The following is a 243,793-nucleotide window of genomic DNA, read 5'->3' on the forward strand; positions in this document are numbered from 1 at the left end:
AATGGGATGTCAGAAAAGCTTTTGTAAGTGTCCAAATACATTTGTCCACATAATGTACATTACTACATTAAAAATAAGGGTGTTTCAAATAGTTCTTTGAGCAATGCCATAGAAGAACCACTTTTGGTTCCATAATGAACTATGTGTGTAACAAACACACAAGCGTCATTCAAAGGTGCTTTATCAATTCTGAGGTTCTTCAGACTCACACACACACAGCGAATTCAGATACTGTCCTGTATGGTCTTCACAGAAAAGCAATGGCAATATAACGGGACGTTCTGGAACAGGTGCCTGTAAGCCCTAAAGTCACCAGGCCCAATGACAAGTGTAAATTAGAGGGGGTTCAAAGCCCTCACGCTTTGGGCTGTGGAGTGGAACTGCATTCTCTGGAGAGATGGAGCTCTACCCAACCACCATCTCTGGGCTGAGTAAATGGGAGCGGCAGAACTAATCATCCAAACATCTCCACCCTACCTCACTAATGCTCTAACTGCTGAATGCAATCTAATTCTGAGAACGTCTACTGCAGAATCCTTCCCAGAGAGTATAGATGGCTGCTACCCCAGCAAAGTTGGAACATGTTGATTTTTAATCTGATAAATCAGCATGTGTCCACAAACTTATGGCCACACAGTGTACATACAAGAAAAATGACAAATTAAAGGAAAAAGTGTCTTAGCAAGAAGCTTCCAGATCTGCTGATTGTGAAGGCCATAGCTTATGATCAACCTCTAGGTCATACACACCAACCATTAAGTGCTTTGTGGATGGAGGCGCTGCCCTACCCTAGAAGAGACTCCTCCCATCAGGGCATACTGTTTTATCATGGTATAAAGGTCAGAATAGCTCGGTACTGATTTGCAGTGACCCATCCCCCAAAGGGGACACAAACCGTGCCAGCAAAACAGCATAACAGAGCCTCCATCCCCCTCATTGTTGGAGCCAAGCATTCAAGCCTGTACCATTCTCTGGGTGTACACCAGGTTTCTTCAAATCCAGCCCTAGAGGACCAGTGTCCAGAAAGGTCTGGCGAGTTCCCTGCCAGTGGGATAACTGCCAAACTGAAGAGCTGGATGCTGACCCTCCAGGACTGGATTTGAAGAACACTAGTGAACATTACAAATGCAGTTCGCCCACTTGTGGAGAATATGGTGAAGGATGAGTCATCTGACCAGATTTTTGTCCCCCCACATCTCGGTAGGCCAGTAGAACAGAGAGTAGTTTTAGATTACCAAGCTCTCAAATGTGCACTGGTCTTTAATATGCCTACGGTACCAATGGCCAGTTGAGTGGTCTGAAGCTCCAGCTATCCATCCATCCATCCCCATCCCAAAATCAAAGTCTACTGGGCCTGCTCAGCATGTTTATAGACCACAGAGCATGGGTCTATAAATCTGCTAGACAGCCCACCTCTCTGGAAGCATCTAAAGGCACTTCTTATGTTTCTTCAGAATTTTCCTTTCATTTCTGACCCACCTATATGAAAACCCCAGTGCACCTGATAGGAGCCCTCATCACAAGCATATACCTTTCTCTTGCAGAGGTGCTCCAGGATCTTGTCTGGAGAGCTACGGACGACGTTCTGCCGGCAGAGCATCACGGCGGAGATGAAGCCATCAGATTTGGACACAAAGCGCTGCTCCACGTAGAAGGACTTTTCATCCCATGCGACGATGCGGCTGCGCAGCTCAAAGGCCTCCCCAAAGGCGAGCGAGCGCCGGTAGCGGATGGTGGAGGCTCCGATGACCATGGTGGCCTTCAGCGCACGGGAGGCCTTGAAGATCCCATTGCGAGCGTAGAAGGCTAACCTGCCCATGTCGCACTCCCTCAGGTAGCGGGCGTTGTTCATGTGGCCCATGAAGTCCAGGTCCTGAGGAAGCACCCGGCTGTTGACCACCTGCTCGGCCAGCACATCTCGGACCGGCTCCTGGAGGGCAGACTTTACTACCACCCAAACCCCTCTCAGGAAGTACCACACGTCGAAGCTGCCAAACAGCACCAGCAGGGCAGACAGGACCCACAGCATGTTGTCTCTGGGAGAGATGGTATCAGATGGATTTAGCACACACCTACATGGACGACTACTCAAGTTACTAGGGCAGTTCTGAGGCAGCAATTTCATAAGGCCATTATTACTGACAGCTGAAGTTCCTGTCAATCATGGTTGAAGGTATAGATGGTGAAATATATGGCAAAAAAAAAATTAGTAAGTCACTTGTAGCTCCACATAGCAATTAAAAAAACTTTTTTTTTTTTAAATTGAAACAATAAACAAATCACAATTTAATGGTAAATTAAACTATAAAGATAAATATAATTAAAAAAGAAAATGCATATTGTTGTTAAATGTTCATTTAAGACAATAACCATATAAACCTACATATTTTTAGACCAATCAGAACAGGTTATGTGACAGGTAATGTTCATCTAATGGTGGCTGATAATAATACCTTTAAATACAGCTCACATAAGCTTTGTAGTGAATTACAAATAAACATAAAAAGGCCATTATATGATAAATCAGGCCTTAGAAGCAACCCACAGTCAATCATCTGTAGTACAGTACAGTATTATGTAAGAAAACTATTATAAGCATGCTAGCAACACAGGGCTATTCAACACAGCTAAATAACAAGGTTATAAAACTCAGTTTATAAAAAATGAACATTTGAGAGTTGATCAGGCTACTATACTTTCTAATTTTGCCAATAAAAAGCTCAAACATTTGAGCACCTTTCTAATACAGCTCTGTGTACTGGCAGCTAATACAGGCTGCAGTGAGAGACAGTAGGGCTAGCCTGCCTGCCTCCCAGCCTGCCTGCCTCCCAGCCTGCCTGCCCGCCTGCCAGCCCGTCCATCTGAATGCGGCTGACCGAGGCGATAAACTACGGGTTTAGGGTCAGAAATCACACCTTTTAACACGCACTAAAAATGTGAGAGAGACAGAGCATTAAACTGAGAGGGGAATTACGATGTTTAGGTGAATCAGTGGTTAATATACTCACACTCTGGAAAGCCGGGTGCAGAATGAAGGGACTTCCGTGTGTGCCTGGATTGGTGTGCTTAGCGGTCACGTGAGCAAAGACGATTTAGCCTCTTTTCTGATAAAAAATGTATTTTTTACTGTTTATTATCGAGATGATTTACACTACAACAGGTAAGTCACGAGACAGTAGTTAGTAAAATAAAAAAATTAAAATATGACTAAAATATGACTGCTTCACAAGACCATGTTTATCTTTATAATTGAATCATATACTGATGGCTATACATACATATAACTACAACTATATCCATATTACATTTTATATATATTTACACACTGGTCAGTCATAACAACTACCTGAGAAGGTCCCACCTGTGCTGCCACAACGGATCCGACCATTCAAAGGCATGCACTCCTCAAGCCCTCTGAAGGCATCCTGTGGCATCTGGTATCCAAAATCTTGGCAGCAGATCCTTTAAGTCCTGTAAGTAGTGAGGTGAGGCCTTCATGGATTGCATCAATGAGCCTTACAGGTGCCCTTGACCTTCTGACCCAGTCGTCTGGCTATCTCAGAGTTTGATTCTTGTCCAAGTGTCTCCGATTCTTATGCTTGACCATTGTTCCTGCTTTTAACGCCAAGCTTAAAGAACTGAACATTCACTTGCTTCCTAGAATATCCCACCTCTTGACAGATGCCACTTTTTGTCGCTGTCCAGTGAAAAACATGCACCTCTAAATAGTGAGTTTACAGGAGAAGGCAAAAATGATCGTAATTTTGAATGGACGTCATTTAGAGCATTTCTATTGGTTTATTCTTCTAGAATTATTTACACAGTGTACAGAATCAGTCTCTCTGGTTTTACTATTTATAGGCAGTGTGTTTAGAGAAATGAACATTTGTGTAGTATTTTATAAATACACAACCATTGTTATTATAATATTATAATAATTAAAATGCAAAGAAGCTATTAACACAGTACTAATATTTGAACTTTGAGAGCATTTAGAAATCACTATGGTGAAATAACCTTGACAGCCAATCACAGCTTTCCTGTCTTGGCAGGCTCTCCACTAGTCTTTCGCGTTGCTGCTGGGACTTTATGCCATTCATAGACTGCAAATTAAGGTAACTCAGCTTTGTTTGATGAAATAATAATAATAATAATAATAATAGTAATGTGGTCTCCAGAGCTATATATCACTATATATTTCACTGCAGATCATCATCTCTAGACACCATTTAAAAAGTACAGTGAGTCCAAGAAGTATTTGATCCCTTGCTGATTTTCTTTGTTTGCCCACTAATAAAGACACTATCCTTCTGCACTTTTAATGGTAGATATATTCTAACATGGAGAGACAGAATATCAAGACAAAAATTCAGAATATAATTTTAAAGAATATATTTTAATTAATTTGTATTTCAATGAGGAAAATAAGTATTTGATCCCTCTTGCCAAACACACTCAATACTTAGTGGCAAAGCCTTTGTTTGCAAGCACAGCGGTGAGACGTTTGTTGTAGTTAACCACAAGTTTAGCACACACACCAGGGGGAATTTTGGCCCACTCTTCTTTGCAGATCCTCTCTAAATCATGAAGGTTGGTGGGCTGTCGCTTGGCAACTCTGACCTTCAGCTCCCTCCATAGATTTTCGATCGGATTGAGGTCTGGCGACTGGCTGGGCCACTCCATGACCTTAATGTGATTTTTCTTGAGCCAATCCTTTGTTGCCTTTGCTGTATGTTTAGGGTCGTTATCATGTTGGAAGACCCAACCACGGCCCATTTTCAGATCCCTGGCAGAGGGGAGGAGGTTGTCCCTCAGGATTGTGCGGTACATGGCTCCATCCATCTTCCCAGTGATGCGGTGAAGTAGCCCTGTACCCTTGGCAGAGAAACACCCCCAAAACATTATGCTTCCACCTCCATGCTTGACGGTGGGCACAGTGTTCTTGGGGTCATAGGCAGCATTTTTCTTCCTCCACACATGGCGGGTGGAGTTGAGGCCAAAAAGTTCAATTTTGGTCTCGTCTGACCACAAAACCTTCTCCCAATAACTTGGTTCATCTTTCAAATGATCATTGGCATACTTGAGGCGCGCCTCCACATGTGCTCTCTTTAGCAGGGGTACCTTTCGGGCACTGCAGGATGTGAATCCATTGTTGCGCAAAGTGTTGCCAATTGTTTCCTTGCAAACTGTGGTCCCAGCTGCCTTCAGGTCATTTGCTAACTCCTGCTGAGTGGTTGCAGGACGATTTCTGACTGTTCTCAGCATCATTGCCACCCCACGAGGCGAAATCTTCTTTGGAGCACCGGGCCGAGGTCTGTTGATTGTCATGTTATACTCTTTAAACTTTCTGATAATTGCACCAATAGTTGTTACTTTCACATCCAACACCTTACTAATCTTTTTGTAGCCCATTCCAGCTTTGTGAAGGTCAACAATTCTGACTCTGAGGTCCTGTGACAGCTCTTTGGTTTTACCCATGTTGGAGACTTGAAATCTGTGTGATCTGTCTGATTCTGTGGACAGGTGTTTTTCACACAAGTGATTAGTGAGAACAGGTGGCTTCAGGTCAGGTAACAAGTTGATTGGGAGTGTCTAACTGGTCTGTAAAAGCCAGAACTGCTAATGAATACTAAGGGATCAAATACTTATTTCACTCCATGAAATACAAATCAATTAATATATATTCCTTAGATTTATTTTCTGGATTTTCTTTTTAATATTCTGTCTCTCCATGTAAGAATACATCTACCATTAAAAGTATAGAATGATCATGTCTTTATTAGTGGGCCAACGAAGAAAATCAGCAAGGGATCAAATACTTCTTGGACTCACTGTATGTGCAGTTGCCTTCACTAATCAGCTCTGAGCAGGACTTCTTAGATAAATTATCTTGGTGCCTTTAATAAACTGTGTATCAGCTTAAAGTCTTCAGCTCCCGGATAAACATATCACCACTGCTGTGCCCCAGATTTTTTCCACTTTTTGACATAACCTATATCTGGCAGATGTTCTTTACATTATGAGAAGTATCTGATGATGAAACATGATAAACAGACCAATAGAAATGCTCCAACATGACTTGGAATGAAATCTTTTTCCATTGATGTCCATGGAGCGTTTTCTCCCCCCTCTTCTCCTGTAAAGCTACCACACATAGTTTGCGCTTTATAGCGATGACATATCAAACAAACAAACCCTCTCTCTGTATGAAAAAGAAGCAATGCCTGAGGCTCTGCTTTAGATCTTGAGATTAACACACGTCTGAAACAGAGTCAGACACTACTTTTAGACAAGAGTCTGAAACTGTGCAGCCTGACTGATCTCCCGATCTTCGTGAAATATCTAACGAAGGCCATCTCGTGAGATCCAGCAGGTCTTCACAGCTCACTTCTGACTATCCACATTTACATTCCAGTCCTAACTCAACCTGAGATATCTCCATTCTAGCTCTGATTAGACTAGGAGATCTAGTCTGTAGTTCCTCAGTCTTTATAGATACGAGTCTTAAAAGACCATTTCAGCTACCTTGAACTGAAGTTCTGACTGAGCTACACCTGAAACAAAGCCCAAAGACACTCGATATCTCAGCATCTACCAAAGAGGTCTTTAAAAGAGTTCGACTAGGCAGCTCTTATCGTCCTGACTAATCAGAATACGGCCGCAGATTTCAAAGCCTGGCGGAAACTTGTTTTCAGGCCGTGTTGAGAATTGCGTCATTGCACTTGCTGAACCCTCCTGTGGGTCTGGTTATGATTGCAGATATCATGAACGACCGTCCTTCTGGTCTGATTGTAATTGTAGATTTTTTAAATCGTCCTGCTGATGACCCTTTAGCATCCCAGGCTTATTCAGTGGAGCAGCCAATAAGAATCAAATAACAGGTTTGTGTCATTCTTAAATTACAGAACTGTGTCGGTTGGGTTCCTCTAAAAACAACAACAAAAAACAGGGCTTTACACCTTATCTTGTGGGACTATATGGACAAAAGTATTGGGACACTTGCTCATCTATTGTTTCTTTCAAAATCGGGAAGGTATTAAAAAGAGTGCATCCTATCCATTGTTGGAGGAACTGTCTCTACTGTCCAGGGAAGAAGGCTTTTTTTGCTTGATTTTTGAACATTGACCACTGCTGTGAGGGTTGGATTGCATTCAGCGACAACAGCATTAGAGAGGTCAGGGTGTTGGATGCTCACCCCTCCCCAACTCATCCCAAAAGTATTGGATGGGGCGCCAACCATCATTCCAGAGAACACAGTTTCTCCACTGCTCCACAGCTCAATACTGGAGGGCTTTATACCCCTCTGGCCCACACCTGGCATTAGGCCAATAGGTTCATGTTTATCTGCTCCTGAGAGTCCTATTCTATTGGACAGTACCTTCTCTATGAGAACTAGGCAAGCTGTGTGCGAGTGTGCACATCTGCACATCTGTGTCCGCTAAGGGTGCAACTAAAAGTAGTTGAAAGCATTCATTAGAAGGGGTGTCCACAAACATTTGGACACATAGCGTATTAGTGACAATCTGCTAAAACATTCTCTCTAAACAAATCCAAACAATGACTATGTTTAAGTATTGCAATTCAACCATGCTCCATTACTTCTGGATCAATGGGAAAAAGACTTTGCAGGATTTCTATTGGTTCATTCATCACTGAATTTGGATACATTGTAAAGAACAACTGCCCGACTTTGCATTTTCACACACTGCTCGGATTTGGCTGGATCAGGAATTCCAGACTCTTTGAGAGTACCTCACACCTGTAAACCTTGTACGTATGCTTCTCTATATGGACCACAGGCCCAAAGTATGTGGACATCCCCAAAGATTTTGGACTCCTCGTTAAGTGCAAGATCTCGCATAAGCAATCTGAATGTCAGCCTTCCTCAGAGAAGCTGTGTGCAACTCTTAAAGCCAGACAACACAGTGTATTATGGGTATTCAGTGTCAGTTTAGTGCACATTGTTTGCACACTATATATTGCATTGTGTGATTTTTACAGTGCACTGAATTAATTTTTAGGGCACAGTTTCAACCCACTGCTAACATGGGTATCCCATCAAGCACACAGCCACACAATCTGCATACACAAACACTGGCAGGAGAGTGGATCATATGGAAGAGCTTAGCGACCCTGAACATGGCACCGCCATAGGGCTCCACCTTTGCCACTTAAATGCAGAGTTAAATGTAGATACTGAATAATTGACTGTTGATTATTATTTTTTTTTTTAAAGATACTGGGCTCGTTTTCCCAGCCTGGATTAAACTTAATCTAGGACTAGACTGCCGTGCCAATAGTTATTCACCAATGGATTTTTTTTGGAGTATAGGTTTAAGCTTAATCTGTGGGCCTGAGAAACCAGGCCTTCATCTGTTTTTATCTGTTTATTAAGATTTATGCTTAAACACTTAAAATACCCTCTCCTTTTCACGCTCAGCATATGTAACATTTTTAGCATAAGGAGCTTCTTCAAGTATGTTTGAAAAGCATCCCAGGAGGCTCCTCATGAAGCTGTGTGAGAGAGCATGAAGAATGGGTGTTGCTTGTTGAGTTGTGTTTCTCAGTCAAGTAGCATTGGTCACACACACACACACACACACACACACACACACACACAAAACAGAGTATCCTGGAGTTGGTTAAGCTTGCGTCATTCACAGCAGAAACCACATTTTTCTATACAGGGAATAACGAGAGACCACAGTACGAGCGTCAAGGTTTCCTGAAATCTATTTTTTACTTCCATTTCTTTTCCCCATTGCATTGAGTTTTCATATCTGACTGATACCAGTGTAATAACAGTAGCTCCCCAGTGCATTTCATACAAAAATAATATATGCATTAAAAATGGATGCAAATGATGTGAATGCACTGAACATGAAAAGCCCCACCGGCTTTACTCTGAAGCTGCAGAGAGGACTGTAGCATGGTGAAGTCTGAGGTGATACAGTTCCCCCTGCCGTCAGTGTAATGATGTATAGCACGTTGCAACACTGCTGATTTAGCTGTACTGGGTAGAATTTACGTAAACCACATTCAAGTTTCCCCCCTTATGACGTACCGTGCGATGCAGCGAGAGTACAGCGTAGATCCCGTACCTCATGTCTGCCCGAACGTTTGTCATGTAAACATGTGCATTAGTGTCCCATAAAGAAGGCGGGCTCGTTTCCGTCCTCACTCGCACTTCTTCTCCTCGGCACCGCTCTCGGCCTTGAGAGCCTGACTGCTGGCGCTCATAAAGTTGATCCAGTGCTGCAGCTCCTCAGGAAACTCAGGAACTTCAACCTGAAAAATACATGAAAAGCTGTTGATACGCAGCGTGCACAAATCTTCAGCATATATTCATCGCAGTCTAAGGGTGGTGATTCAGCTGCATTGATTTTGGAATGTGAAAGTGTGTGTTTGCGTTTTTGGCAAACACACAAGCTCTTTGCCAATATAAAATATAATAAGTAATGTGGTCCCCGATCCGAGTCTCTTAACGCTGAGTATCAGCCGATACCGATCTGATCTTGGTGTTTATATGATTAATTCAGCCCCATAGTTTAGATCAGACGAGCTGCTGATTTATCCGATCAGTAAAATCCTTTATTTTCAGTCTCAGTTTCTATAATCAGACTTTCTGGACTGGCTGATTTAGTTTAGTCAAGACTTTTCTTAAAATGATGTTTTATAGTGTTTAATATCTGATAATCCAGTCTGACTCTCCTCCCTGACCAATCAGCTCCCAGCTCCTTTACAACACAGCAGTCTGATCACTTCCTGTGTGTGTGTGTGTGTGTGTGTGTGTGTGTGAGAGAGAGAGTGTGTGTGGTGGTACACACTCTGGACTGGTATCAGTGATTGTTGTGGGTCTACTGGTGTGTAATAGCTGGTTTATAGTGGGTGAATGTGCTGTGTGTGTGTGTGTGTGTGTGTGTGTGTGTGTGTGTGTGTGTGTGTGTGTGTGTGTGTGTTAGCATTAGCCTCCACTCGGTTCTGAATGGGTTCTTCAGTGCTGGTTTAAGAACAGAGAAAGACGAGTGAGCGGTTCTGCGGTTCTCCCGCTGGTAAAACAGAGCGTTTCAGTGAGAGTTTTATAAAGGGTCAGATATTATGGACTAGCCCTGATTCCAATTCACACTCTAATCAAATTAATTTATTTATTCACTTGACATAATTGTATGCACATTTTTCTTTAATTTCTTTAATTATTTATATTCTTAATTAAATTGTATTTAGTTGTGTTTATTTATTTTGCCATTTATTTTTATCATTTACCAAGATTTTATTGTTTCTTTCATTTTAGTGTAACCTGATTAAATTCAATTTCTTTTTTTAAATTCAACTTTACTTTTTCCCAATTCCTTTAAATTAATAATCAAATTAAAAAATGTTCAGCTACACTGAAAATGAGGGTCACCCTCAATGTATTTCCAAGTAGAAAAAATAAACATAATAATAATCTAATGAATTACAACTGAATTAAGCAATTCACTCTTATGACCAATGGCTGTGTTCAACTGACATAATATAAAATATTATATGCATAAAATGATATTTTGACAATACGACAAGTTGAGAATACGAACAGTGGGAACCCTGCCATCTAGTGGTCAGGGTTTAAACACAACACAAAATGAATCTTTTTTATGTAAACTCTTAATTAAAAATCAATACAGTGTTTTTGAGACTTAATACAGTATTGCAAAACATACTCCGACATATCAATATTTTCTTACACCTTGATCATGAACCCACCTTTCTCTGGCAGAGGTGCTGCAGGATTTTGTCGGGGCTGCTCCGCAGTACGCTCTGTTTGCAGAGCATTATGGCTGCAACCACTCTGTCCTTACAGGACACGAAGCGCTGCTCGAGATAGAAGGCCTTCTCGTCCCACGTGATGATCCGACTGCGTAACTCGAATGCTTCGCCGATGCACAGGGGTCTCCTGTAGCGAATGGTGGTCGCTGCGACGACCACATTGGCTCCCAAGGCCCTCAAGGTTTTGAACACCCCGTTACGGGCATACAGGGAGATGCGGGCAAAGTCGCACTCGCGCAAGTAGCGGGCGTTGTTCATGTGACACAGGTCGATGTCATGGAGAAGGACGCGGCCCCTCAGAGTCTGCTCACCCGTCACATCGAACACAGGGGAGAGCCACCAGGCCCGGATTAGCAAGGCCACGACACGCAGGTAGTACCAAACGTCCACGCTGCAGAAAAGCACCAGCAATACAGCCAACATCCAGAATACCATGTCCTCCCTGCAGCAGAATACAGAGACAGACAAATCAGGAATGTTAACAAGGGAATACATCATCAGAAGATATGCATGTCAGTATGGATTACTTATAATATAATATAAAAGTATAGAAATTTATTAATTACTTAATATAACAATATATCATTGGTTTTGGTATCATTTGTGTGAACGAAAATAATATATGTCCTATAGGCAGTAATAATGTATTAATAATGTACAGCAGTAAAATGCTAATTCAATTAATAAATAATAATGTATATTATAAATCAGAGTAAATCAGTCTAGACTAGTCAACTAGTTGTCAATACCATGATAAAGACCAAGACCGGGACACACCGAATCAGAGTCAAGACCGGGACACACCGAATCAGAGTCAAGACCGGGACACACCGAATCAGAGTCAAGACAAGGACACACCGAATCAGAGTCAAGACCGAGACACACCGAATCAGAGTCAAGACCGAGACACACCGAATCAGAGTCAAGACCGGGACACACCGAATCAGAGTCAAGACAAGGACACACCAAATCAGAGTCAAGACCGAGACACACCGAATCAGAGTCAAGACCGAGACACACCGAATCAGAGTCAAGACCGGGACACACCGAATCAGAGTCAAGACCCGGACACACCGAATCAGAGTCAAGACAAGGACACACCGAATCAGAGTCAAGACCGAGACACACCGAATCAGAGTCAAGACCGAGACACACCGAATCAGAGTCAAGACCACTGATTCAATGTGTCCCAGTCTTGACTTTGATTCATATATAAAATGACTGAATGTGTATATATATATATATTTATATGATGAGTCTTAGTCTTGACTTGGACTCAAACTGGGACACAAAACTGGGAATTGTAATTCACTGTACATTCATCATCATCCTCCATTACACATAACATAAACTAATAAATAGCATTATAGGTCATAAAATCTAACATTAAATACTATATACCCTAAATGTATTATTAATTAACATGATATTTTTAGTCAAACTAAGCCAACGTAACTTTTGGAAGCAAATGATGGTGATGGTTCTGTGTCCTTTCATAAGACTTCATCAATCAGAAATCACCACATAAAGTCAACTGATTATAAACCAACAACATCCATTCCATCCATCAGTGAACATCCAGGGTATGAACATCGAGAGTGTGGACTCTTATAAATACCTGGGTGTTCATCTGAACAACAAACTGGACTGGTCAGTCAACACTGCTGCTCTCTACAAGAAAGGACAGAGCAGACTCTACCTACTGAGAAGACTGAGGTCCTTTGGAGTGCAGGGAGCACTCCTGAGGACGTTCTTCGACACAGTGGTCGCATCTGCCATCTTTTATGGAGTGGTCTGCTGGGGCAGTAGCATCTCGACGGCAGATAAGAAGAGACTGGACAAACTCATAGAGAGGGCCGGCTCTGTCCTGAGGTGCTTCTTAGACCCAGTGCAGGTGGTGGGAGACAGGAGGATGACAGCCAAGCTGGCATCCATGCTGGAGAACAGCTCCCACCCCATGCATGAGACTCTGGCAGCACTGGGCAGCTCCTTTAGCGACAGGCTGCTTCACCCCAAGTGTGTGAAGGAGCGGTACCGCAGGTCCTTCCTTCCTGCTGCCGTCAGACTACACAACCAACACTGCTCCCAGCGGACCACATACACACACACACACACACTTAACTACACACACATGTTCATGTTCAGGGAATACTATGTGCAATATCCCCCCCCCCCATGTGCAATTAAGAGTCTTTTGCTGTAAATAGTATTGTTATTGCTCTTTTAATTCTTATTTATATTGTGTATATAGTGTAAATTATTTTTCCAAATTTTTGTAACTGAGTGTCCTGCTATCCCTTTCTGCTGTTACACTGGGAATTTCCCCACTGCGGGATTAATAAAGGACTATCTTATCTTATCTTATTATTAACTGTGATAACAAACTAAAGTACGGTTGTAACTAAAGTACTTAAGTAATTAGGAACGAAAACAGGAGGTTTTTTCAATTGAACAAAAGCTTTAAATGTAAATGTAAATGTAAATGTCTTTACTATAGATTTTATATTTGTATCTATTTTATAAAAGAAGTATATGTAAATAATTTGATTTTGAAAATAAATAAATACACAAATAATAAAGCTGGGTGAGGTGGGTGCTTTTTTTTCTCTCTCTAATGATCAGTTTATTATGGATTAATTTGCTGATTATTTTCTTCATAAATCGATTGACTTGGTTTTCAAAATTCTGAAAATAAAAAGAAATTGGTGGGAATCTCTGCAGTGTTCTCCCCCAATACTGAAACTAAGCACTAGTACACAGTAAGATAACCATTAATACCATGGTATTATCCCCTCCAACCAGCATACCGCTACAACCCTACCGTTCAGGTGTCGTTTGGAACCAGCGTTGTGACACTGTGAAGTTTGGCATAAAAAATAACTGGAAGAATTGCAATATTACATATTCGCCACACCGCCCACGTCCAGCTCCAGAGCAAAACTACAGGCACCAAACATCAAATAGCAAACGTGTCTCAGCTGGTGGACTATATGTGAGGTAAAGAGAAAGTGGAATTTGATTTTTGAGTTTTCCTCAGGCTATACCTTAGAAAGCAAAAGCCGGAAAGCTGCAAATAGAACATATGGGTTTCAGTTATACACCAGAATATCTGTATTCCAGCTGATGAACTCCCTCACACAACATAACTCCAATTACTACAACGAGATTACAGGCTTTAAAATAGGCCATTTAGTGTCAAAGGGGGGCTGTGGGCATGCTTCCAATAACTATCTGAAGCCCCTGAACAGGCACTGGGTAATAATAAAAAAGCACACTGCAGCGGTTCAGGCTTAAAAGGGAAGCCAGGCATGGATTCAATTTGATTACAAAAGGACAAACTCAAAATGCAGTTCTTTTGCATTCCTCAAACTCAGAATTTTACGGTGCGACAGTAACCTCAGCTGACTCGACAGGACACTTTCAGGTGTCTATCTGGAATACCAGCTGAATGCTTGCGCAAGACAGAAAGGGTGGGGTGGGGGGGGGGGATGTGCTGTTGGCTTACATGTAGCAGAGCACCACAGGAAGGACTGGTTGAGCTGGTGTGAGCATGGGAGATCCGTTGGAAGCAAAGTTGCTCAATGTTCTTAGGCTTCTCAAAGATGGAATGGGCATGCAATACCTTTTCAGACAAACCAACAGAACTGAGGAACTGAGAAACCCTATAAAGCCTGGTTTAAAGAACGCTGTTAAATGTTGTACTGGACTCGTTACACAACACCACACACCTGCTATGGCCCAATTGTTGGATGGCCTTAGATTTTTGTCTTAGATTCAGTCTATCTGACTTGACCTGACCTGGTTCACATTTGTGTGGACGGGTGATCCACATCATCTGACTTTAAGGTGAACACCTGAGTACCTGGGATTTGAAACGGCCCAAATGGCAGCGACAACATACGAATGAACCACATTCATCATGAACATCCAAACAAGCCTCAAAAGTCCACATGGCTCCCTCCTCCCTAGTGCACGAGCTGAGCCATGAATCTATGGGTTCTACACCCAAATAGTGGACTATATGTCCAGAGGAAAAATCTGTGCACATTTTTTTAAATTATGGACTAGGTTTAAAATGATGCTAGCATGGGTATCATATGGATAAACTCCTGGAATTCTAACAATTAATACGGGTCTTTCCAGAACCAACTCCTAGGGGCTTTAAAATGGTGCTACCGTGGGTCTCCCATGGATCAACTTCTGGAGGTTTAACAATTATACTAGCATGGGTCTCCCAAAGATCAACTCCTGGGGGCTTTAAAAATATGCTAACACGGGTCTTTCAACAACCAACTCCTAGAGTTTTCAAAGTTATGCTAGCACTGGTCTCCTATGGATCAACTTCTGGAGGTTCAACAATTATGCTAGCACGGGTCTCCCATGGATCAACTTCTGGAGGTTCAACAATTATGCTAGCACGGGTCTCCCATGGATCAACATCTGGAGGTTCAACAATTATGCTAGCACGGGTCTCCCATGGATCAACATCTGGAGGTTCAACAATTATGCTAGCACGGGTCTCCCATGGATCAACATCTGGAGGTTCAACAATTATGCTAGCACGGGTCTCCCATGGATCAACTTCTGGAGGTTCAACAATTATGCTAGCACGGGTCTCCCATGGATCAACATCTGGAGGTTCAACAATTATGCTAGCACGGGTCTCCCATGGATCAACATCTGGAGGTTCAGCAATTATGCTAGCTCGGGTCTCCCATGGATCAACTTCTGAAGGTTCAACAATTATGCTAGCTCTGGTCTCCCATGGATGAACTTCTGGAGGTTCAACAATTATGCTAGCACGGGTCTCCCATGGATCAACAGCTGGAGGTTCAACAATTATGCTAGCTCGGGTCTCCCATGGATCAATATCTGGAGGTTCAACAATTATGCTAGCTCGGGTCTCCCATGGATCAACTTCTGAAGGTTCAACAATTATGCTAGCTCTGGTCTCCCATGGATGAACTTCTGGAGGTTCAACAATTATGCTAGCACGGGTCTCCCATGGATCAACAGCTGGAGGTTCAACAATTATGCTAGCTCGGGTCTCCCATGGATCAACTTCTGGAGGTTCAACAATTATGCTAGCACGGGTCTCCCAATAATCAACTCATGGGGGCTTTAAAAATATGCTAACACAGATCTTTCAACAACCAACTCCTGGAGGTTTTAAAATGATGGTAGCATGGATATCCCAAGAAATGATTAATAGCCTAGAGACTGATCTTACTTTTAAAGTATATTTTTGTTTAGTTACAGCTGCCACCTACCGGTCCAACCAGCAGGCCCCCCACCCACCACCACCCATAGCAGAGCAGCGGCTCACCCGTCTACCACTGCTACCTGTTTAATGACCATGTTAAAACCTAAATGGACTCCTAACTATCTGCCACTATTAATATCACCACTATTAACTATCTGCTGTATCTGGTTTGGTCATTTTTATCAGTAATTTATAAATAGTTCTGATCAGAGGAGGTCAGGTCGGGTCCCCCTTGTGAGTCTTGGTTCCTCCCAAGGTTTCTTCCTCCAGCTCTGAGGGAGTTTTTCCTTGCCACTGTCGCTGTTGGGGCTCACTGAGGGTCTTTGATCCTTCATGTCTTCTTACGTTATTTCTTCTTTTTGTCTCTGTCTTTTACTAATTACTAATTATGTAAAGCTGCTTTGTGACGACAACAGTTGTAAAAAGCTCTACAAATAAATCTGACTTAACTTGACAATTCAGCTATCAGTTATTATATATATATATTATCAGTTATATATTTTTTATAGTTTATTTTACATGAATTACATTTTTATTTAGTCTTATTATTATTATTATTAAAAATATGTATGTTTATGTAAAGCACTAAATGTTGATATTATAAAATAATATTAGTCTTCAATAAATGTTTAAAATCTAAATGAAATTTTACCCAACACCAAAAACCTATTTAACTATAAAGTCAAAGATGTGAAATTACAGGACTTTGTTATGACGATATGGAACACTAAAGCCTCTGGATTAATCCTTTTCTTCCATACACAGCATTTCCAGGCCTACTGTCCAAGTCTTGCTGAATATATAAGACTATTAATGTGTAGAAATGGATTGGACATGCATTTCCTGAGCTAGGTTCTAACTTGGGGAAACAACCTGGTCTGCATGAAAACATAAACTGGGCTGCACTTCCAGCCAGAAGTTGCCTGTTTGAAGTGAAATTAATTAATCCATTCAAAGCTTTCCTAATTAATTCTCAAAACTTTCCTAATCAATTAATTCTTCAAGTTCATTTCGCTCAGAAAGCGATGCGATGCCTATGGGCGAAATTTTAGCAATGCAGTAAAGCCATAAGCTGAGTGCTGCGTTTACTAGCGTGTGAACAAGTCCTCTGATTGGATTCATTCATTTGGTGTGGAGGGTTTTGATAGGCAGAGGACCATTATTTCTGCTAGAAAAAAAAAGTGCACATTCTGCAGTGGCTGAGGTCTGAGGATTAGTAATGGGCTATTCACAAGCAGAGAGCCAGTTCCAGTGACTATGAGGCTTATTCATCTCCACACATTTATTCAACAAACTGCTGGGAAAAAATGAAGGTTATAGGCTTGACTTGTGCTGAATGTGCCACCAAAATTGACGCTATTTTCAAGCCATTATGTTTTTCACAACCAAAAAGCAAATTTTCTTCTTTCAAAGCAATTTTTTGACAAGTCCTTGAAAACGAATTGCAGGAACATAAAAGAAAACCAAGATTCCTATTCCTGCACGTCGATCAGTAAACAGTTCGTCCTGTAAGGCGATGTGTTGGAGGCAGGGAAATTGGGCAATCTGAATAAGAACAAGAATTCGAACCACTTTGACAAAGACTCTAATTGTGATGGTTGGATGAGACTGTGTCAGAGCATCTCCAAAACATCACACCAAGCAGATCTTGTGGGGTGTTCCCTATATGAAGTGGTCAGTACCTGCCAAAAGTGATTCAAGGAGGACAATACCATTGGATGCAAAGGAAGAGTGCCCATGCCGACCCCTGTCTACGGCCAAAAGCTCCTACAACAGGCACATGAGCATCAGAAGTGGTCCATGAAGCAATGTAAGAGGGTGGGCTGGTCTGATGAATCACGCTTTCTTCTACAGTATGTGTTGGGTGGGGAGGAGATGGCACCAGTATGTGCTATGGCAAGAAGGATATGCTACAAGGCAACCCGGCACAGGCAATGTTCTACTGAGAAAGTTTGGGTCCTGGCCTTCATATGGACATTACTTTGACACATAGCACCTACCTAATGTTGCTGAAGAGCAAGAACACCCCTTTATGGAAACGACATTCCCTAAAGGCAGAAGCCTCTTACTTCTTAATGGTTTGATCTGAGGAATTCATGGTGTTGCCTGCTGTTTTCCTTGCAACTGTTTTCCAGCAAAAGGACGTGTTTGGGTAGCACACCCTGATCTTGCACATTTTTGACTAGCCAGCTAGTCAAGGTCAGATTCTGGTGGGTGGGCTTTAAGCAAACCCCGTCCTGCAGGTTTCTGCTAGACCTGGCGACCTTGCTTAGGCCCTACAAAGCAGGACACCCCACTTTAAATTGTGACTTTGTCGTTATATTTAGCGACTTTTGTTTTTTAAATGCCACTAGCGACTAATCTAGCAACTTTTTCTGGTGTTACTGGTGTTCTTCAGTGACTGTCCTCAGCAGCGGGTGCTGCCGTGAGCTCCGTCCCACACGTCCCCTCTCACAGTCCGAGCAGACCCACACCGCTCCACGTCCACACTGCAAATAAACTGTGCATGCCCAAAACCGCCACTGACCCCACGCCTTACTTACAGAGCGGGATGTAAATATAAATGCGTCTTCAGTGTGACATGAAAATAAATCACTGCATTTAACTAACTTACACACTCTCATTCACTCACCTAACAACCAAATAAATAAATAAATAAATAAATAAATAATAAAAAATATATAATTATATATATATATATAATATATATATATATATATATATATATATATATATATATATATAAAGAAAGGTAGAGTAGCAGTTCCACCCAACATAACAGTCTTGATTCAAATTGATATGCGAATATTTAACAACAGTGGAAACAGATTAATGTAATTTTACATAAAATTTTTTTATGTAAATCAAAGCATTAAAGTCAAAGTTTTTTGAGTAGTGACGGCCTATTTCAAAGGAAAAAAAAAATTACAGGAGAAGTTAATAGTTCTAATATACTTAGACGATTATGCAAATATGGACAATTATGCAAATTAAGAGATGACGTCATTTAGCGACTTCTAGCGCCTTTAGGACTGCCAATAGAGTAGAGCAGTAGAGTAGGCCTCCAGGACCAGGGTTTAGGACCACAGTCCTGGAGGACATGTAGCCAGTTAGTTGTTCAATAAATAGCTGAAGAAAATGTGAAATTATAAAATAGCAGACATCAGACTATGGTTAAACATGAAAATATATTGATTATACTGTGAATACAGCACATTGCCCAGGCCATATAAGCTGAATGGGCTTTAAAGCATTTCTTAATTCGAAAATATTCACAATATATTACTTAAATTTGTCAGCATAAACATAAGGAACCCTGCAGGAGTCCTATATTTAACTACAAAGCTAAAACTGGCTTCTTATTTGCCTGTTTATGCCAACTTTCCGGTCCACCTTAAATCGTGCAGCGGTTGCATTCTGGCGCTCAGCCGGGGGCACTCAGCGCCAGAATGCAACTGCTGGACGATTTAAGGTGGACCGGAGAGTTCCGATAACCTGTCGATAAAGAAGCTAGAATCGCGTGTCTGGCCTGTGTTTAACATTTCCTACTCTGCTCACCGATTCGCTGAGTTTATGGAAATGTAAAAATCAAGTTAAAACTCAGAACTGCTCCTTTTATGAAGAGTCAACTTACATTGCCACAAGTTTCAGCTTCCAGCGCACTCTCCCCGCGTCAGCACAGCTCGACAGCTGAGCTCCTGGCCCCGTCTCAAACTGCTAACTCCTCCCTCACTGCTCTCCCTGACACCCTGTCAAGTCTGCCTACTGGCCCGTCAGGAGAGTGGACAGCCCTCGACCCTCATTCTGGCCACCTGTCTGTCCGTCACTGTGCAGAAATATTCAGGAAAGTTGAAGTAATTTTGCTGTGTAAAAACAACAACAAAAAAATGTAATAATAAAATTGATAAATTAATCAAATGTAAAAAAAAATATATATATATTATTTTGTTACTCATTAATTTAATGAATTAAGTAAGTGCTTTTGTCAGAATAACTGTCTCTACTTTCCAGCTAAGGCTCTCCCCTAGTTTTGGAGCATTGCTGTGGGTATTTGATTGCATTCAGCAACAAGCACACTAGTGAGGTCAGGTTGAATGCTGAATGCTCCCCACCCCACCTCATCCCCAACTTCCCAACTCATCCCAAAGGTATTAAATGGAGCACCAACCACCATTCCAGAGAATACCGTTTCACCTACTGCCACCATGCCTATGCCTGGCATTAGGCAGAATGGTGCCAATAGGTTCATGTTGATCTGCCCCAGAGAGTCCTATTGTATTGGCAGTACTTCTCTACAGAGACTAGACAAGCTGTGTGTGTGTGTGTGTGTTTGTGCATTTGCACATCTGTGTCAGCAATGGGTGCAACCTAAAGTAGCTGGTTGCATTCATTAGAAGGGGTGTCCACAAACATTTGGACATTTGGACATATAGTGTATATCTGTCTGGGCTCCCATTTTCTGGGGCCTTTGGATGAATCCAAAAATCTGGTCATTAATAAACATGAGCTCATTAACCTGTCAATGTTAATTGGCTGTAACTGAGGCCACGTGTAAACTTACTGTGGGGGTGAAAAGACAAGGTAGACCCACCACCACAACCTCCACCACCACCACCACCCAGTTTATCATTAGGGCCCTTTGTCTCTTGTTAATGTCTCAACATGACCAGAAATAGCAGCGAGATGACCGAAGGTGATACATTTCCCATTACCGGTCAGTCTGTTTCTGGGCTTTGTCTCAAACCGGCCTGCACCGGAGCCTTTCAGAGGAGGCAATGAAGAGATCCAGAGTAAGAAGATAAAGAGCAACGTAAAGGCACTCGGCCTGAGAGGCCTGAGCGCTACGCAAACAGACACAGGGGCAGGCCTCCTAAGCCCCCTAGGGCACGTTGCTCGGTGCGATAAAGGGGGATGGGACTCGGCATTGGATGGCACTAGGCAGCTTGTTCCTGCCAACACAATAAAGATAAAGAATTTTGTAAACAACTTTGAGTGGGATTGGAAAAAGCTGCGGGAATAGCTTTAAAGATCTCCTCTGCAGGTAGGTTTTACACCACATTTAGCAAAAAAACAACCCCACTATCCAGTAAATCCCCGGCAAAGAGAATTCGTCTTCCACACCAGGCAGCTTTGAAAAGCTATTTTCTGTGCTGTTTGTGCTGTGTCGTGTTTCTGTGCTGTGCCTGTGCTGTATTCATATTTCACAGCTTTACAGCGACAGTGTCGGATTCTGCATTAATGTGCTCAGTGTTAAAAATGTATGTGACATAAAAATGGCCTGGATTTAATGAGCCGTTCTATCTATTTACACTTCAAGCAAATGTGTGGTATATCATATAAATACTGAAAAAAATAGGTTCTATATGAAACATTTTCCACCATTTAAGCATCCAAGTTGCTTATCCGAGTTGCCATGGCCCTCTATAGAACCATTGCCTTAAAAGGGTGTAGACAATATACTCAGCTGTAATAAATTCAGTATATGTCCAAATGTTTGTGGACACCCCTTCTAAAGAATGCGTTCAGCTACTTTAAGTTGCACTTAAAGTACTGCCAATAGAATAGGACTCTCTGGAGCAGGCTCTACCCGAAACAGCATCTTTTGGCACAATGCCAGATGTAAGCTAGAGGGGTATAAAGTCCCCCAGCATTGAGCTGTGAAGCAGAGGAACCACGTTCTCTGGAATGATGGATTGTGCTCCATTCAATACTATTGAGGATGTTGAGGATGAGGTGGGTCCAACATCCTGGCCTCACTAACTAAAACACTTTTGTCGCTGAATGCAATCAAATCCTCACAGCAATGCTCCTCCAAAATCCTCCAAAACTGTGTGGCTGGATCAAATTGGAGGAGTATTGGGGCAAAATAACCTGGAAAAACGTTAAATAGTAAGACATCACGTCCGTCAGCCTTCCATCAACACATAAGCAAATGCAGTAATTATATGAGGACATGGCGCATTGCCACAGCTGACTAGCTGAGTGCACTCAGACGTTCATAAAAGCACTTATCAGTGCAAAAAAGATGTGTGTCTATTTCTAATACTAGCTCATCTTCTCAAACTGCAACTCCGGCAGCCTGCAGGACCATATATCTACACAGCAGCTCTGGCTTTTGGCTGCTTACATTTGCAGGATTTGTACAGTGCTGTGTTTTGCTCCATTTCCCCCACATTTTTCAAGCTTCCCTCTACATCTTTTTTTTTAGGATGGCTGGAAATTGAACACTACTACTTAAAAAATGAAGGTGCTTCGTGATCCAAGGATTGCTGGTCCAAATCCCGCGTCATGCTGCCTGCCATCAGTCATGCTACCTGGGCAGTGGTGGCTCAGCGGTTAGAGCGCCGGGATATCGATAACAGGGTTGTGGGTTCGATTCCCAGGCTCGGCAAGCTGCCACTGTTGGGCCCTTTACCCTCTCTGCCCCCTGAGTGCTGGAGTTGGCTGCCCACCGCTGTGTGTGTGTGTGTGTGTGTGTGTGTGTCCACTGCCTGTAACACACGTGTGAGTGTGTGTTCACTATCAGATGGGTTAAATGCGGAGGACACATTTTGCTGTACAGTGAAAAATACCTTTTATCAGCAGCCGTAGCCAGAGAGGGCACAATTGGTCCTGCTCTCTCCCCGGGTGGGTGGATGGCGCTCTCTCTGACTCCCCACGTTCCTCCAGTGTGATGCTGGCCGGCACGGGCGTCTAGAGCTGGGGACCGAGTGCTTTTCATCCGAGCGCAACGGTTGCCTGGTGACGTTACACTGGCTGCAGTTTAAGAAGAGACAGTGTGGCTGGTTGCCCATGTGTCGGAGGAGGCCTCAACCCTAAACCTGTCCAATCACATCGTATTGTCAACAGTATTAGATCACGATTTTGAAAACATACAGATGCTAATTTGTTCGAGCCGTAAAATTGAACATTACTATGGCTGCATCCCAACTCTCACACACATTCACTTTCCTAAGGCGGCTATGGTAATGAATGTGGTGTGGTTTGGGACACAGCCCTGCTAAACTGAAACTTCAGACAGAAGTTGTGAAAGCACAGAAACGTGGGCAATTCTGCACGGAGACTCACCAGTGATGGAACGGGCAGATACGGACAGCATGACCTTGGTGGAGTGAGTGGGCAGGGTGGATACTGGATTTTGCAGGCAGGAGTGAACCCCCTTTGGGTCGTACTGTGGACCAGGGTTCATTTTAATCGAACAAAGCTGACAAGTATAAACACACCCTAACATGCCACCATTGCTGAGAATGCTGACCCACCACCCAAATACTACCTGCTCTGTGGTGGTCAGTCTTGTGGGGTCCTGAGCATTGAGAAACTGGGTGAAGGGATGCTAAGTAAATAGTATGTAGAGAAACAGTCTGGATACAGTCTGGAATTATAGAACGACTATAGAACTGCTCCTACATTGTATAGGCGAAGCTGATTTAATGGACAATAAGTGTAGAAACATTGAGGTGGTGTTAATGAAGTAGATGGCCAGTGTAGGTTCCACAGAGTGCACATGTCCAGCAGACCCGTTGTAATTAGTGATCGCACCCGGAAGAGTAGAGGCTTTTAGTTCAGCACTGCGGGATCACAGTCTTTGCAGAGATGACTTTGAGAAACTGTGAATGTGTTAACTGTAAAGTGCCTCTTTCTATACTGCCAGGCACCTAGTCAAATTGTTCCACTGTAATAAGGCGTTAAGTCCATCAATATAACCTATCAAAGAGCAAGCACTTCCCTTCACGTCTATTTTTAGACCAGTCCAAGACCAATTGTAAAGATGCATGGTGTAGGCTTGTGAAATATCTGCTTATTAAAAATAATGCTCCATTCTGGATTCTTTGAAGGAATGCCATAGAGGACCTATAATTGCCTCCCTAAAGAACCTTTCAATAGATGGTCCTTTTAAAGCAATACTCCAGCATTTTCTTCAAGCTTTCGATCTCTACCACGAAGCATGCTCTCTAATGCAAAGTTGAACGTCAATAAAGCATCATTACGGAGGAATTTTACCCTCAAAATAACAGCTCCAAAATCATGATGATGCTCCACTGACAATAATAGGGAGAATGTCGTCTCTGTCATTGCCACGCCAAGCCTGGATTCCTGCTAATACACTTAGCTTTGGTGGGTGAACTTTGGTGAAGGTTCATACGTGCCACCCACGAGACCCTTTTTAAAGAGAACATCATGGTAAGGCTCAAGTTTGCCACAGAACACCTAAACAAAGATTAGGACTTGGGAACAAAGTGCTTTGGCAGAAACGGCCCAAGCCATCCTCGAATTACATGGCCGTTTAATGCCCCCACATCACCAGGGGGTCCCCAAGAGCAGCAATATATATATTTTTTTATAGTTGGCACATCAATTCTAGGGTAATCAATTCTTGCTGTTGGCTGCTGCCACTGTTCGGAAGACCCGGGCGTTTCAGCATATTGGTATGGAGGGTCCCAAATGAAAATCTGCTTAGGGCCCCATAAATGCTTGGGCTGGCCCTGTGCTTGTGAGTGGCCTCATTAACCTCCACCAAATTTCCATAATTTTTTTTGACAACAAGGGTTTCCTCTTTGCGCACCACCCATGAGCAAACTTGTGCAGTCTCTTTCTGGTGGTAGTTTCTGTCTGTACTTTGACATCTACTGTGGTAAGAGCAACCTGTAGATCCCGTGATGGCGTTTCAGGACTGCTGGAGACCTCTTTACTCATCTTGGTCTTGCTTTTGGTCTGCTCTGACCATGTTGGCAGTTGGAATTTTAAAAAAGTTGATCCTGCCTTTGTTGGAGTAACTCTCTCTGCTGTCCAGGGAAGAAGGTTTCCTACTAGATTTAGGAACATTGCTGTGAGGATGTCACAGTGATAAGAGCGCTAGTGAGGTCAGGATGTTGCATCATCACCACCCCACCTTAACACCAACTCCCCAATTCCCAATCCAAAAGGTCCTGGATGGAGCACCAAGAAAACACAGTTCCACTGCTCCACAGCTCAATGCTGGGGGGCTTTATACCCCACTTTATAGCCCACACCTGGCATTAGACAGCATGCAGCCAATAGGTTTATGTTTATGCTCTGCTCCAAAGAGTCCTATTCTATTATATACGTCTCTACACCTTACACCTGAACATTTGTGCCAATGTTCAATTGGTGCATCTTAAAGTAGCTGAATATGTTCATTAGAAGGGGTGTCCACAAACATTTGGACATATGGTGTAAGCAAATGTCCATTGGTTTGTTTTTTATGACACCAGCAGCACAGACTGGGGGGTGAGTAGTATGGCATTGCTCAAAAGAACCAATTTGACATTTGACTTCTAAGAATGTAGTAAAAAGGACACAGAAAGGACCTGAATCGACGAGAGGAGCACTTCTGTAAGCGACAATGAATGAAAAATCAAACCTAAAATGAACCACACACAGTTCCCAGACATCATTTCCCCTACTCTGCAGGCCTAGAAGGCCTTGAAGCCCCCCCTCTGCTTTTACTAATGGTAATCATACATACCCTACAGGTGTGATACAGATATATTAGATTGAAAAATGCAGCAATTTTCTATTAAAGATTCAGCCATTGAAAGAAAAGGTGGTTCTAATACAGTATAATGGGTAAAGTGTGAGTGTATGCCAGATGTACTGCAGTTTATTTAACAAAACCTGGCTAGAAATGTGTTTTTTAACATGATCTGGTGTCCAGCAGATGTTCTTAACATTGTGTCAAAAACCGATGATGACTGGACCAATAGAAATGCTCCAAAATGACACTGACTTCCATCAGATGTCTACCCTATTTGGAAGACCAATTACACAATCCCCATTCATGTAAACTATCACCCCCTTTTACTGGCAATGTCCCCAACACTAGGGGGGTGAGGACTAACACGTCTCCTCCGATACATGTAAAGCCAGCCACCGCCTCTTTTCGCACTGCTGCTGATGATGGAGAATCTCTAGACAAAGGAAAGCGCGACTCTCCAGCTCAGATACAACAGCTAACAGACGTCTGCGTTCACCAACATCACACTGGGAGTGACGTAGGGAGGACGTGCCGTCAACCAACCCCTAAGAGAGCAAGGCTAGTTGTGCTCCCTCTGACTCTGACTTGATGGCAAGCAGCATGACCCGGTATTCGAACCAGCGATCCTCGGATCATAGAGACAGCGCCGTAGTCGACTTCCATTAAAAGTTAAGAAGGTAAAGTTGCCCTTTTACAGATTTGAGCTTTTGTTCCAACAGAGATGATATGCTCGATTCTAAACCCGTCTCTGTGTGCAAGGAGAGGAGGAAGAACACTGCATGATAGCTTGTCAGTCCTGTGGAAGCAGCATGACCTTGGGTTTGTCAGCGAGCTGGCTTTAAGTATTGGCAAAATGCTTTCACAAGTCCAGCATCGTCCTCTGAGATGAACCAGATGTCAGTGTGAATCAAGCGTTGAGGGAGACCAAATTCAATTTTGACGCTGTCAAGGCGAGTGAAAGGGATGCGCTGTTTTTGGCTTAGAACAGACTTTGGCATGTAAATCTTTGTGAATGCGAAGAAAAGACTTCTTTTGCTGCCACTAGATTACGGGACAGCTTCGTCTTTTTAATAAAATCATCCCCTACAATGAAGGTTTTAAATTCAATTTTAAAACCTTTTCATTCTCCAGGCCTTTGAATCCTGGAATCCACATTTTATTTTTCATCTCTTCTTCATCTCGCCTTTGAGGTTCATTTCTACCATTTGTGACCATTCAGTCCAACCTCTTTTTGTGCCTTAGAATTGAAGAGGCCGTTGGCACAGCGCCTTTCATCCATCGTGAAATTTCGACAGTGTGAAAATAATTACGCTGCCGTCTCAGTCAAAATAGTTCTTTCACTTCCGATGTAGTTTTTGTCGGTTCTGTGTCCTTCAAGCCTGCCAAGAAATGCATGTGTACAGGTGTCCATAAGCGGGAGCTCAGAGAGCGATTTGCGTTTACAGCAGTGGAGTAAAAGTGAATTTCATGCTTCACCTGTAGGGGGAGCCCAGGAGCAAAAATGCAATTCTCACATAATGCTGCTTTAAAGCCCGTGGGAACACATTTTAATATATTGAGTTTGTAAAATACTAAACTTTGGTGTCCAGTGAAGCGTTTAGCAAAGTTTCAATAAAAAAACACAAAGCAGAAATATGATAACGCTTTAGCTCGCCAAGTTCAGCTTTAGCTTTAGCTCGACAGGTTCAGCTTTAGCTTTAGCTCGACAGGTTCAGCCTTAGCTCGACAGGTTCAGCTTTAGCTTCAGCTAGCCAGGTTCAGCTTTAGCTCGACAGGTTCAGCTTTAGCTTCAGCTCGACAGGTTCAGCCTTAGCTCGACAGATTCAGCTTTAGCTTTAGCTTGGCAGGTTCAGCTTTAGCTCGACAGGTTCAGCTTTAGCTTCAGCTCGACAGGTTCAGCTTTAGCTTCAGCTCCCCAGATTCAGCTTTAGCTTCAGTTCCCCAGGTTCAGCTTTAGCTTCAGCTCGACAGGTTCAGCTTTAGCTTTAGCTAGCCAGGTTCAGCTTTAGCTTCAGCTCCCCAGGTTCAGCTTTAGCTTCAGCTCGACAGGTTCAGCTTTAGCTCGCCAGGTTCAGCTTTAGCTCACCAGGTTCAGCTTCAGCTTCAGCTCCCCAGGTTCAGCTTTAGCTTCAGCTCGACAGGTTCAGCTTTAGCTTTAGCTCGCCAGGTTCAGCTTTAGCTCGCCAGGTTCAGCTTTAGCTCACCAGGTTCAGCTTCAGCTTCAGCTCCCCAGGTTCAGCTTTAGCTTTAGCTAGCCAGGTTCAGCTTTAGCTCGCCAGGTTCAGCTTTAGCTCACCAGGTTCAGCTTCAGCTTCAGCTCCCCAGGTTCAGCTTTAGCTTCAGCTCGACAGGTTCAGCTTTAGCTTTAGCTCGCCAGGTTCAGCTTTAGCTCGCCAGGTTCAGCTTCAGCTTCAGCTCAACAGGTTCAGCTTTAGCTTTAGCTTGACAGGTTCAGCTTTTTTAGCTTTAGCTCGACAGGTTCAGCCTTAGCTCGACAGGTTCAGCTTTAGCTTCAGCTAGCCAGGTTCAGCTTTAGCTTTAGCTCGACAGGTTCAGTTTTAGCTCCCCAGGTTCAGCTTTAGCTTCAACTCGACAGGTTCAGCTTTAGCTCTACAGGTTCAGCTTTTGCTTCAGCTCCCCAGGTTCAGCTTTAGCTTCAACTCGACAGGTTCAGCTTTAGCTCTACAGGTTCAGCTTTAGCTTCAGCTAGCCAGGTTCAGCTTTAGCTTCAACTCGACAGGTTCAGCTTTAGCTTCAGCTCCCCAGGTTCAGCTTTAGCTTCAGCTCGACAGGTTCAGCTTTAGCTTTAGCTAGCCAGGTTCAGCTTTAGCTCGCCAGGTTCAGCTTTAGCTCACCAGGTTCAGCTTCAGCTTCAGCTCCCCAGGTTCAGCTTTAGCTTCAGCTCGCCAGGTTCAGCTTTAGCTCGCCAGGTTCAGCTTCAGCTTCAGCTCAACAGGTTCAGCTTTAGCTTTAGCTTGACAGGTTCAGCTTTAGCTTTAGCTCGACAGGTTCAGCTTTAGCTTTAGCTCGACAGGTTCAGTCTTAGCTCGACAGGTTCAGCTTTAGCTTCAGCTAGCCAGGTTCAGCTTTAGCTTTAGCTCGACAGGTTCAGTTTTAGCTCCCCAGGTTCAGCTTTAGCTTCAACTCGACAGGTTCAGCTTTAGCTCGACAGGTTCAGCTTTAGCTCTACAGGTTCAGCTTTTGCTTCAGCTCCCCAGGTTCAGCTTTAGCTTCAACTCGACAGGTTCAGCTTTAGCTCTACAGGTTCAGCTTTAGCTTCAGCTAGCCAGGTTCAGCTTTAGCTTTAGCTCGACAGGTTCAGTTTTAGCTCCCCAGGTTCAGCTTTAGCTTCAACTCGACAGGTTCAGCTTTAGCTCGACAGGTTCAGCTTTAGCTCTACAGGTTCAGCTTTAGCTTTAGCTCTACAGGTTCAGCTTTAGCTTCAGCTCCCCAGGTTCAGCTTTAGCTTCAACTCGACAGGTTCAGCTTTAGCTCTACAGGTTCAGCTTTAGCTTCAGCTAGCCAGGTTCAGCTTTAGCTTTAGCTCGACAGGTTCAGTTTTAGCTCCCCAGGTTCAGCTTTAGCTTCAACTCGACAGGTTCAGCTTCAGCTCAACAGGTTCAGCTTTAGCTTTAGCTTGACAGGTTCAGCTTTAGCTTTAGCTCGACAGGTTCAGCTTTAGCTTTAGCTCGACAGGTTCAGTCTTAGCTCGACAGGTTCAGCTTTAGCTTCAGCTAGCCAGGTTCAGCTTTAGCTTTAGCTCGACAGGTTCAGTTTTAGCTCCCCAGGTTCAGCTTTAGCTTCAACTCGACAGGTTCAGCTTTAGCTCTACAGGTTCAGCTTTAGCTTCAGCTAGCCAGGTTCAGCTTTAGCTTTAGCTCGACAGGTTCAGTTTTAGCTCCCCAGGTTCAGCTTTAGCTTCAACTCGACAGGTTCAGCTTTAGCTCGACAGGTTCAGCTTTAGCTCTACAGGTTCAGCTTTAGCTTTAGCTCTACAGGTTCAGCTTTAGCTTCAGCTCCCCAGGTTCAGCTTTAGCTTCAGCTAGCCAGGTTCAGCTTTAGCTTTAGCTCGACAGGTTCAGTTTTAGCTCCCCAGGTTCAGCTTTAGCTTCAACTCGACAGGTTCAGCTTCAGCTCAACAGGTTCAGCTTTAGCTTTAGCTTGACAGGTTCAGCTTTAGCTTTAGCTCGACAGGTTCAGCTTTAGCTTTAGCTCGACAGGTTCAGTCTTAGCTCGACAGGTTCAGCTTTAGCTTCAGCTAGCCAGGTTCAGCTTTAGCTTTAGCTCGACAGGTTCAGTTTTAGCTCCCCAGGTTCAGCTTTAGCTTCAACTCGACAGGTTCAGCTTTAGCTCTACAGGTTCAGCTTTAGCTTCAGCTAGCCAGGTTCAGCTTTAGCTTCAACTCGACAGGTTCAGCTTTAGCTTCAGCTCCCCAGGTTCAGCTTTAGCTTCAGCTCGACAGGTTCAGCTTTAGCTTTAGCTAGCCAGGTTCAGCTTTAGCTCGCCAGGTTCAGCTTTAGCTCACCAGGTTCAGCTTCAGCTTCAGCTCCCCAGGTTCAGCTTTAGCTTCAGCTCGCCAGGTTCAGCTTTAGCTCGCCAGGTTCAGCTTCAGCTTCAGCTCAACAGGTTCAGCTTTAGCTTTAGCTTGACAGGTTCAGCTTTAGCTTTAGCTCGACAGGTTCAGTTTTAGCTCCCCAGGTTCAGCTTTAGCTTTAGCTCGACAGGTTCAGTTTTAGCTCCCCAGGTTCAGCTTTAGCTTCAACTCGACAGGTTCAGCTTTAGCTCTACAGGTTCAGCTTTAGCTTCAGCTAGCCAGGTTCAGCTTTAGCTTTAGCTCGACAGGTTCAGTTTTAGCTCCCCAGGTTCAGCTTTAGCTTCAACTCGACAGGTTCAGCTTTAGCTCTACAGGTTCAGCTTTAGCTTTAGCTCCCCAGGTTCAGCTTTAGCTTCAGCTCCCCAGGTTCAGCTTTAGCTCTACAGGTTCAGGTTTAGCTTCAGCTAGCCAGGTTCAGCTTTAGCTTTAGCTCGACAGGTTCAGTTTTAGCTTCCCAGAGGCTTTAAGGAAATGAACTGAAATAAATTAAAGAGCCCAAACATTTTTTTAGTCTTTTATTGCTCCCCCTGGAGTCTATGTATAGCATTTTGGGTTTTAATGAACCAAAAACAGCCCTAATTCATTTTTCTGGACTGATACAGGCTGAACACGTGGATATAAGGTAAATGCATAACTTTTGTGACCTTCATAACTTTTGTGACCTTCATAACGTTTGTGAGTTTCTGTACCTTCTGGGAAATTCACTGCACGTGTTAAAATGTTGAAAAGTTTTTAAAAGCTTTACACACCAGATCGAGCTCCAAAATAATTTCTTTCATCTATTTCATTGTTTTAAAATTTATATATATAAATTTCTATCCAGTTTGTTTTATTTTTGTAAGAAATTATTTGATGGTCTTCATTGATTCAGGTGACTCGACCAGACTAGTAAGCGACAGTCCGAAGGCTCATTGATTGACCCCATAGGCTCTGCTAACTGCTCATTAAGCACAGCTAATGGCAGAATGGTGGTGGTAGAAACTCAGAAATGGCTCAGAAAGTTCAAGGCCGCCGGACTTCATTTCAGGACCGGGTTCAATTCATAACCACCTCTCAGAGTTTTTTTTTCCGTAGAGGCTCGTCGATGTTCAGCCCTGACTTTCTGCCTCTTAATCAGTGCAGGCAGGAGAGCGCTTGAAAAGCTGCCGTTCATCACCGTAATGGAAATGTATCGATTGTGGCGCAATGTGCCTCTGAAATTGTAATGAAGCAATTGAGAAATCGCCGACTGAAAGCCATGAGGGGATTTCAGGGGTCCGGAGCTGAAGTTGTGTTGATATATACTTTGTAGTGGAGTGTGTATGTGTGGATTTTCATCCAGAATAAATACAAACACAAAATACTGACTAAAATACTAGATTGACTCTATTGTTTGCTAAGCTCAGCGCTTTCAAATATTACTTTTTAAATATCTCTATAATATTTTAACTTCTATTTTTTCACTGCAGTGCTGTCTCAAAGGGCCTGAATCGTATCAAACGTATTCATCCCACTTATTGAAAAGTTTAATATATTGTGTAAACAATGCTAACATTTCTAACCAAATATTTTACGACCAAATATGCAATTACACAGAAATTAATTGAATTACAAATATTGAAAATAAATGTTTGATGTCAAAGCATTTACAGATATTCACTGTTTTACCGCACTGCAGTTTAGACCGGCCCACACATTCACACTGGACTTATAAGGAGCGTTTCTACCCAGACAGCCAATCAGAACGAAGCTCTTCTAGTTCTTCACGAACAACACCCCTTACAACACTTCCTAGTCGTAGTTGCTTCTCTGCGCTCAATCCATTTGTTGATAACGCTGGTTTTCGGAGCCCCCTGGTGAGGCTGGTGCAAAGTTGATAGACCCCATTGTTTCAAGATAACGAAGTCACCATTTATCTGCTCCGATTCCTCAGACGGTTCCATATGTAATAGCATGAGATAAAACTAAAACAAATCGGACCCTTCCTCTCTAGAGAGGCCGCCTAGGTGCTCAGATGTTCAGTCTCTCGTCACTTCAAAACTTGACTACTGCAGCTCTCTTCTGGCTGGTCTCCCTCTGCGCACCATCAGGCCTCTGCAACTTATCCAGAATGCAGCGACACGGGTCGTCTTCAACGTTCCTAAACTCAGCCATGTCACTCCACTGCTGCGTTCTCTCTTCACTGGCTTCCTGTAGTTGCTGCCCAGGTCATCAGATTCAAAACCCTGACGCTGGCCTACAAAGCCAAGAATGGACCAGCCAGCCCCTCCGTACTTGATGGCAATGGTCAAAAGCCGATCCGCACCAAGAGCCCTTTCAGCTTCAAGTACGGCTCGGCTCGACCCGCCATCCCTCAAAATCCACGGAAGACAAGCGTCCAGATTTTTTTTCTGTTCTGCACCAAAGTGGTGGAAAGAGCTTCCCCTGGGTGTCCAAACGGCAGACTCCAACACTCGCTGATTTCAAACCCAGACGGTAGACCCTCCTCTTCTGAGACTACTTGGGTGAATAGCAGCGTGGTCTCCTTACTGACTTGTGTTTAGTAGAGTCTAAGATTAGAGGATCTTTGAATTATTAATCTATTCAAATTTGCAGAGGTTTTTCTGCATTCACTGTTGTTGCTTCTATCAGTTGGCTGATCTTGCTCATCTTCTGAGACAAACACAAGTAAACCATGAAAGACACTGAGTTGTACTTACGTGGATGAGTCCATCCCCCGCTGGGAGGGAAGTGAGGTAAGAACCAGGGCTGATAGTGGTGTGTTCTAGACAGCTGAAGACGTGGAGAAATGTAGCCTGGTCTGATTAATCTGGATGTCTGCTGAGGAACCTTACTACAGATGGTAGGGTCAGAATTTGGTACCAATGGCATGAATCCATAGGCCTAACCTGCCTTGTGTGAATAATCCAGGCTGGTGGAGGTGGTGGTCAGGTGGTAATGGTGTGGGGAAGGTTTTCTAGGGGAGGAGTTAGCTGTATATGGACAGCCCAGTAACTGCTCAAGGAGAGATCTTCTTCTAGTAGCGAGATAGCTTTACCGGTAAACATAGAGAAGATATAGAAGATAGAGCCCCTGCGACCTATTTGACTTTGCAGTCATTGGTCTTAGCCCACTGTTAACTGAGTGGAATTACTTATTACATATTACTTTTATTTATTTATTCATTTATTTTAAACACAGTGCACAATGGTAAATGTGTAAAAGGTTTATTCTGTGTAGTACATTTTGAAAAATCTTGTGACCCAGTGCTTCATTATGCAGGTCCTCAGATTCTCTCAGTGTTTTTGCAAAATGCACACTACAGGGGGCGGCAAGCAGGGTAGAAAGGAGCCAATCAGAGGCTTTTCTGCTTCGTACATCGCCGTGGTAAACAGTGGGAGCATTAACATTCGGAAGGTTGGCGTCCACTGTTCAGTAATAGAGGAGAAAATCCTCACTAGTCATCATCAACTGAGGCAGAGGAACAGAAGCAGAAGACCTGAGTTGTCAACCACTAGGGGCGCACTACTTTTACATTCACATTTAAGGCATTTAGCGGACGCTTTTATCCAGAACGACTTACAAAAGTGTGTCACGAGCGAGCGACTCTGCTGTTCGGACACCCAGGGGAAGTTCGTTCCACCACAGGACAGAAAAAAGTCTGGATGCTTGTCCTCTAGGGATTGATCAAGTCAAGCCGTACTTGAAACTCATAGGGCTCTTGGTACAGATTGGCTTTTGACTGTTGCCATCAAGTACAGAGGGGCTGGTCCATTCTTGGCTTTGGGGGCAGGACTTTGGTCAGGGCTTTGAATCTGAAGCGGGCAGCAGCTACAGGAAACCAGTGAAGAGAGAACGCAGCAGAGGAGATAAAGGTTGAAGACGACCCTTGTCACCGAGTTCTGGATCAAATGCAGGGGCCTGATGGTGCGCAAAGGGGGACCAGCCAGACGGGGGTCGCAGTAATGATAGGAGGCTGAACAAGCACCTGGGTGACCTCTCTAGAGAGGAGAGGTTGAATTCTCTGGATGTCCTGAGGGAGAAATCCCCATGACCGAGTCAGCACTAGGTTTAGAACAGCAAAAATGTCATTAATTAGCATAAATTGGTCTTTATTGGATAAATTGCTTCATAATTTGAAGAGTATGGGAGAGAATGTCTATAGATAATGAAAAACCCAGGGATGGAAAATTGCCATATACAAAAAAATATTTTTAAATATATCAAACCTTGCATACCTCATAAACGGACCTCAGGGAGGGTAAACATATTAAAAAATGTATGATATGGATCCCTTAATAATGACATACTTAAAATAAACTTACAAATAAAAGCTTATTGGGCCTTTTCTAAGCACACCAATCCTCAACCCTTTGGCAGCTATCTATACACCAGCTTGTAGTTATTAGCTGGTGCTGACTGACATTCATTCCCGCATCTATGTGTGTGCGTGTGTGTGTGTGTGTGTGTGTGTGTGTGTGTGTGTGTGTGTACGTCTGTGTGTTTCTGTGTGTGTACGTGTGTGTGTGTGGGTGTGTATGAGCTATAATTCCCTTTGTGCCCTAAACCAGCAAACCCACCAAGATTACTGAAAAGAGAAACAGCTGTTAGGCATGCCGTTGCTCATGCCATCCTCCGCAGACATGACAAACACAGCGTGATTTTCCTGTAGGAATCTACTAAAGCCATTTTTTGGGTCTGAACTGTTCCCTGCCTAGACTGCAGCCATTAATTCTTCATTATTTCGGCGTGATTGTAATTCCTGAAAGCATTCTGTCTAAAGCAAAAATGTACAAAGGTTGTTGGATTCAGTGTTAGATTACAAGCATGCAAATTAAAGGTGAGCTGCCCTTTACACTGTGCGAGATGTAAAGTCAGGCCAACTGAAAATGATAAAGTAACTGATACCTCAGCTTAGTCCAAGGGGTTTCCTAACTCTTCTAATAATCTGTTTACTGTTTATCTCCATCTCCAGGTATGAACTCCCCCTATCACATGGGATGAGGACTTCCTTTGCTCACCACTGGCTGTGGTGTCTAAGGGATTCAACCTTATGACCTCCTGTTTCTTAGACAGTTGCACCACTTCAGAGCTGTGAAACCATGTACATGTCTGTGTCTGAGAAAGAAGTAAAAGGTCAATTTAGTCAGAACTGTGTTTTTAAGTCATGTAATTTCACAGCTCTTGACCGGCCCTATGGTCTAAATGCTGCTAATCAAGTCTGAGGAGATTGTAAGTTCAAATCCCAGCAAGGCCTCAGTGTTCCATTGTCAAAAGTCTCCCAGTCTGGAACACCATGTGATGGGAGAATTCTAACTTGCAGATGGGAATAAACAGTCTGACATCTGACGCATCATTGAATCAGTTTCAGTTTCAGCTCATTTACAAATATTGTTGAGTTGACTCAACTGAAAAGTTAGCCTTAGAGCTCCAGGTGGAGGCCTGATTTTGTGCCATTGGCTAACATACAGGCCCAGTCCTTGCAAAACCCCTGTTCTATAGTCCCCATGAAGCTAAGGTCCCTATGAAGCCCACCTTCTATAGTCCCCATTAAGCAGGAATGCTGACAATGCCTCCTTTCTATAGTCCCCATGAAGCTAAGGTACCTATCAAGTCCCCCTTCTAGAGTCCCCATGAAGCTAAAGTCCCTTTGAAGTCCACCTTATATAGTCCTCATGAAGTTAAGGTCCCCTTGAAGTCCCTGTTCTAGATTCCCCATAAAGCGCAGACAATGTCCTCTTTCTATAGTCCCCATGAAGCTATAGTCCTCATGAAGTCCACCTTCTATAGTCCCCATGAAACTAAGGTACCTATCAAGTCCCCTTTCTATAGTCCCCATAAAGTTAAGGTCCCCTTGAAGTCCCTGTTCTAGATTCCCCATAAAGCGCCAACAAAGTCCTCTTTCTATTGTCCCCATGAAGCTAAGGTCCCCATGAAGTCCACCTTCTATAGTCCCCATGAAGCTAAGGTCCCCCTAAATTCCCCTTTCTAGAGTCCCCATGAAGCTAAGGTCCCCTTAAAGTCCCCTTTCTAGTGTCCTCATGAATCTGGAGTGCCATCAAAGTCCTCTTTCTAGAGTCCCCACAAAAAACACTTTCTACAGTTCTCACGAGGCTTATGATCAAAGTTTTGTGAATCAAAACAAGCTCAACTTTTTGCTCATTCACAAAAATTGACACTGAACAGACACTGAATTACTAATCTGCACCAGTACAATCAATCTTTCAAATCATGTAATATATTAAATCTGGGTGTTCAGTGACGCGTTCAGCAAGTTTCAATAGAAAACACAGCAGAAATATAATAAGACACCTCAGAAATCAATCTAATTTAGATCTCTCTGAGATCGAATTGGATGTGGTCTTAATAGTCTAATAAACATTTGTGACTGACAGCCTTCTTTAACTGGCAAACATATTTTATTTATGTTACCATGGCAATGCTCATAGCCTTGAGACAGAGAAGCTGCATTTTTTTTGGCTTTTTACTTTGAACTGCATTTGTGATTCACGGGTCTTTAGGGTTTATTGAGGTTCTGATATCTCTAACTGAGTTACCAGCCATACAAGCTCAAATCCCAACTGAGAGAGCGGCTGCCCCATGTAACCCCATCATCTTTCCCGTCCGGCACCCATCACCTCTTTGCTTTGTCAAAAGGTGGCACGGACTCAAAGACAGGGCCATGTTAGCCTTGTGATTGGTCAGGAGTATGTTGACATAAACCTGACCCACTTTTAGAACTGCCCTATTCCACACAGAGGAGAGCATTACTGGTGAAATCCAGCAGACATTTATTAGACTTTGGGATAAGACATACTTTCCTTAGGGACCCTGAGGAGCCAGATTAACTTAACTAGAAGGAAAACTCTTTAAGAACAACACATTTAAGGATTTGTTAAACCCTTCTTTCTCCAAAACCTAAACCTCTGCTTGTAGGCCTCTGGAACTAACCCATAGGCTTGTAAAACAGCAGTCAGAGTAAGCTTCATGAGCTCTGCTTATAAAGACACGCTGTAATAATAGCATATGCTTTACATCATGCCATGCCCCAGCATCAGCAGCGCTTTCAACCAGAGAGATAAATCTATCTATGACTCTTTCATCAAATTTAGGCAGCAACTTCAGATGTTTTGCAACATCAAAACTATGCAACTCAGCATCTCCACTTGGAAGTACAGAGCCGGAGAGTTTTCCAGCTTTGATTCAACCTAGCCGATACCGCTCATCCTCAAGCGTTTGGTGTTCTAGACAACTTAATTTGCTGTTCTGCCTGAAGCTGCTGGTGTACCGCCAGTGTACAGCACTCTCTAGCAATAATCATTCCTTATGTTGTTCAAAAGTTCAAAAGAGGGCATAGATAGGTAAGAAGGAAGGAAATAGCTCCAGTTTTATAAGCCCTGCTCAGTCAGCTCGCACTTAATGTGATTTTGATGTTCTCCTTCAGTCGCTTATCAGTGATTAGCAGCTCAAGATCATAATGATCCAGTAATTCCCATGACCTCACATGACCTCACAAAAAAAAACAAAACTACCTAAACACATCCCCAGTCTTCAAACTCCTCCCAAGCACCCATAAACCACTAGGGTGGAAATCTCCCAGCTGCAGATGCCCGACCAAGCTACCACTTTTAAGCCTGCATTTGGGTGTATGTGGCCCGCGTGTGACAACTGGGAACAGACCTGTGGTCAATTCATGTGGTCTTGAAGGTCTGTGTGTCTATATACACCACTCAGCCAAAACATTGAAACCTGCATAATGTGGTATTGGTCCACCTCAGGCCCCCAAACAGCTCTGACCCATTAAGGCATGGACTCCACAAGACCTCAGAAGGCGTCCTTTGGAATCTGGCACCAAGACGTTAACTGCAGAAGTCCTGTAAGTTGGAGCATCATGAGCATCAATGAGCCTTAGGTGCCCATGACCCTGTCGCCAGTTCAACGGTTCATACTGGGAACACCCAACAAGACCTGCCTGGTGTTTTTGTGACATTCTGACCCAGTCATCTATCTATGCTATGCCCATTTTGTTCACTTGCTATGTAATTTGGATATCCCACCCTCTCTTGTAACTAGGTGATCAGAGTTCTTTACTGCACCTGTCAGTGGTTTTAAGGTTACGGTATATCAGTGTAGATTTGACCAGAAAAAAGGAAAAAGGAACCATTTGGCCCCGCACTGGAATCTTATCATCATAATTTACATCACTTACATAGGGCCTAACATAGAACCCTGTGTCACTCCACAAAGTCTGATGAGCTTAAAAAACAACGATCAATAAGTGAATTATTAACCTGAATGATTTAGAGGGTTAAGGGGGTCATACCAGTCAGCGTCACTATCACTGGTGAACATTTTTTTTTATGTTACCATGGCAACGCAACCAGCTTTGAGACAAAGTAGCTGCGTTTTTTTTTATTTTATTTTATTTTTTTTAGCTTTTTACTATAGTTGTGATTTCATATATCTTTAGGGTTTACTGAGCTTCTGATATCTGTAAGACTGGGGGAGCAGCTTCCCCGCATACCTTCATCCACCTACCTCATCCTTCAATCACAAGGCTAACATGACTCCGCCCTAGTTGGAGCAACCTGGAGGGCTGAAGCTAAAGCCATAACCGACTGACATAAACCCGACCCACTTTTAGGACACCCCCCCCCCCCATTCCACATGGAGAGGAGAGCAGTACATTTATTAGAGCATTTACGTTGGGGGTCCTGATGAGCCAGATTAGCTTAATTAAGAAAGAAAACTTAGTTTGCAGAGTTGGAAAAATTCCAGAAAGTAAGAATCCAGCCCAGGATTGTGTTCCCTCTGCCTGTGCAGCTCTGCTGTGGAGTAGAGCTTTTCCATCTGTAAAGAACGGTCATTTAAATGAATTGTGAATGTTTCTGGTGACTAAACCCACAGTTCAGAATCTGACAGCTTCACGGTGTGAGATGGGAACAGAAAGATGTGTGTGTGTGCAGGTCCATATGTAGTGTGGTAGCATGCTGTGCAGGGAGATCAGTGGGGTCCCAAAGCCCCCGCCTCCTCCAGACGTTTGTCTCTGATGTTAATTACACTGATCTGGGTCGACACGGACCGACACAGCCCTGGGGCTTTACAGGGTTTCATCACAAATGCGTGCACACGCGAGTCACACACACACACACACACACACACACACACACACACACACACGCTCACTCATACCAATGTATTTATGTACACACACACACTCGGCACATGTACTGATCGCACACAGATTTGTAAAAGTGTGATGCTGGTGATGCAACAAAACCCCACAACCTCCCCAAACCAGCCTCTTCACAGGAGGAGGAAGGTGGTGCTCTTTACGCTGATGTGATTCTGAAGCTCGTCTATCAGTTCAGATCATACTGGAATGTTCTCTGTACTCTGTAACGAGCAGCTGCCGTGTTCACACACTGTATATGAGCAGTAAGTGGAGTGATGAGCTGCTTTCAATGTGACAATAGTGATAAACCGAACAGAAAGAGAGCGAGAGGACAGAGATATAGAGAAGGACAGAGAGAGAGAGAGAGTGAGAGAGAGAGAGAGAGAGAGATAGAGGACAGAGCGATGGAGAAAAGGATGGAGGACACAGAGAGAGAGAGAGATTGCAGAGATAAAGAGAGAGATGGAGAGAGGACAGAGCTAGAGGGAGAGAGCGAGGGGGAGATGTGAAAGAGTGATAGTGAGAGATTGAGAGAGTACAGAGAGATAAAAGAGAGATAGAGAGAGAGAGGGTGTGAGAGATAGAGGGATAGTATAGATAGATAGAGAGAAGAGAGAAGAGTCCCTCACCCCTGTTTATTTATTAATTACATTCCTTTATATCCTCTCTGTAAATATATCTATAATTCATAACATATGCATATGTATCATTGTATTATTATATTTATGTTCTTTCTTTTTTCTTTATTTTATGTTTTCATATTTTTTTCATTATTATAACACACTTCATTTACAATTCATAGCAATAAAGCTACCTGAATTTGAAAACAAAAATAATTTAGTAAGAGATAGAGAGAGGGTGAGAGGACAAAGAGTGAGAGGGAGTGAGGACAGGAAGATAGAGAGAGGGATAGAGCAGAGAGAGGGTGAGAGAGAGATAGAGGGGGAGGACAGAAATAGAGAGAGAGAGAGAGAGAGAGAGAGGGTGAGAGAGAGATAGAGGGGGAGGACAGAAATAGAGAGAGAGAGAGAGAGAGAGAGAGAGAGAGAGAGAGAGAGAAAGAGAAAATGACAGAGAGATAGAAGATAATAGGAAGATAGAAGATAATAGGAAGGATGGAGCAATATAGAGAGAGAGAGAGGGAGAGTGAGAGAGGGAGAAGGAGTGAGTGAGTGGATAGAAGTTATAAGAGACAGCAAGACAGCATGAGAAAGAGCAAAAAGGAGAGAGGGGGGGGGAAGAAGATGAGGTGAGGGACAGAGTGATATATGGAGTGAGTGAGAGAGCGAGAGAGTGTTAGTAAGAGCAGAAGAGAGAATAAGAGTGAGTGAGCGAGTGAGAGCGAGAGAGTGTATCTAAATGCTTGCCCTATCTAGGAAGCACATTGAAAAGCTTGAAATGTGGGTCAACTCATCTTACCATGGCAGCCTTCGATCACCAACACACACACACACACACACACACACACACACACACACACACACACACGCCACCCCCCCACCCTGCAGTTCCCTCTCAGAAGTTAATGTGACCCAAATCTAAACAATATCAGAGCCAGGAGGAGAGACTCAGTCAGAACAGCGAGGAACGAACAGTGATGAACAGCAGAGCTGCAGAGACACAGAGCACAGAGACAGGTTCTCCTTAGAACCGGATTCTACACATCACCACGGAAACACTTCAAACACTTCAGTGTGTCCTATTAGATACGCTGCAGGTCCAAATGTTTGTGGACACCCCTTTTAATTAATGCATTCAGCTACATTTTAAATTAACACAGAGAGAGAGAGATTGTCTAGTCCATATAAATGAGTACTGCCAATAGAATAGGACTCTCTGGAGAAGATAAACATGAACCTATTGGAACCATGTCTGATGCCAGGCATGAGCTAGAGGGGTATAAAGCCCCCCAGCGTTAAGCGGTGCAGCAGTGGAACTATGTTCTCTGGAAAGATGATGGTGCTCTATTCGATACGTTTGGTACTGGAGTTGGGGAGTTGGTTTGGGATGAGGTGGGGTGGTGATCCTTAAACATCCTGACCTCACTAACGCACTTGTCTCTGAATGCAATCAAATCCTCACAGAAATGCTCCTCCAAAATCTACCAGAAAGCCCTCCTCCCTGGACAGTAGAGACATTTACTCCAACAGAAACAGGATCAACTCTTTTTTAATACCCTTGAATTCAGAAGAAACAACAAATGAGCAGGTGTCCCAATACTTTTGTCATATCGTGCAATCGTACAATGTGTCATATCGTACAATGCAATTGAAAAACAAACAGAAACATTTACAGTGGAAAAATATATAAAATAAAGACTAAAAATAACCTGGTTGCATAAATATGCACACCCTTAAACTAATACCTTGTTGCAGCACCTTTGGCTTTTATTACAGCACTCAGTCTTTTTGGGTAGGAGCCTATCAGCGTGGTACATCTTGATGTGGCAATATTTGCCCTCTCTTCTTTGCAACAGAAGCTTTCTAACAGAAGGCTGGAGGTGTCGTGCCAACACTGACTGGTATTTGGAACTGTTCATAATTCCATCCACCCTGACTAAGGCCCCAGTTCCAGCTGAAGAAAAACAGCCCTAAAGAATGATGCTGCCGCCACCATGCTTCACTGTAGGTATGGTGTTCTTTTGGTGATGTGCAGTGTTGTTTTTGGGGCTACCCCATAGCCCAGACATATGAAGACGACGGGGGACAAGCCTACTAGAATGGCTGAGCTTTATTTGGGGTTGATCAGAGGCACTTTAATTGGTGACAGGTGTGTACTGACTCCAATTGAACATGAGTTTGAATGTAATTGGTTAAATCTGAACACAGCCACACCCCCAGTTATAAAAGGGTGTGCACACTTATGCAACCACATTATCTCAGTTGTTTATTTTTACTTCACCTGAAAGATTTCTGTTTGTTTTTCAATTGCATTGTACAGGTTATAGGTTACATTAAAGGTGGAAAAAGTTTTGAACAGGGGTGTGCAGACTTTTTATATCCACTGTAGATTCTATATGACTAGAATATGATATGATATTAATAACATTTCTAGATGAATGTCAATGTTTCTGTTATTAAATTTTTAAAGCATTCAATGTTATAAAAGTACAACATTTGAAAAAAAGGTAATATGCAAAACAAAGGCATAGCCATAAGTCAATCAAACACCTCCACCTCTGTCGTTCCCGTCACTTCCTGTTTATCTGTAGCTCCACCCTATTCTTATCATTCCCACATGTGTCTTGTTTGTGAGCTCTGCTTGGTTCAGTGATTCACTTTTACTCGTTGGTTTGCTTAGGCTGTTTCTTGTTTTGTTCGTTGTCTTTCTGTGTCTTTGCTTTCTTTTCTCAGTGTGTTTTTTTTAATTATGTCCCTTAATGGCTTATATTAAATATGGACTAGCGCTTGCATCATGCTTTCTTGTTGCCTTCATTATTACAAATACCATTATTGTCCATCATTAAAAGACAGATTTTGTTTTCTATAGATAGACAAAAGTATTGGGACAACTGCTCATTCATTGTTGAAGCAACTGACTGGACTGCCTATAGGGAAGGCTTTTAACTACATTCCCTTCATTGCTACATTATATGGACAAAAGTGTTGGGACACATTGCTCATTAATTGTTTCATCTGAAATAATCAAGAGTAGTAAAAAGAGCTTATCCTGCTTTTGTTGGAGCAACTGAAGGCTTTATACTATATTTTGGAGCATTGCTGTGAGCATTTGATTGCATTAAAGGACACAAAAGCATTAGCAAGGTTATGATGTTGGATGCTCACCACACAACTTCATCCCTGGCTCCCTACGCCATCCTAAAAGAATTGGATGGAGCACCCCATGCATTGCATTAGGCATGGTACCAATAGGTTGATGTTTTCTGCTCCAGAGAGTCCTATTCTATTAACAATACTTCTCTTCAGGGATTAGACAAGCTGTGTGTGCAATGGGTGCAACTTAAAGCAGCTGAATACGTTCATTAGAAGGGGTGTCCTTCTTATATGTAAGTGATCACTCTATAATAGCATAATTGCATAATTTATAATGTAAATACACTATTTCACTTTTTATCCCACTGCTCTAAAGCTGTTTAAGCTCTGGCCAGAAGGGGGAGCTGTTTTTTTGTAATAAAGAGATCCTCAAAGAACGCATGCATGAACTATTGTCCTCAGCTCAACTTATGACTTCAGTGGATGTTCCTTTAAAGAACCATGTTTGTAAAAGAAGTACATGTACAAGGATGAAAACCCCTTTAAAGTGTATCCAGCTTCTCCATAATCTAAAGGTTCTACATCAATTCAACATCAGGTTTCTCCAAAAAGCAAAAAACCATGGACCTTCTGGAAGCTCCATCTTCATTCTTTAGCTCTTCACTCATCCACTGTTTGAAAAAGAGCTCTGCTTAACTCTTGTTTCCTCCTGAGCTGAATGAGTCATCTCAGGACAGATGTTCGCCCGCTCTGTGGGCCTTGTGGGGGTCATCCTGCCGATGGATTACAGTGCGTCTGTTTCGGGCTCTGCTTTAATTAGCAGTGTGGATGTGCCCGAAATAAACTGTGGTACAATCGCCATGGGTGAAGTGCATCTCGTCTCCTTCTGCCGCGGACTGGAACTTGCCTAGAAGCAGTCAAACGAAATATGCTTCTGAGAGTTTCATGCTTTTCCAGCCCAGTATGCTTGGCTACATGCACAAAAAACTAGAGAAAGCTGGAGGTTCGTCGAAAAGGTCATCTCTTCTTAAGCAGGCCGTAGATTTTTTAAAGAAGCCGCCTTGCGTCTGTACGTGTTAGAAAACCAATGGTGTAGTCATGACAACACAACTGAACTGTCTAACTTGATGCTCAATGGACCTCAGTCTCGAGTGCAACGTATTGTTAACCTCAGCCATTTCAATCTCCGCTGCAGAGCATGAGTGGCAGCGATGCTTATGCTATTATGTTGCTGTGTCTTGGTACAAGGCTGAACCTGTTGGAATCTACATTTGGAATCTGAGCCATGGAGTTCCCTGTATGTATGATAAAGTGGCAAATTTCTCATGAAACTAAGACGTTTAAGAACCATATGGAAATAGCAAGTATCCAGGTAAACATTAAAAATGGTTCTTTGAGTGACCATGGCTCTTTATATAAGCATATTCTGTTCTGAATCATGCTTGAAGAAGCTCTATTTGTAATGGTATATGCAGAGACTCTGGTATGGGTCTTGAAAACTTGACCCTCAGAATGAAGCCATAGAAGAACACCCTAAAATTAATTTCAGTGGATGCTTTTCTGGAAATCCTTGCTTGAAAAATGGATTAGTGACTGTGAAAAACCTTCACAAAGTGTAGAGGTCTTTGGAGTAACCCTTAAATTAGTTTATAACTTTAAAACTGGAGAGTGCAGTTCCTGTAGAAACGGCAAATGTGACTGCAGCTCAGCAGTGTTGTGGTGCCAAAACCCAACACTCATACAGTATGTTTGGCTAGTAGAGCTGTGTCCAGAAACTTTCACCTTAAATGGCCAGTCCCAAAACTTTTACTACAAAGATTTTTTTTTCTATAGATAGACAAAAGTATTGGGACAACTGCTCATTCATTGTTGAAGTAATTGGCTCTACTGCCTATAGGGAAGGCTTTCAACTACATTCCCTCCATTGCTACATTATTTGGACAAACGTATTGGGACACATCGCTCATTCATAATCAAGGGTAGTAAAAATAGCTTATCCTGCTTTTGTTGGAGCAACTGAAGGCTTTATACTATAGTTTGGAGCATTGCTGTGAGGATTTGATTGCATTAAAGGACACAAAAGCATTAGCAAGGTTATGATGTTGGATGCTTACCACACAACTTCATCCCCAGCTCCCTAACCCATCCTAAAAGAATTGGATGGAGCACCATGCTCCATGCACCTTTATACCCCTCTAGCCCATGCATTGCATTAGACATGGTACCAATTGATACCAGTAAGTACTCAAAGTAAGTATTAGCATAATTTATTATATAAATACACTATTTTACTTTTTATCCCACTGCTCTAAAGCTGTTTAAGCTCTGGCCAAAAAAGTTGGTTGGTCGAAAAGCTCATACAGTATGTTTGGCTAGTAGAGCTGTGTCCAGAAACCTTCGCCTTAAATGGCCGGTCCCAAAACGTTTACTCTAAAGACGTTTGGTCCAAAAGTTCATACAATATGTCAGGCTAATAGAGCTGTGTCCACAAACTTTTGGCCAAATTGGACGGCCCCACAACTTTTGCTCTAAAGATGATTGGTCCAAAAGCTCATCTAATACATTTTTTTAAGAGTGTGATCAAAGCAAAATACACTGTTAAAAGGACAAGACCCGTGGAGAACTTTTGGAGGTTCTTTGATTTTTGAGGAACCTCCACAGAGTAAACTGAGAAAGAAAGGGTTCTTGGAGGAACACATTCTTAAGGACGAAAGGCTAAAACCTAAAGTTTATTTCAGTTAGATACATTTAAGATGTGCCTTATAGTTTTCGTCTAATTATAGCAGCCTAACGATCCTCTAGGAACCTTTATTCAATGGGTTCTTTGAAGCAGATTTCCAAGGAATCCCACAAGTTCTCACAGGCACCTCTAAGAGCATTGAGGAATGTTTGAGGTTTTGGAGGAGCCCCTAGGTTCTGGAACTACTAATTTTTACAGTGTGCTTATAGTGTTCCTCCACAGAAAATTCATAGTTGTACGTCATAGACTTGCAGTAGACTCTTAAAATGAAAGGTTCTTCAGTGGTGTTTAGATTGGATGTGTGGTTCTCTTAATAAAGGGGTTCTGTAAGGGTTCTTTGGGAAATGCATAGCTTCTATGCATAGGTTCTAAAGAAACTTATGGCTGATTTAATTTTTTTTGGTTTTTTTTTAAATACAAGGAAAGGTGCATGTCTATATAGGTTGTGTAGCACTGGCAAGAGATCCATACACTAATTTTAAGAATTAAAAAAATCATTTTTTTTTTATTGTAAAATTCTTGAATTAATAATGAAAGCAGGCAAAAATGATGTTCTCTCTCATCCACTGAGTGTGGAGCAGTGAGCTGAATATCCAAATTAACTCATAAAAAAAATCTCATTCAGAGCTTCCTGCTTTAGCTAGAGCGTGGCATCACCCAATAGAAATCTCTTTTCTATCTGTCTGTTTGTCTTGATCCAAGTGCTTTTTCTAAAGGCATTACACCTTGATTTTTAAAGGTCATTAGCAGGGATGAGTGCTGAGCGTAAGCCACTTAGTCAACACTCTTCAGCTCATTTGCCAGTTCTTCTATTGGGCTTCTATTCAGAAAGCCCAGCACTGTTAATGGGAGTCCTGTGCCGCTGTCCGTGGTGCTGAAACACCACAAGCATCAGAGTAGTGGAGTTTGTGAGGAGTTTGTCTCTTCCTTTGCTGCAGTAACTGCCTCTACGCTTCTTGGGGAGACTGATTACACTAGATGTTGGAACATTGCTGTGAGGATTTGACTGCTTACAGCCACCACAGCAACATGAGCAAGGTCAGGTACTGATAGTGGATGATTGGCTCTGCTTCCATTTCTGCTTCCACTGCAGGAGGGGTTATACTTCTCTAGCTTCTTTAGTTACTGTTTGGCCAGGGGCATGGTGACCTTAGGCTCATGTGCAGCTACCGTTTCATTCTAGCAATGCTTTTCTGTGGAGATGAAGGAGTCTGGGTACTTTTGGACTCGCCATGAGTGACTACTTCAGATCAAATGTGAAATCTTATTCAGTGCTGCTATTGTTTGGGGGCAGGGCTGGAGGGTGTTACATCTCCAGATTCTCTAGTTGATGTTTGATCATGGGCATGGTGACCTTAGAGTAGAGATGTGTGGCTGCTGTCTCATTCTAGCCATGCTTTTCTATGGTGATTGTGGTGTCTGGATACTTTTGGACTCTCATTCACCCCCCATTCAGTGCTCAGCCCCCATCCAGTGCATGTATTTGTCACTGTACTATGTACAGCGAAATGTGTCCTCCACACACACACACACACACACACACATACTCACACTACTGAACTAGGGGCAGTGAGTACACACACACCCAGAGCAGTGGGCAGCCAACTCCAGCGTCCATAAAGGGCCTTGCTCAAGTGGCCAACAGTGGCAGCTTCCCAAGCCCAGGAATCGAACCCACAACCCTGTTATCAACAGCCTGGAGCTCTAACCGCTAAGCCACCCCTGCCCCCTGAATTTTTTGCTCTTCCACACTTCTAAAACACCAGATTGCCCCCCAGTATTTCACTGGGGGCTTTATACTACATGCTATTTTATCTTCACTAGTTGATGCTTGGCAATGGATGTGAAGACCTTAGGCTCATATGCAGTTGCTGTCCTATTCTAGCAATGCTTTTCCATGGACATTGGGGTGTCTGGATACTTTTGGACTCCATAAGTGACTATTTTTATTAAGCCCACCTTCATGCAACCCTCTTATTCAGCCCTCCTGTTACGCATGGAGTGGGGAAAATAAAAAAAAGAGAGCAACACATGGCAAGTCCTTTATCCTCTAGGTTGGAGGAATGGGATCGGATTTAGTGTGGAAACTAAATTGAATTGAAGGGAAACAGAGCGCGCTGGAGGGACGCCAGCCTGCTCCGAGGCTTTGCGACTGGAGCTTGCGCGTTGATGCGAAGCTTACGTTACCAATCGGTGTGAACAATGGCTTGGGCGAGAGGAGGGAGAGAGGGAGGGAGGGAGGGACGGTGGGGGGGTGGGAGGTTTGGTCGGAGAAACAGAAGGGGGAAGCGGAACAGCGCGAGCATATAAGGCAAAACTGGATGTGAGATCCGTAGCTTTGTCCGTCAGGAGAACAGCAGATGCCTTGAAAGCAGAAGGAACCGGAGAGTTCCTCGCAGGCCGTTCGGGACAAACGGCAGCTCGACATTCGCGTGATATTTACGGAAGGGTGCGCGGTGGACGCTGACCAAGCGACCTGGGCAGATTTGACGTCGCCTCTTTGGAGAATGGAGGGACAGGACCGTGGCCTTTAGGGAGCTCCGCAAACGGGTGAAATGAGGCTGTGGTGTGTGTCTGCCACCTCGACGTGGATTGATAGCCTGTCTGAGCCGATCTGAAGGTCCGCTTGTGTTGAAAGCAGCTAATTGAATTCACGAGCGCGTCTGAAGAATCGCACTTCTTGGCTCGAGCGTTGGACAGGTTGGTGGTTGTGTTTTTTGCTCTTCCACACTTCTGAAACACCAGATCCAGCGTTCGTTTCACTGTAGGCTGCTTGCACTGCCATCTCCTACGACAGAAGCACTGATTTGCATTTCCCTGCAGTTTTACAAACGTGAACGTGCTTTCAAGTGCAGCCAGTGTGGGTTTAAACGGGGTGATCGAGGTTTGCTTGGCTGTTGGACGTGCTGGATGTGACAAGGCTTGTTTAAGGGGCAGGTATGCAATTCAAAGGGGATTGTATTCAGTATGCAACAACACAATCTCTATCTTCTATATAATCTTATAGTTGATTATAAGGTGAGAGCAGGTAGTACCTCATAGTGCAAGACAGTCCCAGGTAGTATCATAGTGGTGTATAGTAGATGTTCAGATATGGAGCACCAAGTGTAGCACCGAAGAGATGAGACCAGTTCAGCACTGGACAGCGCACTGTACTATAAACCAGAGCCTGAACTGAGAAATATAGTTGGAAATGAGAGAGAGAGAGGGAGCGAGAGAGAATTGAATGAGATGATGGGAGTTAATAAGAGAGAGAGAGAGAGAAAGAGGAAAGAGAGTGGAAGATAGAGAGAGAGAGAGAGAGAGAGAGAGAGAGAGAGATAAAGAGAGAGAGAGAGAGAGAGAGAGAGAGAGAGAGAGAGAGAGAGCAATGGAAAGGAAGACAAGGATGATGGAGAGAAGAAAGATGGTAATGATAGAATATGATGGACAAAACTGTTGTAGGAGAGAGAGATAGAGAGATAAAGAGAGAGAGAGATAAAGAGAGAGAGAGAGAGAGAGAGAGAGAGAGGGAGGGGGGAAATCAGATGGATGGGATGATGAGCGAGAGAGATAAAGAGAGAGAGAGAGAGAGAGAGAGAGAGAGAGAGAGAGAGACGGGGAAATCAGATGGATGGGATGATGAGCGAGAGAGATAGAGAGAGAGAGAGGAAAGAGAGTGGAAGATAGATAGAGAGAGAGAGAGAGAGAGAGAGAGAGAGAGAGAGAGATAAAGAGAGAGAGAGCAATGGAAAGGAAGACAAGGATGATGGAGAGAAGAAAGATGGTAATGCTAGAATATGATGGACAAAACTGTTGTAGGAGAGAGAGATAGAGAGATAAAGAGAGAGAGAGATAAAGAGAGAGAGATAAAGAGAGAGAGAGAGAGAGAGAGAGAGAGAGAGCAATGGAAAGGAAGACAAGGATGATGGAGAGAAGAAAGATGGTAATGATAGAATATGATGGACAAAACTGTTGTAGGAGAGAGAGAGATAGAGAGAGATAAAGAGAGAGAGAGAGAGAGATAAAGAGAGAGAGAGAGAGAGAGAGAGAGAGATTGGAACAAGAGATACAATATGTGTCAAGTATTTGTGGACATTCTAATAAATGCATTCACACATACACAGCTTCTCTAGTCCCTGAAAAGAAGTACTGTCAATAGAATAGGACTCTCTGAAGCAGATCTACATGAACCTATTGGCACCATGCTGCCTAATGCCAGGCGTGAGCTAGAGGGGTATAACCCCCCCCCCCCCCAGCATTGAGGAGCTGTGGAGCAGTGGAAGGAAGAACTGTGTACTTTTGGGATGAGTTGGGGTGGTGATCATCCAACATGCCGACCTCATTAAGACTCTGGTTGCTGAATGCAATCAAATGCAAACAGGGTAAACACTTTTTTTTAAATATTTTTGAATGCTGAAAAAATAAGGAATGAGCAGGTGTCCAAATACATTTGTCCATATGTGAAATTGGAATAGTGGGGGAAAATAGATACTGAAAGTAAGTGAAAAGAGTGATGAGAAATGGAAAAAAAGAGGTGGGATGGGATAGTTAGTGAAAGAAAGAGAGAAAGAGAGAGAGAAGTGAACGGATGAGTGAAGGAAGGAAGCAAGGAGTGCAAAAAGATTTGAGAAGAGAAAATTGAGAATGATGGAAAGAGAGAGAGAAAGAGAGAGAGAGAGAGGGAGAAGGACTGAGTGAAGCAGAGGGCAGAGGGATTACAGTGTCCATTTGTTCTGTACACAGCAGCCTCCTTCCAGATGGATGAGCGCTGACAGAGAGTGAGGAGGTGCGACTCTTAGCGGTGGCCTTTCAATGAGAGTCATTTTTTTCTGTAGGATTTTGGAGCTCAGGCAGCTCCATCCGTTTCATTAGATGCTGAGAGGACGAGAAGTGCTTAGAACCCCTGTGGATCAGTGGATCAATGCCATTTAAACACACATCAACAGGAGGCACACTCCCAAATAAATAAATAAATAAATAAATAAATAAATAAGTGACTGTATGCCACACGTATCCACCCAGTGAAATTCAGAGGAGAGTCACTCGTAAGAATAGACTCATAGACTTTGTGATCTCATTGATCTATTCAGGTTCTGCCTGCACATGACCTTGGATGAGACTTTGGATGAGAACGTTCCATTCAGCTTAATGAAAATAAGTACAGAACCAGGCAAATGTTTGGACACACCCGGTGGAATGTGTGCTGATCATCATCTCAAAAACATCGGATCCCAATGCTAGGGTGGACCATATTTGTGTTGTCCAAAAAGAGGACACTGGGGATGGGGACGGGTATTCTCAGTAGTTGGGATGTTGTGGCTGAGGAGGTTGAAGTAGGCCTAAGCTGTAGAACCGTGGCAGTGGGTGTGTGTGTGTGTGAGGGTGCACATACATGTACATTATTATGTACAGCATTTACTCATTTAGCAAAAGACCAGTAAACAGCCTTAATAGCATCTTCTGACCAAATCACCTCCTTTCAGCTCAGGCCACAACTCAGGCCTACTTGATTTTTGTGAAATCAAGGCTACTAAAGGAGTTTAACCAATGATACTTATCTCTACTGTCCAGCAAAGAAAGCTTCCTACTAGATTTTGGAGCAGCACTGCTATGAGGATTTGATTGCATTCAGCGACAAGTTCGTCAGTGAGGTCAGAATGTTGAATGATCACCACCCCACCTAATCTCCAACTCCCCAACTCATCCCAAAAGTACTAGATGGAGCACCTGCCATCATCCCAGAGAACACGGTTCTTCCACTGCTCCACAGCTCCTCAATGCTGGGGGGCTTTAACCCCTCAAGCCCACATCTGGCACTAGGCAGCATGGTGCCAATTGGTTGATGTTTATCTGCTCCAGAGAGTCCTATTCTACTAGCAATATTTTTCTACATGCACTAGACAAGCTGTGCCATCTGTGTCAGCAGCAACGGGTGCAACCTAAAGTACCTGAATGCATTCATTAAAATGGGGTGTCCACAAACATTTGGACATATAGTGTAGATTTGGTTTATAGGTCAAACAAACAAACCAAATCCAGCCAAACCTCATAAACCTGACTATAGGCTGAGCTGCTATCACAACAAAATAAACACATGACTAAATGGACATCATTAATACACTGGTTGAGTGTAATGTCTGTAAGCCTCTTAGTTCTTTGTAAATATGACATATGGGCCGATGTGTTGTGAGATGGGAATCGAATCAAGCCGTTTATTTCAAAATCTGTTCAGAAAACACGAGGAAGGTATCGGATACATGGAACAGCCTCATTTTTCAAAGAGCCCGTGGCGGGTATTGAACGTCAGTTTGATGACCTGTCAGTGGTGGATTTGAGGTATGTGTAATAACCCCGGCATTATGTGGCAGACGGAATGGATTATCTTTGTGAACGGGATCGACCGCAGTGAAATGGGCTCCACAGGTCTTTGTGGGGAGATGCTGCATGCCTCGCTTGTCCAGTTCAGCAGAAGCAGCAGCAGCAGTGGTGGGGAGTTCAGCTTGGCTGGAGCACGGCGCTGTGGTGTCACAGCCAGCTGGACGTGCAGGGAATGAAACCGAGGGCGATCGATCCGTTCGGCAAGCACAAGCACACTGCCCAAGTGGAGATATGTCCACATCCTGTTGGGCTGTTGCTGCTGATGTAATGGTTCAGAGCCCACTTCAGACAGCTCGTCGGATTGGCTGTGTGTTTGTGTGTGTGCATGGGCCTGTGTATGTGTGTTTGGTGATGTCCAGACAAAAGCCAAATGCTCTATGCTTCATTTTTTTTAGAACTGAAAGGGCAAAGCCATCTTTCTGAACCCAGTTACATAAAGGTACTTACTGTATATAAAGCAAATGGGGCAGAGTACTATTATATGTATATACAGACATAGATAATAAATAGTATTAATTATATAGACAATATGAAAAATATATAATTAAGGCTAATATATAATATAGGTGTGTATACTATATATACATATAAAATATAATATAAAATACAATATACTATATTATATTTTAGATATATATATTTAAAAGCTCCCTGGACTTAAAATTAGTCACCTTGCATGTTTAAAGTGGTAGTAACTTCAGGCCCCTGCAGCTGCCATGAAACCTGCAAGTGGTCCCTGTCCATCAGTTAGTCTAAAATATCCTGTAGACTGGGATTTTTGCCACTGCTGGTAGATCTGTATGACCGTATGCTTCCATACATCTGCAGATCTGCTTTGTTGCAGACACTCACTGCACTGTACCACCTCTTCTCAATCTATGAATCCCGTCACACACCCTGCAGGAATTTATAGCCCGATCATCCTCTTATAACGGCATCTGTAGAAACCCGAAGTTACTTCCACCTTGAACACACAAGGTGACATTCTTTTTGTGGGCCACCAAAAAAGCCTGGACCACCTCACCAGAATGATGGCATTCTGTGAGGTGACGCGGGTCAGGGGCACCGGATCATGGACACCAAAGCCTCATTGATGTGATTCATGGAAGCCAATGAATCACATCAATGAGGCCTTGCTGCCCATGACCCTGTCGCCAGTTTGCTAGTTCTGATTGTCCTTTCCCAAGCATGTTTGGTAGGTAATGACCTGGAACATACCAGGAACACCCCCCCAGGAAGACCTACCTGGTGTTTTGGAAATGTTCTGATGACCCAATCATCTAAAACATCACAGTTGGGCCTAATGTGTAGATCCCACCCTTTGCCAGGTGTCATTGGCTCCATATAATCCTTGTTATTCGCTTGGTTCTAATGTTATGGCTGACTGGTATGTATTAAATATGGGCGCTAATAGTGTAATGTTGGAAACTAATGGAATAATGGAAACTGGTCACTGATAGAGGGTGAGACGATGGGGACCACAACTGTACAGCAGTAATATAGAGCTACAAGAGGGAGGGGGGCTTCTATTAAAGTCAGCCAGTCCAGTGCACATGCTTCCTCTGAGGCACATGGAGCCAGCCACTATCTCTCTGCTGTTTTTTTTTTTTTTTTGGCTTTTGGCCCTGCTGCTCGCGCAGCATTGTAGGGCAGCTGAACGCATTTGGAGGAGAGTGCTGACTGCCCAATACGGCGTGCGTGAGTTGGCAGATGGCCACGACTGGCCAGCAGCACTATAGACGGACAGGAGGCAGAAACTAAGCCATTTTTTCGGTGCCGGAGAACAACAGAGCCAATTTGTGTTCTCTCCGGCTCCCGGCGATGGACAGTTGCGGCATCATTGGGATTTGAAGTGATGTCCCTCTGCTCTGGTTGCATAAGGTTTAAAAACAAATCCTTGTTAGGAAGCATTGGAATGCCCCAGCAGCATCGGGAGATGTATAAATAAATAAATGAATAAAGAAATGGCAGGAAAACAGGAAAATAACTTTTCCATGTATTCTCATCATCATGGGAAACGTGGGGCAGCACAAAGACGGTTAAAAAAAGGAGTACACCCACGTCAAGCGTACACACGGGCTTAAAACACACTAACTTACATCGTCAGCCTGTCAGGGGAAGCCTTTTGTCAGCATTTTGCCCCATATTCAGCTTTTTTTCCAGCTCTCGTTTGGCTGCTCTGCATTATTCTGTTCTCTTCTTTTCCTCCCCAATTACAGTCGCTCCTGATCACGCAAAAACACTGTAATCTCAGCCCATAAACTTCAGTACAGCTCTGCATTAGTGTCAATAAGGCCTAGGCCAGTCAGGGCCACAGTGGAAAAAAAAAGCCCAGAAGAAGCCATCAGCTTGTTTGCTGTATTGATTGGCTTGAGGCTGAAACTGTACGGCCTCTCTAAAACGATGTGTTAATTCTCAACACATCTCTGTGATATCATTATTTTAGGGTTTATGGGTAATACACAAACTCAACTAGGTAAAATATAGCTGGTTACACCTATTCCCTATCAGGACACAGGCGCACGCAGTGCTTCTGATCTATATTTTGTAATTAGAGCACGTCTCTGTGTTAAATAAGTTAATGTTTTGGATGCATTTTTAATACCCTCCCCCCCCCTCCCCTCCCGAGATCCAATTATAATGCTTGTGTGGGTTTATGTTTATGTAACAGTCATAATTCACTTCTGCATGACCATTTTCCAGCCTCTTTGATGCTTCTCTCCTTCGCTGTTTTTGTTACTGTATAAGAAACAAAATTAAGGGGGTGTTTATTTATTTATTTATTTTTTGTCAAATTCTTCCTTTTTTCTCCCAATTCAGTACTGCCCGTTAACCCACCCATTCCGTAGCTTCCGCTAGCACTAGCAATGCTTCCAGTAAGGACTTAACACATGTTTCCTCTGATACATGCAAAGTCAGACACCACCTCTTTTTGAACCACCGATCTGGCATCGCCAGGCAGCCGACACCCTCTGAGGAAAGCTCCGGGTCCTCAGCTCCACCGCTCCAGCTAACAGACGCCTGTGACGGATAACATCACTTAATGATGATGATTGGAGAGAGCACCATCTACCCACTCAGAGATAACACAGCCAATTGTACTGTCTCAGACTCCGGCTGCTGATGGCACATCGGGATGGCAATTAAGGGTGTTTTTGGTCGCAGTTGTTGCCAAAGGTGTCGCAAGCAGTTGTTAAGTGTAAAGGGTTATGACTTATTTTTAATTTTTTATGAGGGTATTAGCAGGACTGGACCTGGATCAAATAAGCAGCAACACTGTATGGACAAAAGTATCAGGACGCCTGCTTATTTATTGTTTATTCTGAAATCAAGACATCAAGGGTATTACAAAAAAACTTACCATGCTTTTGTTGGAGTAACTGTTGGAGTAGGAAGGCTTTCTGCTAGATTTAAGAGAAGCATTGCTGTGAATATGTCATTTAATTCAGTGCCAGAAGTCTTAGGGAGGTCAGAATACTGGATAGAGCTCAATGCTCAATACTGGGAGCTTTATACCTATCTAGCCTACCCCTGGCACTAGTCATGGTGCCAATATACGTACATATGTTTATCTGCTCCAGACAGTCCTACTCTATGGCAGGACTACCGTGTGCAATGGCACAGCTGTGTCAGCAGGAATGGGTGCAACTTAAAATAGCTGAATGCATTTATTATAAGGGGTGTCCACAAACATTTGGACATATGGAGAAAAGCTCTGTTAAAGTAGCACAAAAATGTGCTGCCGTCTGTAACGCCTCTATTTTGGGAGTGCAGTTTAAAGAGGCAGTGGGATACAGCCTGGACGTCTGAAGTGAGGCCAAGTCAGGCTTTTTGTCATCCCTTTCATCACAGCCAGGTGCTGAGAGAGGAGCGAAATACAGTTCCCCTGGAACCATGATGCTACATTTAACACAGGAACCTCAGACAATAAGTACAGACCAACAGACCGTGTACAGAACAATGGGGTGGTGGTCTAAATGAAGTGCTTCAGCAAGAAATCGAACTGGAGCAATTTTCCATTTACCCCGAAAGCAGTCAGTCAGACCAGACACGTGTGCTGTCTGACAATTTCCCCTTAAGGTTAGCACTGACTTCACTACAAGGCTAACGATGGGTAAGCTTGTACCATATGAGCTGGCATGGCATGCCTAAATCATTATACACCAGCCTCTGCCACTGTGCTACTCAGGCCTGCCTATTCCTACCAGTGGATATACTCTTAAAATAGCGAGATACACTGTATGGACAAAAGTATTGGGACACCTGCTCGTTCATTGTTTTTTCCAAAATCAAGGGTATTGAAAAAAATAGTTCATCCTGAGGTATTTGTATCTAGTGTCCAAGGTGGAAGGCTTTCTGATTTCGGAGGAGCACTGCTGTGAGGATTTGATTGCATTCAGTGACTAAAGCATTAATAAGGACAGGATGTTGGCTCCCAGGGGTGGAATGTGGGCTAGGTGGGTTCCAGGAGGGTATGGGCTCTGAGTGGGTTTGTACATGTGTTGTTACTAGGATCCAGTTGGGCTTCCCAAACAGGCATCATTGTTACATTCCACCTGTCTAGGCCCCATGTGCAGTGTACAACCCATATGGGGCCCATGTTTAACCCCTCCTGGTCCCATCACTGGTCCCTAGTAGGCATCAATTGGTGGGACCAACATGGAACCTAGGACAAAATCTTCTGGTTCCCTGCTGAGCTACCCGTACAGGCCCCACATGGACATGGACATGTTAGCTGGAATGATCAACGCCCCACCTCCTCCCCAACTCATTTCAGAGGTTTCACCATCCATCATTCCAGAGAACACAGCCCCACTGCTCCACAGCTCATTGCTGGGGGGCATTATACCTACTGGCATGGTGCCAAAAGGTGCCTATTCTATTGACGACACTTTTCTATAGAGACTGGACAAGCTGTGTGTGTGTGTTTGCACATTTGCACATCTGTGTCAGCAATGCAATGGGTGTCCACAAACTTTTGCACAGGTAGACAAATGCAGTGTAACTTTGCAAGGGAATTGAACCCTAGTCTGCCATGAGGAAGCAGTGGAGTATGTGACAGACGCCAAACATGTCAGAGCTGGTTCTCGTTATTTGAAGTGAAGGGAAACTCGCATAATGTGATTTTTGGCCGAAGTATCGCTTTAAGGGGCCATCAGGCAGATCAGCTCAGTCTGATGGCCTGAGGAAAAAAACAGCTCTGAAAACGCTGGAGGACTTGGCCCGGATGCTTCATAATCTTCTTCCAGATGTGTGATTAGGCACTGCAAAGCTTCCCACCGCTCTGCTTATTGATCACTGGTGTCTAGATAGAGCTCGGCATTGGCAGGGGTTTGGCTGGCGGTGCTGAGCCAGTTCAAACCAGCGCTTTTGGCTCTAGCTGAACTGTGCGGCAGATCGTTACATGTAAAGCGTTTGCCAGTGGCTTTTGATGACTTCCGATGCAGGGGTGTGTTTGTGCGTGTGTGTTTGTGAGTGGGCTCTGATTAAGCTCGCAGTGTTCACTGATTACGGAGTGACAAAGGGTGAGCACACAATCAGAAGGGCTGGGGCAGGACCAGGAGGAGCGAAAACACACATTTTTCATGGAACAAAACACTTAGTGGGGTGCAGTGCATTAAAGGAGCGAGCGAGATAGAGCTGGAGTGCAGGCGAGGGGAAAATGGATGTTTACACTCTTTCATTATGAATTACTACATATACAGTCAGCCCCATAAATAATTGGACGCTGAAAGAGGCATTGCTATTTTAGCTGTCCATCACAGAATACTGGAAAAATGAAATAATGAATATGTAAAAGTACAAGTACAGGCTTTCGGCTTTAATTCGAGTAGATGTGCATTCAAATTGGGTAAAAGGAATGGGAATTACAATCATTTGCACACAAACTTAATTGGACAAACCAACAAAAAATAATACAGTGTCATTTTTAAATTCTTGGATCCTTTGCAGAAACCTGGAACACACAGAGATCCCCATATACAAGGTTAGGTCTCTTCATTGGCGATGCTCCGGCAGGCCTTTATTACAGCCGTCCTCAGTTCCTGCTTTCTCCTGGGGCTTTTTCATTGCAGAACGTTCCACTTTGCTGACCTATGCAGCATAGCTACGGTGTCCATCTGCATAACGAAGCTCTGTCCAAAGAATTTTGAAGCATTGGGCTGAATCTGGGCAGATAATATAGCTCTATACACTTTAGAATGCAACCTGCAGCCCTACACAACCTCCATCACGCTTGACAGATAAGGTGGTATGCTGTTCTTTCCCATTCGCCAATCTCTTCACTTCCCATCGTTGGGTTGTGAGATGTTTTTCCAGACAGAACTGGACAGTTTTTGGTAGCCAACAACCCAACCTACTCATTGGTAGCCCCCCCCAGCCCCTCCCCCCATCACATGTAATGCTCCTGACACTGGTAGGGCAAGGCCTGATAGATGGCTACTCTGCCGACACATGAGCAACCAGCCACCGCCTCTTTATTAGACTACCACCATTGCAACTGCTCTAGGCAACCAACATGCTTGGAGGAAGGCGCCAACAGCATCACACCTAAGTGATGTGAGGGTGGAGAAAGAGCCATCAATCCACCTGGAGACCAATTGTGGCCAATTGTGCTCTCTCAGGCTCCGGCTGCTGCTGATGGCATGCAGCATCAGGTCATAGTGGCAGTGCCGCTATACCACTCGAAGCCCTAAACTGTACGGACTATTTAAGATGTTTTTTATTTTAGGAAACTGTAATCTGGTCTTCCTGTTTCTGAGGTTTACTAGTGGTTTACATCTTGTGATAAACCCTCTTTGGGACGCTCTGAAACTGTCAGACAAGCCTAAGCCTCAAGCATTTTTCCTTTCAATTCATTCCCACATAGTTTGCTGATTCCCCTGCTCAAAAACAAACCTCAAAACAACTTGCTGTCTGATGGAATCATCCTGTGGTTTCTTAGCTAAAGGCAGGGTATCCCAAAGAGACAAACGTAGAAGTGAAACTCCTGCAACTAGGCCATCATTAGCCTCCTGAAAAACAGCAAGTTTGTCACTTGCTTGGATTATGAAAATAAAGATATCCAAACTAAAAAGTGGAAAATGCTGGATGAGGAAATAAGCACGTTAAAGAATGACATGGTCATGGCCGGTCATGGCAGCTTGCAATGCTGCTCCTACTGTTGACTGTCCAGGGCACAGTTTCCTAAAAGCCTCTTAGGGTATTTTTTTACACTAGCTTTTTTTTTCTAGATCCTGGAGCGCTTCATCTGAGACTTTGGTTTGCTTGGTCAAATGTGAAAGCTCTTTTTGAGCCCAGGAACAGTCCCTGTATTACATAGCGGTGGGTGGCAACCTGTCCTCAACAAAACTCCCACTGACCGCCATGGGGATGTACGGAGCAGAATAGCCTCTGATTGCCTCTTCGCTTGCTCTGAGAATTTCGGCTCTGGCTCTTTTCTTATGAGCGCATTGGCCGCTTAGTGATGCTGCTTTGGTGACAGTTTGACAAGAGGTGGGGGCTGACTTGACATGTATCAGAGGAGGCATGTGCTTGACCTCACCCTCCGAGAGTCTGAAGCAGAAAAGCTTCAGATTGGTTGCTTTCAACTCTGCTCGCTCCTCACCAAACCCTGCGTCTGCATGCTTGCTGATGTTGAGGGTGGATGTACTCTTTAAGAACGCCCAGTGTTCTGTATAGAACCAGGAGGGGTTCTTTTACAGCATTGCTTAGAAGCTGTTGAGGCTGTAGAGGCCGTAGAGACCGTAGAGGATGTTCATGTCCTTGATTTCCAAGTAAGTCTAGAAACCTGGAACCTGGAAATAGCTGTGTACAGAGCTCTAAACATCTACACTGACCATCTGGAATCATTCCCTCTGACGTTCCTGGCCTGGACACAACCACATAAATTGTACACGCTCCACAGGACTCGCTAAAATCCATGGCCTCGATATAATTGACCCACTAATGCGCGCTGTCCGTCAATTCTTCTCAACAGAAAACACATCCAGGCTGTAAATGTCCTCTTTTCAGATAATCCATTAATAAACAGCATTCCCTGGACAGCCCGTTTTGGCCACGCGTGGGCCGCCGGACTCCCCCGCCTGCTTTGTTTAACAGTGAGCGGATGAAATCCATTAGCTCTGCCATCTTCAGCGAAATGTAAGCTCCCCGACCAGATGTTTTAATCGGAGCAGGACCGAGAGGGCTGACCGGAAGTCAACTCTTGAACCAGCCGCCTGGGCCGAGTGTCCATTTTGCACGCTTGTTGTTGGATGTCGGCGTAACTAATGGCACATTCATCTGTTTACACGCCAAACTTGTAGGCCTTGTAATCTGTAATCCGGCTATAATCCAGGCATAATCGGGCTAAATCTGCCGCCTGCGGCATAAAACTCCCATGCTGTTTCATTGCCCTGCATGGTCACGTCTGTGCACAAGGCCAACAAAAACACATCCACAGCTTTGCCTGCGGGTGTCATATTTAATGGGACGGGGTTTAATCTGCTGTTACCTCGTGCAGCCCTGCGCATGTCACGATGATGTATATCGACAGAGCTGCACATGCGCGCACCTGTCACTACCGCTTAAAATCATATTCATCCAATGTGCATCTTCAGCTGAGTGATAATGGACAGTGGTGGCGGGAAGGAAAATAGCTCACGGTAAAAAAAAAAAGGCCTGACTGACGGCATTATTCTACACCATCAATACCACGCGCCCTTGGACAGGAGCTTTCATCAACGTCCCACTCGCCATCCCTCACAAAACAATAAGCAAAGAGTGCCAGAGTCACGTGCAGAGCATAATGGGGCACTTGAAGGAGGCTTGATTCACAGGCTGAAGTGGGGAGAGAGAGAGAGAGAGAGAGAGAGAGAGAGAGAGAGTGGAAAAACGTAAAGGTAGAAATAGAGGAAAAGCATTACTTGGACAAAAGTACTGGGACACCTGCTTGTTCATTGCTTCTTCCGAAATCAAGGGTATTAAAAAAAGAGTTTATCCTGCTTTTGTTGGAGGAACTGGCTCTGCCATCCAGGGAAGAAGGCTTTGAACTAGATTTTGGAGGAGCATTGCTGTGAGGATTTGATTGCATTCAGTGACATAAGTCAGGATGTTGGATGATCACCACCCCTCCTCATCATCCCCAACTCATCCCACAAGTTCTGGATCGAGCACCATCCATCAATCCAGAAAACACAGCTCTTCCATTGCTCTACAGCTCAATGCCACAAACATTTGTCCATATAGTGTGTGTAAGATAGAAGGAGAGAGAGAGGGAGCTGGTGATGATAAATGATTAATAACTTATTTTCTGCTCTCGTTTGACTGTTATGTCTCGTTTGACTGTTTTTTTTGACACTGGGAAGCACAGCTGAATGAACAGCATGTGTGTGTGTGTGTGTGTGTGTGAGAGAGAGAGAGAGAGAAAGAGAGAGAGAGAGAGAGAGAGAAAGAGGGATAGAGAGAAATGGGAGTTGCTTTGAGACAGTAGTGCGGAAGTAAATTGAGGGAAAAACAGAAAGACAACGATGGAAAGAGAGACATTGAACTGAATTTAGAGAGAGAGAAACCTGAATGTATTGAGAGAATGAGAGCGAGACAGAGAGAGAGATAGTGGGAGATTGAGAGAGAACAATATAGTAAGATAGAGATATAGTATGTGAAAGGGATAGAGTATGAGATAGATATTGAGATAGAGTATGGGATAGGAAGAGAGAGATGGCGGGAGAGAGAGAATGAGATAGAAAGAGAATGAGATAGGAAGAGAGTGATGGAGGGAGATAGAGAATGAGATAGAGAGAGAATGAGATAGGAAGAGAGAGATGGAGGGAGAGAGAGAATGAGATCAAGAGAACGTACAAGATAAGAGAGAGAAAAAGATAGTGAAATATATATATATAGAGGCAGAGATAGAGAGAGATGGTGAGATAGAGGTAGAGATAGTGAGATAGTGAGATAATGAGAGAGAGATATAGAGGTAAACATAGTGGGATAGAGTGAGATAGTGAGAGAGATATATAGAGGTAGAGATAGTGAGAAAGAGTGAGATAGTGAGAGATATATGGAGGTAGAGATAGTGAGAGATAGAGATAGTGAGATATATATAGAGGTAGAGATAGTGAGAGAGAGATAGCGAGAGAGATATATAGAGGTAGAGATAGTGAGAAAGAGTGAGATAGTGAGAGAGATATATAGAGGTAGAGATAGTGAGAGAGAGTGAGATAGTGAGAGAGATATATAGAGGTAGAGGTAGTGAGAGAGAGTGAGAGACTGGAACTCGTCAGTATTGCTGAGATGGTACTACTGAAGTGAACTGAGACATAAGTGAACTAAACTTAGCGAGAGAAGAGAGAGAAAGAGAGAGAGGCCTTAGTGCCCTCTGGCCATTCCTGGCCATGCCTGTCACGTTGTCATGGAAACAATAGCACAGAGTCTAGTGGGTGGAGACGAGGTTTGGGGGCTCCAGGTTCAGGTCCAGAGTTCTGACACTCAGCACTCAAAACCAGTACCCTGTAAGGACAGAACATGAAGTGAGCTTCTACCCTCTTATGATCTATTTCTGTCCCTCCATCTCTCGGCTCCTTCTCCCCTTCTGTTCCTTCAGCCAACTACTTATAATAATGGACCCTCAGCAAGAGAGAGACAGAGGGAGAGGCCTTCAGGTTCACATGCTGCAGATAGCAAAGCATGGGCACAATGCCATTATTTTCATTATTTTGTATTCTTTCATTTTCATTTTTTCATTCATCCCTCGTGTTTTCTGTTATTACTGCATCCTTGCTTATTAATGCGGGATGCTAATAAGTTTGGTAACAGCTTACTGAAGTGCTGCATCCGTAAGGCTACACTACAACCTACGTAAGCTATTCATGTAGGGCTGTTGAAGTTAATGGGACAACAGCATTTTCACTTTAAAACAGCAGCTTCAGAACCATTGTGATGCTCCACTGACCATAGAACTGTCATAGGGATAATAGGGTCTGTGTCACTGCCACTCATGGCTCCGCACAACAGACAGTGCTCTATGTACGTCTGGCCAACAGTCTGTGTAACGCTGCATCACTCTAGTCATAGTCGTGTAATTATGGATTTGTGCAATATTACTCTCCGCCATCAGTCCACAGAAGCATTACCTGTAATGGGGAGAGTACTAACAAATGGGTTGGATAATTAGTTATCTAAAATTGGAAAGGGGAAATTGAGTAATTGTGTTTTTTTTAAATGCAGAGGTTTAAAAAAGGTCAAATTCTACCATCTAGATAGGACCCATGTAAAATAGAGGTGGGTTGGTAATAATGAGGCCCATTTGGGAAGCCCAACTCTTCGCCAGTGACAAAGTACGCACAAACCCACTCAGAGCCCATGCCCACCTGGAACCCACCTAGCCCATGTTCCACCCGTGTGAGCCCCACATGAGCAAATTGGCTGGTGTTAAAATAAATAGCGGAAAAAATAGATGCCTCCAGACCGATCTGACAACAGCTGGGCGACAGCCCTACTTTCCCGACAACCGTGGAGTTCCCAGAAATAAAACTGACAAAAGCAGCCTTTCTGACAACTGATGCTCACCTGAAGAAGGCTTTCGAAATGCTTATGTAGGTTTATGTCACCTGTCAAGTATGTAAAAGTACGTATGGACACAGACAAAACAACAACAGTTTATGCGGTTTGGCTGTGTGGGCCGACTCCAGCGCCCTGGATTTAAAAGGAAACAGTGACAACAGGCCTGCTGCCGAAGCAACCGTGGAGTTTTTTGAGGCCATAAAGTAGAATGTTCTTGTCAGGCAACCAGCCTGAATCCCACTGAGCTAGCATTTCTGTGTCTGATGACGGGACTGAAAGCAAAAACAAGCAGCGAGCGAAAACGGCTGCACTACAGGCCTGGCAGAGCATCAGCAGGGAAGACACTCAGCAGCTGCTCAAGTCTGTGGCTTATAGACCTCAGGCGGTTAGCAATTGTGATGGATTTTAACCAACTGTATGGATTCTTAGGCCATATTTTTCACAAGGGTCAGCCAGACAAAGTCTAAAACTGCTCAGCTCTTGTAAATAGGGTGAGGGGGACTCATTGCTACTGCCTGCATTTGTTTCTACGTCTGTTTTGTGCTCATTATATCTGTGTCTGTGTTTGGATTTGAGCCGTAAGTGGGCGTAGCCTTAACCTAAAGTTGACGTTTTGCATTTACTGGGACTTTTAAGCAGTGTTTCATTATACTTGTACGGTTTTAATCATGATAAACAACGCAAAATACATGCAATTATATTTATTTCACATGAATTTACCCATACTTTGTGCTCATCTTGTGGCCTGGGTAGATAAATAGAGCACCAGCTCTGCTGGGACGTGACAAGGAGACGTTTAAAAAGTAAATACTTCATTAAAACTGTCTTTCAGTCAGTAAATATGAGAATAAAAGCATATTATTATTATTATATGTATTTCTGCCTGTTTTTATAGTAATGTGGTTTTAATTTGGAACCCAGGGAGGCCGTGTTTAGCTGAGGCTACTGAAGGAAGCCACTGATGGCATTAATGCGTTGCTCAAATATCCGTTCCTAGGTTTTGCCTCATTTGGTAGTTATGTGGATTGCTGCAATCTAAGGCCATTAGAGTCAGATCACCCAGAAAACATGCCCACGTGGGGTCTGTATGGTTAACCCAACTGGAAACCAGAAAGTTTTGCCCTTGGCTTCCATGTTGGCCCTACATATGAATGTAGCTACATGGGCTGGTCCCACCAGGGTCAATGATGGGGCCCTTCTAGGTTGTACATGGGAGCCATATGAGATTAGGGTGGGCTCCCACACCACGTGGGAGACTGGGGTTCGGTTCCCGGTGTGGGTGACTATGCTGCGCTACACCAATAAGAGTCCTTGGGCAAGAATCCTAACACTACATTGGCCCAACTCTGTAGTATGAGTAACCCTGTAAGTCGCTCTGGATAAGAGCATCAGCTAAACGCCGCAAATGTAAATGTCCATTTGGGAGGTCCAACTGGGTCCCATTAACAACACCCACTCAGATCCCATGCCCAACTGAAACCCACCTGGCCGATGTTCATGCATGCCCATATTTGCATCACAGAGACAGACAGGAACAGAAATTCCATGAGGACTATTCAGACGCAGCCTCTGATGCACACAAATGAGCCAAGTTTACAGGCTATCAATCAATCAACATTGATTCAACACTGAAGATTCCTACACATGAAGATATCTTGGGTGCATCCCAGTTTTGTACTAATTACGAATACTAACTGATGATATCTTGAATAATCCTTGAATTAAACACCACTGAATTGCTCCAAAGGGCTCATTGTCGTCATGGTGTTCAGAACAGGTGATGGCTCATGAAAACCTGTTTCCAGAGCCAGTTTATGCTTGAAAACAGATCTGGGTGGGTGGGCACTTTCCCCAAATATGGATTTCACACAGCTAATCATAATTACTTTTAGTATTGGAAAGTGGCTGATTTTAAGTCATGCAGGGTGCCAGAGTGGAAGTTTTCACTCAGCAGACTCTAAGAGGACCATTTGTCAGCAGTGTTTGCTTTGGAATCCTGTGACTCTTTCCAATTGCAATCTAGCAGGAGATGTTTAATCTGAGCCGTTTCATCATTCCGTGTTTTGTGTTGTAAATGACGTGCCTGGAGCGCTTTTTGTCCTCTTATGAAAAAAAAAAAGTGCGCACATTGTAACCATAACAACGCCCGGACACCTTTGTGAAGAACTTTTTTCAGCGTTTCAAGACGTCCCCCTCTCTAATGGAAAAAGAAAGCACACACAGACAGACTGCAGAAGCATTCTTACCAACCTTGTGGCCTTTCTTGCAGGATCACACACACCATCTAATGTCAATGTGACCGCAATCTCATTCAGGCTGCTACTAGTGACCGTAAAAATGAATCCTATCCATAAATGATCCGATTCTTCCCGGATTGCTGTACTTCAGACAGAGGTTTTCTAACAGCTCACTGCGCCATTCCACATTGAATTTCCAGGCCTGAAAAGTCTGTCAATCAGTTAAGTTCACCTCACCGGAGTCATGTATTATCTTCCTGTCGCACAAATCTTATTTAGATAGGCCTAAAAATCACCATAGATACACAGACAGAGATGCTGTGCTGTCTGCTATTCTCAGTCGCTGTGATGAGTCTCGGCGTCCTCCAACTTAGGGCAGTCAAGGTCCGCTTGTAAACAAATGCATGCGTATAATGATATGATGAGGCCTTGTAATTAAATCCACCATAAGCCATTTATTAATCAAATGATTTGCACCACACTTGCTTTATTATAATAATCAGACCCTTGTCCATGGTGGTGATTAAACATCTAATATTGCTGTATTTATAAAAGTCCTGTCACATTTCTAATGAATAAGCTGATAACATGAATTTTTGATATATATGGACAAAAGTATAGGGACACCTGCTCATTCATAGTTTCTGCCGAATCAAGGGTACAAAAAAATTTCTATTCTGTCTCTACTGTCCAGGGAGGAGAGCTTTCTACTAGATTTTGGAGGAGCATTGCTGTGACAACAAGAGCATTAGTAAGGTCAGGAGGTTGGACGATCACCACCCCACTTCAGCTGCAGAGAGTCCTATTCTATCCCTGCTTCCCTACAGGGACTAGACAAGTTGGTTGTGCTCTCCCTAGATGGGTAGATGGCGCTCTCTTCCCTTCCACCTCTTCCCTCGTCTGTTAGCTGGTGTGATAGAGCTGGGGAAAAGAGGCGATGGCTGGCTTTGCATGTATTAAAGGTGGTGTGGTGTGTCTGTACCCTCTTAGTGTCGGGAGCATAGCTAGTTCTAGGGGTGTTACGAGCAGGTGGGCTGACTGTCAGTACCAAATCGAGAAATTTGATTGACAACACCATTTTTAATTTGTTTTAATTTGATGTACAGATCTAAAAAAAAGAGACTGCTTCGTTTGTTTTCTTAAATTTGCATCTCTACCTATACGGCAGCCGTTTTATTCCAGGCATTTCATCAAACAAAGCTTAAGTATCTTAATTTGCAGACTATGAATGGCATAAAGTCCCAGCAGCAATGTAAAAGATTAGTGGAGAGCCTGCCAAGACAGGAAAGCTGTGATTGACAGTCAAGGTTATTTCACCACAGTGATTTCTGAATGCTCTCAAAGTTCAAATATTAACGCTGTTTTGTTTGAATTTCAATAATAACTTCTTTGCATTATAATTATTATAATCATTTATTTCCATTATTTCAGCAGTTGTTTTTGAGCACTTGTCATTTCTGCAAATAAATAGCAAATATTTTTATTAGGAATTTAGGGGTTAGGGGAAATGTTGTCCATGGTTTATGAAATACAAAGTAAATGTTAATTTCTCTAAACACACTGCCTATAAATAATAAAATCAGAGAGACTGATAATGTAGGGTGGTCTCTTCATTTTTTACGGTGCTGTATATAAGATCTGTATGCTTTCTATTTGAAATATTTTCTATTTATTAACCTAAAATTACAGCTAATATTATACATTAACTTTAACTTCTTATTTTATTATGACAAATTACCCAAAACTCATGTCTTTTTCTACTTCTGGAACCTCTGGAAGTGTACAAGCACAATGTAAGGCCTGTGTATTGATCCAGTTCACTACAATCAAGCAAGCACTGTAAGGCCAAACACTGAATGTCTTAAGATAAAGTCCAGTGATGAGCCTAGGCCCTACCAAACACCTACACTCCACTACACTTCAAAACCATGATATATCTCACATTTATAGAGCATTTTAGTGTTACAGTGTCCTACAGGGCCTTCCGCTTTCTCAGGTCGATAAAAAAATCCGCCAGCTACCAAGACCCTTAAGGCAATCTCTTGAGGAGCAGACATGCCAAACAAACAGTGGTGGTGGTTAAGGATTCTTCACCATGCTGTTGTTAGAACGCTTGTCCATTAAATTGACGGATTGACTTTCCTTGCGAACCCCAGCTGGCATATCAAGAGAAGGCCTACAAGCGTTCTTCTGGTGCTGCGATTGAGAGCTTGACTGTTTATAGCTGTTGTAGTTGTGGTATGTTGGCGGGTGAAGTGTGCTTTCAACACAGAAGGCGATGGGCGGCTGGCAGATAGATCGTTTGTTTCAGATTTGGGAGAATCATTAATCAGGCGTCTGCAAGCTAGCATACCATCTGTTTCGCTAACCTCAGTCATTTTCTCCTGGTCTCAAACACACTATACATTTAGATCTCAGAATCCAGATTGGAGGCAATTTGGTTTTTACCTGGGTGTAAAATTCAAGTCATTACTGAGGGACTAAATAATGCTTATCACGAATCTGCAGTGTGTGTACTGTTTTTTACAGCGTTGACAGTGATAACTGTAGAGTGAAGGGCATTCTGTAATTGGCTTAACCCTAAGCTCTCTGGGAAGTATATATATATATATATATATATATATATATATATATATATATATATATAAGACAAACAGCTATTCCCATGGTTTTGGATTACCTGTAATAAATTAAGAAAAGGGCTAAGCTTCTTGAAAGCCAGGTTTCATAACTTTTAATTAAATTACCATTTAACCAAGTGCATAGAGTTAGCATATCTACCTCATGCTAATTAAATACCCACTCATAGCTGTTGTATCTCAGGTATGAGAGTTTCCCTGATGTCTTAGCCTGCATATTGGGAATGTGTACCTATCTGGGCATTTCTGTTTCATCATCTATGATATGGACATGCTTGAAACAGGAAAGTTTGAGGTTAAAGGTCAAGGTCTTCCTACCATATGTGTTTCTACTCATCTTTTCCTATAGGTTGCGTCTCATATTTCTGGAGAAGCGACCTGTCTATTTAAACAGTGAGCCCTTCTCTCTCTCTCTCATGCAGAAGCAGACCATTTTCCTCATCATCTCAACACACCATTGCTAAAAGAAATAGACCACATAGCACATTGCCCTGTGGTCTTTATTAGTGCATGTATGACTTACCATGTTTTAGGGACCCTCACAAGTGCACATTGTAGGCCTGGCAAAACACATATCACTGTCCTAGACTAGCTTGAGATACTTGCTAGGTTCAATCAGAGCAGAAGGGCACAATGTTCAGTGGCTGGTAGTCTACAGAAGTATAACTTGTCTCGCTCTCTCTGGGGTTGGGGGGGGGTGTAAGATGGTCCTCCCTGTCCCTAATAACTCAGCATGGTGTTAGCAAGTGGAGATATCTGTTATCTGGGGTAACGGATTGGGTAGTTAGTGTCCTTCTCCAAGCACATTGAGCTATCCAGTGAAGTTGTGTTAGTGTCAGTTTGTGGCAAAGAGGTGTTTGGCTGGCTTAGCGTGCTTGGAGGAAGTGCTTGCTAGTGTTGGCAGCAGTGTGGGGTAGTGGGGTGTGGGAGAGCACAGCTATATCTGTGATATCACACAGAACTCTAACACAGATTTAATGGAATGAAACTTTCAGCATCATGTAGGAAGTCTTTTCACCGTTGGTATCAGCTAACTAACGTTTCACATGCTTGCTGTCTGGAAGCTAAAAGGGACAAGGTCAAGTAAGTTACAGTCTGACCAGGCTAGCAACATTAGCAGATGCTTGGCATTCATTTGGAAGACATGGTCTCTTTCAGCAGCCCCCCCCCAGAGGCCATTCTGCTGCCAGAATGGAAATTGACTGCTTGATTTTTTTTTTAAACAGTTTTCAATCTGCAGCCAGAGGAACTACATCACATGCATGTTCACACCGTACAGTAACATAGATTAGCATGTAGAACCAGGGCTTCCTGTACAGTGTTTTACTCTCTGTACAAAAAAGCTTGAAGACTTTACTTCTTGTTGGATGCGCTGTGTTTTTCTCTAGTGACGTATTTTGTAATGTCTTTAGTTTCTGACCATCAACAATCTGTAAATACTGGGCATTTGTCAGATCACATTTATTACGCACACTATATGGACAAAAGTATTGGGACACCCTGATATTAAACCTACAGGAGCTTTTATAACATCCCATTCTAAACACATAGACATTCATATGGACCACCAACAACATATAGATCACTAACAACATATAGATCTGTGAATACTGGGCATTTGTCAGATCACATTTATTACGCACACTATATGGACAAAAGTATTGGGACACCCTGATATTACACCTACTGTAGCTCCAACAGCAGGTTTGGAACCTGGGCTTTTCTGCACTATGCGCCTCAGCACTCGCCCCCAACCCCGCTCTGTAACTTGACATGGTCTGACTATTGGTGGCTGAGCTGCTGCTCTCTGTAGTTCCTAAACGCTTCCATTTTTCAATAATATCTCTCACAGCTGATGGTAGAAGATCTAGGAAGGAAGAAATTGGAAATTTCATCAACTGACTCGGGGTTCAGTTAATGAAAGTGAGCTCTATAGAACCACCCATTCTTTCACTAATGTGTGGAAAGGCAGACTGCATATGGCTAGGGGCTTGATTTTATACACCTGTGGCAATGGGACTGAGTGGGACTCAATCTAACGATTGAGATGCATGTCCCAATACTTTTGTCCCTATAGTTAGTCAAGTAAATGCAGAAGAATCAGGTAGGAATACGTTATTAATAGAGAAAAGTAGATTAAATGGAGTGACAGAAATGGTGGCCTCTCGTGGGTGGGTGGAAAAAGCTCAAATGAAAAAAATGACTGTAATTTTTTGTCATATTTGTACTTTGTGACCACAAGTTGGTGTGTGCATTCCTTTAAAAAACACTGGTTTTAAATGCTTGGACATTGCACAATATGATGTGTCTGGCCTGCGGGGGCCCTAAGGGCACCTTTTGGGACAGGCCCTAAGTGCAGTACCTGCATAAACATCCAGATTATGAGCTTTTAATCCATGAATTTGAGAAGACTGCCTAAATATTTGATTCTGAACTTAGCAACCCATCAGATCTCTTACAAATGACATTACAGAAGCTCCTCTGGTAAAAACCAATCCAGCTTGAATAGTGCTTAAAGTCTTCTTACATGGCATGAGGGTCCTAAATATTTAAATGATCTGCTCGCAGCTTTTGAACCTCGTCTTTTTTCCCTCATTCACGTTCCCTCAAATCTTCCAGATCCTTATCATACCTTTCTCCATACCTCACCAGAACCCCACCTCCTCCCTCCTCCTCCATATCTTTCTCTCTCTCTCTCTTTCTCTCTCTCACTCTTTCTCTTCTCTACTTGGGAGGCTGTTCACGTAGCAAATGAAACCACTGGAAGCAGACCTCATTCAAAATTCTTCCTTTTCTTTTCGCTCTCTATTCTCTTTCTGCCTGGCAGGGGGAGAGCGGCGGGGCTGAGCGCAGGACACTGACCCTGAATGGTGCTGACAGGAACAGCCTGCCATTTCTCTGCTGATGTTTATCTGCCCCCACCCCCCTCGCCCCCTTCACCACCCCCCAATCCTTTTTCCCTTTTTCCCCCCTGTTCTCGTGCTCTGAGCAGATAAGATGGCTTATGTAGGTCACATTACATTAATCTGGCTCGCCCTCTTCACAAATACGCGCTGAATTAGGCAGCGGCCATGAAATATTCACGTCTTGTTCACGGCTCGCTACTCGGTTTAAGTGAAGATCCACCCGGCTGGTATTATACTGGAGCTGAAACTTTTTCATGCTCCAAGAGCGCCGTGTTCTCTGCCAATGAGTGTTGCGCCAACACTTCTTTCAGTGTGTCAGAGGTGCATCGACTTCTATTTGCCCTGAACCGGCTTTTTTTCTTTTTGCAATCTCTCTTCATGCTCGGTGTGCATCCCTGAGCAGAGCATAGGCCTCAGACCCCTGTACTGGAGGCTGAGGTTTCCAATTGGTTCAAAGTGCACGTTCTCTGCTGTGCGGCGTATTAGATTCGGGTCGCACCAATCAGAATGTGTTGGCTCGACCTGTGACTGAGCTTCTGGGTGCAGTAATGCAGATTACAGTTGCCTTATTTATAGGTGCATGTCATAAAGGGTGGTTGAAGACTACCATGGAATGCATATTACTCTTCAGTCTACAACAATGAAGAAGGAAATGGGCTCAGCTTGGCAGAAGCGCATCTAAGAACGTCACACCATCACTTACACTGTGTGTCCAAATGTTTCCGGACACCCCTTCTGAGAAATGCATTCAGCTCATTTAATTTGCACCCATTGCTGCTGATACACACATACAAACACAGCTTGTGTAGTCCCTGTAGAGAAGTACTGCCAATAGAATCAGACTCTCTGCAGGAGCAGATGAACCATGGAACATGTACCTGTAATGCCAGGCGTGGGCACACCACCTCAACCCCAACTTAACCCCAACTCACCCCAAAAATATTGGATGGGGCACCATCATCATTCCACAGCTCAATTCTAGGGGGGGGGGGTTATACCCCTCTAGCCCACACCTGGCACTGGGCATCATGGTGCCAGTAGGTTCATGTTTCCCTGCTCCAGAGAGTCCGGCTCAATTGGCAGTACTTCTCTACAGGGACTAGACAAGCTGTGTGCATTCATTAGAAGGGATGTCCACAAACATTTGGACATATAGTGTTTTCAGACGATTTTTCAAGCTGAAGCTCTGATGACAATGAGTTCATTCCAAAGTTGGTGCTGTTGATAAACACCCACCTTCGGATCAGCGCATCACTGTGTATTTTTATACATCTCAACATTCAACCGCTGAGACCCAATCTGCGATGACTGAAATGTGAAATCCTCTTCCACGCTTCATTCGCATTCTTTCTGAGGGACGACGCTCTGATCAGCATTCTGCTGTCCTCTCCCACCGTCTGGACTCACCTCAGAACCCGATTCTGATCTCTGCTGAATGTTGTCGGATTTACATCCAAGCTTAGCTCTAAACCTGGCACCGGAGGCTGTAATCTACAGGTCTGTGTTCGTACCCCATGTCTTCATCGAAAATGAAGAGGGAGCCGGGAGGGGGAGACAGAAAAAGCCTCCCAGGCAGCAGTTTTTGATCTCGGGATGATTACGGTGAGAGAGCTCCCTCAGGGGAAATGGTGAGGTGTGTGCCGGGGCCTTTGAGAGGCACTACACCTCATCTACTCAGTAGAGAGAGAGAGAGAGAGGGAGCTTCTCCAAGCTGTCTGTGTGCACCTCGCGTTTAATTAAGCGAGGCCCAACAGAAACAGTGAGGATTGCTCCTCAGAGAGCTCCTCGGCAGGCCTGAGTGGAGCTGATTGAGTTCCAGTCATGTTGTTCGCTTCCCTCTGCCTGGCCTTTCTCTGCAGAGTCTTATTAACACTCTGCTCCTTTCCACCATGATATTCCATTTTTCTCCACCATGATATTCCATTTTCCAATTCACTTAAGCGTGCTGCTCCAGAATTATACACGCACTCACACTGCACTCGCTCTCTCTCTCTCTCTCTCTCGCTCAGTTTTTTGTCTGTGCCCCTTTCTTCTCGTTCTCTTCTTCACTCTCTCTGTGTTGCTCTTTCTCTTTCACTCTCTCTCATTTCTCAGTCTTCTTCAGTGTTGCTGTCTCTCCATCCAATCTCTCTCTCTCTCTCTCTCTCTCTCTCTCTCTCTCTCTCTCTCTCTCTTCTTCAATCTTTCCCCAATCTCTCTCTCTCTCTCTCTCTCTCTCTCTCTCTCTCTCTCTTCTTCAATCTCTCCCCAATCTCTCTCTCTCTCTCTCTCTCTCTCTCTCTCTCTCTCTCTCTCTCTTCCTCAATCACTCTCTTTCTCCTCAATCTCTCTCTCCCATCACTCTTTCTCCCCAATCTCTCTCTCCCCTCAACCTCTCTCTCACCTTCAATCTCATTCTCCTCAAGTTTTCGCTCTCTCAACCTCTCGCTCTCCCTAAGTCTCTCTCGCTCTCTCTTCTTTTGTCTAAGCCCTTTTCTTCTCTCTTTTTTCAGTCTCTCTCACTCACCGCCTCTCTTATTATCTCTCTCTCTCTCTCTGTCTTTTTCAGCGTTGCTGTCTCTCGCCCAAACAAATCCATTTATTTCAATTTAAATAGCATAATTGGCGTGAATTGTAATTAACAGCAGTTGCCAAAGCAAATAACACAATTCTGCTCATTAGCAGTGATGATATTCATGAAGAAAAATGGGGGGAAATAAATAATACGTACATTCACTTACAGTTACACTACTGATACATTACATTCACAGCGGTGGAGTTTAGCGTAGGCCTCTGTCCTCTGAGCGTGTGACAGACAGGTGTGTGTGTGTGTGTGTGTGTGTGTGTGTGTTTTCAGCTGATAATTATGGATGATTGTAGGACTTTTGTAAACAGATATATAACATACGGCTGCTCTACAGCTCTAAACTACACCTCTCAGTTAACTGTTGGGAGGTCAGGGTAAGCAGATCTTAGTCATTTTGGAGCATTTCTATTGGTCCGTTCATCAGGAAACTCTGACACACTGTAAAAGTGAAAACTGACCAAAATGGAGATTTCCTGAAAGCGGCGACCTCTCCATCTTTCATCACTTCCTCTCCCCGGTCTCTCTCTCTCTACCCTGATCTGTCCCCTATCTCTCTCTTCTCTCTTGCCTTATCTCAGTCTCCTTTAGTCTCTCTCTCTCTCTATTTTCTCTTCTGTCTTGCCATATATCACTCTATCTCCCTTAGTCTCTCTCTCTCTCTCTCTCTCTCTCTCTCTCTCTCTCTCTTGCTCTCTCTCTTTCAAAATTACATTACAAAAAATTACAGTGCAATAAAAGTTATAATAATTACAAAATAAGTGACAGTAGAGAATAAAAATACCAATAATTAAAATAAAGATTTTTTTTTACAAAATGACATAAATAAACTATGTACATATACTTTATATACATACTAATATCTACACACACAAAACTTACTAATGACTAATTACTGATCATTTAACTGACCAAAAAAGAGCTGTAGTCTTTACTGTTAAAGTGAACAGTGAGGGAGGTGTTACCCACTGGTTGTCAGACGGTCACATCTGATACACTTTGCGGCGAGGGGGGGAGCGGTATGCCCCTCTCCTAGAATTAGCCTTAATTTTCCAGTTCCGGAAGTGTTTGGAGGTTTGGGATCAGCTGTTTAAACCTGTCTGTGAAATGATCTCGCACTGTGCTGAATTTTGGGCAGTGGAGGAGGAAGTGCAGCTCGGTCTCCATCTCCCCACTTTCACACTGACCACACAAACGCCTCTCTCTGGGCAGCCAGGAGCACTTATACCTGCCCATCTCTATTGTCAGGCTGTGGTCACTGTGGTCTCTCTCTCTATCCTCTCTCTATTTTCTCTCCTGTCTTGCCTTATTTTACTCTGTCTCCCTTAGTAGCTCTCTCTCTCCCTCTCTCTCTCTCTCTCTCTCTCTCTCTCTCTCCCTCTCTCTCTCTCTCTCTCTATTTTCTCTCCTGTCTTGCCTTATCTCAGTCTATGTCCCTTAGTCTCTCTCTCTATCCTCTCTCTCTCTCTCTCTCTCTCTCTCTCTCTCTCTCTCTCTCTCTCTCTCTCTCTCTTTCTCTCTCCCTCTCTCTCTATTTTCTCTCCTGTCTTGCCTTATCTCACTCTATCCCCCTTAGTCTCTCTCTCTCTCTCTCTCTCTCTCTCTCTCTCTCTCTCTCTCTCTCTCTCTCTATCCTCTCTCTCTCCCTTAGTCTCTATCTCTCCTCTCTTTATTTTCTCTCCTGTCTTATTTTGTCTCCTGTCTATCTCACTCTATCTCCCTTAGTCTCTCTCTCTATCCTCTCTCTCTCTCTCTCTCTCTCTCTCTCTCTCTCTCTCTCTCTCTCTCTCCTCTCTTTATTTTCTCTCCTGTCTTATTTTGTCTCCTGTCTATCTCACTCTATCTCCTATCTATCTCCCTTAGTCTCTCTCGCTATCCTTTCTCTCTCTCTCTTCTCTCTTTATTTTCTCTCCTGTCTTGCCTTATCTCAGTCTATCTCCTTTAGTCTCTCTCTCTCTCTCTCTCTCTCTCTCTCTCTCTCTCTCTCTCTCTCTCCTCTCTCTTTTTTCCGTCTCTTTTTCCATCTTCTCTTCCTTGTCTCTCTCTCTTAGTCAGTTTACCTCTCTTACTCTGTCTCTCTCTTTCTATTTCTATCTCTTGCTCTCTCTTTGTCTCTCTCTACCTCTCTCTGTATCTCAGCACAGTTCAGCTTGATTTGCACTTCCTTGACATAAGAAGTGAACATGTGTGCACATCTCTCTCTCCCCTCTCTCGCTCAGTCTCTCGCTCTGCCCTCTCTCCTTTTCTCCTCACCACCTTCTCTCTCTTTTCTTCTGAATCCGTCGCCTTCCTCTAATCCCTTCTCCTCCTCCTCCTCATCCTGCGCAATCTCTCTTGCTTACAATATCTGTCTCTCCTCCTCCCTAGGCACTGTCGTGTTCTGAGATGGCTCTCCTCCTCCATACCCCTGCACTCCTGGCCCTGCTGACCCTCTTGCCCTCGTTCTCTCTGGGCTGCCCCTTGGGCTGCCGCTGTTACAGCCTGACGGTGGAGTGCGGCTCCATCGGCCTCAAGGAGATACCGCGGGGCATCATCCACGGCACGCAGGTCAGTGACCATACCCATACTCTTCAGCGGCATCATCCTGTCACGGCACAGAGGCTGCATTCACATTATCCAATTATTGTCTAAATGTGAACACAAAAATCTTTAATGTGAATGAACCCGTGCCCCGGAATTATGCACGTGCGCATATCCTGATCAATAATGTCACATGAACGGTCCACATTCATCAGCATCAGCAACAGCAACAACAACATGAAGTGAACGGACCATGAAGTAAAGCCTTCAGCACCAGGATTATTAGCTCTGGAAAGCTCTTAGCTGTTCAGGATTAAGGGCAAAAAAAAGGCCAGCTTTAATAGCTTCACAGCTATAAGAGCACACACTGCAGAAAGCAACATTACCTCTGATCTGACCGGTCTCCTGAAGGTCACTGCCATGAACTGGGTATACACCCACTGAGCAATTTCTTAGGAAGGCCATCAACTTCAGATAATGTTCATTAACCAATCATCAACCATTAGAATTGAGAAAATGTGAGTGTGGTCTGATTGTTGGTGTCAGAAGGGCTGGTTTGGGTATTTCTAAACTTGCTGAGCTTCTGGGATTTTCAGCACACCAGTCTTTAGAGTTCCTTAGAATGGTGCAATATAGAAAACGCATCCAGGCAGTTCTGCAGCCTTTTTCATTAGAGAGGTTAACAGAGAATGGCCAGACTGGTTGGAGGGGACAGAAAGGCTACAGATAACCACTCTGTGCGATTTCGGTGAGCAGGGGAGCATTTCAGAATGCACAACACCACGTCCAACCCTTACTGCAGCATCCAGGCCAGAACAAACCAGCTAATGAACAGTTTCTACCCACAAGCCATCAGGTTCCTGAACAAGATGTGAACCTTTCACCAACACCACTGCACTCGGACACTTTATTATTAATACTATGTATATCACTTTGTCTTTGTATATTCTGTATTTTGTGTATATTTTGTATGTATTTTGTATTTATTTAATATAATTCTTTATATAACTTTATTTTTAATATGTTTAGTATGTATATAGTTTTGTCCTCCTGTAGAGCATCAACCTGAGCCTCACCACAAGCATTTCAATGCATAAATGTCCTGACATGCTGTGCAAATGACAAATAAACCTGAAACTTGAAACTTGGGTGAATGGACCTCAACGGCAGAAGACCACATCAGGCTTCACTTCTACCTGCCAAGAACAGAAAGCTGAAGCTGCAAATGTACTCTCTTGGAATCCAGCCTCTGATGCCAAAGCGGCCTGGCTTGGGATTTTGAGAATTTGTGAGTGGCAGCACATTAAAGCACACTGAGCCACTCACTAACCCTTTTTTCTTACCTAATCATAAACTGGGCATGTGGCTCGTTTCGGGGCACAGGTGCATTCACACTGGTGATAAATGATAAATTAGATTCACCTTTGAATCAGTGACAAATCATGCTTGTGTGGTGGAGATTTTCACAATTAATGCTCCAAAGTAATATATTTATTGAAAAACTCTTGGCCGGGGAGAAGCTCCTGACAAATACCCAGAGATCTCCAAAGGTTGACCAAGTTACAAAAGGTTATATATCTACCCAATGGGGTGTTGTCACCTTCCATTGGTTCATAGAAGACAAAGAAGTTACAGCGCATTGGTTACACCTAACTGTGATATGAATAAATAAAAGGGTGTTAACATACATGCATAATTAACGAAAAGGAAGGAAGCTCAAATATGTTTTTTAGAAGCCCCTCACACACCTGGAGATACCCAAACGAGTTGGTAGGCAACTTCGAGGTCACTTGGACAATAACTCACTGTGGCCAGCAAAGAGAGAACAGATAAGGCCTACACTTAGGACCGGAGGAGTAGCTAGTTTGTTCCACTCCGGCCGAAGGGGAGTGACTGATTTGTGGTCTCCTTCATATGGAGCAGTAAAGGTTCACCTGAAAGATATGATTAAGTGCCTACTAAGTCTATTAGTATGTTAGTCTGGATATAATATACTAAGAGAGAATGAAGCTCATAGAATACATAGGTTATATGTGAGAGATAATAATCATCTGACTATGTACTATTATTATGTACTACTATTAATGTGAACGTTAGCCTACAGTGAGGTCGTGATGTTAGGGGGTAATCGGGAAACACTGTTGTTTCTTATTCAAGCAGGTACGGCGCAGGCATGTGGCAAGTGTTGCTACCAATCCGAGAGAATAGCTTGAGGGTTGCATTGGAAAATGCATGAGTAGCTTCCACATCTACATTTGCATTATGTGGCATATGGCTAATCAGAGAGTGAAAGAGTGATGCTCTGCGCTTTGATGCACGCGCACGCAGTTGCTCTGTTTAATACCTGCAGCCTAATTAAATTGCTGTGACTCATTTTAATATAAAAGATAAACATCGGATCCACGGCAGTTGCTCACCTCCCAGCCCGAGTGCGGCCCGTGCAGCATTCCCAGAGGAGAGAGCGGACTTCCTCCTTGGCTGTGACAGTTCAATTTCCTGTCTCTATACATTATCACGGGCCGCATTCGCAACACCGCCGCAGCCTTTGCATATTCATAGACTGCCTTGCGCGGATTGCTCAATTAACCCGCATAACCCTGCACCATGCGAGCGAGCAGCCGTAACTCCGCCCGTGTTTAATCTCTGTTGAAATGCTGAGAATGAAAGAGAGTGCGAGTGAGAGAGAGAGCGGGAGTGAGAGAGCGTGCGAGAGCCTCTGCAATTAATTTATGTCATGCATTATGCAGCTGATATGGTGCTGTTAAACCACCACCACCACCACCACCATCAAAAAAAAACAACCTGTAGAAGTCCTCACATGGACCCGCCACACATCCCATTCAGCTCCTCCCGACTGATTTGTTTACGAGCGTCTGCGCTGGCTGTGTGGACTCCAAGGAAGATGTCTTGTCTCTGAAAGAGTCAACCCGGGGCAGATTAGTGGGCCTAAAACTTCCCACTGATCCACGTCTCGCTTGTAGGATAAAAAGAGCTTTCATGATATGCTCCCCTCTAGCATATTTTTCCATCTGAATGTAATGGAACTGAACTCCTCAGCCTCAGCCGGGGTCCGTAAACAAGCACTTAGAGAGGGGGTTTAAAAGCTGTTATGTGTTCGGGGTACCACAGGGGCTGTAAACTGAGAAGAAATGGAGAGCAAATGTTTTCCTTCTAATGAATCCAAAAACACACTCACACAGGGTGGAGTCAGGGACCCACAGGACTGAGAACAGGAGTGTCGGGCCCCCAGTTTACTCACGGGGACAGCTGCATAACTAATGATAAACTATGATACGCCAAATGATATGTCCAAATGTTTGTGGACACCCCTTATTATGAATGCATTCAGCTACTTTACATTGCAAGCATTGCTGATGCAAATGGGCAAATGCTTGCACAAACACACACACACACACACACACAGACAGCTTGTCTAGTCCCTGTAGAAAAAGCATTTTCAATAAAATAGGAAGATGTTGGCACCATGACAAATGCCAGGTGTGGGCTAGAGGAGTATAAAGCCCCCCAGCATTGTGCTGTGGAGCAGTGGAAGTTTGCTTGTGTTGTCTGGAATGATGGATGGTGCTCCATCCAGTACTTTCAGATGAGTTGGGGAGTTGGGGATCTAACATCCTGACCTTACTGATGCGCTTGTCACTGAATGCAATCCAATTCTCACAGCAGTGCTCGAGAATCTAGTAGAAAGCCTTCTTCCCTGGACAGTAGAGACAGTTACTCCAACAAAAACTGGATCAACTCTTTTTAATAGCCTTGACCTCGCTACCCACACGGCCGGCGGACTTGCCCAGCATCGCTTCCACACCGCTATCATGCCAGCAGGCAGCCTAGCCTAGCATTGCTACCGCGGCATTACTCACAGGCCATATTTATGAGGTCCCGGACCCTTCACATCTAAAAACTAGTAAATATGGGGTCTACACCTTAAGGCTCTGAGGGCAGGATTGAGTCTTGTACCAAGCAGGATCACATTTAATGCTTCAGGAAACATAATAGAGGTCATTTTGTTCACAAAAAAAGAGCAGATATTTTAGTCCCAAACTCCCCGTTGTTGAAATGCCATTGACGATATTATGCAGCCAGTGGCAGTCCAGCAAAACTACGCATTGCCTGTTTTTTCTGTCTTACACTGGAGGTTAGTCTGTGGGTTGAAATTTAAAGTGGAGAAGAAAAGCCTTTGTTTGCTCAAGGTGAATTGATCCAATCTCACCAGTAACTAGAACTACTTTACACTACAAGGTTCACACTCATTTTTTGGGCCTTAATGTGACCCAGATCTGACGTTTTCAGAGCTGTGTGAAAGCAGAAAACCGAGGCACTGAGGATCTGACACACATCACATTCCTGGCCATGCGACCTTGAAGAAAACAGATAGACAGGAATCCTTGGGTTGTTTTTTTCAGTGTGCCCGGCCAGAGTACGGTCATCTCCCTCTGTTGGAAGTTCAGGTCAGCGATGGCTTCTCACCTTGTTGACCTCATCGCCAGCCGAGAGCTGTTCCAAGCAAATCAGCAAATCAACTCTGTGATGGAGGCTTGTGCTGCTGGTTGTTGTCGTTGATTATGACGCACATAGTTCATTCACATGTTTGCACATGTGGGTCGTTTCTCGACAGGGGGGCTGTTCACACTAAAGGCAGATATGAGTCACGTATACACACACACACAAGCAAATGGTGAAGACGTGATTGGGTCTGAGCAAATTTCTAAACTGAGTAAAAAGCAAAATAGATGAAGAGCCTGGACATTATGTGCTGTTCAGAACATTGGGAAAGATTTTTCTAAAATGTGTTCTTGAGGAAAGTCTGAGTTATGTAAGAACTGAAAATTTGGGAGAAGAACTGCACCCAAATTCCTCCTCTCCATTACTACTTCCTATAAAACCGCTCCTCTCCCCTCTCCTTCTCGTGATGGAAATTCGCACCCCGCCACCACCCTGCTCCTCCTGATGGTCTAATAATGCTCAACCTCTGCCTGGCAAGTGGGGGTCCCAGCAGCATGAACCCCTCCCAGAACTCCAGCCCAAATTTCACGAGTTCTCCTTCCCTGCCTCAGCCAAGCAAGTGTGGTTTGCATCTCGAAAAGTTTTCCTAAAGCACAGAATTGTTCTCAGCTCTGCTCGTATAATGATGGACCCTATTGTCCTTGTAAACTGCACGAATCCCAACTAAGAAAACAGTGATGAACGTCAGAACTGTGTTTTACGAAAAACCTTTTTCTGACAACCTCTGTCTGCTGGTTTTAAATATTTGATAGAAAGATGTGCAACAGAATAGGCATTTACCAACATTATATCCAATATATATTAATATATAAATGCAGTTGAATTGTAGTTGAATGCTCAAAAAATGCTCAGGACTGTCAGGGTGTGTCAGACCATGTAATAATTATCAGTGGCATCTAAGACTGTGTTCAGACTGCAGGCCAAATCGTGCTTGTTTCTCAAATCAGATCCAGTGAGATGACTGTCCGCACTGTTATTTGCAAGTGATCAGATTGGATTTTCGTGTCTGGACATCTAAAAGGCTTGCTGTGATAACGATGTAGGCATTAGTAACTAACCAAATCTGATTTGAGTGCCCAGAGATCCAATCATAATCACATTCCAAATCAGCTCCAACTGAGGTTTGGATCAGATTTGCAAAAATGGAATTTCATGTGTTTTTTTTGGCTGTCCAGACTATCAAAAATCTATCTGGATACAATACAGCTGTCTGAACATAGCCAAATTAGCAATGACAAACAACCCCCCATCCCCTAAATCTAGTAGAAAGCCTTTCCTGGACAGTAGAGACAGCAAGACAAACTCTACTTAAATACTTTTGATTTAGGAAGAAGCAATGAAAAAGCAAGTGTCCCAATACTTTTGTCCTCATAGTGTGTATAGTAGATCTAAGATGCTTGACAAATTTCACACTTCTGTTTCCAGACCATCTTCCTGCAGGACAATGCCATTGGTCAGATCCGAGGGGAGGACTTGGCGGGCATGGGTTGCCTGCACTACCTTTACCTGCAGAACAACAGCATCACAGTTCTGGAGCCCGGAGCGTTTGTAAGCCTGGGCCAGCTGCTGGAGCTCGCCCTTAATGGGAACAGACTCCACCTGATCTCCGCTGATGTTTTCCGTGGCCTGGAGCACCTGCGTATCCTGTACCTGGCAGGGAACCAGATCACCCGGCTGGAGGACTACACCTTCCGTGGGCTGCAGGTGTGTGTGTATGTGTGTGTGTGTGTTACCATATTCTTGAGTGTCAGCCAGTTTGGTCCTATGTGGGTCCTGCATATCCTGTCCACTACCAGAACTGAAACAACATGGCCAACAGAGACTTCATTTATTTTTCCATCACGTTGACCCCAGAAGTGTGATCTGTATGAAATGTCTGGAACATCTGCTTCTGTTTTTGTTTTTTTCTAAAACGAGTACACTAAAAAATACATCCTTAATTTGATGGAAAATAGCTGCTTTTTTAAATGGTTTACCCTGTACAAGTACTGACATTTCCTGTAAATAAACAACCCAACTGTTATTTGAGGTTTATCAAGCTAAACATGAGAAATTACATTTATTTATTTATTTTCACAGAAAAAAACTATATTATTTATACTTTCTTAAATTACATTTGAGGGTATGTCAAACTACATTAATTATTAATTCATGATCTGTAATTTAACATGCAGCTAATTATATAAAGGTTTATGCTCACACGAATAATCATATTAGTACTAATCTTTTTTTCCATATAATTTTACGGTTTTATTTTTCTGTGTACTTTTACCTTCAAGATTCTGGATACAAACTGATAAAATATGTTTCATCAAATCAAACATAATGCGTAGTCTTTTTTAAAGAGCGATGTCACACACTGTAAAATAAAAACAGCAGTGGCTGTAAAATATTACAGTAAAATATTCAAATTAAATAAAAACCCAAACAATACATTTACAGTAATTATTATTATTATTTATATTTATTAGGTTGTGCAGATAAATGTTGTTATTTTACAGATTTATCCTGAATTATTACAATTAATCACCTTCAATAAAGTGACAACACTAAAAGTTATGCAAATGCTTGGTGCCAGGAGCCAATGGGAAAGGTGCGATTTTTACATACATTTTTTTTTAATTGAAAGTATTTGTTCAGAATAATTTAGGAAACATAATTAATATATAACCTTGATAATAAATAAGATTTATGTTATAAAAATAACATAAATATTAGAACCTTTAATGAAAACATTTGGAAATGTATTGTTTATTTTCCATTGAAATTGAAGCTTTGACTATTGTGTTTTTTGTTTGGCAGTCATTTAACTTTTTTTGTACAGAGTAAAGTGTAAAGGGATGTCTATTAGCACATCTTAAGTTAAAAAAGGAGGCAAAATAAGCTAAAAGCTGTAGCCTACACATTTTCTATTAGTTTTTATTTTCTTACCTAAAAAGTTAACATGTTGTTATTAATTTTTAATGGCCTTTTGACTGAAAATTGAATAAAGCCCCTTTTAAATGGGAGAACTTTTCCAGGCGTCAGTCAGAGGACCTGTATGTGTGAATGCAAATGTCCAGATCAGTTGTACTAAACTTACTGTCACCCGCAGACAAAAGGCTGTAATTAGTTCTGTAAAATGACCATTAAGGGCAGGCCAAACTGTCCCATTGCGTCCAGCTTAATAACAGCTATATTAGCCTGGCCGGTGATGAAGGTCGTCATTATGACAATGATTATGATGATGGCAGTAATGCTGCTGTTGCTGCTGCTGATAGTGATGTTACATGTGATGAGTTACAATGATGATGATGATGATGACAGTGATGATGTTAAGTTGATAAGTTGTAACAATGATAGTGATGTTGATGATGGAGATGATGGTGATGAAGATGACAAGGATAGTGATACTGATGATGGCTTTGATAATGTTACAGTACCTAATGGTAATAATAATGATGACCCTGATGACCACGATGATGATGAAGATGATAATTAGAGATTTTTCCTCTGGCCCCCAGCGTCTGCAGGAATTGCACCTGCAGGAGAACACTATGGAGATGCTGGATGAGCAGGCCCTGGTGGGCCTGTCCTCTCTGGCTCTGCTGGACCTCAGTAGGAACAACCTGAGGACCCTCAGTCCTGCCACGCTCAGACCCCTAATCAGCCTACAGGTTCTCCGCATCACAGGTACCTTCATGATTAATTATATATAAAGGCCTCTGATCAAACAGGAAAAAAATGGAAGCAGAAAGGCCAGGAGAAGGCTAGGATGATGAAACTAGAAGGAAAGAAAGTTTACGGAAAGGTTTCAGTTTTTTAAATGCAAACCGGAGTGGTATGGATTGTACGGATGGTGAAATAGAGGAATCCATGGGGGAGGGAAGGAAGGCGGAGAGAAGAGCCTGAAGGAATAGAGCGAGGAGGGAGGGAGGGCACTGAGGGGTTGAAGGGACAGTGCGAGGGAAAGGCGGATTAGTGGAGAATCAAAAGAAATCCGAATCAAAAGGAAGAAAAGGACATAAAGAGAGCACGCAGGACAATAGCTTTGAAGTTAAAGCAAGTGAGTGTGGAGGGATTTAGAGGCGAGAGACTACGCTGTTCTTCCCCATGTCCTGTTCCGAGCTTTTATTCCTGCTACTAGTGGTCTATCGCTTGCTAAATACTCAATTTAATACATCGTTCTCCTTTCCTCCTTCTTTCCTCCCTCTCTGCCTCTCTCTCTTTCAATTCCTCACCTCTTCCATCCCTACGTATTCCCTCCCTTTCCTCTCCCTGTTGGTCAGATAACCCATGGCGCTGTGACTGTGCCCTCCACTGGCTCCGCGGCTGGATAAACGAGGAAGGCCAGCGGCTCTTAAGCTCGGCCGAGCGGAGGCTGCTTTGCGCAGAGCCTCCGCGCCTCTCTCACCTCAGCCTGGTGGAAGTTCCGGCCAACAGTCTGGTGTGCATCCCACCCGCCGTGCAACTGGAGCCCAGTCACCTGACGGTACGGCTGGGAGAGAGCCTGCGAGTGTCCTGCCAGGCATCTGGCTACCCCCAGCCCCAGGTCACCTGGAGGAAGGCGTCTCATGGCAAAGCCCAGCTCTCTCCCCGAGGGCTTGTTCAGGAGGTGGGGATGGAAGGGGACAGCAGGGCCGGCGGAAAGCTGGTCACAGCCAGGCCTAGTGGTAACGGGGGAACCGCGGGAGGACGGAGTCCAGCACGAGGGATGGAGGATAACGGAGACAGGGACAACTTCGATCCGGACACAGGTAGCGGGATGCTGTTTCTGAGCAACGTGACTGTGGCCCATGCAGGGCGCTACGAGTGCGAGGCCTGGAATCCTGGTGGAGTCGCCCGGGTGACCTTCCACCTGTCCGTCAACATGTCTTCATCCTCATCATCCTCAGCCGTCTGGCCTCGCCTGCACTCCTCGTCTTCCTCCTCTTCCTCGTCCTCCTCAAACTACCACCCATCCTCAGGGGACGTCAGTCAGGAACCTCTTTACGAGCTGGAGAGCATGGACTTCAACGCCCTGGGCACTGCCACCCAGACAGCTATCGCAGTTGGCATCTCTCTTCTTGCTCTGACCGCCTTGCTGCTGCTCTGCATGATCTACAGTCGCCATCGTCAGCGGCAGAAAGAGGAGGGTGGTGGCTATGGTCCAAGCAAGGAGGAGTCCATCCTCTATGTCAATGACTATTCCGATGGACCCACCACCTTTGCACAGCTGGAGGAGTATCGAGATGAACGGGGCCATGAGATGTATGTGCTGAACCGTGCCAAGCCTGTGCTGCCCCCACCGCCTGTCCCAGGCCAGCAGGGGGTGCTGCACACCAACGAGTGTCTCCAGGGTCAAGGGGTTCTGACCCCAGGTAGAGTAGTGGGCATCGGCCCCCGCAGGGCTCCTGCAGAGGGTGGCGAAGGACCGCCGCCAGACCCAGAGGGACTGTTTATTAACCAGAGCCTGCTGTTCGACACACAGATTGCCTACGAGATCCACTGCTGAGGAGGACCAGCATGGGGAAAGTCGAGCAAGGAGGTGGTCTTAAAGGGCCTGTTAAAGAAAATTGGCTCATTGGCTGCACATGGCACTTGAATGAGATGAGGAGATGAGGGGTTGATGGAACAGCAAGCAGGATGTTCTGCTGATTTCTGTTTTTTGTTCCGAAGGCAAAAACGCTTTGATTATTATTCTAATAAGATTAAACGAAGAACCTGAAGGTTGCTTCAAAAGGACATTGACGACTCACCTTGCCACAGGTCAAGATCTGACCTGACCGGCCTCACGCTTTAGGACCCAAACTGATTACCTTCTATAACTGGACCAGTCAGATGAACTTACCAAAAACAGAGGCAGAGCACTGTATATTTTCCTTTTTCTTTATTTCTCGGGAGCCAGGAAGCGAGAAGGAATCTTGGGGAGTAGGCTGCCATAGTCACACAGCCAGACACTGACCTACTTTTCAGGAGCAGAGGTGAGAATAACGAAGGACATTTTTTGAGACTGTGTCCCTGTGTGTCAAACATTTTTTGTTGTTGTTGTTTTTTTTCTGCTTCTGCCAGCCCGTGTGAATAGCTGTCCTCGTTGCCCATTCGGATGCTTCCTTTATATTTTGAGAATCTTTCCTTTCGCGTTCATACAGATGACTTTTGGGTGAGTTCTCATGCATATGAGAGCAGCAGAGGGTGGCTGATGGATGAAATTCGGAAAGAAATGAGGTCAGTATTTGTGATCGCGACTAAATAGGTGAAGTTAATATGTTTAGTGAGGACAATACTCTCTCATCCTTTCGACCTCTATTAAAAAAACACTGTGAAGATAAAGCTCTAGACACTAGATTTCCAGAATTGTTACCAACATTTCTACAAATGGGTAGTGGTAGGTCATCAGATGGCATCAGATGATATTTTCCTCTGGAGCTGAGGGGTAATTGCGTGACTGGGAGTGTGTGTGTGTGTGTGTGACAGAGAATAAGAATGACCAGGTTTGTACAGAAATTGCCTATTAATCACTTCAGGGTATATAAACACTCATCTCAGCTGGTCAAAGCTGGCGGCGTCTGAAGGTGTTACGCTTCTGCTCGGTACAATAGTTTTTGACTAGTATGTATTCTTTTCTGTTTCGGTCAAATGTCTAATAAATGTGACGTTCCTGTTTTATGCAAAAATAAAATATCCAGCTTTTTGACCCAGCTTTGGAACTTGCTTTCTTATAAGACCCGCCGGGGAAGCAACAACAGTAGTGATGTATGCAGGTAGGACTCTTTTCAAAACAAGCTCTTTGGATTACTTCGCAGCGACTGGAGAGACAACAGTCGTGATGAAAGGAGATTTCTGCAGCAAGATAACCAGGGACCGGCTCTAAATACCAAGGCAAATGCTTAATTGACAATTTAACACGTACCACCAGGTAAACTGTCAGGCTATTTGTGGAACAAAGGATTTTCAGCTCCCACCCAAGGAACAGCACCGGAGCTCAGTAAAGCCTGGCTTGTCATGTAACTGTCAGATTAATGTGTCATAAATTACACACACACTCCTAAGTTGGCATCTCCCACAGAGGCGTTACTAGACTACTTGTTGTACTGAGGCATACAGAATTTGGAGGGGCACAGTTGTACCCCTCTGTTAATAATAATCATAATTTTTTAATAATAATAGTTAATCATGTTGATAGTAATATTACTAATTATTATTACTATTATATTTGCTGCATTAACCTACATGTAAAACTGTGATTCTATCTTTCTATCTTGAGTAGTTTACTTTACTGTTATACTGGCGATATCACAGCGCTCATTCTGCAGGCTTGTGTTATGGATGCTTCAGCTACTAGCTAGCATAAATAAAGCCTATGCTAACATAACTGCTCTAGTTGAACTAATGGCTTTGCTCCAGTGGTCTAATATAAATTTTTGGTGGGTTCTATGGTTAAAAGTTTGGTTTGGCCTTAACCAAAACTTACAGCTATGAGCTATCACTACTTTGTCTGATTTGTGGCTGACTTTTTTTTTTTTTTTCTATGTACGAACATCCATTACGTCACTCAAATAACCGAAGTACATATCTCATTATCGGAATTATGGGAACTGTAGCGACCGTAGTGAATTCGCATGCCATGTCCTGTAGTTCTGCTCCACAATCCAGGATAAAATTGACCTTTTGCCACCGTGAGTTTAGTGGGGCACAGCAACACTTTTACAGGGCATGTGCCCCAGAAAATTGGGTCTAATGACGGCCCAGGTCTCCCGTGACATCCAGCAGTAATGTTTAGGTAAGGGAGCGAAGTGTCACTGAACCGATTTGTATGTGAAAATAATGAAACGCTGAGTCCAACTCCGACCACTTCTTAATGGATGCAAAACACAGCAGCACAGCTGAAATACTGGTGATTGCTTCTAAAAGCTGTTGGGCCTCTTGACTTGGCAGCAAACATTGTACACTTGTAGCCCGCAGTCAGCCGCAGATGATGAATATGATTCGGCAAGGCTATTGCTTTACATAATATTGGAGTTACTCTTTGTTATTGTCTTTCTGAGCTGCAGAAGTTTCACACAGGCATCATGGAGGAATATCCCAGAGCCGAGTGCTCATTAGGAAGGATTTCTGTTTCTGGTTTTTAAGTTTTATGAAGCTCAACACATGCCAGTGGGAGCGGGGGTTGGGGGGTGGGTATGAAATCTTAGGACACTGGGGGGCACATGGGCGTCCACTGTGGTTACAATGTTGTGGCTGGGGGTGGATGTTGTGGTAGACAACTTCAAGGCTTCAAGTAGGCCTCAAGTAAGTTGTAGGACCATAGCAATGTGTATGTGTGTGGTGGTGGGAGGGACTTAAAATCTTAGGACACTGGGGGCACATGGGCATCCACTGTGGTTACACACACACACATCCAGAGCGGTGGGCAGCCAACTCCAGCGCGCAGGGAGCAGAGACAGTGTTGGGCCTTGCTCAAGGGTGTGGCAGCTTGCCAAGCCTGGGTATCAAACCCACCACCCTGTCATCAATAGCCCGGAGCTCTAACCGCTAAGCCACCACTGCCCCATATTTCTAGACCACAATTCCTGGTTGGACACATTTTTAGGGCCCGAATTGAGGACATGTTCGGGGGAAAAGAAGAGATCTGTTCACCCTAGGGATTCATTATGTTCCAGGTTCCAGGTGAGTGTATTTTTTACAGCTCCAAACGCGTCTGTTTAAGTCCCGCCTTCTCACCACCACTATTGGGCTTCATGTACCTGCATCTACATGCAGCCATTGGTCAAACTGCTTAAGCCACACCGTCTCGCCAACAATATTGGGCTACATGCACCTGAATCTACATGCAGCCATTGGTCAAACTTCTTCCCACCACAGCCAACTTAGATTTATGCTCATTTTGATGTCAGATACGATGTCAGAATGTCGTAGATTAGACGTTTTTAACAATAGTGTCAATCACAAATGACATCCATTTTCTTTCCTTCCCCAGTCTGACGAATTTCCAAGTGCTACCTAGTATTGGGGGAGAGTATTTAAGCTAGCTGAGCATTAGCAATTTCACTTGATATTAGACTATATAGGCAAAAGTATTGGGACAGCCGCTCATTCGTTGTTTCTTCTTGAATCAAGGGTATTAAAAAGGATTATGGTAACTGTCTCTACTGTCCGGGAAAGCTTTTTCTATCAGATCTTCTTTTGTAAAGTAAAGGTGCACGTATTTGTCACTGTACAGTGTACAGCAAAATGTGTCCTCCGCATTTAACCCATCTGGTAGTGAACACACACTCACGTTAGGGGCAGTGAGTACACACACACACCCAGAGCGGTGGGCAGCCAACTCCAGCACCCGGGGAGCAGAGAGGGTAAAGGGCCTTGCTCAAGGGCCCAACAGTGGCAGCTTGCCGAGCCCGGGAATCGAACCCACAACCCTGTTATCAATATCTCTGCGCTCTAAACGCTGAGCCACCACAGAGTGCTCCTGTGAGGATTTGATTGCATTCAGCAACAAGAGCATTAGTCAGGTCATTATGTTGGATGATCACCACACTACCTCATCCCCAACATCCCAATTCATCCCAAAATATTATATGTACCCCATCTTTCCAGAGAACACAGTAGGTCCTCTGCTTCACAGCTCAATGCTGGGGGGCTTTATACCCCTCTAGCCCACGTCTGGCATTAGGCAGCATGATGCCAATAGGTTCATCAATGTTTATCTACTCCAGAGAGTCCTATTCTATAGGCAGTGCTTCTCTACCGGGCCTAGACAAGCTGCCTGTGTGTCTTTCTAATGCATTCATTAGAAAGGTTGTCCACAAACATTTGGATATAGTGTAGGAGAGGCTGGGAGGGGGAGGTAAAACATGATATTATTGGAAAGATAGTCAGAAAAACTCTCTATTAATGAAGGATTACAAAAGAGCTTATGAATGAATGTCTTTTTAAATGATAGAATATGATGAATTTAGCGTAATATGACCAGCAACAGGAATTAACAAGGCACAAAAGGTCGATTTCAGGTTGACTTTAAAAAGGATCAATGTGATTCATCCTGTTCTAATCACAGCCCTTGTTTATCAGCGTACATGCTTCAGTGCCTTCTACACAAGTGGCAGGAGCTGTGCTTGAATTCTAAATAAGCAAAAGACGAAATTTCAGGATTTTACGGTTCTCACATCAGCGTGAGCACAGCAGGGGAGACGCAGCAGCAGCAGCACTGGCACAAACAGGGCATATTATAAATAAACATTCAATTAAAAAAAAGCAAATAAATAAAGGAACATTGGGAAATGACTGGTACTCTTTTCTACCATGTCATGAATAAAGAATATCACTTACATATTTGGACATAAAATAATGTTTCCTGACCTTATATCTGAAATATCAGGAAAATATAATATATCTGCTGCACTCTTTACACAACAAATGCAGTGGTATTTACTATTTAATATTAAAGTGTGAAAAATCGAACTAGAGGAAACTATATCTTTACAAATTAAGGACAAACCACATACAATACAATTAACCACTGATTTAATTATTTAACTTTATTTTTTCATTTTAGTAATTGACAGCATACAGTCATCAAAATCTGGAGAGGAAATAGAATAACAACAGTGGTTCTCCACCACTTGGTGGCAGTAGGGTCAATTACCATGGTGACTGTACAAGAAATGACCTCGGACATACTGCACAGCAGTGATTTCAGAGAACTTGTACAGGAGAATTACCTCTGGGTTTGTTAGAAACTAGGGGGCGCTCCCGAGCAAGTCCAAAATGAATAGGTTAACATGGAGCGATTGAGCAAAATCATATTTTATAAATGTTTGATCATTTTAATACCGATAACAGCCTCATTTCCTCACACAGATCAGCATCAACTGCTTCAGCACTGCAAACGTCAAACAGTGGGAACTACTGTATGGCAGCTGCCATGGAAAGACAAGGGAGGGTACATGGATTTAGAGTTAGCTGGTCGGAACGTTAACTGCTGACCATAGTTTTCACTAAACAAAGTTGGTGTGCTGTAGGAAGCTGTAAGCTCCAGTGTCAGCTTGCTAACCGGTCAGCACTCAACAGCAGCAATGCTAGCACCTCTAAAGGAATTTTGCGGTCCTGTTTTGATACAATGGGCCAAAAAGGAAGGAAGAGGCCAGGATCTCCATAACCCAACTCTGGTGATTCTCAGTAGATTCCTAGGTCCAAAATGTGGATTGCCTCTGGGGTTTTTAGGACTGGTTTGCGAACCATCACTGTATGTTCCACTGCCTGGCTCAAGACAGGCTGCAAATTGGGGTTTGGAGAGCTTCATTTAAGAGGTCACATCCAAATGATGCGAAGATGTAAAAGGTATTGCTTTAATTAACACCTTAAAGTCCAATCTAGTGTATCACTATATATCTCTTAAATCTGGACCAGCCAGAACAAGTTCTACAGAGTTTGTCGCACTCCATGTCGTTGTTGGGCCCTGCATCCCACCACCTTAGAGAATATGAATAGAAGTAGTCAGCTTGTTCAAAGATAGGACCTATAGTACAACCACTATTTATGAGACCAAGGCATCGTCTCGTTTTATTGGAAGAGGATCATTCCCATATTTTTCTATTTCTATATAGAACCAATTACCCTGCTTAAACACATACTTGCTAGGATCAGTAGTTGAGTTTGGTAATAGACACTGGGCTTGGGGGATACAGTAGCGCTGAATGGAATGCTGCCTATGAGGTGCATTGCTGCCATCTAGAGTGCAGAGGGGGTGTAAGGCAATGGTCACCAACCCTGGCCCTGAAGAGCTACACTATATACACTATATGTCCAAATGTTTGTGGACACCCCTTCTAATGAACGCATTCACCCACTCTAAGTTGGCTTCTCCTCCTTCAGCTTTAAATGCTGTTTATCTAATGGGGGTAGCTTTGGTGGTCCGCCAGGCCTTCAGCAGGTTGAAGGAGCTTGAGGAGCTTACAGCAATTTTGAGTGGAAGTCAAACAAACAAAGGGGGTCTCTGACTTTACACCATTAAATAAATACAAACATAAAAAAAATTATATATATATATATATTTCTTTTTAAATGGGAAGTTCATGTCCTCTTGTGGCTCCCTGCTTTGACAGATACGTCCTCACACTTCTTCTTTGTGGTACATTCTGTCTGTCTGTTCAGAAAGCTAGGCAAAGAGAACAGCAACTTCTTCATATATACTGCAAATAAATATGAACACAGATGCACTCTTCTCAAAATAGAGGAGCGTACTGCTGACATCATTGTCACAGCATGTGACTGAAGAAATACAGAGATCGAGCTGCTGAAGAATCTCCATTTCTCTGGCCATTGGTGGGGTTGGTGGCCTTAGGGGAAAAAAGACATTATTATTTATCAGAATTTAAATCCATAAACACTAGAGTAGATTCCCAAAAATAAAAAAATAAACACTACAGCTGTTTAATAAAAGCTGCACTCACCACTTACTGGTGACATTTCACTGCGTTGTAGATGACCTTGTCATCGTGGTCTTCCTGAGCGAGCAGAAAATAAATCAGCTAAAATTACAGAATAGAAGATGAAGGTCTGTAATGACTCACTAACCGAAGCCCATACACCTTCTGTATGCATCATTAATTCATCCACACAGGGTGAGCGACCTTTTAATCCCATTAGCGTCATCATCATCATTATCGTTCAAGGCAGTCCAGCTTATTGTTCTGCTGCATTAGGGAAATATAACTCATACCAGTTCTTAATGCTGCCTCATTGTTCAGAACTGGTGAAGGGTGAATAGTGTTGGATCAAGAACAAGGAGAGAGATTATGACTGACTGAGCTGCAGCGACAGCTTTCTTACAAGCTGACAAGACTGGGAGCTGGTGTTAGCAAAGTAGCTCCATCCAGTGTAAGAGTTTTAAGGCACTTCTTTTGAGGGTTGCGTTCAGTGCTGAGTGTAATATGGTTCCAGAAATTCATTAAAAGGGTTCCTCAAGGGTAGAGATAGAAGGATTGGTCGGCTATGTATCAGTACTGGTCGATTTTTAGCCCAAATATGTGCCCTTACTTGATATCTGCTATCTGAGGATTGTGCTGAAAGATGATCGGCGATTGGTCCATCTTTATTTAAGGGATCTTTAGTAAAGGTAATGGTTCAACAGGGTTAATACACTTTAACCAATTTCACATTCAAGGATTTTCCAAGGATTTTCCAAGGACTTTTTAAGTACCACAAACCTAAAAATTCCAGGACCAAAAATACCCGTAACTTGTTTACAGGAATGTTTAGTCCATGCTAGTAGCTGAAAGACTGTCCAGGCTAGCTAGTTAACAACAACGTTCATGATATTATGGCCAAAACAATATTTAATTTACGCTTAAATGTTTTATTGGCTGGTTAAATGATTCTCCTCAATAGTGGAACACCTCTCGTCTAGGTTTTAAAAACGGTTCCATATAGCACCAAACAGGGTTTCACTACTGTTAGAGTATGACTTTTCAGGCCTACTTAGGCCCTTTCTGCTTAGAGTATAGGCACATAGATGGATATGGACAGTATATGGATAAGGGCAAACCGGATATTCCATGTTTCCAGTGATGGAAAATTTTGCCACTGCCAACGGCAATCAAAGGCAGGCAGTCAGCAGAACGCTGTGTCAAGAGTTCAACGTGCCCACCTTTTGCCTTCAGATGGAATGAACCGCACGTTTTCAGATTTATATATATATATATATATATATATATATATATATATATTTTTTTTTTTTTTTTTTTTAATGGGAAGTTCATGTTCTTGTGGCTCCCTGCTTTGACAGATACGTCCTCACACTTCTTCTTTGTGGTAAATTCTGTCTGTCTGTTCAGAAAGCTAGGCAAAGAGAGCAACTTCTTCATATATACTGCAAATAAATATGAACACAGATGCACTCTCTCAAAATAGAGGAGCGTACTGCTGACATCGAAGTCACAGCATGTGACTGAAGAAATACAGAGATCGAGCTGCTGAAGAGTCTCCATTTCTCTGGCCATTGGTGGGGTTGGTGGCCTAAGGGGAAATAGTGGAACACCTCTCGTCTAGGTTTTTAAAACGGTTCCATATAGCACCAAATAAGGTTTCACTACTGTTAGAGTATGACTTTTCAGGCCTACTTAGGCCCTTTCTGCTTAGAGTATAGGCACATGTAGCGTTTAAGGTTCTTGGCCAAGGACTCTTATGCTGTGTTATCATTATGACAGTATATGGATAAGGGCAAACCGGATATTCCATGTTTCCAGTGATGGAAAATTTTGCCACTGCCAATGGCAATCAAAGGCAGGCAGTCAGCAGATCAAGAGTTCAACGTGCCCACCTTTTGCCTTCAGGTGGAATGAACCGCACGTTTTTAGATTTTGCTCAGAAACACAGGAACTGAACACTCATAGTTGAAGCCTAAGTAGTATAAGTAGACCCCTCATCCGCAACAACCCCCAAACATCAACAAAACAAATCATTCCAAACATTAGCATATGTTAAAAACATTAGCATACGCCGATCAGCCATAACAAATCTGTCAAGGGGTGGACAGATTAGGCAGCATGTGTCACTGAACAGCCACTGGATGATGGATGATGACAAGAACCAATTAGGACGGCTAGACAACTGGGTCAGAACGTCTCCAAAATATCAGGCAGGTGTTTTTTTCTGGTATGCAGCGGTCAGTACTTACTAAAAGTGGTTCTAGAAAGAACAATAGGTGAACCTGTGACAGGTTTATGGCCACCTAGGGCTTATTAATGTGATCCATGGAGGCCCCACCTCACAACTTGTGGAAATTAAAGGATCTGCTGGCAACATCTTGGTGCTGGATACCACAGGACGCCCTCAGAGGTCTTTAATGTGCCTTAGCTGGTCAGATAGTCTAAATTTTAGGCAGATGGTGTTAATGTTATGGCTGATCGGTGTGTGTTAAAATAGTGGCAATGAGTTCCTTAAGGGTTGTTTCGGAAGGGAAGCGGGTCTGTATAGAAACATGACAACTTGAAGAACCTTCTGCCTGTTAAATGGGTTCTTCAGATACCAGGGAAAGCTGCTGCAGAAGGCTGATTGTCAGCAGAACCCTTTTTTGCTTGAAGTGTACTATACGCTCATATGGCCACACTGCATTTTTGCAGCTGTAGTCATATATGGACTGTTAGGATATGATCCACATTAGAACTTTCTGACTTTCTGACTTTCAAAGCTTAGGACTATACTTTAAGTTAAATGAGGGAAGTTTTTTTTTGCGTCAGGAGTTCTGTTCTGGAAAGCGATGTCGGCACAAGAACTATTCATCAGGAGCTTCATGGATTGGGTTTTGATGATGGCCACAGAGGACGTGTACCATGCACTGTGCCAAGCTTTAGCTGCAGTGGTGGATAGTACAGTCTCATTGGACTCTAAAATATTGGAAATGCATTCTCTGATGAATCAGGGGATGGTGGATGTCAGGAGAATGCAGACTGCCAGCTGTAAAGTACTGCTGGAGGAATAATGGTCTGGGCTGTTTCTCATAGTTTCAAGGGAAATCTTTTTTTTTTCTGTTGTACAATTTGACTATGAATGTGGCTCATTAAATTCTGTATATAGTATATTTTGGCATAGAGTGGAGACACTGTGGGCATATTAAACTTATGTTGGATGCGACTGATCCTTCATGCAAAGCAAAATATGAAGTTCTGTTCTCTGTTCTTGTCAATGCTTAACATACACCCATTAGATAATTTACTGTAGCCTCTTGCCTGCAAGAGGGAAATTCTCAGTTGTGCCCTCCCATGACATTAGTTTTGCTGAGGCTGCAGCAAATGGAAAGACAATGCCTATGCTTTTGGAAGGAGCTGTTGAGATGTCCACATTCTTTTGGCCATGTACAATACCTGGCCTGAGTCCTGCATGTCATTTGATTCTTAGGTACTTTACGTTTGAACATACCCACACACCCACACACACACACACACACACACACAAATTAAACAAAAAAAAACCTGGTCTGGCTGCGTCTGGGACTTTCCTCTGAAGACGATGTTGCTATACAGCACATCAGCCTTCGGACAGAAGAGAAAGTATTTCTTTAATGTCGGACGTCTTGCTAATGGATGTGCAAAACCAAGCAAGTAAAGGCACAGAAACTCACATACCGGACCACGATTACTTCTTCTTTTTGTGGCCAACACTATAAAAAAAGAAGGAAAAAAAAGAATGAGAGTGTGAGACTGACTATGTTCCAGTAGCCAGTGGTGTTTCTTCTGAAATGACCTCAGTAGCCTTTGTACACTCACCATCTACTTTATTAGAAACACCTCCCTAGCTGTCATGTACAATTTGTCAAACACCTTCTACCCTAACCAGGCAAGTCAGCAACTCAGGTCCTGGAGGACTGCAGCTGACATTTGAACCTCATATGGAGGTTGAAATACATTAAACTTAACATGAATAAATAAATAAATGCACATCGCACATGCTTTTGTTCATTCATTCATTCATTCAATCATTTATTTATTCATTTATTTATCCATCCTCTTCAGGGCCTGTATGCTATCAGACAGACGTTGACTTGCAGAAGCTATAATGTAACTGCGAGGCGGTTTCCTTCTTTCTTAATTTTTTTATAGCTGTTAGTTTGAATATGGTGTGAATAAGCAAGATTGCTAAACTCAGCACTTCTGTAGTCCTCTCAGAACGAAAAAGCAATGCTGTCAATTTCCGATCACATGGCGCCTGTTGACCAGATATTTTTTGTGCCAAGCCAAGTCACTGGATGTTGCACAGGCAGTTTGGTGGAGTTGTTTTTTTTTTTTTTACATACAGTAACAAAAATCCAGCAGAGACTGGTTCTTTGGTCAGGAACGTACCACTATTGAAGGCCATGCAAGGGCAAGAAACAACTAAAAATAATAATAATAATAATAATAAAAATAAATTATTCAATTATAGCACCAATAAACCAAAAATGGTCTGTACTCTCAATGGCATATTACAAACTACATGAGAAAATAGTACTGACTGTGTCTCTGTAGTGTCCAGATGACCAGCCCCACAACTAACAGCAGAAACAGGCCGAGGATGATGAAGAAGGCCAGCGTGGTTCCATTTCTGCAATAGTTCAGAAAGATAAGAGACATTTGTTTTCTGCTCATAGACGTATTATTAACAGAAGACGTCTCTCTGAAGGGGTTCACCAGTGAATGACGTTGATCATACCATTACTACAGAGCATGCTAAGGTCTGGGATGCATGTTAGAGAATGGCCGAGCAGTTCTTCAAGTCGGGGTGTTGGATGTGAAAGAAATGGGCAGTGTGAATCCCCGTAGCCACTCTGACAAGGGTCAATTGTGTTATGGCTAGACGAATGGGTCTGAAATGGCAAGGCTTGATTGGCGCTTTGAGTGAGCAGGAGTGAGTAACTACTGACAGCGGTACGAGGACGGACAAACCCTAAAAGGCAACAGAGTTTTGGGCAACATAGGCTGATTAATGTGAAATACATGGGACATGGGACAGTGTAGTCTGGACATGCTAACCCCTGTCCACCATTAGAAGTGCCTACAACAGACAGGGAAGTGCAGAAACTAGTCCTTGGAGTGATGGAAGAAGATCAGAATGGGTTTCTTTTACAAATCATGTGGAAGGCCAGATATGTGTGAGTCATTTACCTGCGGGTTGTTCTGGAACAGTAAGTCCGATCCACGGCGGGTCCACCTCACATTTTACATGACTTAAAGGTTCTGCTGTGAAGTCTTGGTGCCAGATAACACAGTTACACAGATACCTTCAGATGTCTTGTAGAGTTGTTTTGGTGGTATATGGAGGACAAACATTTTGGGCTTTTTGGGAAGGTGGTCATAATGTTTTTAATGTGCTCATTCCTCTACAGATCTTATTAGTGTAGCTTCGTAGAGCCTATGCTTCAGTGAAACAACTAAACTAGGTGCAGCTCAGGGTAGGCCTATTAAATGCCTCGCCCTGTCTATTTATACAGTATAGTGACTTCAGTGTTGGTCTAATGACTGGAGACGTCAGTGTTAAGCGAGATTTAAAATAGCAGTTATAAAACCTTTAATCAAAAAACCAAATCTTGATCCTAGCGTATTATCTAATTATAGACCCATCTCAAACTTAACATTCGTATCTAAGATATTAGAAAAAGCTGTGGCCCAACAACTCTGCTTATACCTGAGTAAAAATGACATGTATGAGAAATTCCAGTCTGGATTTAGACTCAATCACAGCACAGAGACAGCCCTAGTGAAGATTACGAATGATCTCCTTCTTGCCTCTGATCAAGGCTACGTATCTTTATTAGTCCTACTAGACCTTAGTGCAGCCTTTGATACAATAGATCATTCTATATTACTAGAAAGATTAGAGAAAATGGTTGGAATCACAGGGACAGCCCTATCATGGTTCCAGTCATATCTAACGGGACGCTTCCAATTTGTAAAGATAAATGATTTATCTTCAAACTACACAGAAGTAAGATATGGAGTTCCGCAAGGCTCAATTTTAGGACCACTATTATTTACATTATACATGTTACCACTGGGCTCAGTTATAAGCAGACATGGCGTTAATTTCCACTTCTATGCAGATGACACACAGCTCTATATATCAGCCAAACCTGACGATAAATTTAGACTACAGAAAATGGAGGACTGTGTAAAGGATATAAAACTCTGGATGTCACATAACTTCCTTCTCCTTAACAGTGACAAAACCGAAGTTCTCCTTTTAGGTCCAAAAGACTCTAGAAATAAACTATCAGACTTAATGTTAGACTTGGCAGATTCTCCCATCATTCCTGGTTTAGCAGCTAAAAATCTTGGCGTCACATTCGACTCAGATTTATCATTTGAGCAACATATAGCTAATATTAGTAGAACAGCCTTTATGCAGCTTAGGAACATCTCCAAACTAAGAAACTCCTTATCACTACAAGACGCAGAAAAGCTAGTACATGCTTTTATTACCTCAAGGCTAGATTACTGTAATGCGTTACTGTCAGGTTGTTCCAGCAGGAACCTCAATAAACTTCAGCTGGTGCAAAATGCTGCAGCCAGGGTCCTTACTAAAACTAGAAAATTTGACCATATCAGTCCAGTTCTATCAGCACTTCATTGGCTCCCAGTTAAATTCCGTATTGAATACAAAATTCTTTTATTAACATATAAAGCCCTACATGGCCTCGCTCCTGAGTACCTGCAGGATCTTATAGTATATTACGAACCATCAAGACTACTTAGATCTCAGGGTGCTGGCCTCTTACGCGTTCCCAAAATTCTGAAAACCTCAGCAGGGGGAAGAGCCTTTTCCTATAAAGCCCCCCAGCTCTGGAATAACCTTCCAGATAATGTTCGGGACTCAGACACAGTCTCAATCTTTAAATCTAAACTGAAAACTTATATGTTTAGTTTAGCTTTTGGTAATTAATGTTTCTTAGATAAGGGCTGCAGGTCCAGGGGTTCGCGGACCCAGGGAATTGTAGTACTCTGAGATGCTGGAGCTGTCGTCTCGCTGCTTACACGCGATCACTCAGGTTTGTTGACGGTGGAGCAGATAGATGCTGGTGTTCTCAGGGTACGCCCGTGTCCGTGTTACCTTCTGGCTCTCTCCTTTTAATTATGCTGTGATAATCAGACCTGCCGGAGTCATCAGACATACCCAGATGCTGATGATCAACATTCTCTGCACTCCATAAAATTCCTCTTAGAACTAACTTCTCTCTCTTTACCTTCCCCGAGTAAATGGCCACCCAGCCCGATCTGCAGGAAGATTGCCCGCTGAGGTCCCCTCTACCTGCATCTAACCAGCTGCCACCTACCAGTCCAGCCAGCGGGTCCCCCCCAACCCGCCACCACCCATGGCTCACCCGCCAGCCGCTGCTGCCTGTTTGGTGGCCGTGCTGAAACCTAGATGGACTCGTGCCTGTCTGACACTATTAATATCACAACTATTAACTTTCTGTTGTACCTGGTTTGGTAATTTTTATCATTAATGTTTAAAACAGTCTGGCCAGAGGAGGAAGGGTCCCCCTTGTGAGTCTTGGTTCCTCCCAAGGTTTCTTCCTCCAGCTCTGAGGGAGTTTTTCCTTGCCACTGTCGCCGTTGGCTTGCTCACGGGGGTCTTTGACGCTTCATGTTATTTCTTCTTTCTTCTCTGTCTCTGTTCTTTATTAAGTAATAATTATGTAAAGCTGCTTTGTGACGACAACAGTTGTAAAAAGCGCTATACAAATAAATTTGACTTGACTTGACTTGATTTACTTTTGGAAGTCAAAGGAAGTCACTTATTAATACATAATCCTCTTGATTATAAACACTACTGGGCTTCGATCAGTCTATATATATATATATATATATATATATATATATATATATATATATATATATATATATATTCTTACAAAACATTATCAAATAAATATAAATTGACCTACAAACTGCACAGCTGATCTGATTCGCTGGGCCATGGAGTTTTAAAAAGGCTATTTAGACCAAAGTAAGGCTCGGTACTCACAGCAGTGGTGTGGCATCACTGGTTGAGATTTCAGCCTCACCTGTAAGGAGTGTAAAGCTAATTAAAAAAACAGATATACAGGTCTGTATCCTCTACATAGAACACACTTAAAAATGACACTTTTCTGCAAACATTAGATCATAATGTCTATGTCACATTTTGTGAGATAACCTTTCTACATTCAGCTTCTTATCTGCTTCTTCCTGGTTGAGGTGGGTTCAGAATCTATCCAGAATCTGTGGGTGCAAGGCATGAATACCCCAGGGGTGCCAGTCCATTGCAGGCCACCACACACATCCATACCCATTTAAACCTAGGGGCAATTACATATCACCAATACATCTACCATGTGTGTTTTTAGGAGGTCAAAAGAAAAATCTAAGTACTCTGAGGAACTCTGAGGAGCTCATCACCTCCAGACTCCACCTCCACCTCCAGTTATCTGCAGAAGTTCAATTTGGTATGTGACAAAAAATGAGAAAGCCAGGGAGGCAAATGGCAATCCCCGTAAGCTAAAGCTAGCGCTAGCCAACGCTTTTAACATCTCTATTCTTCGAAGTTCTCTACCTTGAAAATCTGGAGCTCAACACACAACAGAGAGGAAAGCACTGGCTTAGAGAAGCGGCCTTGTGATCGTCTGAACCGAGATTCTGAGAGAGCTTGAAGTGCTCTTCAGCAAGGCACCCAAACCCCAACTGCTCCCCGGTCACCAAAGCTAGGGCTGCCCACTGCTCTGGGCACGTGTGCTCATTGTAAAATTCCTATGTGTTCAGCACACATGGAAGCTGAGTGGTTCTTCCTTCTTCCTTGACCTGAAAGACTCCATAAATCCAAACCAGTGGAAGTGAGTGGGGGTATGGCTAAAAGCTAACCGGCTACAGTCTCCAGGAAACCACATTGAGAGGACACCACGAGACAACAGTAGCACTAAATAGTGATGCTGCCAAATAGAATTAAGAGTTTACTTGTATTAGTGATGGTGAGGTGAACAGTAACTCCCACATCTCCTGCACTGAACCAGTACCAGCCAGCATCACTCTTCTGCAGTCCACTCATCTCCACTCTGAAGGATCCTTTCCCATCATCACTGATATTCACTGCTGAATTCGGGTAGCAGCTCCAGTCTGTAAATCTGCACCACTTCTTCAGTTTATTCTTATATCCAGCACTGTAGAAACACTGGACACTGACACTGCCCCCTTCCTGACCACTCACACTGCTGTTCTCCACTCTCACAGCAGGATCTGAATGAAGAGCAGAGAAGGAGTGGAGGAAACACAAACTCCATCATTAGAGACACGTCCTACAAGCCTTAAGCTACAGTGAACATGTTCTGCTTCACACAGAGAGACTTCTTACCTGCACTGACCATCAGATCCACGTAATTCCCGTCATCTGGAGTCCCAAACCCACCAATTTCCACAGCACACCAATAATATCCAGAGTCTGAGTCTTGGAGGCTGTTCAGTTCCACAGTAAACATATTCTGGGTTGGATGATCAGTGACGGATGTAGTTTTTGTACTTTGGTCTGTGTAGGCTACTATTCCACATGAGGACCAGTAATACCCTTTACACCAGTATTTATGGTTTAATTTGTACTGCTTATCATAAAAACATGGAACACTGAGAGATCCTCCTCTTCTCACAGCTAATTTCTTCAGTGTCCTCACGCTCTCAGAATCTGCAGAGAACAAGCCGAGTCATGAGACAGCTTTACTCCAGACATTCTTCACAACTGACCAGAATTTAACATTCACAAACGAGCAAAGACGTTTTCTATGAAAAGCAATAGGTCACCTGTTGTGCTCCATGAAATGCGTCAGTTAATAAAAAGCATGAGGAGGTAAAGGTGTGAAGAACACACAGCCAGTGTACAGGAATGATGCAGTACTGATCTTACCTGAGATGAAGAGCAGAAACACAAGGAGAATTAAAGAACTGCTGAGAGAGTAGAAACCCATGTTTCTGTAAGAGTCTCCAACGACAAATACTCTTCCTGTCTCTGAGAGAAGCAGATGTGGAGTTAAATGGCTTCCTCTTTTTTATGCTTTACTCATCGTGTGCCATGTTTCTTTTGGTTTATTTTCTTTTCTAATGAACTAACGGCCTTATTTTTCCTGCTGATGCTCTCCTAGTGATGAAATCCAAGTTCTACCACCCAGACCAAGTAAATGCTTAAGAGACTATGACAGAACAGCCATCATTTGGTTATGTATGAAGGGTTTAATATGGATATGCACACTAAATGGACATTTTGAAACCCATGGAAAGACTCCAACTCCAATACACTGTTAAACGTATTCAGTCCTTGAGGAAGGCTTTAAAGGTTCTTCAGTCTGAAACTTTGAAAAAGGAGCTTTGAGGAACCTTCAAGAAAAGCTTTTAGACTAAAAAGGTTCCTTGAAGGTTCATCAAAGCACTTTAAGAGGTTCCTCCACTTACCCTAACCCCCATATGGTGACTAAATGGGTGTTTCCACCATTGTGGTGGCAAGCAGGGTATGAATGCTGACATGTAATTCTAATGTCCCATTAAACAACATGAGGTTATGAAATAACTAAAGCCCCTCTTCCTCCCAGTCTAACATCTGATAAATCCCATTTCTGCCTTTTTTGTTCCCAGCAAAGTTTTCACAACCCACCACTATCACCCCATCACCTTCACCTTTAACTCAGCCATTATTTATTAGAGGCGGTCTCTGGCCTTTAGCTCAAAGCAGAAGCTGCCTGAACTTTAGCCTATAGTTCTCAGAGTTCTCCAGTCTCCTCTCACATTATCATATAATGATGGAAAGGTCAAAAGTCACAAATGATTTAATTTATAAACTAAAAAAAGCTGAAAAATAAATGTAGAAACTATAAAATTGACTAGAAGAAAAACACAGCTGCAATATCTCAAATCCACCATGAGGGGACAGCAGTGTCACCAAAACACTCGAGTGTTATTCAGAGACCCTAGTCAGCATTAGATTGACTTGTCCTCCTGGCCTCACATTGTACTAAAAGTGCACCAGATGTATTTTTTGTATTATGTATTTTGTACTATTCAGTTTCTGTGTGCAAAGGTAACATTACTGTAGCAGCATTATAAGGTCATTTATATTAATTATTATATATTAACTATTTGCAATGAGCATGTTTGCTGGTCTACTGCTCGTCTCAAGCGTGAAACACACGCACCACACTGGCTGTGACTGAACTGCCTGCCTAGTCAGGAGTCTGAGACCGAGGGAGGCACCCAGTCATGTCAAAAATTGTTTTTTTTTGTTTTGTTTAGTTTAGCAAAAATGCTAATAAAAATGATATATTAATTAATTAATTAATTAATTAATTAATTAAAAAAATAATAGCTAATAATAATCCCATGGCTACACACCCTGTTAACGCATTAGAACACGAGAGGGAGAGTGTTATAGTGAAGCACCAGCAGGGCGGTGATCAGTTTAATCACAGCTGTGGTGTCATTTCATAATAACACTCAACGTTTTGATTTCTACGGCTTTATGAAACAGTTTTAAAAATAAATGGTCCAAAAAAATATATATATAGGAAATAGTGAGCGTAGCATTTAATGCTTTAACGTTAGCAGCATCTACATCCGCCAAAATATAGTCCCTTTGCAAGCTTGTGCTTGTGCTGTCACTCACGGCCCACTCTGCATCTCCAACTACTTAAACTTGTGTCTTAATCTTTTTAGCTTCATTTAAAGTCACCCTTGTTGTCTTTTATTTAGTGTATTTATGTATCTGGCTACATTACTTCTCGGTTTACCGTGTTCAGCGGAGTGATACAGTGCTTATTACTCAGAAGAAGCGCGAGCTGCTGCACCATAAGGTAGAACTGTTAGTGAGCAAAGTTCCGGCCCTGCGAGCTGATTGGTTGAGAACCCTGCCGTGCTTTATTCCGCCATACCAGCACGTTTCCCATCATAAACACTGTATCACTCCACTGAACCTGGTTAAACCGAGAAGTAATGTAGCTAGCTCGATAAATAAATACAATAAATAAAAGACAACAAGAGCGACTTTAAATGAAGCTAAAAAGATTAAGACAAAAGTTTCATTAGTTGGAGATTCAGGCTGGGCCGTGAGTGGAGTAGCAACAAGCGGCTTGCAAAGGAACTATATTTTGGCGGATGTAGATGCTGCTAAAACATGAATGCTACGAGATGCGCCATCCCCTTTAAGAGCCAGGTGCTGTGTGGGATGCTTGCTGAAGCGGTGTGCCGCCTCACCTCTAGAATTATGTTATTTGCTATTCTGTTTATTAATTATGTAAAAGTAAAAGTAAAAGTAAAAAAAAATAAAAAAATAAAAAAATATAAATATATATATATATATATATATATATATATATATATATATATATATATATATATATATCCCCGGGATAGATGGGTCCCCATTGAGAGTCTTGGTTCCCCCCAAAGTTTCTTCCTCCAGCTCTGAAGGAGTTTTTCTTAGGCTTGCTCACCGGGCATGTCTTTATGTTGTTAATTTCTGGTCTCCTTGATTATGCAAAGCTGCTTTGTGAAAACGCCAGCTGTAAAAAGGGCTGTACAAGTTAATAACAGGGTCGCTATTTAAATGGCGCCGGCGGAAGGGGTGGAATTGACTGTTGGAGGGGTGTAAGACGGCACTGAGCATCGCTACTGCCCTGAGCAGTGGGACAGTGTGGTGGTTCGGTGCCTTATATATATATATATATATATATATATATATATATATATATATATACAGTCATGCCCAAAAGTATTCATACCCCTGTCAAAGTTTGACTTAAATTTACTTTTATTTAACCAGAAATTATATTTTTGCCTGGAAATGACACAGGCATCTCCCAGGAGATAACACGATGATGTACAAGAGGCATCATTGTGGGAAAAAATATTTCTCAGCTTTTATACACATTTGAACAAAAAGTGGCATGTCCAAAATTATTCATACCCTTCTCAATAATTAATAGAAAAGCCTTTATTGGCTATTACAGCAATCAAACGCTTCCTGTAATTGCTGACCAGCTTTTTGCATGTCTCCACTGGTATTTTTGCCCATTCATCTTTAGTGATGAGCTCCAACTCTTTGAGGTTCGAGGGTCTCCTTGCCATCACCCTGATCTTTAGCTCCCTCCACAGATTCTCAATTGGATTCAAGTCAGGACTCTGGCTGGGCCACTGCAAAACATTAATGTTTTTGTCTGCTAACCATTTCTTCACCACTTTGGCTGTGTGTTTTGGGTCGTTGTCGTGCTGAAATGTCCACCGGTTCCCAAGGCCAAGTTTCTCTGCAGACTGCCTGATGTTGTTGAGAATCTTGATGTATTGCTCTTTTTTCATGGTGCCATTTACTGCGATCAAGTTCCCTGGTCCATTGGCTGAAAAACACCCCCAAAACATTAGGTTCCCACCACCATGTTTGACAGTGGGGATGGTGTTCTTAGGGTTGAAGGCTTCTCCTTTTTTACGCCAAATGGTGCACACATCATTGTGGCCAAACAATTCAATTTTTGTTTCATCTGACCATAAAACAGAACACCAGAAGTCTTCTTCTTTGTCCAGATGAGCATTTGCAAAGGTCAAGCGGGCTTTTGTGTGCCTTTTCTGGAGAAGTGGTGTCCTCCTTGGCCTGCGTCCGTGGAACCCAGCAGTGTGCAGTGTCCGTTGAACTGTCTGCCTTGAGATGTCGCCACCAGCAGAGTCCAGATTCACCAGGATGGCCTTGGTGGTGATCCTTGGATTTTTCTTCACCTCTCTCACTATTCTCCTGGCCAGCACAGGTGTCACTTTTGGCTTCCGACCACATCTTCTGAGATTTTCCACAGTGCGGAACTTCTTGTATTTTTTAATAATACTTTGCACTGTAGCCACTGGAACTTGAAAACATTTTGATATGGCTTTATAGCCCTTTCCTGACTTGTGAGCGGCCACAATGCACAGCCGCAGGTCCTTAGTGAGCTCCTTTGTCTTAGCCATGACTGTCCACAAACCAACTGCAGAGAGCTGCTGTTTTTCTCCTGTTGAGTTGATTAAAACAGCTGTTCCCAATGAATCAGGGTAATTAGGATGCTTTAAAACAGCTTGGACTATTTGGAATGGTATAGAACTTTGGATTTTCCCATATACTGTGACAGTTTTCAAAGGGTATGAATAATTTTGGACATGCCACTTTTTGTTCAAATATGTATAAAAGCTGAGAAATACTTTTTCCCACAATGATGCCTCTTGTACATCATCGTGTTATCTCCTGGGAGATGCCTGTGTCGTTTCAAGGCAAAAATATAACTTCTGGTTAAATAAAAGTAAATTTAAGTCAAACTTTGCCAGGGGTATGAATACTTTCGGGCATGACTGTATATATATATCCCCGGGATAGATGGGTCCCCATTGAGAGTCTTTTCTTCCTCCAGCTCTGAGGGAGTTTTTCTTTGGTATCTTTAAAGTACCAGGTCATAATACCTTTTTTATCTTCCAAATTTAAATAAAAATTAAAAAATTATGAAATGAGTATAATTAATGTTGTCCATGATTTACTTGTATAATTAACTAACCTTGCTGCTGTCGTTGATAGGCTACGCGTGTCTGTGGCGGAGTGATACTTGAAGAGCTTCGGTCATAGTGCCTTGCAGTACCGTGCAGTGTCTGCTCCCCTAGAACCTTTTAAAGGCTTAATGAACCACCTCCTGATGTGAAGGTGTTCTTTACCACATTAAAGGTTCTTCACACTCACATCTCTACTACTGATATGGTTCTCTATGAAACCAAAAGGTGTTTAAATATGGCATTGCTCAAATATCAACTTGTAGCACCTTTATTTTTAAGTGTTGATCTTAATTTAATTCATGAGTCAGTGTCAGAGTGATGTGATGTTACACACCCAGGAAGAGTTCTGTATTTGAGCTGCTTCTCTCAGAGACAGGAAGAGTATTTGTCGTTGGAGACTCTTACAGAAACATGGGCTTCTACTCTCTCAGCAGTTCTTTAATTCTCCTTGTGTTTCTGATCTTCATCTCAGGTAAGATCAAATATGGGATCTTCACACTTCTGAAATGTCCTGCTTTAGAAATGCATAAACTAATGCAGACATATTTTATTATTATTCTACTAACACTGAATAGCTGTTTTCAGTTAAGAAGACACTATACGTCCAAATGTTTGTGGACATCGCCTCTGATCAATGCATTCGGCTTATTTAATTTGCACCCACTGCTGCTGCTACAGATGTGCAGATGCGCACACACACGCACACAGATTGTCTAGTCCCTGTAGAGAAGCATGATTAACATGAACCTATTGGGGCCATGCCTTCTAATGCCAGATGTGGGCTAGAGGGGTATAAAGACCCTCATTGAGATGTGGAGCAGTGGAAGAAGTGTGTTCTCTGGAATGATGGATGATGCTCCATCCAGTACTTTTGGATGAGTTGGGGATAAAGTGGGGTGGTGATCGTCCAACATCCTGACCTTATGAATGTTCTTAAAATCCTCAAGCAATGCTTCTCCAAAAACAAGTAGAAAGCCTTGTACCCTGGAGAGTAGAGACAGTTACTCCAACAAAAGCAGGGTCATTTATTAATACCCTTAATTTCTGTACTTATGACCCTGTAACATGAAAAAATGCAGGCATTTAGTCAGGATAGCGCCAAACCCCCAACCCAAGATGTTTGGGACATTAAGTAAAATCTGTAAAATACAATTAGGTATAAGAATATATCATTTAAATATTCAATGTAAACATTATTATTATTATTAAATATGAAACACAACAATTCATTAACATGCTAATGTACTCTATATAGTGAGATACACACAGTCATTATAAGAATATTATGACCACCTAGCTAATAATGGGAATAACCACCCATGGCTCGGCTGATACTAGCGAGACGTTGTGGAATGGACTGTATTAAGTTATGGAGGGTATTCACTGTAGAGGTTAACTTGTCCACAGTGGACAGTCGATCGCTCTAAATGTTTTAAAATATTTAATGTAATGTAATCTATTGTCATAAAATGAAAGGTTGTTAAAAGGTACTCTTATGACCAAGAGGCAGTGCTACCTGATGATGTGGTTGTGACAATATTGTGGTGATATTGTTGAGGAAAGGTAAACAGTGCAACCTCTGGACAATGCTGTAGCAAGTGTAATGTGTTTTTGCTGGGAAACCCGAGCCATATTTCTTGGACCTGTTATGATATATATATATATATATATATATATATATATATATATATATATATATATATATATATATGTATGTATGTGAGCTTTTGCCTTTTGAAGAACCCTGGAAGAACCTGTTGTTAGAGTATAGGAGTTAAACTGTGGTATTATTTGACTTCTCTGCAGATTCTGAGAGCGTGAAGACACTGAAGAAATTAGCTGTGAAAAGAGGAGGATCTCTCAGTGTTCCATGTTTTTATGATAAGCAGCACAAATTAAACCGTAAATACTGGTGTAGAGGGTATTACTGGTCCTCATGTAGAATAGTAGCCTACACAAACACAAGTGGAGGAACATCCGTCACTGATCATCCAACCCAGAATATGTTTACTGTGGAACTGAACAGCCTCCAAGACTCGGACTCTGGATATTATTGGTGTGCTGTGAAAATTGGTGATTCATATGACAGGGATTACGTGTACCTGATGGTCAGTGCAGGTAAGAAGTCTCTCTGTGTGAAGCAGAACATGTTCACTGTAGCTTAAGGCTTGTAGGACGTGTCTCTAATGATGGAGTTTGTGTTTCCTCCACTCCTTCTCTGCTCTTCATTCAGATCCTGCTGTGAGAGTGGAGAACAGCAGTGTGAGTGGTCAGGAAGGGGGCAATGTCAGTGTCCAGTGTTTCTACAGTGCTGAATATAAGAATGAAGAGAAGAAGTGGTGCAGATTTAAAGACTGGAGCTGCAACACATTCCCGAATTCAGCAGTGAAGATCAGTGATGATGGGAGGAGATCCTTCAGAGTGGAGATGAGTGGACTGAATAAGAGTGATGCTGGCTGGTACTGGTTCAGTGCAGGAGATGTGGGAGTTACTGTTCACCTCACCGTCACTGAAAGACCTACCAGTAAGATCATATGTATCAGAAATAGCTGCTGATCATCATGCTGTAATGTTGTAGCACTAACATCCACTGGCTTCTCCTTTTCTACAGCAACAACAGCTGCAACTACAGTTACCACCACCCAGACAACCAGCACCAGTGAGTTCACCTTAGATACCGTAATCAACTGTGTTTTGCACCAGTCAGGTTCATCAAATCAAGTGACAGAAAGAATGAATGTGTTTGGGTTGTCTTCCTAGGTTCTACAACTGTGAACAAGACCACAACAGCACCAGCACCAACACCACCACCAAAGCTGTAAGTAGTGATGTTCCACTCTGTCCTCAAAACTAACTGTTTTTTAGCACCTCTTTGTGGCCTGCTTTTTCCGTGTGCTTTTTGCAGATCAACAACTGCACCGTCTGCAGGAACCACTCAGAGTGAGATGGTTAACACAGGGTGAGTGAAACGCTAAAGTTAAGGAAAGTCCTTCATTCTAGTACTGTGAAAGTATGCATATAGAATGCCCACTGTCGTTTCTGTAAGTGATGTCAGCCTAACTGCACTTTCACACCATATGTGCAGGTTTTCTCACTCTGCTTTTTTCGAAAAAGAAAGTACCACTGATTCAAGAACAACTTCGAACACAGTCCGAGACACAACCAGAAATAGAAATGATCAACAAAAGTATGTGACATGATTATTTTGTTACTGCTTAATCTTAAACCCTAATCCTAATCCTAAACGATTCCTTTTGGACAATCATTCTAATCTGCAGTTGGCTCAAAAAGCATACAGTGGAAAAGTCTGCACTTAGTGATAAGCTATACAGACAAAACACACAACACTCATGCATACTCTGAAATGTTGAGGTTAGGGGCGTCCCGATCAGATACTTTGCTCCCCTAATTCGATCCAAGTCTCTCAACACTGAGTATCAGCCGATTCTGATTTTGTGTGCGCGCGCGTGTGTGTGTGCGTGTGTAAAATTCAGCCGCACAGTTCAGATCAGATGAACTGCTGATTAAAAAATATTTTTAGGATCAGTTTCTATAACCAGACATTCTGGACTGATTTAGTTTGGTCAAGACTTTTCTTAAAATGACGTTTTATAGTGTTTATCTGATTCCCCTCCAAAATGACATGGAATAAAAAAAATACTTCTTAACTGAAGGTCAAGAAGGTTGTGTTGTGAAGGTTGAAGTTTATTTATTTATTTATTTATTTATTTTTTTATAATAAATAGTTTCTCCTGCTTTTGTTGGAGTATCAGTCTCTACTGTCCAGGGGAGAAGGCTTTCTACTAGATTTGGAGCATTTTGGTGCATTCAGCAACAAGAGTGTAATTGAGGTCAGGACCCCACCTCATCTCCAACTCCTCAACTCATTCCAAATGAATGGGATCGAGCTCCATCGCTCCGGAGAACACTGTTCTTCCACTGCTCCACAGCTCAAGGCTCGGGTGGGCTTTATACCCGTCTAGACCACATCTGGCATTAGGCATGTTGCCAAAATAGTCCTATTCTATTGGCAGTACTTCTCTACAGAAGTAGAAGGGGTGTCGACAAACATTTGGACATGCAGTGTATTTTTTTTATTTTTTTTCCTCTTAAAGAATGTCCTCCTTTTTTTTTTAAGGATATAATCCAGTTAGGGGCTATAAAAAAGCGAGCTATGGGTTAAGGCATTTAAATCACACTTTATTCTTTATTTAGACAACATTTATATTCTGTCCTGTGCCTTCTTTCACTACAGCCAAGAAGCCATGCTTATCTGGGTGCTACTGGCTGTTGGTCTAGGGCTGCTGATCATACTGTTCATCATTATTTTCTGCATGACAAGAAATAAGCACAGTGAGTGTCTATCAGTTTCTTACAGGCATAAACATGCATTTGCATTTTGGAATTAGAAACAGGAAGTTTAGCCTTTTAACAACTTAATTAACTGTATTTATTGACCCACTATTGACTATTATTTATTGGCAATGTCCAAGTTGGGTTTCAATGTCCAAGTTGGGTTTTCAAAACAGTAGACAGCACCTAAACCTAAAGTAGACACATAATGAGTTAATAATGACTAATCTACCTTTACTTTCCTCACTCCGTCTCACTCTAACAGAGAGAAAACAGACGGAGGCCGGAGAGAGAAGCAAGGAACGTGCGATTCCAACGGTTAGTGCTATGTTTGATGGGTGTGATCTTGCACTCAGCAGTTGGTGTTCACACACAGGGAGGTGCCGAAGTTAGTGGTTTGCCTCTTTTTAGTTTAAAAAGGTCATTTTAATTTAGAAACGCATGTAAGACCCTTTTCATAGGCATGTATATTTGTATACATACACATATATTTGTGTGTCTGTGTGTGAAACAGGCCTCTGCAACTGAAGCCTCGCAATCCAGTGGTCCAGTCTATAGCACTGTAGCTATAAAAAAGGTAAGCAACCCCTGTCTACATGTAAATGGCATATCTGAAACACTGAGTGTTAATTTGTCTGTGAGTGACTATGGTTAACCCTGTTGTGTCCACAGCCTTCATCAGCATCAGCTTCTGAAAATAGTGTGCTCTATAGCACTGTGGCCACAGCTACCAAAAAAAAACGTGTAAGTGAGGTCCCAAAAAAAGCCGCTGTTGCAATAAGTAACACTTCTGTTTTGAGCAACCAATAATTTCAGTTGATATTTATTAAAGTTAACCTTAGTTCATCTCTCCTTTTTCAGGTCCCTCCAGCTGGGCAAGATGGCGAGGTGATCTACAGCTCTTTGCTTTTCAAATGACAGGTGGGAGCATCTCAGACTGAGGGTCAAAATTAGGGATGCATATGGGTGCTTGAGAACTTTGCTTACTGTAAGGCTGCACAGGATATCATTTCAGCATTGTTACTGCAATGTGCACATGCACAGTAATCACACGTATTGCATGGCTTATCTACCACAGGGAGATCTGGATCTGCCCAATATTGTTTAGTTTGCTCCACTGTTGGATACTGTTGGATACTGTTGGTGTGCATCATTAATATCTCATGCACATTAATAATGGATCGTTGACTTGTAGTCGCTTGCACAGGAGACTTGGCCTAACTTTTGTTGTGCTGTACTGTAAAACCCTGTATTAGTGTACAAAGCTGAATTTAATTAAACTGAGTTAAAATATGGTGCGAAATCCCTGTATTTTTTTTCAATATCACAATATATTGAAAATATGTCAGGAAAAAAAGATTTTGCAATGTCAGTCTTTTCCAATATTGTGCAGTCCTACGTAACGGCTGTCAGTCTTTGAATACTGAAATCTATATTCTGGTATTTGTTAAATATAATCATGGAAAGTCATGGAAAATATACAGGCCAACAATATAATGGTGCCAAAGAATGCATTTATTGAGTATTGATGTAGAAATAGTGAGTATGTAGCTTGGTCGGGGTAAGAAATTTACAGATGTCGTTCTAAGGGCCTGTTTACAACCCTGTTATTCTGTGAAGGCACACAGAACCCACATATTCTAGCATAGCTATAACACTGCCTCTCCACCGGCCTCTCCACCTGCCTCTCCTCTGTCTGAGCTACTACCCGGTCGGGTTGTTTCTCTCTTCCTTGTGGAAGGAAGGCATAGGCTGCAGCCAAAAGCACATACAGTACTGTAGTAAGTGTACTATACTGAGCCTGCTACCACTGGTGGCTGGAGACATTTGGACATTATACCAGTAAATGATGGTGCTCAGTGTATCCCAGTGCGGTAGTAAAAGGTTCCTCTGGAAACCTTTAAGTGGGAAGGATGCATGTCAAAGTTTTGTGAGTATCTTACTGGGTATTCAGGGCAGCTTTAGTTTTTAGCTTTAGTGTAGACTAATCAACAGACACTCCCTCTGATCTCAGCGACTGATATCTAACTTTGACAGTTTCATTCTGCTTGCCTGATCTGCACATCAGTGTGAACACACTTCAGTTGTCAACTTCACTGACCGACATCTTTCTCTAAATGAGAAAGAAAATAGCCAGTGGCTGATTTCTGTTAACACTAGTTACAGGCATTCTTTAAGAATACTTCAAGTTGAGTCAATTGACCCTGAAAAGCAACTTCTGTTACATGGAAGGTTTAGCATACAATGCCAAAAAATAAGCAAGGTTCAGGCACCAGGCATATGTCTACATATGTTGGGAGACATTTGTGTAAATTGTGTTTTTAGATGAACCATTGGAGTCACTTTATTCTCCTAAATGTTCTGCTAAGCTTAGTCAACTCCTTGGATGTTTAAAAAAGTGTGCTAGCACCGATATCCGATATAAGGATTGATTGACAGCTTGGGTCACAGCTTTTTTGTGAATATAAAGTTATGTTGTGTACCTAGGGTGCTGGGAATGGCTGCTGTTCAACGCTCTTAACCTTGATTATATATCACACGTTGGGAATGACGTTAGGCGTGAACTTTAAATTATGGCTTCTTTCCAGCTGGAGAGTGCGATATTGCTCTTCTTCCTCACTTAGGAAGCTGGAAATGGCTTAAGGACATCAAAATGTTATCCCAATCATCATTTTGGGTGTTTTTATTCCTCTTTAGAAACTAAAACCCTTGGCTTAGATGACCCTAGCGAGACGCTATGGCATGGACTGTATAAGGTGATGGAAGGTGTTCATTATGGAGGTTAATAGGTCAACAGTGGTGCCTCAGTGGGTTGTTGTTGTTGTGGTTCCTCCTTCATGGGGCACCACTGTTAGGCTGTTGCGAGGCACTCCATGTGTGAGATGTCCATTCTCAGTACATCTTTACAAAAATTCACCATTAGTGTTGGACACAGATGGAATTTGGCCTCCACCTTTAACCCATCCGTGCAGTAAATACACACACAAACAGTGAGCACACGTGCCCGGAGCGGTAGGCAGCAATTACTGCAGTGTCCGTAAAGCAGAGCGAGTAAAGGGCCTTGCCCAGCAGTGTCAGCTTGCCGAGCCTGGGTGTTTCATAGGATATAGGCAGGGCTAGCTCGCATTGAGTTTCACAGTAAACAGGATGTTGCATCGGTAAGGACACAGGAATAAAGATAAAAAAGGGACATCATTTCTTCTTATTAAACTGCATTGTAATCAAATAGCACTTAGCCGTACAGCTTGACATTCAGCATTGCTCACAGTCTGAAATAACAAATAAAGAAAATCTAATCATATTCAAACATATGCTAAACTGCTGAATTAGATAAGAAATGATCACTTATTATTTATTAATTGTTAACATTCAGTTCTAGCAGGAATGATGGCCCAGAGTAGCATTTAAGGCACATTAAAGAATATGCACAAGGTTACATCTAGAGCTTCCCTGTATGTTTGGCGCCCTCCTCTGGCGAACATGAGAACTGCACTACTATGTCCAGAGGCAGAAGCTATTTTCTGCACAGAACAAGAACTCTACTGCAGCTCTACGACTCTCTTTCTCTCTTTATCTTTTAACATGGAGCTAAATCTCACAGCCAGTTCATTTAATGTTTCCTGGATCCTTTGGAGTGTGTTAATGTAAATTATTATTTATTTTATTTTATCATTTTAGTCTAATAACATATGGACAAATGTATTGGGACACCTACACATTACACCAAGAGGAGCTTTTATGACCTTCCATTTTAAAGCTGGTTTAGAGCTGGTTACCTGTTGCAAAGATCTAGATGGTGGAAGATCTAGATGGTGGAAATTTCACCATCTGACTTGTAGTTGGTGCAGCGGTGGCTCTTATTACAGAACCACGCTGGACTTCAGTGAGCTCTTCCTAACCACCTATTCTTTCGCTAATGTGTCCGTACAGTACAGTGGCTCTACAACATCCCTTGCTTTTAGATATTTATTTAAATTGTGTCCTTTGTCCATGGCGGTTGTTTTGCAACTCTGCTACAACTGACTGGTGTGCTCGTTTAGTCATATATGCTGAGATAATGTTGGGACAACCTATTGTTGTTTGCTATCATGGATACCCCTTAGGGTTCTGAAAATGACGTGAGGACATATTATCCTAAGCTTTATCAATGCCTAGAGCTTTAACAATTATGCTAGCATGAGCACCCCAAGAATTAATTAACATCTTAGTTAAATTGTGTTCTTTTACAGCTGCATTCCAGCAGTAGTTTATTCACTTTAATGCTTTTTAATTATTTGTTTTTCAAAATCAACGCTTTAGATTTTTTGTCTTTTGAATTTTTCTGTAAAGCACTTGTATGAAATGTCCTGTTATCTCTGTCTTGATTACAGATGTGCCCAGATGTTCTTCTGGGAATAATTCCGGGCGTGGTCTTTTACAAAAAAGATAATAAAAGTGTCCTGGAATTTATGCTGTTTATGAATTCATTCACCTTGCTACTGCAGCAACCATGTTTGAACGTTTGCAACAAGTGTATTATGTGTGTAAAAGATGATTGCTTTTTACCATATATCGACATGGCCTCTGTTGATCAGACTGATCAGTTCAGATGCTTTTTGGAAATATGAAATGCTATTTTAAAAGCAGTGTTTTTGCATTGTTTTTTTTTTTTCGTCCTGGTACCTTTTTGAAATCTTTCTGGATGTGCACAACAATCATCAGTGTGTTAATATAAGTTTATCTTTTATTTTATAATTTCTGTTCTTTCTAGTGACATATGGACAAAAGTATTGGGGCACCTACACATTACACCAGCATGAGCTTTTATGACCTCCCATTCTAAATCAATAGGCTTTCAAATGAAGCTGGTCCCCCTTTGCAGCTCTAACAGCAGGTTTGGAGCACTGCAGTTATTAAATCAGCAGAGCGTTGGAGATTTTTCTGCACTATGCGCTGAGCTCCACACTCTGCGACCCTGTTCTGTGACTTCCACTTTTCAATAATACCACTCACAGTTGATATCTAGGAGGGAAAGAGTTTCACTAACTGACTTCTTGTTGCAGCTGTGGCTCCTGTTACATACAGCACCATGCCAGAATTCAGTGAGCTCTTGAGAACCACCCATTTGTCTACCCACAGCGTTGTTCCCTAATTCATTGATTAGGAGAGGTTTCCCCAATACTTTTGTCCATATCATCTCACAAGTAACAAATATATTTCTGGGAGCTTCTGTACCCTGGTTGCCAGCCTTAAAAATAGACTTAAAGAATGTAAAAGAATAAAGCATCTGATTTCCTAAAGGGCCACAAATACAGTAAATGCAGTTTACTAGATCTTTCATATCTAGATTATAGATATATCAGTTTCTGTCATGCCCCTTTCATCCATATACCAATGCAGAAAGGGAAAGAGGTTGCTGCATGAAGGTACATTAGATAACAAATGGATGTACCTAAATAAACATAAGATATTTTTGTGATGGGCAGTGCATATTATTGTACCTTAGTGTCCACTTAATAAAGGTTAATAAAAATGTCCCAACACTGTCATTATATTTGTGAGTAGGGAGACTGATTGTGCAGCATGTACACTATAGTAATTAATATTATAGTATACTTTATTTACGCTTACATATATTGTTACATTCATCTTCACATACATAAACACATTAAATGTGCCGTGTGTGTATGTGTATGTGTGAAATATATATATATATATACATTACATTACACACACAGTCATTTCAGATGTTTATCACCTACCTAATGTTTAGCATCTTTATTTTCAAAGGTGTACTGGGAAGGTATTACCCTTTGCTCGGATGACACTACCAAGATGTGCCATGGACTATTGGGTAATGACAGGTGTTCATTATGTGGTTAACTGGTCAACAGTAGTGTTAGGAGGCACCTTCTGCGCGAGAAGTGCATTCTCAGTACACCTTCACTACAGTGGCTCCAGAACATCCAACCAAGCTAGTGGTTTCTTGGTATTCTGTGGTACCCTTTGGACATCAGTCACACTGCATCCTTTGCCCGTGGCGATCGCTTTTCACTCTGCTATAACTGACCAGTGTGCTCGCTTATTCATATATGCTCTAAAATATGATGTGTTCTGTTGTGGGAAAATGGATAATGGATCATGATTGAAATGTTGGAAAGTTTTTAAAAGGTAGTCTTATGACCAAGAGGCAATGATAAAGTTGTGACAACGTTGTTGACAAACCCTAAACAGTGCAACCTTTGGGCAACATTGTAAGAAAAAGTTGTGTGACTGCTGGAAAACCCTGTCACATGACCTCTGTGACGTCTTGAGCAGAGTTCTTTCCAAACCGGGGGTGGTTATATTCTTATAAACTTGCACAGAAAGTAAGGAAATTTGTGTTTGGTAGATTGTTTCTTTGTTGTAAAAGTGCTTATTGGTGATGAATTCTATACCGTTGAGAAGCCTGTTCAATTCCTATTTAAATGGTGCCACATTTGTAAGGAACATGTATTTGTGGGATGAGCAGTAGAGGTGAGTATGTGGATTAGCCAAATCCTCTCTGTGTCAATGCCAAACAGCTTATTTTGCTATTGACACTTGTGTTGAGCTTCTGGCACCCTCCAGATCCTGAAGTTCTATCAGCACTTCATTGGCTCCCAGTTAAATTCCGTATTGAATACAAAATTCTTTTATTAACATATAAGGCCCTACATGGCCTCGCTCCTGAGTACCTGCAGGATCTTATAGTATATTACGAACCATCAAGACTACTTAGATCTCAGGGTGCTGGCCTCTTACGCGTTCCCAAAATTCAGAAAACCTCAGCAGGGGGAAGAGCCTTTTCCTATAAAGCCCCCCAGCTCTGGAATAACCTTCCAGATAATGTTCGGGACTCAGACACAGTCTCAATCTTTAAATCTAAACTGAAAACTTATATGTTTAGTTTAGCTTTTGGTCATTAATGTTTCTTAGATAAGGGCTGCAGGTCCAGGGGTTCGCGGACCCAGGGAATTGTAGTACTCTGAGATGCTGGAGCTGTCGTCTCGCTGCTTACACGCGATCACTCAGGTTTGTTGACGGTGGAGCAGATAGATGCTGGTGTTCTCAGGGTACGCCCGTGTCCGTGTTACCTTCTGGCTCTCTCCTTTTAATTATGCTGTGATAATCAGACCTGCCGGAGTCATCAGACATACCCAGATGCTGATGATCAACATTCTCTGCACTCCATAAAATTCCTCTTAGAACTAACTTCTCTCTCTTTACCTTCCCCGAGTAAATGGCCACCCAGCCCGATCTGCAGGAAGATTGCCCGCTGAGGTCCCCTCTACCTGCATCTAACCAGCTGCCACCTACCAGTCCAGCCAGCGGGTCCCCCCCCCCAACCCGCCACCACCCATGGCTCACCCGCCAGCCGCTGCTGCCTGTTTGGTGGCCGTGCTGAAACCTAGATGGACTCGTGCCTGTCTGACACTATTAATATCACAACTATTAACTTTCTGTTGTACCTGGTTTGGTAATTTTTATCATTAATGTTTAAAACAGTCTGGCCAGAGGAGGATGGGTCCCCCTTGTGAGTCTTGGTTCCTCCCAAGGTTTCTTCCTCCAGCTCTGAGGGAGTTTTTCCTTGCCACTGTTGCCGTTGGCTTGCTCACGGGGGTCTTTGACGCTTCATGTTATTTCTTCTTTCTTCTCTGTCTCTGTTCTTTATTAAGTAATAATTATGTAAAGCTGCTTTGTGACGACAACAGTTGTAAAAAGCGCTATACAAATAAATTTGACTTGACTTGACTTGACCAAACAGGTGCCTGATTGGCAGCACCTGGGAGCATGGGCCCTGCTACAGTGATCAGTAGGTGCCTGCTCCAAGAATCTGCATGCCCCGTTTGACTGATCTGTATAAGGCCCGTGCAATAGGCCAATTTCTGGTGTTCCTCAAAACCAAGTTGTGGCATTATTTGGAGTGAGCCCTAGTACCATCTCCAAATTGAAGGCCGAGTTCCATATAACGGGGGATGTCAGAGACAGGCCGCGAAGTGGGCGTCCCAAAAAGACGACACCCCAAGAAGATTGTTTCCTCACCCTGTCAGCATTTAGGTACCATAGACTTCTACATCTTCTACAGATTTGCAATCAAGGTTTGCAGGACGATATTGCCGACGTCTCTCTGCTCAGACAATCCAGAACAGACTGCACACAGCCGATCTCCGGTCTCATCGGGCTGCCAGGAGACCTGCCATGACTGCCTTTTACCGCCAGGCCCGCTTGCGCTGGTGTCGGCAACACGTGCACTGGAACCGGAACATAAGATAAGATAAGATAAGATAAGATAATCCTTTATTAGTCCCGCAGTGGGGAAATTCACAGTGTAACAACAGAAAGGGATAGCAGGACACTCAGTTACAAAAATTTAGATAAATAAATAATTTACACTATATACACACAATATAGATAAGAATTAAAAAAGCAATAAAACAATATTATTTACAGTAAAAGACTCTTAATTGCACATGGGGGTGGGATGTGGAGGAACATGTGGAGGAATGTTATGTTAATGTTACATGTGGAGGAACGTTATGTTAAGCAATGAGTCCAGATTCTACCTAGGCAGTTGGATCGCCGGGTCAAAGTATGGAGAAGACGCAGAGAATGCTATGCTGATTGCTGCACCAATAGAGGACCGTCTTTTGGTGGAGGCAGTGTGACGGTGTGGGGCGGCACCGAACTCTCTCCTCCAAGATGACCACGCTCGCCCCACAGAGCGGAGTTTATCAAAGACTACCTCCAAGAATGTGGGAGTAGAGAGGATGGAATGGCCTGCCAGCAGTCCTGACCTCAACATGCCATCCCGCAGCAGTGTGTGGCCAGGCCGGTGACCAGCATGTGGAGGAGGTGCCAGGCTGTTGTGGCTGTTTATGGTTCTTCCACAGGCTGCATGAGGCTCCTGTTTGACACCAAACGAGTCAACGGCAGAATGAGCTGTTTGGCAGTGGCACAGAGGACTGGGCAAATTTTTCATGGGCACAACCCACATCCTCAGCTCTGCTGCTCATCTCACAAATGCATGCTCCTTACAAATTTAACCATTTAACAGGGAAATGAACAGGCTTTCCAACGGTATGAGATTTATTGCCAAGAAGCATCGTTACAACAAAGAAATAATCTACCAAACACAAATTTCTTTACCTTTTGTGTTATGTTTCTATATATACAATGCATTTGGACCCTACCCCCCATTAGTGCTCACTCAGTACCCCAGAATGAGAAAGTGAAAACATTTAGAAATGCACCTAGTTAAAGTAATGATGCTAAAAGGTTTGCACACCTGGATTTGGGAATTTTCTCTCACGCTCTGTCAGGTTGGAAGGGGATCCTTGGGTGGGAAGTCATTTTCAGGTCTTCTCAGAGAAGTTTAATTGGGTCAGGGCTCTGGCTGGGCCACTCAAGGACATTGACAGAGTTGTCCCTTGTGTTGTCTGGGGGAGGGATTAACAAATAAGAGTTAGTTATGAAATTTAATCGATATTTCAGCATAATTGAAGAGCAGTCTAGCCTCTGAGCTCAACCGTAGCAACGCTGTGTTTATTTGCTAAATGAAACCAGTACTACGTCACTAGGTTCTGTAAAAAGAGTGGCCTGTGGGAGGAAGTTGGTAAGAAAAGAAGAGTTTCTTACCAAACTTGGTAAGAAAAGATATATATATATATATTTATATACTCTTTTAAAAACAGGTGCTACAATTAATTGTTTCAGTGTTGTCATAGATAAACCACTTTTTGATATGTGAGCATGAAGAGTTAAAGGACCATCGCTCGATGTTGACATTTCTATGGAGGCAAAAGTGCCTCTTTTCTAGAGGCAATCTTGGTATTTGTAGTACATTTCTTTTTAAGAGTGTGCATTTTAAATTAGTACCTGACTCCCTGATAGTGAGAGATAGTCCAAACACAGGAAGGGTTCTGTATTTGAGCTGCTTCTCTCAGACACAGGAAGAGTATTTGTCGCTGGAGACTCTTACAGAAACATGGGCTTCTACTCTCTCAGCAGTTCTTTAATTCTCCTTGTGTTTCTGCTCTTCATCTCAGGTAAGTTCAATCCTGCATCACTCCTGTGCTTTGTATCCCATATTATACCACTAATCCTGTTTACTTTTTTAATACTGTTACTTTTCACATTTGTGAATGTTTCATTCTGGTAGTGGTTAAAGGTCTGGAGTGAAGCTGTTGTATAACTCGTCTTCTTCTCTGCAGATTCTGAGAGCGTGAGGACACTGAAGAAATTAGCTGTGAGAAGAGGAGGATCTCTCAGTGTTCCATGTTTTTATGATAAGCAGCACAAATTAAACCATAAATACTGGTGTAGAGGGCATTTCTGGATCTCATGTGGAATAGTAGCCTACACAGACACAAGTGGAGGAACATCCGTCACTGATCATCCAACCCAGAATATGTTTACTGTGGAACTGAACAGCCTCCAAGACTCGGACTCTGGATATTATTGGTGTGCTGTGAAAATTGGTGGGATTGGGACTCCAGATGACCGGGATTACGTGGATCTGACGGTCAGTGCAGGTAAGAAGTCTCTCTGTGTGAAGCAGAACATGTTCACTGTAGCTTAAGGCTTGTAGGACGTGTCTCTAATGATGGAGTTTGTGTTTCCTCCACTCCTTCTCTACTCTTCATTCAGATCCTGCTGTGAGGGTGGAGAACAGCAGAGTGAGTGGTCAGGAAGGGGGCAGTGTCAGTGTCCAGTGTTTCTATGGTGCTGAATATAAGAATAAAGAGAAGAAGTGGTGCAGATTTAAAGACAGCACCTGCTATTCTGGGGGGAGAACTAATACATCTCAGAGTTCAGCAGTGCTGGTTGCTGACTATGGAACAGGATCCTTCAGAGTGGAGATGAGTGGACTGCAGAAGAGAGATGCTGGCTGGTACTGGTGCAGTGCAGGAGATGTGGGAGTTACTGTTCACCTCAATGTCACTGAAAAACCTACCAGTAAGTTGATATTCATCAGAAATGGCTGTGAATCATCATGCTGTAATGTTGTAGCACTAACATCCACTGGCTTCTCCTTTTCTACAGCAACAACAGCTGCAACTACAGTTACCACCTCCCAGAGAACCAGCATCCATCAGAGTATTTCAGGTACGACCACAGTTTCCTTCTCTTTTTACTTTCTTTTACTTCATTGTACTTTTTAAAAAAATCATCGTCCAGCCCTTAATAGTACATAACTTCTGCATGAAAGTTTTGCCGGCTGAATAGACCACTGAAGTTGCTTCCTCATTATGTAGTCGGAGCCATGTGGTTATGCCCATATGTGGAACTCCAAGACTTTCTAAATGGGAGAGTTTTCCAAAAACTGCCTCTCTTGCATCCTGTGGTCATTAAATACACTCATAAGTTTTGTCCTGTGGACATTTTTCTGTCAGTTGTCACTAGATTCTCTGAATTGCAAGGTTGCTAGTGTCCTCAGTGTCCTTTCTGTGTCCTCTTGGTGTGCTGTTAGCTAGCTGAGACTGTGGCTGGTTGGCTGGGCTAGCTTTTAGCCTAGCACCCACTCACTTCAAAGGTTGTAGTAACTCCTGGCTTCTTCGTCTGCCTTTCATAAAGCAACACAAAGGCGCTACAGCGACAGCCAAGTTGTCTTGTCAACTGTCATGGCGGACTTGTTTGATTAGTCTCTCTCTCCCCCCTCCCTGAGTACTGAGCATTTAATCACCACAATAATGCAAGAATGCACAGCAGGACCATGCGTTTGCAGAGCGCTGGCCATAGGCTGCTGACCCCCATACACCGCCAAAAGAGCTCCTACAATGGACATGCGAGTTGAGCAATGAAAAAAGATTGGCTGGTCCCACATGTCCTTTTTTCTTTTACGTTTTTATCACATGGCCAGCTGGATACATGTGCACGACGTCCCATCTGCAGCAGGTCCACCTCACAGCTTCCAGGACTCGGACCAGGATCTGCTGCTACCACAGGACGCCTTTAGAGCTGTTTTGGCAATCGCATAAAGGAACAGCAGCATATTAGACAGTTGGTCATAATGTTTTGGCTAGTTTGGTGACTTTATGTTCCTGTGTAAGCCCTGCACTTGGCTTTTTAGGCCTTTTTTATGGCTTTTTTTAGGCCATATATATATATATATATATACACACACACACACACACACACACAATATTTAAGATATAATATACATTTTCTTAATGATTTCTAGGTTCTACAAATGGGACTGAAACTCAAAACAAAGTTGGGTGAGTAGTACTGAAGGTCTCATTGTTTCTACTACTGGCTTTTCTGCAATGATGTATGAGAGTGTGAAGGACAGTGTGAGAGACCGGACGTGGACAGTGTGATGTGACTTCTTTACTGTCTATGCTTTGGAACTGTTGGAAATATCTTAGCTTAGAGATATGGTGCTGTACGAATAGGCAGAATTATGAGTTTCAGAAAAATGTAACAAATTTCTCTACATTCCTACTCTGGGGGGGTCATGTTTATCTGCTGCAGTCCTAATCTATTGGCAGTACTTCTCTACAGGGAGTAGACAAGCACATCATTTGCACATCTGTGTCAGCAATTCAAGTAGCAAGTGCATACATTCATTCATTAGAAGGGGGTGTCCACAAACATTTGAGCATATAGTGTATGTGCCTAAACTAGCAATTCTGAGTGTTGTATGACGGATTAGCCATAGGAATGCTGGGTAATGTAGTCAGAGGATGCTGTTTTAGGCCAGAATGACTAGATGCTTTTGCTTCAGTGAGCACAGTGATAGTAAGCAATGCTAACTTACACACACTGTGTTTCTTCATTCACTGCAGTGACGGAGGTGCTATGCTTTTCTGGGTTCTTCTGGCTGTAGGTCTGGTTCTACTTCTGCTTCTGCTTCTGGTCAGCCCTCTAACCTGCATGTTGAGAAAAACATCCAGTAAGTATTCACTGTCTGCAGTGTTCTTACAGGCCTTCTAATGATACTTTGAAGGTTTTGTGGTTTGTTAAAGGCGCTGTTTACGATTCTGAAGAATGACACACCTCTCCCAAAATAGCACCTTTACAGAAGAAGGAAAACCCCCTTCTAACTTTTAATGGAAGTCAAAAAAGTGTCTATTCCAAGTCATTTTGGAGCATTTTAATTGGTCCATTCGTCATGAAATTTGCACACAGTGTTCAGAAAAACTGCCAGATTCACGTTATGTAAAAAAGTGGAAAACGGCAAAAACTGAGATACGTTTTTTTGCTCAAATTGCAGTATTTTTTGGGCCAGTATCTTTTTTTTCATTTTGATTGGGCCTGACATGTCCTGGCAAGCAATTAGGTTTAGCTTGTTTTGCGTTAGCATTGTTGTGAGTTAACAAACTGTCGCTACATTTGCTGCTGCTAAGCAATTTGTGATTATCTATCAAAACACAAATGTAAAAAATGTAAAAGTAGAAATAGAGCAACATCCTCATCCCTTTTCATGCTTTGGATGCAAATTCATGCTGAGCTATGTAGAACGGACCGCACATCTGAACACACATAGTTAGCATATTAGCTAGCGATGATAGCTAGCGGATCAACTAATAACTCTAATAATAAGTTTTTCACTTGGTGTTGTGGCCATGAAACCAACCAAGCAGCGAGATGCTAGCCAGCATATTAGCTAGCTAAAAATAGCTGTCCAATGAACCAAAGGATAAGTGGTCAGATGCAGTCTACCCAGCACCCCACCTCCTGTCCAGCTCTCAAGAATTAACGCCCCCTGTTGCTGATTGGCTGAAATAGTGTTGTGTTTCTCAGCTTGAGCCACTTTGTTTGTGGCCCTGTTTACAGAGCCAGGGCTGTAGACGAACACTGGACATTCTTTCAGCGCGCAAACCAGAGAGCTAGGAAAGCCGTGAGGAAGAATTCGCTGAATTTTACAAAACATGTGCTGTACCAAAGCTGCATCCGGCACCTTTAAGTGGTAGACAAAACCTGCACCTAAAGTGGACACCTAATGAGTTAATAATGACTAATCTGCATGTACTTAACCCACACCATCTCTCTCTAACAGAGGAAAATGTGTCAGAGGCCAGAGAGAGAAGCAGCGACACTGCAGTTCACACGGTTAGTATTGTGGTTAATAGATGGCACCATGCAGCCTGGCACAGTCCTGCTCTCACTGTGTTCAAACACAGGCTGAAGGGGTTAGTACAGATCATTTTCTGTGGGGGAAAAGATGACCCTTTCATGGGTGTAGCCTTTTTTGTGTTTGTTGGGTTTATTTTATATGTCTATGACTGAAGACACACTGATATGCAGCTCAGTGAGTCATTAAACAAGAAGACTATTATTGGCCAATACTCAGCTAACATGCCCATGTGAGGCCTGTATAGGAAGCCCAACTGGGAACCAAAAATTTGGTCCATGGGTTAACGTGAGAAACGGCAAAAACTGAGAGACGGTTTTTGCTCAAATGCCAGTATCTGTATTATTTTTTAATATATCGGTTGGGCCTGACATCATATAAACAGTATTTAAGAAGTGAAACATTAAGAGACTGTGTTATCATGGCTTAATTGTGTCCACAGACTTCATCTCTACCAGCTCCAGAAAATGATGTGACCTACAGCTCTGTAAGAAAGGCACCCAAAAATAAAACTGTGAGTAGACTCCAACATAGTTTAGAGGGTGTTAGCCAGTTAAAGACAGCGTGTTGTTTATGTGTTTTTGAGAAGTGGCTTTGACTGAGGTTCTTTGACTGAGGTTCTTCAGTCTTACTAAACATCAGTTCAGCTCTGTGGTCTCTAACCCTGCTAACTTCATGCAGGCTTCGAAGCCAGCCCTAATCCTCCCACCTGATCCAACTAATTTGTGCCCTCAGAAATTCATGATTGGGTGTTTTAGGTTGGAGCTGGAACCTGCAGGGAGGTATGTGTGCGTCCAGAAATTCGAAAGAAGCCACTTAAAATACCTATCAAAGAAGCTTGCAGGCGAGGATACATGAGAGTATGCTACCCAGGAAGTCTTTTAAAGATTTTAGAGGGACATCACTGTGTCCACACCCAGAGCGTACGAGAAGGCATTAACTGCCATCAAAGCTTTAGCAAGAAGCACAGTCAGATTCTGTTGTTCAATGCATCTCTGTAATAAGCAGGTGTGTAAACATTCACAATTAACATAAATAAATGGTAAGAATGACCGTACATGAGCTGGACCTGTGCAGCAACTGCGATTGGCTTGGGAGGATTAGGGGTGTGTGCTAAAGGCATTATGCTCATATTTGAAAGGAATCAGCTGTCCCGTATCTGTAGAATGAGTTACTGCTCATTCTCTCCATTCCTCCTACTCTTTTCCTCTCCTTGATTCCTCCTTGATGTTCCTCCGGGGGAGGACAGGAGCAGTAGCACAAGTTTCTGGACACTCTCTAGATGTTCGAGAACATTGGTGTGGGTGGTGATTGAGCACTCAAGCTAGTTGAACTTCATGTTTGTCCTCTGTGAGACATCCTAAACAGTTATGTGGGTTTTGAGATGAATCCAGGAGACACAAAGAGATACAAGGTTTTTGTTCAAATACAGTATTAGCCGGACTACATATAAACAGTATTTGAGAACTGAAAGGTTAAAATAAAAAAGTTATAATTGTTAATTGTGTCCACAGCGTTCATCTCCACCAGCTCCAGAAGACGATGTGACCTACAGCTCTGTAAGAAAAGCTCCCAAAAACAAAACTGTGAGTTAACTCCAAAATATACAGCCATATACACACCTACAGCTGTGTAAACCTTGTATCTCCAAAATAGCAACTTTACAGAAGAAGGAAAATGCATTCTTGACTTTTAATGGATGGCAGTGCAAAAAGATCTTATTCCAAGCCATTTTGGAGCATTTTGATTGGTAATAATATTCAGACACAGTGGTAAGAACTGCCAGATTCACATTATGTGAAAGAGTGAAGCAAAGAAAAATGGAGATACAGGGTTTTTGCTGAAATACCAGTATTGGTATCAGGTTGAGCTTGACATAATTTAAAAGTCTTTCAGTCTTTCAGCAGTTATTATGCGTTATTTGTGTTCACAGCCTTCATCTCCACCAGCTCCAGAAAACCATGTGACCTACAGCTCTGTAAGAAAAGCTCTAAAATAAAACTGTGAGTAAACTGAGAAATGTACAGCCATTGACACCAGTAACACCTCGCTGTTATGATCACGTGACCGTCTTGAGGGTGTTAGCGGGTTAAAGACAGTGAGTGTTATTGAGAAGTACAGTGTGAAGCTTTGATGGAGGTTCTTGGAAGAATAGCTCCTAGAAGTAAAACCAGCAGCAGAAGATGACGAGGTGATCTGTGCTTCACAGACTCTCAGGCCTTGTTCACAGGTATTCGGATATTTTATGTCCACACGACAGGTCACTGAAAACTGGGCTTTGCCAGAAACACCTACAGCTTTCCAGGTGGATGCATTACAACGCATGCATGTTTCTGGCTGGATCTTAAATACCTCCTTACACCCTATATAGTGAACTACGTAAGTCATAAAACAGCATCTACTTTAGGACGGATTCTCCTTTCCAGGACCCTGGCATAAACTTTCCCAGGGAGAAGGGTGATGCCTCAGTAGTTTGTAGCCACTCTCCAGTCCCCTTGCTTAGTTGAACCTCAGATGATGGAGGAGCAATGAGGCTCTCTTAGATAGTTGAGGGGACATGGGAGTTTACCACTGCTGTCTACGTGGACTTGTAGAAGGCTTATGACATCTTGCGGGAGGTACTCAGGGAAATATGGGGTGCCGGTGTTGCTGAAGCGAGCTGTTTAGTCCTTGTACTCCTGGTGTCTAAGTTGCACCTGTATTCTTGGCACAAGGTCAAGCTTGTTCAGTGTTGACGTTGGACTCGGTCAGGGCTGTGCCTTGTCTCCGCTCCTGTTTGTGATATTTATGGACTGGAGCTGTTAGAAATAGCTGAGGACAGGGATTTCTGGCTACCTGTGCTCACCCTACTGCCACGGCAACCCTGAACTGGATCAAGTGGCAAGATGATGATGATGATGATGATCATGATGATGATGATGATGATGAATGTAACTACTGTTCTATTACAGATATATAACGCTCTGTATAGATTTACGATCTGTAATTTCATGACTTACATAGTGCACTACATAGGGAGTAGTGTGTCATTTGGGATTAAACCTCAGTGTTTTCTTCTTCCTTCTTTGTGGTGTTTTGATGTTTCTCCTAATGATGTACAGTGATACCATGTTCATGCAAGCATTTTAGTGTCTGTGTGAATGAGAATATTATCCAATACAGAGGGAAATATATATATATTGTAATATCTTGTGATGTGTGAACGAGCCTTAGACTCAGGGTCAGGACACAAAAAACAGCTGTGGCTATTGATTATACGCTTTAGTGCTTTTTTTTATTATTTTTTTTACACATTTTAACCACCTGTCTTTCTGTTATGATTACAGGTGTGCACAGATGTGATTCTGCAGTGCAAGTGACCTGATGGATAATACATGAAGACAGAGGGAAGACGTGGACAATACAGTTTGTTTATTTTTGTTAAGAAAATCTGCTCACAAGACTGCTCAGACTGCAAGACAAGCAAACCAAATCTTAAACATCGAGATCCATCCAGTCATCCGACTGCTCATCCAACTGGGACTGCTCATCAGACTAATAGAGCAATATAAATTGTACAAATGACTTTCAAACATTCAAAGTCAATAACACAGAATTAGTTTTTCTTTCCTGGAAAGTAGCTGCTTTGGAAATGATTAACGTTAGTTGTTATTAATAGTAGTTGAACAAGTTGAAAACAAGCAAATAAAATGAATAAAAGAGATGGAAAAAAACTCTATTTATCTGTTACAGTCTGACTAACTAGGCTTTTGATAGAGCAACCAATAAAAGGAGTCATCAAGACAGAGGTTTGTGAGGTCATGGAGTAAAGCGAGAGTCTATCCACCAATTTTCAGACTTCAGATTCTTTACCAATTTTCTCCCCAATTTGGATCACCAATTACCCAACCCTTACATATTCTCCCACTATCGCATGCAATGCTCCCGACACTGGGAGGGTGACGACCAACCCCAGCATCCTTTGACACATTGACATTTTTTTTTCTAAACTGCTGCTGATGCAACGTCACCAGGCAGCCAACACACTCTGAGGAAAGCACGGTGTACCCGGCTCTGATGCATCAGCCAGCCAGCTTTGGAGAGTAAGGGGAAAGGGAGCCATCTACCCACCCTGAAGAGAGCAAGGCCAATTGTGCTCTCTCAGGCTCCGGTTGCCGATGGCTACCAGCATGAACACTCAGGGCCCCCCTATCTTCCACTACCACTAAAGATTGCAAATAAGATTTCAAATAAACATATTCTAAGTGTGAGTAGTTGGTGTAGCTCTTTCTTGCCCTCATTTCTAGATCCTCCATCTCATGAAACAAAAGCTACAGAGATTCAGCTTCATAAATTCTTGGCTCTTCCAGGATCACAGCATTTGTATGTTTAGGGGTTTGTGGTACAGAACTCCACTAGCTCTCTGAAACATAAAACAAAGACAAGCTGATTGTCAGACATGAATGATGCTCTAGCCATCGTCTTGCCATCACAATAATCTTGCTTAGTAAATCAGGCTGCTTATCAACTAATCAGATTCTTGTCTTGGTTACATGTATGTGTAGCCCTGGTCAGTGTAATGTGAGTGAAGTCCCCTCTGAAATTGGTCTTATCTACAAGTGACTTAGCTGTTAAGACCATCTTACTTAAGACCTGTCTGTGCAACAAGCCTTAGAAGCCTCTATTTGCAGTGTAAGTACTGCCAGTACTGTTACAATTCTGTGATTCTTTATTTACTGTGGTTTTATACTCACGTTGATTTTCCATGGCGGGAATGCATAGTTTCTGCTGTTCCCCACATAATGAAGAGAGTAAGAGTGATTACTTACAGCATTAACACACAAACAGTGTTGTCTCTATAACTACACCAACATGATCATTTTCTACTTTAGGGATATTCCACAGTCTGAAATCAGAATCCAGCAATTTTAACAAACACAGCCCCCACAATAACATGCTGGATTACATCCCAGCACAGATACCAGATATAAGAACAGAAGCCTGGAAGTTTTCTCTCTCGTTATTGTAAAGAGTGAAACAGTAGTAAAGGTTCCTTTATTGATCAAAGAGCATATTATCATAAAGACGTACCTGGAGGAGTCGTAGGAGCTTGCTCAGATTTTTCAGTAGTTGAAGTTACAGCTGTTTCTAACATAAAGAATAAATAGTCAGACATTCTCTCTCACTGTTTCTGTACATCCAGATAGTGAGACTTTAAAATCTCCATTTTCTCAGTACAAGAAACTGCCGTAATTGTTCCCATGCAATAATATACAATCAATCAACAAATGCATACAAACAAACTCAAATAAAAGTTGTCTTTTGTATGATACACTGCTTTAAAAATATATAAATCAATATTGCACTGCTGAAATGATAACTTGGAGAGTGGGATCATCTTAAATCTAGGCTGAAGAGGGGTGGCACGTGTGAAGCTAGCCCCCACCTCTTTTCAAACTCCTGCTGATGCAGCATGGTTAGGCAGAGAGCACTCTCTGAGGCTTCCCAGCTCAGATACAACAGCTAACAGACGCCTGTGCTGACCAACATCACACTAGGAGTGATGTGGGGAGGAAGTGGCACTAATCCACCCCTGAGAGAGCAAGGCCAATTGTGCTTTCTCTGGCTCTGGCTGCTGATGGCAAACAGCATGACCTGGGAATCGAACCTCCCAGCAATCCTCAGATCATAGTGGCAGTGCCTTAGTCCACTGCATCGCTTGGAGCCCCTGTCCTTTTACATACTTTTAAGAGAAGGGGATGTGAGCATACCTAGAGAGTTTCTTGGATTCACAGTTCCCTTGGTGTTCCTGTGAGCTGAAGTTGACCTCTCCACTGTCACTAGCATGAGAAAAGACAAAACAGGCTAATGATAGAATTCTTCTATCACATCTCCTACACTGAACCAGTATCTGAGACACAGTTGATGAAGGTATCTGAGGTGAACTCACTGGTGCTGGTTGCCTGGGTGGTGGTATCTGTAGTTGCAGCTGTTGTTGCTGTAGAAAAGGAGAAGCCAGTGGATGTTAGTGCTACAACATTACAGCATGATGATCAGCAGCTATTTCTGATACATATGATCTTACTGGTAGGTCTTTCAGTGACGGTGAGGTGAACAGTAACTCCCACATCTCCTGCACTGAACCAGTACCAGCCAGCATCACTCTTCTGCAGTCCACTCATCTCCACTCTGAAGGATCTCCTCCCATCATCACTGATCTTCACTGCTGAATTCGAGAATGTGTTGCAGCTCCAGTCTTTAAATCTGCACCACTTCTTCTCTTCATTCTTATATCCAGCACTGTAGAAACACTGGACACTGACACTGCCCCCTTCCTGACCACTCACACTGCTGTTCTCCACCCTCACAGCAGGATCTGAATGAAGAGCAGAGAAGGAGTGGAGGAAACACAAACTCCATCATTAGAGACACGTCTTACAAGCCTTAAGCTACAGTGAACATGTTCTGCTTCACACAGAGAGACTTCTTACCTGCACTGACCGTCAGATCCACGTAATCCCGGTCATCTGGAGTCCCAATTTCACCAATTTCCACAGCACACCAATAATATCCAGAGTCCGAGTCTTGGAGGCTGTTCAGTTTCACAGTAAACATATTCTGGGTTGGATGATCAGTGACGGATGTAGTTTTTGTACGTTGGTCTGTGTGGGCTACTATTCTACATGAGGACCAGTAATACCCTCTACACCAGTATTTACGGTTGGATTTGTATTTCTCATCATACAAACATGGAACACTGAGAGATCCTCCTCTTCTTACAGCTAAATTCTTCAGTGTCTTCACGCTCTCAGAATCTGCAAGTTGAAAAAAGAACAGCAGAACTCCAGAATATGTCAAACAGTTCATGATAGTATTACTATACAGTAATATATACTATACAAATGTATTCGGCCCCTTTTGAACTTTGAACAACATTTTGCCACATCTCAGGCTTCAAACATAAAGAAATGAAATTGTAATTTTTTGTGAAGAATCAACAACAGGTGGAACACAATTGTGAAGTGAAACAAAATTTATTGGATATTTTAAACTTTTTTTTAGAAATAAAAAATTGAAAAGTTCTCCACCCCAACACTGGCTCATGATCGCGTAGCTGCATCTAGTAACTGTTGTAATGACACTTGCTGCTGGATATATCTATTATTCTGGCCTACACACATATATACACAATTTTCAGCACCATAACCTCAGGTATAAGATACTGGATGGATACAAATGTCTTTCAGAAGGAGCTGAGGTCTGAACATGCCCACCAGGAGGAGGAGGTGTGACCCAATAAAAATACAATAAAAAGCTTTTTACTGGTTTATTCTTTGGTAATTGGTAATTCATTCCTTCATTCTGAATCTTTTCACTGTTATTAAATATAATTTCTGAGCAGAACATAAAGACAGGACAGTGAGTTCACGCTCATGAGGAAACACTGTGTAATAAAGGGTTAATAACAGCATGTTTAAAGCAGTGAAGGTGTGTAGAACACACAGCCAGTGTACAGGAGGGATGCAGGATTGATCTTACCTGAGATGAAGAGCAGAAACACAAGGAGAATTAAAGAACTGCTGAGAGAGTAGAAGCCCATGTTTCTGTAAGAGTCTCCAACGACAAATACTCTTCCTGTGTCTGAGAGAAGCAGCTCAAATACAGAGCTCTTCCTGTTTAGTGCTTTGTTTGTTTTTTTATGTAATAAAAAGAGAGATAGACAGACAGACATTTATATGTATGTAGATAGATAGATAGATAGATAGATAGACAGAGAGACAGACATTATATATTTAGACAAATAGACAGACAGACATTTATATGTGGGTAGATAGATAGATAGCTAGACAGACAGGTAGGTAGACAGGACGAAATGTTATGCTTAGGTTATGCTTAATGAAACTATAGAATTTTATAGTAATAATAAAAATATTAACTGCAGCAATTAGAAGATTAATAGTTAAGAGTTGGATTATATGGAAGTTATATGAAGATCCACATCCCTCAGATCTGCTTGTGTTGTGTTGGAAAGCTGGCTTGCTATGCTCTAAATGCCTCTAAATAATGTCAGATAGCCTGCTGGAATGGTGTGTTTGCATAGCTAGCTACTTTATGATCAGTGTCCGCAGCAGAAGCATATTTTAGACTGCCTTTACTATGAATACGAAACCATTTGAGCAAATGAGCAGAAATGCTAACACAAAGGCGGAAGAAACAAACTCTTGAAAGTGGACATGGCAGAAAAAGGTGGACAGGGGTCAGCTAAGTAGGCACTAGGCTGAGTTAGCCAAAGCAAAGCAAAATTTAGGCGGGAACTTGACACATAGGCCTTATACAGAACACACACAAATACGGGTAAATATCTGTGTAAGTACCTAGCTGATTAACCCCTTTACACAGCAAGGCTTATTACACACTAAGGTGTATTATACAGTAACTACAGGGACTTCTGTACCAACTGGGGGGCAATTATTTGGTAATAAAAGTTTTTAATAACACCTTTGGCTCGTGAGCAGCCCATAGACTATTTAAGAGGTTAAAAGGTTACATATTACTCTGCCCTTATATCACTTAATACAAATATCCTTGGTAAATGATAAAAACGTGATAGGAATTGATAATGATAAATTATAAAACACACCCCCTTGCACACACACTTCCCTTTTCAGAGCATGTTTAAGCTTTCTTTAGTATTACAATAACAGAGTCAACATTTTGCACATGATTTACTTGTATCACTTCTTCTCACAGTTGCTTGTGTTATTTACGGTCTTAGAAGTGTGAATGTGTAAGAGCTCTGACTTGCACACTTATGTAGCCACACTAACTGCACTGTGTCTGTATTTCCAGTCTCTGGTTTACGGTCTGCAAGGACCAACTAAGTGAATTCCAAAGATCCCAACTACAAACCAAAGAAATCTCTAATATATTGAATTTAGATCCTGTGTGTCTGTATCTACATGCAAATTTGTAGCTAACAGAAGAAATTTAGCAAAAGAATGTTTGTGTTACTATTGACATGATATCCGATGTGAATGTGTTACTTATTTATTATGAACTAGTATAAACTATTAACATTTTTGATTAATTTCTTCCCCTTTTCTCAAACCCGTTTGTGGCTCCCTCTAACAACAGCAGTGCTCCCAACACTCTGAGGGTAAGGACTTACTACGTATGTACTTACACGTATCCTCCGATATAAGAATCTGACCACCTAAACCTAAACTACTACACCTAACCTAGACTTAACCTACTACACCAAACCCCAATCTACTACACCTAAACCTACACTACTTCACCTAACCTAGACTTAACCTACTACATCAAATCCCAATCTACTACACCTAAACCTAAACTGCTTCACCTAACCTAGACTTAATCTACTACACCTAACCCTAAACTACTACACCTAAACCTAAACTACTTCACCTAAACCTAGTTCTAAACTTAACCTTCTACACCTAAACCTAGTTCTAAACTTAATCTACTACACCTAAACCTGAACTCTTACACTTAAACCTAGACCTAACCTACTACACCTAAACCTAGTTCTAGACTTAACGTACTACACCTAATCTGGTTCTAAACTTAACCTACTACACCTAAACTTAACCTACTACACCTCAACTTAAACTACTACACCTAAACCTAGTACTAAACTTAATCTATTACACCTAAACCTAAACTACTACACCTAAACCTAAACTACTTCACCTAAACCTAGTTCTAAACTTAACCTACTACACCTAAACCTAGTTCTAAACTTAACCTACTACACCTAAACTACTACACCTAAACCTAGTTCTAAACTTAATCTACTTCATCTAAACCTAAACTACTCCACCTAAACCTAGTTCTAGACTTAACCTACTACACCAAAACCCAAACTACTACACCAAAACCCAAACTACTACACCTAAACCTAGTTCTAAACTTAACCTAGTACACCTAAACTTAACCTACTACACCTCAACCTGAAGTACTACACCTAAACCTAGTACTAAACATAATGTATTACACCAAACCTGAACTACTACACCTAAACCTAGTTCTAAACTTAATCTACTTCATCTAAACCTAAACTACTCCACCTAAACCTAGTTCTAGACTTAACCTACTAAACCAAAACCCAAACTACTACACCTAAACCTAGTTCTAAACTTAACCTAGTACACCTAAACTTAACCTACTACACCTCAACCTGAACTACTACACCTAAACCTAGTACTAAACATAATGTATTACACCAAACCTAAACTACTACACCTAAACCTAGTTCTAAACTTAACCTAGTACACCTTAACCTAGAACTAAACTTAATCTATTACATCTAAACCTAAACTTAACCTGTTACACCTAAACCCCTACACCTAATCCTAGTTCTAAACCTAACCTACTAAACCTAAACTACTACACATACAGTGGGGCAGTGGTGGCTCAGCGGTTAGAGCGCCGGGATATCGATAACAGGGTTGTGGGTTCGATTCCCGGGCTCGGCAAGCTGCCACTGTTGGGCCCTTGAGCAAGGCCCTTTACCCTCTCTGCTCCCCGGGCGCTGGAGTTGGCTGCCCACCGCTCTGGGTGTGTGTGTGTGTGTGTGTGTGCTCACTGCCCCTAACATGTGTGTGTGTGTGTGTTCACTACCAGATGGGTTAAATGCCGAGGACACATTTCGCTGTACAGTGTACACTGTACAGTGACAAATACGTGCACCTTTTTTTTTTTTTTTTTTTTTACACACAACCATAACAATAACCATAACCTAACCTTACCCTAACTCTAATCCTAACCATAACCATAACTTTAGTGGTGTACATGTACAAATTTTATGAGATCTTGTTGAACCCTGACTAGGAAGAAGTAGATGAGAAGACTGATGGATGGTCAATGATCGTGTTCAGTGATTTCAGGTAGGCTCCCGACCCACCATGACCCTAACCAGGAGCAAAAGAGGATGGATGGATGGATGATGAAGTTTTAACAGCATGTAATATTTTAATGGTTCACCAGCAGAACAAATAACATAACAGAATACAGTTATACAAAACCCAGGAGATGATGACGACTGATGGTGAGATTTAAAACTATGAACACCCGTCCGAGCGGACAGGAGCTGACAATTAGCCAGATATTATTATGAGATGTGATTTTACTGAACTTTAGATGATACGTCACCAGTGCATTTGATATAAGAAGTCTTATAGTCTTATAGTCTGCGCTAATGTTGGAGTGGTATCATGCAAGATTTCCATTCTTTCCCATACAAACACATTCTGCACCCTGCACTTCCTTACTGGAACTTGTATGCTCAGCCACACAGCACCCACAAAGACTTCTCCCCACTCACACTACACCTGAATTCACACCTAAATAATGTCAACATTTCAGATGATATCAGACCTGTACATTTGAACAGCTTTAAACCAGTGCAATATTAATAACATAGAGAGTATATATGTGTGTGTATGTACAGTGAATGTGTAAATATTCACTATACATATTCACTTTAAATATGTGCCCTTATCTCACCTTTACACCTGTGGAATGTGACGTGACGATACTTGTGTCTAAGCTTTTGATAAAGCACCCAATAAAAGGGCACTTAGAAAGTGTTTAGAGACAGAGTATATCTACCACTTTTAAACAATTAAGAACACATTTGCTGAAGATTGCAGATAAAATAGTAAAAATCAAGTTGCTGCAGCTCTTCATCTGCCCTCATTTCAAGCTCCTTCATCTCAGGAACAAAAGCTATAAAGTTTCAGCTTCATAAACCCTCAGTTCTTCCAAGATCTCAGTATTTGTGTGTTTAGGTGTGCGTGGTACAGAACTCCACTTGCTCTCTAAAACATAAAACAAGACAGGATTTAAAATCACAGGTTGAATGAAGACAAGCTGAGCGTCAGGTGTGAATCACAGAGCTGCAAATCCTGCTGTTGATGAGTGATGCTGATGCTGATTTCCGTTCAGATCTGCTGTTGCACATTAAGCATTCATGCTAGGGTTGGTCTGGATTCACTTTTTTTTATACTGTCAGACCGTCTCGAAATATAACCATGGTATACTTTATTATCAGGTGAGGGGATTCACGGAAGTAGCACAGATCTTAAGTTTAGTGGCTTCCGTGCCATCTCATCCTGTGTTATTTCAACCCCCCCCCCCCCCCAAAAAAAAAAAAAAAAAAACTATTAAACACAGCGTTCAGTTTGCTTACAGGGTCACAGACTAAAGGAACACAATTTGAAAATCAATCATCAAATAAATGTTAAACCTCTGCAAGTCAGGAGAGAGAAGCAGATCAGCGTTAGCTGAGTAAGCATGATGATACTGTGTTCACCATAGAACGTGCTCAAGTCTAGCTGACCAATATTTACATTATTTACACTCATAATTGTTTAGATGAGAATGTCTTGAGCGACTGGTGTTGAAAAGGACAGAAAGATGAAGCGTGGTTTTGGGGCTGTAGACAACTCGCTAAGCTAACCTCTGCATGGCCCTGCTACACATTCACACTATTGAGGCTCACGCTAGTCTGGCGTTAATTTTGACTATATGTACTTGGTTCTGAGTCGCGCACCTGGTCCTGGAGTGACAGAAAGTCCAGATGTGTCAGGTAATGTAGTGTTTGGACCTGTAGCCAGCTTTCAGGACTAGCTGGATAATTTAACTAGCAGGCCAAACCACCCAGTACTGAAGGAGTACCACCGAAACTGAGGTTCAAATTACACATGTTCAGAGTCAGGGGTCAGTGCGTCCATGGAAAAACGTAGGGCTTCATTTTTAGATAGATGCTTGTTGGATGTCCCAGGGGTCTCTGGATGCAGAGTAAGTACTGCCATTACAGACTTCTGTGATACTCTGTTTACTGTGGTTTTATACTCACGTGGATTTTTCATGGCGGAAATGCGTAGTCTCCGCTGTTTCCCACATAATGAAGAGAATAAGAGTGATTACTAACAGCATTAACACACACAGTGTTGTCTCTATAACTACACCAACATTTTTTGCTGGGTTACATCCTAGCACAGATTCCAGATATAAGAACAGAGGCCTGGATGCTTTCTCTCTAGTTGTTGTAAAGAGTGAAACAGTAGTAAAGGTTCCTTTATTGATCAAAGAGCATATTATCATAAAGACGTACCTGGAGGAGTCGTAGGAGCTTCGGCTTGCTCAGATTTTCCAGCAGCTGAAATTACAGCTGTTTCTAACATAAAGAATGAAGAAGAAGAAAAAGCTGTTAGCATCACAACGCCAGCTATTCTCTTTCTCTTTCTTTTTCTCATCATAAGATTAAGAATAATAATATTATTAATTTTATTAAGATAATTTATTTGTCAGTATTTTATTCCATGAACAAATGATTGTGCTTTTTGAAAAGAAATGCTTGAAACAAAATATGACCAATATATGACATATATGATCAATGATACAGAATTATTTCAGTAAATAAAATAACTTGTCTAGAAATGAGATTTAATTCATTAAGATAATAAGACTTTATTTAGTTTATTATTATTTATTCAGGACTTCAGTTATGCTTTTTCTTCAGTCATAATAAAGCAACAGCTTACCTTATGACTTCTGTGTGTGTGTTTATTTATTATATACACTATTTAGACAAAAGTATTGGGACACCTACTCATTCATTGTTTCTTCCAAAATCAAGGGTATTAAAAAAGATTTCATCCTGCTTTTGTTGGAGTTACTGTCTCTACTGTCCAGAGAAGAAGGCTTTGTGTGTGTTTATATCTGCTTCAAAAAGTAACAGATTAATGTTAGCATTAAAATCTTACAACATGACTGTCAGCAGGACTGGGCGGCATTTCTAAAACATATGATCTTACTGGTAGGTCTTTCAGTGACTGTGAGGTGAACAGTAACTCCCACATCTCCTGCACTGAACCAGTACCAGCCAACATCACTCTTCTGCAGTCCACTCATCTCCACTCTGAAGGATCCTGTTCCATAGTCAGCAACCAGCACTGCTGAACTCTGAGATGTATTAGTTCTCCCCCCAGAATAGCAGGTGCTGTCTTTAAATCTGCACCACTTCTTCTCTTCATTCTTATATTCAGCACTGTAGAAACACTGGACACTGACACTGCCCCCTTCCTGACCACTCACTCTGCTGTTCTCCACTCTCACAGCAGGATCTGAATGAAGAGCAGAGAAGGAGTGGTGGAAACACAAACTCCATCATTAGAGACACGTCTTACAAGCCTTAAGCTACAGTGAACATGTTCTGCTTCACACAGAGAGACTTGTTACCTGCACTGACCGTCAGATCCACGTAATCCCGGTCATATGAATCACCAATTTCCACAGCACACCAATAATATCCAGAGTCCGAGTCTTGGAGGCTGTTCAGTTCCACAGTAAACATATTCTGGGTTGGATGATCAGTGATGGATGTTCCTCCACTTGTGTCTGTGTAGGCTACTATTCTACATGAGGACCAGTAATACCCTTTACACCAGAATTTACGGTTTAATTTGTACTGCTTATCATAAAAACATGGAACACTGACAGATCCTCCTCTTCTCACAGCTAAATTCTTCAGTGTCCTCACGCTCTCAGAATCTGCAGAGAAGAAGTTGAATAAAAGAACAGCAGAACTCCAGAATCTGTCAAACAGTTCATGATAGTATTAAAAATATATATATTAAAACATGGTTTAGGAAATAATTTTGAATTTGTCTGATCTCTGATTCCATAAATATATGGAAATATCTGTAATATATAAAAGCTTAATAATAATAAGTATAATTAAAATGTTTTGTTTTAATGGTCAAACGTGTAATGGAGATTCATACGAAACAATACAAGTAACCAACAACCTTTAAATAATAACTAAAATCATAATTTACTACTACTACTACTACTACTACTACTAATAATAATAATAATAATAATAATAATAATAATAATAATGAAAGCAAAATGACTTTCAATAGCTTCTGTTCAACATGACCATTGTTTTATCTTGTACAGCCAATAATCATTTAAAACCTCTTAAACTCTGAGACTCTAAATACATTCTAAGGATTATAATTTATAATTATGATATTATGTTTCTCTCAGTTTATATGGATGAGGAATGCATATCTGGAGCTGCTAGCAGTGCTCTGGAGTTTAAGAGGTTAATTAACAGTTAAATTACGGTTAAAAAAGAAAGCAATGTCAGGAAAGTAACTGTTCATCATTTTATAAAGAATTCTGATGTCACTTGTCAACTGCTTCTTCAGTTCCTGCAGTGGGTTAGCAGCTGCAGCTCCACCCCAACACTGGCTCATGATTGCGTAGCTGCACATAGTAACTGTTGTAATGACACTTGCTGCTGGATATATCTATTCTTCTGGCCTACACACACACACATATATATATATATATATATATATATATATATATATATATATATATATATATATATATATATATATATACATATGTGCAATTTTCAGCACCATAAACTCAGGTATAAGATACTGGATGGAAAAGAATGTCTTCCAGAAGGTGCTGAGGTCTGAACATGCCCACCAGGAGGAGGTGGTGTGACCCAATAAAAATACAATAAAAAGCTTTTTACTGGTTTATTCTTTGGTAATTGGTAATTCATTCCTTCATTCTGAATCTTTTCACTGTTATTAAATATCATTTCTGAGCAGAACATAAAGACAGGACAGTGAGTTCACGCTCATGAGGAAACACTGTGTAATAAAGGGTTAATAACAGCATGTTTAAAGCAGTGAAGGTGTGAAGAACACACAGCCAGTGTACAGGACGGATGCAGAATTGATCTTACCTGAGATGAAGAGCAGAAACACCAGGAGAATTAAAGAACTGCTGAGAGAGTAGAAGCCCATGTTTCTGTAAGAGTCTCCAGCGACAAATACTCTTCCTGTCTCTGAGAGAAGCAGCTCAAATAGAGCTCTTCCTGTTTAGTGCTTTGTTTTTTTCACTTAATGTTAGTGAAGATAGAAGATAGATGGATGGACAGACGGACAGACAGACAGACAGACAGACAGACAGATAGATAGATAGATAGACAGACAGACAGAGACAGATAGATCAGTTATAAAATAATAAAGTAAAAATGATTTTTTTTATGGAACAAAAAAATGCAAACATCATCAGTCAGGTTCAAGAAATATAGTATACAGACCCTTTAACAATGTCTTAGAAACTTAGTTTAGCTCCACTCTGACTAAGGAGAACATCACTAGGGCTACAAACGAAACTTGTAGTCTGTGGCTCCTCCCCCTCAGTCTGTTTACTGTTTATTCCTGCGGGTTATAGCGCCCCCTATTACATGGGAGGATGCGTCTCCTGACTCCTGACCATGGAAGACTGTGTTGTTGAGATTTAAATGTATAATCTCCTGTCTCTTGACAAGCAGGCAGTTAGACAGTTGTGCCATCTGGAGCTTCTGAATAGTATTATAGCTGTTGTGTTAAAGTCAGTCCTCACCCCGACTTTCATCTCTGCTAGCAATTTTAGCAAAGCCAGTGAAGCGTAATTATAGGCTAAATAAATAACACATAGCGCTTCAATAGCATGCAGTACATTTAACAGCACACCGGTAGAATTAATATCATGACAAAATAAAAATACACAAAGCTAGAGCTGATGGTGTCTGACTAGGCTTTTGACAGAGACCCAATAAAAAGGATGTCAGAGTAGTGAAGACAGAAGGTCGTGAGGTCATGGAGTAGAGAGAGAGTATCTCCCACTTTTAAACAATTAAGAACACTTTTACTTAGGATTGCAGATAAAATATGAAAACATCAAATTCAGGGAAGCCCGTTCTACGCGTGAGTATCTCCTTCATCTCAGGAACATACATTCATAAATTCTTGGCCCTTCTGGTATCTCAGCATTTGTGTCTTGTCAGGTGTGTGCTATACAGAACTCCACTCGCTCTCTGAAATAGAAAACAACACAGGATTAGAAGCTCAGGTTGTACGAAGACAAGCTGAGCATCAGACGTGAATCACAGAGCTGCAGTCCTGCTGTTGATGAGTGATACTGATGCTGATTTTTGTTCAGATCTGCTGTTGCACAAGAAGTATCCTTGTGCAACAGCAGATCTGAATGCTTTTGGGAAGTTTACAGTCATTGAAAATGAGTTAAGGTCATAACATTACAACCATAACATTACAACCATCTGCTTAATATTGTGCAGACATCCCCCCATTTAGCTCAAGTATCCATGTAATTTTAGCTTTAAGTATTGAACAGTCTGTGCTACAGTAGCTTTTTTGTGGGATTGGAACAGACAGGCTACCCTCAGTAAACCTTGAGCACCCATGACCCTGTTGCAGGTTCACTCAGTTCGCAGGGTGTCCTTCTTTGCACCTCTTTGGTAGGTACTGACCTCACCATGCATACTGGAAACAGCACACAGTAAAGCTTAATAACGTTAAGTGTCACAGACTTGTCATTAACAAGTCCTCTCTGGAAAATGTCTTTATCTACAAGTGATTTCGCAGTTAAGGCCTGTCAGTGCAGCCAGGCCCAGGGGCCTCTGAATACAGCATACACACCGGCCAATACTGACCTCTTCTCCTTTTACTGTTTTTTTTTTTTTTACTCACCTCAGGCTCCCAGGGCAGGAATGTGTAGCCTCTGCTGTCCGCCACAGTGAGTAAGACTGATTACTTTTACAGCATTAACACAGTCACAGGGTTGTCTCTATATATCCACACCAGCATGGTCTAAAACCAGAATCCAGCAATTCTAACAAACACAATACCCACAATAATGTACTTAAATCACTGCACAGATTTCAGATGTAAGAACAGAAGGCCTGAACTTTATTGATCAAATAGCATATGATCAAAACCAAACGTACACTATATGGACAAAAGTATTGGGACACATACACATTACACTGACAGGAGCTTAAATTTCACTTAATGTAGAGTTGGTCCTCCTTTGGCAGCTCTATCAGTTTCTGCTGCTCTTCTGTGAAAGCATCCATTCATCCAGAAGAGCATTTGTGAGGTCAGACACTGATGTTGGATGAGAGGGCTTGGCTCACAATCTCCATTCTAGTTCATCCCAAAGGTGTTTGATGGGGTTGAGGTCAGGTCTCTATGCAGGCCAGTCAAATTTTCCTGACTTACTACCCAACCATGCCTTTTTGGAGCTTGCTTTGTGCACTGGGGCACAGTCAGTCATGCTGGAACAGAAAAGTGCCTTTCCCAAACTTTTTTTCACAAACTTGGCAGCGTACAATTGTCCACAGTGTCTTGTTGTGCTGAGGTATTAGGATTTATCTTTTGTGGAACTGTAAGGGGCCTACAGGCCAACCCCTGAAAAACAACATTATCCCTCCTCCACCAAACTTTACAGTTGGCACAATGTAGGTAATGTTCTCCTGAACTCCATTAGACTGCCAGATAGAGAAACTTGATTCTCAGAGGGTCCAGTGGCCATGTGCTTTACACCACTCCATCCAACACTTGGCATTGTGCATGGTGATGTAAGGCCTGCATGCAGATGCTAAGCCATGGGAACTCATGCCAGTAAGCTCCCAGAGCACAGTTTCTGTGATGATTTTAATGCCAGAGGAGGTTTGGAACTCAGCGTTGGATCACTTTTCTGCACTATGCTCTGAGCTCAGCACTCGGCCCTAATCTCGCTCGGTAACTTTACGTGGTCGGAAACTTGGTGGCTGAGCTGCTCTATGTGGTTCCTCCTAAACGCTTCCACTGTTCAATAATAACACCACTCACAGCTGATGGAGGAAGATTTAGGAGGGAGGAAATTTCACCAGCTGACTTGTTATTGCAGCAGTGACTCCTATTACATACAGAACCACGCTGGAGTTCAGTGAGACCAAAGGAAAGACTTGAATTCAATGATTAGGAGGCGTGTCCCAATACTTTTGCTGATATAGCGTACCTGGAGGGTTCTAAAAGATTTCAGTTCCTTTTTTGGGTCAAGCTATATTTAGGATATTATACTTTTACATATAATCATATATCATATGATTCATCATATATATAATCATCATATATATAATGTGATCATACCAGGAGTGTTTACAGTTTCCTTGGTTGTCTTGCGAGAAGTTGTTGTCATCTCCACTGTTGCTAACATGAGAAGTAACAGATTAATGTTAGCGTTAAAATCTTACAACATGACTGTCAGCAGGACTGGGCAGCATTTCTGATACATATGATCTTACTGGTAGGTCTTTCAGTGACGGTGAGGTGAACAGTAACTGCAACATCTCCTGCACTGCACCAGTACCAGCCAGCATCACTCTTCTGCAGTCCACTCATCTCCACTCTGAAGGATCTCCTCCCATCATCACTGATCTTCACTGCTGAATTCGGGTAGCAGCTCCAGTCTTTAAATCTGCACCACTTCTTCTCTTCATTCTTATATTCAGCACTGTAGAAACACTGGACACTGACACTGCCCCCTTCCTGACCACTCACTCTGCTGTTCTCCACCCACACAGCAGGATCTGAATGAAGAGCAGAGAAGAAGTGGAGGAAACACAAACTCCATCATTAGAGACATGTCCTACAAGCCTTAAGCTACAGTGAACATGTTCTGCTTCACACAGAGAGACTTCTTACCTGCACTGACCGTCAGATCCACGTAATCCCGGTCATCTGGAGTCCCAATCCCACCAATTTCCACAGCACACCAATAATATCCAGAGTCCGAGTCTTGGAGGCTGTTCAGTTCCACAGTAAACATATTCTGGGTTGGATGATCAGTGACTGATGTAGTTTTTGTACGTTGGTCTGTGTGGGCTTCTATTCCACATGAGGACCAGTAATACCCTCTACACCAGTATTTACGGTTTAATTTGTGCTGCTTATCATAAAAACATGGAACACTGAGAGATCCTCCTCTTCTCACAGCTAATTTCTTCAGTGTCCTCACGCTCTCAGAATCTGCAGAAAAGTTACCCATCAGCACTTCTCCAGGTCTCAAGACAGAGTTAAGATATGTATCTGAGATGGCTGTAGAATGTTGCTTTTTTATAGTCAAACATTGTGTAATAATACAGAAATTCATATGAAACAATAATAACTAATAATAATGATAATAATAATACTTTAATGCGTTTTCTATGTTTCATTACTGTAATGTCTCCCTCTGCTGGCCTCAGTGGGCACAGGTCATGTGCTCCAATGTGCAAGGGCTAAACTTCGCCCTTCACCTGAGGCTCATCTCCAGCATGCAGGCCCAGTTTATGACTGGACTGTTACTGACTCCTCTTGAGCCCCTCAGTTTGGAGTGTTGTTGTTGACGTCACTGTTTCACTTCCAGTCTTGGACGTGCTTGTGCTGTTGTTTATCTTGGTTTTGACCCTGCCTGTTTCCTGACCTCTGCCTATCCTGACAATGAGTATCGCTTTAGCCCTAATAAAGCCTCAGGCCATATGTTACAATAGTCGATAATCATGAAAACCACAATTATCATGCAGCTTCTTAAACTCTGCATTTTTTGAATACTTTCTAAGGATAATAATACTTTTTGTTCAGTAATTGCATTAATTATTCTTCATTTATATGAGTGAGGATTGCGGGTCTAGAGCCGCTAACAGTACGCTGGAGTTAAAGAGGTTGACTTTCAAAAGTAAATCATTTTAAGAAAGTATCTGCTTTTCATTTTCTTAACACCACTGAGGTTGTCAACGGCCTCTTCCGGTGTGACACTGGCTAATGATCAAGTGGTAGCGTCTAGTAACTTGCTGTTAGAAACAGAAGCACTGCCCAGGACTTGGGGGCCAGTGAAAAGATATTACACTGATCTCCACAACGCTAACCATTCTGCCAAAACACTCAATTCATTTTCATGGACTGACTGGGGTCCACATCCCCTTCTCCCACCCTACGATGCCCCTAGCTGGACATGTCCATACTTCAGCCATGTCTCACAATCTAACACTCCAATTCGTTCCTTCATTAGGACCTTTATCACTGTTATTAAATACAATTTCTGAGCAGAAGTACAGACAGGACAGTGAGTTCACGCTCATGAGGAAACACTGTGTAATAAAGGGTTAATAAGAGCATGTTTAAAGCAGTGAAGGTGTGAAGAACACACAGCCAGTGTACAGGAGGGATGCAGGATTGATCTTACCTGAGATGAAGAGCAGAAACACAAGGAGAATTAAAGAACTGCTGAGAGAGTAGAAGCCCATGTTTCTGTAAGAGTCTCCAACGACAAATACTCTTCCTGTGTCTGAGCAGCTCATTTTCAGAGCTCTTCCTGTGTTGGGACTCTCTCACTATCAGAGAGTCAGGTACTAATTTACCAGCTTCCTGCCTAATGCTTTTTTGCTCTATTTCTTTATGGATGAACGAATAGATAGATAGATAGAAAGACAGTCAGATAGACAGACAGGCAGATAGATAGATAGACAGACAGGCAGATAGGTTGATAAATAGATGGATAGACAGGCAGATAGGTAATAGATAGATAGACTGTAAAAGTTCAGATCTACCACCAGGGGGCAATATCCCATAAGAATAAACCAGTGGTGAGCTCAGTGAGCAAATCTCAGACAATGAAAGATTCTCAATACAAAGTACGCCAAGCTCGGGCTGGTGTATTTGGTAGTTCTGACACTCAAGTACAAACGGCCAAGGACGGGAGGACGCTGACGGTAATTTTGCAGTTGGAACAGCAGCGTGGTGCGAAATGCATTCTGGGATATATGTCACGTGTCGATGCCTCCTCAATAACATAGGCTTAACAAGAACACATCCGTGAATTTGGACTGTGCTTGGCTGGATGTGAACTTTTGAAAGGAACAGTACTTGGGCTGCAACTGATGACATTTAACACAGTCCACAGAAACACGAGTACAGACAAGAACGCGGCCGACTGAGAAGCGGTACCAACTGGGGTCAACAGCACACTACACAGTAATAACACAGTGGCGAAATACACTACATGTCCAAATGTTTGAGGACACCCCTTCTAATGAATGAAGTCAGCAACTTTAAGTTGCACCCCTTTGCTGCTGACACAGATGTGCAAATAAACACACACACAACCTTGTCTAGTCCCTGTAGAGAAGTACTGCCAATACAATATGACTCTCTGAACATAAACCTACCTACTGATGGGATGAGTTGGGGAGTTTGGAAGAAGAGGTGGGGTGGTGATGATCCAACATCACTACAACATCACTGACCTCACTAACACTCTTGTCGCTGAATACAATCAAACCCTCACAGCAATGCTCCTGATTCTAGCAGAAATTCTTCTTCCCTGGGCCATAGAGACAGTTACTCCAACAAAAGTAGGATGAATGTTTGTTTTGTTTTGTTTGTTTTGTTTGTTTGTTTTTGGGGGGGGGGGTTGTAATACCCTTGGTTTTGATAGAAACAATGAATGAGCAGCCGTCTCTTAACTTTTGTCATTAGATAATAGTCAGTTTGTTTTGTTTAGATCTTAGACTGTATATGGTTTAGACCTCAAAGTCATTTGTCCATTAATCAGTTTCACACAAAACATTGACGGATGCGATGAGACAGATATCTACAGTATCTACAGATTCAGGAAATATTTTGAAAGAGTTTAATAGAAACATCAAGAAACGTCAAATTTGACATGCTGGTGTGTTTGTAGAGAGGTTGTAAGACTGTAATGTAAAAATTTTATATGTGAGACATAAATCTTTAAAGTATTACATGTCCAGCTCATGAAAAAACTCAAGAAAAATGCAGGATTTGGGCCTTTTAAATCTGTGCCTAAGAAACTGTGCCTAAAGCTTGTCTAATACAGTCTGTTCTATATTCATAATGGGTATTTGCATTAAGGTGTCTTCTCTGGAAGTGATCCCATCTAGATCCCTTGGCTAGACGGACGTCTGCTCACACCTGCAATAATGAGAGAAAATGTATCTATAAATTATGGAAAACATACATGTGTATATTATATATATATATATAATGTAAAATAATGATTGCATAAATAACCCCCTCCCCTTTAGGTCCATGCAATCACTAGTCTCCTTCTGGCACGGTAACTCAGTTTGTAAGGACAGATTTACACACATGCCACATTCCTTCCATTTCTTAATGATGGATTTAACTGAACTCCAGGGCACTTTAACACTGACACTGAGCTTCTCTCACCTCTTACTTGTGAACCACAGAGCTGTAGATCACCCCGTCATCTCCCACTGCTGGAGAGAGCTGGAAATACAACAGTTTTAGAGACCTTCTGAAGGATCCTCTGTTCTACCACACTCTTTCACCAGCTACACTAAATGGGTCCGAAGTGTAAGGGAGGGAAGCTCTCCTTCAGTCAGATGTTTATACCTGTGGTGATGGCTGTACGGTTAGAAATATGTACTCACAGTGTGTTGCACCGAGCTGTTGGTGACATCATTTTCAGGATCTGATGCAGATGAAGGCTGTAGACATGGTTTTCTCATGATTTCTCAACAACCCAATAATCTCTTAATGCTTCAGTAAATGAGGACAGTTTATAGGTGGGTGGAGAAATGAAGTCCTACCTTTTTCTTTTTAGAAATGACTGTGCTGTAGGTCACAGGCTCTTCAGTTATGGAGGACTGTTAATACACACACACAGAAAGCATTAAAGGGGTTTTCTGGTCTAAAACTAGCACTTTATATGTTGTTTGTCATGTTCTGCAATATAGTGTAGAATATGTGTACATGTCCAAATGTTTGTGGACGCCCTTTCCAACCAATTTATTTAGCTATTTTAATTTGCACCAATTGCTACTGATGTGATACCGTGGAGAGCAACACCACATCAGACTGCATGATACCATAAATACTCCCCAATACTTACTGCCTGAACTGCAGCACTGTTGATCCTCTCTGTGCTCTCCATCTGAGTTCTATCTGTTAGTGTGAGGTGGAGATATCTGATTACGCATATTAGCCCATATTGATTCACTGGCTACTTGCATTATATGTAATACACAGTAACACACAGGAAACAATAGCTTAAGCACAATTGATTTGACCTTGTAGAGTCTTTAATTGCACTGATCAGTTTGGTACTTCATGCATCTTTTAAACAATTTATTTCACTCAACATGTTTTTTTCCAGCTAACACTGAGCAGCACAACAGCTATTATTTTTGTAATAACAGCTATTGCACCAGTGCAATGATGGACCATGTGGAGCTTTGATAGTTAGATTTAATAGTAATTAAAATATGTACATAATAGGAATACACAATAGAATCAAAATGTATCCTTAAAGGCCCTAAAATAAAACCTATGTGAATACTTACTGTAATTTTTCCTCACAACGCAGACCAGAACGCTAACCAGAAAAAACAGCATCCCCAGGCAAACAGTCGCCACTGAAGTCCAGACTGTCATGTCATTGCTATCGCTGCAATAAACAGTTTAGCACATTAAGATAGCCCTGACTTACTCAGCATTTACTGCACTGAGACAGGCCTATGCTAATGCATGTATTTTTCATCATTACACAAGAACATACACTACTGAATGTTCTAAATGACTTTTTATATCCAGAATGAGGATAATTATAAATATTATAAACTACATACAGAGTTCCTGTATGCAAATGACTCCCGTTCCCACACACAGCAACTTAAGACACTAGACCTAATGTAGACAAAACCATGCATTGTATTCAGAGGCCCCTGGATAGACAGAAGATCAGTTCATCAACTTCATAACTCACATTTCTTACTTCTGCACCTCAGTTTGATCAACAATACATACTGAGTTGAGCCTCAAAATCATAAGTAAATGAGCTGCAGCTGAAACTGATTGAATACTAAATAAGATGTTTAGTCTGTGGCTCCTCCCTCTCAATCTGTTTACTGTGTATTTCTATCTGCAGGTTAGGACTACCCTATTACATGGGGAGGTGAAGGGGGGGTGGCTTGATAAGCAGGAAGTTAGACTGCATCACTCTAGAGCTGTGAAACCATGTACATTTCTGTGTCTGAGAAAGAAGGGAAGGTACATTTACTCAGAACTGCCCTACAGTCTAACTACTGCTCATCAAGTGTGAGGAGGTCATAAGTTCAAATCCCAGCAAAGCCTCAGCACTCCATGGGCAAAAGCCTCCCAGTCTGGGGATGCCATGTGATATGGGGAGTCCTACCCTCCAGATGTGAATAAACAGTAAACAGATTAATGGGAGGAGCCACAGACTAAACATCAGTTCCAGCTGCAGCTCATTTACTAATGTTTTTTGAGGCTCAACTCTGTACGTACTGTTAACCAAACTGATGCAGAAGAAAAGGAAGTAAATATGCAGCTAAACTAAGTAGAGTTTTTACAGTGTACATTTTACTTCATCTATGAATTACTAGTCTTGCCCCACCTCACAAACTCTGAAGAAACAGCAGCTCACTTAAAGCTTACAGGACTGCACTACTCACCTGCCTTCTGTTCTTCCATTTACAGTCACAGCTGTAAAACCTAGAAGCACAAATCAGATAAACTAATTCTGTCCGTGACTGGATTCAGTGAATTTGAAGGACTGTTTGTGATCCTACCTCGAGTGATTTCACTGATGCTGCTTCTCTCAGTGCCAGGAAATGTAGTCACATCTGTTTCCATCATGAAATTTAAAAAACTGGTCTAGAAATCTGAACAGTGATTTACATTTATTACATAATAGTAGTGTTTGTGATCCTACCTGGAGATGCATCACTGATGCTGAGATGAACGAGAATCTGTAGCTTTCCAGTTTTACACCAGTACCAGCCAGCATCACTCTTCTGCAGTTCACTCATCTCCACCCTGAAGGATCTTCTCCCATCATCACTGATCTGCACCGCTGAACCCTGGGCTGTGTTAGTCCTCCCCACTGTGTAGCACCTACTGTCTTTAGATCTGCACCACTGCTTCTGTTCTTTCTGATATCCAGCACTGTAGAGACACTGGACACTGATATTGCCCCCTTCCTGACCACTCACACTGCTCTCCTTCACAGATAGATCAGGATCTGGACACAGAGACATGTGATACTGCAATATGAGAAGCTTCAGATAATTCAGTGATGAATCATTATTCAGTGTGTGCTGTGTGGAATCTAATACCTGCTTTCACTGTGATAAACATCTGTTCATCAACATCTCGACTGAGTATTCCCTCAATCTCCACAACACACCAGTATGATCCAGTGTCTCCACTATGCAGATCTCTCGTAGTCACAGTAAAGAGACTCTGAGCTGGGTAATCAGTCACTGTTACTTTATCTTCTGTGTTATTGGCATAAGCCAGAATCTTACAGAAGTTGTAAGCTGCTCTAGCGTGATAGCACCAGTATTTCTTATGCTGTATATATTTCAGATCATAATGACACGGGATGGTGATCGTTCCTCCAGGTGGAAGAGTTAACTCCTTCTCCCAGCTCCAGCTCCCAGTGCCTGCAGAGACAACAGACCAGCCACTGTAACTCCCTGAAAGTACCATATCTTCTTCTTCTAGAGAGCAGTTAACCCTCTGCTTTAACCCTTCAGTGTCTAAATGTAGAAAACAAGCAGTTCACTCTGTACTGGATACAGTATGAATCACAGAGTGCATGAAAATCTACTTACATACACAAGTGAAAATAAAGGCCAAAATGAGACGCATGTTCGTTGATCTTCTGTTGAATAAGGTGGCAGGTTTTCTGGCTTCCTATGTCTCAGTTGTGTTGCTGACAGTCTGACCATAGCAGCCCAACAACTTCCTGCTTGCTAAATTTACTTGGAGGTCTTAAAAACCACTATATGAAGCTAAAGACCAAAATATTTGAGGGCAAGAGGAAGTGATATCAGCATCAGTGAGTCAGACTTTGCAGTGTGCTTCTAAACTATGTGTTTAAACGAGCTAAATTTACGGTACCAAACAATAATGTTACACATTCAACTTTAAAAACTAATAGCAACTCAAATTCAGTTGCACCTATTCCTGACACAGATTTGCAATTGCACACACACACACGCACACACACACACACACAGCTTGTATAGTCACTATAGAGAAGGACCGCCAATAGAGTAAGACTCCCTGGAGCAGATAATCATGAACCTATAGGCCCCATGCCTAATGCCAGGTGTGGTATAAGGGGGGTATAAGAGGTATAAGGCCTCCCAGCATTGAACTGTGGAACTGTGTTTTTTGCAATGATTGCTGGTGCTCCATCCAATATTTTTGGGATGAGTTGAGGATGAGGTGGGGTGTGTTGATTAACGCTCTTGTCATTAAATGCAATCAAATCCTCACAGCAATTCTCCTCCAAAATCTAGTAGAAAGCCTTCTTTCCTGGACAGTAGAGACGGTTCCTCCAACAAAAAGACTCCCGATTTCAGAAGAAACAATGAAGGAGCAGGTGTCCAAATACTTTTGACCATATAGTGTGTGTGCATCACCAAAAAGGGTGGCACTATTGTTAGCTTTTTTAAAAGTACAACTGAAAGGCTACAGGTTCCTGTTCGTCTCAACATCAGCGTTTCACTTTCACTATTTTTATTTAAAAAATGTAAAGCACTGTTCAGAAGCAGTGGTGCAGATTTAAAAACATGGGATATTTTATTTTTATTTATTAACAATAATAACATTAAAATCATCATCTTTACCAACAATATGTTGAAAAATCAGCCCAAACACATGATCATATTACACTATCATTCAATTAACTAGCGGTGTAAGAAAATATTGATATGTTGCAGAATTGTATTATATTATATTGCATATAATATAATAAACAGTGTCAGATTTTATGGATATGATAGTGTTTTTAAATCTATGACAGTTTTTCTATAATTTTGCAATATATTTAAAATTTGCAATATATCATAACCCCTGTATCGTGACATGCATCGTATTGTTAGTTTCTTGCCAGTACTCAACCCTACAGTAAGCTTATGAAGACTTGTGGGAGTAAAGTTCAACATAATGACCTGCTGCCCTCAGAGAGGAACGTAAAGAGGCCGCAGCAGAGAGCTATGTAAGGTGAACTGTGAAACTTAAATGACCTGTTGACCTCAGAGAGGAGCTGAATGTAGAAACCACAGAGTGCATAAGAGACAACAGACCAGATCAGAGGTGATCAATGGTCCAGAAGTACCGACCCTATCCACCATCCACTCACCTCTTAATCCAGGGTCCCACAGTCCTCTCCTTCCACATTCCTGCACTCAGATGGTCTTAAGCATGATTAAATGGTTGATGTCTATGGCAGAAAATCTCTTGTATGAGGTTCTATGAAGAACCTTATGCTGTAACATGTAATATACCTTGCTGTATTAAATGTATTTTGCATAATTTGTATTGGCTGGCATTTTTAACCAATACCTCTGGAGGGAAGTCCTTCCAGTTGAGGCGTCTTCGTTCCACAACTCTCCAGCATTATTATATTTCTACACACACAGGAAAACACCATTAGTGACAGATCTGTTCAGGTGTGGGAGGTAAAAAAAAAAACATGTTTTGTGCCACCAGATTATTTACCAGTTCTTCACAAAGCAGGTTTGAGGATCTGAACCTTAAAAGCATGTAAATAATCAGGCTCATCTGAAGCCCAGAACGATGGAATAACAACGCTAAGCGCTAAATCTGTTACATCAGCTAACCTCGCCTCAGCTGGCATCGTCCATGCTGAGTGAAGGGGGAGAAAAAAGAAGAAAAAGCAAAGACAGTTATGCTCTCTAGGTTGGTCATGGATGGCTGTGGCATCACCAGTGAACGAGCCTGCGACCTCATGATGACAGAGCCAACACTTAGACAGCTGTGCCACCCGGACTCAGTTTTTATAGTATTGTTTTTAATGTTTAAGGTGTAACAGTATGTGCAGTGGCAGTTTCTTTAAGTATTGTGATACACTGATGCCATATCACAAGATTCAAAGTCTTCAGCATAGATGATTTTGTTGGGTTCATTTCAAAACAGGCCATTTGGCACTGGGGGGAGTGCAAACTAAGTGGTACTTGTTAAAACATAAAAAAAGATGTGTGTGCTGAATGATCAAAAAACGTAATGATCTTTTAGGTCCATATTAAACAGTGTTGTTTAACTGATTAACCAAGGGCATAAAAAATGAGAATAAAGGAAGGAAAGAGACAGAAAGAGAGAGAGAGAGAGCAGCAGGTCACTCACCCCCTTAAGTAAGTGGCACATGTTGGCATAGGTTTCAGAGAAGGTGGGTTCGTAGATGGCTTTCTTGAACACCAGGTCTATGAGGCCCTCAGCTTCTCCTCTGTGTCTATGGTGAGCTATGTGACCTGGTTCATCAGAGAAAAGACTGAAACATCTGTGGCGTCAGTTTGTTTAGGATGCTTCTAATGCGCCGGAACAGCTCCTGGGTCTTAATCACCTCTGGGTCATCTCCAACAGCACTGTGTCCACGGGCCGCCTTAACTCCAGGCTTCCATGCGTTCTCCGCCTTGTTTAACTGTATTTCTGCTGATACGCTGGTCATGTTCTTGCTGCTCTCTTTGCGTTGACCCTGCTGAAAGCGGTGAGAGCAAGGATGCTGTGGTGGAGGTACAAACACCACCTGTTAAAATCAAACAAACAGATTAACCTTCTTCATAATTTAGCATAAAGAGTCACTTACTGGTCTTCCTCCAACTTGGGCAACGTATGTGGAGTCCCCACCTCTGCGCGGGACCTAGAACATGATCGGCCGGCACCCATGAGCCCTCTTTGGGACCATACCCCTCCATGACCCTGAAGCGCTGCCTCCGGCTGGGACATCAACTTTCGCCCTCCCACTTCTCTGGGTTTGGCTTTCTCAACTTTTACCAGTCAAAACAGTAATAAACCAGTGCTTTTACTCTCTAAACTGAGTTCAGCTCCAGTTTGGTTCAGCTGAGGTGGTTCAGATTGTTTTTGAGGGAGCAGATGTTGGAGAGTAGAGATGCTAGCGTTAGCTTTTAGCATACCATGAAGTTATCACCTTTTGCTCTTCCCCGCTTTTGCTTCTTCTCAGCGCGAGAAAATCTGTGGTCTTAAGGCCTTGTTTACGTAGCAACCCGTATTTCCAGAGCTTGCAGAGTCTGCAGGTGATGAGCTGCTCTCTAGTTTCAGCACCACCGTAATCTCCTGAAGTTACAGGTTTAACTAGGGCTTTCACTAGTGGGCTGTGTGTGTGTGATATTTGGGGGTGTACCTATAATAAGTAAAGACTGTTACAATTTTGGGAATTTCGAACTGGTCCACTTCCCTGCTTTTTTCTAGGTCTCCCAAAACCAGTGTTTGAGGTTTATGATATGTTTCTTCCATGTACCGAACCTTCATTGTTTAACTGTGCCAAGAAAAAAATATAGTTTTACATTAAAAACATCTTTAACATATGTCCAATGCATAATTCAGTTAAATTTTGTTATGAGTGCTGGATCTGTTACTGAGAAAAAGCTTTATTCTAGAGATGTTGATTTCTTTTCTTTCAATAAATTGAAGCTATTTTCATATTTCTGCTGTAAGATTAAGCTGCTAAAGAATGAATAAACATTCAATTTTGCTTCTTTTTCTGCAGTACATCTGAAGAACCACACTAAAGATCAAACCTTGCATACAACTACTGATTTACTACTAAAGCCGTTCACAATCAGGCCAGCAGGAGGCTGAGGGTTTAAAGGCAAAGGTCTGCACTCTGGTCCTGCTCCATCCAATACTTCTGAGTGGAGCTGGGGATGAGGTGGGGTGGTGATCATCCAACATCCTGACCTCACTAATGCTCCAGGATCTAATAGAAAGATCCTGGACAGTAGAGACAGACTCAAACAAAAGTTGGATAAACTCTTTTTTAATAACCTAGATTTCAGAAGAAATGGGAAATAATCATGGCAATCCTAGATAATGTATATATCAGTCCTAAAGACACTGTAACAAAACCTACCTGTTTCTAAAAGATCACTGGAGAATGAAACATAGGCACATTCAGCTGAATTTGTTTACATATAACAAACTTAAATTAAACACTTATAATATATATATATATATATATATATATATATATATATATAGATGACCTTTCAAATAATCTGACAGTATGTTTGGTATATAAATATAAAGTGACTATGGCTAAAGTGGCTAAAGTGATTCCCACTGGCTGCTACAGTATCCAAAGTGATCGCTATGCTGTTGCTAAGTGGTTGCTAGCTGGTTGCTATGATATTCGAGATGAATTCAATGCTGTTGCCAAGTGGTTGCTAGGTGGTTGCTATTGTGTTGCTAAGTGGTTGTTGTGGTATTCCCAGTAGTTCCTATGGTGTTTCTAAGTGGATGCTAATTACACAGTACATGCACTCTCTCTCTCTCTCTCTCTCTCTCTCTCTCTCTCTCTCTCTCTCTCTCTCTCTCTTTCTCATGCACACATTTAATCTGGGAACATCATTGTAGAGAACTCATTTAGAAAGACTTCAATAACATACAGTTTCTCATCAGTAGCACTTTAATCACAATCCAACAATATTATTTTTAACCTGATATGGAATAAATAATGATATAATAGTGTGACATTCTGTAAAATGAACATTTAAAACACATTACAAAGCAAAGCTTGCAGATCTGATGTGTTCTCACATTCGTTATGACCTCTTCTACAGGAGAAAACAGTGGCGAACGCAGTTCCGTTTGGCTAAGTGTCAGTTAAGGTGCTGTATATCACTGGATCTTCAGACGCTGAAGAGTTCTGCATCACACACACACAAACACACACACACACACACACACACACACACACAAAAACACATGCAGACATTGACACAAACTTCACACAGTTTGTGGACACCCCTTCTAATGAATGCATTCAGCCACTTTAAGTTACACCCAGCGCTAACACAGATGTGCAGATACACCACCTGTCTCGTCCCTGTAGAGACGTTTCGCCAGTAGGACTCTCCTCTGTAAACATGAGCCTATTGGCACCGTGCCTTATGCGAGGCGTGGGCTAGAGGGGTATAAAGCCCCCCAGCATTGAGCCATGGAGCTGTGAAACTGTGTACTTCGGAATGACGGATGGTGCTCCATCCAATACTTTTAGGGTGGGTTGGGGAGACACCAATAACGTAGTAGTTGTAGTTGAATGTAATCAAGTCTTCACAGTGTCCCACAATGTCCAAAAGTCTATTCCAAAGTCGTCTCTGGACAGTAGAGACAGTTACTCCAACAAAAGCAGGATAAAGTATTTTTTAATACCCTTGATTTTAGAAGAAACAATGCATAAGCAGGTGTCCCAATACTTTTGTCCATATAGTGTATGATGCTTCATGTTTGTTACAAAAAAAAATAAATAAAGCAAACCTGTGTTTCTGGGCTGCTCTTCTTCTGCTCGTCTTGCTTGAACAGCACAGAGCTGTAGGATAACTCTGGGTCAGTCTAAAAGGGAAGTAATTGGTCAGAGCTATAATGGATTTAGCCTGAATGTTTTCAGACAGTACCTGGTTCAGCATTACTCAGCACTTACTGTGTGTCGTTCACAGCCTGGGTCTTCCTCACTGACCTTAACTTGACTGCCCTCTGTTGTTGCTGTATTGAAGTGAAAGTGTAAAGTATTTATCTTATGCATCATAGACCATTTAAACTATTGATTAATCTGGATAAATAACCCAATATTTATGTTAATTAATGAAGTGTTAAATAGTAGAAATGTCTATTAATGACTACTGTCATTACTATACATACTTTCTTGCCAAGAGCCAAGTTGCCAGGAGGGTTTTTAAGCCATAGAAGCCATAGAAGAACCCAAACTCCTCATTTTTAGGAACAACAGAATAAGGTGTGATACAGCTGAAAATATTGCAAAAACAGTGCACATATTGTACTGGGGTTCTAATTACTACCTCCACCCTTTCATATACTTTATAACAATAAAGACATTTATTATATTTTTATTATTAATATATTATTATAAAGATTTATTAAACCCTGTCTGCTCATAGCAGCTGCTGTAAAGCCATTCACACTCGCTGACGCCATGGATGCTCATTTCACTGCTTCATATAATGTTATTCATTTTGGACTCCCTCAGGAGCGCCCTCTAGAGTCTGGCACCCCTGGCACTACACTGCCCCCCACTGATTTCCGGTGGTTCCGGCATCCCTTCCGTCTGTATGTGGACAAATACGGCCAAAATGAGCACAGAATACAGTCAGAAGGCTCTGCCCTTGTCTGTATCTGTATTTAACGTTGAGCATAAACAAGCGTAAGGCCTTCAGTCGTTCTAGATAATAAGAGGACACAGGTCAATGTGAATGAATCAGGACCAAACTGTGAGACCAAGCAGTGTAATACTGACCTTGTCTCTTTCTCAGAAGCCAGGTTGCTACAGCAGGCAAAAGCATTAGCAATAGAAGGACAGCGAGGCAACCCGCCACGATCCTCTGAGCTTTGAAGGAATGAAAGAGACACGTTGTTAGACTCAGTTCTCTACTGCGCATTATCCAGAGATAGTGTCTAACCTAGGCCTCAAGGGTTCTTCATGTGACCAAGTCTAACTTTTAGATCAGCTGATCATCTTCAATATGTATGTAATGAATACACTTGATCATAGTTTACTATTAATCAAAAGCATGCACTAATGTTGTGTCTTCAGGCCCTTATATTATTAGAAACAGCACTTTCTTTCCAAACATGTCTAAAAGAGAACTGAAAGGAGAACTCTGAAAGAGACGAAGCAGAACCTGAGAGCCAGCACAGTGTAGACGCCAAGAAAAGCAATGCTACCATCTGTAGCACCAAGAGAAGACGGTGGTAAACAGTCTCTGGTACTAGATGAACTGAATAAAAGAAGGTACCAGAGATTCTTTCAGATGTAAACTTTAAAATCTTACCTGAGTGACTTTCACTGACGCTGAGATGAACAGGAATCTGTAGCTTTCCAGTTTTACACCAGTACCAGCCAGCATCACTCTTCTGCAGTTCACTCATCTCCACCCTGAAGGATCTTCTCCCATCATCACTGATCTGCACTGCTGAACCCTGGGCTGTGTTAGTCCTCCCCACTGTGTAGCAACTACCGTCTTTAGATCTGCACCACTGCTTCTGTTCTTTATGATATCCAGCACTGTAGAGACACTGGACACTGACACTGCCCCCTTCCTGACCACTCACACTGCTCTCCTTCACAGATAGATCAGGATCTGGACACAGACACATGTGATACTGCAATATGAGAAGCATCAGAGAATTCAGTGAGTAATCATTATTCAGTGTGTGCTGTGTGGAATCTAATACCTGCTTTCACTGTGATAAACATCTGTTCATCAACATCTCGACTGAGTATTCCCTCAATCTCCACAGCACACCAGTATGACCCAGTGTCTTCACTCTGCAGATCTCTCATAGTCACAGTAAAGACACTCTGAGCTGGGTAATCAGTCACTGTTACTTTATCTTCTGTGTTATTGGCATAAGCCAGAATCTTACAGTAGTTGTAAGCTGCACCAGCATCATAGCACCAGTATTTCTTATGCTGTATGTACTTCAGATCATAATGACACGGGATGGTGATCGTTCCTCCAGGTGGAAGAGTTAACTGCCACCCAAAGCAAACAGAACCTAATAAGACAAAAGTTGATAAATGCACACACTTCTGTTAACTTTCAGGATGTTAAATGCTGCCCACACCATAAATAAAGACGCAACTTACTCGGAACGAAGAAAAAGAAAATCCAAGGGTGTCGTTTCATTCTTCTGCAGAGTAAAACACAGTGATTCTCACTTCCTCAGCTCTGTCTTCTTAAGGGTGATGAAATAATGAGGTCTGTTTTGCTGACCACAGATTTGAGCAAGTTCCTGAGGAAGTGACTGAGAAAGTGGCTCAGACAACGACAGCTTCATCACTACCCTTCATTCATTAAAGAAACAATTTGGTGAAAAAACTAATTAGCATAATTTGACAGTGACCAAAGATGCCATCAATTAGCCCAGACATGTTTGAGGTCTGAAGTTTGCTTCATTAGTTTACAATGGGAGATCTTAGGCTAATGTTGCTAACAAACACTGGACTTAAACTGTCACCAAGCTCAGTGTGTTAAATGCACACACCGATGGGTTGTAATGTTACTAAAACAGTAGTAGAGTTCTTTCTAACTGAAGCACGGGTGAACTCTAAGCACCTGCAAGCTTTTTCACGTGCATACTCCCTGGAGCAGTTTGCAGTGACCTGTCCATTAAAAGCCATTTGTGCTGATAACTGACCTGGAGAAAGCTCCTCAAATAGGCTGGAAATGCACTTCTGCTGAGTCTGTCTGTTACAGCGTGTTCCAAAATGATGCAGGTTAACACTGATAGCCATAGCTGTGGTTCAGGCACCGATTATCAGCCGGGCCCACTGGGTTCATGCCCTGGGCCCCCAATAACTGGAAGGTCCTCACCCAGCAAACATCTCTCACACAGTCTATGAAGACATCAGTGAGTTCATACAGGACAAGCCAATACAGTCTAAAGTCTACAGAACCTGAAAAGGTACATGCATACATCATATGGACAAAAGTATTGGGACACCTGCTTATTGATAGTTTCTTTAGAAATCAAGCGTATTAAAAAAGAGCTTACTGTCTCTACCGCCCAGTTTCCAGGCTTTCTACTAGATTTTGCTGTAAGGATTTGATTGGATTCAGCGTTAGTACAGGAGCGTTAGTGAGGTCAGGATGTTGGGCAATCATCACTCCCAACACAGTGTAAAGTATTGGATGGAGTAGCATCCATCATTCCAGAGAACACGGTTCTACAGCTCAGCAGCTCAATGCTGGGGGATTTACACCCCTCTGGCATAAAACCTGGGATTAGGCATGGTGCCAATAGGTTGATGATCATCTGCTTTTTAGCTGTACTTCTCTACAATGACTAGGAAAGCTGTGTGTGTGCATGTGCACATCTGTGTCAGCAATGGGCGCAACTGAATGTATTCATTAGAAGGGGTATCAGCAAACATCCTGACCTCAGTAATGCTCTTGTCGCTGAAAGCAATCAGATTCTCACAGCAATGCTGTAGAATCTATTGGACCTTCTCAGGACAGTAGAGACAGTTAAGCTCTTTTTTAATACCCTTGATTTCAGAGGAAACTATGAATGAGCAGGTGTCCCAGTACTTTGATCCATATAGTATATATTTTGTCCCATGTTAAAAATTCAAATGTTAAAAATGTTTATTTTAACACTCAAAGCACACTCTTGTATTTTTATTGTTAATTGTTATTATTTATTACCATTACATTGTATTAGCATAAGTATGTCATTTAATTACAGCACAAATAGAAAATAATACTCTTGCCCTTTATAATAATAATAATGCATGTAGTTAAAAAGCTAAACTCTATAGTAGAAGCATGATAGCATAATAGAGCATACAACACAGTATAATGTACAAGACCAGTTGGAATTCCCAGTTTAACATATCAAGGCTAGGTAACAAAGTCCACAGTGTCTAGATGGGGTAAAAACCCATAGCAAAATTCTATTCTATTCAAAAGAGCAGTGCAGCAAGTCGGCCCAACAATCTCACAGAACTAGAAGCCTCATCAAAGGACGGACGGGAGAAAATCCCTCAAAACACGCATTAGAACCACCCTAAGCTGTCTGCCCAAAGAGCGTTGTTACAAAGTACTGACCGAGCAGGGTGCCCAAACTTTTGCTTTAGACAATTTCCTGTTTAAGTGTCTCAAATTCTTACGCCTGCCCATTTCTCCTGCTTTTAACACCAACATCACCTTCCAGAACTGACTGTTCACCTGCTGCCTAATACTGTCTATCCACCCGTGACAGACGAAGTAGATGAAGATCGGTGGTACTAATGTTATGGCTGATTGATGTATATCCATGTCTCAGATCACCTGAGCAGAGTCTTCCCTGTGTCAAAAACGAAACAAACAAACAACCAAAACATTAGAAACATCATTTCCATTTTGATCTTTTTCAGCTGCCTCTAGTCTGAGAGTCTCTCACCTCCTATTTGTGAACCACAGAGCTGTAGATCACCTCGCCATCTTTTACTGCTGGAGAGAGCTGGAAAACAAGGGCAGGATTAGAGAGAAAGGAGGTTCTTCTGGTCCACACTGAGTGCTCTTTCACCAGCAAAACTAAAGGCTTGACCAGTTTGAGGAACCTCCAGTGTGAGAACCGTGAAGTGTTACTTGCGATAACGGCGATATATATATATATATATATATATATATATATATAGGGAACTTCACTTACAGGTTTATTTTTGGAAGATTTTCTTACAGAGCTGTAGGTCATATCACTTTCAGGAGCTGGTGGAGATGAAGGCTGTGGACACAGTTAACTCATGATAACTCCTGTAAGACTTTTCAATCTTTCAGTTCTCAAATACTGTTTAAAGACAGACGTGACGGATGTGTTTATATAGTCAGATGTAAAGAATGAAGCTGTACCTTCTTTTTGATAGTCACACTGCTGTAGGTCACTGTGTCTTCAGATGGGGAGATCTTGTTCCATGGACACACACACAAACACAAAGAAATGAGTGACCTCACACAAACAAGCTCAGAAGTACAGGAAACTCCCACAAAATGCAAAGTCCAGGATTAGTTAAAACAATTATATCAAATTTAAAAACTATAAATACGAGCCCACCACACTACCTCCCACCCACTCCCTGATTAAACACTAAGGCTAGGATAACACTTGAAATGACAGCCCCTATAACAGCACCTTTTAAGTAAGGCATGGGGAAAAGTAAGGGTCTGTGAAGTATATTATTACCAGTTATTACATAACATTTGACAATTTGACATTTGATAATGCATTAAATAATGCAGCAATTCCAAATTTATTGTACTTCTGAGCCTAATACTAGATTACAAAACTGACTTAAGGTATAATCTGGAGAGAACAGGCCGGCACAGGCCTGGGGACCCCGACACATCCAGCGCTTCCCTCCAAGTGTGTCGGTTTTTGGTGGCGGTTCAAAAAGAAGCAGTGGCTTTGCATGTACTGGAGGATTCTGTACAGTCTTAGCATTGGGGGAACTACGAGAAGTGGGTTAATTGGCAGTAAAGAAAAAGAGATAAGATAAGATAAGATAAGATAGTCCTTTATTAGTCCCGCAGTGGGGAAATTCACAGTGTAACAGCAGAAAGGGATAGCAGGACACTCAGTTACAAAAATTAGATAAATAAATAATTTACACTATATACACAATATAGATAAGAATTAAAAAAAGCAATAAACAATATTATTTACAAAAAGGGAAAAGATTTGACAAGCAAATTAAAATCAAAGCAAATCCTGGTCCTGGAGATCTACCACCCTGTAGAGTGTAGCTCCACCCCGAATCTTAGATCTGAACGTTTCAGGGTGGTAGATCTCCAGGACCAGGATTAAGCAGCCCTGATCTACTATCATACCCATTACTTACCCTGTACTGTATTTATTTATTTATTTATTTTTTACGGCCTACTTAACAGGTACGTACTCCATACTTACTCCATAGGTAGCAGGCTGTAATTTAAAGCGTCAGCAGCTAGAGATATACTTGCTGTTTGGCTATGTGCTTGTGAATGTATCTGTTTACATACTTGCCAGTGTGCTATGTGTGTTTCTGGAGGCTTCCACTAGAGGGCAGACCAGAGAACAGTGACCAGGCTTCCACAGTGACTTTTAAAATAATCTGATACAGCGGTTCTGACCAGCGTATTTGTCACTGTGCAGAGGTGAGGACACATCGTACAGATGCTGGTAATTGTGGACTTGGCCACACAGCCTTTCATGCACCTTGTGTATGCGTAGCCTTACTTTCTGAAGACGTGCACAAGCCAGCACACCAAACTAATGCAGGGTACAAGAGGCAGCCAGCACGTGCACGCAAACGCATAGTTAACAGCAAGTATATCCCCAGCCTAATAAGCACTATAAGCGGAACTGCATCAGACTGCAACTCATCCAAACTCACGCTAACCATGTGAGCTGCAGCGTCACCGCCCGCATCTCTGACCTCCATCTGATTTCCTTCTGTCGGAGAGAGTTTGCACATTATGCAGATTAGTCTTCAAGGTATGGATACATGCAGAGGCATGCAGGGGCTCTGTCTGTGGGGGTGTTAGGATAAATCTAAGGGCCTGTGACTGACAGGGGTCTTAAGAATGCATTAATTGAGTATTTCGGCAGGATTATTGTGGGAGTTGTGGGATCCAGTGTAATGGGGTCCAAAATCCCTGGCAGCGCCCCTGGTGGCATGCAAAGGTATAGTGAGCAGCAGATGAACTGATCTTCAGAAGGCACATGGGCGTAAAAATAGTGTATTATTTCTGTTTTGCACAATTTTACAGTGGAAAGGAGAAAGGATAAGCATTCCAAAATGTTATATTTTAGAATCTATTTATTTTATAATTTAATTTAGTTTATTTTTTAAGCATTTTTTAAGCAGAAAAAAAGTTAATTACAGATTATTTTATCTTATAAACACCATGAATATCATAAGAATGTTCATAAAAGGAATTCTCCAAAACATCTCATAATCTTATTATTTTCATAAGAGAATCTCAGATTTTCTCCTACGTAAGTCTTAATTATTTTGAAGATCTTCTTAAGATACTCATCATTTTCTAAATTAGGCAGTTGTAACAGTCTTATGTTGTATTTCACAGCTGATCATTAACAATGCAAAATACCATTTTTAATTTTCCAGTATTGAGTTAAACATTGGAGAGTGTGTTGGAGAGAAAAAATAGAGGATAAACATTTTTAGTAAACAAGAGCAAGGCATGATTTTTTCCAGTTAAATTATACATTAATTCTAGTGATTCTATCTGTCTATTTAAACTGATCATTATAAAGGCTTATAAACTCTAATAAAGTCTTATGCTCTAAGACAAATGTGAGGCTGTCGTAAGGAAGCACAAAATAGAAGAATACCAAAGTTCCAGTTCTTAGAATCTTTCCTAAGTGAAATGTTCGATAAATAATAAAGCAAAATGGATTTTTGATGAAGTTTAGGGAAAAAAGCACTTAAACAGCCTATCACCTAAGGCTAAAAGTGTTCTTACAAATTCCTATTACAGAAGAGCCCCACCAGTTTGTATAGACATCCCTGTAGTTACTGAGTAATACACCTTAGTGTGTAATAAGCCTTGGAGGGTTAAGACACTTTTGTAAAATCAGGCCCAGATCTTAACATTAAAAAGAAGAGATACACTGATGAGACGCAACACTAACTGCATGTCTAAGGACAGAAATAGGAATGACATTTTGCCACCCTTTCAAATGCCCACAACTGCAAGGAGCCACAGAAACCCTCTAAGATAGCACAGAGCAAACATGACTGAGTGAGTAAAAAGCCCTGAACATGAACATCTTTGCACCAGTGCAGTGATGGCCCTCGTCACATTTTAATAGCAGTACCTCAGAAGCATCTTTAAAAGTCTTGAAGAAAATGAGAGATGACTTACTGGACTTTTTCTTCAATGTACAGGTAAGAATGGTGACCAGAAACAGCAGCAGAAGCACCAAGCCTACAGCCAACAGCACCCACACCAACAGATTGTTGTTGATCCTGCAATGAATGAATGAAAGACTCATGGTGTGTGTAAGCTAGGACAGCATTTATTTCCTGCACTTATTTCCTGCCAATCAGCCATAACATTAGTACCACCTGCCTAATATTGAGTAGATCCCCCTTGTGCCACTATAACAGAGGCATTGACTCCACAAGACCTCTAAAGGTGTGCTGGGGTATCTGTGGCGCCAAGACATTAGAAGCAAATCCAAGTCCTGTAAGTTGTGAGGCAGGGTCTCCTTGGATCATATCAGTGAGCCATAGGTGCCCATGACTGTGGACCTTGGATTGTTTTTTTCCTTTCGTGGACCACTTTTGGTAGGTACTGTCTCAGATTTGTACACTTGCCCATTGTTCCCGCTTTTTATCACCTTCAAGAACTGACTGATCACTTGTTGTCTGATATATCCACCCCATTGACAGATAACTTCACCTGTTCTAATGTTACGGTACTAATGGCAGGGCTGACCGGTGTATCTTACAGAGATGCATGAAGCTGGAAAAGGCTACAAAAACATTGCTCACATCTTACATGTACATCAAACCACGGTTAGACATACTGTCTGACATTGGGGAAAATACTAAACTGCTGCTACTCTACCTAGCGGAGGGTGTCCAAGAGCACAATCCTGAAAGAGATGAGGAAGAACCCACGTGTAACAGCTAAGGACCTACTGCAAACATCTTTGCTCATGTGTCCACTATTACAAAAACACTGAATTTAGTGGCCTAATGCGCTGCACTATGGCCCAGGGGTCACAAGTTTAAATCCTGAGACATGCCGATTTGCCATCAGCAACTGGAGTCAGAGAGAGAACAATTGGCTATGCTCTCTCCGTACAAGTACTCACTCCCCTCATCACCCTAAATACGATGTTAGCCAGATGTCCAGATGCCTGTTGCAGTGGAGCGGTGGACCCCGCGCAAAGCATGCTCCTAATGTCAGCTAGAGGTAGCTATGAACAAAAAAGCTGCTGCTGTCCAAAAAAACAAAAGACCACCTGGATGCACCTGAGGAAAAAGTGGAAGTTTTTAGCACAACTGCACAAAGCTTAACCACAACCCCATGCTGCCTGTAAAGCACGGTAGAGGGAACATCATGGTTTGGAGGCTGCTTTGTCTGAATACCTTGCAATCACTGAGGCAGCAGTGAATTTAAAGGTGCATCAGTGCAGTATACAGGAGAATGTGATGGACAGCAGTCCAGGACCTCAAGCTGAAGAGACATTGGGTCATGTAACAAGACAGTGACCCAGAACACACAGTGAATTAACTAAAGAATGGCGGAAAAAGAAGAAGGTTTGTGATTCAGAAAAGCCAAGTCCGAGTCCTGACATGGACCATTAACAAGGTGCTGAGGCTTGACCTGTGAAGGGCTGTGCACCCTGCTCTATTGTTGGCAACACTCTAAACAAACTGCTTTAGAGATACTGCTGTTATTCTGGCTCTGTTTGATTATATCAGTAATAAACCTACTCCTCTTGCTTCCTCCCACGGCCGCTCGTGCTATGTACATTCTTAGAACTGGCTGCAGAGGCGCGACTTGTTTGTCTGTAAAAAGAAGAAGAGCTGATATTGAGGTGTGAAAGCAGGGTCTAGCGGCTCTAAGTAAAGACCAACTGCGCTTGTTTTTTTTTGTGATAGCATTTCAAAGCGTAGCATTTCACTGGAAAGCAAACCATTTGCATTGGACTGAACTACTCACATGCCTGCTGCAGTCTTCTCATTTGTAGAACCTAGTGGTTTGAAGAACAGAGATAAAATATGAGAGTTAAATTAATCAGTAGATATGATTCAGTCTATTAACACTGGTTTGTGAGTGTACCTGAAGTAATCTCAGTGCTTTGGCTTTGTTAAGTGAATTTACCTGAAGGGGTCTCACTGACACTGGTTTCCTCAGTGGTAGAAACTGCAGTCAACGCAGTAGTAGTTGTTGTTGGAAAGGAAAAACAAGCTGACGTCAGTGGCGTTACTGAATCCTGCACTAGTAAACCCCACTGAAGCATTCAGTAAAAAGTGATGCATTGAATTTACACAATATGTACACAATATGTACACAGTAAGTACACAAATTCTCCAATGTTTCCAATGTACGTGCAAATGTCTGTGGACAACCCTTCTAATGAATGCATTCAGCTACTTTAAGATCGGATCACACTCGGATTGCACTCGTCCTCATAAAAAAGCGGGGCAGTGGTGACTCAGCGGTTAGAGCTCCAGGCTATTGATGACAGGGTTGTGGGTTTGATACCTGGGCTCGGCAAGCTGCCAGTGTTGGGCCTTTGAGCAAGCCATTTTTGCTCCCCAGGCGCTGGATTTGGCTGCCCACCGCTCTGGGTGTGTGTGTGCTTACTGTCCCAAGTTCACTAGTGTGTGTGTGTGTGTGTTCACTACTACAGATGGGTCAAATGCAGAGGACACATTTTGCTGTGCAAAAAAAAAAAAAACACCCTGGGGATGCACTGTGATTGGATTATGAATACCACATTCGGAGGTGGTCAGAGACATACCTTGTCCACATTTACATTTACATTTATGGCATTTATCAGACGCTCTTATCCAGAGCGACTTACAAAGTGCTTTGCTATTTACCCAAAAAAAACTTAGAATAGACCAATAATTCAAAAGAAACCTCTAAGCTTAGACATTACTAAACACAATACAATAAGGCGACCATAGTACTCTATTAGTCCAAGTACTCTCAGAAGAGGTGGGTCTACAGTCTGGGTTTGAAGACAGCGAGCGTTGGACTCGGCCATTCGGACACCCAGGGGAAGCTCGTTCCACCACTTTGGTGCAGGACAGAAAAGAGCCTGGATGCTTGTCTTCCGTGGATTTTGAGGGGTGGCGGGTCGAGCTGAGCCGTACTTGAAGCTCAAAGGGCTCTTGGTGCGGATCGGCTTTTGATCATTGCCATCAAGTACGGAGGGGCTGGTCTGTTCTTGGCTTTGTAGGCCAGCGTCAGGGTTTTGAATCTGATGCGGGCAGCAGCTACAGGACGCCAGTGAAGAGAACGCAGCAGTGAAGTGACATGGCTGAATTTAGGGGCATCGAAGACGACCCGTGCCGCTGCATTCTGGATGAGTTGCAGGGGCCTGATGGTGTGCAGAGGGAGACCAGCCAGAAGAGAGCTGCAGTAATCAAGTCTGGAAGTGACGAGAGACTGAACAAGCACCTGGGTGACTCTCTAGAGAGGAAGGGTCGAATTCTCCGGATGTTGTACAGGAGAAATCTGCAGGACCGAGTTACGTTTGCAACATGACTTGAGAACGATAACTGATCATCCATGACTACACATTTGACAGAATGTGTTTTCTGTGATCAGAATTCAGTCAAGCAAGCATAAATACGTCTGTTGACCTATAAAATACCGGGCACAGTGTCACAGAGTTTGTTGGCCTGTGGTTTAAATAGTCTGTCGCATTTTCTGATAAAGCCTTTACAGGAAAGCAAGAACCATCTACTGTTCCTTGGAGCTGTAAAACCTCCATCATTCCTCTAAACTGTTCACAGTCTACCAGAGAAGGACAATTTTCATGAGAAAGCACTGTGTCCGGGAAGTAAGACAGAAATTACGTATACGTTGGTGTGCTTTTTATTCAGGAAAGTCAAATCATTTTAATGAAGTGTAAACAGAATTCAGTCAGAGGAGATCTAGATGCTATCCTGATAAAGAAAATGCATGTTAATGCCAGGTCTAAAAAAACAGGCCCAGTAAGTCTTCATGGTGGCATTTGAAAAAGTATATTAGTGGGAATGGGCTAATATTTCTCAGGAAGGCTGCCAGAATCTGGTGTCTAGTTTATTTTTGAGAGCCAAAGGGTGCTCTACAAAGTACGAAAGACACTTGTCCTGAAAGACTTGAATAATTCTTGATTTCCTCAATTTTTAATTGTCCAAAGTATTAAAGTTCCATCTCTTCCATTTATTTAAATATCATGATTTAGTATTTTTGACCATATCGCCCAGCCCTAGCTCTGACCCATCAAGACAAGGACTTTACAAGGCCTCTAAAGGCATCCTGTGGTATCTGGTACCAAGACGTTAGCAGCAGATCCTTTAAGTCCTGTGAGTTGGGGCCTTCATGAGCATCAGTAAGCCTTGGAATCCCATGACCCCTTTGTTGATTTACCAGTTTCTTTCTCGAAGCACTGACCACTGCATTAAGGTAAAAAAACTCCACAAAACCTGCCTGACATTTTGGAGATGTTCTGACCCAGTCGTCTAGCAATCGTCATTTAGCAGAGGCATTTGTCTCGCCTCCAACACATCACCTTCAAGAACTGAGTGTTCGCCTGCTGCCTAATATGTAGATCCAGATAATTAATGTTTTTCTCTTTACTTGCCAGTGGTTTTAATGTTATGGCTGATCAGTGTATAAATAAAGTGTTTAATTGTTGTTTTAATGTTTGTTTGAATGTTTGAAATGAATGAAACAATTAAACCGATGTTAATAAGTGGTCATTCAATATTAATTAATGTATTTGAAGTCTTTTCTTACCTGGAGATGCATCACTGACGCTGAGATGAACAGGAATCTGTAGCTTTCCAGTTTTACACCAGTACCAGCCAGCATCACTCTTCTGCAGACCACTCATCTCCACCCTGAAGGATCTTCTCCCATCATCACTGATCTGCACTGCTGAACCCTGGGATGTGTTAGTCCTCCCCACTGTGTACCACCTGCCGTTAGATCTGCACCACTGCTTCTGTTCTTTCTGATATCCAGCACTGTAGAGACACTGGACACTGATATTGCCCCCTTCCTGACCACTCACACTGCTCTCCACCACAGATAGATCAGGATCTGGACACAAACAGGCAGTTTAGTAATGATGCTGTGATGAATCATAACCAGTATGAGCAGCTTCAGAGAATTTAGTGAGGACCCATTATTCAGTGTGTGCTGTGTGGAATCTAATACCTGCTTTCACTGTGATAAACATCTGTTCATCAACATCTCGACTGAGTATTCCCTCAATCTCCACAACACACCAGTATGATCCAGTGTCTCCACTCTGCAGATCTCTCATAGTCACAGTAAAGAGACTCTGAGCTGGGTAATCAGTCACTGTTACTTTATCTTCTGTGTTATTGGCATAAGCCAGAATCTTACAGAAGTTGAATGCTGCACCAGCATCATAGCACCAGTATTTCTTATGCTGTATATATTTCAGATCATAATGACACGGGATGGTGATCGTTCCTCCAGGTGGAAGAGTTAACTCCCTCTCCCAGCTCCAGCTCCCAGTGCCTGCAAAGACAGAGCATGACACACACCTCTGTTACTCGCTGCAGATCCCACTTTCCTGTTCTGTAGTTCTGTGACAGATTCCTGATGGTTATTGGTTCATTACTGTAGGACTTTAGTGTGTGTTTGTTGATGTATGAACTGTCTATTCTGTTTCTGAAGGTAAAGTGTAAAAGTGTAGAAAGATCTACTTACTGCTGAGCAAGAAGATCAAAATCCAGAAGCTGTCCATGTTAGATCTGCTCTCGTCTTGAATAAGACGTGAGGTTGTCTTACTGCATATGAGTTGATGGAACTGTGACTGTAGCAGCACGACTAGTTCCTGGTTGCTAAATTTACGGTGAGGTCACAAAACCCTGGTAGAGAAGATGTGCTCGTTTACAGACTGACTGTATTAGCAATAAAATCTTCGACTGATGACACTAATAAGACGTAATAAGACTTTGGTCAGACCCCCAGACACAATTAGACCCACCCTCCCCTTTTTTTTTTCACTGCTGCAACATCATTGATACATAATATGGAAAAAAGTATTGGGACACGCCTCTTAATCATTGAATTCAGGTGTTTTGTTTAGTCTCATTGCCACAGGTGTATAAAAGCAAGCACCTAGTCATGCAGTCTGTGTTTCCACACGTCAGTGAAAGAATGGGAGGTTCTAAAGAGTTCACTGAACTCCAGCATGGTTCTTTAAGTAATAGATTTAAGTAAGAGGGACAGTCTGGGGCAGGATGTCCTCATCATCCCTTGCAGACTGTTCAGTTATCCTAGCACACTTTGGGGCCTCCACCAGCACAGACCTTTTCTTTTTTGGTGAACCTTCACCTTGAATATTCGCCAATGAGTGCTAGATTTTATTTTTTATAGATACAGGCTTCATCCCAGCTGGCCACCTACGTTGATCAACGTTGTTGTCTGGTTGAATGTAGGTTGTGACAATAGGAGGCTAAAATTCAACGTTGCGATGTTAAGTAACCAAAATCTTCCAGCATCTTCCAAACATCACATTGGCGTAAAATAGTAACATTTAGGTAATTGTGAGGCATGATGACCAAAACCCAACGTCTGCTAAACCTCATAACCTTAACGTCCACACAGCATGAAATTCTCACATTGATAGACGGTATGTTGTTGGTTGTAAGTCGTTGTTGGGTGTTAAGTTGCTAAAATCTAATGAAAAAGGAAGACATTCCGGTCCAGAGCTAAACATTGGGTTTCCAAATAAATGACACACTATTATAGCTGGAAGGGCACACCAGGACGACTGAAGGCCTGTGTACTATTGGCCATTCCATTTTTATTACAAAGACCAATATTGACACTGGACCATTTCTCGTCAGCAAAATTATTCAGCAAAATTAAAGATTTCCCATCACTTACCAAAAAAACAAAAATAAACATGCAGCGTGCACAGATGGTGACAGAAGTGCAGAGTATAGGCTTAGTACATGCATGTCCAATTACATATATTTAATAAAGAAAATGATAAAGGCACAGACAATCAGTCTCACTCAGCCAACAGGCACATTATTCGTTAATCATTAGTTTCTCGCTGTAATAGAGATAGCTCTCAGTGGTCAGCAGCCTGACCCTGGGTATGCTATTCTACTGTAGCCTGCTGACGATCCAGACCCCCAGGTTTTCCTCTCTACTTCACAAAAATGCTCATCATACAATGAAAATTACTTTATGAAAAGAATTCATTATTTTCTTTTTCACAGGGTAAAGGCTCTGGACCATCCTAAACAAATGGTCCAGAGGCTTTTTAAAATACAGTTGTTCAGTTGTTCATACCCTATTTAGAATTTTTTGCCCACCCTGATGAATTCAAATGCCCACCCAAAGCAACACCCTAAAAAACACATAAACCCTCGCTGCCTTCAACCATCAAACTCCCTCTAAGCCCTGACAGTCACGTGGTCAGACTTGAGAGACATCTCACACATGCAGTTGACAGCTTTTGCGCTTTTCACAACCAAAGCTTCTCACACGTTGGCAAGACACAGCTAATCTTGGTGGCTAATGTGGGTTAGGGGACAGGGCTCGTAACAGAACGGCCTGTTAACCATTTGTGTAGCAAATACCGTGGCTAGACACTGGCTAGACGGCAGTATTTCTTTTTCATTCGGAATAAAGCTATTGCTAGGGGCAATTCAGTAGATGCTGGATATTGGTAGGGACATGTCCCATCTATCCCTACCCAATTCTAGATCCTAGCATCTTGGTGCCAGATACCACGAGACACATCTTCAGAGGGGTTGTGGAGTCTATGATTTGATGGGTCACAGCTCTTTTGGTGGCATGAGGGAGACTAACTCAGTATTAGGCAGGTGGTGCAGGTGGTGTAATGGCTGATCAGTGTAAGACATATTTGTATAATCTATATTGTTGCTGTCCCACATTTTACTCGTGATGAGTGGACCAATAGAAATGCTCCAAAATGACTTGAGGATGCAATCATTTTCCACTTCCTTTAAAAGCATAGAGGGAGGGTTTTCCTTCTCCTGTAAAATTGCGTAGTTGGAGGAACGAGGGTTTTGCGTGGCAGTGACCGTATGAGTTAGAGGCTAGACCTTTTTACATGGATAAGCGCTCAAGATATCTACTATACAGTCATTGACAGATCATTTGCACCACAAGGTCTTCTCTGTAATTGATCTTATCCGGTACTTTATCCAGCTGAACACTGCAATGAAGACCAACACAACAGCTAAGTGAGCGATTGGATGAAAAAACAGAAAAGACAAACAGGCAAACAAGCAAACAATGAAGTGCCTTAAATTCAGTTTACTTACTTCTGTGGAAATGAGGCACATAAACCTCCTACTTGTGAACCAAAGAGCTGTAGATCACCCCATCATCTCCCACTGCTGGAGAGAGCTGGAAAACAAGTCGGGTGTAGAGGTTAAGAGGTCTTCTTGAGGATCTCAGGTTCTACCACCCTGACTGCTCTCTTTTACCCGCTAAACTAATGCTTTCCCTAAACCTGCCTTTAGTATTCCTCACGTTAGAGTGATGTCTGCATTTCAGGAATACCTGCAGTGCTCAGAGACAGGTGAAAGTACTGTGCAGTTACACTGGGTCAATCTCAGATAGAAAATAACAGGCACTGTGTTAAAAGCATGGGTTATTGGTTATTCAGTTTCTCACTGTAATCGAGCTAGCTCTCAGTGGTCAGTAGCCTGACCCTGGGTATTCTATTCTATTGTAGCCTGCTGACGATCCAGACCCCCAGGTTTTCCTCTCTACTTCACAAAAATGCTCATCATACAATGAAAATTACTTTATGAAAGTGATTCATTATTTTCTTTTTCACAGGGTAAATGCTCAGGATTTGGATGCAACTTCTCCAACGTTGTTCCAGTATCCTATTTAGAAAATTTAGCCCACCCTGAATAATTCAAATGCCCATCCAAAGCAACGCCCTAAAAAACACATAAACACTCGCTGCCTTCAACCAGCAAACTCCCTCTAAACCCAGACAGTCAGGTGATTAGAGTTGTGAGCTGAAGGTGACGTTACTTTCACAAAGCCAGACTGAATGCTTTACTAACAGGATACTGTGTGTTCAAACAGATGGGTCTGAAGAATAGTCTTGCCTTCTTTTTGGTGATGACAGTGCAGTATGTTAGAGGATCTTCAGCTGCTGAGGTCTGTTTTACACACACACACACGTAGAGACACACATATGATTCATTTACAACAGAACAGCCATTAATAAGCTCATTTACAGTAGAAGGTAAATATTTACTTTTCTAAAAGATGAAGAGCTTTCAGACTACATGTTGCACAGCATTAAGTACTGCAGCCTGGTGGAGACCTGTATGGAGTGCTGGGCCTTTCCAGTGTATATACACTCACTGAGCAGCTTATTAGGAAGATTGTGGGTAGGGCCCCTCTTTGTTCTCAGAAGAGCCTCAATTCGTCATTGCTTGGATTCCACAAGTTAGAGAGCAGTGGTGGCTCAGCGGTTAGAGCCCCAGGCAATTGATTAACAGAGTTGTGGGTTCAAAACCTGGGTTCAGCAAGCTGACACTGTTGGGCCCTTGAGCAAGGCCCTTTACCCTCTCTGCTCCCTGGGTGCTGGAGTTGGCTGCCCACTGCTCTGGGTTACCTTAAGTTGTTGATCCATATTGGCATGATTGGGTCACACAGTTCCTGCAGATTTTTTTCAGGAGCACCTTCATACTCTGAATCTCCTGTCCCACCACATCCCATAGGTGTTCAACTGGATTCAGATCTGGTGACTGTGAAGACCACTGAAGACCACCAACACTGAACTCACTGTCATGTTCATGAAACTTGTTTGAGACTACTTTTCTTTGTGACTTTGTGCATCCCCATGTTGGAAGTTGACCATGAAGAGATGCACATGGTCAGCAACAATACTCCCTCAGGTCCACATTTTACCCCACCACCTCCACCAGCCTGGACTTTTGACACAGGCACCCTGCATCCATGGATTCCAGCTGTTGGGGCCAAAATCTAACCCTACCATCTGTGTGCCTTGGCAGAAATCAAGGTTCATCAGACCAGACTACATTTTCCTGGTCTTTTACTGTCCAGTCCTGGCGAGCCTGTGCTGAGCCACTGCAGCCTTAGCTTTCTGTTCTTGACCGACAGAACTGGAACCTGACGTGGTCTTCTGCTGTTGAAGCCCATCACCTTCAAGATTGGAGGTGTTGTGCAATCTTAGATGCTTTTCTGGTCACCACAGTTGCACAGAGTGGTTATCTGAGTAGCCTTTCTGTCAGCTCCAACCAGTCTGGTTGTAGTGAAATTCTAGAAATACTCAAATCAGTCCTTCTAGCACCAACAATCATGCCACAGTTAACGATTTTCCCCTTTCTGACGCTGGATTTATACTTAACCTGAAGCTGCTGGCCCGTATCTGCATTACCGAAAGTATTGCACTGCACATGATTGCTTCATTACTGTATGAATGGGCAAGTTTGCAGGTCTTCCTAATAGATTTCTGATGAGTGTATGTAGTCTGAAAGCTCATCTATTTCAGAGAGCAGCACCACACCAGACTGCGTGATGCCACCTATCAGCCATGATACTAACTGTGCGAATTACAGTGTTTGTGATCCTCTCTGCACTCTCCGGTTGATGTTTCCGGTCCGTTTTATCTAAAGATGGAGAAAGAAAATGGTATAGATTAGTTTAAACCCTCTGTGGCACCATAAGGATTACGTATTGGTGACAACATGCAAAGCAATGTAAACTAGTTGAGTTGTTCCTAAGCCATAACAGTGCCAGGAACCTTCAGTGGTTCTGAGGGGTTTTAGAGGTTAATATTTCCTTCAAGAAAATGAGATGCTTACTAAATTGTTTTCTTAACATGCAGATTATAATGCTGACCACGATCAGCACCAGCCCAAGAGCTACAGCCAGTAGAAGCCAGACGAGTATGGTACTTGCATCACTGCAATGGAGGCACATGACATACATGATGGGTGTAAGTTAGCTGCACTCACTGGACCTTTTCTGCATTATCTACTTTCATATCTGGTGTGATTTACTTGTCTCGCTGTTTCTCACTGTCGCTTGTGTGGAAGCTAGACTCAAAAGTTGTTGCTGCAGACGTGGTTTTAGTTCTGCAAGGGAGCAAAGAACACAGCCCACACTGAAGGGTGAAACATGTGCTGTATTTAAAGATTTACAAAATGCCTCTACTTACAAGTCTGCCTCTGTATTTCTGACCGCAGTTTTTGAACCTAGAAGGACCATTTGAAAAGAATAAATAAATGGAGTCAAAAAAAAAAAAAAAGTCAAGTCCTTATTTGCATAAGCCAATTCACAAACCACACCATTAGCCAAACATTTCTGTGTGGATGAACCCATAGAATTTCCAAAGATAACGTTACTAAATGTCATAAATCAATATGTGGAACATCTCTATATATGTGTGTGGAGTGTGTTATACATGTATGTGGCATCTGTCAGGGGTGGGATTGATAGGAAGGTTCCCTGCTTTTATCAGGGAAAATAGGCAAGCATAAGAATCTGAGCCACTTTGACAAGAGCCAAACTGTGATGGCCACACAACTGGATTCAGAACATCCCCAAAAATAGCAGGCAGGTCCTGTGGGGTTTTCCGGTATGCAGTGGTCAGTACCTATCAAAAGCAGTCCAAGAAATGACAACCGGTGAACCAGCAGCAGGGTCATGGGCGTCCAAGGCACACTGATACGATTCATGGAGGCCTGACCTCACTAATAATCTTGGTGCCAGAAACCACAGGAAGCTTTCAGAGGTCTTGTGGAGTCTGTGTTTAGAATTGTCTTGTGGTTGCACAAAGGGGGGGGTCTGTTCAATATATATATATATATATATATATATATATATATATATTGCAGGTTACAATGCATACAATGCATACACTACTTAATATAAACAAATGTTAACCATACAACTTGCCACTAAGCCATACAAATGCAAGCATAGAGAAGCTAACATCACCCCCACCTTAAAAACAGGTAAATTCACAGGTTAGAAACCCTACTGAGTCCCACTGATGTTACCTCACTAAGTGACATCTTACTAAGCCATGGAAACAAGATCCTAAGTCGATCCCAAATGGAATCCAATACTGTTTATGATAAAGCAGAAACAATGATCTGGAAGCCAAAAACCTGCTAACGTACCTGAACTGATAACCAGATGAACGGGAATCTGTAGCTTTCCAGTTTTACACCAGAACCAGCCAGCATCACTCTTCTGCAGACCACTCATCTCCACCCCGAAGGATCTCCTCCCATCATCACTGATCTGCACTGCTGAACCCTGGCCTGTGTTAGTCCTCCCCACTGTGTAGCACCTGCCTTTAGATCTGCACCACTGCTTCTGTTCTTTCTGATATCCAGCACTGTATGGACACTGGACACTGACACTGCCCCCTTCCTGACCACTCACACTGCTCTCCTTCACAGATAGATCAGGATCTGGACACAGACACAGGCAGTTTAGTAATGATGCTGTGATGAATCATAACCAATATGAAAAATGATTCAGTGTGTGCTGTGTGGAATCTAACCTGCTTTCACTGTCATATAAATCTTCTCCTTAACATCTAGCTCAAATGGTCCCCCGATCTCCACAGCACACCAGTACATTCCAGTGTTTCCACTCTGCAGATCTCTCATAGTCACAGTAAAGAGACTCTGAGCTGGGTAATCAGTCACTGTTATTTTATCTTTTGTGTTATTGGCATAAGCCAGAATCTTACAGTAGTTGAATGCTGCCTTATCATGATAACACCAGTATTTCTTATTCTGTATATATTTCAGATCATAATGACACGGGATGGTGATCGTTCCTCCAGGTGGAAGAGTTAACTCCCTCTCCCAGCTCCAGCTCTCAGTGCCTGCAGAGACAGAGCAGGACCAACACCTCTGTTACTCACTGCACTCCCACTTTCCTGTTCTGTAGTTCTGTAAGAGATTCCTGATGCTTGATTTGTTACTGAGGGGTCTCTTTGTTGATGTATGAATTGTTTACCCTGTCTCTGAATGTAAACACTAACATATATAAAGATCTACTTACTAGCAATGAAGAAAATGGCCATCAAAATGCCGCCCATGTTAGATCTGTTCTCATGTTAGTCACTTCCTGTGTCTCGTGTTGGTGGCACTTTGACATTAACAGAATGACCAGTTCCTAAACTGTACCATCAGGAAAACCATATTATAGAGGATGTGTTGACTTAGGGACTGACCACAGAGCAGACAAACAGACTTAATACCTAATAACTACAAACTGAAGGCTTTCATACATAATCACACCCACCTACCACCCCATCACTCCGTATTCCCTTGATTTTGAATACCTACTATTCATTTCTTACACTGCTGATCATATTTCTATGCCACAAGAATTGTATCCGAAGCTATACTATGTATAATATTGTAATTAGGGGTGTCCCGATCAGGGTTATTTTGCCTCCTTATATGATCCGACTGTCAGCCATTATCAATCTGACCTGATCTTTGTGTTCTACAACCCCACAACATATGTATGACATGCTAATGCTAATGTTAATAAACACTAGTAAAATAACTGCCTGAGTATTCAAATCGTGGACTCCACAAGACCTCTGAAGGCATCTTTTAAGTCCTGTAAGTTTGTAAAGTGGGGCTTCCATAAGCATCAGTGAGCCTTAGGTGGCCATGACCCTGTTGTCGGTTCACCGGTTGTCCTTCCTTGGAGCACTTTTGGTACATACTGACCACTGCATACTGCATACCAGCAAAAAAAACAAGACCTGCCTGAAGGTTTTGAGATGATCTGACCCAGTCGTCTAGACATCACAATTTGGTTCCTGTCAAAGTGGCTCAGATTCTTATGCTGGTCCATTTTGTCTGCTTTTAACACCCACATCATCTTCAAGAACTGACTGTTCACTTGCTGCCTAATATATCCACCCCCTCACAGGTGCTACTGTAGATGAAGACAATCAGTGTTTTTCACTTCACCTGTCAGAGGCCAGTGTTAATGTCAGTGGTTGATCAGTGTGCAGTACTGTATAAAATATAGCATTTTTCACAAAGCTTAGTCACAATAATTGCCAGCAATGGCAAAATTGAAAAGTTATTCTAAAAAGTATCCTAAAAAAACATTCAATAGATATTCTAAAAAAATTTAAAGATTTTTTTTAAAGAGATTAATGTCATAAATATTTTATTCAAAGAATATTTGGAGCATTTCAATTGGCCCATCCATCACAATGTAAAAGAGAGCAGTCCATTTTGAATTACTGCTTTAAAAAAAACCCAGAGATACATGATTTAGTTTAATATGAGCTTCTTCATATCAGATACAAGCAGAACGTCCAGCTTCCTCAATTCTCCACACCACCAGGAATCATCAGTTCAGCTGTGTGTGATACAGAACTGCGCTGAGCCTCTGAAACATGAAACACAGCAGCAATAAATCACAGTGTTTATTATAACATTCAGAACATGAATTGAATCAGTGTGCAGTACTGTATAAAATATAGCATTGTCCAAGATGCTAAGTCATATATATTGCCAGCAATAACAAAATTGTGAAGTAATTTCATATTAAATATTTCAAATATTAAATATCATATTATTATTACTTATTAAATACAGTTATTTATTAGTCATTTTGGGGCTTTTTTTATTGCTACATTCAACACAATGTAAAACTTCTGTTAACATCTGTGGTCAAGTGTTTATTAACAGCTTATAGGCTGGTCTTAAAAGATTTGCAAAATTGCGTTCAGTTATGGCTTCAATTCAGTGAGTGTAAGTGAAAATGATTATTATTATTATCATTATTATTATTATCATTATTATTATTAATATTTAATGCTGTTTACATGCTTTATTTTTCAAGGCAACCAGAGAGGTGCCAGAGGAAGCCATCTTCTGGCTACGGCTCAGAAGGCATGGGGAGCAGGATGCTGCTAAAGAAGGCTTAGCTGCAGGGGGTGTCACTGCCCCACCACCAAGAGAGGTCCGGGGGTAAGAGGCGAAATAGCAAACATCAGTTGTCCCCGGCTGATGACCCTGCAGCTAAGATAGCTGGCACTGGTGGAGTGTGACAGGCCTAGAGCCGAGCAGGAACAAGACCTACCCTTAGAATCAAATTTTAAGCTCTGTGCTAGCTGCTAAAACAACTGTTGCGTCACCTTTCTGATTTCCATCCCACATTCCTGTAGTGAATGAGTGTCTAGGAACTGAGATAAGAAATCAAATAAGATCTGTTATCTTAAAAGTATCAACCACTACTTTAGTGTTAAATCACACTCTGACGACCGAACAACAGAGACCAACAACATGCACTGATGTCCAAAACACTGGCCTTTACTATCCTTCTCTTCAGCACTGTATGAAAGTGTGAAGGTGTGCTTCTCCTCACATTGGTTTCTCAGTTCCAGAATGTGTCGTTTCTTCTGTATTCCAATCTACAAAGTTAAGAAAATGAACACAGTATATATAGCAGTCTAGTTTATGTAGACACTGTAAGAAATACGGTCACATCAACTTATGATTAAAAGTTGTATTGTCACACAGTTGAGGCGTCATAGGGGTTTGAGGCTGATGGTGGTGTGAATGCCTTGGCAGTTGTGCCCCTGATTTTACTTAAATATCTAAATATTTTACTTTAAAGTAACACAGCTGATGTAAAAGGGTTTATATTTAATATTTATTGAATGGCAGATTATATATTACCTGCATTAACATACATATTCTCCCCCTATCACATATCACTAGGAGGGTGAAGGCAGACACACACCTCCTCCGACACATACATAGCCAGCCAGCGCCTCTTTTTCCGAACTGCCGGGCATCCAACGCGCTCTGAGGAAAGCGCTGTGCACCCAGCTCTGATGCATCGTCCAGCAGACGCCACCGCCGGCCAGCACTGCATCCACTGCATTGGATGTGGGGATGTGGAGAGACAGTGCCAGCTACCCACCCTGGAGAGAGTGAGGCCTATTGCTCTCTCTCGGGTGCTGGTTATAGTGACAGCGCCTTATTTCGCTGGACCACTCTGGGCCTCCATTGGTTGAGTAATACAGTGTTAAAACCAATACGAATTTACAGTGTATGTGATCTTACCCCAATTTTCTTCAGTCACACTGAGATGAACAGTAACTCCCACATCTCCTGCACTGAACCAGTACCAGCCAGCATCACTTTTCTGCAGTCCACTCATCTCCACTCTGAAGGATCTCCTCCCATCATCACTGATCTTCACTGCTGAATTCGGGAATGTGTAGCAGCTCCAGTCTGTAAATCTGCACCACTTCTTCTCTTCATTCTTATATTCAGCACTGTAGAAACACTGGACACTGACACTGCCCCCTTCCTGACCACTCACTCTGCTGTTCTCCACCCACACAGCAGGATCTGAATGAAGAGCAGAGAAGGAGTGGAGGAAACACAAACTCCATCATTAGAGACACGTCTTACAAGCCTTAAGCTACAGTGAACATGTTCTGCTTCACACAGAGAGACTTCTTACCTGCACTGACCGTCAGGTACACGTAATCCCGGTCATCTGGAGTCCCAAACCCACCAATTTCCACAGCACACCAATAATATCCAGAGTCCGAGTCTTGGAGGCTGTTCAGTTCTACAGTAAACATATTCTGGGTTGGATGATCAGTGACGGATGTTCCTCCACTTGTGTTTGTGTAGGCTACTATTCCACATGAGGACCAGAAATACCCTCTACACCAGTATTTATGGTTTAATTTGTACTGCTTATCATAAAAACATGGAACACTGAGAGATCCTCCTCTTCTCACAGCTAAATTCTTCAGTGTCCTCACGCTCTCAGAATCTGCAGAGAACAAGCCGAGTCATGCGACAGTTTTACTCTTATTTAGTAGTTTCACAACTGTCAGTACCAGAATTGAACTCTCCCTAAGTTCCTAGTGTGAAACCCTCTAGTTTATAACAGGGCATCCAATGTAGAACACACAGCCAGTGTACAGGAGTGATGCAGTACTGATCTTACCTGAGATGAAGAGCAGAAACACAAGGAGAATTAAAGAACTGCTGAGAGAGTAGAAGCCCATGTTTCTGTAAGAGTCTCCAACGACAAATACTCTTCCTGTCTCTTTGTTGTGAGTGTTCTTCCTGGTTTTCACAGTTTTACTCTCATTAACACTTGTCAGGAAGTTGTCCCCATCCTCATCCTGCACTTTCCATTGGAACAGTCTCCAAAACTGCATACTATCATTTGTAACCCTGGTCCTTGAGAACAAGACAAGACAACCATATTCACCATTAGTGTTGGACACAGATGGAACTTGGCCTCCACTTTTAACCCATCTATGCAGTGAACATACACATACACAGTAGCGAACTAACACACAGTGACAGTGAGCACACATGCCCGGACTGGTGGGCAGCCATTGTCCAACAGAGCCAGCTTGCTGAGTCTGAGTATCATACACACAACCCATCATCAATAGCTCTTCAGATTTGAGTGTTTATCCTGATCCCAACACCTGAATTAGCAAAGGTAGTGTGTTAGAGCAGGAAACCACTCAGATGTGTAGGGTATGGGGTTCTCCAGGAACAGGATTGGGAACCACTGATTTGTAGTTTCACAGTCCGAATAATATGTTGTTGGTGAGTAGTAAATTGTCCAATCATGATTATTTTCTTCTCTCAGGTATTTGGGTAGATACAGCTAAACAAGCTCTCTCATTGATCAGGACTTGAGTGGTAGAGCTGAGGACTTAGGAGGTTAACTACCAACCTTTTTTAAAATCACAGTTAAATTTCCTATAATGCTTTTAAATTAACTTTTAAAAAAGGGGGGTAAAATCCACCAGTCTAGCCATTCCGGAAGGCCTAGATCCTCTGATTCTTCTTTTTTAGATGTTCCTTACACTCCAAATCTCGCAAAATCACTGTAACGGCCTTTCAGTAGAGGTGAGAGAAACTTTAACATAGTGTTTCATATAAATGTTATACCGAATAGAAATAACATCAGAAATAACATCTATTTTATATAATATTATAAAATATTATATAATATTATTATCTTATATTCAATATAAGAAGGCAGATAAGAAGAGACTGGACAAACTCATAAAGAGGGCCGGCTCTGTCCTGGGGTGCTTCTTAGACCCAGTGCAGGTAGTGGGAGACAGGAGGATGACAGCCAAGCTGGCATCCATGCTGGAGAACAGCTCCCACCCCATGCATGAGACTCTGGCAGCACTGGGCAGCTCCTGTAGCGACAGACTGCTTCACCCCAAGTGTGTGAAGGAGCGGTATCGCAGGTCCTTCCTTCCTGCTGCCGTCAGACTGCACAACCAGCACTGCTCCCAGCGGACCACATACACACACACACTTAACTACACACACATGTTCATGTTCAGAAAACAGAGATCCCTCAATGCAAAAATAATATGTGCAATACCCCCCCCCCATGTGTAATTAAGAGTCATTTGCTGTAAATAATATTGTTATTGCTTTTTTTAAATTCTTATTTATATTGTGTGTATATAGTGTAAATTATTTATCGACATTTTTGTAACTGAGTGTCTTGCTATCCCTTTCTGCTGTGACACTGAGAATTTCCCCACTGTGGGATTAATAAAGGACTATCTTATCTTATCTTATCTTAATAAAATTTAATTTAAGATAATAATATTATATAATGTTTAATAATATTATATAAAATAGATGTTATTTTCATTATCACTATTATTATCTGTATTTTATGTTTTTGCTACATTTGTAGTAAAAACATAGAATTATGTAGCAATTTGTCAATTTTAGTTTTTTATGTAGCAATTTTAGTTTATTATTTTATTATTTTACTTTACATAATATTTACATTTTATGTATTTTTTTTATGTCTGTCCAACGTAATAAAGAATACCTAAAAATGACTTTATGTGGAAATAAGCAATTAAACATTTAATCCATTTTTACAGTGAATACTTTTTAAATATATAGCTTTTATTAACTTACCTATTTGTCTTCTGTTGTATTTTTAGCTGGATGTATCTTGAAAACACTTTAAATTTAAACACGTTAAGTTTTGTTTGAAAGGTGCTGTAAAATGAAGTCTGATTGATTAATTGATTATTTTTTATGCTGACTTATTTGAATATTCTTAGTTTAGTGTGCAGTCCTGACACTGTTGCTCTGAGCCTTTCACTGACTGGACATTTTGTTAGAAATATATACATATCTGCCTACATCTGATGTGATTTGGAAAAACTGGAACAAATTGGAACAAACCAGATACATTTTAATCTTTTTATTAACAAAACATCACAGCAACAGTAATATCATACTAATAGCATTGTTAATCAATAGAAACAGAAGGAGCAAACTTTGATATGATGAAAAGTCATTCTTATGCATACAGTCTAGTTCTGCCGAAAAGCAGAATCATTCTTGACATAAAACTTATTATAATAACTAAAATAGCAAAGCTGGTCATGTAATTTTTTAGGAATTCTTCACTCTCACCAACCTGGACTTTATCATTAGTAGAAAACATTCCTATCATGGACTGAAAAAAGGCATCACACATCTTAAGCACATATTTTACACCACACCCTTATTTCACTTCCACAACTTACCCCAAAATACAGCATTAGAGGCAGTCATTTCTCACAATACCTTGTAATGTAATAATGTTCAACAATCAACTTTAAAAACACAACAAAAACAGACATTTCAACTACAAAATCTACTATCCAAAATATGTAATAGATATAATAGATATATAAAACAATAATAGATATTAAATACCTATAGATTTTAATATTAATATTCCCAGCACTAAAACCTATTATCCAAAATATATAACAATAATAGATCAAACCTATGGATTTATAACAATAACAATGTTTTCATTAACATTCATCAACATTACCGATATAACACACAAATTAGACTTAATTATGTTATTAACCTTCTATGTCATATCTTAATCAGTCCTGTTCAGCTATTACCATCACTTTGACTGCTTGGAGACATATCAGCAATTAATATGACAAAAAAAAAAAACTATATACAGGTTATTGCTCTTATCCTTGTATATATATATATATATATTGAATTTTTATTGGTCTGGAACTCAAAAACCAAATACCATTAGCATTAGCATCACTCACAGAAAGAATCTATTAATGTGGGATATCTCAAAGGAAATATTATCTGAATATATATAACTGCTCATTACTGTAGACAAAAGAACTCCTCAATTCACGTACCACCAGGAATTGCAGCAGGTGTGGGGTCATTAAGGTGCTGTACAGAACTGCATTGTCTTTCTGGAATAGAAACAAACCAGGAACACAATCACAGCGTCTCTAAAACACCAGTGCATAGAGTCTTGTTTTTTAAAACACTGGGCAGATTCTTTTGTGCCTACAGCAGGGTTGTTCAGCTCTGCTGCTGCATGTGCATTTGCACATTTTAAAAGATGATCAAACAGGAAATCACATGTTTGGCAGTACTGTTCCATGTCTAAGTATTAAACTAAACATTTTTCAGTACATGGTGCTATAAAACACCCCTCATAACCTGCCCAGTTCAGTGTGTAATTGCACACAACTCAGAAATCAAAACCGTAGAAGTCAACAACACAATATTTTATATTATATCAAGCTATAGAGGTCAACAACACGCAATTTGATATTGTATAAAGCTATAGAGGTTAACAACACAGACTTCTATATTATATAAAGCTATAAAGGCCAACAACACAATATTTTATATTATATCAAGCTATAGAGGTTAACGACACAGACTTCTGTATTATATAAAGCTATAAAGGTCAACAACTCAGAATTTTATATTATATAAAGCTATAGAAGTAAACAACACATAATTTTATATTATATAAAGTTATAGAGGTCAACAACACAATATTTTATATTATATAAAGCTATAGAGGTCAACAACACAGAATGTTATATTATATAAAGCTATAGAGGTCAACAACACAGAATTTCATATTACATAAAGTTATAGAGGTCAACAACACAGAATGTTATATTATATAAAGCTATAGAGGTCAACAACACAGAATGTTATATTATATAAAGCTATAAAGGCCAACAACACAGAATGTTATATTATATAAAGCTACAGAGGTTAACAACACAAACATCTATATTATATAAAGCTATAAAGGTCAACTACACAGAATTTTATGTTATGTAAAGCTATAGAGGTCAACAACACAGAATTTATATTATATAAAGCTATAGAGGTCAACAACACAGAATTTATATTATATAAAGCTATAGAGGTTAACAACACAGAATGTTATATTATATAAAGTTATAGAGGTTAACAACACAGAATGTTATATTATATAAAGCTATAAAGGCCAACAACACAGAATTTATATTATATAAAGCTATAGAGGTCAACAACTCAGAATGTTATATTATATAAAGCTATAGAGGACAACAACACAGACCTCTATATTATATAAAGCTACAGAGGTTAACAACACAGACTTCTATATTATATAAAGCTATAAAGGTCAACTACACAGAATTTTATGTTATGTAAAGCTATAGAGGTCAACAACACAGAATTTATATTATATAAAGCTATAGAGGACAACAACACAGAATGTTATATTATATAAAGCTATAGAGGTTAACAACACAGAATGTTATATTATATAAAGCTATAGAGGTTAACAACACAGAATGTTATATTATATAAAGCTATAGAGGTCAACAACACAGAATGTTATATTATATAAAGCTATAGAGGTTAACAACACAGAATGTTATATTATATAAAGCTATAAAGGCCAACAACTCAGAATGTTATATTATATAAAGCTATAGAGGTTAACAACACAGAATGTTATATTATATAACGCTATAAAGGCCAACAACACAGAATTTATATTATATAAAGCTATAGAGACTTTGCTAAGCAAAGGCGTATAGGTAAAGGTTAACAACAACAACAACATGGAGTTGTGTGCTATGTAAAGCTATAGAGGTGAACAGCAACAAAAAAACAGGTTTGTGAACTCACATGGGTTTCTCAGTTCCAGTCTGCATAGCCACCACCATAGTCCCAACTAAACAACAGTGAAATGAACACTTAGGACACATGAACACATTATACTCTATTTGTACACTCCTGTTAAAAATAGCTTAACTGATCATAATGAAGGCAATCACTGTTCTTATGAGGTACTACTTAAATACTTTGAGGCATCTGATCTTGTGGCCATAAATAAACTGAATATCAATAGCTGAAATAAGGTAACAGGGAGCAGAGCAGGATCCCCATTCCAATGGTTTTGTGATTATACTTAAAGTGATAAAGGCAGCAGCCACGTTGGGAGTCTTCTGATAGAGTCTTAGTCACTGTTGTGCATCAGTAACACTGGAGAGCAGCACATCACTACCAGACTGTGCTAAATAACAGGTATCTGTTCTAGGCTAAAAGGTAAACCTGGCCTAAAGTAAGAATCGGGATAATTACAAAAATAATTACAAAAACAATAATGACAATGTTCTTGTTAGCTACAGTGCTAAAAAAGAGTCATGCTATGCTAAGATAAGCTATGCTGTACTATGTGGCTTCTGTGAGAGCCCCTGCAGTGACGTAATCCAGCCAATCAAAAATTAGTGTGTACATTAATTTCATGGCATCTTTTAAATTATATATATATATATATATATATATATATATATACACACAAAGAACAGTCAGTTGTTGATGTGATGTTGGTGTTAAAAGCAGGAAAAATGGTCAAGCATAAGAATCGGAGACACTTTGACAAGAACCAAAATGTGATGGCTAGACGACTGGGACAGAACATCTCCAAAACATCAGACAGCTCTTCTAGATTTTTTTCTGGCATGCAGTCAGTGCCTACCAAAAGTGCTCCAAGGAAGGACAACCAGCAACAGGTTCATGGGCACCTCAAGCTCATTGATGTGAACCATGGAGGCCCCACCTCACAACATACAGGACTTAAAGGATCTGCTGCTAACGTTATGGTGCCACATACCACTGGACGCCTTCAGTCTGTGGAGTCTTGTGGAGCCAATGCCTTGAATTGTGGGATCTGTTGTGGTGGCACAATGGTCTTTTAATGTCACTGTCAGAGAACATCAAAGGATTTTCAAGAGGATTTCCTTGGTTTAGATGATTTAATGAGTAGTGTGTTGTGCTCGTACCTGAGGAGTCCTCACTGACTGTAGCATTCTCATTGCCAGAAGACATAGTTGCAGTCGTAGTTGCAGTCGTAGCTGAAGTCGTAGCTAAACAAACATACATTCAATTTGAAACTGTGGAGGAACTCTTAAGGTGTTTTGAGGAACCTTCAAGGAAGAGGTTTTTAGAACTGAAGAACCTCCAAACATCCTTAAAGATCTTATACTTTCAACAGTGTAAGAGTGACTTAAGAATACACTTCTCAATACCTCCACACTACATTAAAACCAACACACACACACACACACTTGTGATTTATAGATCTAGTTTCTGTGCACACGACATTCAATAAATTCAATCAGTCCTACCTGGAGATGCACCACTGACGCTGAGATGAACAGGAAACTGTAGCTTTCCAGTTTTACACCAGTACCAGCCAGCATCACTCTTCTGCAGTCCACTCATCTCCACCCTGAAGGATCTTCTCCCATCATCACTGATCTGCACTGCTGAACCCTGGGCTGTTTTAGTCCTCCCCACTGTGTACCACCTACTGTCTTTAGATCTGCACCACTGCTTCTGTTTTTTCTGATATCCAGCACTGTAGAGACACTGGACACTGACACTGCCCCCTTCCTGACCACTCACACTGCTCTCCACCACAGATAGATCAGGATCTGGACACAGAGACATGTGATACTGCAATATGAGAAGCTTCAGATAATTCAGTGATGAATCATTATTCAGTGTGTGCTGTGTGGAATCTAATACCTGCTTTCACTGTGATAAACATCTGTTCATCAACATCTCGACTGAGTCCCTCAATCTCCACAACACACCAGTATGACCCAGTGTTTCCACTCTGCAGATCTCTCATAGTCACAGTAAAGAGACTCTGAGCTGGGTAATCAGTCACTGTTACTTTATCTTTTGTGTTATTGGCATAAGCCAGAATCTTACAGTAGTTAAATAATGCTCCAGCATCATAGCACCAGTATTTCTTATGCTGTATATATTTCAGATTATAATGACACGGGATGGTGATCGTTCCTCCAGGTGGAAGAGTTAACTCCCTCTCCCAGCTCCAGCTCTCAGTGCCTGCAGAGACAGAGCAGGACACAAACCTCTGTTACTGACTGCAGATCCCACTTTCCTGTTCTGTAGTTCTGTGAGAGATTCCTGATGGTTATTGGTTCATTACTGTAGGACTTTAGTGTGTGTTTGTTGATGTATGAACTGTCTACTCTGTTTCTGAAGGTAAAGTGTAAAAGTTAAAGAAAGATCTACTTACAGCTGAGCAAGAAGATCAAAATCCAGAAGCTGTCCATGTTAGATCTGCTGTCCTATTTAACTTCCTGTGTCTTTTGAGCTGGAGGAGCTGTGACTGTTGTTCCTGGTTGCTAAATGTACAGTGAGGCCACAAAACCCTGGTAGAGAAGATGTGCTCTTTTAAGGACTGATTGCAGAGGACACCAACCGACCAGGCTGCATAACACAATAGCACAATTTCAATGCAAATGATGTTTAAATGTTTATTGCATAATTGTACATATTGGGTGATGAAAGGTTTTGTACATGCAACAATTACAGGACTGTTCATTTCCTTTCCAGCATGTTAAATTCAGCAAATTAATAAAATTAGTTTATGAGCTTGGTCCACTGGGTTTCATGTAATGTCTCCCTCTGCTGGCCTCAGTGTGCAAGGGCTAAGCTCCGCCCCTCACCTGAGGATCAGCTCCAAGCACACAAGTGTCCCTCTGCACATGCAGCCTGCCTCAACCAGCATGTTATATTTGGTATCTATGCTGGTATCTATCTTTTAATCATTTCTATATAATTCTCAAACACAATCCAATCAAATCCACTTCTGGTGAATTTTATCATTTGAGAATATAAGAATAGAATGGAAAGTCTGAGAATAGATTTTAATATTTATGTACATATTCTACTGAATAATTAGACTAATAATAGATAAAGGTAGAAGATACAGTGCATTAATTCCAGAGCTGGCCCAAGGCATTCTTGAATTATGCGGCCATTTACGGGCCCAACGCCACCAGGGGGGTCCCAGGAGCACCAAGATGTCATGATAAAAACATACATTTTAAAAATAACATTGGATAATGAAATGAAATGGTATTACACAGGTAAAAGTGTCTATTATTTTTTTTATAGTTGGCACCCCAATAATAGGTTAATCAATTCCTGCTGTCACACAATATCTCTCTCCCTATGAAATGATGTAGCATCTGGAGGTGGTGGTATTGGGGGCCCCAAATGAAAATCTGCTTAGGGCCCCATATAGGCTTGGGCCAGCTCTGATTAATTTACAGACATTTGCTAATTGTAGGTACATTCTTGTGCTGAATAATTGAAAACATATTGGCATATTGAAAACAAATGAAGTCTGAAAGGCTACAGCTTCTAAACTCACCCTTAGCCGTAACCTTAACAATCCAAAACAAGCCTTTTTAACACAATTTCCAAGCAACTTTCCTGTCAGTAGCACTGAGTACTGTCTTTGGAAAGGCTCTAATATCAAACCATCATAACATTACATGGTCTTCATCAGTTGTATGATGATTATTATGGGCAGATGCTTTATTATTGCTGTTTTCAGTTGACACTTAAGGTCTTCACTCTGATATCTACATCACTGCAACACCAACAAAACCCTGAGGTACCAAATAGTTTATTATGGGTTCAGCATTAAGACTAATAACTGACTAATAAATGCAGGATTAAGTGTGTATTCAGTGTGTAAAGGCCTTTTATCATTACTTTACTTACATATTACTTACGATGTCAGATCAGTGGAACACAGAATTTACAGAAACTGTAAAACCACCAGTACATTCTGTCTAAGACTGAGTTAACTTGTGTTTGAAGCAAATCTGTTGATGTGTTTTATGAATCCCAATGTCCCAATGTGTATGATCAAGATGTCTCATGTACCTAATGTTTAACTTTGAAAAAAACATCTAATAAACATCTTGTTTGATTGTTTTCATCTCCTCTGTGATTCTTCCAATCTCATCCTGTCGCCTCTTTCTTTCAGGCCCTTTGAGAACCCATGTGTTCTTGTTCATTTGGGCCTGCTGGACTGAAGTGTTCAGGAAGAGGAGTGAAGTGTTTTCTCCATCACTCCTGTCCGCAAGGCACACCTGGGATTTAGAAAAGAACCTCAATATCTCAGAAGCTCATAATTCTGTCTTACAAGTTAGAAGAACATAGCAGTGAAAAGGCCAGACCATGAGATTAGCTTTTGTGTCCCCCGCTCCTCTTTTCTTCTCTGATAAACGAAAGAATAACAAATCAACATTTTTAAACTGTAAAAGAATTCTGATATCACTAATGAAATATAAATTCAATTATATTAAATACAATTTGTTTAATATAACACAATATAATAGCTCATTGAAGTTAAAAGAGTAAAAGAGCAGATACTGTCGTGAAAGTATGAGCACTGTATCCAAAACTAACTGAAATAAAAGAGCCGAAACTGTACTATAGTGAACATAAGGGTACTGTATCATAATGTAACTCAATTAAAGGAATAGAAACTGTACTACAGTGAAAGTATGGGTACTGTATCACATTATGATACAGTACATTATGGTACATTATGATACAGTGTCTATACTTTTACTATAGTACAGTTTCTGCTCTTTTAATTGAGTTATATTGGGATTCTGTACCCATACTTTACGATAGTACAGTTTATATTTCTTTAATTGAATTAGATTGGGATACAGCACCCATACTGCCACTATAGTACAGTTTCTATTCATTTATTTGACTTAGATTTGGATACAGTACCGATACTGTCACTATAGTACAGTTTTAGCTTTTTTAATTGAGTTAGATTGGGATTCCGTACCCATACTTTACTTTACTATAGTACAGTTTATATTCCTTTAATTGAGTTAGATTGGGATACAGTACCAAAACTGTCACTATAGTACAGTTTCTATTTATTTAATTGACTTAGATTGAGATACAGTATCCATACTGTCACTATAGTACAGTTTTAGCTCTTTTAATTGAGTTAGATTGGGATTCTGTACCCATACTTTACTATAGTACAGTTTATATTCCTTTAATTTAGTTAGATTGGGATACAGCACCCATACTGTCACTATAGTACAGTTTCTATTAATTTAATTGTCTTAGATTGGGATACAGTATCCATACTGCCACTATAGTACAGTTTCTATTCATTTAATTGAGTTAGATCGGGATACAGTACCAATACCGTCACTATAGTACAGTTTATATTCCTTTAATTTAGTTAGATTGGGATACAGCACCCATACTGTCACTATAGTACAGTTTCTATTCATTTAATTGACTTAGATTGGGATATAGTACCAATACTGTCACTATAGTACAGTTTTAGCTCTTTTAATTGCGTTAGATTGAGATACAGTACCGATACTGTCACTATAGTACAGTTTTAGCTCTTTTAATTGAGTTAGATTGAGATACAGTACCATCATTGCACTATAGCACAGTTCCTATTCTTTTCATTGACTTAGATTGGGATACAGTACCGATACTGTCACTATAGTACAGTTTTAGCTCTTTTAATTGAGTTAGATTTGAATGTCATAATGTAATTCAATTAAAGGAATATAAACTGTACTATAGTGGCAGTATTGGTACTGTATCCCAGACTAACTCAATTGAAAGAGCAGAAACTGTATTATAGTGAAAGTATGGGTAAAAAATAAAGAATAAATGTTGTAAAGAAAGATCTTATAAACCAGTAAGAAAATAAAGGAACTTACTACAGTGCTCCCATATCCTCCACGGAACCAAAACTGCAGTCAGCAAGAGCAGCAGAGCTCCGCACACCATCAGGACAGGCTGCCAGAACGAGTGACTGAAACAATACATGCATGGATCATCAACTTACTGAATACAGCATATTAATTCTGAAGACCAGATATCTGTACTGCAACTACTACTGATCCGGTGTAGAACATGAAACACTGCTGTATTGTAGTTCTGGTTTGTTTGACATCAACCCCAAAGATGTAGGCAGAAGTCAGTTGGTTAAAAAGTCTCAAGTGATTGGACAGATTTTATGATGTATATTTGGTGAAAGATTCTACTTGTTTTGGGATATTAGAGGACTATAGGCCTTGAGAGGCTGAGCATTAATGTGTTAAGCAGGGCAAAATCCATGAAACACCTCTTTGCATTTACTTGCATCTTTTTAAATAGCACCATCTATTGACACTTAGATGTAAGGCTGTTTATGTTTGCCAGTGTCAGAGAGATGTTTCCTTAAAAACCAAAAGCCCTTCTTTCAAGTAAATGCCTTTAGGTTTCAGGCTACCATATCTTTCTGCACTGCTAGTGTTTGGTGTAGCATAGTGGGAAACAACACTGCCTGTAGGGCAAGCATGCCACACTAGCCCAATAAGAAACCTTGGTCTAACTGTACAATTGCCTACATGTGTAACATGATTCAAATGTAAGCCACTCTGGACATGAGTGCTAGCAAGACAAGACAAGGCAGCCACATTCAGCATTTGTTTTGGACTGAGATGGAATTTGACCTCCGCTTTTAACCCAACCGTGCAGTGAACACACACACATACACACTAGTACTCAAACTTACACAGTGACAGTGAGCACACATGCCCAGAGCTGCGGCCCAGGGAGCAGAGAGAGGCCCAACAGTGGCAGCTTGCTGAGCCCAGGTATCGAACCCACAGCCCTGACATCAATAGCCCGGTGCTCTAACCACCACTGCATTTAGCTAGCTATGCTAATTTAGCATGATTAGCTGCCTGTAGTGTAATCAGAAGCCTACTCCTGGTCCTGTCCGGATACATTATTGGCTATTTTATTAGCCATATCTCAGAAAGTAAATGCACATTCACATACATGCAGACAGAAGAGGAGCAGAGAGGGCAGATGGCTAGTCTGGTCACCTTTTGGAGTCCTGGGCCTTTAATATGAGCGGCTGTTGCGTGGTTAAGCTGACCGGTGTTGTGACAGATAGTGCTGTTGGGAACAGATTACACATGGGTTAATTTCTCGGAAGAGAATGTGTCATTTTATTAATATATGTATTTGTATTTATTGTTGATATTTATATGAATAATTTTGGTATATAGACACATTTAGCCAACACTTTGCTAATAAAGTGTGGATGTGTGTGTGTGTGTGTGTGTGTAGGGCACCTACTGGTGGTTGGTCTTGGCGTGACTAACACGTGAACAGTCACTTGCTGCTGGCCGGCTCCGCACCAGTACCATCCTGCGTCCCGCATCTCCAGCCTCCTCATCGTCACGGTAACAGTGTCTTTCCTGTCATCGCTGATAAGCAGGGATCTGCTGCTGAAGGTTCCGTTAGCGTCCGTCACTTTGCAGGAGTTCAAGTGACCACTCCTACACCATCTCTTCTCACTCTCTCTGAAGCAAAAGCAACACAGAGGCACTTACACACACTGGCCACTTTATTAGAAACACATACATTGTAGAAGTCAACTTGCTGGTGTACAGTTTATGTTAAGCACTGTGGTTTGTGGTTTTGAGCACTGTCAACCACACTGTGGTTCTAAAACAAACTCACTATCATGTTAGTATACGCTGTTGTGCTGAGAATGGCCCACCACACAAAACTGATTTGGTCAGCAGTGGTCCTGTGGACAACAATAATAAATGATGAAAGAGGTGGTGGAAAGTGGGCCTATAAGGTCAGAAGGTGAGTGTAAATAGGTAAGGCCGGTGATTCTGCTTGATGTGGTCTGCTTGATTGTGCTTGATGTGGTCCGCAATCCAAAAAGTATCTGGTCAGTAGTGGTTCTGTGAGCAATGATAAATGGGAGGGATAGTGGTGGTGGTGGTGGTCCATATTGTTTTCTGGTCTTCTAACTGCTAACACACCTACTAAACCAATACCTGCAGCACTCTGATCAATGAGACTGGGGGTCACTATGTGGATTCACTGGGGGTTCAAGAACTGGACTAAGACATTGTAGAGCTGTAAGGGCTTCTAAATCCTGGTCCTAGAGACCTGCCACTCTGCATAGTTGAGCTCCAACCCCAGTCTAACATACCTGATCCATGTTCTGAGTATTAAAGCCAAGTGTTTTGGATCTGAATTCTCCAGGTCCAGTTTTGAGCCCCCATGGTGGTGAGTGTTGAACAAAAGTTGCAATAAGGTCTGAACATGGTTTGGGGCAGTACCTGTGTTTTTCACTGTAGTGGCACTGGACAACAACACTGCCGCCTTCCTCCCCGCTGACCATGCTGTTCACCACAGACATACCTGATGTACCACAGAATTGGATTATTATTATTGTTATATATATATATATATATATAGAGAGAGAGAGAGAGAGAGAGAGAGAGAATAAAATGGAGATCAGGATCAAGATCAAGGATAATTCCCATCCCTATTAAAATGCAGAATGGAACGGATCTTCCAACATTCCTTAGGGCAGCCTAAAAGTTAAGGCCCATGTTGATAGTACTATTCATTTCAATGTCCAACCTGACCCACTCACCATGTATGACACTGATATAAAGAGATGCAGTTCTGTCCAAACTCCACATGTCCCCGACCTCTACTCCACACCAGTACCAGCCCGAGTCTTCCTCCTTCAGGTCCGTCATAGTAACCATAAACAAATGCTGGGATGGATCATCAGCGATTGTCACTTTTCCCTTCCCAAACGGAGCTGATTTGGGGTCGTCTGTACGGGCCAGGCTGCTGCAGAACTCCTTCATCGAACCCCGACACCAGTATTTCACATTCTGTGTGTACTGAGGGTTGTAATGGCAAGGAACAGTCACTGACTGACCTTCTAACACTGCCAGGTCTCCAGTTGAGGTCACAGTGCATAGAGCATCTACAGTGAGAAAAAGAGGGTCAATCCAAGCAAAATCACACACTGACCATCACTACGTAACACACTTAGGAGATAATGTCCTCGTGTCCAGTAGACAATTTACATTATACTCCTGCTGACACAGATGTGCAGATGCACACACAGCTTGTTTAGTCCCTGTGGAGAAGGCTTGCCAATAGAATAGGACTCTCTGGAGCAGATAACCATCAACATATTGGCACCATGCCTAATGCCAGGCATGGGCTAGAGGGGTATAAAGCTCTACAGCATTGAGCCCACATTAGTCCATTTAGACTCCATATGCAGGGTACAACCCAGATGGGGCCCATGATTAACCCCTCCTGGTCCAATCACTGACCCTAGTGGGCATCCATATGTGGGTCCAACAGTTCCCAGTTTGGCTAACATACAGGCCCCACATGGACATGTTTGCTGGGATGAGTCTTTGGGCGAGACTCCTAACTCTGCATAACATTATTCAAATGTAAGTCACTCTGGATAAGGACATATTTTAAAGCTCTTTCTCACCTGATCCAATTAACCAGCTAGTTTACCAGCCCGTCCAGAGGTGAACAAGTGTGTTACAAAAGGCAACAATAAAACATGCAATCACCCACAACTGGGAAATACTGACCTAAAAGATTGTGCATATTCAGTTAGGGTGAGAGTAAATATGACACTGCTTGCCATTTTCAGCAGTGAATCAACCACTGGGACCTCCCTAACACCAAACTGCAGTTAACCTGAAGAGGAGCTGGAGTTTCTGGTTTCATTTCCCTCAAAATAATAAAAAATATATTACTCAATCTCACATCTGGTCCAGTTATGCCCTTGTCCTGGTTTGTTTTGGAAATGTTCCCTTTTTGCTTGGCAATTCTTATTCGGATTTTTTTCAAATAGCAAGACAGCCTATCTTTAAAAGATTAATCTTTAATCCTTTATTTATTCCCAATAGGGTGGCAGAGTAGGCCCTGTCCTTTTCAATGGCTTCTGTATATGGGAGAGGGGTCAGATGAGCTGTTTTGCAGGACAGTTGTGTAAAAATATACCATATTAATTACTGAATGGGGCCTCATTTTTACTCAAAAACAAAACAGGCTCGATTCTTCGTGGCATGATGATTCCACAAAACAGTCCTATGAGGTTTTGGTCAATGTTGACATGATTGCATCATGCAATTCCTGCAGATTATTTCAGGAGCCCTTTCGCGCTGTGAATTTCTTTTGTTCTACCACCATCCCAAAGCTGTTCTACTGTGACGGGAAAGACCACTGAAGAACAATGACCTCACTAGCATATTCATGAAGCCAGTTTAAGAGAATTATGCTTTCTGATATGGTTTATGAAACATTCCCCACACCATTACACCACCACCTCCAACAGCTGGACTGTTGACAAAAGTCAGGTCAGGCCCATAGATTAATGCTGTTGAGCCAAATTCTGACCCGATCATCTGTAGTGAGGAGCATCAGCAGAAATCCAGAACAGACCAGACTATGTTTCTCAGCTGTCCAGTGTTGGTGAGCCTGTGCCTCAGCACTGCAGCCTCAGCTTTCTGTTCTGGGCTGACAGAAGTGGAACCTCAGGTGGTCTTCTGCTGTTGTGGCTCATCCTTCCCGAGGTTGGACGTGGTTTTGTTCATTCTGATATGCTTTTCTGCTCACCACAGTTGTAGAGTTGTTTTTTCTTCTCTAAATCTTGAGTAACTCTATAGACTATTGTGCTGAAAATCCCAGGAGACCAGCAGTTTTAGAAATAACCAAACCAGCCCATCTGGTACCAACAATCATGCCATGCTCTAAATCACTGAGATCAGATTTTTTCATCATTCTGATGGTTGACGTGAATATTATCTGATGCTGCTGACCCAGATCTACATCATGTTATGCTCTGCACTGCTGCCACATGATTGACTAATGGCTTGAATTAGTAGGTGCTTGGTAAGTGTGTCTGTTATTATTATTAATATTGGTACAAGTAAATTACCTGATTAAACTGAAGATCTATAACACACCATGTGTTCTGTGCAGTATTTACTCAACACTGCATTGTCAAATAACCCAGTTTGAATGGTTATCAACTCAGCATTTTAGAGTGTACAAAGGTTATGGTGTTCTTCTAATATGTCAAAATCATAGAAAAATGGAATTATTGCTTTAAAATCTGCAGAAATTACATCATATTCAAGGTTGTTTTCCTCTAGAGGGTTTGTTCACTGAGTTTTGCTTAGAAGATCAACAGAATATGTCATTTCAACATATCCTCACACTGCCTACAAACAAGTATCATTCGGATCTCTTTTTGTTTTTTTCTTTTTCAAACTTGGCTGCAGAAAACAGGCTTGCAGCAAGACTTGCATTCACAGTAATGAACACAGTTCCAGAAATAAAGTTCTCTAGGGGGAATGAGTCACACTTTTGCTTTGTTAATGAAACGTCTGACATGAAACACTGCTGAGGGTTTAGTCCCTGATCTTCTATGATCTTCTAATCAGCTCCACAGGCAAAGTCATCCCAGTTAATTAAAAAAAAAACTACAGACTTTTCCCTCTTTCTGGCTCAGCTTTCATAAATGGAATGTTTTCACGAGTGTACTCTGAGCTGCACAGACACACACACACACACACAATGCTGTGAGAAAATCACTGGACTGCTCTGGTTCAACATCTGCTCCTCAAAGTCACTCATAGTTTACTGATGATCTAAATCTCACCTGGAAGTCGATGAAGGAGGAAAGCAAGAAGAAAGAGGAGTCGAGTCATTCTGGAGCGCCGTCAGGGACCTGCTCTAGCCTCCTCTCCCAAACGCAGCTGCTGTGGGCCGAATTCCTTCTGCATTCACTTTCACTTCCCTTCTGCACTGACCAGTTCCAGATGTGTGGACATCTTTAACTCTTTGTGCCCCAGAACCTGAACATCTCCCCTCCCCCGTCATGTTTACAGCTCATAAATAAATGAAAATCAATATATGATTGTTATTATTAACAATAACAATAATTAATATGTATGAATATCTGCTCATTTGCATAAAGCCTTCTGCTCCCTGTTCTGGCTCTATACATTTTTTTTTGTACATACACTCATACAGCTCACTGTCTGTCCTGTATTTGAATACAGTTTTATCATTGCTGATGATACACCAGTCAGCCATAACATTAAAGCCACTCTCAGCTGAAGTGAACACCACTTGACTTTATCCTTACCTACAGTGGCATTTATCTGTCATGGGGTGGATTTATTAGGCAGCAAGTGGACAGTCTGTTCTTGAAGGTGAAGTGGTAAAAGCAGAAATCAGGGCAAGTGTGAGAAGCTGAGACACTATAAAAGCATTGTAGCACTGGATGTAGTCTGGCTATCTGCCTGGCAAAGTGGGGTCTCGTAAACAGTGGTCATGTGTGTGTTCTGCATCAAGGGCCTAGAGGTCTACTGTACAGTCCTGCTGCAAACTTACAAAATAACTCAAGTTTGGGAAAAGGCCCACGTCCAAATTCCTCCTCCATCATTACACACTCTATAAAATTCTCCTTTTCCCTCTTCTTCTCATTTACAAGTCCCCCCAGCCCCAGCCTTATGCTTAGGCTGGAAGAGAAGCTTAATGGATCTACGTGGCTGGGAAAATATATATATATATATATATATTTATATTTATTTAATTATTATTATTTATTTTTTTTAAAGATAAGAAAAATATGGAAATTACAAAATACTATCATATTGGTTGGTGATGTCATTCTCCTGGAAAATAATACACAATAAAACACTGTTCTAGACAAGCCATAATCAGTCAATCATTCTTAATCGCTTTATTCCTGTTCCAGTAACTGATGAATTTTAGAAAAGTAGAAAAGCTTGTTGTTGGACAGACAAAAGAATAATACAGCAACCCTCAAACTGATGAATTCTATTAAACATTAAACAAATCTCCATTTTAACAGCATTGGTTGAGGTTCACTGTCAGATGTTGGTCAGAAAGGCATCCACACAGGGTCTCCACACCTGAAAGAGTTAAACAGTTAATGGTCAAAAGGGCATTTTTTTTATGTGGATCATGAGAAAATAATCAGCAGGTAAAATGAAAGTGGGAAATGAAACGTTTGTAGACACCCCTTTCAACAAAAGCATTCAGCTACTTTAAGTTGCACCCATTGCTGACACAGATGTGCAAATGCACACACACAGCTTGTCTAGTCCCTGTAGAAAAGAACTACCAATAGAATAGGACTCTGGGGCAGAAAGACATGAACCTATAGGCACCATGATTAATGCCAGGTGTGGGCTAAAGGGCACACCTGGCCACACCTCACCACAGTGCTCAAAAGGAGCCTTCCCTGGACAGTAGACACTCTTACTTTAACAAAAGCAGGATTAACTGTTAAAAATCCCTGATTTCAAAAGAAACAATGAACGAACAGGTGTCCCAATACTTTTGTCCATAAAGTGTATATGAGATAGATACATTGAATGTACAGATCATAAAGTCACTAGTTCACATCCATACATATGTATATACAAACACACACACAAACTGGTGAATGTATGATACATTAGACTGGCTGTATAATATTTATTTTAAAGAAACAACTGATCGCAGTTCAGACTAGAATTTCTGTGACTTAAAATGACTAAAGTAATATTTAGTAAAATACAACCATGACAAATAATAACGAGAACTCAGATTGTAAGACTGCTACTAATGTTATTGTAAGAACATGTGGTTACACACCATACATACCTGCAAACAAATAGCACCAGCTGGGAAGGGGGTCTTCACTCATCCAATGAAATTAACCACCACCAGATGGAGAACAGTATGGGCGAACAGGAAGTCTGCAAAGGCCCTCTCCGGCGACACAGACAGGAAATCTCCTTTATTCTGAGGGTTGATCTGGATACGCAGACACACTGCAGAGAAGACAGAAGCACTGTTAATGAGGGAGTAGACGGCACACTGCTCGAGTCAGAGCATTCACACAACAAAGAGACTTACTATTCCAATACAATATTTTTACTTACTATCATTTACTTATATTAAACCTACACCTCAGCATTTCCAATCCCGGGGCCTCCCGTGTGCTCTGCACACTCATTTCAAGTTTCAGGTTTATTTGTCATTTGCACAACATGTCAGGACATTTATGCATTGAAATGCTTGTGGTGAGGCTCAGGTTGATGCTCTACAGGAGGACAAAACATATATATACATACTAAACATATTAAAATAAAGTTATATATATAAAAAAATATATTAAATAAATACAAAACACAAACAAAATATACACAAAATGCAGAATATACAAAGACAGGGGCAGTGGTGGCTCAGCGGTTAAAGCGCCGGGATATCGATAACAGGGTTGTGGGTTCGATTCCCGGGCTCGGCAAGCTGCCACTGTTGGGCCCTTGAGCTGGAGTTGGCTGCCCACCGCTCTGGGTGTGTGTGTGTGTACTCACTGCCCCGAACACATGTGTGTGTGTGTGTGTGTGAGTGTGTGTTCACTACCAGATGGGTTAAATGCGGAGGACACATTTCGCTGTACAGTGACAAATACGTGCACCTTTATCCTTTATCTGTAGAAATTGTCTGATATGTACATTTATGAGACAGGTATAGTCTGAAGACAGGTATAGTCTGAATTGGCTTTAAATACCTGGCCTTTAGCTCTGAAGTCTCTTATAAATTTGTAAGTCTTTGTTGTTAATTGTGAGCCAATTTAACTTTTAATTATTATTATTTAATTTAAATTATTTTATACCATAATATTACATATTAATAATCAACCTGAATATTGATCACAGAACCTTAAAAAATATTTTTACAGCCCTTAAATTATAAAATAATTAAATAAAAATCCTGTGGGACTAAATCCAATCGAACACGTCAAAGACTTCCTGATCTGCGGCTGAAACCGGTTACCTAGGGTGCCAATAATTCTGGAAAGGCCACCCCGCGTCACTGTTCTGGTACATGTTAAATTTCAGCCCAATTCTCTAAAATAAACGCAGCATAACATTACCTGCGAGAATAAAAGAGCCCACGGAGGAGATAAAGCCGGACAGAAAGCTGTTGAAGGGGAACGTCCCCACCAGTAAACAGTAGAGGAACTGAAACGCTCCGGTCAGCAAAATGTACAGCAGATAGGCGTCTATCACTTTCAGCCTGCTCGACGTCCTGTTCCTGTACTCTTCCAGAAACCGGGATATAACGGCGAAGACTGAATCAGACATCGTGCTGCTGGATAATCCGCCAACAACAGCAGAAAAACTGGAGATGAAAACGCAGGCAAATGAATGACGTGTAGCCACTGCAGACAAGCGTGTCGCCCCAAAGCGTCCCTACCGAAACACTCGCGCATTTTAGTTCCGACCTCCGTTGAATTTACAGAGGGCGATTAGGAAAATCTGAATTAAAAAATAAATACATATAATTAAACCAAAGCTCTATCAGAGTGTTTTACACTCAATTTATTTGTTTATTTCCAAACAAGTATTTATATTCATACACATTTTATGACTGAAATTGTAATAATAAAATACATCTGGAGGATCACTAAAGCAAAAAAAAAAAAACTACTGTAATTTTCTTTAAAAAAATAAAAAAATAAAAAAATAAAGGGTTTGAGATATTCAGCTGTTATTCCCCTTCCATTTCCTCCTTTCCTCTTCATCAATATCCGCCTAATAAACCCCATCCAGGTAACGAGATCGCCAATATCATTCACTTCACCTGTCGGGGGTTTTAATGTTGTGGCTGATGTTGATGTTGTATATCTGACAAAAATCAATCTGTGCACAAAGTAGTACAGTAACTAGCTACTACAGTAACTGTTTGGGTGCACAAGCTATAGATTCAGAACTTACCTAGTGCACTACATGTGCACTACAAAGGGAGTATGCGCCATTTGAGACGCATCCAGTTCTAGAAACGGATATTGTATTATTTTATTTTATTTTTTTAACACATATATAAACATCAAACCGCCAATTTACTTGCGGTTTTTAGATGCAGGAGGTTGTTATTGTAAAATGGGATAAAATAAATATGAAAATATGAAAGTGAGCGATGAAGTCCACTCGTCCACTAGCCTGCCCCCGGTGAGTCAGCTGACTATTATGTATATGTTACAAAACAACAAGGTGCTCTCACTGAACTTACTGTAATGCGTGACATTTCCTCTGTTCACAGCTGGGAACACAAAGGAGACTCCAAGTATGTCACTCCGACAGCGGGGTTATTAGCTAGGTGTACTATGCTCGCTACTAACCTGCACTATGAGCGCCCGAATGCAAGACGAGGGTGAATTGGAGTAAGTAGCTTCCTGCCTGTCTTTATTAACTAACACACCTGAGCCGGTCACTGTCCCTGCCATTGAGCCTTGTCATGTATTTCGCTAGAACTACTTACTTATCGTTATTAATATAGCTGCAACCTAAATGTGAGTCAGCCAGCGGATAATATATGAGCTAAAGTGTTTAGTGGAGCCTCTAAACGTACAGTAATGAATTACTGCTGGTGTTCTCAGAAGAGAAGCTCCAGCCTAGTTCGTTGTGTAGGCTGGGAGGTGGAGGTAGTGCTACATGCATGTGCTGAGTCATGCTGCGTTGCTGGACTACTTGGTCCTAGAGGGTCAGGGGTTACTACTAGTGCTACTGCTTATCTCAGAGCCTGATCCTCTGGTGTGGATCTTTGTGGTTGGATCTTTGGATGATGCTGTCCCTTAAAGCTCCGTGTCAGTAAGTACTTTCACCACGTTTGGACATTAAGCTGCTTTACTACAGGTACCTGAAACCCAGTGGAGGCCAGGATCTGGACTCTACTGTATCTGGACTGGGTCATTTAGGGGTCTTTTAAGACTAGTCTTGCATAAAAAGTAATATCGGTAATATCACTAGAACTTACACTACCTGTATATCTGTATGCTGTAATAATATAATTATGTAATAGTATAGAAGTAATATTTGGTCAGAATACCTGTCCCACTGTCCTATAGTAATCACCGGGATATCGATAACAGGGTTGTGGGTTCGATTCCCGGGCTCGGCAAGCTACCACTGTTGGGCCCTTGAGCAAGGTACCCTCTCTGCTCCTCGGGCGCTGGAGTTGGCTGCCCACCGCTCTGGGTGTGTACTCACTGCCCCTAGTTCACTAGTGTGTGTGTGTGTGTGTGTGTGTTCACTACCACAGATGAGTTAAATGCGGTGGACACATTTCACTGTACAGTGTACACTTAAAGGTTATGGACGGTATAATTCTATAAAATGAGTATGAATAATGTACGGTACTCTACTGTATATGAGCCTGTATTGCTTTCATAACTGAGTGGTCAGATATACTGTATTTGATGCAACAGAGAAATCCTCCTTTTTTTTGATCATCATTAATGTGCTAATCTAATCAGTAACTGTCATACAGTGTATGTATAGAAGAAGAGCAAGTAATTGTAATATTTAATAAGTGTTTATGTACATAAATATGAAATAGAGGATTAATCTTTGTCCTCTTATTCAACCCAAATGCAGTATTGTGTCTTTAGGCCTGTTAGTCTCACACACAAGACACACAAGCATCACCCAGGTATCTTAATGTTCCTCTCTATTTTCACAACAGAGTTATCTTGTAGCTTTTGTTCGGAGCTTTGGCTGCAAGAGCATCGCTGCTGCTTCTGGTAGCCAGAGTTTGCTTAAGTGAGCCTGTATGAATGATGAGTATAAGGGGTCGGGCCTGTGAGGGTGTGTGTGAGGATGTGTTTGCTTTTAGAGCATGACTCAGGACTAGTGTGCACCTTTTACCTGACTGACCTGTGTCCTACTTACTGTCTGTCCATTACATCTCCTCTTTTCTCCCTTTAGGCCGAACTCCGGAAACTGGTCCTGGTGGCCATCTTGGAGACCCACATCCATGTCACTGTTGAAGAGTGCAGAGGCCAAGATTCTCGCATGTGAGTGCCTAAAAACACCCTTTGTGCAGCTGTAAAGACATGTCTGCTCTTTAAGTTGGATTATTATTAAAGAAGGGTTTTTAAAAATGGCCATATCCTGTCTTTTAATTGTTACTTGATGATGTTTGTGTGGTTTTATCTATCTACGTTTTTAACAATCCCTGGGCTTAACAGATCTCTGTTCTTGTGGACTTCTCTTGGATAAACAGCTTATCCCTTTTTGTGAATGTGGTGTAATTCATGACCTTACAAAAACTTGTTTTTGCAGCTTCATTTTCATACACTGATCAGCCACAACATTAATACCACCTGTCTTACGTTGAGTTAGTCCCCCTTGTGCCTCCACAACAGATGTGACTATTCAAGGCATGGACTCCACAGGACCTCTGAAGATGTCCTTTGGTATCTGTGGCAACAAGATGTTAGCAGCAAATCCTTTAAGCCCTCTAATTTGTGTGGTGGGGCCTCCATGAGCATCAATGAGCCTTTTGGTAGGTGCTGACCACTGCATGCCAGAAAAAAACCTTCAAGAGCTGTCTGATGTTCTGACCCAGTCCTCTAGCCATCACAGTTTGGTTTGCTCAGGTTCTTTTGCTGCCCATTTGTTGCTGATTTTGACACAAACATCACCTTCCAGAACTGACCGTACACTTACAGCCTATATAGATGTCCACACCTTGACAGATACCACTGAAGATGAAGATAATCAGTCTGTTCACTTCAATTGTCAGTGGTGTTAATGTTATGGCTGATCGGTGTGTATGTGGACAGGGGTTTAATGGTATACGTATTTGCCTCGCCTCTCGCACTTTTAAGGTGTTCAGAATGAAGTGTGGTCTCGATTTGTGACGTTGCCAAATCAAAACAGAATATGGACCCTGACCGTAACCAACAAGACTGCCCAAAAGCCTTCAGACCAAGGTAGACCCTCTTACCCTTTCAGCTCCCTTCTCTGTTTCAGATGGTCATAAATAATATGTGGAACCGTTCCTAATGCACTCTCTCTTTCTCCAGCTTCTCAGACCCCTCTTGTCATGGTCCATGGGTTTGGAGGAGGAGTCGGTCTTTGGATCAGAAACCTGGACGCTCTGAGTCGCTTGCGGCCCGTTTACGCCTTCGACCTGCTGGGCTTCGGCCGTAGCTCCCGTCCCTCCTTCCCTACCGATGCTGCATTGGCTGAGGAGCAGTTTGTAAGCTCTATAGAGCAGTGGAGGCAGAGCCTGGGCCTGGAGCGCATGATCCTATTGGGCCACAGTCTTGGAGGTTACCTGGCGACGTCATATTCTATCCAGTACCCTGAAAGGTAAAGATCAGATCATGGTTCACATCTGCTCCAGAGTCCTATTGTGCTGGCAGTACTTCTGGCAGTACAAGAGACTAGACAAGCTGTTTGTGTGCATTTGCACATCTGTGCAACTTAAAGTAGCTGAATGCATTCATTAGAAGGCCTGTCCACAAACATTTGGACATGTGGTGTATGGTTTTAGATATTTGCATTGATTTTCCATGAATGTCAGACTAATGATCTTGTCTCATCCATATTCCTCAGAGTCAGTCACCTCATCCTGGTGGATCCCTGGGGCTTTCCAGAGAGACCCCAACCTCAGCCTGAAGGGTCATCTACATCTATTCAGGGTTCAGAGGTAAAGAGGCCAGGACCACCTCGCTGGGTTAAAGCAGTGGCTTCTGTCATCAACCTCTTCAATCCTCTGGCCATCATTAGAGCAGCAGGACCGTGGGGTAAGTGCTAGACGTATAGCATAAAGGGTTCTAGAAGGGGTTCTTTAAAAGGGGTAAAAGCAAAAGGACAGCAACCATTTGGATGCTTTAAATGGTTCTTTGTCTGGGTTGGGGGTTCTTCCCATTGGTTGGAAACCATTTGTAGATGGTCCATAATGGCTTCATAAATGGTTCTATTGTTATGAGTAAAATAACACATTTTATGTACTATTTAGAAGCCTTTTTAGTCTTAAAAGGAGCAAAATCCCATTCCCACTCAGTTCCATTGCTTCCTGAGTTGCATTAATGTTGATATCTTAAGCAGAGCAGTCAGAGGTCATTTTTAATAGAATCAGTCTTAAAGACATAGTGGGGGGAAAAAAGTATTTAGTCAGTCACAAATTGTGCAAGTTCTCCCACTTAAAAAGATGGGAGGCCTGTAATTGACATCATAGGTAGACCTCAACCATGAGAGACAAAATGAGAAAAAAAAATTCTCAGTTCATCTCAATACTTTGTTATATATCCTTTGTTGGCAATGACAGAGGTCAAACGTTTTCTGTAAGTCTTCACAAGGCTGGCACACACCGTTGCTGGTATGTTGGCCCATTCCTCCATGCAGATCTCCTCTAGAGCAGTGATGTTTTGGGGCTGTCGGCGGGCAACACAGACTTTCAACTCCCTCCAAAGGTTTTCTATGGGGTTGAGATCTGGAGACTGGCTAGGCCACTCCAGGACCTTGAAATGCTTTTTACGAAGCCACTCCTTTGTTGCCCTGGCAGTGTGCTTGGGATCATGGTCATGCTGAAAGACCCAGCCACGTTTCATCTTCAATGCCCTTGCTGATGGAAGAAGGTTTGCACTCAAAATCTCACAATACATGGCCCTATTCATTCTTTCATGTACATGGACCAGTCGTCCTAGTCCCTTTGCAGAGAAACAGCCCCAAAGCATGATGTTGCCACCCCCATGCTTCACAGTTGGTATGGTGTTCTTTGGATGCAACTCAGCATTCACTCTCCTCCAAACCTAACGAGTTGTGTTTGTACCAAACAGTTCTACTTTGGTTTCATCTGACCATAAGACTTTCTCCCAATACTCTTCCGGAACATCCAAATGCTCTCTAGCAAACTTCAGACGCGCCCGGATATGTGCTGGCTTAAGCAGGGGAACACATCTGGCACTGCAAGATCTGAGTCCCTGGCGGCGTAGTGTGTTACTGACGGTAGCCTTTGTAACGTTGGTCCCAGCTTTCTGCAGGTCATTCACTAGGTCCCCCTGTGCTCACCGTTCTTGTGATCATTTTGACCCCACGGGCTGAGATCTTGCGTGGAGCCCCTGATCGAGGGAGATTAGCAGTGGTCTTGTAGGTCTCCCATTTTCTGATTATTGCTCCCACAGTAGATTCCTTCACACCAAGCTGCTGCCTATTGCAGATTCAGTCTTCCCAGCCTGGTGCAGGTCTACAATTTTGTTTCTGGTGTCCTTCGACAGCTCTTTGGTCTTCACCATAGTGGAGTTTGGAGTGTGACTGTTTGAGGTTGTGGGCAGGTGTCTTTTATACTGTTAACCAGTTCAAACAGGTGCCATTAATACAGGTAATGAGTGGAGGACAGAGAAGCCTCTTAAAGAAGAAGTTACAGGTCTGTGACAGCCAGAAATCTTGCACAATTGGTGACTGACTAAATACTTTTTTCCCCACTGTAAATGTAAAGAGAATGTAAAGAAAATGGGTTAAGGTCTTCAAGAAGTCACATAAAATAAATAATTATTGATCTTTTCACTCTCACCTTAAGGTCCAGGGCTGGTGAATCGATTCCGGCCTGATTTCAAGAGCAAGTTTGAGGACCTTTTTGATGACAACACGATGACCGAGTATCTGTACCACTGCAATGCTCAAACACCTAGGTAACAGCACATCACCACTGGGACTCACAATGCTCCACACCTGGATCCTCTTAGTGTTAGCAGAGCTTTGTGTTTGTATTCACTTGTGGCAATTGAGTGATTATCTCTGTGTCTGTGTGTGTGCTTGTATCTTTCACAGTGGTGAGGTGGGATTCAAGGCCTTGTATGAGTCTCTGGGCTGGGCGAAGAGGCCCATGTTGCAGAGGGTCCACCTGCTGCCCCCATCCACGCCAGTCACCATGCTGTACGGAGCACGCTCTTGGATGGATAGCTCCTCCGGCAAATGTGTAGCCCAGATCAGAGGCCAGAACTCCACCAGAGTAGTGGTGAGTGAACCAGAGGTTTTACTTCCAACATAACAGGTATATGCAGTGCCATAGAAGAACCATATATGCAACCATGCAAATGCGCGTACACACAGCTTGTCTTGTCCCTGTTCAGGAGTATTGCCAATAGAATAGGACTCTCCTGAGCAGATTAGCAGATTAACTCCAGCCTATTGGCATCATGCCTAATGCTAGGTGTGGGCTAGAGGAGTATGACACCCACCCCCCATTGAGCTGTGGAGCAGTGGAGCTGTGTTCTCTGGAATGATTGCGCTCCAACCAGTACTTTGGGATGAGTTAGGGATGAAGTGGAGTGCTGATCATCCAACATTTTGGCTTCAGACACTTTTTTTTTTGTTGTTGTTGCTGAATGCAGCATAAACCTCACAGCAATGCTCCTCCAAAATCTATTAGAAAGCCTTCTTCTCTGGACAGTAGAGACAGTTACTCCAACTAAAGCAGGATAAAGTCTTTTAAATTCCCTTCATTTAAGAAGAAGCGATGTCCCAATACTTTTGTCCGTATAGTGTATGAAAGATAATTAAAGTGAAAAATTTCTTTGCTCCACAGTTGATTGATGATGCCTCCCATCATGTGTATGCAGACCAGCCTGAGGAGTTCAACCGAGTGGTGGAGAACATCTGCAATACTGTGGACTAAAAGTGTAATGATAAACTGGTGTGTGTGTGTGTGTGTGTGCGTGTGTGTGTGCGTGTGTGCGTGTGTGCGTGCGTGTGTGCGTGCGTGTGTGCGTGCGCGTGTGCGTGCGTGCGTGCGTGCGTGTGTGTGTGCAAACCAGAACCTGTGTAAGCTTGAGCCTCTATTTAAAGCCTTTTTTTTTTGTTGCAATATTCTAAACATTTGCCACAAGGCCAGATCTGGGCCTTGACCTCCACTTACTTATGACATTTCACATCTTCTCGTGGTCACTTTGCCTTAGTGAGCTGTATTGTATATAGAGAAACATTCTCTTTCACTAGCCGCAAGCTTTTATCTGCATTGTCCCGCACAGTAATATATTTTCTACTGATCGGTTTGCCATGTTTACATTGTTGTCTTTGACTGCATTAGAAAACTACCAGAAAGGCCACTAAATATTGCATGTTTTAGACCTGATAATTTATCCGATTGTTTGTTGTACACATCTGCAGAGAAACATATGCTACCTGTTCAGCTTATGACTTTTTCAGTTGGTTTATTCATAAATGTATTTTGTAATATAACCTCAATATAGATTTGTATGTTTTAATGTCTCTGTTTCTGATTGTGTTTAAGTGTAGTGTTGGTAGGGTCCACCAGAGGGCAGCAGATGCACTTTTTTGACCAGATTGTGGAAAAATCAGTCAAAAGTGCAAATGCAACGGAGATGGCAGGAGGTTGTTTGAAATTACAGCTTAAATTAGAAAAAGCAATTGGGAAGTACAGTTGGAATTAGAAAAAGGAAATTGGGAAAGATGGATGGAAAAGGAAAAAGATGTTGGGTAACACATTTGGAAATTAGAATTGGGAAACATTTTGGAAGGACAAAATGCAATTGGAGAAATACAACTGGATATGAAAACGACACCTGGGTAACACATGGAAATGGAGAAGGCAATTGAGAAACATTCAGAATAGCAAAAGACAGCTGGGAAATGGGACTGGAAATGGAAACGGTGATTGGGTAACACATTTGTAAATGAAAATGACATTTAGGAAACACTGGGAAGTGCAAAAGGTCATTATCTGTGAGCCTGTTTACACTCAGCCACTTCATGTGTCTGATCGGATTGGTATCCATTGGTATTTATCTAAGAATCTAAGCGAAAATGCAACTGGAATGGCAGAAGGTTGTTTGAAATTGCAGCCTGAATTAGGAAAAGGAAATTGGGAAAGTGTGATGAAAAAGGAAAACGTCGTGGGGTAACACATGAAAATTAGAATGACAGGAAACATTTTTGGAAGTGAAGAAGACACTTGGGTAACATGTGGAAATGAAAAAGGCAGGGGAGAAATATTTGGAATAGCATTTATAAATGGAAATGACATTTAGGAAACATTGGGAAGTGCAAAAGGTAATTGGGAAACTGGATATGGAAAAGGCACTCGGGTAACACATTTGGAAATGGGGGAGGCAGTACAGGACAGGGAACAGGACAGATAAAGAGCACTTTTAGTAACACGTGGATAAAACAGGAAACCTAGAAATTTAAAAGACAATGGAGGAAAACTGGACATAACAAAGGCAAATGGGAAACATTCCTAATTATCTGTGTGCCTGTTTACACTCAGCCACTTCATGTGTCTGATCGGATTGGCATCCATTAGTAAAGAAAATTTGAACGGAAATGCAGTTGAGATGGCAGGAGGTTGTTTGAAATGAACAGCCTGAATTAGGAAAGGCAATTGGGAAGTACAGTTGGAATTAGAAAAAGGAAATGGATGAAAATTAAAATGACAATTGGGAAATAAAACTGGATATGGGAAAGGCAGTTGGGAAGTACAATTGGATATGGAAAAGGCACTCAGACAAGACATTTGGAAAATGGAAAAGGCGTTTGGGAAATGTGGAAACGGACATGGTGCTTGGGTATCACTTTTAAACGTGAGTTAATAAATACATATGGAAGTTTGACCTGAGAGAAAAAATGGAAAAAGCTGTATCCAGTAAATCCTGATATCCTATTCCACTTCCAGTTGTATTTTCAGCAGTGTTGTGGCACTGCTGATCCTACATACTTGACGGCTATCGTGCTGTAAACACTGCAGCTGTACTCTCCCTTATCTTGTCACGGAATGCTTAACTCCACAGAACCAAGCATCTGGCATGGCATAATTTCAGGAAAACCCACACGAATATTCCTTGGATTTGCATAAATCATAGAAAAATAATAGGCATAATAGGCAAATAAAAGGCATTTCAGTGGCCTGGACATCATCTGGATATGAGATGCATGAAATGTCAGACATAAAGGCTTTTAGGGCATTGAAGAAGTAGTGTGAACATAGGAAGACCAGCTTTAGAAGGTGAAACGGCTAGCGATTTACATACACTGGAATGAAGTTGGCTTTATTGCATTTCCCAACTGACTGAAGTGGCCATGGCTGCTTTAGTGCTTAATGCAAATGAGCTGCCTATTAGTAATCTTGGGAGCTGCTGCATGTTATTTTTTTAACCTGCATCTGAATGCTAAACAGCTTTACAGGATATGAAAGAATCTAAGTCATGTTACTGAAGCTTCCTGCCCAGCCCAGAACGCATAAGCTTCAAGATCAATGGTAATCTGTGGAAGCGTGTGAAAGAAATTCAGACGAAGAATTTCAGATACTTTCAAATACTGTTTTATTAACAATAAAATAACATTTCTTTGAAAAACAAAATATGTCGATAAATAATGTTTAGGATTACATAAATTGCATCTGATGAAGCTTTCCTTCATGTAGGTTTCACAAAAAACAGAGGGTTAATAGCCAGTGCAGTAGCCAGAGGAAGAAAATGAGGCGGTAAACGATGGGTATAGACTTTTCTGCATTAGCAAAATTATTAAATAACATGATATAAGGGCACTAATAATAATAATAATAATAATAATACATCCTAATACTGAGTTTAAGTGTTCTCTGACACTGTGAACAATGCAGAAATTAGAATTGCCCAGTGCTCTCTTTTTTTAACATATGCATTTGTCATCATATAGTGTTAGACTGGAGATAACTTTGATCTATTTTAATAAAATATATTTTAATATATGTTTTTCTTCCATGCAAAAACCTTGTATTTCCATTTTTGACTTTGGCATTTTTTTAAATAAAAGACTTATTAGTGTTTATTGAATTTTTCCCTTTTGGTATTGCCAGTGAACCCACCCGTATGAAGCTCCCCATAGCACTAACAATGCTCCCGAAACTAGGAGGGTACAGACTTAACACGTCTCCTCCGATACATGTGTCTCCGCCTCCTTTTAACCTGCCACCAACGGGGCATCGCCAGGCAGCTGACACACTCAGAGAAAAGCGACAGGGTTGGAGGAAAGCCCAGCTCTGCCACACCAGCTAACAGACGACTGCAGTCTGGCCAGAATCGCTTTTAGAGTAATGAATGACAAGTAGACAAGAAGACAGGTAATTGTGCTCTCCCAGACTCCAGTCGCTGATGGCTCCATTCTGGTAGCGTGTTAAATCACTGAGCCACTCTGACCCTTTTTGACATCATTACAATCCAGCAGTTGTTCTGAACATTGTGGCTACATTTCATGATGAACGGACCAATAGAAATGCTCCAAAGTGACTTAAATAGAATAAAGTATTTTTCCATTGACTTCCATTGAAAGTTAAGAAGATATTTTTTCTTCTCCTGTAAACCTGCCGATTTAGAAATACAAGATTTTTGGGTGACAGTGATGATATGTTCTTGTTAACACTAGAGATACTGTATATACTGCATCTATATGTTTAGCTAGAACCTAATATTTAGTAGTTAAATGCATTTAAAAAATGTCTGGTAGAAGTTTAGGCACTTGAAGTAATGCATCCTACACATGCTGATTAAAAGCATGGACTTTTCAAAATCCTTCATAATAATCATAATACAGAGAGAGGTATTTAGAGGTATGTACTTTTCCCACTACTGTTAATATGTGTGCACATCCAGCAAACAGCATTTCGCCCTTCACAGAACCTCTACAGTTCTACAGATCTAATGTGGCTCAGATGATAATGAATCAAAGATAATGGCATCATAAAGCATCTCAGTGTAAGAATTCAGATGTTGTTTTCTATATACAGTCAGTTTACACTCACCAAGCACTTCACGAGGAACACTCTGTATACTAACACTGGGTAGAGCCTCCCTTGCTCTCGAAACAGCCTCAAATTGTCATGGCATGGTATTCCTTAAAGTGTGATTCTGGTCCATGATTCTGGTCTGGTTCACACTCCAAACAGGTTCTATTGGATTCAGATCTAATGACTGGGAAGGCCGCTGAAGAACACTGAACCACAAAGGCCATGCAGGGATGCACACAGGCAGCACCAATATACAAGTAATATACCACTAGACCACCTCCTGTAGCCTGGGCTGTTGACACATAGCAGGATGGGTCCATAGATTCATGGTGTTGGTGTCAAATTTGGACTCTACCATCTGTGTTCCGCAGCAGAAATCGAGATTGATCAGACCAAGCTACGTTTCTCCAGTCTTCAGCTGTCCAGTGTTGGTAGGTCTGTGCTCACTGCACCCTCAGCTTTCTGTTCTTGGCTGACAGAAGTTGAACCCTGAGCTGCTTTCTGCTCACCAGAGTGATCATCTGGATTACTGCAGCCTTTCTGTCAGCTCCAACCAGTCTGGCCATTCTCTGTTGAGTCCAGTCTACTAACTGGATGTTTTTCTTTATTCCACTATTCTGAGTAAACTCTGGAGACTGCTGTGCTGAAAATCCAGGAGATCAGCGGTTCTAGAAATGCTCAAAACAGCTGGTGGCCCATATCCTATGCAGGATTTTATGTGCTGAAGTGCAGCCATTCGATTGGCTGATTAGATCATTTCACGAATAAGAAGGTGTACAAGTGTTCCTAATAAAGTGCTTGGTGGGTGTAGTTCAGCAATTTTGCATAAAGATTTCCTCATACAGCATCTAATGCATTGTCGGATGTTGCCCAGTGATAACCATTGCCAGGTCCTACCAATAATCGTATTATTCAGCACCAACCAATTTTATGAGGGTGAGCACCACTGCCCTGTCCTTTGGCAATACACACACCCTTAGCCTGCTTTCTCATTCAAGAGTCTCAATTACACTACTCAGAGTTGCCAGTATATTAGGTGCACACCTTGTACCTACATTCATTGGCCATTTTATCAGAAACACCCATCATAGAGGTGAATCTTGTTATTGCTCAATATGTCCGACCCCCTTTACACTATCCGTCCAAATAAAGAGTAAAAAAATCACAGTAGGACCAAATTATGGACCAGTTATTTGTTTGATGGACCATTTGCAGCACAGCAATGACATTGCCATGGTAGTGGCATTGATACAGGTGTTAGTTTAATGGCCCAGTTTCTGGAGTTTTAACACCTCAGTGTCACTGCTGGATGGAGAATAGTCTCCAACTGTATGCACACCAGCAGGGAAGTTGTTTCTGAAGAAGTGGCCAGTGGGCTTCTACAAGATCATGTTGTGTTGGAAGAACAGTCCTGGAATGGTATTGCATGGGCACACTGAACACATTCACTGAGTCTTCACTGACTCTCATGCACTTTGATGTCGGCCACGCCATGCACCTGGGTGAGCTGTTTACAGTCCAGAGAGGCCACCAGCTTCCTCGTCCCAGCCAGAGAAGGGATGAAGTGCTCTGTCACCGTCACCGTGGCGTGCCTCACCACATCACTGACAGAAGCAGAAAAATACACATTAGCCTACTGAGAGTAAAGGCAACAGTCAATTCTTCTGTTTGAGGAATGCTCTATCCCTGATGTCCAACAAGGCCTCTGTTTCCTTACCCCACGTTGATGGGATGGAGATTCCTCAGTCCCAGGCCCTCCACTCGAACCACCACGTTGCGGAGGGTGCACGGCAGCGGGTTGGTGAAGGTGAGCTTAGCTGAGGCCTCCTTACCCACGTAGGCGTCTCCCACAGGCTGGAAAGACCAGGACCAAAGAGTTTATTATGCAACATACGTTAAATGTCCAAATGTTTGTGGACACCCTTTCTAATAAATGAATTTAGCTATTAAGCTAAGTTGCACCCATTGCTGACACAGATGTGGAGGTGCACACACACGCCTTGTCTCCCTGTAGAGAAGTATTGCCAATAGAATAGGACTCTCTGGAGCAGATAAACATGAACCTATTGGCCTAACATGCCTAATGCAAGGCCTGGGCTAGAGAAGCATAAAGCAGTAAAACGCCTAGGATCAGTTGGGGAGTTAGGGATGAGGGTTGGGGAGTTAGGGATGCTGCTCTTGTCGCTGAATGTAATCAAACCCTCACAGCAATGCTGCAAAATCTAGTAGAGAAAGCTTTCCCTTGACAGTAGAGTAACTTACTCCAATGAAGGCAGAATAAACTCATTTTTAATGCCCTTGATTATGGAAGAAACAATTCATGAACAGGTGTCCCAATACTTTTATGAGATCATGTTCATCAACTGTCAAAATCAAACAACCAGTGTTATCTCACCTCAATGCTGATGTCTGGGGTGCGGAGCCTGAAGCTGGTCTGAGAGGCGAGCACCTGCTTTGTCTCATTGACCCTTCCGGACAGGGTGAGCATCAGGGCTGCCTGGTCCACCAGCTGGTCCTTATAGAGATGGTAGGGCAGGACCCAGTCTATGACTTTTTCTGAGAGGAAGAACCAACAATGGTTGATTGTGGGGTTCTCAACATCATCTCATGAAAACCACCATAACCTCTTACACACCATACATGGACTGCGCTCTTCTCACTCACCTTCATTGGGCGTCAGCTCTATAGGCAGGTTCTCTGTCTTCACCGTGCCCTTCAGCACGCCGGTGTAGTACATGACTGCCACCTGGCTGTGGAGTGTGGTCTTGCGGGACTGATCGCTTTGGTTCTTCACCACGATCTTCAGCACGGCATCTCCACCCATAGACAGCCCATCTCCGTCCACTTTAACCTCCACATTCACGTCCTCCGCCACAGGAGACGAGTACACGTCCGGCTTGCTGCCGTAGCGGCATGCGGTCTCCACGGCAATTCGTTCCTCTTCTGAGCCTGGATGGATAAAGGTTAGGAGATGTAGTCCTGATCTGACGGTTCTTTGGCTTGCCATGGTTCTATCCACCAAGAACTACGTCTGCAATAGAGATGTGTGAGTGTGGAGAACCTTTTAAAGGTCTAAAGAACCTTAACTAGATGTAAAGGTTCTTCACACTGATATATTTCTATTACAAACATGGCTTTTTAAGGGACTAGAAGTGGTTCTTCCATGGCATTATTTCAAAAACCATTTGAAGCATTTGAAGAGTGTAGTGTGGGAGCTGGATGAACATTTTGACACCAGTTGACATGGTATCACCAGCTGCTGATTAGCTGAACAGGAACCATGCTTCCATGACACATATTCAAAATCATGCAAAACATCAACATTATCAAGGTGCCCTGTGTGACGATGTGTCATTTCTGCACTTGTACTGGTGTTCGATGCTCATTCTGCACGAGCAGAGAGACCTCCCTCCCTCCAAACTATCTGTGTGATCAATGGAAAGTGAGCATTGTTGTGAAATATGAACTTTCTTAATGTGTGCATCTAGATGAGATAGCTCAGTAGCTCGGCTCCGTTCTGGCTTGATTTTTTAATATCTTTAACATTTAAGCTGTGTCCGAAACTATGCCCTATTCACTAACCCCTACATGTAAAAAAGTCTTTAGCTGTGTCCAAAAGTGTGTCCTATTCACTATCCCCTACATGTGAAAAGTATTTAGCTGTGTCTGAAACTGTGCCCTATTCACTAACCCCTACATTTAAAAAGTCTAGGGCTGTGTCCAAAAGTGTGCCCTATTCACTAACCCCTTCATTTATAAAGTGTAGGGCTGTGTCCAAAAGTGTACCCTATTCATTAACCCCTTCATTTAAAAAGTCTAGGGCTGTGTCCAAAAGTGTGCCCTATTCTCCACCCCCTTCATTTAAAAAGTCTAGGGTTATGTCCAAAAGTGTGCCCTATTCACTATCCCCTACATGTGAAAAATCTTTAGCTGTGTCTGAAACTGTGCCCTATTCACTAACCCCTTCATTTAAAAAGTCTAGGGCTGTGTCAGAAATTGTGCCCTAATCACTATGCCCTACATGGGACATCCAGATCACTATAAACTATAAAGAGCACTAGGGAACAGTATTTGATCAAGGTAGTGAACGTTTTCAGACTCGTTATGTGTGTGAGCTCACTGCTGTGCGACTATGGAATTATGGGTATTCCACACCTGTTTAGTGTGCATCGCTTGTGCACTATATGTCACGGTGCATTATGAGATTGTTACAGTGCACTGAAATATCAGACACCACAAAAAATAGCAGAACCCCAAAGTAGTGAACTATATAGTGAATAGGACACATTTTCAGAAAAAGCTTAAATCTTATGGCTAGGTCTTGCCCTTTGCCCTGGTTCAGGCATTTGCTCCTACCTGAGGACTATGAATCAGGTGTGAAGAACCACTCTTGGTTCCATAAAGAACTGGATTTTTGTAAGTGACCAAAAAAGCTCTTTATTTTTAAGACTGCAGTCTGGTGAAGGTAGGAGCTGACACAATGTGCTTAAAAGAGTGTGTGTATGTGTGTGTGTGTATCCCTGTGAGCGTTTGTGTGCTCTCACCTTCAGGGTGTTTATACAGGTGCGTGATGTCATTCCGCTGGTCAGAGCCAACAGCTTTGGTGCTGATGCAGCGTCCCACAACGTTCTTTTCACTGTGGATCTGGCTGAAGGTGCCATCCAGGTTCCTCTGCCAGTAGATCTTATCGCTGTTCACCTGCAGGCATGGCATGAGTGACAGGCAACAATTACATATTTACTCACCATGAATCTACTGCCCAACCTCAGAGCTTTCACCTGTTATTTAAGACATCATTACTGTTACTCACCTCAGCAAACACAAACGGTGTGTCGTGTTTCAGGTACACCTGCCCTGTGCGGATAGCTGCGATGGAGGCAGGGCCACAACGAAACGTTCCCTGGCTAGTTTCCTGGGGGGTCGAGTCAACGGCCTGCCATCCCCCCATACCAGGTGGCAGATCAGGACGGGCCATCCAGCAATCATTCCAGACGTGGAAGTTCCTGAAGAGAGGAAGATAATTAACATTTTATTAAAGGTCCAAAAAAGAATTGCATGGTGCAATGCCAGGAATCAGGGCTCTCAAACTACCATGGCCCATGTCTGGTCCATGGGGAAGCTTCATAAAGCCCCTCAAATATAAAAAATCTTCTAGGCTTATCAATGTGTATCTGAATTGTTATATTTTACCTTAATTTTTATTTTTTTTTATCATAACTGACAATATGTTATTAAACTAGTTTTATGGAAATGACTTAACCAAGGGATGTTCACCAGGCAACAAGCTGGCTAAACCCACCATGGTACGCACAGGCGCTACACTCTTAAAAATGAAGGTGCTACAAATGGTTCTTTGACTGATGCCAAAGAGATCCTTTAAAAGACCCCAAAAAACTTTATCTTGATGCAAAAGGTTCTTTATCAATTTAAAGGTCACATCTCTGTTACAAAGATGGTTCTTTTTGGAACCAAAAGTGGTTCTTCTATGGCATTGTTTAAAGAACCTTTTGTAGCACCTCTACTTTTTAGAGTGTAGCTCACTTTTTAGGGCACAAAAAGCATCCTTTTTGACTAAATCTCAAAAACCATTACATAACTACACATGTAGATCAGTATGCTAGGTATGGGAAAGAGGAGAGAGAGAAATGGTAGAGATGGAAGGGCAAATTGGCAATGAATTTCACAGTCAGTGTGAATTATTTTTATTTATTTATATAGTTTTACTTATCTCTCTTATATCTGTATATTTTTATCTTTATTTTATTTTTATTAGGTTTATGTATTTGCCTTTGATCTTTATATTTAATACATTCTGTCCTTATCGCCGCACTGTTTCATGTGACCAGACATTCATTAAAGTCATCATTTCTTGTCCATCTACACAAGAACTCACCACACTGAGTCTGAGTTCAGGGAGTAAATCGGCTCCATATCCTCATCAAAGTACACATCAGTCGTCAAGGAAACATCTGTGTCGTGGGCAGACTGGAAATTTGTCACGCTGCGGGCAGGAATACCAAGACATCTCAAAACTGAGAGAGAGAGAGAGAGAGAGAGAGAGAGAGAGAGAGAGAGTAGAATAATAAAGACTTAATGAGATAATGAAATTATAAAGAGACTGTCTGGTCAGAAGGTCTTTAGGTGGCGTGAGAACCATGGCGTGTCCCACACAAACACACCCCTAACCCATCAGCCAGAGGCACGGCCTGGAGGAATGGCTGGAATGCAGCTGGAGTATTTTGGAAAGCAGCACCCTGTCAGGGACACACTACTATAGTCGGGGTTAGCTATGAATATCACGGGAGAGCAAAGAGCTATGACCTGTAGCCCCCTTACACTCCAGAATACACTCAGACACACTTAACACACAAATGTCACAAAATACAGTTTTTGCAATCACTTGTGATATTACACAGAGCTTACACAGAGCAAACGTAATTATAAACTAGACACCGAAAGTATTTTAAACATATTCTTTTACCTTAATTATTACAAAATATACATTTCTTAACTTCTGAATGGTGATATTAAATGTTTACCATGATTCTAAAGTTCTAAACAGAGATTTTAGACTTTTAAATAGTGATTCTAAACTTTGAAATAAAGATTCTAGATTAGGATTGTGATTGTAAATTTTAAACATTTACAGCCAGTATAAACTTATTATTAAACTTATTATTAAACTTAATCACATAAAACATACATTTTCAAATCTTAACTTTTACACTTAATCATATAAAACACACATTTTCTTAACTTTTCAACAATGATTCTAAACTTTAAAACAGTGATTTCTAACTTTTGGTCAAAGATTATAAACATTTTAACAGTGATTTCAAATGTTTGAACTGATTTCTAACTTTTGATCTGATTCAAAACTTTTAAACAAGCATGCTAAATGTTTATATAGTGATCCTAACGTGTAAAAAAATGATTTTAAACTTTTCTAAATTTCAAATTGTTATTGTAAGTTTTTAAACAGTTATTTTAACAATTTAAACAATGATTCTAAACTTAGAAAAACTGTGATTCTAAATGTTTGAACTGATTTCTGACTTGTGATCTGAATCTAAACTTTAAAACAGGGAAGCTCAATGTTTATTTAGTGATCCTAACTTTTAAGATAATGATTCTAAATATTTTACAGTGATTCTAAATCTTTTCAACAGTGATTCTAAACATATTTGTAACTTCTGATTACATACATTTGAACAGTGATTCCAAACTTTTAAACAGTGTCTAAACTTCTGAACAATGTTTACCTGTAGTAGTGATACCAGAGAAGACCCAGCACTGGCCATATTTGACCGGCACTCCACCCTCTCTGTGGTATCTCTTCAGGATTTCCACGCTGCCGCTCCAGGCCGTGGGGGGCGTTCCGCCCACATAGTTCCCAGACCAGTTTCCCTCCAGTACGCCACGGTCATCTGGGGAATTAATCTGGAACACACAGAGACTGAGTGTAAATATTCTAATATACTAAATTTATATATTTTATCTTTTCACATTTATAGTAAATATTACTCATAGACACCCTCAGAACAAGTGATGGAGAACCTGTCATATCTGATTCCTTAAAGAACCAAGCAATTTAGGACCAAACAGGGTTCAGCTGAATCTGTGTGTAATTGACAGTACTAACCATTGCAGAAATGACTCGGACTATGTTCACTGGATCTCCTCGGCCAGACGGGAGAACGTCACTCTTCTCCAGGAGATACAGACATGCCTCCAGTATACCTTCATCAAACTGAGAGAGTCAGAGAGGGAGAGGTAGAGAGCGAGAGACAGTTAATAGGCCATATAAACTGGTAATAAGGTGCTTTGTTTATGTACACTGTTAAAACAGGCCAACTTTCAGAGCATTTTCTCAGTTAACTCAATTTAATTTAGTCAAGGGTTCATCTAACTCTCATTTTTACTTCTGCCTTTCAGTTTGGTCAACAATACATACTGAGTTAAGCCTCAAAAACAGCTTACTCCTCCCACATATTATAGCTGTGGCTCCTCCCCCTCATTCAGTTTACTGTTTATTCCCTTCTGCAGGTTAAGACTCCCCCTATCCCCCTAAGGTGGGCCTTTCTATTCTCAGGCTCCTGACAATGGAGGGCTGTGGTGCTGACAGGATTTGAACTAATGGTCCCTTGCTTTTTGACAAGCATGCAGTTAGACAGTTGTGCCACTCTCGAAGTGTATGATGATCCAACGTCCTGCTCATCATGTGTGAGTAAATCATAAATTCATCATTCACTCTATTGTCAAAAGCCTCCCAGTCTGGGGGTGTCACGTGCTGGGGGTAGTCTTAATAAACAGTGACTACATTGAGGGGGAGGAGCCACAGACTAAACATTGCACACAATATTTAAATGAATTTCAGCTGCAGCTCATTTACTAACGATTTTTGAGGCCTAAAAATGCTCTGTAATCAGCTGCTCGTTTTAAGTTGGCCTAACTTTAGGTTAGTGTTAGATTCTACACCCACCTGTCCAAAGTTCCATGTTCGAGCACCGATCTGTTTCTCAGTGCCGTAGTAGATCCTGCCGGTGTCATTCAGCACATACTCCTTCTTCTCAGCCTCATCATCCATATACACGGTGTCCTCTGAGAACGAGGGAGACAGAGAGAGACAGAGAGAGAAGGGTCAGGACTTAGAAGGTCAGGTACTGAACTTCTGAGGGGTCTGAAATGACTTCATTAAGGCATTTCTATTGTGTGACATCAGACAGAAAGCGAGTCCCCAGCAGGGCGTGGTGTCTCAGAACTCTGTGTCCTGGTGCAGCCAGTGTTCCACACCCGAAATACATGAAACAGAACACTGGCTGCTTTCTTTCTTTTTTTACTAACATATGGGCATGATTATCAGAGGAATGTGGTGAGTGGAGGGTGGTGAACACATTTATTTACCTTGTCAAGACAAAGTAAAGAGCTTTGTATAAAAGTATAAAAATATTTCAGATTGTGAATAAAGTGCCATAGGTAGGCTTAAACAGTGTCAATTATTTTACATGCACGCATAAATATGTAATAATATTGGAAAAGTTGCTATCACACAAACAGCAAATTTACAGGAGAAGGAAAATCCCTTATATTTGAATGGAAGTCAATATAAAAAGATTTCATTCCAAGACATTTTGGAGAATTTCTATCTACATAATTTCACACAATGTAGAGAACAACTGACAGATTCACATTATGTCAAAAAGTTAAAAAAAAGAAAAAGAGATTTTACATTTTTGGTGTGACAGTGATTATCCATATAATATTGTGATAGTGTATATATATATATATATATATATATATATATATATATATATATATATATATATATATATATATATATATGGGTCATATGGGGCATACTATATGACTAAATAATTAAAGATAATTAGTAAATAGTTACTCCAACATATAAATATATATATATAATATAATAATATAATATAATATAATATAATATAAATAAAAATATTTTGTTGGAGTAACCGTCTCTACTGTCCAGGAAAGGCTTTTGTTCTGCATTTTGGAGCATTATTGAGGTCAAGATGCTAAATGCCCCCACCTAATCCCCAACTCCCCTGTGTGTGCATTTGTGTGTGCATTTGCAGATTGGTGTCATATGGAACATTATTATTATTATTATTATTATTATTATTATTATTATTATGTTCTTATATATCACAGTCACACAAAAACCATATATATCTCCCCTTTTGTTATGAATGGACCAATAGAAATGCTCCAAAATGGCTGGGAATAAAATCTTTGAAAGCTAAGAAGTTTTTTTTCCACCTCTTGTAAAGTGTCTATTGGTGATGATATGTGGTACGCAGGGCATAAGTATAACATCATGTCCTGTCAATTGTGCTGAAAGGAAAATAACTTAGCTGTGGCAGAGCCTAGAGAAAAAGGAAAGAGGAAAAGAGAAAGGACGGACCACACGGACCACACAGACTCACTATGTGTGGAAGTGGGTGGCCACAGAGAAACAATACAAACAGCTCACGAGTGAAAGGACAGTAAAGGAAATTATACGTTTGACCTGCAGAGACAGGAAACGGCGAGCTAGATAAGTTCGTATGGTTATGGGTGTAAAAAAGGGAAAAGTGGTCTAAGCCAAAAGCCAACAGCCAGCAGCTATGTTTTGGTGTCTTAGAGGATCATAAAGGAGAATATGAACATGAGAAGTCACAGAGAACAGAAGAAGAGAGGGAACTGCTGATCGGGGACTGGCCGTGATTCAGCAGCTAAGAAACCCTTACTCAACATCTCTGGCATTTGGCAGCGGAAGGAAAAAAGAGGGAGAGAGTGAGAAAGGGCAAGCGAGCATGATGACTTGTTGCACACACCCCTGAGGGGAGACATCGCTGAGCCAAAAGAAGAGAGCTAATCAGAAAAGGTAAACTCTGCGGTTTATGGCTAAGAACCACAACAAATACATGAAATCGCGGCAGACGCCTAAGGCTAAAGCCAGATAAGGCACAGAGAGATATGTATACCATACTATAAACTAAATACTATAAACTATTTTTTTTGGCTATGAAACAAGATTCGGACTGTGAGAAAGGTAGTGTTGACAGTTCTCAGTAATAAAAAAACACAGGAAAAATGGAAGCTCATTGGCGCTAGTTAGCATTATTCTACTGATCCATGTAACCGGGTCTCCAACACCCTCCGTCCTTAAGGGTTCAACAAAATTCAACATTACACAGTTTTCTCCTTGTATAATATTGTCAGTGTTAAAACCTTAAAAACCTGCGTAAAAACCTTGTATCTCCATTGTATTTTTTATGATTTTAATCTGTCCAACTTTCATGATGAATGGACCAATTGAAATATTCTGAAATGACTTAAATAAATTAATTATCTTTACATTGACTTCCATTGAAAGTTAAGATAAAAGGTGCCTTTAATAAAGTGACTTTATTTTTGCACTGGAGCTAAACTCATAGAACTTATAGGATTTAGTTTTTTTTAAGGTTTAAAATTAGACTTGCATTAAGTATTAGCTATTATTATTATTATTGTTACCAAAGCAATAATAATAGCTATTAGTACCAAAGTAAACCTTAACAACAGTCAGTTTGGATACTTAACCAAAGGACGAAAATGTTTAGACATGCACACCTGTACAAATATGGTGTTATATCCTGGCCATGCAAAATTCTGATATAAATACTCATATACACCAGCAGAGCGAGGAAGCGAACTGGCAAAATAACAGCTGACCACCCTTATCCTGGACATCACCTCTTCTAGACACTCCCCTTTGGTAGAAGACTCAGAACCATCAAAACCAGCACAACACGACACACTAACAGCTGTAGCGCTCCTAAACCACGGTGGACACCTCACACCCTAATCTATAAACCTAATCAATAACTGAACTGAGCTTCTACATTTCACTGAACCAAACTGGATTTAACTGCAACACAGTACTGACACATAACATGCAGAGCATTTGCACTATGATTATTTGCACAGCTGTACAGATGTTAATTTTCAGTAAATGTTAATGTCATTATATCTGTATGAATAGTTTGTATATATGTGTCTACTCAGGCTACATATGGATGATTACAGATTTTTTAAATCGATACTACTACAGCAAACCCCGGACAGCGGTCACTTAATCTGCAGTCTTTTTTAATCAAATCTCTATCTGCCATATCTACAGCATATGTTTCATTACCATGATTAATGCCCTGATACTTGGAAAAGACTGGAAAATCTGCAAATACTATTACTGTTATTAATACCAACAATTATAATAATAATAATAATAATAATAATAATATTATATAAATATAATGCAATAATAGGATAGTAATAATAATAGTAATAACAATAAATATAATAATTATACAATGCATTCTGTGTGCAAATATGTGGCATGTCCTATAGGCCTGCATAAAAACAGGCCTATCTAAAAACTTTATCTATCTCTCAGTGTCTCACCTTCACACCAGGGGTTGAAGAGCATGTAGATGTCTTTGTCGGGGTCATGTGTGGTGACAGACTCGCTCGTCGGACACCGGGTGGTGATGGTGAGTTTGTACTGGCCGATGATGGCGCTCGGAGGGGAGTTGACGGACAGTTTGATCCGATTGCTGTTCTGCTCTACGATCTTGGCCTCCCAGCACAGGTCCTCCAGCTCCTCCACCAGAGGGATAATGATGTGTGTGCCCTTCGACACCAGCGGCAGCGGCCCTTTAAAGAACAGGTTCAACGATTCAAAAGCGTTTCTCACACCAAAGATTATGGCACAATATGTTGATTTTTTGTCCTAATAATCAAAGTGAACTTCGCCTTGTTTGATGGCTTCAGTTCTCAAAATTACACTGAGATATTAAGAAAAACTGATTCATCTAGACAGGTTTATTAGGCATAACTCACATGTGCCAGCTAGTATTTTAACTTGTGATTAATAGCATCACATTAATGCTATTAAATGTTTTTATGACACCGCTAACACACACACACACACACACACATATATATATATATACTCACACATATATATATATATAGTCATAAAGCAGATATTCAAACCTGTTGATACAAGATGTATTTTCATGCACATTTTTCATATATATGAATACACACACACACACACACACACATACACATATATATAAATAATATAATGGAATGTATATCCAATATAAACTCTACATGTCTTAAGGGTTAATAGACAAAAGCCTCCAGGAATGTACTCAAACCCACCCACTGATTAATCACAATGCACACACACACACACACACACACACACACACTAAAAAACAATAACCCTCCCTTTATGAAATCAATGCAGGGTGATTAAAGCGTGACCGTTCTAGGGGAAACCACACACACTTCACTTCTACACATTTCTGACTCAGTTGTGTTTGTGTGTGACTGTTAGCGAGGCTACGTGAGATTACAGCTGAACAATTTGAGCTGTTGTAACATTTCCAGAGAAAACCGAGGGTCACTTGTGTGAATCATTCACGTTAAGTGGCTACTTCACAAAGCAACAGAGAGAGATTATCAAAACTTGAGAACTATTCGAGGCATCCTGTGACACCATGCTAACGCCCTTCCCCTCACACCCTCCTGACCGCCTGCACACAGGAAATCTATTCTTAAATTCTACTTTGAACTGTGTGTCATGTCAGACACCTTCGCCTTCGCCCTTGTTCAGATCTGTGGGTGAGAACCGTCATTTTAACACTGTGCAAAATTACGCAGTGGCCTCTAGAAATGTTACACTGATACCTGTTGGCCTACATACAGTTTTCCTTCAGACGTCATGGGATATTTTGAATTTCGAGGTCATAAAGACGTGAAAGTTGGAGCATTGCTGTGAGGATTTGATTGCATTCAGCGACAAAAGAGCGTTAATGAAAACAGGATGTTGGATGATCACCACCTCACCTCACCCACAACTCCATAACGCATCCCTAAAGTCATGGATTTAGCAAAATCCATCATTCTAGATAACACAGTTCCTTCACTGAACTCCACAGCTCAATGCTGGGGGGGCTTTATACCCCTCTAGCCTACGCCTGGCATTAGGCAGCATGGTGCCAACAGGTTCATGTTTATGTATCTGCTCCAGAGAGTCCTATTCTATTGGCAATGCTTATTTACAGGAAGTAGACAAGCTGTGTATGGTGTGTGCATCTGCACATCTGCGTCAGCAATAAGTGAAACTTACAGTAGCTGAATGCATTCATTAGAAGGGGTGTCCACAAACTTTTACATACATACTACAGTCATATGAAATGTGTGTGTTAAGGACAGTTACAGGCTTGGATTAAAACATTGAATTTCTTTTTCAAGCTTCAGGTGTCTGTTTGCTTAAAGCTAATGTGCAGTTGGATATCATATATGTAGTAAAAATTATCACAGTAGAATTTTTGTAGGTTTAAAATTGGTAGTCCAAACCGAAGGCCTTGGTTGGCTACTGGATTTTGAAGTCATGTTCCCTTAAATGCAGTTCATTGCATAATGCTTCAAAATGACTGGGAATAAAATCTTTTTTACATTCAGAGTCCCACTGAAAGTTACAAAGGTTTTTCCTCCTCATGTAAAAGTGCCAATTTGGAGGCCATACAAGGTTTTTGTCTGACAGGGAAGATATGCAGGGCAGTAGATGAATTGTCTTTGGAATTCATTGGTTAACCAACAACAACCAATGCCCGGGCTTGTCTCGAAGCTACTGACCAACACCTTCGCCGAGGTCTGTGGTCCAAAATTCTTTGGAATAAAATAGTTGTTACATTAAATTAGGAGAAACACAAACAACATGTAACTTTATGACAAAGTAGATCACTCCACAAAATGGTCTCACCCCCCTCTCCCTCATTTTCGCTCATTTCGCTCAAGTCAATGATTGTTCTGGAGCTCAATTTGGCCGTACCTGCCTGCTGCTACACTGAGATTACAAAGCATAAATCAGATAAGTGGAAACTGAGTTATGGGAAAGAGTCACATGTTTAGTTTTTCAACCACTTAATGGTTCAGGTCTTGCACAATGTACTGATGTTTGCTCAGCTTCAGAAGAAAACAGCAGCATACTCTGAAACAGTCATTATTCTACAGTGGGCTTCAGGGCTACACCCTTAGTACGCACCCTGACAGAGTCAGCCCCCGTTCTTTTGAGGGTGGACTGAGAGGAAGAAGGTATGTGGATTGCAGATGTGTGAAAGTATGCCCTTATCAGACGACTGAATGCAAGACCTTGAATTATATGGCTCTATTTTATCTTTACATGCATAACTCTGCAGACAGGAACACCTAGAATTGATTTAGGAACATCTAGAATAACTAATGCACACAGCAAACAGAAGGTTACTGTGTGTAGGTGTGTCTCAGTATGAGGGCAGTATGTGCACATGTGAAGCCATATCTTCTAATAAATGATTTTCCTATAGTTCTATACTGGTCTCAGGCCATTCATATGCACTGGCCATTTTACAAGAAACACCTACCTGTATATCCACTCACTGGTCACTTTATTACAATCCCCTACCTGTATATCCACTCAATGACCACTATATTAGAAACACCTACCTGTATTTCCACTCACTGGCCACTTTATTAAAAACACCTACCTGTATTACCATGCACTGACCACTATATTAGAAACACCTACCTGTTTTACCATGCACTGGCCACTATATTAGAAACATCCACCTGTATTATCACTCACTGGCCACTATATTAGAAACACCTACCTGTATTATCGCTCACTGGCCACTATATTAGAAACACCTACCTGTATTATTACTCACTGGCCACTATATCAGAAACACCTACCTGTAGTTCCACTCACTGGCCACTTTACAAAGTCCATCCCCTTAAAACTAAACTATAGAGTTGCTATACAACATATCCGCCACCCTCGACACGATTCATCATTGGTCAGTTTCTGACCACAGGACTGCTGTTGACCAACTAACATTTGCTATTTGTTTTGAATCATTCTCAGCACAGCAGTGACACTGACATGGTGGGATTCACAGTAGTGAGTGTGTGGTGCTGGTATGAGTGCAGGCACAGCGGTGTTGCTGTTATTTTTACACATTAGTGTCACTGCTAGGTTGAGAATAGGTTCACCACCCAAAAATATCCAGCCAGGAGTGGTCAGAAATAATAATAATAATAATGTAGGTACAGATGGGTGGGTGTGATTAAAACACATCAGCCATAATGTTCACACATACACCTCACACTGACCCGTCTTCAGCTCCAGATGCAGTTTGTCTGTGTTGACGTTGAAAGGCCGTGAGAGGTCAAGCTCCATTTGAAAGGTCTGGCCACGGCGGATGATGAGCCCATTGGTGAAGTACTGGTCAGTGTGGTGTTCCTTGCGGTTCTGGCCCGTCTTCAAGCTAAGCAGGTCTACCGAACGCACAGTCAAAGCCAGCTCTGAAAGACAGACAGAAGCGTGTTAAAGTGTGTGTGTGTGTTTATGGACTACTTTCCATAACTGAAATGGCCGTCGGCCAGTCACAATAACTACTGTATTCGGACGATACACTGTCTCTGAAATAACGGCAATTAACAATATTATTGTTGACCATTTTATGCCACTGATATAATAATAATATAATTGAATACTGTAATAATGTAGTTTCACCCTTTTAAAGAGCAATACACTTTTCATTATCAAGAATATTCAGATATTGGAATATAAAAATGCTTAAATATCCTGAAAAAACCCACAGCATTTATAAAACTAGTCAACGTACCAGCATTACTGGGTTCACCTTGTTAAGTAAACGAAATATCGAGGTCAGCAATGATATATGAGATGATATCCATATACATCCATATACTATATATACATATAAGCTGATGCTTGTGGTATTATCTTGATTTTTTTACTCTGTAAAACACTGTAAAATTGGTTGTTAACATTATGTTACTGAAAATGTTCACTCTAATATGGCTTGTTGTCCTGTAGCTGTCTCATTTACACTAAAAGACTATTGTTTATTAGGCCTGTCACAATAACTACATTTTCTGGGTGATATATTTTCCCACAGTTGTGATCATTTATGATCACATATAATTTGTCATTTTAGACATTGGAGCTGGAGTTTAAAAAAAAAAATGTTTAAATTTTGAGGAAATCAAAAATTAAAATAACTTAATAAAATGATAACTATAAAAATAAAACGATTACATAAATAATTACTAAAAATAAATTAAATAAATGAATAAAATGATAACTATAAAAATAAAACTATTACATAAATAATTACTAAAAAAGAACTAAAATTAAAATATTAAACTAAAACTGTTTAGAACGGATGACGTTTTTTTAATTCACAGATCAGACATTTTTTCGGATCACCAAAATAGACAAATAAACTTCGCTCTGCACTGACACACCAGAGTGATGCCACTTCAGATGTGTGGCCGTGCTGGATGTATCACCATTCTCTTATCAGGACAGACCAATCGTCTTTTGTGCTGTTAGTGGCTTTGCACTTGTTTCTGCTGTGTTCTGGTGCTCAAAACATGGGTATTGCTAAACAACTAAACACCCTTCTGTGCAGTGTAAGGTCAAATTCTGACAAATACAGCTGCCACAGATTTACTGTATAGAAATGAACAGTCTTGCTCTATATCAGTCTTATCCACCTTTCCAACAGGCTGCCCTGTGTTTAATTTTCTGAACTGGAATCAGTTCAAATTAGACAGTCTGACATGTTTATGTGGTACGTTATCTGCATTCAGACTGATTGCTTCATGAAGGTGACTGCACCTATCTCCCAAGTTTCAACTCAGTTGCTGGAGGTTTTTCATGATTTCCCCACTTTTGCGCATTGCAGTCCACCAGAAAGTACAGTCTTACACAAGCCCTGTGACCTTGATCGGACCTTTGTACTGTTCTTAATACACATATGCCCCGAGGTTATGTGTAAATGGTCACATTAAAAAGCTCACCCTCCAGTTCCTTATCTCCTAGGTGCGGTTGGGGGGGCTCAGGGGTTGTCGTTGGAGTTTCATTGTCCTTGGTGTCGTCCACTTCACAGGTTACATCGTATGAGCTGCTCTGCCTTTTACAGCAACAAGGGCAAGCCCTCCGAAACCAGCGCCGGCAACGTCCCTCCTGACGCACTTCTTTAGCAACCGTTTCCTTCTCGGGGACCGCCTGCCCATTGCTTGTGGTGACACTGTGGAAGCGGCCAACAACTGAACCATCTCGGACTGACCTCCTCGATCCTGGCATTCTGAAAGACAACAAGAGAGGAGAGGAAATTTTAGCTACGCACCTCAAAGTAAAGGTGCTACAAGGAAATGGCTCTTAGATAAAGAACCAGTGTTTGAAGTGATGGGACTGTGAAGAACCTTGCAATGCAGCATGTCTCAAAAGTGGTTCTTCATGGATCCAAAGCTTCTATGACGTTGCTCGAGGAGCCCTGTGTAGCACCTTTATATTTTAGAGTGTACTAAATGAAAGAAGGTTGTTGAAGGACGCTGTTGTTTGGTATAGCTTAGTGGGCGTCACCCTGCTGCTCAGGGCTTCCCTAATGGAACCGAGAGTGTAATCATCCTTATCTGTTCCAGAACAGAAACACTCATTTGAAACCTTGGTTAACTGCTAATAACTTTAACTATTATGTAACTTCGTCCGGAGAACGTTTCTAGTAATTTGTACATATTTAATGGATTTTAATTCATCTCATGTTTACATCTGCAGTGGATCATCCTAAGTATACATACCCCTCAGGCCTTGTAGTTTGAGGCCTCTCAAAAAATGTTCACTCTAATATGGCTTGTTGTCCTGTAGCTGTCTCATTTACACTAAAAGACTATTGTTTATTAGGCCTGTCACAATAACTACATTTTCTGGGTGATATATTTTCCCACAGTTGTGATCATTTATGATCACATATAATTTGTCATTTTAGACATTGAACCCAGTCAGAGGCCACTGGGTACTGATCCCACTGGCCTGGTCCGTAATCCATCCTACAGACTGTTGCACTGTTGTACAAACTGGTGGCGCTATTCTTTGGTAATCAAAAAAAGTTTGTAATAACACACTGGCTGTTTAAGGAGTTAGGGCAAAAGTGTGTGTTGATATATTGGCTATATTTGGCTGGTGGTCACGAGTTTGAATCCCAAGCCGTGCTGCTTTGCCATCATCAGCCGGAGCCTGAACTTGATCAGACGAAGAACTGTGGCCATTTTAGGATGATAATTATCACCTCGTTACCAACCACCCTGTCACCAACCACATCACCCTGTCACATTTCACTGCAAATAAAACTCCCAGGTCTGAATAAAAAGGATAATAATAATAAGGATTTTATACCTGAGGTAAAATGATCAAATGATCAAAAATTGCAACCGATTTGTAGAATGAATCGACTACATTCAGCTTAAGAGGAAATATGCGAACATCTGATTTTAGGTTGAACTACCCATTTAGTCCTATGGCATGGTCCTCGAAAACCATCTTCCATGCAACCATGCACTGAACCTATTCACACTACATAGTGCTGCACTTGTGGACTCTCAAAGTGCTATCAAAGTAATTGTGCTATCAAAGTAATTACCCTTTCCTCGAGAGCCATAAAAACCTGATTCCAGGCGTCTGGTCTTGAAAACATGTGACTGTATTTAATTCATGCAATCACAGCTTCGACTGGTCCACACGGCTTACACTGCATGAGGCATCAGGGTTTATCTCCAAGTGATCACAGACACCACAGCCCTTCATTTCACAGTGAAAGACAATATTCTCTGGTGTGCGTTCATTAAAGCTCAGCCGAGTCATAAGACTGCGGAATCAGAAAGAGTTAACAGTGCGCTAATGGGAACCATGTGTGTGCTCCTTAGCTCGCCCCACATGACCGTGCACACTCTCTCTCTCTCCCTCCGTCCCTGTCTCTGATCATTTTCTTGTGTTTTCTCTGCATTTTTATTCCCACAGTCGCCACATTCTGCAGCGTCACTCACCACATCGGCCTGCCCCTCCCAAGATACTTCTCTAAGAGACTGCTCTTTCAGACATAAACACTCTCACCCTGCTGCTACACTATTACTGCACACAAACGCACACACACACACACTATACAAAAGTGCATACCTCTCTCCACACCTTCTCTTTTACTGAAGGCTTCTACTGAATTCAGCAGTTCCTCACATTATTTGGAGAGTCCAGGCTCAGATCTGTAGATCTTCACCTGCAAAATCACTGATCATCTAAGAGATCTATTACACCCCCCTCAACCAGGCTGACACCAGTCTGGAACTGGAGTTTAACTGGATTAGGTTGAGATTAAGGGGCCAGGATGATGGCGAGTGTTCGATTTTGGGTTGAGATTAAGGTTAGGATTAGGGCCAGGATGACGGTTAGGAGTAGGTTTTGGGTTAAGAGTAGGGTTCGCCATCTGCAGGAGATACACAAGGTCTAAATTTTTGCTTGGGAATCTTATACATAATACATATATAATACAATCATTTTATTATGAACTTAAGTGAGGGGCCGGTCTTAGGGGAAACTACAGCATGCTAAACTCTTATTTTGTGCCCTTCTGAGTGTTTATGATGGTCCTCTCGAAAGATTAGGCCATTAGATACAGAACAATTCACAGCATGAATGCACTGAATGCTAACACCAGACACACTGCAAGTGCACACTGCAGCTAGGACAAGGCCCATTTTCTCACCTTGTTTGAAGGCTTATTTACATATCCCTGAAAGCCACTAACACTTAACAAACGGCGTATTGTGTAGGTCCGTGTGAATGTGTATGGGTTATAAACATTCATGTGTTGGAATACAGGTCTGGAGGACTTTCTACACCGCTCCTCCTGTGACCATGACCACAGTTACCCAGATAAGTTATGTGGGAGAAGAAGCATGCGTGAGACTCAAAGCACTTCATTCGTTAGGGGGGGAGGGAGAGTGAGAGGTATGTGTGTGTCAGAGAGAAGGAGAGAGCAGTTAGGATTTCTCCAAACTTGGCTGAAGACCTGAGCATAATCAACAAACACCATTCGCTGCAGTCCAGATGCAGAATTCCCCACAGACTTCACTCCCTGTGAAGCATGTGAATTGCAGGCGTTCCTGTTAGACGTGCACTCCCTTACTGGAGGCATGCACAATGGTGAGAAAACTAGCAGTGTGCATCAAACCCTCCACATTCCTTAGTTGTGAAATATTCATTCATAACAGCATCCAGCCCAGTAATCAGTCATAGGTCATCTGTCTTTCTCCATCTGGCCCATCGAGTCCGGCAAGCCAGTTTCCCTTAAAACAGACGGGGTCAATAGGTCATGGCTGTAAAGTTGCCCAAGGCCAAAGAGTAGCGCCTGCATTGTTCCTGTGAGACAGTGACATGCACACAGTGTATCTGTGACACTGTGAGAGATTTGACAGCAGTTACACTGGTAGAACATTTAAAGTCAGACCAGTAGTTTCAGAACTTCTCCTCACATGTTTCACTTCTGCGTCAGTTTGCTCATCAATGCATACTTATATGCATGTTTTTGAGCCTCAAAAACTGAAACTGACTGAATACTGTGTAAGATGTTACAGTTTATTCCCATCTGTAGGTTAGATCTCCCCCTATCATATGGGAGGGGGCCTCCCTACACTCATGACCATGGAAGACTGTGGTTGTGATGGGATTCAAACTTAAGATCTCCTGCCTCTTGACAAGCAGTTAGACAGTTGTACCACCCTAGAGCTGTGAAACCTTGTGCATTTGTGTGTCTGAGAAAGATTGGAAAGTAGTAGTGTACAGTAGTGTGACATCCTGTAGTGTACAGGGTGTTACAACTGTCTAACTGCTGCTCATCAAGTGTGTGGAAATCCCACCTAGGGCTCCCAAAAGCCTCACAGTCTAGAGATGTGTGATGGGGGAAGTCTATGGGAATAAACAGTAAACAGATTAAGGGGCAGGAGCCACAGACTAAACATCTTACACAACATTGAATCAATTTTAGCTGCAGCTTATGCACTAACGTTTTTTGAGGCTCAACTGCAATACACTACCACTGAGGAACCCTAAGGACCTTGTAGGCCTACAGAGAAGACCCGAGAATTATTACTGGGAGGCTGTTGGGGAAATCCACTGCCACACCTGTAGTGATTTGTCATTTGCTGTGCTTGGTTATACTCCTGCAGTAAAACTGCAGCACTATCTGAACTGCAGCACTATCTGCTGTTGTAAGCTGTGTGTGTTCTCTAAAATAGGGCTTGTAGTCGTGTGTTTGACCTGGACCCACCCCTGTACCCCAGCAGCTGCAGCCTGCTCTCTTCTTGGCTTCGGACCAACAGCTGGATCACTTTAGACCAACGACAGAAGACCAGCCAAGAAGTAGGCATTCATATTTAGGCCATCAGAGTGCAGCTGGGTAAAGCACACCTCATTACAGACTGAATATAGATGTCACAGGTATGTGTGGATAGAGACCTGTAAGTGTAAAGTGTAAAGGAGAACACTAACTGCCAGTTCTGTTGCATCAGCAAACAGACGCCTGCGCTGGCTAGCTCATTTGCTCTAGAATAGCAGTGGATATTCCCTGAGATCTCCCAATGATAGACCCCTTAGACTAGTAAAGTCTTAATTCTTTCCATCTATACTCTGAAGGCCTTGAAGGTCCTGAGGGTTCCTTAGTGGTGATGTATTCCATTTATCTTAGTTTGCTTGCCAGTACATATTGAGTTGAGCCTCAAAAACATCATTACTGTTTATTCCCATCTGCATGTTAGACCTCCCCCATTACACATCTCCAGACTAGGAGGCTTTTGACAATGGGACTTATGATTTCCTCACACTTGATGAGCAGCAGTTAGACTGTAGGGCCGGTCTGGAGCTGTGAAATTACACTACATAAAAACACAGCTCTGAGTAAATGTACCTTTCCCTTACATGGCTTCACAGCTCTAGAGTGGTGCGACTGTCTAACTTCCTGCTTGTCAAGAGACAGGAGATCACAAGTTCATCACCACCAACACCACAGCCCTTCATGGCCAGAAGTCTGAGAATAGGAAGGCCTCCCCTCATGTGATATGGGGAGATCTAACATGCTAACGGGGATAAACAGTAAACAAACTGAGGGGGAGGAGCCACAGACTAAACACCTTACACAATACTGCAGCTCATTTACTAATGTTTTTGTTCAACTCACTTAACCAAACCTTACTGTTAACCAAACTGAGATGCAGAAGTAAAAAAGTAGCCTTTTTACTAACTTAAGTTGAGTTAACTCAAAAAAACGCTTAAAGTTGGTCTGATTTTACTGCACTTTGTCCAGGCTTTTGTTCTGTCTTGGAGCAGTTGTGGCACTGTGTCAATAGGGCAAGTGTGGGCACACAGCAGTTTTATATAGTACCTAATTACAACATTCACACTCATTTGGACCATAACTGTGTCCTGTGGTCCAGTCCCACGCTAGAGCTTGAATGTTTTATGAGTAAATGCATGGCAACCACATCTTTCACATATCAACAGACAAAACAAACAGTGACGAGTTCAAGAGGCGGGTCATGCAGTGACGCAATACTTCAGTAAATAAACTACAGGTACGGACACTTACTAAGTCTTCCTACATGATTAGTAACAAATTCAAATGTACACTGATCTGCCATAACATTAGAACCACTGGGAGGTGAGGTGAATTACAATGATTACCTGTTAAAATGCCACATGTTAAGGGATCTACATATTAGGCAGCAAGTGAACAGTAAGTTCTTCAAGGTGATGTTGGTGTTAAAAGCAAGGAAAATGGGCAAGCATAATCTGAGTCTGAGACCAGAACCAAATTATAATGTCCAGACGACTGGGTCAGAACCTCTCGAAAACATCAGAGAGCTCTTGTGGGGTGTTCCTGGTACACAATGGTCAGTACCTACAAAATATGCTCCAGGGAAGGACAAGCAGTGAACTGGCGACAGGGTATCCCCACATGGGACATGGTTGTCTCATTGATGCAAACCATGTAGAACTTCACTTTCAAGGACCTGCTTGGAAAGTCTTGAACACCTTCACAGGTCTTGTGGCGTTCATGTCTCAATGGGTCAGAGCTGTTTTGGCAGCACAAGGAGGCCCTGTACCGCCCAGTCCGGTTCTCATGTGTGTTCATCCAAATACAACACTGATTGGGTTTAAAATTTCCAATAGCACGAGTGCACTTCCTGTAAGCTCTGACAGTCGTTCGTAAAAACATCTAAACTGCAGCGTAATCTCACACAGATTTCCTTCGACCCATTCTGAAAGGAAAGACTTTGACTTTCTTCACCTCAGCATTTGTTCCCAGTTTAGCACTTCCCAAACACAAACCTCACAAAATCAAACCTACCAACTCAACTTCCATACAACGCCCGATCTCCTCAACGCCCCCTGATTCCACCCCATCTCCTCAACTCCCTATCACTCAACCCCATCTCCTCAACTCCCATTACTTCACCCCATCTCAACTCTCATCACTTCACCCCATCTCCTCAACTCCCATTACTTCACCCCATCTCCTCAACTCTCATCACTTCACCCCATCTCCTCAACTCCCATTACTTCACCCCATCTCCTCAACTCCCAATACATCACTCCATCTCCTCAACTCCCATCACATTACCACTTCTCCTCAACTTCCCATCACTCAATCCCTCTCCTTAACTCCCATCACTTCACCCCATCTCCTCAACTCCCCATCACTTGATCCCATCTTCTTAACTCCCATCACTTTACCCCATCTCCTCAACTCCCCATCACTCAACCCCTCTCCTCCACTCCCATCACTTTACCCCACCTCCTCAACTCCCCATCACTTCACCCCATCTCCTCAACTCCCCATCACTCAACCCCTCTCCTTTACTCCCATCACTTCATCACATCTCCTCAACTCCCATTACTACACCCTCATCTCCTCAACTCCCCATCACTTCACCCCATCTCCTCAACTCCCCATCACTCAACCCCTCTCCTTTACTCCCATCACTTCATCATATCTCCTCAACTCCCATTACTACACCCTCATCTCCTCAATGCCCCATAACTTCACCCCATCTCCTCAACTCCTATCACTTCACCCCATCTCCTCAACTCCCATTACTACACCCTCATCTCCTCAACTCCCCATCACTCAACCCCTCTCCTTAACTCCCATTACTCCCCCACATCTCCTCAATGCTCCATTTCTCCTCCCCATCTTTTTAATGCCTTATTACTCCACCCCATCTCTTCAAAATCATATTACTTCACTCCATCTCCTCTTTACCTACTTAACCACTAGAGGTGGTGTTCCTTAAATCTTGACTGATGTTTCTATTGGTCCATTAGTCTCACATTTGTAATAAAGAAAATCCATAATCACTAATTTAGAACTTCTCCTCTGCCTCCCCATCTTTTTTGCTCCTTGTTTTTCTGTCTCCGCCCCCCTCCTGTGGGTGTTGCTGTTGGCCTGACTGAGCTCTGCTTCTGTTGTTGGAATGTGAAAGGGGGCACGGGCTGAGAAGCAGAGATAAAGCCGACCTGCAGCTGACCAGTAAAAATACTCCACCTCCTGCCCTCTCTTTCACCTCCCCACTGTGCCTATTCCTTCAAATAGCTTATAGTTCAGAATCACAAGGCATTTGTACACCTAATGTATATATATATATATAAGACTGCATGCACGCTTGGAAGACATTTTTACGTCATCATAATATTTCAGGCTTCTGGAAGTTTGCCAACAAGTTGCATTGAGGGAAAGTGCACGTTTTGCAACAGCAGTTATTTTACATTCAGTGTTTTCAAAAATTAAATATTCATAAAGAAACCGGAGGTAGAGATACTGTTGGCTGTACTGCGTCACAATGAGATAACAACCAATCAGTTACTTGCTCCTCAGACTGTGATGTCATTTATCACAATAACAATACCATATTGTCACTGCACCCCTAAGGCAGAGGCTGTGGTGAGTAACTGGCTGCTGATCGCATTATTGCGTAATTAAAAAAGGTCATTAAACCCAAGAGCCCAACAGTTTTACAAGACCCTGTCTGCACAAGCAGGAGGAGACATTATGTGAGGTGTGTGTGTGTGTGTATGTGGATGTAAAAAGCTGTGTGTTCAGTTTATCAGTGAGCATTAATGCACTACAGTGGAGTTAGACAGCAGTGGGCTGCAAATCATCGGAAGACAAGAAGCACATGACATGCAGACTGGCTTGTCAAGCAGCCGATGCCAAATGCACATTTGAAACAAATGAATGAGCCGCAGTAAACCGTTCTCTCTGATACACCCTCACTGACCCCAGCGATGACCGTCCACTTAAACACCTGGTGACCCGAGAGAGTCTGAGGGTCCAAATGTTTATGGACACCCCTCCTAACAAATCCCCTTAGCTACTTTAAAGTGCACCCATTGTGCAAAAGCACACACACAGCGTATCTAGTACCTGCAGATAAGTACTGCCAATAGAATAGGACTCTCTGGATAAACCGCAGATAAACATCAACCTTTTGGCACCACGTCTAATGCCAGGCGTGGGCAAGAGGGGTATAAAGCCTCGCACCAATACTTTTGCACCACAACTGTGGTATAATTACAGCAATGCACTCAAGCGTACTGATCTGATTTGAGAGACTTACTGTACATGTACATACTGTTACTAAGGTATGTCTGAAAGGTCACAATCGCACTTGCGGTAGTGACCACGCCATGGTTGTGAGGTTGAGGTCGCCTGATAAATGAAGTCACTCACTTTCAGTTCGGAAGTAATGCCAGTTAACGGAAATGATCTCGTCTTTAAAGCTGTCTATTGTCTAGCCTACAGTAGCTATTTTAACCTGTCTCATAACTGGGCCAGACTGTAGCCTGGTAGGTGGCCAGGGAGGAGTAGGATGTTTCTTGCATGGCTTTGCATGTGTTAACCCCATAAAAAGCCTAAGACCTGTTGGAGGGCCAACCGTGTTATTACGGACTTCTATTCCCAGAGAATAGTCCCTGTAGCTACTGGGGCAGTGGTGGCTCAGCGGTTAGAGCACCAGGCTATTGCTGACAGGGTTGTGGGCTTCGCCCGGGGAGCAGGGAGGGTTCCAATTAGAGCTGGGCAATATGACAATATTTTATCGTATCATGATAAATGTTGTTATGGTGATAACAATATGCTTTTCTAAGCATATCAAGCACACGGTTAGTGCTTAATAAACACTGATCAGCTGCAGGTTTCATTACAGATAGTGTAATATCAGATATGTAATAACAGATATATGATGCGCATATCATGAAAATGTCTTTAAATAGCATGATTAAGTATTTTTACCATATCCCCACAGCTTGTACTCACATGTAATTAAAAATGTACTTAAATGATATTGTTGGTGTTTTGTTGGCTCAATTCCTGAGTTGGTTTGTGATGGTTAGTCCTTTTAGGGCGTTTTCACACCGATAGTTGGTTTGCTCTGGTCTGGATCAGGTAGCGAGTCTGTAAACTACTTAAAAGCGTTTTCCCGTAATTTGGTTGGTTTTAACAAGGGAGCAAGAAAGTAAATACAGGAAGAAGGCCCTGGGTCCTGTGTTCTGGACTAGTGCGTATTTCTGAGCAGTTTAACATCTGTTCACAGCTGTAGGAATTATCTGGGCCGCATAGCAGGTTCACACCTGGCTAAACTTGAGTAGTACCCCCGATTGTTGAGCCGGATTGTGGTCAGATCACATTCTCACTACACACAAACCACTCCAGAGTTAGTCTGGGGACCAGGCGGAGACCACCTCTTCTCCTAGGGTCTCAGCACACATGACAGCTGCTCAGTTCCACATACAAACTCCTGCTGGGTTTGTGCTGCTCAGTTTTCAGGCCACTTGCGATTACAACCAAGCTACACTATATGTCCATATCTTTCTGCCTAATGCCAGGCGTGGGCTAGAGGGGTTTAAAGCCCCCCAGCGTTGAGCTGTGGAGAAGTGGAATAAGTGGTAGTGCTTCATCCAATAATTTCTGGATAAATTGGGGAGATGAGAAATATTTAGGGAGTTGAGGGTGAGGTGGGGTGGTCATCATCCAGCACCCTGACCTCATCAACGCTTTGGTCAGAAAAAAGGTAGAACAGAATCCAAGTGGAGAAAAATAGACCCTACACCCCAGAAGAACTTCTGATAGGTGCTGGATGTACTGAGAAGGTCCACTGCAGGTCTAGCAGTTACTTAGAACTACTTAGGCTTGAGTAGTCACCAGTCACTCTGAGGTTTCTCACTTTATTTTAGACCAAAATAAAGCAGAACAGAATCCACATGGAGAAAAACATTTCCTGATAAACTTCAATTCCTAAAAGATGCTGCATGCAAGAACGTCCACTGCAGTACTGGGCGAGGTGTTCCTCCTCGACAGCTCTGAACTTTCCTGCACTTTTGACTATTTCTGCACAGTCTTTGACTCAGTGTGTCTCAGCTGGACTTTTACTTCTGCTCGAGTCCTGCTTTTATTGAAGTAACGCTATATATATATATATATATATCCAGCCTCCACCAGATGACCGGTTTAGTGCTTCTCAGTTGATGAAAGTAGACTGTTCATAATGTCAGAAAATTAAAAAACGACCAACAACAACATCGTCAAATGAAAGAAATGGGGAAACGCTACCTGGCTCTGAACTGGTGTGCTGACCACTGGTCTTATCGTCTTTCCGTTAGTTGGGGAGTTGAGGGGTTGAGAGCAGGGCTTGAGAGCAGGGGTCAGCAGGCTGTCTTGTAGTAGCTGAAAGTGGAGAAACTTCTTCAGTCTGGTCGTCTGGATCTACTGCACTTGAAAAAAGGGGCAGTTCGCTTCTGAATAAAAGCGCAGCGAAGTGAAAGCTAAATACCCCGCAGCTCATGCCCGCCCCCCTTTCCAATTTCACAATTGTGTGTCTGCCGCCAGAGGGCGCTCCACAATAAAAAAGGGTGGGGAAAGATGAGCCTTCAGGGCAAAAGGCCAACTTGTAATAATATTTTAGTCTTATGGATAATAAGTCTTAATATTTAAATCATAATGTAAATCCTG

General features: G+C 42.0%; 14 protein-coding genes across 22 annotated transcripts in view; 4 read left to right on the top strand and 10 right to left on the bottom strand.

Annotated features, from left to right (window-relative positions):
* Positions 1 to 3,089, bottom strand: part of LOC140546166 (protein THEM6) — a 5,851-nt gene extending 2,762 nt beyond the window's left edge. The window contains exons 1-2 of the mRNA XM_072669359.1: positions 3,009 to 3,089; positions 1,532 to 2,036 (exon numbers count right to left, since the gene is read on the bottom strand). Of these exons, the coding sequence (XP_072525460.1) occupies positions 1,532 to 2,029 (498 nt within the window). The 5' untranslated portion in view covers positions 2,030 to 2,036; positions 3,009 to 3,089. The remainder of the gene's footprint in view (positions 1 to 1,531; positions 2,037 to 3,008) is intronic.
* Positions 3,090 to 3,412: 323 nt separating this feature from the next.
* Positions 3,413 to 19,759, bottom strand: them6 (thioesterase superfamily member 6). Of its 2 annotated transcripts, XR_011978295.1 has the most exons (4): positions 19,704 to 19,759; positions 10,744 to 11,248; positions 9,065 to 9,288; positions 3,413 to 3,471 (listed from the first exon to the last, which is right to left on the bottom strand). XR_011978295.1 is itself a non-coding variant. In XM_072669012.1 (3 exons), coding segments are annotated over exons 1-3 (618 nt in total). In that variant the 5' UTR covers positions 19,706 to 19,759; the 3' UTR covers positions 8,732 to 9,177. The 2 variants fall into 2 exon arrangements, 1 of the variants encoding a protein (XP_072525113.1); XM_072669012.1 differs by lacking the exon at positions 3,413 to 3,471 and having other exon boundaries at positions 8,732 to 9,288.
* Positions 19,760 to 48,021: 28,262 nt separating this feature from the next.
* On the top strand, positions 48,022 to 87,690 carry lrrc24 (leucine rich repeat containing 24). Its single transcript, XM_072668839.1, has 5 exons — positions 48,022 to 48,445; positions 76,362 to 76,541; positions 82,461 to 82,739; positions 84,539 to 84,707; positions 85,304 to 87,690. Exons 2-5 carry the CDS (start codon positions 76,380 to 76,382, stop codon positions 86,506 to 86,508), a joined length of 1,815 nt encoding a protein of 604 aa, XP_072524940.1. The 5' UTR covers positions 48,022 to 48,445; positions 76,362 to 76,379; the 3' UTR covers positions 86,509 to 87,690.
* A 5,355-nt stretch (positions 87,691 to 93,045) lies between these two features.
* Positions 93,046 to 103,464, bottom strand: LOC140545548 (polymeric immunoglobulin receptor-like). Of its 2 annotated transcripts, none has more exons than XM_072668356.1 (9): positions 103,395 to 103,464; positions 102,852 to 103,175; positions 102,458 to 102,736; positions 101,493 to 101,532; positions 97,984 to 98,072; positions 97,118 to 97,152; positions 96,965 to 97,024; positions 93,446 to 93,499; positions 93,046 to 93,331 (listed from the first exon to the last, which is right to left on the bottom strand). In XM_072668356.1, exons 1-8 carry the CDS (start codon positions 103,453 to 103,455, stop codon positions 93,449 to 93,451), a joined length of 939 nt encoding a protein of 312 aa, XP_072524457.1. In that variant the 5' UTR covers positions 103,456 to 103,464; the 3' UTR covers positions 93,046 to 93,331; positions 93,446 to 93,448. The 2 variants fall into 2 exon arrangements, with proteins under 2 accessions (XP_072524457.1, XP_072524455.1); XM_072668354.1 differs by having other exon boundaries at positions 93,446 to 93,523.
* Positions 103,465 to 108,428: 4,964 nt separating this feature from the next.
* Positions 108,429 to 113,701, top strand: LOC140545542 (uncharacterized). 2 transcript variants are annotated; one of them, XM_072668343.1, is made up of 12 exons: positions 108,429 to 108,503; positions 109,838 to 110,149; positions 110,265 to 110,555; positions 110,643 to 110,690; positions 110,792 to 110,849; positions 110,937 to 110,990; positions 111,117 to 111,218; positions 112,287 to 112,384; positions 112,650 to 112,702; positions 112,899 to 112,961; positions 113,057 to 113,128; positions 113,246 to 113,701. In XM_072668343.1, the coding sequence occupies exons 1-12, from the start codon at positions 108,443 to 108,445 to the stop codon at positions 113,300 to 113,302; spliced, it is 1,269 nt and encodes a 422-aa protein (XP_072524444.1). In that variant the 5' UTR covers positions 108,429 to 108,442; the 3' UTR covers positions 113,303 to 113,701. The 2 variants fall into 2 exon arrangements, with proteins under 2 accessions (XP_072524444.1, XP_072524445.1); XM_072668344.1 differs by lacking the exon at positions 111,117 to 111,218.
* An 8,657-nt stretch (positions 113,702 to 122,358) lies between these two features.
* LOC140545545 (polymeric immunoglobulin receptor-like) lies at positions 122,359 to 130,700 on the top strand. 2 transcript variants are annotated; one of them, XM_072668348.1, is made up of 11 exons: positions 122,359 to 122,430; positions 122,596 to 122,916; positions 123,032 to 123,340; positions 123,428 to 123,490; positions 124,566 to 124,602; positions 125,173 to 125,279; positions 126,387 to 126,439; positions 126,904 to 126,975; positions 127,976 to 128,047; positions 128,395 to 128,464; positions 129,788 to 130,700. In XM_072668348.1, the coding sequence occupies exons 1-10, from the start codon at positions 122,370 to 122,372 to the stop codon at positions 128,458 to 128,460; spliced, it is 1,161 nt and encodes a 386-aa protein (XP_072524449.1). In that variant the 5' UTR covers positions 122,359 to 122,369; the 3' UTR covers positions 128,461 to 128,464; positions 129,788 to 130,700. The 2 variants fall into 2 exon arrangements, with proteins under 2 accessions (XP_072524449.1, XP_072524450.1); XM_072668349.1 differs by lacking the exon at positions 129,788 to 130,700 and having other exon boundaries at positions 128,411 to 128,452.
* Positions 129,876 to 156,070, bottom strand: LOC140546208 (polymeric immunoglobulin receptor-like). The gene is made up of 20 exons (XM_072669436.1): positions 156,032 to 156,070; positions 155,771 to 155,930; positions 155,531 to 155,655; positions 155,008 to 155,032; positions 152,488 to 152,817; positions 152,085 to 152,393; positions 151,942 to 151,995; positions 151,825 to 151,864; positions 150,694 to 150,797; positions 150,243 to 150,295; positions 149,941 to 149,997; positions 149,782 to 149,838; positions 149,563 to 149,617; positions 146,033 to 146,356; positions 145,633 to 145,917; positions 132,391 to 132,438; positions 132,212 to 132,280; positions 131,532 to 131,588; positions 131,195 to 131,228; positions 129,876 to 130,863 (listed from the first exon to the last, which is right to left on the bottom strand). Exons 1-20 carry the CDS (start codon positions 156,068 to 156,070, stop codon positions 130,830 to 130,832), a joined length of 2,259 nt encoding a protein of 752 aa, XP_072525537.1. The 3' UTR covers positions 129,876 to 130,829.
* On the bottom strand, positions 137,416 to 142,660 carry LOC140545551 (polymeric immunoglobulin receptor-like). 2 transcript variants are annotated; one of them, XR_011978271.1, is made up of 7 exons: positions 142,243 to 142,433; positions 140,709 to 141,020; positions 140,285 to 140,593; positions 139,582 to 139,644; positions 139,324 to 139,357; positions 137,970 to 138,283; positions 137,416 to 137,931 (listed from the first exon to the last, which is right to left on the bottom strand). XR_011978271.1 is itself a non-coding variant. In XM_072668359.1 (7 exons), the coding sequence occupies exons 2-7, from the start codon at positions 142,301 to 142,303 to the stop codon at positions 138,250 to 138,252; spliced, it is 813 nt and encodes a 270-aa protein (XP_072524460.1). In that variant the 5' UTR covers positions 142,304 to 142,398; positions 142,603 to 142,660; the 3' UTR covers positions 137,416 to 138,249. The 2 variants fall into 2 exon arrangements, 1 of the variants encoding a protein (XP_072524460.1); XM_072668359.1 differs by adding an exon at positions 142,603 to 142,660 and having other exon boundaries at positions 137,416 to 138,283; positions 142,243 to 142,398.
* A 1,133-nt stretch (positions 156,071 to 157,203) lies between the features above and the next one.
* Positions 157,204 to 172,381, bottom strand: LOC140545544 (polymeric immunoglobulin receptor-like). The gene is made up of 8 exons (XM_072668347.1): positions 172,342 to 172,381; positions 171,820 to 172,149; positions 171,397 to 171,702; positions 160,210 to 160,518; positions 159,675 to 159,764; positions 158,844 to 158,905; positions 158,681 to 158,755; positions 157,204 to 158,069 (listed from the first exon to the last, which is right to left on the bottom strand). The coding sequence occupies exons 1-8, from the start codon at positions 172,376 to 172,378 to the stop codon at positions 158,016 to 158,018; spliced, it is 1,263 nt and encodes a 420-aa protein (XP_072524448.1). The 5' UTR covers positions 172,379 to 172,381; the 3' UTR covers positions 157,204 to 158,015.
* A 5,152-nt stretch (positions 172,382 to 177,533) lies between these two features.
* On the bottom strand, positions 177,534 to 183,472 carry LOC140546209 (polymeric immunoglobulin receptor-like; the record flags this gene model as incomplete). Its single annotated transcript, XM_072669437.1, has 5 exons — positions 177,534 to 177,574; positions 177,672 to 177,746; positions 178,797 to 179,093; positions 182,739 to 183,029; positions 183,145 to 183,472. Coding segments are annotated over 5 exons (1,032 nt in total), but the record flags the coding sequence as incomplete, so codon positions are not given.
* Positions 183,473 to 186,724: 3,252 nt separating this feature from the next.
* LOC140546210 (polymeric immunoglobulin receptor-like) lies at positions 186,725 to 200,518 on the bottom strand. Its single transcript, XM_072669439.1, has 15 exons — positions 200,386 to 200,518; positions 197,329 to 197,673; positions 197,009 to 197,090; positions 196,005 to 196,231; positions 195,749 to 195,821; positions 194,594 to 194,688; positions 193,055 to 193,095; positions 192,794 to 192,967; positions 191,095 to 191,146; positions 190,575 to 190,901; positions 190,172 to 190,480; positions 189,827 to 189,910; positions 189,658 to 189,714; positions 188,670 to 188,715; positions 186,725 to 186,934 (listed from the first exon to the last, which is right to left on the bottom strand). Exons 1-15 carry the CDS (start codon positions 200,432 to 200,434, stop codon positions 186,904 to 186,906), a joined length of 1,992 nt encoding a protein of 663 aa, XP_072525540.1. The 5' UTR covers positions 200,435 to 200,518; the 3' UTR covers positions 186,725 to 186,903.
* Positions 200,519 to 201,450: 932 nt separating this feature from the next.
* LOC140545553 (dolichyl-diphosphooligosaccharide--protein glycosyltransferase subunit dad1) lies at positions 201,451 to 205,196 on the bottom strand. Of its 2 annotated transcripts, XM_072668362.1 has the most exons (4): positions 204,822 to 205,196; positions 203,683 to 203,930; positions 202,404 to 202,573; positions 201,451 to 201,667 (listed from the first exon to the last, which is right to left on the bottom strand). In XM_072668362.1, exons 2-3 carry the CDS (start codon positions 203,891 to 203,893, stop codon positions 202,443 to 202,445), a joined length of 342 nt encoding a protein of 113 aa, XP_072524463.1. In that variant the 5' UTR covers positions 203,894 to 203,930; positions 204,822 to 205,196; the 3' UTR covers positions 201,451 to 201,667; positions 202,404 to 202,442. The 2 variants fall into 2 exon arrangements, with proteins under 2 accessions (XP_072524463.1, XP_072524462.1); XM_072668361.1 differs by lacking the exon at positions 204,822 to 205,196 and having other exon boundaries at positions 203,683 to 203,984.
* Positions 204,778 to 211,806, top strand: abhd4 (abhydrolase domain containing 4, N-acyl phospholipase B). 3 transcript variants are annotated; one of them, XM_072668350.1, is made up of 8 exons: positions 204,778 to 204,972; positions 206,516 to 206,604; positions 207,421 to 207,525; positions 207,619 to 207,907; positions 208,154 to 208,344; positions 210,120 to 210,231; positions 210,371 to 210,557; positions 211,128 to 211,806. In XM_072668350.1, the coding sequence occupies exons 1-8, from the start codon at positions 204,938 to 204,940 to the stop codon at positions 211,215 to 211,217; spliced, it is 1,098 nt and encodes a 365-aa protein (XP_072524451.1). In that variant the 5' UTR covers positions 204,778 to 204,937; the 3' UTR covers positions 211,218 to 211,806. The 3 variants fall into 3 exon arrangements, with proteins under 3 accessions (XP_072524451.1, XP_072524452.1, XP_072524453.1); XM_072668351.1 differs by lacking the exon at positions 204,778 to 204,972 and adding an exon at positions 205,232 to 205,399; XM_072668352.1 differs by lacking the exon at positions 204,778 to 204,972 and adding an exon at positions 205,704 to 205,786.
* Positions 211,807 to 213,881: 2,075 nt separating this feature from the next.
* LOC140545534 (protein-glutamine gamma-glutamyltransferase K-like) lies at positions 213,882 to 243,560 on the bottom strand. Its single transcript, XM_072668331.1, has 14 exons — positions 243,395 to 243,560; positions 232,761 to 233,047; positions 231,042 to 231,233; positions 227,277 to 227,528; positions 223,804 to 223,922; positions 222,964 to 223,071; positions 222,584 to 222,761; positions 221,215 to 221,353; positions 220,132 to 220,324; positions 219,866 to 220,019; positions 217,986 to 218,270; positions 217,717 to 217,877; positions 217,039 to 217,175; positions 213,882 to 216,925 (listed from the first exon to the last, which is right to left on the bottom strand). Exons 2-14 carry the CDS (start codon positions 233,044 to 233,046, stop codon positions 216,778 to 216,780), a joined length of 2,352 nt encoding a protein of 783 aa, XP_072524432.1. The 5' UTR covers position 233,047; positions 243,395 to 243,560; the 3' UTR covers positions 213,882 to 216,777.
* Between the last annotated feature and the right edge of the window lie 233 nt (positions 243,561 to 243,793).

The sequence above is a fragment of the Salminus brasiliensis genome, chromosome 23, assembly GCF_030463535.1.
Source record: "Salminus brasiliensis chromosome 23, fSalBra1.hap2, whole genome shotgun sequence".
NCBI classification, from domain to species: Eukaryota; Metazoa; Chordata; class Actinopteri; order Characiformes; family Bryconidae; genus Salminus; species Salminus brasiliensis.

Coding starts and splice junctions, on each gene's coding strand:
- LOC140545534 (XM_072668331.1), bottom strand. CDS start 233,046: ATGCCAGGATCGAGGAGGTCAGTCCGAGATGGTTCAGTTGTTGGCCGC. Junction 221,354..222,583: donor CTCTGGTATCACTACTACAG/GTAAACATTGTT, acceptor TCTCTCTCTCAG/TTTTGAGATGTCTTGGTATT. Junction 220,325..221,214: donor CTGAACTCAGACTCAGTGTG/GTGAGTTCTTGT, acceptor TCCTCTCTTCAG/GAACTTCCACGTCTGGAATG.
- LOC140545545 (XM_072668348.1), top strand. CDS start 122,370: ATGGGCTTCTACTCTCTCAGCAGTTCTTTAATTCTCCTTGTGTTTCTG. Junction 123,341..123,427: donor TGTCACTGAAAAACCTACCA/GTAAGTTGATAT, acceptor CCTTTTCTACAG/CAACAACAGCTGCAACTACA. Junction 124,603..125,172: donor GAAACTCAAAACAAAGTTGG/GTGAGTAGTACT, acceptor CATTCACTGCAG/TGACGGAGGTGCTATGCTTT.
- them6 (XM_072669012.1), bottom strand. Junction 9,289..10,743: donor AGCACCTCTGCCAGAGAAAG/GTGGGTTCATGA, acceptor TGTATTTTTCAG/GTTGAAGTTCCTGAGTTTCC.
- LOC140545542 (XM_072668343.1), top strand. CDS start 108,443: ATGGGCTTCTACTCTCTCAGCAGTTCTTTAATTCTCCTTGTGTTTCTG. Junction 112,385..112,649: donor CATGACAAGAAATAAGCACA/GTGAGTGTCTAT, acceptor TCACTCTAACAG/AGAGAAAACAGACGGAGGCC. Junction 112,962..113,056: donor GCACTGTAGCTATAAAAAAG/GTAAGCAACCCC, acceptor TTGTGTCCACAG/CCTTCATCAGCATCAGCTTC.
- LOC140545553 (XM_072668362.1), bottom strand. CDS start 203,893: ATGTCTGATTCAGTCTTCGCCGTTATATCCCGGTTTCTGGAAGAGTAC. Junction 202,574..203,682: donor GGGCTCTTTTATTCTCGCAG/GTAATGTTATGC, acceptor TCTTCTCTGCAG/TGTGTCTGCGTATCCAGATC.
- abhd4 (XM_072668350.1), top strand. CDS start 204,938: ATGAGCGCCCGAATGCAAGACGAGGGTGAATTGGA. Junction 204,973..206,515: donor CAAGACGAGGGTGAATTGGA/GTAAGTAGCTTC, acceptor TTCTCCCTTTAG/GCCGAACTCCGGAAACTGGT. Junction 208,345..210,119: donor TAGAGCAGCAGGACCGTGGG/GTAAGTGCTAGA, acceptor TCTCACCTTAAG/GTCCAGGGCTGGTGAATCGA.
- LOC140545551 (XM_072668359.1), bottom strand. CDS start 142,303: ATGGGCTTCTACTCTCTCAGCAGTTCTTTAATTCTCCTGGTGTTTCTG. Junction 141,021..142,242: donor GTTTCTGCTCTTCATCTCAG/GTAAGATCAATT, acceptor TCTTCTCTGCAG/ATTCTGAGAGCGTGAGGACA. Junction 140,594..140,708: donor GGATCTGACGGTCAGTGCAG/GTAACAAGTCTC, acceptor CTCTTCATTCAG/ATCCTGCTGTGAGAGTGGAG.
- LOC140545548 (XM_072668354.1), bottom strand. CDS start 103,455: ATGGGTTTCTACTCTCTCAGCAGTTCTTTAATTCTCCTTGTGTTTCTG. Junction 103,176..103,394: donor GTTTCTGCTCTTCATCTCAG/GTAAGATCAGTA, acceptor TGTTCTCTGCAG/ATTCTGAGAGCGTGAGGACA. Junction 102,737..102,851: donor GGATCTGATGGTCAGTGCAG/GTAAGAAGTCTC, acceptor CTCTTCATTCAG/ATCCTGCTGTGAGAGTGGAG.
- LOC140545544 (XM_072668347.1), bottom strand. CDS start 172,378: ATGGACAGCTTCTGGATTTTGATCTTCTTGCTCAGCA. Junction 171,703..171,819: donor GTTTATCACAGTGAAAGCAG/GTATTAGATTCC, acceptor GTTTGTGTCCAG/ATCCTGATCTATCTGTGGTG. Junction 160,519..171,396: donor CGTCAGTGATGCATCTCCAG/GTAAGAAAAGAC, acceptor GTCTGTGTCCAG/ATCCTGATCTATCTGTGAAG.
- lrrc24 (XM_072668839.1), top strand. CDS start 76,380: ATGGCTCTCCTCCTCCATACCCCTGCACTCCTGGCCCTGCTGACCCTC. Junction 76,542..82,460: donor GCATCATCCACGGCACGCAG/GTCAGTGACCAT, acceptor TTCTGTTTCCAG/ACCATCTTCCTGCAGGACAA. Junction 84,708..85,303: donor ACAGGTTCTCCGCATCACAG/GTACCTTCATGA, acceptor CCTGTTGGTCAG/ATAACCCATGGCGCTGTGAC.
- LOC140546210 (XM_072669439.1), bottom strand. CDS start 200,434: ATGACTCGACTCCTCTTTCTTCTTGCTTTCCTCCTTCATCGACTTCCA. Junction 192,968..193,054: donor ACACAAAAGCTAATCTCATG/GTCTGGCCTTTT, acceptor TCTAAATCCCAG/GTGTGCCTTGCGGACAGGAG. Junction 189,715..189,826: donor AGTCAGTGAGGACTCCTCAG/GTACGAGCACAA, acceptor CCACCACAACAG/ATCCCACAATTCAAGGCATT.
- LOC140546208 (XM_072669436.1), bottom strand. CDS start 156,070: ATGGGTGCCGGCCGATCATGTTCTAGGTCCCGCGCAGAG. Junction 152,394..152,487: donor GTTTATCACAGTGAAAGCAG/GTATTAGATTCC, acceptor CTCTGTGTCCAG/ATCCTGATCTATCTGTGAAG. Junction 151,996..152,084: donor CATCAGTGATGCATCTCCAG/GTAGGATCACAA, acceptor TGATGGAAACAG/ATGTGACTACATTTCCTGGC.